We start from the raw sequence: 288,358 nt of genomic DNA, 5'->3' as shown, positions 1-288,358 counted from the left end.
ATAGACATTAATGTATACACAAATTCATCCTGTTCAAGATCAGGGAAGCTACACTTTGTCCTAGGCTCAGTATTCAGATGACTGTACGAAGACCACCCATTACTTAATAGTTCAACCTAGAAGCTATTTGTGATGTCCAGAAACTGACACATGACTTATGGATAATCAGCAATATGATACTAACAATGAAGGAAAAAAAAAAAAAAAAAAAAAACTACCCAGAACAAGAAGTTAGACCTAGGTGATATAGCTCAACAAAAGCAGTGTTTACAACTATACAAGGTAATTGAATATGCTGGAATTTCTGAATGATATGGGTGGGTGATATGGTTTGAACATTTGTCCCCTTTCATCTCATGTTGAAATGTGACCCCCAGTGTTGGAAGTGATATCTAGTGGGAGGTGTCTGGTTCATGAGGGCAGATCCCTTGCTAATGAGTGAGTTTTTGCTCTATTAGTTCACACAAGGTCTGTTTGTTTAAAAGAGCCTGGCATCTCCCCCTTCTATTGCCATGTTACCTGACTGCTCCCCTTTCACCTTCTACCATGATGGTAGGTTTCCTGAGACCTCACCAGAAGCAGAGGCTGGGACTCACCCTATGCATTGTCTGCAGAATCTTGAGCCAAAATAAACCTCTTTTCTTTATAAATTATGCAGCCTCAGATATTCCATTATAGCAATGCAAAATGGACTAACACAGTGCGTTAAAAACACTTTCCTTTGAGGGAAATGGGGGAGACTCAAAAATTTTATTCACTAAGCACTGTTAGCCAATCTTGCATCCTTGTTCAAACCTGGTCTCTTTGAACATATTGCAAATATACTGATGCAAGTTAAGTGAGATTTGTGCAGTGTAGTGTTCATTATGTTCAATATTCACACAGTCATCTGTGAATTTCACAGAGTATCAGAAATGAAATATTGACAAAAATTTGTTTTAAAAATTGATATAAGGGGCCTCATACTAAAACGCCTAAGTATGTGGTTGTGAATCCTAGAGTGGCCTAATGTCAGTCATCTGGTGGTAGCAACCATCCTAAGGCCCTTCTGGGTAATTCAAGCAGCTGGATTGTCTGAAGAAAGAAGGAATTTAAAAAGGCAGAATGATAACTACCCCCAGAGACAGTGTCAGGCTAAGACAATTGAACAAGGAAAAGACAAGGAAATACAACTAATGGGAAAAATGGAAAACTGTGCTTAGAAACTGTGCTTGCAAATATATAATCAAAAAGGAGGGGCCCAAGTGAAGGAATCTTTGATCAATAGGCAAATTCCCTAAATGTGGAAAAGAGAAAACAGGAAATTAACCAAGGCTGCCCTTGCTGAGGTCACAATCTTAGACATCACTACACCCAGGAGTACTACAGAGTAATTGAGGGAGCCAGTGCATCCTTCTCTATCCTGATAAATATGAATGTAATGAGCCAGGAACAAAATGAGTTAACCAAGAGGATACTGAATACACATTCATGTTATTACCTCAAGGGCATATTAACTCATTCTTTGTAGCTGCCATAACATTATGTGTTAAGTCTTGAAAGACACGGGCTCTGATCAGCCAGAGCATATTACCATAATAATGTCCTACTTCCAGGGATCAATAAAAATATAGTAGACTCTGAATATAGAAATGACCCATCTCAATAATTCTGGCTGGAAAATTAACCCCAGAAAATACAAATCTCAAAAAAAAAACTGAAAAATCCTTAGTCTGTACAGTATACAATAAGTACACTGTGTACATTGAGAGTGAATAAGGTACATGTTAAATATTCTAAATCTAGCATACATAGCTGATAGAAATCACACCCTTCCCTCCATAGGACTTAGGAAGCTGTAAGCTTTATTGGGAAATTATCTATCCTATCTATCTATCTATCTATCTGTCTATCCATCTATCCATCCATCCATCCATCCATCCATCATCTATCTATATCATCGGTCTAATCTATCTGTCTCTCTTATAGTTTCTAGAGAGGAAAGCATTCAAATGAGGACCAAAACACATCAGGCTTTAGCAAACATCGATCAAATATTTAAACAAGTACTATATTTCAGACTGTGAAATGCTTATTAGATTGGATGTTGCCACCAGCCTCACACAGGTGAGTGCACTTTATATATAGCAGATGTCTTTCCTTGCCTTTGTTTTACACTTGCCCAGCTTAATAGGTGATCCTCTTTTTCTAAATTCCAATCATTATTTTCTGCACAATTACTTTTGCAAGTAAATCATAAAATGCTGATTTCATTTGTATCTGGTAGTACCAAAAGTAACATTTTACATATAGCTGATTAGGTGATTGAGGTAGTCTTGCACGTGAATTTATCCCGATTTTAAAATTTTGCTGTAGATGGTGTCTTAATACTACCTTGAATAACAGTTGTCATTGGTTTGGAAGCTAAGTACTTCAGCATTCTTTGTCCCTAATAAGGCACTTAAGATTTACCAAATCAAATTTTTTAGAAACAATCACGCGATGAAAGCATATTAACAAAAATGTAATCATTTCAGGAAAGGAACTTACATTACCCATGTGTCCTTGGAGCACCCTGGCTTACTGCTTGTGATTCAACAGTGTTCAGTGAACTTAAAAGCTGCAAAGGTGCAACATCTGGTGCGGCAAGCACACGAGAACACGAGATTTCCCAGGCAGAGCATGTGTGCTCTCCACAGTGGCTCAGCCTCCCTCTTGCTGCGTTCACACAGGCATACACCATTAATTCATTCAGCCTAGGCCATGTCTTGATGAAAGCAAACAAATTCTGAATCATAACTGAGGCAAGCTCAATTTCCTTTCAGGTTGCAAGTCTAGTTCTCAATAAAGCCGGGGGAAAAATAGATATTTCACTGCATTTTCATCCAGAGATCAAAATCATGAATATTTATGCCTTGGCCTAAATTGATAACTTATTAGAAATGCAATAGACTCCAAAATAAAAATGAAAACAACAATAATAACAAAAAGGGAGAAATATGAACATTTAATTTTCACTACAAATGTGGTTCCTAAGGATGTAATCTTTCAGAAATGGACACTTGGTGGAAAGTATACACTTTGCTGTAGACAGTGCCTTAACACTACCTTGAATAACAGTTCTCATTGGTTTGAAAGCTAAGCATTGAAGGTAACTTAGAAAATTTCAAAATACTCTGCATAGATATAGAATTTAGCTGAGAAATCTGTATCATAATAATCTGCATACATCATTTTACATTAATAACATTCTAGGTAGCATATGCATTTTTAAAGTGGAGAGTTGAAAGTTTTAAATGAAATTAAGTTGCTATAAAATCAACTCTGTTTTCTAGATTGAAAGCAATAATCCATACTTTAAAACTTACTATACCAATTGATGAATACAAGGTGCTTCCATAATACGTAAATATATTATGCCATGAAACACTGGGTTATACTTTTTGTTGCTCTTTAATTGAGGCATAACATACACTGAACTGCATTTTTTCTGAGAACATTCTGTTGGGTTGGGAATTATTTCACTGTCCTTTCTCAATAAAACTCTGACATCAGACCACATCTTTATTCAGACATGCTTCCTTTGGCATTCACATTTTCTTTCCTATGAATTGTTATTATTTTCTAGATGCAAAGTCATCCTTAGTTGCTTTGAAAAACTAACATATATATTGAATTTTATATTAAAATTTTCCATCTCAACAGTGAAGTAATACACATAATGAGATATCCATTTTTTTCTATTTTACTAAGGTTGAGGCTTAGAATCAGAACAGTATATTGAATTCATCTCAATCATAGCTCAGCATTCATGGGACTCACCCTATGAATTGCATAAGGACATGGCATAATGACTAGAATATTTACATTTTGTGTAAATATTCAGAAATCTTTAGACTCATTGTTAGTAAGTGAGAAGTCAAATGAATAACTGCAAAACAGAATGCCAAAGTGAATTACTTTGACTTACACATAGAATATTATTATCAGGCCGGGGCGGTGGCTCATGCCTGTAATCCCAGCACTGTGGGAAGCCAAGGCAGGCAGGTCATTTGAGACCATGAGTCTGAGACTAGCCTGGCCAACATGGTAAAACACCATCTCTACTAAAAATCTAAAAATTAGCCAGGTGTGGTGGCAGGCACCTATAGTCCCAGCTACTTGAGAAGCTGAGGCAGGAGAATTGCTTGAACCCTGGAGGTAGAGTTTGCTGTGAGCCATGATCACACCACTGCACTCTAGCCTGGACCACAGAGTGAGGCCCCATCTCAAAAAATAAAATACAATACAATATTATTATCAATTCAGAAACAACTATACCTAAGAAAGTATGAAATTTTGGATTTTGCTTATGGGTAAAAGAGAGAGATGATGATTCCTCTTGTTTTACTAGGAATTAAATTTACTCACTAAGAACATTTTGCTCACTCTTCCTATCACTGTGAATACTAAATCCATTTTGAATACAGCCTAAGTAATTAAATTATAAAATGAGGCCCCTCAAGTAAGGATGAAGAGCTTTACCTCCTGAAAATGACAATTTTCCCTAATCTTCAATTAGAAGAAGAAATCAAAATTATTGCCATATTCATTTTATGCTTTTACAAGGGCTGTATTTCCATAAATATATTATACTAACAATTATTATTGACTTTTATCAGAACAGACACACAAGCCATTTTCTGTGCTTGTATAGAGTAGCAGTATTCAACGTGCCTTACAGTCTTTATTATACAAGATTTAAATTTCTCTTGCTAAAATTTGAGGACTTGGAGCTCATAAATATTTTAGAAAACACATAAATACCTCTTTTCTATTGCACGGTGAAAATTAGATGGCTAATTCCTTTCCATAGCTCTTTTATTTACATACATTTATGTTTTTCTAAGCTTTTGCTGGTATTTATTTTTATTTATTATTTTTTAGGTATAGTTCTTTGAAATATTGTTAGACGAGTGCTCTAGGGATTACATTCTTAACTTTTCACATTTTAGTTACGATTAATATTATACCACTGCACATAAAATATCAAAACCATATAGTCATGTAGATCCATTTATTTCTTTATCCTTTATCCCATTTATATATATCACAATTAAATATGTTATAAATCTCACAATCAAATGTTATAATTTTTCTCTAAGCAGTTATTTGTCTTTTAGATAAATTAGGAGGCAGAAAAATAACCTCTTATATTTAACCACATATTTACCATTTCCAACGTGCTTTTATCCCTTCCTGAAGAATCAATTTTTAATCTGGTATCACTTGCCCTCTTCCAGAATAATGTTCTTTTGCATTTTTTTATGGTGCAAGTCTACTGGTTTTTGTTTATCTTAAAGTGTCTTTAATTTACCTTCACTCTTTAAGAACATTTTCAATGTATATAGAATTCTAGGTTGACAAGTTACCAATCTCAAGCAATTTTGAAATCCAACCAAGTAAACACCATTTGTTCTCAACACCTGAAAATAGTTTTCTATAATTTAACAATCTACTCTCTGGGATCAGGGATCCCTCATGAATAATCCTTCCCTATTGCAAAAGATAATATGTGGTTGAAGCCGAATAGTATCTTACTTACAGAATTTAGGGAGACAAAGAGCATTCCTTTCTTTATTTTGTATTCTTTCTGTACTTTTTAATTCAAACTGGCAGTGTTTCTGCTGATACAAAATTTTCAGAACCAATACATGGATCTCCAGTATATGTCACACAAATTTTCTCCATTATACAAGTGTCTCTTCCGTGGGTCTTTTCTAGAAACCAGCACTTTATGGTCTGCTTTCTCCCGGCTTCTACTGTATTTCATGAAAAGTCTGCAGTCACTGAAATTATGTGTTCTTCTCTATATAATGTATCATTTTTCTCTAATTTCTGTATTTTTGACTTCTGATGAAATGGCTAATCTGACTCACATGCTTACTCTTTTCTTTCTTTTTTATTTATTTATTTTTCTCTTTTTGAGACATAGTTACTCACTCTGTCACCCAGGCTAGAGTGCAATGGTAGGATCTTGGCTCACTACAACCTCTGCCTCCTGGGTTCAACTGATTCTCCTGTTTCAGCCTCCCGAATAGCAAGATTACAGACATGTGCCACCACCCCTGGTTAATTTTTGTACTTTTAGTAGGGAAGGGGTTTCAGAAACATTTTGGCCAGGCTGGTCTCAAACTTTTGACCTCAAGTGATCCACCCGCCTTGGCCTCCCAAAGTGTTGGGATTATAGACATGAGCCACCGTGCCTGGCCACATACTTGCTTTTTTCAAATAGCCTTTTATATGAATGAATTTTATGGCCTAGTGATCTTTCTGAAGGATTGGCAAAAGGTTGTCCAACCATACTCTCACTTACTTTGAATATGGGGTTTTCTGTTGGCTTGTTTCCAGAGCACATTTTCCTGACAGTTAATCTTTTAATTTTAATATCTTTTGCAATGTGGATAGGCTGAGAATTTACAAAGCAATCAAATCCTAGTCTTTTTTATTTTATGATTTTTCAATCATTTTATTTCTTTCTGCTCACAATTTATTGTAAGAAGAAATCAGAGCCCAGCTTTGATATTTGCTTGGATGAGATAGCCTCAGCTAAATACCCAAATTCATTTCTTACAAATTCTACTTTCCATATACTGGCAGAATACAATTTTGCCAGATTTTCTGCCACTATATATCAGGGATTTATTTTTTCTAGTTTCCGATAGCATATTTCTTATTTTCTTCTGAGTTTTTCCTAAGAGAGTTATTAACATCCATATTTTTACTAACAGCCTTTTCAAGGAAATCAATTTTTCTATAATGCTCCTTGAAATTCTTCCAGCTTTTATATATTGCCCAATTCCAAGGTCACTTCTACATTTTTACATATTTGTAACAGTAGCATTCCACTTCCAGTACAAAAATCTGTATTCTTTTCTATGGGGTTTATAACAAGGGATTAAAACAATGCACATTCATCATATAGTTCTGGACATCTGAAATTTGAAATGGTTATCACTGGGCTAAAACCAATGTATTGACAACACTGCATTCTTTTCTGAAGACCCCCAAGCCAGAATACTTTTTTTTGGTCTTTTCCAATGTCTAGAAGCTGCCCATATTCCTTGTGTCATTCCACCTTCCGGTCTCAAAGATGACAATGGCTAGTCTCGTCTTTCTCATATTGCATCACTCTACAGCTGATACTTCTGCCTCCGTCTTCCACATTTGAAGATGCTTATGATTGCATCGGGCCCACCCATGTAATCCAGAAAAAGCTCCCCTTTTCTGGGTCAAATGATTAATAACCTGAACTCCATCTGCTTCCTTAATTCTATTTTTTCATGTAATTTAACGTATTCACAGTTTTCAGGCATTAGAATGTGGACAGTTTGGGAAGCCATTATTTGGCCTACAATAGCCAGTTTAAAGTTCAAATTACCTTCCTTGCAATGGTGGCAGCCCAAATCTCATTTCACTCCTTTTAGCATGAGATACGTGAGTCTGCACCACATATATGTTGTTCAGGTCAGCCAGAAAACTGTTAGAGTTCAGACATAGAATTCAGGGCCCTCCATTACAGGTTCTCTTATTTCTAGGATCTCAACTGACATTCAGTGACTATGGTTGACCCAAACTCTGTCCTCAGGTTCTTCTAGCTAGACAGTGTAGATTTCCCACTGCCCTTCAAAATGAAGACTGGTGCCTGTCGTCAGTTGAAAAACAATATATTTGCTGGTCATGGTGGATCATTCCTATAATCCCAGCACTCTGGGACGCCAAGGAGAGCAGATCACCTGAGGTCAGGAGTTCTAGACTAGCCTGGCCAACATAGTGAAACCCCCTCTCTACTAAAAATACAAAAATTAATTGGGTGTGGTGGCAGGTGCCTGTAATCCCAGCTACTCAGGAGGCTGAGACAGAAGACTTGCTTGAACCAGGAGCTGGAGGTTGCAGTGAGCTGAGGTCGAGTTATTTCATTCCAGCCTGGGCAACAGAGCAAGACTCTGTTTCAAAAAAAAGGAAAGCAATATATCTGGAAAACTCATTTAGCAGATTCCCCTTCTACAAAGTTTTGATTTTCTTCCAGTATGTGCCTGCTTTTTGACATGGTCTACTGCTTTTAGGAAGTTTTGTTTTTCTTCAGAGATAAAATATAATTGTTATCTGCATGAAGGTTGGTCTAAGGGTTGCTTTGAGTTATTTAGTCATACCAGAAGTGTTAATACTCATTTTTAAACTTGTTGGTGACTTTATTTACTTGCTTCAATATGTCAAATTCCAATAGAACCATGTTTTCTCTCTGCCTTACATCATCACCTGTATCACTCATTTTATTTCGTAATAACTCTATCTCTTACTACCTAATGCAGTCTCTCTTGCTATCAGATGTTTTTAGAAAAATATTTTTATTGAAATTCAAAATATATTATGAAAAATAAACAGATAACAAATGTACCACTGGAATTCTTCTCTAGGTAAACAGACCATAGTAGCCAGCATCCAGAACAGGAAATAGAATATTATCAGTGCCACTGACAATCACCTTATGCCATCTCCCAATTACCATAAACCCTCTTCCCTAAAGCAATTATTGTCTTGACTGATAGCATCATTAATTACTTTTCCTCATTCTAGAATGATATATAAATACACAATAAATATGAATTTTTGTACATCTAGTTTCTTTCAGCCAGCATTATATTTGTGAGAATTAAATAAATTGTTTGTGTGTAGCAATGGCTTATTCATTTCATTTTATTCATTTTAACACTACTCCCACTATTCCCAAGTGTATAATATTCTCTAGTATAAAAAAATTATAATTTATTTATCTGTTCTACTCTTGGTGGATATTTGGACTGTTTCTGGCATGGGACTATTACAGATAGACTACTATGAACATTTTGGTGCATGCCTCTTAGTGTTAATGTATATAAATAAATTCCTGTTGCATACATATCTACCAGTGGAACTGCTGGCACGTGGGGCTTGCATATGTTCAGATTTAGTTGATACTGACAAATGGCTTGCCATAAAGTTGACATCAATCACCAGCAATGAATGAGGGTTTTATTTGCTCCACATCCTTCCCAATACTTAGTTGATTTTATGATTCAATCTCAGAAAATTTTTCCAACTGAGTTTTTCTGTGCTAGCCTCCTTAATCCAGACATTTTGTCTCTAAAAGGAAGACCAATGAGGAACATGAGGAAAATGGAAAATATTTTGTAAAATAATTTCCATAAATCAATAATCCAGTGTCCTAAGAAAGCATCAAACAGTTGTTCAATATTTCCAACTAGAATACTTAAGGGACTCAAATGTAAAAGCAGATATTTTGTACTGAGGTATTACAAACATATGCCCCATCTGAAGAAGGGTCTGAATACTCAGTTAGGTAGGATTTACAGCTGCGAGTCAGAGCATGACTTTGGATTCCGAGTCCTGATGGAGAGAGACCAGTCAAGGCAATTATTTTGACTCTAATGCATCCATACGCAAAATTGTAAATCCTTTGACTGAAAAACAACTCCTTTAGAAGGCCTTTGAAGAATATGAAAATATGTTTTTATCTGTACTACAAGCCATCACCAGATTTTATCCGACACTATGACCTTTACATGGTAAGGGAATTACTAACGTAGAGGGACACTTCAGAAAATAAAGAGTTTGCTGGTTTGATTATGCTTTCCACTATATTGTTTCTTGTAGCCAGTTTTTCTCTCATACTTGCAAAAAAGAAACCCCAAACTGAAAAACTTCAAGTGCGTTTCCTGCAACATTGGATGTTTGTTTTCTTACAGTTATTGACCGCAGATTCTCAACCTAGTGATTTCCAAAGGGCAGGAAAAATGTTAGGGTTAGAATTTAATACCTAATGTAGATGATGGGGCAATGGGTGCAGCAAACCACCGCCATGGCACATGAATACCTATGTAACAAACCTGCACGATCTGCACATGTATCCCAGACCTTAAAGTATAATAAATAAATAAATAAAAGAAAATGTGGCACACATATACCATGGAATACTATGCATCCATAATAAAGGATGAGGAAAAATGGAATTTATTAGAGGTATAGATGAGCACAAGTGTGCATGTGCATGTGTCTGTGTGGGTGTGTGTGGGTGTGCATGTGTTCAGGGAGCAGCATTGTTGAGGTGAAAGAAAGGGTGCATAGTACCACTTTTCTATATTACTTTATGCTTTACCCTGAGCAGTTTTTTTATTAAAAACATCAGTTTGAACCTGAAGTGACAGTCAGCTTGGATAATTGAGTTTATAAACAAAATATTGATGCAATCTGATTGTTGCAGAAAATTGAACGGATTTATGAGAAGTATTACAGAATTTTTTTAAAATTGCAATACTAGCTTGTAATGTGTCAAACACCAAGCCATGGAATCTTCCAGACCTCAGTAGGAAATTCCCTCTTCAAGCTCATTCCTTCCTGGGTCAGTACATTTGCACTTTTTGTGTGGGTCAGTGATGTTGGCTTCAAATTCTTTGGCATTTCACCTTTGTTAAGAATCCGGTAATAATAAACAGCAAGCTCTTACAGAACAAAAAGTGATCAAACTTTTAAATATCTCATTGCACATCGAAATGATCTTACCTTTCTGTATCTCTCTCTCTCATGTTTTCTCCTTTTTTCACACACCCATGCATATTTCTTCAGAAGAATTAAAATGGGGGAAAAAACAACACTCATTTTTATTTGCTCAAGCATGGGACAGAAACTTTTAAGTGGCAAAGTTGAACATTTATTCCAAAATATCAAAGTAAAACATATACTCCAGGAAAATAAATTACATCTTTTATCTCTGAGTAACCACCCCCAGAAAACCAATATGTCTCTAGGATGTATGCAATCCTCACTAAAGGAAATTAGACATCTGCTACCCAGTGAAAATCTGTCCATTCTTCCATGCAACTTGGAGTTTTTTTGTTTAAATAATATCAAATTCATATTACTAAAAGTGTTCCAATTTTCTTCACTGGAGAAATACACTATGGTTGAGGTTTAAAATGGTGCCACATTGTACAAAATCATAGGGGTATTGATCTACAATAATTCCATCAGAAAACTTCATATCTGGATTTGATTTCATAGCTTCCCTTTCTTCTTGTCTAAATCATTAATTAGAAATTTATATTTAAATGGTGATTCTGCTGCACAAATGGAATAAACTGTAGCTCTAAGTAAATATAGATGATTTTACTATGGCTTATGATCCTATTTCCCTTAAAAATTCCACTCATTATTTTAGGTTTTTGTGTTTTCCTCCCTGTTATTTCTACTAACAGATGTCTCTCTCTTCCATGTTAGTTAACCATATTAATTCATCAAATAAAATATGTACAATCCCTGACACTTTCCTGAGAAGATGATTTTCTTGCCATGGTGGCTGTTTCCTTGGGGATTGATGACATTTGTTGGAGCTTATTGTTTCTTCTGGCCCTTTTAATTTTTTATTGGACAATAAAATAAATGAGTTTCACTCAGATTAACAATTAACCAATTCATGAAAAACTATAAAGAATGAATTGGATTCATTATATTATTTTTTCTCTTACTGAAATTTGGGTTAGATGTGATTTCACTTTATATATGGTAGCTACTAGGATTTTCTTAGAGAAAGAAGTGGCTAAGAAGGATATGATTAGATAGAAGAATTAATATAACACAAATATTAGTAGCAGGTTTTCTTAAAGTATTTTTTGTCTTTATTGACATTTGGTATCTTTGATTATATTCTATATTTTAGGTAAAATTTTGCCTATCTAAATTATCACAAAATTTAGAAATTTTCAGAGCTTCAGGAAAAAATTTAAATCTACATTTTAGATAAGAATAAATAAAATGAAACTCCAAAATAGATAGGCTTACCAGAGAATTAGAGAAAAACCTCTGTCCTCTATTAAGCCTGTCTATAATATAAACAATGATATTTATTATTTGCATTTTTTTCTCTATACAGTGCATAGTTCAGTTAAATCCTCTTAAGGATCTATCAAGTCCATGAAGTTAGCTTAATTGCACTGGGTGTAAATGTACATTTACTTACAACAAACATTCTAGTCAATTATCTGAACATTATGTAGTCTTGACTTTTTAAATTATTAGTAATCCATGAAAAATAATAAATGTAAGTTGTTGATTTTGTTATGTTTTGTTTTGAGACGGAGTCTTGCTCTGTCACCCAGGTTGGAGTGTAGTGGCGCAATCTCAGCTCACTGCAACCTCCGCCTCCTGGGTTCGAGCAATTCTCTGCCTCAGCCTCCTGAGTAGCTGGGATCTGTTATCCCACCACCCACCACCACGCCTGGCTAATTTTTGTATTGTCAGCAGAGACGGGGTTTCAACATCTTCTCCAGACCAGTCTTAAACCCTGACCTCATGATCCACCCCTCTCAGTCTCCCAAAGTGCCGGGATTACAGGTGTGAGCCACCTTGCCCAGTCTGAATTTTTAATATAAGGATTAAAAATGTAAAAGAAAAATTGAAATAGTATTGACCTTTGAATTTTTTCAAATGTTGCTATATATTATACATGTCCATTCATATATGAATAAACATAGTAAGATAACAAGGAATAAAGTAACTTCCCTCAATCCTTGAACTTTATTGTTATCACAACCTAAGAAATAGTCTTAAATTTTGCTGCATATGGCTACCAATATATATAATAGAACAGCTTTAAAATGCCAATAAACTACTGAAACACATAGCACTTACCCTAAATATATATTAATATGTCCAGCTAACTCAAATAGGTCTTTGTGAGATATCTCCTAGTTTAATTATCATGAACATTATTTGAAAACTCTCCATACCATTACATGTTAGGTGAGTGCTTTAGTCAGGCTTCTCCAGAAAAAAAGCAGAACCAATAAGCTGGATAGATTAGATAGATGATAGATAGATAGATAGACAGACAGACAGACAGACAGACAGATAGATAGATATTCTAAAGAGCTGATTTATACAACTATGGAGGCTGAAAAGTCCTAAGATATTCAGGGTGAGTCAATAAACTGGAAACCCAAGAGAGCTGATGATGTTCTTCCAGTTTAAGTTCAAAGGCCTAAGAAACAGCAGAGTTCTACCTCAAAGGTTGGCAGAATCAAGACACAAGAAGAACTGATGTTAGAGTTTGAGTCTCAGTTAAAAGACAATCAGGCAGGAGAAATTTTATTACTAGTAGGAGGACAAGACTTTCAGTCCTATTTAGGATTTTTAACTGATCAGATGAGGCGTACCCAAGTTAGGAAGGTCAATCTGCTTTGCTCAGTCTATTGATTTAAATGTTCATCTCACCCAAAACAACCTCTCAGAAATACCTGAAATAATGTTTGTGTAAATATCTGGATACCACGTGGCTCAGTCAAATTTACACATGATTTAACCATCATAGATGTGAATGAAAATTTCCCATTCTAATTCATAGCGCATTTGATAAAATAAAATAAAATATCAGTTTGCTAACCTATTATCAGTAAACTATAGTAAAAATTATTTCTAAATTATGTATTTTCAATAATTGCCATATATAAAATGCAATAAAATTATGTTTATATTGAAACATTTTATTCTTAAAGGAGAAGGAATCAAATATTTGCTGAGCACCATCTATATGACAGGTATTGTACATGACTTCAAAACTAAAAACTGTCATTGAGTTTTCTCTAACTATTTTAATAATAAAAACAAGATCTGTATTCCAAGTGAAGAATATGTAAGATTCACTGTCAAAACTTTCCCCACAAGTTATCATTATATCAGTGACTATTCTCAGGATGCTCCATATTTTGTCTAAAGAAATCAGACTTTCAGAGCAACAGTAGCAAGATGGAACAATTCTCCAACTAAGACAGTAACTTAATAACAATATATTAGCCCAAAAGCTTTATGAGGACTTCAGAAACCAGCTTAGAAGTTTCCATACCCAGGGCATGTACCAAGCCAAGAACAGCTGAAATGAAACAATTAAGAAAAGCTATTGCATTTCATTCATGATAGCCCTTCCCAAACCAGCACAGCTTGGTGCAATAAAGAAAAAAATACCCGATTCACAGCTTCTCTCTTGGGAAAGAGAAGCAAAGTAGGATATGCATCCAATGTTCTGGCTTTTCATGGGGCTCCCTGAGGAATTGATTTCTGTCCTATCTGACTCAGAGCACCAATGGAGATACAGCATACTTTGGATGCCTGGGGTCACTAAGAACAAAGGAGAGCTCTGGAGCTTGTGGCAGCACCAGAGAAACCACAGTACCACAGACAGTCTTGAAGAAGCGAGTTATTATATGCACAATTCCAGAAAAATGCATGCCCTTAAAAAGTTTGAAAGATCCCCAGAATCACTAGCTGGGATGATTGGTGAAAGTTTTCTCTTGTATGAAGCCAGTCTATGAAAACTGGGAGAGATGGCTGCCTTATCAAATACCCAAACCTCAGTAAAACAAACAAACAAAAATCATGTGAAGAAGCAGGGAAGTATGGCTCAATCATAGAAGCAAAATAAATCTTCAGAAACCAACCCTAAAAATGGAGATCAATGCATTACTTGACAAAGAATTTAAAATAAATCTTTAAAACTTAGCGAGCTACAAGAAAACACAAATAGATAGAAACCTTAAAACTCAGAAAAATAATGCACAAACAAAATGAGAATATCAATAAAGAGATATAAACTGTTAAAAAGAACCAGACAGAAATTCTGGAGCTGATGAATGCAACAACTAAAATGAAAAATTTACTGGGGAAGTTCAACAGCAGACATGATCGAGCAGAAGGAAAAGATTAATGATCCCAGCACTTTGAGAGGCTGAGGTGGGTGGATCACGAGGTCAAGAGATCGAGACCATCCTGGTCAACAAGGTGAAACCCTGTCTCTACTAAAAATACAAAAATTAGCTGGGCATGGTGGCGCATGCCTGTAGTCCCAGCTACTCGGGAGACTAAGGCAGGAGAATTGCTTGAACCCAGGAGGCGGAGGTTGCGGTGAGCCGAGATCGCGCCATTGCACTCCAGCCTGGGTGACAAGAGCGAAACTCCGTCTCAAAAAAAAAAAAAAAGGAAAAAGATTAGTGAATTTGAAAAGACCTCATTTGATAATATCAAGTCAGAGAAACAAAAAGAAAAAAAGAATGAAGAAAAGCCTATAGGACTTATGAGGTACTGTCAAGTGGGAGAATATATAAATTACAGAAGTCCCAGGAGGAAAAGAGAAATAGAAAGGTGACAAAGAGTTTATGTCAAGAAACAGTATCTGACAACCTTCCAAATCTGAGGAAGAAAATGAACATTAAATTCAGTTAAGCTTAGTGGGTTCAAACTAGGATGAATACACAGAGGCTCACAGCTAGAAACATTATAATGAGAATGTTAAAAGTCAAAAGCAAAAAATTATATTAAAAGCTACAAGAAAAAAGCAACTCATGACTTACAAGGGAGCTCCCAAAAGATTATCAATGACTTATTCAGCAGAAATTCTACAGGCCAGAAGGGAGCACCCAAATACATGAAACAAATATTGAAGGGAAGGGAGAATAGGCAGCAGCACATTAACTGTAGATGATTTCAATACCACACTTTAAATAATAGGTCAAACGACCAGGCAAAGGATCAACAAAGAAACAGAGAACTTGAACAACACTACAAACTACTGGACCTAACAAACATATGCAGCATATTCCACCCAACAACAGTGAATAAACTACTTCAGGAGTTCACAGAACAAAGGGATATTATATGTTATTCTTTTCATCTTTCATACAGGGGGATATTATTCAGCCTTAAAAAAGAAATATGTCAGAGCACAGTGGCTCATGCCTGTAATCCCAGCACTTTAGGAGGTCAAGGCAGGCAGATCATGAGGTCAGGAGATTGAGACTATCCTGGCTAACACAGTGAAACCCCATCTCTACTAAAAACACAAAAAAATAGCCAGGCGCAGTGGCACGTGTCTGTAGTTCCAGCTACCCAGGAGGCTGAAGCAGGAGAATAGCTTGAACCCAGGAGGTGGAGGTTGCAGTGAGCCAAGATCGCACCACTGCACTCCAGCCTGGGTGACAGAGCAAGATAAGAAAGAAAGAGAGAAGGAAGGGAGGGAGGGAGGGAAGGAGGGAGGGACATCATGTCACATAGTAAAACATAGATGAACATTGAAGACATTTACTAGGTGAAATAAACTGGTCACAAAATGACAAATGCTAAATGAAATAAGCCACAGAATGCTAAGTGAAAAATGCCAGTCAAGAAATGACAAAGACTGCATGGTTCCACTTATATGAGATATGCAAAGTAGTCAAACTCTCGGAAACTAAAAGTAGAGTAGTTGTTGGTAGTGACCAGAGAGAGAGGTAAGACAGGATTTGTTGTTCAATGGTTATAGATTTCAGTTTTTCAAGGAGAAAATGGTCTAGAGATCTATTGAAGAACATGTGTGTCTGTGTGTGTGTCTGTGTGTGTGTGTGTGTACAGTTCATATGTCTATCCTAGATTCTCAGTCTAGTCAAACTTAACTCATTTCTTAAAGCCTTGTTCATTGCCCTCCTTTTCATTAAAGCCATATAAAGTTCATACATATAAAACTATTGTACTGTAAACTTAAAAATCATTTAGGTGGTAAATTTTAGTTAAGATGGTAAATTTTATGATATGTGCTTTTTACCAAAATGAAAGAAAGAAATAAAGATGTCAAAAAGGAATTTTAGGCCTAGGATATTAAGTATACAGTCTAGAAAGTTATTTAGAATGCATCATCTTATTTTCATAGGGTCATTCCATTTATTTCAGCTAAAATAGGAGAGCAAACTGATACGGAAGAATACAAGATTTATAGTGAGTTAAAAATCTCTGGAAAGAAACCATAATGACTCCACATACAGGTTCTAGGACCTTAGCCAAATGATATTACCTCTCCAAGCCAGTTTTTTTATTTGCTTGTTTGTAATAAAAGAAAATGGAATAATGTTACCCACTGCTTAGTATGTGATAAGGACTAAATGGAGTAATGTGGCTGAGTTGTCTAGCCCTGTGTCTCATCACAGGAGACAATGAATTTTATTTCTCCTTAAACTTTTCTTTTCAGTTCACTAAAATTGATTGGGTACCCACTCAATTTTTAGTGAATTAAAAGAAAAACCATTCCGAAACTATAAACGGAGGATTTATTAGTTATATGAGAAGTTAAGAAATTATTAATTTTTATGTAAAAATTAACGATGAGTAAGTTATTACAATGTGCTAAGCACTTATATGCATTATAGCTTTATATCATATTTTGACAACAAACATAAAAAGGGCTATTATTATTCCCATTACCAATAAGGAACCTGAGGCTTCAAGGATCTAAGTGATATCCAAGGCCCCAACTATTAAGGGTAGGAGCAGAGCTTCAAGTGACTCTAAATTAACTCTAAAGCTGAAACTCCCAGCTGCTGCTATGCTATACTGTACATGGAGGATTAGCTCAAATGTGTAAAGCAGGCTGGCACAGGAGAAGAAATCAATAAAAATGTGAACAACGTCTATCTTTGGTAAGGATAAGAGAAAGGGGAAATATGTGGCAAAGCTCCTTCCTTCCTGTCCACTTCTAAATTGCCAACTTTCCAGACCTCTGACACAATGAATTTTATAAAGTATATCCAATTTCTCTCTCAGTTTTAATGTCTTATTATTTAAGGTCTTCTAAAATGCTTTACAAATAGGAAATAGGTGTAGACTTGAATGACTGATAGTGGTTTTAATGAAAAAGGGAGAATGGAAAGGGTCGTGAGAATGGGTTAAGTTTGAATAAATTGAGAATCTAGGCACGGGCTCTGAGGTAGAAATAAGAGGACTTTTGTAACCAGTAACAAAGTTAGTCATTCTAGAGCAGAGGTTTTGCTTTGAAAAAGTTCAGCTGAAACATGTAAGGAGTCCAATATACAACCTGAGACAATTCATGACCCATATCTGAGTATTAAATCATCTTGAAGAAAAGTATATGTTACTTAAGACTGATGGACTGCAACTGTGTCCAGAGCAGTGCTCCCAGAAGAAGCCTGGTAGACCCAAGAAATAAATGCTCAATCATTTGATGTATATGTGAGATGTCTAATTGAAACAGAAATATTGATAAAAATTGTTTCCAGCAGGACAAAGGTAGAATAAAAGAGAATTTCTGCCCTCCTCAAATGAATCAGACTCTTACACTTGCTCATAGTTTTGTTTCACCTAAAATTGCAGGATGAGGCAGAGGCAGTCAGCTTTCAAAAATGCCCATTTATCTCTGAGTAGAAATGAGTAGTAGATCAATACTACTCTGCTGTATTGATCTTGCTCTTTGTAAGTGTACACATGCACACACCACACACACACCACACACACACAAACACAGAGATTTTTTTTTTGAAATGGAGAAAAGTGAAAGAAAAATAAAAGAAAATATGAAAAAAGAAAAAAAGAAAAAAGAAAAAAAAAAGAAAATATGTGTAGGCTGTTTCCCTCCACTAAGTAAAAGTTATGTGCTGCTGGTTGGTTTATAGCTTTCCTTGGATCTTTGCTTGAACTTGAGTTCATCTCATAGGTGTCATGTTGTAGTTGAGAAAAGCAATATTCACTTTGTTACTGTTCTTAAACACTGTAGGAAGTCTGTTATTCTTTTCCTCTTTCAGCAGAAATTATGTAATTAACACCTAAAATAACTTATGTATATGTAAATATAGATAGAATATATGTAAATATAGATAAATATAGATAGAATTATGTAATTAACACCTAAAATAACTTATGTTATGTATATGTAAATATAGATAGAAATATTTTAAATAGAAAATGAATTTTGATTTGTGCTATTTAAGTATTCGTACAGTAATCATATAGAGTTTTTTGAAATCGTATATTTGTGAATCTTTTCTTGGCTACCTGAAGATTTCAACTAAGTAATTTATTTTTATTTAGTTTAAAAGAATGCTAAAAGTCAAAAGTGGTAACATATTCTACAATCTAAGTGGAATCACATTGTATAGCATTAGTAATTGTTAAGCAGAGTTAAAATTTGATTTGTTGGAATAAAAACTTTGCAACCTCTCAATTAAAACATTCACCCTGAGAGTATAATGCATTTAATCGTATTTTAACTTCCTATTTTTGCTTGTACAATATAATTCTTAGTACTGTTGTATATCAAGATATTAAATGTCATTAATGTTTTGTTACTCACTGAATGTTAACCCTTTACCCTCCATAACTTTACAGAATTTCCTTATGTGTGAAATCACTTTATTGCAATGCCAACCTGCATTAGTCAAGAATCTTCCCTACCACACAATCCCATCTCCCCTGCCCACACACACCCTTGAATGATATTTTTAAATAAATTGTACTGTAACGGTGTCATAACAATACTCTAGGATATATAGAATTGTTCATTAAAGAAAAAGATGCCAGTTTCTCAAGATTCTTAAATTTTCAGTTTAAGAAGCAGATTTCTCATGACATTATTCTAATACCTTGTAAAATATCACCAATATTTCCATATTATGGAGTTTAACTGACACATTAATTTGTAAGTCAAACTTAAACAAGATTTGTTTAACTTCTGTACTTACAACATCAGCCTACCTTATTTCTCTCACCATTAATAATATATAAATTGTAATGATAGCATATTTTTCTGTTATCTATTCATAACTCTAAAATGTACACAAAGAACATTAGGAATTTCCTTTCTTGTGACTCTAATATATGTTCTCCTATTTAAAAGAGATATAAACTTTAATATCTAAACAGTATTTTTCATATAAAATGAAAATCTGAGAGTTAAGACCAAATAAAACTAACTTTTCTCACTGAGTGCAAAAAGCCAGGCACAAAAAAAAATTTGATACACTATGATTTACAAAAACTTGAGAAATGCAAATGAATCTATAGTTACATAAAAACAGATAAATGATAGTCTGGGTCCAGGACAAAGAGATTGATGTACTGAAAGGGGATATGAGAAAACTTTGGGAAGTAATAGGCAAGTTTCATATCTTAATTGTGGTGTGGTTTTCAGAGGTATATGTCCTTAAAATTTATCAAATTGTACACTTTAAATAGATGTAGTCTATTGTACATAGATTACATCTCAATAAAATTGATTTTTTAAAAGATAATTTTTACCAAAATTAACTCTTTAAAAGTGATTGTCAACAAAAAGGCATACTGAAAATGTGAAAAATGTAAATTAAATAAAGGAAAACATTTTATGATAAATAGTACATATTACAAACCTAGTATAATTAAAGAATTGCTTTTAGAAGTAAATTAACCAGATTACTCTATTTACAGGAATAAATTCTTTTCGAATAATATTTCCTCAACTTATTCATTGGTTCCTAAAATTAAGGTACCAATGCAACTCACTCTTGAATGATTTAAAGTGTATGTATGTGTGTGTGTGTGTGTGTGTGTGTGTGTACATGCATGGATAAATATGTCCAGGTATGGGGGACGGGGAGAGAGAGAGGCTGACAGAGAAAGACAGAAGTAGAAAGCAAAGTAGCAAAACTAGGTAAGCTTCTATGGGTTCGCACTTGACTCCTCTTTCAGGTTTTCTCTAGTTTTCAACGTAAACAGTTGTAAAGTTTAATCAAAGACTTATCAAATTCATCTTAACGAGCCTGCCCACTGAAATTGTAATAACCCGGGAAAAGATAATACTGTGGTATGAGAACATATTTTATAAGGCATGAAAATAGAAGTATGAAGTTACTAAATATATTGAGTATGAGGAAAAAACATTGTGAGACAAAGAATATAGACTTCATAGATTTTCAAAAAAATTTCATCTGACATCACAAATGCTTATATCGGGAAATCTGGTTATTGAATTCTATTGTAGAAGTATAACACTAGATGATTAGTGGCTATAAGCGTAAGCTCTGCAGTCTCTTTCTTCTTGATTCCTTGCTATCTAACTGCCTTTCAACTGACTGACCTTAAATGTAAAATGGGGAGCATAAAAATACTTACCTCAAGGTTTTTGTAAGGGTTAAGTGAGATAATCCTTAAAATGTTTAGCAGAGTACTCACTTCAAAATAAGCATTCAAGAAATACTGGCGTCCGTAATTACTCTTACTTTAGGAAGAACAGAAGGTGCTGTAGTTTGGATGTTTGTCTCTTCCAATTCTTACGTTGAAATCTGATCCCCATTGTCGGAGGTGGGACCTAATGGGAGATGTTTGGATCATGGGGGACTTCCCTTCGTGAATAGATTAATGCTCTTCCTGGTGGGGAAGAGAGCGAATTCTTACTCTTAATCCTCATGAGAGCTAGTTGTTAAACAGAGCAGGGAACCTCCCCAACTCTCTTTTGCCTCTTCTCTAGCCATGTAATCGCTGCACACCCCAGCTGCCCTTGACCTTCCATCATGAGTGGAAGTAGCCTGCTCACCAGATGCTCAGTCTTGAACTTTCCAGCCAGCAGAATCATAAGCTAAATAAACCTTTCTTTTTTGTAAATTACCCAGCCTTGTGTATTCCTTTATGGCGACACTAAACAAACTAAGGCAGCAGTTATATTCATAAAATTCTGAATGACTAAATTTACCATGCAAAAGGATTTGTATATTTTGTCTTGCCACCTGCCATTCCCCAATTATAATAGAAGATTATTTTATTTTTAGATTTTAGGATGTTCAAACAAGTCTCTTTGCTGTTTCTAAAACACAAAAGATTTAATTTAATCAATTTAAGCGTAGAGAACATCTCTTTTTTCCCTCCAAATTAGGGCAAGTTTTCTGACTAAGAAGATTTGGAGGTAAAAAAAAAACTCACATATCTGGGTTTGAGATGCTACAAGGAAAAAGTTAGGCAGCTAAAAGATCCTTTGAAAATAAGGTTGTTTGTCTGATAATCCAAACTAGAGAAAAAATGATTTCTTTTGTTTCCTTTAAATGAGGCATGTTTGGTAATTTGACATTTACCATTTGATTATTTAATGTCTGGAAACCTATTGCACTCAGTAATTGCCAACTTGCTGAGTCTGACAAGTGAAATTCTGGTACGAAAATGAGATTAATAATTTAACTGTCATTTAGACATGATAACCTTGGAGTTTAGATCACAAGTCTTATACCAGGGACCTTCACTGAAAATATAATTTGGATTTCATGAAAGTAATAATACATTCTAAAATGTCATAAAAATGCTTTATAAATATTTCCTAGTATCAAATTGTCAAAAGACACAAAAGTGATCTTATGATTTCAATGGAAAGTGTAGAAAACTGTGTTGTGAACTTGTGTACCCAAATATATACCTCAAACGTACCCAGGTAATATAAGATAACATAGATAATACCTATGCAGTGTGCTTCTTTTAAAGAATTGTGTCATCCTAATTGATAATCCACAATCTGTACTTCATTGATGAAGGATTTGCTCTTGGTGTCATCTGAATGAAGCAAATATAATTCAAAATGATGTTTAGTGCGTTAACACACTGAAAAAAAATTTACTTTTGTTTTTAAATATATATGTTTGTATTAATCTCAGAAATATACCTGAGTGAATGTAATCACTTGCAACTTTTATGGCTTTTATAAAATTTTTATCTCTATTATGGATCGTCACAGCAATCCTTTGCAGAGTGAAGCACAGGTAATTTTAGAAATTAAGGTTCTAAGAGGTTTAGTAAATAATCGCAAAACAAGAAACAAATCTTTTATTCCAGAAGAACTCCAAACAACCTATGTAAATAACTACCCCCGCCAGAAGGTGAAATTTAGCTCCTGATCCCTTTTTTTGAGTATGGGCTAGACTTAGCAGAGAGTATTAGAAGGGAAAAATATTAACTGTACAGTGGAGAAACTTACAAAACTACCTTAACTTGGTAATCAAGATAAACATCACCAGTAATGTCACGTGGATATCATGTACCCACAGATATGATAGGATGAGAAAGACAAGTCTCATTGTTTCAAATTATTCCAAAATAGACTTTATTATTTTTAAAAGTACACATATATTGATTCTAGGACTAAAGTTCCAGCTGAAAGCATTCCCTAACTTGACAGCAAATCAATTCTTTCTTTCTGTCTTTTTTTTTTTTGAATCGGTGTCTCACTGCGTCACCCAGGCTGAAGTGCAATAGCACGATCTCAACTCACGGCAACCTGTGCCTCCCAGATTCGAGTGATTCTCCCAACTCAGCCCCCCAAGTAGCTGGGATTACAGGCACCTGCCATCATGCCCAGCTGATTTTTGTATTTTTGTATAAGAGCGGATTTCATCATGTTGGCCAGGCTGATCTTGAACTCCTGACCTCAGGTGATCTTCCCAACCTTGGCCTCCCAAAGTGCTGAGATTTCAGGTGTGAGCCACCGCTCCCAGACCAATTATTTCTTAATGTCCAAGAAATTTTATGCATATGTATACAAAATAGTACTTACAGTTAATCATTTTGATTTGAATTTGTTAAAATTATAATTTAAATTAATTCTTTTTAGCTATTCAAAGAGATATCTAATAAATATACATATAAATTTAGTGTTTGTGTTAAAATTTAAAGAATGCTATTCTCCCTTTTGCTTTGATTAGTGCTCAACTGACATAAAGTTGACAGATTAATTTTCCCTAAACATTTAACACCACTTATGAACCTCATTAATTCAATTTCTTTAGACATTTTAAATTTCAATTACACATTTTAACACCTAAATCCCTCAAGCATTTCAAACACCTAACAAGAATGATTTGCAAATCTAATCTAAGTCCTTTTGTATAATAATGGAACTTTCCAAACGTTCTCCTTTTCCAGCAAAAGCCTTCAGTTGCTTTTCATTGCCTGAAAAGAATTGAGATTCAGCATCCCTAACTCACCTCAAAGAATTTGCTTAATATCCAGTTGGCTTCTAAACCCTCTTTATGCTTTACTTTCTTATTTGTCAGACTCATTATTATTTCAGGTCAAGTGATTGATTCTTCGTTGTTTCTCAATATATTTCTGTCCCTGAGCTCTTTTTCATGAAGGAATGAAAATCAGCTCCTTCAGTGTCCAATTAGCCATTATGTCTTGTACGTCACATTCTTTACCACATTCATTCAGACAGTTATTTCTGGGAATTTTTCAACTTCATTAACTTTATAATCACCACTATAATTAGTCTCTGACTACTGTACAATGCCAGGAGTGGGAGAAACACCGACGACTTAAGGCAAGCTCACGTTCCTGTTGAGCTGCCAACTCAAGACGTATTTTCACCTCCCACATAGTAGTATCTTCTCTTCTTCCCTGGATCTTGAGGAACCTAAAGGGGAAAATCAAATTAAACTCACATGAGTGTTTTAACCCCATCTTTGGTATCAGCCTCCTTATTCCTTATTAGAAACTATCAGTAGCTCTGTGACTTCTATTTCTATTATTGGGGATAAACCGTGTTACTGGCATAATTTTATTTAATTTAGATAATAAGCCCAAGATTTGTAATCTGAGAAATATTATGATACAGTAAAGGCACAGATAAAATTTTGAAAGTTATGAAATGGAGTATGCAGCAAAACAGCAAAAATTACTTTAATTCTGTTACTGGTACTTCCCCTAAAAGATGTTAAGGCCTCTGTCTTTTTTATTTAACATTTTTTGTTCCAATGATTATTAAAATTTTTGATTTAATATCCAGATCCACTGTAATGCTTGCTTGCTTTACAATTACCAGAAAGGCAGCAAGACAGAGTGGAAAAAATTTGGGCTACAAAATCAGAAAAACCTGAATTTAAAACGAAGATTTTTTTATAACTTTTTGGACCTTCAGTTTTCTCATCTTAAACAAGGTGATAAAATCTGTCTTGAAAGGAGACAACATCTATAAAACTACCCAGTACACTTATAGGCACATGGCGGGTGTTCCAGAAATGTCAATTTTCATGGCATTACCTTTCAGCTTAGATTCACTTGTGGTTTCAGTTATCTAGAAAATACTGCATATTGAAATCCATAAAACACAATTAATTATATTATTGTGCACGCTTTTTGGGCATAGTTGCAAATATTTGTACAATATAGCTAATATCACAATTGTTAAATAAAAAACAGTTTGTAACCATCATCTGTCGGGACTACCTTTGTCAAAGTTTCCTGTAAACAATTAATTAAATTCCAGAAAGGAGAAGGAAACTAACACACTGAAAAAAAAAGAAAAAAAATTATATGGATATAAGTTAAGTATGATTGATTATAGAAGGATGTTTTACAGTGTAGATTTTTAAAGTTTTTAATACGGCTGATTTTTTTTAATTGTAAGGGACAACTGGCTAAAAATATGAAGGGATTTGGTATTGATGCACTTTAAGTTCTAATCCAGTGACAGCACCTCTGAAGAGTGAGTGACATATACACAAATGTTACTAGTACTTTTTATCTGTAAGTCACTTATTTGGAAACTCAAACCTATGCAGTATAATAATCAAAATAAGTAAATTTCTGAATAGCCAAAATTGTTCATATCAACCCCAAGCATTAATTCTAGTACATGTATGAGTCTGTTCACATTGTTTATCATTCCTAAAAAAGATTCCACCTACAGCTACATGCTTAATTTACAATGCTAAATTTAAGCAATATATTAACTCATTTTTTTAAAAAAAGTCAAAGAATCCTAATTACATCCTTAGATTCCACAATTTTGTAGATTAGTATTTGAGAAACTACAGTCCATTGACTCATCTATTTGACACTTCATTTCAACATACCAAATTAAGGACTGCTAGAGGTAGGCACAATGTCAACAGCAGCAAGTGACTGGCCAGAATGTCTGACGATGAAGCCGAAGCATTTAAGTCAGTGGCCTGGGACTCTTCAATGCTGGTACGAATTACCTTATCCATGACAATGGGCTCTTGACAGCATATTTGCTTTGCAATCCATGACAATAACTTTCTTTCATGAGACTCTTCCTGTGTCATCTCAGAAAGCTAAACTGCATTCTTCTCTAAGAAGACAAGGCAAATATTCATCTAAAAAGATTACAAGTTGTGTCATTAATTTCACTATAATGCTACATAAGCAAAAATGCATATGCTTCCTTGAGATCAGCCACTTGTCCATACACATTGTATGACAGCCCTTACTTGGACAATTTTATCCAAATCATCTTCTTAGGTTTAGATAAATTTTTCCAGCTGTTTGCTCATTTTTTTTCCTTTCTGCTTCCGATAGCTTTTTATTTTTTGTATTTTTTATTTTTTATTTCCATAGGTTTTGGGAGAACAGGTGGTATTTGGTTACGTGAGTAAGTTCTTTACTGGTGATTTGTGAGGTTCGGGTGCACCTGTCACCTGAGCAGTATGCATTGAACCCAGTTGGTAGTCTTTATCCCTCATCCTCTTCCCACCCTTTCCCCAATTCCCCAGAGTCTGTTGTGTCATTCTTATGCTTTTGAATCCTCATAGCTTAGCTCCCACTTATGAGTAAGAATATACAATGACAGAGTCTCACTTTGTCACCCAGGCTGCAGTGGCACAATCACTGCTCACTGAAACCTCTGCCTACAGGATTCAAGCCATTCTCATGCATCAGCCTCCTGAGTAGCTGGGATTATAGGCACGCACCACCATTCCCAGCTAATTTTTGTGTTTTCTTGTAGAAACAGGGTTTCACCATCTTAGCCAGGCTGGTCTCGAGCTCCTAGCCTCTCAAGTGATCTCTCCATGTCAGCCTCCCAGAGAGCTGAGATTACAGATGTGAGCTACAGTGCCTAGCCTCATTTTCAAAATAAAAGTAAAGAGCAAGGACTCAAGAACTCTGGAGCCACAATATCTGGATGTGAATCTCATCTCTGCATTTGCCTGTTGGGCTGTCTTAACCAAGATAACTTAAGTCTCCTTATACCTCAGTTTCCTTCACTGTAAAATGGGGATAAAATGATACCAATCACATGAGGATTAAGAGAGTTAATATGCTGAGAAAACCGCTGCGAAAAGCCACTAGCAAATAAGAATAGCTACACAAATGTTGGTCATTCTAAATAAAGAGTTTTTGAGAAGATATAATAGTGTATACAGCATTATTAGCATGATGCCTGGCTCATGATTAAGGCTTAGTGAATGGTATTATTTCTACTATCACTACAGTAAAGGCAAAATAGTAAATTGGGTATTAGTCCTAAAGGATTCAAGGGGGTTAACTAGTTCGCAAAATTTAAAAACTGAGAGTATCTACTCAGAGACAGTGGATAACACTGACCAAGCTATTTGATTTCTCTATTAACAACATAAAGTGAATCCCCTATCTCATTGATTCTTTAGAAAATCAGATGAAATAATATGTGTGTGAGTATATATATACACTTTATACACATTAAATGCACAATACACGCTAAATATACACCTTAAAAATGGACAAAGGACTCAAATAGACATTGCTCCAAAGATACAAAAATGGCCAACAGATATGAAAAGATGCCCATATGACTGTATTATCTGTACATATATACACATATATTATTTGTGTGTATTACATACACACAAATAACACTGATGGGATACCTACTCTCTGTTGGATAGTATATTATCTGAATATATTATACTATATTATCTTTTCTTCTAAGAATTTAACTGTTAGGAACGATTTCCTCATGATACAAAATACATCTTTGGATTTTACCAGATTAATAACAGGTTCAAATTATAGGAGAAAAGAAACGGAGTTTAAGGGATTTGTGTACCTCATAGTTTTCAACCATCATCTTTACATTTCTCATTTGCCAGATTAAATGAGGGAATATATCATACTTGTAGATCGAAAAACTTTTTCTTAGGTGAGCATTTAACATTTCCAGAAACTTTTTAAAGTGAAGTTAAGACTTTGGTGAATTTTTGACATATTTCTAATGTTCATAGCATTTGATACAGGTAAGATAAGAGTTAACAGCTCTGGAACCAAAAAAAGACAGGCAGGGAGAGAGAAACACTGGTAGGTGGTGTGATGAGTAAGTGATTTATAGTAGTAATGAATTGAAGCCCTTCCAAAAGACGTATTTATAAGAAGAGTGCTTTAAAATATCATCTTTATTGTTAAATTAGAAGTACTTTTTAAAATAAAATCAGAAAGAGAAATGGTTGTGAATCATTGATTTCCCCCACTTTGGGACAGTGACATTGCTAGGAACAACAGATGGCCTTCTTGTCTCTGAATGCTGCTGTCTCCCAGTGCTGCTTAACAGGAAACCCTCTGACTATTTACCAGTCAATCGATCTCACCTCAGGGACGTTAAATAAAAAGAGCTTTACCTGCTCAATGCATACACCAGTAGTCACAGCAGCAGCCTGGGCATCCTTCTGAAGAGTGGGAAGGAACCTAGAAACTAACCAGGCTTCAGAGAAAGGACAAACGGTCCATCTACTATTTTGTCTGAGTGTCTACTGTGTGCCAGGCACTGTGCTAGACAATTATAATCACATCATTATATTATGTTGCCAAGATAGAACATTTTGCATATCTTTATTCAAATTAATTAGCTGAAAGAATACTAAGTGATTGAAACTTGAAGTAGGTCTATCTATCTGACCTTGGCAGTGATTTCCTGACTATCACACCAAAAGCTCAGACTATATGAGCAAAAGTAAATAAATGAGACAACATCAAACTAAAAAGCTTCTGCACAGCAAAGGAAACAATGAGCAAAGTGAGAAGGCAACCTGTAGATTGGGAAAAAGTTTATGCAAATTACATATCTCAAAAGGGATTAGTATCCAAAATTTATAAATAATGCATATAAAAACTCAATAGCAAGAAAATATGTAACCCAATTAAAAATGGACAAAGGACTTGAATAGACATTTCTCCAAAGATCTGAAAATGGCCAACAGATATGTGAAAAGATGCTCAACATCACTACTCATCAGGAAAGTGTAAATCAAAGCCAAAGTCACTAGGAGATAGTACCTTATACCCATTAGGATAGCTGTTGTCAAAAAGATGAGATATATGTTGGCGAGAGTGTGGAGAAAAGGGAACCCTTGTACACTGTTGGCAGGAATGTAGATTAGTGCAGCCCTTACGGAAAATAGTATGAATGTTCCTCAGAAATATTAAAAATAGAATTATCATATGACCCAGAAATCCCTCTTCTGGATATATATTCAAAGGAAATAAAATTATCACCTATTAAAGATATTGCATTCCTGTGTTCATTGCAACATTATACATAATAGCCGAAATATGGGAACAAAATTGGTGCCTGTCAATTAGCAAATGGTTACAGAAACTGTTATAAATATATATATATGTATAGTTTCTGTATATATATATCCATATAGTTTCTGTATATATAAATACATATATGTGTGTGTGTATATATATGTGTATATATGTATGTATACAGGAAAGGGGGAAGTGATAGGAAATTAGGCTGTCCCAAAGTGGGGCGAAATATATACATACATGTAATATATATGTATGTAACATATATGTATTTATATATTTCCTCCCAAAGTGGGGGAAAATATATATATACGTGTTATATATAACACGTATATATACATGTTATATATAACATATATCTAACATACATATACATGCATATGTATTACATGTATATATATTTTTTCCCCCCCTTTGGGACAGCCTAATTTCCTATCACTTTTCCTATTATATCCCCCACCCATGGGATGGATATAATACATATATGTTACACAACATATATTACATGTATGTTACATGGCATATATGTGTGTAACATATATGTATTACATATGTTGTATTACATGTGTAATACACATTATCTGTTATAATACATATGTAATACACATTACATATAATACACATGTAGTACATATTATGTGTTATATAACATATGTATTACATATATGTATTTATTGCATACGTGTATGTTATATACAAATATATTACATGTATATATTTTTCCCCCCACTTTGGGACAGTCTAAATTTGTCACCTTCCTCTTTCCTGCCTCTCCTTGAAAGCACACAAGTGGACTTTGCCAGAAGCAACAATTTTGTTTTATCCACTCTTCATGTTCTCTCACACTCCTGCATGTGTCATTTCTTCACTTTTATTCTGTCTTCCCACAGGGTCCTGAAATTCTTACTGGTACCTTCTATAGGAAATTTTTCTTATCTATCTTCAACCAACTTTGGGATGAATATAATTTTATGAAACCTGTTTATTATACTTATGTCACTATGTTATAATTGGATTATATACATGTCTCTCCAGCATTGTAAGGCTGGCACAGATTAAGTGATCAATAATTAGTTGAATGAATGAGCAGATGAATAGATCAAAAAAATGGATGGTGAGTGGATTGTTACATAAATTAATAGGTAGATGAAAAATAGATGCATGTACAACTAGATGGATAGTTGGATAGGCGTAGGTAAGACAGAGTGGAAATCCCCTTACAGAATTACAAAGGAACAAGATGGGCTAAAAATAAATAAGAGCCCAAATTACAATACAGTGTGATAAGAGCTCTGAGAGAGATTACTACATATCTATATCAGGTGAGTTATTTGTGTGATCTTAGAATTGTGAGATGATAGAGCCTGGAATTCATCTTAGGTCTTCTAGTCCTAGCCTTTTATTTTACAGATACAGAAAGTAAGGCCTAGAATTATGAAATCTCTTTGAGGCCTTGGGTAGGTAACTTAGCCTTTAAAAGCTGTTTTAGCTCATGTTGATGTTTTTCTAAGCACAGAGAGAATGGGTAGGAAGAAATTGACGTATGTCATAAAACTAAATCATAATTCATGCCTCAACATATTAACTATTAATAAGATAAAGGTAGAATGTTACTGTAATATGATTCCATTCTTCTCTAACATTGTAGCTTTATTGGAAAAAAATAATTTTATATGGAAGATGAATTTTTTTTCATTCAGAATTATAAAATCAGTTACTACCATATATACTAGGCTAGCAAATATAACCAGTTAGATATAGTAGATGACCAATGTTTTTTTTCCTTGAGAAATATTTCTTTTTTATAATGCTTTTGATTTACATAAATATAATATTTTATTTGTCTTAGCTATTTCTTGCTAAAATTATTCCTATAAGAAATGTTGCTTATTTATAAGCAACTCAGAGAAATTCAAATTATATTTTAAAAATAAATGTTTGGATATTGAAAGTGTTATACAAGTTATTTCTCAGGCAAAACATTTACTTCTGAGTATGTTTTTCCTACCTAAAATACAATCAGTCTCTTTACAAGGAAAATGTTTCCTTTCTTGTTCTGAAATTTTAACAAGGTTCTTCTGTGAGGAACAAAACACAGAATATATTAACATGCTCTTCCAGGAAGTAAGCACTGACATTAAATTTTCTGTGACTGAACTAATTTTTATCTTCTATGGCTCTCTTTCAGCCTTATGAATTTTTCATTTTCAAAATTAATTTAAATAACTTAAGTAAATATTGTCCTTTGACAATGCTAGCCAAGCCAAATAATATATTAAGGACACCAAAAAAACTGATTTTCTCAGTCTCAGACACAAGGGGGACAATCCTCAGTATTTTTATGTCATCAACCTTGTTTATACACTGTGGTATATTTTAGGTTCACTTTTCTTTAGCCATCATAAATACTAGCAAAATTTTTTCAGTAAAACAGCTTTATTGAAATTCCCACACTTACCTATTCCTGCTGCATACCTTTTAATTTATGTAGGACTTACTCTCATATGTTTATAAACATTGTAGCTCTGTAGGAAAGCTAAATCCTTTTATAATTTCTACAATTTACTTAGTAATTTTAAATAACCTAATAGAATGATTGTATTAAGACAGTACATAATAGCTGGGCACAATGACTTACACCTGTCATCCCAGCACTTTGGGAGGCTGAAGCAAGCAGATCACTAGGGGTGAGGAGTTCGAGACCAGCCTGCCCAACATATGAAACCCCGTCTATACTAAAAATAACAAAAAACTTAGCCAGGTGTGATGGCTTGTGTCTGTAATCCCAGCTACTCGGAAGGCTGAGGCAGAAGAATCATTTGAACCAGAGATGGAGGTTGCAGTGAGCCAACATTGCACCACTGCACTCCAGCATGGGTAACAGAGTGAGATTCTGTCTCAAAACAAACAAAAACAGCAGTATATCATTTTATGTAGAGGAATGCATTAATAAGTCAAAGAAATAAAAACTACTGTCTACATAGGCTCTACACATGTGTGCAGAAAGGTAGATATAAATCAAAATAATTAAGATCATTTTATAGTATTTTCAATAGTGATAAGTAGTATTAATATATAGAAAAGGAAGTAAGAAGGCAAGAGAGTAGTGTAATGTTACAATTGTAATCAACATAGTCAGATAAAGTCTCCCGGATGGGATGCCATTTAAACATTTCTATTGCCTGAAGAAGGCAGTAGAAAGATATATTGGGATATACTGAAAATAATTTTTAAGGCAGAAGAATCAAAAAGTGCACTCCATCTCTGTTCGTTCAGAGAATAGCAAGGAGCTGAGTAGATGAAGAAAAGAGTTGTGGCTGGAACTGAGTAGATGAAGAAAAGAGTTGTTAGAAATTAATTCAGACAAGTTTAGGGGAATCAGGCATTGTAGAAACCTTCAATTTCAATAAGATAGGAAGTCATTGGAGGGTCTGCAGCAATGGAGGGACATGATCTGACTTACATTTCAGTAGGGTGACTCTGACTGCTCCATCACTGAGAGTAACAATGATGGAAGCAGGGGGGAATAATGAGCAGAATATAACATAAACCTGGGTGCAAGAGATAATGGAGAGTGGACTTGAGAGATTCTAGAGGTGGGAGTGATAATTTGTTTATAGATTCAATGCTATTCTCATCAAGATACCATTGATTTCCTTAACAAAATTTGAAAAAAAAACAAAAAACTAAACTTCATATGGAAACAAAAGAGAGCCCACATAGCCAAGAGAATCCTAAGTAAATTAAAAAAAAAAAAAAAAAAAAAAAAAGCTAGAGGCATCACACTACCTAACTTTAAACTATACTACAAAGCTACAGTAATCAAAACAGCATGGAACTGGTACCAAAACAGAGATATAGAACAATGGAACAGAACAGAGGCCTCAGGAGTAACATGACACATCTACAACCATCTGATCTTTGACAAACCTGACAAAAACAAGCAATGGGGAAAGGATTCCCTATTTAATAAATAGTGTTGGGAAAACTGGCTAGCCATATGCAGAAAGCTGAAACTGTATCCCTTCCTTACACCTTATACAAAAATAACTCCAGATGGATTAAAGATTTAAACATAAGACCTAACACCATAAAAACCTTAGAGGAAAACCTAGGAAAAACCATTCAGGACATAGGCATAGGCAAAGACTTCATGACTAAAACACCAAAAGCAATGGCAACAAAAGCCAAAATAGACAAATGGGATCTAATTAAGCATAAGAGCTTCTGCACAGCAAAAGAAACTATCATTAGAGTGAACCGGCAACCAGCAGAATGTAAAAACATTTTTGCAATCTACCCATCTGACAAAGGGATAATAAGCAGAATCTACAAAGAACTTAAACAAATTTACAAGAAAAAAACAACCCCATCAAAAAGTGAGTGAAAGACATAGACACTTCTCAAAAGAAGACTTTTATGCAGCCAAGAAACATGAAAAAATGCTCATCATCACTGGTCATTAGAGAAATGCAAATCAAAACCACATTGAGATACCATCTCATGCCAGTTATAAAGGTAATCATTAAAAAATCAGCAGACAACAGATGCTGGAGAGGATGTGGAGAAATAGGAATGCTTTTACACTTTTGGTGGGAGTGTAAATTTGTTCGACCATTGTGGAAGACAGTGTGGCAATTCCTCAAGGATCTGGAACTACAAATACCATTTGACCCAGCAATCCCATTACTTGGTATATACTCAAAGGATTATAAAACATTCAACTATAAAGACAAGTGTACATGTACGTTTATTGTGGTGGTGTTCACAATAGCAAAGACTTGGAACCAACCCAAATGCCCATCAAAGATAGGCAGGATAAAGAAAATGTGGCACTTATACACCATGGAATACTATGCAACCATAAAAACGGATGAGTTCATGGCCTTTGCAGGGACATGGATGAAGCTGGAAACCATCATTCTCAGCAAACTGACACAAGAACAGAAAACCAAACACCACATGTTCTCACCCATAAGTGGGTGTTGAACAACAAGAACACATGGACACAGGGAGAGGAACATCAGACACTGGGGCCTGCTGGGGGGTGGGGGTTTTAGGTGAGGGATAGCAGGGGGTGGGGGAATTGGGGTGGGCTAACATTAGGAGAAATACCTAATGTAGATGACGGGGGGATGGATGCAGCAAACCACCACAGGTATGTATGGTGTACGTGTGTATACCATGGCACATGTATACCTATGTAACAATCCTGCATGTTCTGCACATGTACCCCAGAACTTAAAATATAGAAAAAAAAAAAGAAAATAAAAAATGAAAAGAGAAAGTCCAGAGCCTCCCTTATAAGGCAAAAGAGAAGAGGAGTTAAAGGGAATACCCAGGAGTTTTATACTGAGCATCTGGAAGAGTTGCTGCTAACCAAGAAGGCAAGAGAAGCAGGTTTGGAGGAAGGAGCAGAAATTTGTTTTTAGACATGTATGTCCAAATGGACAGTATGCATTTCAGATGCATATTAGACATCCATGCAGAAATTTTAAGTAGATAGTTGTGTTTATATGTATAGGATCCCAGAATATGTAAGTTTGGAAGTCATGAGGACATATACATACATAGTAAGAAATGTCATGATAGTCCACATACAGCAGAAAGACATCCAAGGACTGGGTCTGGGATAGACAGTCCAACAGAAGGAAACAGAAAAGGCACAGTATCAAGTGCAACTTTGCAACAATGCAATTATTTTACAATAACACAGTTGCTTGAGAGTACAATTATACTGGCTCAATTAAAAATCTGAAAAACATTCTGTTGCTTTAGTTTCTTTACAAACCCCATCATTTGTTGAATTATGGCAAGAAACCTTTTCTAACAACCAGGGCCTCAGCAAGTGATGTATTTGCAGACCAGGGTTTTAAAGAGGTAACTAAGACAAACCGAAGCCATGAGATTGGGCCCCACGCCAGTGCAACTGGTGCCCTTCTCAGAAGAGGAGATTAGGACACCAGCACCCAGAAGAAAGACCACATGAAGAATGAGAGCAAACAGCCATCTGCAAGCCAAGGAGAGAGATCTTAGCAGAAATCAACCATGCTGACACCTTGGTCTGGGACTTCTGGCCTCCAGAAGTGAGAGAAAATACATTTCTGTGTACAAGCCACCCAAAAATTAGTAGTGGCCTGAGATTTTCTAGACTTCATAAGGGGCTTACTTCTGGCTCCAACTTTCTGTTATTGTTACTATTATTTGTAATATTAAGACAGATTAGAGAATGAAATTAAGCCAGCTAAGTGATTACATATTAGTTATAATTGTTTCTTAAATATTTCCAATTTACATATACACTCACCAAAAACGAAAAATAAATTCTACTTAGCATTCTGTGAGAATAACTATTTATATGGGAAGATATCTAGTGTCCTCTATGATCTGTTTCTAGTCACAAATGACTTTTCTAGTGATATGTTTTATTTAGGCTCCAGTGCCCTAGCTTCAAAAATATCCAAGACTTAGGATTAAATCTAACAAAAGATCAGCATGACCTCTACAAAACAATTGCCACACATGACTGAGATAAAGATGTAAATAAGTGCAGTAATAAACTACAGTTAGAAAGCCTCAATATTATAAATATATTAATTTTTATAAACCAAAGTTAGAAAACCTCAATATTATAAATACATTAATTTTTTCACAAATTGATTAAAAATATTTCAGTTGAATTTAGGTGGAAATTGGATTCTAAGATTTATGTATAACACACTGTTCAATACATAAAACAATAAAAACCAGACATCTTAAACAACTATCGCATATCAAGATATGAAACGGCAGTAATTAAGATTAGTGCCGTTGTAGGACCGAAGAGTAGCACAATAAACAAAACAGAGACCCTGGAAAGATACACAGAAACAGTCACCTGATTTATGATCAACATGTCACCACTATGCAAAAAGGGAAATTATTCTTTTCATGAATTGCTCCAGAAAAATTTAATTTCATTGGGGAGAAATATGAATCATGATTCCCACCCCACAGCATGGGGGAAAAAAGTCAATTCCAGATAGATTGTAATCCTAAATGTAAAAAGATAGCAATAAGGCATCTAGAAATTAACACACTTCATGAACTTGGGGTAGGCCAAGGTTTCTTAAACAGGACAAAAATAGTAATAAAAAATATGAACTTGATTACAGTTAAGAATTTCTAATAACAATGTTAAGTTAAGCCGTAGTTACTAGATAGTTGCAATACATCTAGCTGATAAAACACTTGTATCCAGAATGTATCAAGAAGATCTAAAAAGGAAAAGAAAACCCAGTTAAACTAACAAAATGAGAAAAAGACTTGAACCAATATTTCACAAAAAAAGGATAAGCAGTAGCCAATAAGCATATAAAGAAGGTTTACAACCTCATCAATCCTCAGAAAAAGATGCTAAAACCACAATGAGATATCACTGCACACCTAACAAAAAAGCTAAAATTTAGAAGGCTAACAATTCCAAGTGTTCATGAGAATGGCAAGCAAGTGGAAGTCTTACACTTTGCTGATGAGACTGTAAAAAAGTTTAAATTCTTTGGAAAACCGTTTAGCAGTATCTGCTAATTTGGACACTCAATACTCTTTCATGAAGCAATTTCATTGCTTCCTATTTACTAGACAGAAATATGTACACATATATATTCTCCAAAAGAAAAATAGAAGAAGGCTCCTAAGTAGCATTATTTTTAATGAAACAAAAACTGAAAGCAATTGAAATGTCCATCAGTAATAAAATGAATAAATAAACCATGGTATAGTCATACCATACAATGCTACATAGCAAAAAGTACTACTATTGCATGCAACAATGTGAAACTCATTATCAAAATGATGAGGAAAAGAACCCAAGCACAATAGAATGCATGCACATTATGCCACATTACCCCATTTTTCATACCAGTCAGCTAATCTAGATTGATGAAAGTTAGTATAGTAGTTACGTTTTGCGGAGGTTGGAGTGATAATGTTTTCGAAGAGACATAGGGATACTTATTATTTTGACTGCTCATAGTGTCCTACAGCCTGATCTGAGGGATGATTTGTAATATTTTCCCTTTATAAAAATTCGTAAAAGCAGTGCAGTTATAAATTATGTATTCTTCAATATAGTTTTGTTCTTCAATAAAAGTGTTTGTCCAGGCCTGGTATGGTGGCTCACACCTATTACCCTAACTACTTGGGAGGCCGAGGTGGAAGGATAGCTTGAGGCCAGGAGTTTGAAACCAGCCTGAGCAACATAGCAAGACCCCATGTCTTTAAAACAAAATGTGAAAAGTAGTTGAGCTTGGTGGTACACGTTTGTAGTCCCAGCTATGCAGGAGGCTGAAGCAGGAGGATTTCTTGAGCCCAGGAGTTCAAGGCTGCAGTGAGCTATGATCACAGCAGTTCCACTCCAGCTTAAACAACAGAATGAGAATCCATCTCAAAAAGAAAAAAAAAAAAAGTTTATCTAAAAAAAAATACAAAGAAAAAGAAATTGGTATCATTTACATTAATTGTTGGCTTAGACTCGTCCAAATTCTCTACTCAAAACCTGACTTTTTTCACTGACATTTTTATTGCCCCTTGATTTTTAAAATATATATTTTTTCTTTTTCCTCATGAATATATAGGTTGTTTAGTAGCAACAAAATCTTTGTGCAGCTTGCACAAAGACATAATTGCTCTCAGAATAAATTGTAGAAAGCTTGGATGCCACCTTTGACAATACTGACTGTCACTGAAACATTTTTGGAAATGAATTTCTTCTAAAGAATGTCATTACAATTTGTCTATGTTTTGTGTGAATGTGAGAGCAATGTAAATTCCATTCAAGGAGCACTCAAAGGTGTAACCTTTTCTAAAGACTTTCTTTAGCAAAAAAATGGAAACTATCATTCTAATCTTTCTTTGGAGAAATTGGCACAAAGATAGCATTTTTTAAAGCTTTGAAGTAGAATGTTTTGAAGACTAAATTATGGTGCCTATGAATGCAGATTTGCGTGATAAATTGCAAGGAACACAGAGATAAAATATTGATTCAAGTCAAGGCAATGATTCCTGTTGGAGGAAAAATGAAGGTAACTGGAATCAGGGAAAAGGGGGGGCTTTGGGATGGCAGGCAAGGTTCAATTTCTTGACCTGGATAATGGTTGCAAGAACGTTCACATTAGAAGGATTAACTGCACTATACATTATTGTGTTGTGCTTTATTTTACAGTAAAAAGAGAAAAAATAAGATAAAATGCTAAATTGTTACTTGGGAAAACAAATGTTCCAATATATAATTCAGGGGAAAAATACCAAAGGGTAAGGCTGTTGAGTAAGTTTTGAAAATTGGTCTTCTGAAACTAACATTAATTGAAGTTTTTTTAGGTATAAGGCCTTACGTGAAACTTGCCTGCCCTCCTTTATCTGTATTGATATCAAACTGTATGCATTTTTAAAAGCAAGCACTTTTAGGAAACTAGAAATAATATGATTAAACAAGTCATTCTAGGACTATTATGATAAATATTTCTATAATTGCTATAGAGCAAAGAAAGAATAATTTTATAATGTTTTCTCACATTCAATTTTGAAATAAAAATCCACTCTTGTTGACAGTCTCCTGATAAATAATGCTGCCTACCAAACTGAACTGTAGTTAATGAAATTTTTTTTTTTACTTTTTTCTTTCATTTTCTTTATTTCAACAGGCTTTTGGGGAACAGGTGGTGTTTGGTTACATGACTGAGTTCTTTAGTGGTGATTTCTGCGATTTTAGTGCACCTATCAACCAAGCAGTGTACACTGCACCCAATGTGTGGTCTTTTCTTCCTCACCCACATCCCACCCTTTCCCCCAAGTCCCCAAAGGTCATTGTATCATTCTTATGCCTTTGCATCCTCATAGCTTAGCTCGCACTTATGGAGAACATATGATGTTTGGTTTTTCATTCCTGAGTTACTTCACTTAGAATAATGGTCTCCAATTCCATCCAGATTGCTGCAAATGCCATTATTTTGTTACTTCTTATGGCTGAGAAGTATTACATGGAATATATATATACCAGATTTTCTTTAACCACTTGTTAATTGATGGGCATTTGGGCTGCTTCCAGAGTTTGCAGTTACCAATTGTGCCTCCATAAACGTGTGTGCAAGTATCTTTTTCATATAATGACTTATTTTCCTCTGGGTAGATGCCTAGGAGTGGGATTGCTGGATCAAAAGATAGTTCTACTTTTAGTTCTTTAAGGAATCTCCACACCGTTTTCCGTAGTGGTTGTACTAGTTTACATTCCCACCAACATGTAAAAGTGTTCCCTTTTTACCACATCCATGCCAACATCTATTATTTTTTGATTTTTTTATTATTGGTCATTCTTGCAAAAGTAAGGTGATATTGCATTGTGGTTTTGATTCACATTTCCCTGATAATTAGTGATGTTGAATGTTTTTCCATGTTCGTTGGTCATTTGTATATCTTCTTTCGAGAATTGTCTATTCATTCCTTAGCCCACTTTTTAGTAGGATTGTTTGTTTTTTTCTTGCTAATTTTTTTTTACTTCCTTGTTGATTGTGGATATTAGTCCTTTGTTGGATGTATGTTTAGACACACCAAAAGATATGAAGTTAACATAGCTATGTTTTCATAATTAAAAAATAAAAATTTTGCCTAAAATGAAACTGATTTGAAAAATCACATTAAGACATAAAAAATTCATGAGATGTTCTAAAGGTAAAAACCACCATAGTCTCCATTTATTCTAGAAATATTCACACAGTATCTACCATGAGACAGACTCTTGTTTAAAAGGTGTACAGGAAAGTTGTTGCTCTCAAAAACCTACAGCTGAAAGGAATAAAGTAAATACTACTTAAATAGATTGAAGGCAATAGAGTAAAACAAAATCATAATACTAGAATTAAATACAGGTAAGTAATAACATGGTTTATGAATAGAGAAATATGTTTTCAAGATGAAAGCAATGGAATAGCAAAAGAAAGAATAATTTTTGATAAAGATTTTAACAAAAATAAAGAGCCATCAGTAGACTGATTATATGTTGGAGTACAAATTAGTATAATTTTCCGCCTGAAAACAATTTGAAAGTATGTGTTGCATGTACTATTTTCAATTTATGTTTTTACCTTTGAACTAATATTGCCATTTCAAGTCATCTGTCCTAAGAAAATAATCAGAATTGGGAAAAATACCTTTTCGAATCTTTTCAGAAGTGTTTTACCAGCACATATAGAACATAAACATATAACTGGCAACCTATCTATTGAGAAGTTTCTGATCAGAGATTTTATTCAAATTGTTATTTGAAATGTTGCCTTATATTGCTATTAATCTGTCATAGGAAATTTTGGTACATTGATACTTTATGTAGAATAGGTCAATAAATACCACGTGAGAAAACCCCAAAAAAAAAGTAGATTGATATCTCTTAAATTAAAAACCAGTGAGTTTTCTATGTTGTGGAAAATTACCATATTCCTAACTTATTATTACAAAATGTGTGTCAAGCTAGCTAGAGTCAGCTTATCAGGAAAGCATTCTCAGTACCTTAGTCCCAGAGATTCTGATGTGTATTCTTAAATATATTCTGTTAAAAGTTTCCCAATTGGGATTAATATCACTGTGGTATTTTTAATCATAATAATGTAATTAGTTTCCAAGAACTATCCGGTAACATAAATGTATTTGAAGATTATAATGTAGTTTCCGTGTTTTGTATAAAATTATATTTAGAGGAAGAATTTTACGAATATTTAGAGTCATGTCCATTTCCCCTTTTTAAATCTGGCACCCTAGATTTTAATTTCAATAGGTCTCATCAGAACTGCACTTAGCAGATGCTCAATCAGTGTCTACAGAATGAATGGATGAATAAACTCACGTGGGTGTTTGTGAATCTTTAAGATTTAGTGCTCATCTGTTTCTTAAACAAAGAGACTTGTTATTTCTCAGTTAAAGGGTCTTTCACCTGCCAAAGAGAGATTAATCTTGTAGGAATTCTTATTTAGAAATGGTTTGTTTTGTTCTTTTAGAGAAAAACTTCTCTAAAGAAATTAATTTCACAAAAGATAAAAACATTATTGTGTATTGAAAGTGCCTGCACAAATTATTTTACATTTTAGTAGAGTAGTAGATATTATTAATGTTCTTAAACATCCAGTTCTTTCCTGCTTCTGTGTATGAGGAAGCCTATACTGCTTCCTTTCTTGGAGTTAGTCATGGTCATGTTACCAATTCTAGCAAATGAGATGTAAGAGAATATGAGAGTCACCAGTGGTAAATACTAGTGCCCAACTTTCTAGCCCATTCTTCCCCTGCTGTGCAAAGGAGATAGCATATGGCGTGGAGTGACTATACGGAAAAGAACCCGCAGTCAAATCATGCTGAACGTGTACAGTGAATAAGAAATAAGTCATGTTGCTTAAACTACTGAAATTTTGGTGGTTTGTCACCACAGTATAACCTAGTTAATGTGCTTCAGTATACCTCTGGTCAGTATCTAATTACAAAATCTTTCTTCATGATCACACATACTTCCATTAACGGTGAAAAAAAGTCAACTTGATAAGTGCTCCGGATATGCTTCCTCTGCTTAATATGAAGCAAAATGACTCACTGATATGTGTTTAAAAGACAGTGCATCAAATTAGTTTCCTATTCTCTTTCCCTTTAGAATGTACTAGTGACAAACACTTTGTAGAAATTCAAGGGGCTTGGAGATGCAAAATCAGTTTTATCAGAAAGAATAAGTTCAGCTGCATAAAACAGAAATAAAAAATAAAATTTGCTAAAACATGACAGTAGCTTTTTTTTTTTTAATGTAAAGAAGCTAAGCTTGAAACCGAGTCTTAAAATGACAGCAGCATAGTGTCTTCAGAAATCCAGGCTCCTACCTTTCTGCTGTCTTCCTCCATTCATGATCCTATTTTCAAGGTCTCTGCATTGATCTACAAGCTGCTAGTGCTCCAGCTGTTACACTGGCATGCAGGTCTTCAGTGGGAGAAACAGGAAAATGACAAAAGAGTATGCTGTCCAGCTTGCTTTAAGCAGACTCCATGGTCTTTTCTTATTATTATTTGATTAATACCTATTAACTGATTAACAGATTATACTTAATACAGACTAAAATCTGTACCATACTTCCTACCAAAATTCTATCCTATGTTGTCTATAATAATTTTCTGTATTAAATATTCTTTTAACTGTTTAAATATCTAAACTTACTCCTTCTTATTCTTCATATACATATTGATATTACTCTCCTAAGTATACATTTTCTCTTTTCTTGAGAAATTCAAGGAAGCTTTTTATCCCAAATTCTTTGGCATCAATTACAACTTGAAACTTTTTCTATGTTGTATGAAAGGAGAAAAGGTTAGCAATCTCCTTGACAAGGATGAAAGAGGCCCTCAGGCATGACAAGACAAATGCTTAAGGCATTGACATCTATTTTGTGGCATCTAACCATCATTTTTTCCAGACAAAATGGACTTGAAACCAACAAAGAACAAAAAAGACAAAGAAGGGCTTTACGTAATGGTAAAGGGTTCAATTCAACAAGAAGACCTAACTATCATAAATATATATGTGCCCAACACAGAAGTGCCCAGATTCCTAAAGCAAGTTCTTAGAGACCTGCAAAGAGACAGACTCCTGCACAATAATACTGGGAGACTTCAACACTCCACTGACAGTATTAGATCATTGTGGCAGAAAATTAGCAAAGGTATTTGGGACCTGAACTCAACATTGGACCAAATGGATCTCACAGACTTCTACGGAACTCTCCACTCAAAAACAACAGAATATAAATTCTTCCCATTACTACATGGCCCAAACGCTAAAATTGAACACATAATCAGACATAAAACAATCCTCAGCAAATCCAAAAGAACAGAAATCATGCTAAACATACTCTTGAACCACAGAACAATAAAAATAGAAATCAAGACTTTAAAAATTGCTTAGAACCATCCCAATAAATGGAAATTATTCTGGGTCTGGCTAGACCCAGAAGAGAAATAACAATCACTGCAGCTCGGCTCTCAGGAAGCCACATCCATAGGAAAAGGGAGAGACTACTACATCAAGGGAACATGCTGTGGGATAAAAGAATCTGAACAACAGCCTTCAGGCCTATACCTTCTCTCTGATAGAGCCTACCCAAATGAGAAGGAACCAGAAAAATCAACTCTGGTAATATGACAAAACAAGGCTCTTTAACACCCCCCCAAAAAAATCACACTAGCTCACCGGCAGTGAATCCAAACCAGGAGGAAATAAACGATTTATCTAAAAAAGAATTCAGGAGGTTAGTTATTAAGCTAATAAGGGAAGCACCAGAGAAAGGAAAAGGCCAGTGCAAGGAAATACAAAAAAATGATACAAAAAGCAAAGGGAGAAATATTCAAAGAAATAGATAGCATAAAGAAAAAAAATCAAAACTTCAGGAAACATTGGACACTCTTATAGAAATGCAAAATGCTCTGGAAAGTCTCAGCAATGGAATTGGACAAGCAGAAGAAAGAAATTCAGAGCTCAAAGACAAGGTCTTTGGAATAACCCAATCCAACAAAGACAAACAAAAAAGAATGAGGAAATATGAACAAGCCCTTCAAGAAGTCTGGGAATATGTTAAATGACCAAACCTAAGAATAATTGGTGTTCCTGAGAAAGAAGAGAAGTGGAAAAGTTTGGAAAACATTTGGGAGAATAATCAAGGAAAACTTCCCTAGTCTTCTAGAGACCTAGAAATCCAAATATAAGAAGCACAAAGAACATCTGGAAAACTCCTCGCAAAAAGATTATCGCCTAACCACATTGTTATCAGGTTATCTAAAGTTAAGACAAAGGAAAGAATCTTAAGAGCAGTGAGACAAAAGCACCAGGTAACCTATAAAGGAAAACCTATCAGATTAACAGCAGATTTCTCAGCAGAAATCTTACAACCTAGAACGGATTAGAGCCCTATCTTCAGCCTCCTCAAACAAAACAATTATCAGACAAGAATTTTGTATCCAGTGAAACTAAGCATTATACATGAAGAAAATATACAGTATTTTTCAGACAAACAAATGATCAGAGAATTCACCATTACCAAGCCACTACTACAAGAACTGCTAAAAGGAGCTCTAAATCTTGAAACAAATCTTGGAAACACATTAAAAAAGAACCTCTTTAAAGCATAAATCACATAGGACCTATAAAACAAAAATACAAATTAAAAAGTAAAAACAAACAAACAAAAAAGGTACACAGGCAACAAATAGCATGATGAATGGAATAGTACCTCACATCTCAATACTAACATTGAATGTAAATGGCCTAAATTCTCCACTTAAAAGACACAGAACTCCAGAATGGATAAGAACTCACCAACCATCTGCTACCTTCGGGAGACTCGCCTAACACCTAAGGACTCACATAAACTTAAAGTAAGCAGTGAAAAAAGGCATTTCATGGAAATGGACACCAAAAGCAAGCAGCAGTAGCTATTATTATATCAGACAAAACAAAATGTAAAGCAGCAATGGTTAAAAGAGACAGAGAGGGACAGTATATAATGGTAAAAGGTCTTGTCCAACAGAAAAATATCACAATGCTAAACATACATGCACCTAACACTGGAGCTCCCAATTTTATAAGGTAATTACTAATAGACCTAAGAAATTAGATAGCAACACAATAAAAGTGAGGAATTTCAATACTCCACTGACAGCACTAGACAGGTCATTAAGACAGAAAGTCAACAAAGAAAAAATGGATATAAACTATACCCTGGAATAAATGGACTTAACAGATATATATAGAGCATTCCTTCCAACAACTGCAAATATACATTCTATTCAACAGCACATGGAACTTTATCCAAGACAGACCACATGATGGACCACAAAATGAGCCTCAATAATTTTAAGAAAACTGAAATTCTATCAAGCAGTCTCTCAGACCACAGTGTAATAAAACTGGAAATAAACTCCAAAAGGAACCTCCAAAACCATGCAAATACATGGAAATTAAATAACCTGCTCCTTAATGATCATTGGGTTAAAAATGAAATCAAGATGAAAATTTAAATGCTCTTCAAATTGAATGAAAGTAGTGATAAAACTTATCAAAACTTCTGGGACACAGCCAAGGCAGTGCTAAGAGGAAAGTTCATAGCCCTAAATGCCTGCATCATAAAGTATGAAAGAGCACAAACAGACAGTCTAAGGTCACACCTCAAGGAACTAGAAAACAAGAATAAACCAAACCCAACCCCAGCAGAAGAATGGAAATAACCAAGATCAGAGCAGAACTAAATGAAATTGAAACAAACAAAAAAATACAAAAGATAAATGAAACGAGAAGCTGGTCTTTGAAAAGATAAACAAAATTGATAGATCATTAGCAAGAAAAGAATAGAGAAAATCTAAATAAGGTCAATAAGAAATGAAATAGGAGATGCTACAACTGACACCACAGAAATAAAAAAGGTCATTAAAGGCTACTCTGAACACATTTAGGTGCATAAACTAGAAAACCTAGAAGAGATAGATAAATTCTTGGACAGATACAAACTTTCTAGCTTAAATCAGGAAGAATTAGATACCCTGAACAGACCAATAACAAGCAGAGAGATTGAAATGGTAATTAAAGAATTACCAACTACAACAAAAATGTCCAGGACCAGATGGATTCACAGCTGAACTCTACCAGACATTCAAAGAAGAATTGCTACCAATCCTATTGACACTATTCCAGAAGACAGAGAACCCATCACCTGAGCAGCATATACTGCACTCTATTTGTAGTCTTTTATCCCTCACCTCCTTCCCACCCTTTCCCCTGAGTTCCCAAAGTCCATTGTGCCATTCTTATGCCTTTGTATCCTCATAGCTTAGCTCCCACTTATGAGTGAGAACATAGGATATGTGGTTTTCCATTCCAGAGTTACTTCACATAGAATAATAGTCTCCAGTCTCATCCAGGTCTCTGTGAATGTGATTAATTCATTCCTTTTTATGGTTGAGGGTATTCCATCACATATATATCTCACAGTTTCTTTCTACACTCATTAATTGATGAGCATTTGTGTTGGCTCCACGTTATTGCAATTGTGAATTGTGCTGCTACAAACATGCATGTACAATTATTATTTTTTTTTGGTATAATTTTTTATCTGGAAACTTTGCTGAATTCTTTTATCAGTTCTAGGAACTTTCTGGAAAAGTCTTTAGGGTTTTCTAGGTTCTGGATATTAGTCCTTTGTCAGATGTATAGATTGTGAAGACTTTTTCCCACTCTGTGGGCTGTCTGTTTACTCTGCTGACTGTTCTTCTTGCTTTGCAAAAGATCTTTATTTCAATTAATTTAAATCCCAGCGATTTATCTTTGTTTTTGTTGCATTTACTTTTGGGTTCTCAGTCATAAAATCTTTGCCTAAGCCAATGTCAGAAGGGTTTTTCCAATGTTATCTTCTAGAATTTTTATGGTTTTAAGTCTTAGATTTAAGTCCTTAATCCATCTTGAGTTGATTTTTGTATAAGGTGAGAGATGAGAATCCAGTTTTATTCTCCTACATGTGGCTAGCCAATTATCCCAGCACCATTTGTTGAAAAGGGTGCCCTTTACCCACTTTATTTAAGAAGAATATTCTGCATGACCCCAGGATTTAAAATATGGCACCTATTTAAAAAAAAAAAATGAGAAAAATATATGACATGCAAAACAATAAAGTAACTTTTTTTTCTTTGAGACAGAGTCTCACTCTGTAGCACAAGCTGAAGTGCAGTGGCATGATCTCGGCTCACTGCAACCTCCACCTCCTGGGTCCCGGTTCAAGTGATTCTCTTGCCTCAGCCTCTTGAGTAGCTGGGATTACAGGCATGCAACACCATGCCCAGCTAATATTTGTATTTTTAGTAGAGACAGGGTTGCAGACTGGTCTTGAACTGCTGACATCGTGATCCACCCGCCTCAGCCTCCCAAAGTGCTAGGATTACAGATATGAGCCACTGTGGCCAGCCACAATAAGGTAAATTTTGAGAGGAGTAGTTATTGGAAAGAAACATAAAATATGTTTCTGAAAGATTAAAAACAGCCTATATCAAAAAGAAAACCAAATATCACATGTTCTCACTTATAAGTGGGAGCTAAATGATAACACACGTGGACACAACAAGAGGAAGAACACACAATGGGGCCTACTTGAAGGTGGAGGGTGGGAGGAGGGAGAGGAGCAGAAAGATAATTATTGAGTACTCAGTGACAAAATAATCTGTACAACAAACCCGCATGATGTGAGTACATATATAACAAACCTGCATGGGTTCAGGAGAAGATAAAAGTTTTTTTAAAATATATACTTTTTCTAACTATGCCCTCTTGCTTCTCTTCTTTCTTTCTGATTATCCTTTCTTGAGGTTTTGATTTACTATCTTACCATCCCATATTATATCCCCTAAAGCTCAATACTTGGTCTTTAATGTAATCCTACATATTATATACATGACTCAGTGTTTTATTATAACTGAAAAAGTTAGCTTATATTTCATATTTGTTGATGACCTAAAAGTAGATGTTTGTTGCTAAAGGTTGGGGGTGAATCATTAAAATTCAGATTAAATCATTTAACGTATTGGAACATAATTCTGTTTGTTGTGTTAACAGCCTATATCAAAATTAAAAATGACAGAGCATCTAGTGTTTAAGTATATTGATTAGATTTACCTTACATTCTTTCATGTGAGGAGTAGGTTATAATTTATCATAAGAATTTGGTTTCCGTTTGATATTCGCCACAAAGGCAAAATATAATGGTTTATTGTATAGTTTATATGCAAGACAATTTCCAGAAGGTCAAGAATATTTTAACTTAAAATATAACATGCTTTTTTTGATACACATGCTATAATTGTTCATGTTTATGGAGTATAGTGTGATAGATATATCCATACACATATACAATGTGTAATGATCAAATCAAGGTAATTAGCATATCCATAACCTCAAACCATTATCATTTCTTTGTGTCGGAAAGATTCAAAACTGTTTCTTTAACCATTTGAAACTATATCATAAATGTTAACTATCATCAGTCAAGAACAGAAAGCACACAGCACCTGGCATGTCACTAATTGAGAAAATGCACTGGTTCTCAGCAAAACAGTTCTGAAGTTCTTCCTCAGGACGGAGCCTCCTTCTGTTTCTGGCTCCAAAGTGATATAACTGTATACAAGCCACCATACAACATGTATGGCAACCAGATTACTTATATCTGGTTTTATCTATTTTCAGATAAAAATAATCTTCAAAGTTTACAAGCTGTTTAACCTTGAACGATTCACTTAATTTCTCTGTATTGGTAATAGTAATAATAGTATATGCTTTATAGATCCAATTTTCTGCATATGGGTAGCCAGTTATTCCAGAAATATTTATTGAATAAGGGGTTCTTTCCCCATTGATAGTTTTTGTTGGCTTTGTGGAAGATCAGACAGTTGTAGATGTGTACACTTATTTCTGGGTTGTCTACTCAGTTCCATTGGTCTATTGTGTCTGTTCTTACACCAGTACCATGCTGTTTTGGTTACTGTAGCCTTGTAGGATAGTTTGACAACAGGTAACGTCATGCCTCCAGCTTTGCTCTTTTTGCTTAGGATTGTCATGGCTATTTGGGCTTTTTTGGGCTCCATATGAATTTTAAATAGTTTTTTCTAGTTCTTTGAAGAATGTCATTGGTAGATTGATAGGAGTAGCATTGGATATATAAATTACTTTGAGCAGTATGGCCAGTTTAATAATTGATTCTTTCTATCCATCAGCATGAAATGTTTTTTCATTTGTTTGTATCATCTCTGATTTCTTTGAGCACTGGTTTGTAGTTCTACTTGTAGAGATCTTTCACCTCCCTCGTTGGCTGTAATCCTAGGTATTTTATCCTTTATGGCAATTGTGAATGGGACTGCCTTTCTGATTTGGCTCTCAGCTTGGCTGTTGCTGTTGTATAGGAATGCTAGTGATTTTTACACATTGATTTTGTATCCTGAGACTTTTCTGAAGTTGTTTATCAGCTTAAGAAGTTTTTGGGCTTAGGCTACGGGGTTTTCTAGATAAAGAATCACGTCATCTGCAGACAGGGCTAGTTTGACTTCTCCCTTCCTAATTGACGCCCTCTGTCTCTCTCTTTTGCCTAACTGCTCTAAGACTTCTAATACTATGTTGAGTAGGAGTGGTAAGAGAAGGCATCCTTGTCTTGTGCTGGTTTTCAAGGGGAATGCTTCTAGCTTTTGTGCATTTGGTATGATGTTGGCTGTGGGTTTGTCATAGGCAGCTCTTATTATTTTGAGGTATGTTATTTCAATATCTAGTTTATTGAGAGCTTCTAACATGAAAGGATATTGAATTTTATCAAAAGCCTTTTCTTCATCTACTGAGAGACAATCATGTGAATATTTTTTTAGTTTTGTTTATGTGATGAATCATATTTATTGATTTGTGTATGTTGTACCAACCTTGTATCCCTAGGATGAAGTCTACTTGATCATGGTGAATAAACTTTTATATTTGCTTCTGGATTCAGCTTGCCAGTACTTTATTGAGGATTTTTGCCCTTTATAGACTTGGTGAGGATTCAATGAATGAATCATATATGTAAAATATTCATAATAGTGCCTAGCACATAATTACCACTATGTACATATGAACTCCTACTATTATTTGTTTACATACATACCTATACATATACACTTATTTACATGCACACCTATACATATTGCTGATACAGAATTACAACAGAATTATATTACACACTTTTACACATCTCAGTTTTTCACTCTATAAGTGAATAAGACCTCTGGAAATCCCTCCAAGTCAAATAACTCTGTCTCTCTTTTTAATGACTGCATACTGTGTCATAGTCTTTCTTTAAACCAACACATAAAGAGAGTAATTCCATTCCAGCTGTTTTAAAGTCATGGGCAGTAGCATGCTCTGCCAAGGTACTTCCTAGCCTATAATGAGAAGACAAGACTTCCTGGGATCAGCCTATACATGTATTCCACTGGCATCGTTTTCTATATTGCCACCCTAAATTTCCATTGGTCAGCTTTTCCAGTCCCTGGGATAACTGTTCCTGCTGTATGTCACTTCATAACAGCTGATGAGTCTTTGATCCACATTCCCAGTCTTTCTCTCCATACTTCTTTCTAATCCACAAACTATTCATCAGTGAGCCATCTTGACCTACTTGAACCCCTGAGCAGTAACTATTAATCAAAGCATATCAAGAAAACACTGGTGAAATAACCATAATAGAGAATGAATGAAAGAGAAAGATAATGTGAAAAATAGCAATAAGGGTTAACACATGCTAAGAGTTTAACATTGCCAAACACTGTGCAAAGTTATAGCAGACACTGCTGGTGTTTCACTTTAATCCTGTCATATCACTAATACCCACCCTCTGTCCCCACTCCAACAGTCCACATCTGTGACTCTCTATGGAGGACTGCCCTTGACCACCTGGAACTGTTTTGTCTCTGCAAAAAGAACCAAAAGTACTCGGGAGTTTTTATTTCCTTATCTTAAGGCAAAAGCTAATGACTGGCTGGTGCAGTCATGAAACCCCATCAGGACTATTCTAAGGTGCTATTTAGGGTCATGCAGAAACTATCCTCAGTGGGACTTTACAAGAAATCACACCTTTGCTTGACTTCATCTCTGACTCCTTTGTTGGTTTCTCCCAAGATGACTTCAACAATCACTTCCACGCAAATTTTCATTCTAGGACCTGTCTCTGAGCAATCAAATATAAGAATGAAGCGCTTTGCAATGCTCTATCTCTTTTAATCTTCACATTGCCCCCAAGAGGAAAGTTAAGCAATTTACCTCACAGCCTAAGAAATACAGAGTTGGATTAAAAATTCAGAATGTTTGAATTTAAAGCTCATGCTCTTAACTGCTTTTGGTTTTCATTTCGGGACACTTTGTCACCCAGGCTAGAGTGCAGTGGCACCATCACAGCTCACTGCAGCCTTGACCTTCTAGGCTCAAGTGATCCTCCCACCTCAGCCTCACAAGTATCTGGGACCACAGCCCTGCACTACCAAATCCAACTAATTTTCTTTGTTTGTTTGTTTGTAGAAACAAGGTTTCCCTACATTGCCCAGGCTGATCTTGAATGCCTGGACTCAAGTGATTCTCCTGACTTGGCCTCCCAAAGTGCTGGGATTATAGACATGAGCCACCACCTCTGGTTCTTAACTGTTAACTTCACAAAATCTCGACTCTAAAGGCAGAGACAACAACATGAGAAGTACTAACAAGGACCCAAAAATTAAGAGAAAAAGGAGAGGGAGTGTGGGTAGCATCCTACTTCCTCCATACCCCCAGCATTGTCTCTCATCAACAGCCTCCATTGAGGGTGACTCTGCACTGCATTGAGTGCTCTTTAAGAGTCAACTTCAGGCCGGGCGCGGTGGCTCACGCCTGTAATCCCAGCACTTTAGGAGGCCGAGGCGGGTGGATCACGAGGTCAACAGATCGAGACCATCCCGGTCAACATGGTGAAACCCCGTCTCTACTAAAAATACAAAAAATTAGCTGGGCATGGTGGCGCGTGCCTGTAATCCCAGCTACTCAGGAGGCTGAGGCAGGAGAATTGCCTGAACCCAGGAGGCGGAGGTTGCGGTGAGCCGAGATCGCGCCATTGCACTCCAGTCTGGGTAACAAGAGCGAAACTCCGCCTCAAAAAAAAAAAAAAAAAAAAAAAAAAAAGAGTCAACTTCACTCTTCTTTCCTCTCAAAGGAGAGCAGGCGACGTATCTCCATTTCCCCCCAGTTTTTACCTAAATAATTCCACCAGGCTGAGGCTCCTGCAAGTATCCCATCCTCATTAAAGATCTTCCACTAAATAAGAAACAAAGAAAAAAACAAAGGTCTTCCACTACATGAAATTGCTTCACTCAGCCAAAAGACCTACATCCAAAATTTGAAATCAACTACTTGAAAATCCTAACTGGGTTAAAATTTTCTATCATGTACTTAAAATTTGAAGTGAGAGAATAATCTAAAAACAAACTATGTCAGTGTTTCATTAATTTTCCATTTTATTGAAAAATATTCTGAAATCATAAAATTATGAGCGATTTTGTTCAACAACTCTGTATTAGAGGTTTATTTAATGGGCTGCAAGTGAAATGCCTTGGACAAAGAAATTATTTTCTCTGAAAAAATTTGGCTTAATAACATTTCCTCACATTTTTAGGATTTTTTTTTCTTTTACATGGAGTCTCTCTGTCACCCAGGTTGAAGTGCAGTGGCACGATCTCGGCTCACTGAAGCCTCCACGTTCTGGATCCCAGAGATTATCCCGCCTCAGTCTCCTAAGTAGCTGGGATTACAGGCATCCACCGTCATGCCCGACTAATTTTTCTATTTTTGTGGAGATGGGTTTTCACCATGTTGCTCAAGCTGGTCCTGAACTCCTGACCTCGAGTGATCCGCCCACCTCAGCCTCTCAAAGTGCTGGGATTACAGGTGTAAGCCACTATACCAGGCTTATTTTTAGGATATTTTAATGTTTCCTGAGGTCTTCAGTCTACCACATATTCCAAATAATATATTTATACTTTGATAAGTTTTACACAAGAATAATTTTCTAAAAGAATACAATTGTGCATTCAATGTGCTAAAATTAAGTTTTTGGTCTTTTACTGTAACTTCTTAATATAGGAAATTAAGCAAATAAATATAAAAAATTGTAAATGGCACTATGGAATACAATTTTCATTTCAAAGATTAACAACTTTGCTTTCTTCCTCTGAGTCACCTTAGTCTCCATGACTGCTTTAGGATTTATGTTTTTTAAAAAGTTATCATCGGCCAGGCGCGGTTGGCTCAGGCCTCTAATCCCAGCACTTTGGGAGGCTGAGGCGGGTGAATCACGAGGTCAAGAGATCGAGACCATCTTGGTCAACATGGTGAAATCCCGTCTCTACTAATAAAAATACAAAAATTAGCTGGGCATGGTGGCGCACGCCTGTAGTCCCAGCTACTCGGGAGGCTGAGGCAGGAGAATTGCCTGAACCCGGGAGGCGGAGGTTGCGGTAAGCCGAGATCGCGCCATTGCACTCAGGCCTGGATAACAAGAGCGAAACTCCGTCACAAAAAAAAAAAAAAAAAAGTTATCTAGTTATTGACCACATTACATAATATAATTAAGATTTAATTTTTTAATAAATGAATAAATGAATTAGAAAAATAATTTTTATAACAGTCCAGTAAGATATCACAGACTGGAGTTAAAATCTGTGATGTTTCTGACCACCATTTCAGCAAAAGATCTATACGATGGTAAATTTTTTTTTTTTTTTTTTTTTTTTTTTTTTTTTGAGACAGAGTTTCGCTCTTGTTACCCAGGCCTGAGTGCAATGGCGCGATCTCAGCTCACTGCAACCTCCGCGCTCCTGGTAAATTATAAAATATAAACAAGAGCTAGAGTGAACTTTGGAGCACAACAATCTATGATTTAGTTGATTTCATACATTAAATCATGAAGCATAAACAACTTAAATGTTTTGTTTGGGGATTCAGGACAGCCAGAGTTCTTAATAGCAATCCTGTTTACTATCCATTAGGCGATTTACACGCATAAGTTCATTCATTTGACTGAGATACTCATTTCATCTATGAAAACCTCCATGCACACAAACTAGAAAATTTAGAAGAGATGAATAAATTCCTGGAATCTACACCCTCCAGTTTTTTAAAAAAATTCTGAAACTAGACTTGAATTTGATAAAGTGTGTATGTCAGTTTGTTCTTCAAAGCCAAAGGAGTTTTTATACATACATACACACACACACGCACACACACACACACACACTGATAGAAGTTCATTGTATTGCCAAGTAGCATATAGATCCTTTAGGGTAGTTTCTAACACTGTCTTACAAATAATTTCATTTAACTACTTAGGAAATTATTAATTACTTAAGTACCTCTATTTCTGACAGTTCAGTCAGTTTCTAATAGCAGCAGCTTAAAAGTCTGACTCTGCATATCAAGAAAAGGTGTTTGTAAGGTATAAATCAAAGCCTCTTCTTTCCAGTCCTTAGGAGAAGAGGACTCCTTCAAAAACACAGGCTTTTTTAAAGGAATACAGATTTCCTTCAAGTCTGATGTAGGTGTCAGGGAAATAAGTGACATTGAGAAAGCAAACAGTTTAATGTCGGGTTATAAAGTTCACATAAAACCACAATTATCTCTCTTTTTTTATTTCTGGAATCCAGAAGGGATGGCTGACAGTCTTTTTCTTTCTTATTGCCACTTCCAGACCTTTGCCTTCTCACTATGACTCCAAAACCCGCCCCTTCTTGAAATCCACACCCCCTCCTTTCACATCACCCTTCCTATAATCACTCTAATTACCATCTACTGACCTAAATATCAGAAGTCATGGGTTTCAAGTAAGTCTTCATTTTCTTTCATTTTCTGTGCGAGCCCTTGGGAATTCAAAACATAAGACAATGTCACCTCACAGTTGCCAATTCGAACCATGTCTCTATTTTATGTTACTAGAAAGAAGTATCTGAGGCTTGGCAACTCAAGGAAAAGAGGTTTACTGACCTCATGGTTCTGCAGGCTGGATGAGAAGCATGGGCTGGTATCTGTTCAGCTTCCGACGAAGGCTTTTGTGCTACTTCAAAACACACCAGAGAAAGTCAAAGGGGAAGCAGGCATCTATGAGGGGGAACCAAATTTAAGGCGCATCGTAGCTTTGTAATAGTCTTCTCTCCCAGGAACTAATTGATTCCCTTGAGAACCAATCTACTCTTGCAAAAACAAGAACTCTTTCACTGCTTCAAGAATGACTCCAGGCAATTTATAGAAGATCTGCCACTGTGGGAGGCTGAGGTTGGCAGATCACAAGGTCAAGAGATCAAGACCATCCCGGCCAACATGGTGAAACCCCGTCTCTACTAAAAATACAAAAAACATTAGCCAGGCGTAGTGGCACGTGCTTGTGGTCCCAGCTACTCGGGAGGCTAAGGCAGAAGAATCGCTTGAACCCAGGAGGTGGAGGTTGCAGTGAGCCGAGATGGTGCCACGGCACTCCAGCCTGGCGACACAGCAAGACTCCATCTCAAAAAAAAAAAAAAAAAAAAAAAGATCTGCACACATGACCCAAACACGTCCCACTAGGCCCCACTTCCCAACACTACCAAACTAAAAATAAAATTTCAACAGGAAATTTGGTGTAAACAAATAAACTATATGCAAACCATAGCAAACAACTTTTGTATATATTCTATTTTATCCTCTCACAGGTTGTATCTTAGACTTCTGTATTACACCAATCGAATCCATTGAAAATCTAATTTCAAAATCTGGTACTCTAAAACCATCTTTTCTTTTTTTCTTTCAAGCCTTTATTTATACATAACAAAGTCTTGACTCCTTCTGGTCCTTCAGTTAATCAGGATGCCCTGATGTCATTTTTTTACAGATTTATCTTAGACCTTAATAATGTTAGTGTCAACTTTTAAGAAAAAGAATGGCGTAAAAAATATTCTTTCTAAATATGTTGAGTTTACTTAAGAATAGAAAGAATAATTATAATCTGGAATGCATGGAATGGCAAGCCATCAGTGCATTTGGTATGGGAAGCGGAAAGTGGCGCTTTCATTACCCAAAAAAAAAGATTTATATACCCTGCTTAGAAACAGATTTCATTGGTTTCAGAGGTTCAAAGTCAGAGTTGTTGTCAGTTCATTGGTGGAGATGTCATTACTGGGCAAGTGTTCTTTGAGAACACTGTGTCTGAATTAATACAGTCCTAAGTAATGTCTAGTGATAGGCCTCATCAAAGCAGGAAATGCATTAAGGGTATTTAGACAGTCCATGGAAACAAGTTCTTATCTCAGATATCTACTCTCCTTCTGTCCTTCCTGGCCCTATTTTGTCTAGGTCTGACAAAAGTGATTTCATCCTGTTATCTGCAACTTTTACATTAGTTCTGCTTTCAGAAGCCTCCACTGTCTCAAATTTTCCCATCCAACGGCCAACCTTCAAAACTGGGAAAACACTCACAACTGTTTATACTTCCACTCCAATACTGCTAACTGCAAGTGAATTCAGGTTATATATGATCTCTGTGATTTCAGACTGTAAGTTTTTGCATTCCATTCTATCGAAGATATCAAGCATAACGTCTAAAGACAACCCCACTTGAATTTTGACTGGGACTATGTGGAATCTATGGATACATTTGGGAAAAATTAACAGTTTAATTGTACTGAGTCTTTAAATACATACCTTCCATTTATTTAGGTCTTTACATTTCTCTCAACTCTGTTCTATAATTTTCAGAGCAGATGGTTGGCATATCTTTTGCAAAATTAATTCCCAAGTACTTTATGATTTTAGTATTCTTAGATGTGACTTTTAAAAGTTTCATTTACCTGTTATTTGCTGCTACTATATAAAACTACAATTGATTTTTGTTAACATTGTATCCTCCAACTTGGTAAAATTCACTTACTCTAGTAGTTGATTTTTAGATTTCTGTAAATTTTCAAGGTGAATAGATGCATCATTTCCAAATAGAGGCAGTGTTATCTTTTTTTTTTTCTGATTCTCTTGAATTATTTTCTCTTGAATTTTTTGCCACGTCTACGGCATACAATACTGAACAGAAGTGATAAAAGTAAGCATCTTTGTTCCCAATCTTAGAAGAGTGCCATTAAGACTTTCACAAGGAAACATTATGTTAGGTGCAGATTTTTTATAAATGCCTCTTATCAGATGGAGGAAGTTTCTTTCTATTTCTACTTTTCTAAGAGTTTTTATCATGAATAGATGTTGAATTCGGTCAGATGGATTTTTTTCTGATTCCAGTGAAATAATATCATTGTTTTTCTCTTTCATTCTCTTAATATGTTAAATTATACTGATTAGGTAACTGCATTCCTGAGATGAATCTGACTTGCTCAGGATGTGTTATCCTTTAAATATTGCAGAATTCAGCTGTTAACATTTTGGTAAGAATTTTAACATTTAATATCACAGGGAGAGTGAATCTTTTTCTGTTTTTGTTTTTTTGTCTTTCTCTGGTTTTGGTCTCAGGATAGTCATGAAATCAGAAAATTAGTTGAAAATATTTATTCTCTTCTATTTAATAAAAGCACTTGTATTAAATTTATATTGCTTCTTTTTAACTATTTGATAGAATTTACCAATGAAACCATATGGAATCAGAGTTTTATTGGTGGATAGGTATTTAATGACTAATTAAATAAGGTTTCTCAGCTTATCTACTTTTTTTTTCAGTAAACTTTAGTACTTTGCGTCTTTCAAGGAATTTGTTCATTTTATCTAAATTGCCTAACTTGTTGACATTAGTGTTCATAATACTCTCTTTCCATCCTTTTGGTGTCCATATGATATGTGTAGAAAACCCGTTTTTCATTTCTGGTATTGCTGACTTGGCTCTGTTATTTTAATCAATCTAGTTAGAATTCTATTACTTTTGTTGATCTTTTCAAAGAAACATCTTTGGCCTTTTTTCTTTTATCTGTTTTTTATGTCTTTGATGTCAGCTCTTCTTTTATTATTTTATTTCTTCCACTTGGATTTACTTTTTTCTCCTCTTTCTAGTTTATCAGGATAAAACCTTAGGTCATTGATTTCTAATATAAATAATAAGTTCTAATTTTCTTTAAGAGTAGTTTAGTTGTCTCCCAAGTTTTGACATATAGTATTTTTATTATCATTCAGTTAAAAATATCTTAAATTTTTTTGTAATTTCTTACTTGAGTCATGGATTATTTAGATGTATGTTGTTCAGTTTCCAAATATTTAAGAGTTTCTTAAATATCTCATGTGTATTCTGCAGTTTGCTGGGTGTTTTAAATATAAATTAGACCGAGGTGGAAAATCGTGTTGTTAGGTCCTTCATATCCTTACTCTTTGGGTGTTTTCTTTTTTGTTGTTGTTGTTGCAGTTTAATTGTTCCATCATTCGCTTAGAGAAGAGCTTTTTTAAACTTCTAATATGTTGGAGCAACTATTTTCTCTCTTTAGTTCTGTATGCCCTTGAGTACACCTAATCCCCAAGTAGGGTTGTTAGCTCATTAAAAACATGTAAAACCCTTGAACAGAGCATGGCTTATAGGAAGCACTCCACAAACATTAGCTAGTTATAAACAAACACTCTTCATTTACTCAGGAAGCCAGCCTAGTCTCTATTTTAGCCCTACAAGAATATTAAAATCATTCTTTACAAGATAGCCAATGACTTTCTAATAGCCAAATCCAGTATCCGTTTACTCACACTTTATCCTAGTCCAGTTCTTCTGCATTTGACACTGCTAACAAACACCATTCCTTTCTTAAAATGTCTCTTCCCTTGCTTTCTGTGATGTAGTCTCTTTGTTACTTTGCCATCTGTCTTGCCAATCCAATTGTGCCTTATCTGCTTCACAGTTAGAGGTGTTCCCTGATCCTATGTTAAAACTCTTCTTACTTTATAATTTCTCCCTTAGTTTATCCACTGCCACTTTCTCAACCACCACTTCCATGCATTGGTACTCCATAGTCTCCGTTTCTGAACTTTCTACTGATTGTCAGACCCATATTGTCAACTAACTGATGAGTATTTCCTTAAGGTAAAATCCTTGCACACAAATTAAATATGTCTAATCGTAAACTCATTATCTGAATACCCTGCTCTGAAACTTTTAATTAACTTTAGTTACGTATCTATGTTATTTGATGTAATCAATTCCTTCATCACTCAAGCTGAAAATATTACCATTTTGAGGAAGACAATAACATGTAATGGTTAGTACCACAAGCTCTAGAAATAGACTGAGTTCAAAACCTACCCTCTGAGACTTAATTCTCCCATTTGTATGGTTGGAATAGTAATAGTGCCTAAATTCTAGTATTATTAGGGGTTTAATGAGACTGTGATGTATAAGGCAATTAGGACGCCATAAATTTTTGCCCTCTTTGTAATATCCAAATTCTCAGTTGCTTCCTACATCTATTCATTGCCAAAGCCTGGCAATTGGAACGCTTTGTGTTTCCAACCCGTCATATGGTCACTTTGTGACTTTAGTATTTTAGTACGTTATTTCTAGTACAAATCTAATTGAGCCTCTTTTTCTTCAATTTTGCCAATTAGAAAAAAAATTAGCATCCAAAATTAAAGAACGGTTTGAAAACTACTGCAGTTACATCAAGAAAGTGGTACTTTACTTAAATTCACTTTATTAAACCTTCAACAGTGTCAACATAAGAGAGACAAATACGAGATGGAAAAAGTGCATTGTTGAAAGGATTTAATACATTGATTTAGGGATAGCTCATGCTGTTTTGACAATGTGGATTTCTTAGTGTAGTAATTAAATCTACACTGGCATGCAATGTGAGACCACCATAGTTTTTTTTGAGGATTATGTATTTTACAGATTAAGAATGACTCAGTAACGTAACTGATGGAATAAGTACATATTTCACACAGGCTCCGCAAGTGAACACGAGTATCGTTTATATAGAAAACGACATCAAACTTTAACTTGTTTAAATCCTTGAATTCAGCAGCTATCCAAAAAAAACTGGGCTTGTTAAATAAATACTAACATTATTTCTTTTACTTCTTTATGGAAATACTCACATTCTCACCTTGATCCCTAAAAAACAGTAGTTCTCAGCCTGGCTACACATTAAAATCACCTAGGTAGGGTTTTAAAATCCCAACACCTATGTCATACCCCTATCAATTAAATTACTAGGCTGTATTTTTTGTTGTGAGGATATTGTGAAGTCATAATTTATATAATTTTTATAAAAGCATCTTGCATGGATCAAGTACCATGGTAAGTGCAAAACAAAGATCAGTTCCAAATTTCTCCTACCTCTATGCTTTTCCTATTTTCTGTTACTTGGACTTGGGTTCATTAAATTTAAATTAACCCATCTGTAATCAGAGTGAGCCGTTTGAAATCTGTCATGTTGATGTAGCCTGACTCACACTGTGGTAGACTGGTTCCTAATGACTATAGTGCTGCTTTACTCTTTAAGCCACCTGTGACCTGGAAATCAGATAAATAGTAGCTGGAACCCTCTTTAGAATTTCCTGTGTTTTCTAAAACTCTTAGTGTCTCAAAAAATGTACTTGTTATCACACACACACACACACACACACACACACACACACATACACACAAACTTTCTGATGTCAAATAAATTAGGGAAAAGCAGTATACTGTGGTTCCCCTATTAGAGACGTCCAGCAAAAAGTAAAATATTGAAGCTTCAGAGAAGTTCTGCATTTGAGATACCTCTTTAACCCAGAATTTCCCAATTTTATTTGACCACCCTTCCCCACTACAAGCACCAATCAACAATTACAGTAATCCAAGTCCAAAGTGCATGGATTGAGACTACTGATGAATGATATTATCGATGATTAGTCAAAAGTAAGAAAACTACTTTGATGTGCTCCTCCTTGTCGTTGGAAGAGACCCCATTCCCAGCCAACTCCAATCAAAGGAGGAAGCCAAAAAGGTGTGGGAGAGATTTTAAATTTTGAGATGAAATGTTAAACTGGAGATTTAAAGTTGAAAGTGTCATCAGTATCCTTGCCGCTTGTGTTGTTAAATTTTTTTATAACTTCAGCTGGGCTTGGTGTCTCACATTTATAATTCCAGCACTTTGGGAGGCCTAGATGGGAGGATCACTTGAAGCCTGGAGCTTGAGACCTGGCTGGGCAACATAGTGAGACCCCCATCTCTATTCTAAATGAATGAATGAATAAAACATAACTTTAAATTTTTTTTAAACTTTAATGTATTACAGGTGACCATAGTATCTAATGTCTCGCACAGCAAGACAACTTCACTGTGTGAGAAAAAATTATACAATCAAATCCATAGTTTTCTTATTTTGTAACCTGAAAAATCAAAAATAATGGAGATAGTATAAAAGAGAGGTTATAAGATCTAAAAAAGAATAGAAGGTTTACACAAATTCTACCAAATATGACAAAATGTATAAGGGTTGTCATTTAAAATATAAGACAGCAAGATAAATTTGAATTTCAGATAAACTATACATATTTTTGTCAGTACAAGCATATTCCATGCAATATCATAGACATACCACAAAATTATTCATTGTTTATCTGAAATTCAGATTTAACTGAGCATTCTTATTATTTTACTTGCCAAATCTTGCAACCTCAGTGTGCTATCTACATTGCATCAGAAATGACATACATTGAACATAAGCAATAAAAAACAGATACTTTTTTAGTTTTCAAACATTGGCATGCCAAAAGAAATAAAAGAGAGACAACTTGGATTTTTGCAAAAAATGATAAAAATTAGGACCAGCCTGAGATTTCAGAATAGCTGATTTGACTACTACTTAGCACAGTAATATTTAAGGGAAAAAATGGAAAACTAATAAGCAAATTTTAATTAAATTTTGCACGAACTGCTTAGAGAAATAAAGATTGAAAGTATAAAAAATAGCTACAAAAGCCATTTCAAACTGCAATTTATTTTTGTTATAAGTCCACAAATAGCTTTTATTTGAATAAATGTAAAATTCCTTTAGCATAAAATTAAAAGTAAGCCAAGCAAGAAATTTATGCACAAAAAAGACAACATGAACTTCATTATACTTGAGTCAACATGGGAGAATTGTGCTGTAAGAGAACTTTTCTAAAAATAAAAAGGGAAGTTAAACGTATGCCTGTGTTATGAATTAATTCATTATAAATATAAGAGATGTTTTCCTTTTATACATATATTAGCAGGATATGAAGTAATCAAAAAATTCCTTTGTAATAAAAAATTCCTTTGTAATCAATCAAAAATTAAAAAGTAATCAAATATTCCTTTGAAAGCTAAATTATACAAATGGTATTGATTGGTATTTTATTTTAATATTTATACTTTTTCGTTTTATATATACAGAATTTCTGAAGTATCTAACCAAGGTGAAAAGAATAGAAACACAGAATGTAACTAACAGTTTACTTTGTTCTTGCTTGGAAAGAACATTTTATGTGAAACGAAAATTAAATTAATTCCAAAAAACCCTTAAGCAAATGCAGACAACCTTCCCCTCACCAGACATTTTCTCTTTGGTTGTAGTTTAACCTAGTGATACTAATAGAAAATCAATATCATTTTAACAACACTGAAAATTATGCATTTACTTTCTTAATAAATTTTTAATAGAGCAAATAATCATGTATAATTTAATTCTCTTCAGTAATTTGCTCAAGATTAAAAATACCAATTTTATACTCTGATAATGATACTTTAGAAAATTTGTTAATAAATGAAAAAGTAATGGTCTTCGGCAAGGGCTAGTGACATTTTTAACGTTTCTAGACAAATATATCCACCAAATGTCAATTATTGGGCTTTTTATTAAAGCATCCTTTTTTTCCTAGTTCATTTTTTCACAGTTGATTATTTAATATACAAGCCAAATCTATCCCACAAATATTTTCTGTGCTTTTGGACAATAATAACAAACAGTTATACTATTTCTGAAAAAGTATTGCACTATTAAAAGAGCATTTCCTGCCACATCTATCTCTAGGAAAGCTTCTTATAATATATTAGTAAAGAAAAAGATACTGAGTTATCCTGATGTTCCTAATTGCCTGAACGTGAAGAATTTTGAAACTCATAGTCACTTTCACTAAATCTTTATTTGTCGCAAAAGTGAAGCCCCACAAAGAGTAAAACAATGAGCCATTTGCTGTGTATGGTCCTCCAAGGTAACAAAAACTGTCCCCTCTCCTCCAACATGGCAACCTCCAGATTCTATGCCTTTTGACATTTCTGTGGGCCTCAAACTTTTTCTCCAATATCAGGCCCTTTGTAGGAAATCCATGATTTTATAGTTCAGAACCAAGAAGCTCTGAGTTTATGATCCCTCAGCTTCTCAATGGAGTTGACAGGATTTGAGAGAAAGCATCTGTGCTGGCGCCTCAGGTTTAGAGATCGTAACTTTCTCTAAAGAAATTCATAGTATAGTTTATCCCAACCTGTCTAGCAACGTACGCGCTTTGTCTTTCCAACTGAGTTGTAAACCCTTTGGAAGCAGTGTCTATAGTTTGTTCTTACTCTTAAGAGCCCCAGAGCACCAGAGTCATACTTTGTGGGAGTTCATTAATAATTCAGAAATTAAATACTAAGGATTCAAATGAATCTTTCTTTCATTTAGCTCTAGGAGCTTTCTCCAGTCTGGGCCAGCTTTCCTTGCTTTCTTTGCAGCAGGACTCAGGAACCCAAACTAATGTCTTTTTCCTCTAACACCCACACAAGCCCCTTGAGGCTCTTTTTCCCTAAAATTGGCTGCCTGGTGTTTTAACTCAATTATCACAATTCTCCACTTCCACTTAAGGATTTGGATTGACTATAAAATTGCTACATAATTATCCTTGAATATTAGAATATATAAATGTAATATATTCCTCACCCTTAATCTGAATTCTTTCCTTCTGGGTATACATGAGGCCAAAGTAAGTCACTCCCACAGCTCTGATGTCATTTATTTACCCTTAAGCATACCATTAAAAAAAAAAGGAGCATGGAGTAATCAATAATATAATTCTACAATACTATTTGATATTTAGAGTTAATCGAAGTAGTTTGGAGTAATCGCTCCTTCTTTGAAATTCCTTTTGCTGCCCTCCTCCTCCCTGAGCCACAACTCCTGACTCCATTCTCCAGATGACATCTGATGGCACCTTACTCCGAAACCAATCCAAACCCTCTTCTCAGGGTTTACCAATAGGACAGGGAGCTATTGAGTAAATTAACTTCCAGATGAAGCCAAGCAGAACGGAAAGGTTATACAACACTGGGGCCAACACTGAAAACAGAGAGAGTTAGTAAAGAGAGGGGAGCAAAGAAAAATGTAGATGAGAGGAAACCACTAGGATCTGAAAAGACTGTAAGTCCTCTGAGTGGCCCAGCTGTACTTTGTTTCCTTGCAGTGGGACTGATATGGTATTGCTGTTTCTGTCTCACCCAAATCCATCTTCACTGTAGCTCCCATATTTCCCATGTGTCGTGGGAGGGGCCCATAGGAGGCAATTGAATCACGGCTGTGGATCTTTCCCAGGCTGTTCTCATGATAGCGAATAAGTCTCATGCGATCTGATGGTTTTATAAAGGGGAGTTCTCCTACACAAGCTCTCTTGCCTGCTCCCATGTAAGATATGCCTTTGCTCCTCCTTTGCCTTCTGCCATGATTGTGAGGTCTCAGCCACGTGGAACTGTAAGTCCATTAAACTTCTTTTCTTAAATAAATTACCCAGTCTCAGTATGTCTTTATTAGCAACATGAGAACAGACTAATACATTGCCCCTGTGTGATTTAAAGTCACTTGTTGATGACCTCTTTTTCTTAAGCTGATTTAATTGGATTTCATTTTTAAAAACAGTCATGCCCTTCATAAACCCAGATTAATTCAGTTAATAACATGAACTTGCAGAAAGTCTGAATTGGTGACATACATTTCTTTGCAAATAATATTCTACATTATAGAGTCTTTAAAAAGATTTCAAAATCTGTTACATATCTTCTATCTTTTTTTGCACAGCTCACATACTTTGTATATATATTACAAAACTAAATATCAATCCAAAGGATATAAGTATTGTCAAATTGTGTAATAAGAAGATGAAAATTGTGAGATTGAATTGGACTAAAGCAGGACAGCACATCATTTCCTTTCAGATCTTCCATACAGTTAAAAAGCCTTTTGATAGTATGCTGACTTCTTAAAAACAAAGTCAATAGACATATTCCAGGGACACTACATAATAATGTCTTTAGGATAATAATTGACAACACACCTTATTTGGGACAATTTTTGCAAGAAGATACTAAACAAGCACAGAATTAACATAAATGCCTGAGATTATATCCTCAAAGCACTAATTTTAGATGGCTTATACAGTGCAAAACTTAGCCAGGAGTATTGAGGTAAAGAATATCCACATGCCTGTAAATTGTTCTTCAAGTCAATGCCAAAAGCTTTATAGACTAAGGTTGTTTATACCCAGATTAGAGCCACATCAGCTGAAACTAACACTCCACCCTCTTCCCTTAGCTCCCTGGCATCTCAGATGACCTGTTAAATCCTTTACTAAAATGTCCTTTAGGTACTTCATATTATGTCTTCCTCCTCCCAGACATAAGAGGACATTAAAACAGTCTCTTATTACATTCAGACTACTATAACAAAATTCCATAAACTGAGTGGCTTATAAACAACAGAAATCTATTTCTCACAGTGTAGAGGTCGGGAAGTCCAAGAGCAAGACACCAGCAGATTCGGTGTCTGTGTTCCTCACAGACAGCCGCCTTCTCACTCTAACCTCCTGTAGTGGAAGGAGCCAAGGATCTTTCTCAAGCCTCTTTTATAAGGATATTAGTCTCATTCGTGAGGGCTTTGCCACCATAACCCAATCACCTCCCAATGACCTCACCTCATAATACCATAACCTCAGGAGTAAGGATTTCAATCTATAAATTTGCATAGACATAAATAATTCACACCATAGCAGAAAGATTTCAGAACTGTTACATAACTAACTTCTGAATCAGTCTTTCCCATTTTTGTGAGCTTTTTCTATCTTCTGCCATGATTGAGTGGCCTCTCAAGCCATGTGGAACTGTAAGTCCATTAAACCTCTCTTTCTTTATAAATTACCCATCTAGGTACATCTATCAGCAGCATGAGAACAGGCTGATACAGTAAATTTGTATCAGTAGAGTAGGGCACTGCTGTAAAGATACCTGAAAGTTGTGAAAGCAACTTTGGAACTGGGCAACAGGCAGAGGTTGGAAAAGTTTGGAGGGCTCAGAAGACAGGAAGGTGTGGGAAGGTTTGGAACTTCCTAAAGACTTGTTGAATGGCTTTGACCAAAATGCTGATAGTGATATGGACAGAAGAGTCCAGGCAGAAGTGGTCTCAGATGGAGATGAGGAACTTGTTGGAAACTGAAGAAAAGTTGACTCTTGCTATGTTTTAGCAAAGAGACTGGTGGCATTTTGCTTCTGCCCTAGAGATTTGTGGAACTTTGAATCTGAGAGAGATGATTTAGGGCATCTGGCAGAAGAAATTTCTTTCTTTCTTTCTTTCTTTTTTTTTTTTTTGAGACAGAGTTTCACTCTTATCACCCAGGCTGGAGTGCAATGATGCCATCTTGGCTCACTGCAACCTCCACCTCCCAGGCTCAAGCAATTCTCCTGCCTCAGTTTCCCAAGTAGCTGGGACTACAGGTACCTGCCACCATGCCCAGCTAATTTTTGTGTTTTTAGTAGAAACAGGGTTTCACCATGTTGGCAGAAGCTAGTCTTCAACTTGAACTCCTGACCTCAGGTGATCAATCAGTGCCGCCTCCCAAAGTGCTGGGATTACAAGCATGAACCACCGCACCCAGCCAGGCAGGAGAAATTTCTAAACAGCAAAGCATTGGGTACTGTTAAAGAATTTAGTTTTACGTATTCACAGGATATGGTTTGGAATTGGAACTCAAGTTTAAAAGGGAAGCAGCATATAGAAGTTTGGAAAATTTGCAATCTGACAAAGTGGTAGAAAAGAAAAACCCATTTTCTGAGGAGAAATGAAAGCTGCCTACAGGAATTTAAAATAACTAATGTGTGGCCAAATATTACTCTCCAAGACAACGTGGAAACCGTCTCCAGGGAATATCAGAGACCTTTGTGGCAGCCCCTCCCATTACAGGCCCAGAGGCCTAGAAGGCAAAAATGGCTTCCTGGGCCAGGCTCAGGCCCCCCTGTTGTGTGCAGCCTAGGGACTTGGTGCTCAGTATCCCTGCCACTCTAGTCATGGCTAAAAGGGACCAAGGTACAGCTTGGGCCATGGATCAGAGGGTGCAAGCCCCAACCCTTGGCAGCTCTCACTTGGTCTTAAGCCTGCAAGTACACGGCAGTCAAGAATTGAGGTTTGGAAACCTCTGCCTAGATTTTAGAGGATGTATGCAAACACCTGGATGTCCACACAGAAGCAGGAGCAAAGTCCTCATAAAGATCTCTGCTAGGGCGGTGTGGAAGGGAAATGTGTGATTAAACCTCTCACACAGATTCCCCGCTGGTGCATTGCCTAGTGGAGCTGTGAAAAGAGGGCCACCATCTCCTAACCCTAGAATGGTTGATCCTCTGACAGCTTCCATCTGTGTGCCTAGGAAAACTAGACACTTAATGTCAGCCCCTGAAAGCAGCCAGGAGGGAGGCTCTACCCTGCACAGCCACAGGGGCAGAGAGACCCAAGACCATGAGAACCCGCTTCTTACATCAGCATGACCTGGATGTAAGACATGGAGTCAAAGAAAATCATTTCAGAGCTTTAAGATTTGACTGCCCTGCTGGATTTCAGACTTGCATGGGGCCTGTAGCCCCTTTGTTTTGACCAATTTCTCCCATTTTGAATGGGTGTGTTTACCCAGTGCCTTTACCCTTACTGTATCTAGGAAGTAACTAACTTGCTTTTGATTATATGGACTCACAGGAGGAAGGGACTTGACTTGTCTCAAATGAGACTTTGGGCTGTGGACTTTCGAGTTAATGCTGAAATGAGTTAAGATTCGGGGGAACTGTTTGGAAGGCATGATTGGTTTTGAAATGTGACGACATGAGATTTGGGAGGGGCCAGGGGTGGAATGATACGGTCTGTCTCTGTGTCCCCATCCAGTGTCAAATTATAGCTTCCAAACTTCCCACGTGTAGTGCGCAGGACCCAGTGGGAGGTAACTGAATCATGAGGATGCATCTTTCTCGTGCTGTTCTCATGATAATGATTAAGTGTCACAAGATCTGATGGTTTTATAAAGGGGAGTTCCCCTGCACATGCTTTCTGCCTTGCCTACCGTCATGTAAAACATGCCTTTCACCTTCTGCCATGATTGTGAGGCAGCCATGTGGAACTGTGAGTCTTTTAAACCCCTCTTTCTTTATAAATTAGTCAGTCTCGGGAATGTCTTTATCACCAGTGTGAGAACAGACTAATTCATGGAGGATGACAGGTAAACGTAGGTTGCAACATTAAGCAGAGTAATGGGAATTTGAGCAAAGATTTGAAGGCGTTGGAGTTAATTAACCAAGTGGTTATCTCAGGGAAGATACAGGGGAACAGCTAGACAATGGTTCTAAATTAAGCATGTATCAGAATCCTTTGGTGGGGGCAGGGGTTAAAACACATTTATGGATTTCATTTCCAAAGTTTCTGATTCAGTGTCGGGATGGGGACACTCTTCAAGTTCCTAGGTGATGCTGATGCTGTTGATCCAGAAACCATACTTTGAAAATTGCTGAGGTAGAGGAAAAGCCCAAAGTGGGAATGTGCATGATAAATACAAAAGTTTTCCTGAGTGAGGACCACTTAGGGAATAGCTGGAGCTATTCTAAATTTACCCAAGAGAGATCCCTTCAGAGGCTATGGGCTGAGAACCAAAAAATTGTGGATTAAGGGGAGAATTTTTGCAATCAATTGGAAAAGATGAGCGCTCTGCTTTGAAATTCTCACTTTCTCTCAACTAATGAAATTCACCCTTGTTTTCAGGACACTGATTCCTTCCCTTATAATCTAAACTGATTTCCCTATTGGTGTCTTTATTTACATTTGACTTTAGCTACTCTTCTGTTAATATCTTCAGCTCCCTTGTTACCATGTGCTTTCCCACAGCAAGATATATAATCCAACAATGTTTCTTTTCCACTCTTGTATGACTACTGAGCATTTCCAAAGAAAAATTGCACAGTAGTGTAGATTGATGCCTATTCAACTTTAAATGATACACAGAATTTGTTTATCTGCCTTTGTTCACCTTCCTTCCTATAGCAACTGTGCTGAATGTTCCTCTTACCTTCATAATCCCTGCCTCCTCCTCTTCCACAGATGACACTGCCTCCCATCCAAAGCGAAAATAGAGATTATGACACATGAAAACCCTTGAGTTTCTGCCATTTTCTACCACCACCTTAACACATACATGCTCACATATTCACCAGCTGTAAATTTACTTCCTTCACTTACCTTCTTCTTTCTGGCCTAAAGAAGGTAATGCAAGGTACTTGGGAAAGTATTTGACACCAACTGAAGTATTCAATAAATTTGGTTGGTTGGTTTCAATTAAAAAAAAAAAAAGGTAACAGTGGCCAGGCACAGTGGCTCACACCTGTAATCCTAGAACTTTGAGAAGCTGAGGCAGTATGATCACTTGAGCCCAGGAGCTTGCAATCAGCCTGGACAACATGGCTCTACAAAAAATATGAAAATTAGCCAGGCATGCTGGGGAGTGCCTGTTATCTCAGCTACTGGGGAGGCTGAAATGAGAGGATCACCTGAGCCCAGGAGGTTGAGGCTGAGGTGAGCTGTGATCATGCCATTGCACTTCAGCCTGTGTGACAGAATGAGAACCTGTCTCAATCAATCAATCAATATAGGTAACAAATGCATAATGGGTGCAAAATTTTAGTCTCTCCAAACTGTTTTCTAAGACACATATTCCCTGGAGACAAGCACAATTAACCACTTCTTGTGTGTCTTTTTAGAAACATTCTATATAAGCAAGTACATTTATAAATATTTTTATTTTACATAAATAGTAACATACCATATACACTTTTAAGCACTCATTTTCACTTTAAAATATGTTTTGGAAATTCTTTCATATCAAAATATAAAGAGCCGCTTTGTTCATTTTATGTACATACAATAACTTATTTGCCTCCTTCTACTGATGTACATATTCATTTCTACCACATGCAAATTTACTTATAGGGAAAGTTCTTAGAAATAGAATGACTGGATCAAAATGATTGCCACATTGTCTCCATGCGGTTACCAATCTATGTCAGCAGGGTGCAAGCCTGCATGCTTTTCCTCACCCTCAGTTAACACATGGTGTTATTCATTTATCAAATAATTTTTGAGTGACTAGCAGGAACCAAATTTTGTTCTAAGCCCAGGGATTAAAGTCTCCGCCCTTCTAGATCTTATATTCTAATGAGGAAAGACATATAATAAATAAATTATAAATGGTGGTTAAATTTGTAATTCAAATTTTTACTTTGTCAAATTTAGTTCCCTTACCATATAAATACATTAAATTATCTTTGTATTTTTTTTAAAAAATCAATTTTCTCAACTTAAACTTTCCATCTATTGCTTGCCCTTTTAAAAATTTCTAAATTTGAAGTTTTTAATTAGTAACCAAATCTTTCAAATGAAAACTTCACACACATTTTTCCAATTTCTTAATTTTTTATTCATCCTTGAATATATTGTCTTCACCAATCTCTGGTGACTATAGATGCACAGGGTTTTGACTAATCATCATGAATTTTAAATTACATTTCAATTCAGATCTGTCTTCTAAACAACTCCATGTGGCTATCTCATGATACCTTAGTCTCAATGTGTTTGAAACTATTTACTACTTTCCCCTAGCCCTATATCCTTTTCAATCCCTTCTAAACCTTCTTTTCTTGTGTTCTCAATCATGTAAATGACATAATCCACTAGTTGTACATTGGGTAACATAGGAATCAAACCTCCTTCTTCCTTAAGTTTTACTTTCTCCCTTCCAAAAATAAGGTATAGAATTGTGTCATACACTGAAGAAGCTTAAACCTCTTCTTTCTCTGTATCACCTTGTTTCATTTTTTGGCTAGAGTCTCATTGTCTCTCATCTCAACTATTTAATAATAATTCCTGGCCTGGAGCAGTGGCTCACACCTGTAATCCCAGCACCTTGGGAGGCCAAGGAGGGCGGATCACCTGAGGTCAGGAGTTCAAGACCAGCCTGGCCAACAAGGTGAAACCCCATCTCTACTAAAATACAAAAGAAAAAAAAAATTAGACAGGTATGGTGGCATGCACCTGTAATCCCAGCTACTTGGGAGGTTGAGGCAGGAGAATCATTTGAACACAGGAGGTGGAGGTTACAGTGAGCCGAGATTGTACCATTGCACTCCAGCCTGGGAGAAACAAGAGCAAAATTCCATCTCAAAATAAATAAATAGTAATAATCCCTATCATGATCTCTAATCTTTATATATGTGCTTTAAGTTCTTGGGTACATGTGCAGAATGTGTAGGTTTGTTACATAGTTACATACATGTCATGGTGATTTGCTGCATCTGTCACCCGGTCATCTACATTAGGTATTTCTCCTAATGTTATCCCTCCCCCAGACTCCCACCCCGTCACACACCCCTGTGTGTGATGTTCCCCTCCCTATGTCCATATGTTCTCATTGTTCGACTCCCAGTTATGAGTGAGAACATGCAGTGCTTGGTTTTCTGTAACCATATTAATTTGCTGAGAATGATGGTTTACAGCATCATCCATGTCCCTGCAAAAGACATGAACTCATCCTTTTTTATGGCTGCATAGTGTTCTATGTATATATGTGCCACATTTTCTTTATTTAGTTTACCATTGATGGGCATTTGGGTTGGTTCCAAGTCTTTGCTATTGTGAACAGTGCCGCAATAAACATACATGTGCATGTGTCTTTATGATAGAATGATTTATAATCCTTTGGGCATATACCCAGTAATGGGATTGCTGGGTCAAATGGTATTTCTAGTTCTAGATCCTTGAGGAAGCACCACCCTGTCTTCCACAATGGTTGAAGTAATTCACACTCCCACCAACAGTGTAAATGTGTTCCTATTTCTCCACAGCCTCTCCAGCATCTGTTGTCTCCTCACTTTTTAATGAACACCATTCTAACTGGCATGAGATGGTATCTCAATGTGGTTTTGATTTGCATTTCTCTAATGCATGGTCTCTAATCTTTCCTATTCTGCTTCATCTTCAATTGCTCTCCATCACCTCCAGGCTTGTGGTAGGTAGAGTTTCCTTTCCATTCAACTTTTCAACCCTCAACTGCCATAACCTATTCAAATTATTCTCCTACCACATTCTTCCTGATACTGTATAACTTTGCAAATTCTCTCTCTTCTCTCAAGAAGGCCCTCTCTGCAGCCTACTCTCCCCAACCATCTATTGACCCAATAAACTCATTATTCGAGCATAGCTTAAATTTGAAACTCCAGTGTAACATCTTTTCTGCTTTTCCCAGGAAAAACTGCTATAAACTTCTACGCATAATCATGAGTTTTAAAAAATACATTCACTAATACATATAATCCATAGGCTACTTCAGATTATAAATTGTGGTTTGTATCTCATGTGGATCAAGGCATTTCAAGAGATTGAGGTTTAAATACTCACCATTGTCTGTCCAGTGAGAAAATAAAAATGAACATTACTTCCTGGAAACTCCTATAAAATTACAAGGATTCACTTGCCTTTGAACACATGCCCTACTAAACTAATCATTATTACTAGTGAACAATCATTGCCAGGGAGCTGTGATTTTTATTATCCATCAGGTTCATAATGGGAAATATGGATGGCATGCTCAAATTAGGGTAATAAAGAAAGAACATATTTATATAAGGACTATTTATAAAGATGTGGTATGGATAAGGGACCTTAATCAATAGTCTAGGCAGGCTGCCTGTTCACCATGGCCAGGCATGAACTTAGATGTCAGAATCACACACGACCTGGACCCAGAGACAAGTCCCAACAAGCCACCAGTGCCAATTTGGTTTGATAGAATACTCTTGAGAAGCAGATGATAATTGCTTATGCCACTGCTGAAACCTCATCTCCTCAGCAGGCAACCAGAGAAACTAGTTTCCATGCAGAAGCCATGCCGAGATCCTATTACCCGCCTCATTGTTGCCAATTGGCAACATCTTTGCAGAACTTGTGGTCTCAAGGAGAGAAAAATGTCTTAACAGCAAATACATTGTTCATCATGATGAATCCTCCCTCAGCTTCTGCTATGGTATCAGCAGAAACTGGCCTTTAAAATCTGCCAAGACTTTTCCATATTCAATATTTCTATTATCAATGCACATTAAAATAAAAGAATGATTTTTCTGTAGTTGTTTTGACTGGCTTATACTAACAAGTCTATTTCAGAGTACATGTTATTAAATTTACTGCTTATTATAGTCTTAATATTTTATTTACCAACATATAGAAACATTCCTATATATATATATATTTTTTGAGACGGAGTTTCGCTCTTGTTACCCAGGCTGGAGTGCAATGGCACAATCTCGGCTCACTGCAACCTCCGCCTCCTGGGTTCAGGAAATTCTCCTGCCTCAGCCTCCTGAGTAGCTGGGATTACAGGCACGCACCACCGTGCCCAGCTAATTTTTTGTATTTTTAGTAGAGACGGGGTTTCACCATGTTGACCAGGACGGTCTCGATCTCTTGACCTCGTGATCCACCTGCCTCGGCCTCCCAAAGTGCTGGGATTACAGGCGTGAGCCACCGCGCCCGGCCCACATTCCTATATTTTTAACAACAAATATGGCTGCTGGTATCTCTACTAGTATAAGGAAAAAAAAAAGGTTTTGATGCCTGGAAATCTTTTTTAAAAAAAATGACTACCAGAATGCATTTATCTCATTACATTGCAATGATTCCTATATGTAATAGTGAGCGTACTTGAGAAAATGTTTTATGCCATATTTATTTTTATATTCAGAGTACCAACTATAATGGAGAACTAAATAAATGTCTGCAGAATAGGTGTATGTATCTTTTCCTTAACTGCTGATAAGCAATATTCTTCTTGATTGTAGGAGCTGGATCTTTCATGCATGTGTATTACATATAGAAACTAATACACACTGTATTGCTTAATAAACATTCATTGATTGATGCTCAAAACTTAGGAACAAATTCAAAGATTTAATCTTTATGTTCTCCAGCATTTGTTAATTTCATTCAGACAACAATTCAGATTTGTTCTATGCTAGGTCACAACTAGGAAATATCTAAATCCGTCATCCTTTAACCATGTCATTTCTGAAATATCCAACATACTCTATAGTATTTTATAATTATATCTAAAACATGAATTTTATTAGTATGTCTCAAGTGTACATATTTATTAAAATACTTTTAATCTAGAGATTTTAATAGCTACCCTTGTAGTAGCAACCAAAGTCAATGAAGTCTAGAAGTAATCAGAGTAACTGAATAAGAACTTCTTAAGTTTAAAATGCTGGCCCAGAAATCTTGGAGAAAAGGAAAGCTCCAAAAATCTTCAAAAAGGAGAAAAAAAATCTAAATCTCCAAAAATTCAAAATCTTACAAAAATCCAAACTTTGGAATCCAATATTTGGCTTTTTCTCCAAAATTCTTGGAGAATTGATACTATTTGGTATCAGTCTCAGTATTCTCAAATGGAAAAAAAGGATGTTAGGTCACAGTACTTGAAGAAAAGTTCTCCTTTCTTGTCATTCAAATATAGACAAATGTGTCATAATTATCTTGGAGTTGAATCTCAACATGTTAGTATGCTAATTATGTCCCATCCTTCAATGTGTATCTTTGCATTCCAGGATAATTTACCGTATAAAATAGGGACAAACAAGATATTTTATTCTAAAGCATTAAGTAAAGCCAACAAAACAAAATAAAAATAGAAAGATATCCTTCTTATTTAAAATCATTGGCCTTTTTAAACTTTAGGTAAAGGCAGTGTACACTTATACTAAATGAGTCTCAGTCAATCACTGCCTGCCTTATCTAAGTTTCAAAGTTAAGTTTTTCCTCATATGTTAGTTGATAGCCTTGGTTAGTGAGCAGACTGGAAGACCAGATTGCATTTGAGCAGAGCTCGAAATCGTGGCCATATAACACCTGCCTTGTGTTGAGTGCTGAGCATTCTATAATACCATTAATTGAAAATGACAAATCAACTGCCCAATTTCAACTGACAGCAGTTAGCACTCACACTATGTTACTAGACTTCTGCTTTATGTACCAGTTCCACCAAGCCATGGGTGCCCAATAAATGTCAGCTTTCATCATGCGTCTTGTTTATGCTACTCCGTTAATCAGCTGGTACTTATTAAGCCTACCTGATGTAAAATGTACTTTGGGTATAAAGCTTAAAAGAATAAAAAGAGAAAAAGTAGATTAAAGATTAAAGAAGAGAAGGAAGACTTTTAATTTAACATATTTACAAAAGAAAAAATAGAATACAATGAAAGAGCATACAATATCATCAGTTGAAATACCTTTTATTCCCTTAATTACATTTGTATAAAATATAAGTAACAGTCTAATTCCTGGTGCTAGTAAAACATAAAAATAAAAGAGAGAAAAATAAATATTGTTGTATTTGAAATTGCTTAAACCTTGCCAGCTTAGCTTGGTTAACTAATTATTATGGATCAAAAAAAAACCTAGCTGAACACCATGGCACATGCCTATAATCCCAGTTACTCAGGAGGCTGAGGAGTTCAAGTCAAGCCTGGGCAACATAGCAAGACCCCCATCTCTTTAAAAAACTCTGAAGTTTTAAATCAAATGCCATCACTAAAATTAATTTTATTTTAAACATCGTAACAACTTTCATTAACACACCCTAAGCATGTGATATTTTTCTAAATAATTTACTATCATGCTTTCACTCATGTTTAAGAAAAATAGTTATTGTCACCCCCCCATTTTGAGATATACCTTGTCCAACCCAATATTTTCCCCCAGATTAAGATATTTATCAGATTGTTAACAATTAGTTAACTTTACAAAAAAAGTTTTAAAATATTTTTCATATCTTGCACTTAGTTAAATATCAACTCTTTAGTAACTTTCCAGTAAGGGCACAGAATACCCAGATTCTTTGTCTAGTTTCTGGTAGTAACCACTGACCTAATCTATTATTATATCCAATGTCACTATGGAGTGAACTATTTGCCTCACTTATTACTCAAGGAAAGTGAATAGTAGTCTAGGCGGAGGAAAAGAACATGACCATAACCTTTCAAAATTTCTATCTCTAGCTTGCTAATGTATTGTCTGTTTTTCATTTTAATAGGAAATGCTATTCACATAATAGGAGAGTACATCATTCTTCATTCATGGTCATCGTACATCATTGCCTCCCACTATCCCCTTACCAACTGTAGAATTAGAAAACTTGCTATTAGACAGTGATGGTACTATAGATACCATCAAAGAAGACTGGGGTAAAAATTAAAATACTTTTTACCCAGCTAGACTTATTTCATAACTATCACCAACATTAACCACAATCCTAAAGGTAGAGTTGCTAGCCCTGTACTTTAGATGACAAGTGAAAAAAGCTTTTTAGGAGCCAGGTACCTAACAATTTACATATAATCTTCAACAACCTTTCATAATGTTTGACATTTATTTTTGGCCCTCTTCAGATAATAAAGCTGAGTCTTGTAAATCTGAAATGACATTTCTGAGCTCACACCATTATGTGGGGGAGTCACTTTAAATGAATTTCCCTTGAAATCTAGTGTCACAGGATTCTTAGGGTGTAGTTTTTCCAGCCAGAAGCCTCTGTGGCCAGTGGCCCCTTTGCCTGAGTTTTACTTGGCCCACTGGGCTTGTTCTGCCCACTCAGCCTGGCAGGCTGCACTTGGCTTATGCTGCCAGCTAAGACCCCATGCCTGCCAAGGGTAAGCCAGGAGTGGAGTGGAGCAGCAATGGGTGCATGAGTGAGTGAGCATGGGATCCACCTACTGCACATAGCCAGGCACGCTGGCTGCTGAAGCAGGGCAGGCAGCTCCAGGGACCAGCTCTGTGCAACCCTGCAGCTGAATCAGATGCTCCCCAAGCAGCTTCTGCTCTGGACACCCACATCTAGATGAAGAGAATGCAGTAGCACCCGCAAGCTTGGAGATGCCAGGAACTGCAGAGCCCCAAAGAGGGTGTCACAGCCCTGGCTCAGGGAGCCCCTAGGTCTGGGCTTCTGGAAAGGCCACACTCTTCTCTCCTTCTCATTGCCCAAAACATGGCAAGCAGCAGGGTGTGTTTCAGCCCTGTTTGTGTTACAGCTCTTTCAGTTCTGCCATTCAGTGGGTCCCAAATGCTTGTCCTGCTTCAAGGAAGAATGAGGTACATGGACAACTGGAGAGTGAACAAGGCAAAGGAGTGCTTTATTGAGGAGCATTACAGCTCTCAGGATACCCAGAGTGGGACACTCCTATCCACAGGCAGTAGTCCCGACAATATCTCTGCACCCACCAATGGCGAGAAGACCTGGAGTGGGTAGCTCCCACCTGCAGGCAGGTCATCCCAACATCTGTGCAGCTCTCAGCAAAGAGGAGACCCAGAGTAGGTAGCTCCTGTCCACGGGCAGATCATCCTGTCATCTCTCCATGTCTGGCTGAGTCCAAGGTTGTCATGGGCTTCAGAAGGGAGGAAGTGCATGCTGACTGGTCCATGGGCAGCCATGGGTGGGCCTGGAAAAAGCACCATATGTTCTCACCCCTGGCTATGGAACAGGCAGCCCAGTCCCCAGGCTTCAGGCCACCCCTGGCTTGAAGGTAGGGTTTCACTGGAGACTTACTGCTTTCCACCCAGGAGCCTGTCTGCCTCCAGCCACCATCATTTATGTCATTCATGGGCCCAGGCTGTTCATGGTGAGGGGCGTCTGCAGGTCTGCCCCTAGCTGCCCTCAGTCCCCCATCAACCTCCCTCCCATGCTTGTCAGTGCCCAAAGTCCAGAGGGTGCCAAGGCAGCAGGGGGCTGACATGCCAGCACTGCCTCAAGCACACACACAACACTCAGGTTTGCCTTCAACTTTGCTCCGAGTTGGAAGTTGGCACTGGGAGTAGGGAGAGGCCAGGCAGCGAGAGTAGGTACTTCCGAGCCTACAGGAGCAGGGAGGACTTCCATGCCCCTGAGAGCACAGGGATGCCCAGGTCCACAGCTGGAGCTGGGAGGCTGCTGCTGCACCTGGAGGGCTGGGGCTCCCACCCCAGCAACTTGGAAGGGTGCAGGGTTCTTACCTGTTCCCAGCTCCTGCCAGTGCTCTAGAGTGCACAGCCCAGCCTGCACCTCCCTGCCACAGCCAGTGTATTTGCAGCAGCTCTCCAGACTGGCCACCACTGCCGTCACTAGCACTTGTGGGTTTTGTAGGTTTTAAAAATAAAAACCTAGTGTCCTTATCATAGCATGCAGTCCTCCTCTTTGTCTTCCTCTGTTAGTTTTCATCTCTTACTTCCAACCCTAGCTCTAAAGTGCCTTTCAGTAAGTAGGTAGCGCATCAGATTGCTGACTTCACATGTCTGATGCATCCTGCATTTTTATGCCTCTGCTTTTGATGGTACTTTTTCCTCTACCTGCAAAGGCTACCCTGTTTAACCATGGTATGATTAACTCTCCCTCACCAGTATTTCCAGGATATGTTATACATGCCTTCATAATGCCCTTATTGCATTGTGTAGTTGTATTCTAATTATGTGTTAAGAGGTGTCATTACCAAAGCTAGCTTCTTAATGACGAGTACAAAGTGTTGTTTTGCTGTTTTGTTTTGTTGCGTTTTGCTTTGTTCAGGGGTAGGTTTTTCTCGGTGGTGGTGGGGGAAAGAGGCATTTTTATAACTATGAGATTAATTAGCACAAAAATACACTAAAAAGTTATTAAAGGAATAAATAAAAGCAAAGAAATGTAAGAGCAGAAGGGAAGTCTCAGAGTTGAAAAGGCAATAAAGCAATTGGAAATTGCTATGAATACATTCCTACTATTACAATCGACATATGTAGACCTGGTTGCTATGTTAAACATTTATTGGATATTTGCTTTTGAACACTCTCCTTATTTTATAACATAATCTTTATTTTATATAAAAAGTAGTTATTTGATAAACCTCATGACTGGAATACAACTATTCAATAATCTCCTACAGAGAATACAATGGTGGTTAGAAGAATAGATTTGTTCTAACAATTACTTGTTATGTTGTCATTGCAGTTTATTAAACATGTGTGCTTCAGTTATCTTATCTATGAAAAGAAAGACAATAATTGTACCTACCTCAAAGGTTAGCTGTGAGGATTAAGCAGGTTAATGCATGGAAAGCACTTAGTACATTGCCTGCAGAAGTAAACACTTAGAAGAGATGAATATTATTGTTATTCTATTTAAAACAATCAACTTGTAGGTATTCATGAGGTCTCCATAGAATTGAATTTTACTTCACAATGTTATTATAAAAACTATTTGTGTATGACAACCCTCCCAGGCTATTTACAATATAAAATGAATTAAACTATGTGCCTAGGAGCTAATAATTTAATCTTGAGGACAATATAATTGGATATCAAGATCAAACAAACACCTAAATATAAATAAGCATTACATTTTAAAAACTGAGTAAGCAGAGGAGTAAATGCATCATGCAGCTAAATCAACAAACTGGCAAATATTTGTGTTGAATAAAACCTGAGGAAGTTTTCTTTCTCTGTTATTATCAAGAAGGCTGTATATAACAGATGAGACTGTAGGTTCTACTTACAGACTAATCTTGATTCTCTCCCAGTGAAGACATTTGACTACAGAATGCAGTCTATGTTCTAGGAGTATGAGGGACATATGTAACATACTATATGTCCAGTAGCCCAGAGGTGGTCCCTAGCACCATGTGGATGTACAGTAGGGACTTAAGATATAAAGGAACATAAAAAAAAATCTGGTCAGAGGCCATGTCTAAATTAATGAAGGTAGATGGTTTATTACATTTCTCATTATAAATAGCAAGGAAAATGGAAGAAAAATAAAAATAAAACCCAATGTGATTGGTTGCATTTGTTTTCCTATTTTTTTGTTGTCTATGAATACAACTATCAGAAGATTAATTACAGTTCTACATTTAACATTAAAGGAAATTCTAGAAAGCTGCAATATAATTTATGTGACAGATAAATTTTGTCATATAATCCTAGAATATGACCCACAATTTTTACTTTTTTCTTGGCATTAGGTACCATATGATTGATCTTAATTTAAATGCTACAACTTGATGCTTAAGGAAATCTGTTGAATTATCAACTAATTCTCCTTCTAATTTTAAGCTTGTTCATTTTGCTACACAATTAATTTTTATTATATAAACCCACATAACTCTTTCCGACACTTTCTTTTGTGTAAAATTATATTCAAAAGGTAATTTAAGAATAATCTCTTGAAGCGCTCTTAAGCCAAAATTGTTTATTAGGCCAATTAAAATGGAAAGTTATTTTTGCTTATATTATGAAAACTGTCGGCAATTTTTAATCAATTCCCATAACACTAAATAAACACCATTGCAGGCCAGGCATAGTGGCGCACACCTGTAATCTCAGCACTTTGGGAGGCCATGGTGGGCAGATCACCTGAGGCCAGGAGTTCTGCACCAGCCTGATATGGTGAAACCCTGTCTCTACAAAAATACAAAAAATTAGCTGAGCACGGTGGCATGTACCTATAATTCCAGCTACTCAGGAGGCTGAGGCACAAGAATTGCTTGAACCTGGAAGGCAGAGGTTGCAGTGAGCCAAGATCATGCCACTGCACTCCAGCCTGGGGAACAGAGTGAGACTCTGTCTCAAGAAAATATTTTAAAAATAGATAAATAAATAAACATCATCGCAAAGGAATTAACCAATTAAGAAAATATTCAGTTTTTAAAATTTAATATTTAGTGTAAATTTTATGATAAAGGAATAGAGGAAATATTGGAAGTAAGGTAGAAATTAATTAATCTACTGTTAGATGTAAATTTTCAGTGCCACAAAAGAAGTAGCACTCGAAAGTAAATTTCCTCAGCAAGGCAATTTACTTCTATAGAAGGGTGCGGCTCACAGACAGAACAATGGCACACCTGGGCAAGGGAGGGGAAGGAGCTCTTATTCCTGACAGAGGTAGCCCTTACTGCTGTGTCATTCCCCTATTGTCTAGGATTAGATCACACAGTCTAGTCTAATTCCAATTGGCTATTTTAAGGGGAGCAGGGGTATGAGCTGGAGTGGTGGGTTGGGTAGTTTGGCAGGAAGGACTGTTATGGGATAGGTCACAGCAGGTAGCCAGGGGTGACCTAGGTCAAAGCAGGTGACCAGAGCAGGTGACAGGAGCAGGTGACTGGGATGAGTCAGGATGGAACAGGAGGCTGGGGGAACAGATGTGAACTACTGATTAGAACTGGTGGAAAAGGTTATTTACTGAAACTCCAAGGAATTTTAACTTTAAAACGGAGGACAAAGAACTGAACATACTGACATACTGACTCTTGGAAGAGAAACTTGGAGTTCACTACATCTAATACTACCATGTTACTAATACATCTTATTGGCTTTGAACTAAGCATTTTACATGCAATCATTGACCTTCTATAAATGTTTCCAGGGAAAATAGCTAAAGACTGTGAGGTTCACTGATACTAAAAACACGTATCGAGAATTTTAATGACAGTCCTGATGGTGCCTAAGCACACCATTGCATTATAGGCCCTGTGATCCAATACCGATTTTAGGAAATATGGTCATAGCATAACTTTCATATCAGCTGAAAAGAACAGAAGCAATGTGAGGGAAAGGGAGTTAAGAGACCCAGAACACAAAGTCCAAGAGCTGCATGAAGATAGCAATAAAAATAGGGGAATATTTATTTATATAACCCAGTGTAACATAATTTACTTAATAACTCCAAGAAATAAGAATGTAAAAATGAGACACACTGAAAAAATTGTATAGTATGAAATTCAGAGGACAAAAATCAATAGAGAGAGACTCATAGATGTGGCAGCATTGAAAAAAAAATTAGACAAACAGATGAGAAACAACCATGTTGATTATGCCCAGAAACCTAACTCCCTGGACCAGCAGCATCAGTATCACCCAGAACTCACTAGAAATGTAGATTTTAGAGCCTCAGACTCACCAGACTTACGGAGTCACCAACTCCAGAGGGTGGGACCCAGCAATCTGCTTTAACAAGCCCTCCAAGTGATTCTGAGGCACTCCAAATTCAAGAACCACTGGTTTAGATTTTCTAAGATTTTAGCCTCCATTCTTTACTAGGAGTTGTCCTAGTTGTCCTTTACAAATGGCTAAATGTTGACGTAAAAAAAAAAATAAAAAGATAGCTACTTCTCAAATACACAATAGATAATCACCAGGTATTCAAATAACTGGAAGGTATCCAAATTTCTCCTGCCACTCAATTTGCTTAACAGCACTTTCCTTCAGTGAATGTCTGAAAATAAAAATTAAATTTAGTACTGGTAACCCAAACACAAGTAGAATAGAAAATAGAATAGAAATATGCTGCACTTCAAGTTTTTTGGTTTTGGGGGATTTTTTTGTTTTTTGGTTTTTGTTTTTGTTTTTGATGTGGAGTATCTCTCTGTCACCCAGAAAGGAGTGCAGTGACGAGATCTTGGCTCACTGTGACTTCCACCTCCTGGGTTCAAGCTATTTTCCTGCCTCACCCTCCCAGGTAGCTGGGACTACAGGCATGTGCCACCATACCTCGATAATTTTTTTTTTTTTTTTTTGTATTTTTAGTAGAGACGGGATTTCACCAAGTTGGCCACTTGAATTCCTGACCTCAAGCGATGCACCTTCCTCAGCCTGCCAAGTGCTGGTGTTACAGGCGTGAGTTACCACGCCCAGCTCAAGGTGTTTTATAAAATACCTAGCCACATTATATGCATGATTACTCATATTCCTATGAAGTACTTGATATAAAAATATTAAATATTTGAAAGTATTATTTTATCAGTTCCAACAAATAAAAGAGAACTATTTTAAAGTTAATTTAAGGAATATGAAATTATAGTAATAGCCCTAATAAGAATAAAATTATCAGGTCTCCGTATTGCTCTTTCCTTTTTAAAATATAGGTATCTGCTAAAAAGTTATTAATGAGAAGAGCACTGATGGAAATAATATGCTATTTATCGGAGATACTAATCCTATTTTATTATACTCCAAATCTTCTTAATTGACTTGTAATTAACATCATGGACTAAAGCAAAACTTATAAGCCATGAATGGAGAATCCTTTTTCAGAAGCAAGGTAACCTGTTCATTACAATGGTGACTTATAAAGAAAAATAATTTCCATTTCAGGGTGAATGCCATTATGAGCTGTCCTTACTAGTAACTTCCTTGGGAAGTGAGTTGTTTGGTCATAGCTGTCATTGTTATAATGGGTAGTGTTGTATGGTTATTTGATTCCAACTAATCTTATTTTATCTGTTTAACCAAATTAACTACTTATATCCACAAAGATAAGTTAGCACTCTGACATTTTCCTAATTTCATACAATGATCATGGAACGCTAAAGATATACTAATCTTTTTTGCTATTTCTCTTTATACAGCCTCTGTAGCCTGACAAAAGTATAGTAAAAGTTCCATTAGTCTCCACAAGCCTAATGATAATGTTCTCAAAGTAACTTTCACTTAAGTACAAATTTATTCTTTATTTTGAATACTGTTTTTAATATAATATTTTATTATATCACATCATACGATACGCAAATGACATGTGCTTTTGTTCCCAGACCAAATCGAGAGTTAGGCTGCCATTTTTCATAGCCCAATAACAAGATGCAGATGAACTGGGGAGAAAGAGAGTTTTTATTTCTGCAACTAGTTACAGGGAGGAGGCCTGGAAATCATCACCAGACTGACTCAAAATTACAAAGTTTTCCAGAGCTTATATACCTTGTATACCTTCTAAGCTATATGTCTACATGTAAGTGTGCATTCATCTGAAGACAAAAGATTAACTTCTTTTAATTTATAACTGAGGTCTGAGTCCTGAAGACCTTCTGGAGGCTCAGTAAGTTTATATAACCTAAATGGGTCAAGGTGCTGGGGTGATTACCCTTATCTTGTTTCCTACTAAATCATAAAAGTTTGGGGAGTTCCTTTAGACCCCAATAAACTTGTTTGTGGAGTTTTTCAGACCCCTAGTAAAACCAGTTAATGCTAAACGGGTCCTGTTAAGAATTCTTTTGTTATTTCGTCATGCTTCAAGCCCAGGAAAAGCCTAGGCAAAACTCTTGGTGGGCTCTTTGTTACATAAGGGCACTGGCTCTATCAGCTTTGACTATTTCACTTAACTACTCAGTCAGTACTGAAACAGTTGTTATGGAGGCCTGCATTAGTGAGACTGGGCCTGCCACACTTTTAAACTTTTTCTGATGTGGACAAAGAGAAAAACATAGCAAGAGTTAATACAGTTCTAAACACCAAGTCTATAATGATAGACATTTCACTGAGTAACAGGCTAGTTTATTCATTAAAAATTGGTATATTTAAGCTATATTTTAAGAAATGTTTTAGAAGTTACTGTTTGTTTTTTTACTGTTCTCATTGAGTTTCTTAAATAAAAAGGTAAACTAAAACCTTCCATCTGAACTTCATTTTTTAATCTATAAAATATTCTGGGAAAACATAGCATATACTTTTAAAGAATTATTCTAAAAGGAAGAGAAAAGTTCTTGAAGCCTTCTCTGAACTGTTTTTTCTCTTCCTTTGTTACAGGTATCTATTTTTCAGCTATATTAATCTTTTAAAACAAAGAAAATGGATTTCTTAAATTCATCTGATCAAAACTTGACCTCAGAGGAACTGTTAAACAGAATGCCATCCAAAATTCTGGTGTCCCTCACCCTCTCTGGGCTGGCACTGATGACAACGACTATCAACTCCCTTGTGATTGCTGCAATTGTTGTGACCCGGAAGCTGCACCATCCAGCCAATTATTTAATTTGTTCCCTTGCAGTCACAGATTTTCTTGTGGCTGTCCTGGTGATGCCCTTCAGCATTGTGTACATTGTGAGAGAGAGCTGGATTATGGGGCAAGTGGTCTGTGACATTTGGCTGAGTGTTGACATTACCTGCTGCACGTGCTCCATCTTGCATCTCTCAGCTATAGCTTTGGATCGCTATCGAGCAATCACAGATGCTGTTGAGTATGCCAGGAAAAGGACTCCAAAGCACGCTGGCATTACGATTACAGTAGTTTGGATTATATCTGTTTTTATCTCTATGCCTCCTCTATTCTGGAGGCACCAAGGAACTAGCAGAGATGATGAATGTGTCATCAAGCACGACCACATTGTTTCCACCATTTACTCAACATTTGGAGCTTTCTACATCCCACTGGCATTGATTTTGATCCTTTACTACAAAATATATAGAGCGGCAAAGACGTTATACCACAAGAGACAAGCAAGTAGGATTGCTAAGGAGGAGTTGAATGGCCAAGTCCTTTTGGAGAGTGGTGAGAAAAGCACTAAATCAGTTTCCACACCCTATGTACTAGAAAAGTCTTTATCTGATCCATCAACAGACTTTGATAAAATTCATAGCACAGTGAGAAGTCTCAGGTCTGAATTCAAGCATGAGAAATCTTGGAGAAGGCAAAAGATCTCAGGTACAAGAGAACGGAAAGCAGCCACTACCCTGGGATTAATCTTGGGAGCATTCGTGATATGTTGGCTTCCTTTTTTTGTAAAAGAATTAGTTGTTAATATCTGTGAAAAATGTAAAATTTCTGAAGAAATGTCTAATTTTTTGACATGGCTTGGGTATCTCAATTCCCTTATAAATCCACTGATTTACACAATCTTTAATGAAGACTTCAAGAAGGCATTCCAAAAACTTGTGCGATGTCGATGTTAGTTTTAAAAATGTTTATTATTGAAGGATGGGGATTTTTGAGGGGAGCAGTAACTAAATGAATGCTAAATAATAAAGCATTTAAGCTTTCAGAGGGAAATATATAAAAATTGCTAAAATGATAAGGCTATAATTTATATTTTATTATCAATGTGAATATAAAACTTATTTATCACCATTACTCTAGGGTACTCAAAATTAGAAAATAATTTATGTAGGTTATAGACGATATTTTGCCTATGCAATGTTCCTAAAAAGCTAACTGGAAAAAATAATATGCATACATATATACAGTATTAATGACAGTGATTTTCCATGTTTGTGTCTTACAATAATTATAGAGGAGTTTTCAATGAACAACACACCTCCCTTCCTAATCTCTATCTAGTCCTATTGTTTTATAATATAATCCTACTATTTTGTAGAAGAAAATATAATTCACCACAAAGCACACATTTCTCCTGTCTCCATTCTTGTCCCTTCTCCATCTTATCCTGAGCAAAAGGGAGCAGGGAGGAGGCCACGCTTACTTAGTATGACGGAGAAAATGTAAAAAAGTCAGAGACTGAAATTGTCCTTGTGTTAGGTAGTAAAGAGTAATCATAAAGTGAGTTAGGTACAGCAAAATAATTTGATACTGAATTTGTGCATATTTAATATGTTTGTTTAGTATAAACTTCTAGAATAATATTATCTTATCCACATGTTATCAGTATTTAAAATCATAGCCTTACCAAGAACTCAACAAAGGAGCATGGGTGACGTTCTTATAATTGTTCCTTGTTTACTTGGGAATCAAATTGAAGGTACTAAATATCATAGGTTACTTACCACAGTTTTTATACTCCTAACATCTTTTTAAAAATATAAAATGTATTTCATTTCTGTTCATGTTAATAAGCTCAGTTACTAACTAAATTGTCTGTGGTACTTTGCACTTCAGTATTTCCATACCTTTGGTTTGAATATTATTTCCCCTTTATTAGACAGAATACAATGGGAATTTTTAGAACTTTCCCTTGACTTTAAAATATTTCTACTTTTCCAATTGGTAGGAATGAACAGGCAAAAAGACTCATATTACACTTATTAATAAATGTACAAATATATATATATTTGTAATTAGGCATTCTACTAGTTCAGTGAGCCAAAGCAATTCTATAAGTTTTTCTTCCATATTTATATAAGGATTTGGAAACAATAGAACCAGGAGTTTGAGAGGATTTTATTTTGTTTGAACCAGCAAGGTCATAGACTACCTTTCGGAAGATCTATCGTCAATCAAGATCATTTGAAAAACAAAATATTCCTTTTTTTTAAGTTGTACCTTTATGTGCATTGTAAATATTCCTTCCTGGTGGTGTACTTAAGAGTACATTACATCAATTTTGTGTATATATATCTGTGACAAATTACTCTCAATCTAACAAACATTTACAGAGTTCCCATTTTATACAAAGCATGGAGATGTATACTAGAGAGAAGATAGAGGAAATAATAAAATACAGTTTTTTTCTTAATATTTTTACAGTCTAAAAGGAGAAATAAGAAAAAATTAAAACTATAATAGAAAAGAGCAAACAAAAATCTGGCATGAAAGTTGTTTACACAGTTATGTCAATGCAGAGGAAAAACTGATCACATCTTGTTTAGAAAAATCAGAAATATCTCATAAAGAATGTATCTAGAACACATGTCAAGTAAACAGCACTGGGGTAAGAGAAATGGAAGAGCACACTCCAGGTGGTGGCAACATCAGGGTACAAACTGCACCATGCAAGTATCTGGTAAGGCACGTTCATGAAATAGCAAAGAGTTTGGCAGCTATTTACAGCAAGAGGAAAAGGAGATTAAGAAAAAATGGACAATTTTGTGGCTGACTTAAACATCAGAAAAAGAAGTCTACAGTCAATTTTATTGCTAACGATGGGTAATCACTGATACTTTTTAACAAAAATATTACAAGTTTAGAGCGAATCTGAACAAAAAAGAAAGAAAAATGTATCTTTCTCAATTCCGTCAGTTATTATTGAGATAATGACTTCCTGTTAGAAAGCAAATCAATAATCCAGGCAAGAGGTGACGAAGTCCTGAACTTGATTCTAGCAGTGGGAATAAAAAGAAAGAAACAGATGAAAGATGGTACGAAGAAGTACAATCCTCAGGTTACAACAAATTCTTTAATAAGCAAGCAGAGGGAGAGAAACATGAGTCACTGAGATAATGTCCTTAACCAAAATGAAGAACTCAACAGAAAGGGCCTATTGGTGAAATGGTTACTTCTTTTTTGGGTATGTTAAACACGTAAAGACATGTCAGAGCTCATAGGTACTAATGACCACGTCTGGCTCAAGCAACACTGACAGATGAGGTTTCTCTCTGACCTCAAAACTGACAGGTCGACCAGCGTCCCAGCCATCTCTTTTGTCCTCACTTCACCTTACCAGCCAAGGGCCCTTATGCTATGTTCACAGGCCACAGCCTGCCATAGTCCCTGTCATCCTCTGCTTACTTCTCTTTCCCTTCTCACTTACCAAAATTTAATTGTGTGATTTCTTCATCCAATGACTTTGCTGGAGTTAAAATTATCTGTTAAGATAGTTTATTTATACCCATCTCAGAAATTTATTTATTTGTATTAGGAAACTAAAAGACCCAACACATGAACAACCTGAGGAGAGTGAGGTGCACCCAGTACAGATACTGCCCTCTGATCTGAGTTGGACTGAGACCCAAAGCTAGGAAAATAACACCATAAGTGACAGGGAAGTCATAGATCCCTTCAGAGCTCAGAGGAGAATCAAGTTTATCATTTCTGTGCATATGAAGCCATTTTTAATCCAAAGGGCCACAACAAATTGCAATTGTTATCACAGAAAATCACCAAAAATTATCACAAAAAATGTGAATATGAATATTTAGTTATTTTCTTTTATTGAATCAGGATCTCACTCTGTTGCCCAGGCTGGAGTGTAGTGGTGTGAGCTTGGTTCACTGCAACTTCTGCCTCCTGGGCTCAAGTCATTCTCCCACCTCAGTCTCCTGAGTAACTGGGACTACAGGCATGCATCACAGCACCCAGCTGAGTTACCTGTCTTTTGTAGAGACAGGGTTTTACCATGTTGTCCAGGCTGGTCTTGAACTCCTGAACTCAAGTGATTCTCCTTCAGCCTCCAAAAGTGGTTGGATTATAGGTGTGAGCCACCACACCCAGATTATTTTATTTTTCTAGAGACAAAGTCTCACTCTGTTGCCAAGGTTGGCAGGCAGTTGTGTAATCATTGCTCACTGCAATTTTGAACTCCTGGGCTCAAATAATCCTCTCACCTCAGTTTCCCAAGTAGCTGGGACTACAGGCATGCACCACCACACTGGGATCATTTTTTTATTTCTTACTTTTTGTAGAGACGAGGTTTTGGTATGTTGCCCAGGCTGGTCTCAAACTCCTGGCCTCAAGTGATCCTTCCGCTTTGGCCTCCAAAAGCATTTGGATTATAGGTGTGAATCACCACACCCAGCCTCTCTTTAATATATTTAAAGTGGTAGGGTCAGGTAGGTTATATAAGGATTAATCATCTACAATTTGTACTTTCTTTGAAACTTATGAAGGACAGATTACATAATTGTAATGATATATTTCTCTGAATACATAGGATTTCAATGAGAGTTTTCTCTCATTGAAAAATCTTCCAAGTTACTAATATCTAAGCACTTTTACAGATACATATATATATATAGACATATATATATATATATTTGGCATCTATAACAAATGTAGCAATGTAAGGATTTATATATTTAACTCATAAGGTAGAGGGAAAAAATATAAATATCATAGAAAGTGGTTAAATGTTAGATAAGGAAGAGTTGCCTCCTGCTAGAATTTTAAATATACTGGCACCAGAAAATTAAGTGAAGATTTTATTTTTCCTCCACTCCTCTAAAACTTATCAAGTGATGCAAGGCATGGAAAGGAGACCAAAGAAAGTCACACTACTAAAAACTGAATATAGTCCAATACTCTACCATCAGACATACCTATGTAAAAACCATGCTTGAAAATTCGTTTCTGCTTGTGAAACATGGTCTTAATCATAGGACTGGTTTAAGCATATGGATTGTCTAGGTTAATTGATTTTTTTTGTTTGTTTGTCTTGTTTTGGTTTTGTTGGTTTTACAATAAACCCACAGGGTCAGATCTACAGCACAGTTTATTCAAGTCCCAGCAGTCAATGGGTCCATCCTTAAGTAGGGCCAATTTCCATTTGAAATCTCCAAAACCAGTTTCCTTTCTCTTTTGCAGTGATTTTGATTCCACACTCACCTATCCCCAGCTTGCCCTAAGTGGTATGTCCCTTGCTCATATCAGTTATGTCAGTTCCAAATTTTAAAATTCCCTTAGCACAGCATAATCCCCATAATCACAGGCTCAAAGTTAAGCTTGTCCCTTTGTACCCAAAGAGTCCTGTGTCAAAACTAAATGGAGAACTAATTAGAAGCCAATTACTAGGCAATGCATTGATTTATTCCACCAAATAGCCTGAAAGTAGAGATTATCATAAGCTTATTGCTGAAGTGCATTCCTCTACTTCAAGGAAGAAACCATTTTCTCATGACTTTATACCAGACTATTTTTAACGTATAGATCAAAGAATTACGTTTACTGCTTTACAGTACAAAGGAAGCAAGAAAAAATTTTCCTTACCATATCCCAAAGTCCTTCAAAAGTAATCCTGCTTAATTCAAAAAGTGTTCGTATTAATTTGTTTCAGAAAATGTGAACTAAACTCCAGACTCTAGACTGTAATAACTAAATAACTAAAATGGTTATATTCAGACCCTTATTTTGCCAGAAAATATTTCTGAAAGCAAACTAATATTTTTGTCATCAATAAAGTAAATATTTTCTTATGATATTGCGATACTTTTTCTTGGTCATTTGAATCAATATGCTTTCTCTTATTTAAAATGAGGAACTTATTGTTGAGAGAACTATTTTTCAACATTATAATAATTACTGAGTTATTCATACAGAATATCTTCTCTGTACAAAATGTGGCATGCTTGAAGTCCATTGGAGAAGGATAGGATTTTTTCAAAGGATTTATACACTCTGGTTAGGCCAGAAACCATAACAATTTTGAGTAAAAAGATATAGTATTATGTTTATCAACAGTAACAACAATAAATGTTGTCAAAGCAATCTTTCATCAAAACCTGTGTTTAGTTTCAGTTCCAATTCTTATCGCAGAGTTTCTTCTTCTGCAAGGACACTAAAATTACCTTATTGGTTTATGGAGACACAGAAAACCAAAGCAATGTGCATAAGATGCTCGTTACATAAGGTGCTTGTTGCAAAGTCGATTCCAGTTCGAAATCAGAATAAGCTAAAGTTGAATCCTGGTTCTTCTGCTAATCATTAACTTTATGCTAAGCAAGTTTCATCTATCCTGCTTTCTGCAGATTAGAGATGAAAGACTAAGGAGATAAAGTGAAATAAAGCAAATGCTGTTTAAAAAATCCTAAAGGACTACAAAATAGAAATTTGCGTTATTTATCACTATTCTCCATATTAAGGAGAGAGTCAGAAGGCACCTGACATGCAACCTGGTGTTCTGCATTGTGTGTTGCCTGTTTCTGAGTGTGGAGAAGAGCTGGTAAGTTCTCGACGGACTTCTGCTCCTGGCTCCCCACGGTACAGCAGTAACTCCCAATAACCCCATCCACAGCCACAAATGCCACCTTTGTGAGTACTCACCAGTTTTTTTCCTTTGCTCTATACCGTCATCCTTATTACTAAAAGACTGGCATACTTAACGCTTGTTTAGCTTTCTGGAACAATGCAATGCAATCCTTCTACCCTATTAAATTCACAACTGCAATTATTCCAGGAGTAATTTCTTCTATGATGTATTCAGAGATGTTTTTCCATATGTTCTAGATTAGGGTTTTATTTCAATCCTTTAAATAATAAAGGGGAAACTTTCATTTGAAATGAAAATTCTAAGTTGATGAAAACAAGAATAGAGGCTTAATTTTAGGTACTATTAAGTAATAGAAAAAATACTACTAATTTATATGCAAATATTGATACTTAAGAAAGTACTCAATATCAACGTCTCCTTGTTGCTTACTACACTGCATCCAGACTCTCTTGCTTGGCTTTTAGGGTCTTCATAACCACAGTACATTCTCCGGAAAATCTTACTTCCCACTATCCTCCTTAGTCCCAACAAATGCTATCTTCTCCAGTCTGATCCCTCTCTCCACTGTCCTCACCATGTGCCTTCCTCATTCTTGTCTCCATTGCTCTTTAGACTTTTTGTTTTCCTCTGCCACCTGAAATGCCCTCTACCTCCTTGATGTTAAGCAACTTATCCTTCAAAGTACAGATTCAATTTCACTTCCTCCTTGAAACTGAGTCCATACCGTACTTGAAGTCAGAATCCCTCAATACTATTTCCAATAATTTCTTAATTGTTTTAAATACCTCTAATTTCTTCATGAGTGTTTGGTTTTCATACCAACTAAAAAGAGTACTGCAAGTTACTTAAAAGACATCTGTTTATTTCTGTCCCTTCCACATTTATCCCAAATATTTATCTTTACTTCTATATGTAATAAAATAAATACAAATGTGTTATTATCAAAAAGGAAACTGAGAGGGTGTTAAAAATAGAAAAGTCATACTTATTTTTCAATAGTTAGAGAATATCTTACATATAATGAAATACAGAAAATTCATAGAACACTACTTTTCTGGAAATGTATATGTATAATGATACATTTCAAAAAACTATTTGGTAATTATACATTATTAATCATTTATGCAATACATAAATATGCTTTAAATCACTTATTTCTAAAGGCTATATTTAGTTATTATTTTAAAACAGATATAAATAACAAATAATCCACTTGGTCATATTAAAATTAAGCTATTGACTTCCAGCCCATCTAATGTGAAATTATATTTCTTCATAACTTCCTTGTTGGCCCCAGCTCCCTCTGTTACACAATTTTTGTGTGGATGAAAAGAGGATAGCATTTTCAAATAGGGAAATATCTCTGTGATGAAACAGGAAATGCAATATGTTCTTCAGCTCAAAAGGAACAGCTCTTACTTCCTGATGAATTATAGAAATCACTCCATATGTTTTTAAAAGCTAGAGAAATAACTTAGCAGTTTCTTATCAGTTTCGCTTAACTCAAGCACCTTAAATGATCAAATCTGAAAGATATAAAATATTAGATCTTTTACAGTTTGAAAAATTGGGTCTTAAATTCCTTAAGGTCTTAAGGTTCACACCTATTTCACCATCTTATATGATTATGGTACAAGCACTAGCATAGAAATAGCAACCCTTTAAAACTGCCCAAATTTAAAGCAAGCCCCTGAGAACCACACCAATCATGGGAAACACGCTGCATGTCAACTCTGGCAACTGAACTGAACTTTCCTCATTCTCCAAGAATCCTGTTTGTTACTGTTGACCCGCTGTCCACAAACTTGTGTTCTCATTACATATCCCTAAAAAAGGGAATAAAAGGTAAATTGCAAGTTCGTAGATTTTTTGTGTGTGTTTCTATTTATTTCAGTGTTTCAAAATATGGAACTGAACTCAACAATGACTTTTTGTGTTAAGCTTTGCGGTTTTTTCTGTGTTATCATCCGATCAATCTAAAGTTTTAAATACTATCTATTCTACTTGCCATACTTACACAAAAATAACTTCAATTATAAATGCATGCATATATTAGAAATTACGCTCCTTTTCCCTATTCTTATTAGTATGTCATATGCAAAACATTTAGAGGCTCAGGTTGAATAATAGATTTCTTGTATTTGTATTTTCTATTGAGTATTGTCTGAACTAGACTTGTGTATGTATGCTATTACACCTGAGCCAAAATTTAAATGCACTTTCTTTCTCAAAATCTTTCCATTAATGAAAAATAACTTATAGTAGCTTTTATCCTTCATTTTCAAAAAGACAAGAAACAACAGTTGTTTATTTTAACAATTTTAATATTAATTGCCCAAACTATAGAAAATGTTCAAACGTGAATTTTAGTAATCTATGAAGTATAATCTGCTCGGTTTGTTGTTGTTGTTGAGGGTGAAAAAAATAAATGTATGCTGGAATTTAATGTTGCTTAGCCCCAAAACATAATATAATATGAAATAAACCATGTTCTTCAAATAATGAGTGTTTGCTTTAACTTAAATATTTCCAAACATGGTATAGCATCCTATTAACAAAACTACAAAGGAAGAATAATGATGTGCAGTAGACATGAATTTTAAGTATCCAAGTGTTTGTTCAAAGTGTTTGTGGCAGCCTGAACTTTAAAGAGTCTTTTTCATTTGACCATGAAACCTACCATAACTCCACTTCTGGTCCTTCACCTCACTTCACTAAAATTAAAAGAGTTAGCGTTCTCATTTTTAAAACTCAGTGTAGAACAAAGACAATTCCTTTTATTTTTCTGAATTAAAAAAAAACAAAAACAGTAAATGTAGTTACTGCAATCTTGTTACTAAATAATATTCTAGACAATTACTTTTATTATTTCGGATTTTTAAAAAATCAGTAAACATAGTTACTGAAGTATTGTTATTAAATAACATTCTGCGTTCAAATCTTGCAAGAACAGTTTTGAATGTAATCACATAGAATTATGTATTAAATATTGAGAAACAGTTTCCTTCAACTTTTCCCTCTCAAAATAAATCTTGACAAAGGGAAACAAATTGTTGGCATTTAAGAGGATGAGAAGAAAAGGTTATAATGAATGCTCTTTGAATAAGTATGTTTGCACGCATTCAATAGAGAAAGGTATACCTTCATTAATTATTAGGGGAACTATGTTAAAAAATATTTAAAGCAAATCTTTGCACCTATTCCCAATTATTTGTGAACCGGCGATTGTGTCTCCTGGAGAAAAGTGAGTTCTTTTTGCTTTTATTTGTTTGCGTCCCCTGTTCTCCCCTCTGCCCCCCTCCTCCTTTTGATTGCAGTATCACTTTAGTATATGCAGCTGCGATTTAGAGGGCGGCGCTTTGGAGGGTTCCTGTGACTTAATTGCTGAGATGTTAAATGGACTCTGGAGCCAAAAGGCTATTTATTGTACCTCTGCAGGCACAAAACCCACAACCACATCTGTCCCCTTGCGCTAGCGTTGGTGGTAGTCTTCCTTCAAAGGAGGTCGTAGGGCTGGAGCTTAGAGCATGCGCAGTCACAGGAGCCTCACATTCTCTAACGCTGACCTCTGCACTTCACATCAGCGACTGGGTTCATGCAGAAGTAAATTGACTATAGAATAACCGGGCTGTTTATTGCCTATTAGTCAGCCCGCTGGTAACCATTATGCCGCACTGTGGATTTCTTTGTTGAATCTTCAGAGCAAATTGCATCTTTGCATCTTTCACTTTGTCAGCTTAGCTCAGATGAATTTAATATTGTGATACCAGCACAAATGTAACACGTTTACCTGTTCAGAGATAGAGGTGTCCGTATCACGTCTTGACACTGCTCCAGAAAGATCTAACAGGTGTCAACTAAGATAGAAGCTTTCTAGTTAACCCATCCCCCCAAAAAAGCTCTCAATTTCTTTTATTCAGGAATAAGATTTACAGTACAGGTTTTTCTAGCTCTTGTCCAAGTATTTGGGGGAAAGAATAAGACAAATTATTTCTCAAGGACATGGCAGGAAATACGATTTGGATAAATTTCTTACTCAGAAAAAATTCCACCAGGCTTTTAAGAATATTTTCCTCTTTTTTCTATTTTTTTTCTTTTGTCTTGTGTAATGATTTGCAATTTGGTGAATCTCAAATTTTGACTTATTTTACGTTATCCTCATTAACTGGGGTTCCTGTATCTAATGCTTGTTTTCTTCCACAAGTTCTAAAAACTTCTCAGTTAATATCTTCAAATACAGCTTCTACCTCATTCTCTCTCTCTCTTTTCTTCCATCATCCCAACTGGACCACCTTATTCTGTCCTTTATGTCTCTTTTGTATTTTCTATTTCTTCATAACTCTGAGTTTCAATTACAATTTCATGTAAAATCATCTGTTAAGTTTTACATTTTTATTATATTTTTCATGTATAGAAGTGTTGAGTTTTACATATCTATTAACTCTTCACTCACCATTTTATATATTTTTTATTTTTGAAATGTTTTAAACAAGCTTATTTTGATTTTTTCAGTTTTAGAATTCCTACATATGAAGACTTTTGAGACTTAATATTGTTTATGCTTGCTCTTATTCACAGAGTCTTGTTTCTCTATATGTTTGTTGTTTTTTTATCTCTACTTTGAGCTTTCTCATTTTCATTTGAACTTTATCTGTGGAAATTCTTTGAGGCCTGAGATGAAAGTGGATTTCTTCATGGGAGGATTAGGATTTGCTTCTGTCGGGTATTTGTGGACATTATCAGTGCTGTATCAATTTAAACTAAATCACTGGCTTCAGATTTGTTGCTTGAGTGTGTATGTTTCCTAACACCAGATCGTGTGAATTCCGTATACAAACTTGAATGGAAGCCAAATTGTGGTTATGAATCTTCAGGAGAAATTCCACCTCTCATGAGAATCAAGTTTGAATAACCAAGTTTTAACATAGGAAATTTTTTGTTCAGTTTCAGAATAATACCAGGGATTATTTCTAATTCATTCTTTAAAGCTGGAGTATAATGCTTTGGGGTTCCAGTTTTGCTTAGAGGGAATCTCCTGATATAATCTCGAACTTGACTGTAACATAGGCTTTGTCTTCCATCCGTGAAACCTTAACAACTAATGCTTGAGAGTTTCTGTGCTCGGCAAATGCCACTAAGGCAAAAAACCAAGGTCAGCGCTTTACTTCTCTCTCATGGTTTCTGCCTTAAACTTATTTAAGTAAGCAGGTCTTAGTTGTCTAGAAAAAAGCTCTAGAAGTACCAGAGGAACAAAGAATTACCAAAAATAAATTTGACTACTTCTTTTACAGTCAGCCTAGCGTTTGCTTTTATTTTTTTAAAGTAGCCACAAAAGGTATCTTTCTTACTCCAAAAATTCTTTCCGTATTGATTTTAAGTAATATAAACAAGCATTCATGGTCACTGCATAATCAAATGCTACCACCAAACCTGAGGTCTAAGCATTTAAGAACAGGGATTTGTACTACTATTTGCTGCCCTCTGCAGGTGAATCTAAAACTCACAGATAATATTGGAATTCTGGAAAAAAACAAACACTTCCGTATTCCAAGGCAGATGTACATTAGTGAACTTGAAATAAAACTCTTCATGAAATTGCAAAGTATTTCTATTTCTGTTTCATATATGCCGTATGACTGGGATATTTTACATGTTGGATGATTGGAAATAGGTATTTATTTCTCTTTCGAGACGGTCAGCAGTAAAAAGAAAAGAGAAATATGCTTGATAGAAGTTATGAGTTGGTTTGATTTTGATTCTTAAATAAGTGTAGTTGAACATATAGGTCAAATTGTGAAGCATCACTTGACTGGCACTGAATCATCTTTTTTTCCTTTAATATCCTTTTCATTAGTTGACTGCCCCTCACTCAAGGAAACTCTTCTGGAATAAATGCAAATATCAGCCTTCAAGTTCGAAAGCCCTGATGCAAGTTTAACATTTAAAAAATGTAAAAGATTGTATGTCTCATTTAATTCCTCCAGCTGTTAAGTTTCAAAGTATAGATGTGGATACCAGACACCCCCAAAATGTATTAAGGACTGAAAAGTGAATGGTTTCTGAGCCTACTTTACTTATAGGACCCAGAGCAACTGAAACGTTCTATTCCACAGAACATTCCCACAGAATGTTCTTTTCTTTGTAAGTACAGATATAATTTCCTAAATATAGCTGCATAGGATATGGGGGCAGTAAAAGATCTGATGAAGCCCCAGGGAGCATCGTATGGCCTGGTTTGGCCTGGGAGTTCTGAAAGATTCCAGATAGGATGTAAAAGTCAGAGAGACAGACAGACAGACAGACAGACAGACAGACAGAGAGTGTGTGTGTGTATGTGTGCATGCCCATTAGCTGCCCTGCAGGTGTCCTCTGGAGTGCCAGAAGTCACAACAGCAGATCACATCTTGGCTGTAATCACATCTTGATATTGAAGTCAGCGTGGAAAGAGAACCCATAAGCAATGAGTTACGTTTCAAAGATTACAACACAGCATTGAGACAGACCAAACAACAGAAATTGTCTCCCAAACCTAAGGTGAAAGAGTGTGATGGGGAACAGATTATGAATCTGAGTAAAGTCTGAAACACTCAGAAATCCAAGGAGCAATGAAATTTACTTGAAAATAAGTTTTATCCTTCAGACAGAAAGGGGTCTTGGATAGAGATTTTATCAGATGAAAGAAAAACATTACATTTTTCACATCAGCATTTGTGATGGTAAAAAATAGTGAAAGACTCAAAAGGATGGCCTTTGTCCATTGTTCACTAGCATCTGACTCTCTGTTTACGTCTGGTGTTCATAATTTCTTCTGTTCTACCTAGCTCCTCCCTTAGTTTGGATAACTTCCCTCCACTAAAGCAGAGTACCACAAGAACAGGTGTTATATCTATTTTGTTTAATATTTGTCTCAAATACCTAGAATGGCCCTGGCTTGTGGTATATGCTTGATAAATAGTTATTAAAATGTCATAATGAAAGTGTTTTTAAAAAATAAATAGCTAAAGCACAGATGAGAAACCAATCTTTTGACAGAAATATTGAATTAAGGCAAGATATTACTTTTACCTTCTCTTTCTTATTAGTGGACTGAATACGTTTTGTGGATCCCTGGTTTGTGGCAGTTACTAGGACCCAACTTAGAAAAGAAAGTCAACATTTGTCAGCATAAAGGACTGGCAGATTTTATCCTTTTCTTGATATTATAGTTTAAATGTTATAATTTTACTCTTTTACCTTTAGAATGTCCCTCTCATCCTCAGTCTCTATGACTTTATCATCACTAGGAAGAGTAAGAAAGGGGTCAGAGATTTATTCATTAAACAAAAGAAGAAAAGGACAGATTCCAAATTACCTTAAGGTAATAGCTTAGTATTTCAAACAAACATTGTTATTTGCTGCCCCTTACTGGTAAGATAATACAATTGCTAAATCACATCTTAAAAGTGTAATCCTTGGCCACTGAAATCCTATTTTGCAGGAAATAGCTCCTTTACCACAAAAAGAATTGTACAAGTTAGTTGTGTCAAATAACAGAACACTGTGTGGGAAGAGCTGCTTAATAGAGGCAGTTTTCTGGCCATCGCTTGGCTAATTTATAGAAAAGTTAAGCAGAAAAAAATACTAAATTAAGCCCCATATATATAAGGCATTCTCCTTTGCTTGAAAACATGAAATTTATCATTGACAGCAAATACTATCAGTTGCTTTCTTGAAGTAACAAGTTATTTTCATTCATTTTTGAGAAAATATCTTCCAAATGCACACATCTGAATAGCCATGGTCTGGCTGGCAGTCACTCTTTCAAGTAAAAAAAAAAAAAAAATTCCATGGTAAGAAGGAGATAATTCAGTTACAATTCAAACTAGATCCCTAGTGATTTTCTCAAGATAATCATCATAAAACTCATTGTTCAACAAAAGTGCTTTATGCACACTTCCCGTGTCATCACACAGAACGCTAGAAAAGAGCAGGACTGAACTGTTGGAAAAATGCCTTAGTGGGTGCTTTAGAATAAGCCACAGTGTTCTGAGAGTTTCCAGAACTGTGGGACTGGGCCTTTGAATGCAGATACAGCAGTTCTGCCCTGGTCTCTATTACTGGTTAGTGGGCCCTGGGATTCTGTTTATAAAAGTGATGTTTTTCTACCTCTCATGACAGGTTAGCTAGCCATGGGGGACTTTAATTTGAGCATAAAGTGGCCATGGCTTTACCAAGAAGGTATCCAGAACCATAGGATAACAACCTAATGTGTGGTTTTTAGTAGCTTATCTTACGCAAACAGCATATAGATCCTGGGACTGCACTGAAATAATACCAAGACAGTGTAGCCCAAGAAACTGTACCAAAATGACTTAATTTTTGACTAATAATTAGACAAGATTATAGATAAGAAAACAATGCTGAAAATCTAGTCTAAAAGGCAAGACAAGATTGAAATGGAAAGTGAAAAATGAAGTCAAAAGTCAGGAGAGAGAAAACATGCAAAAAGACAAAAAATTGAAGAATCAATGTGTGCAAAGGCTGAGGAAATGAAAGCCTCCAGCATCCTCTCTATGCAGGACCTGGTATTGACAAGAGATTTGCAGGTGGCTCCCTAAAGAGCTCACAAGAATAGCTAGGCAGAAAAAAAATTCTACCTAAAATTAAAATGAAATACGATCAGAAAAAGTAGCCCCAGAAAGAAAGCTACAGTCAGATGACAATTCCAAGCAGAGTCATGGAAAATTCTGTACTGTATCAGATACGCTTAGTGTCCTCCCCACCTGAGAGAAGAGAAACAACTCTGTCTTCTTCCCTTCCCAGTAAACTATTAGAAGGAATAACGATCGCCATTCTAACTGGTGTGAGGCGGTATCTCAATGTGGTTTTGATTTGCATTTCTCTAATGACCAGTGATGATGAACTTTTTTTCATATGCTTGTTGGCTGCATAAATGTCTTCTTTTGAAAAGTGTCTGTTCATATCCTTTGCCCACTTTTTCATGGGGTTGTTTGTTTTTTTCATGTAAATTAAGTTCTCCATAGATTCTGGATAGTAGCCGTTTGTCAGATGGGTAGATTGCAAACATTTTTTGCCATTCTGTTGGTTGCTGGTTCACTCTATTGATAGTTTCTTTTGTTTGCAGAAGCTCTTAAGTTTAATTAGATCCCATTTGTCTATTTTGGCTTTTGTTGCCAATGCTTTTGGTGTTTTAGTAATGAAGTCCTTGCCCATGCTTGTGTCCTAAATGGTATTGCCTAGGTTTTCTTCTAGAGTTTTTATGGTGTTAGGCCTCATGTTTAAATCTTTAATCCATCTAGAGTTAATTTTGTATAAGGTATAAGGAAGGGAACCAGTGTCAGTTTTCTGCATATGGCTAGCCAGTTTTCCCAACAACATTTATTAACTAGGGAATCCTTTCCTCATTGCTTGTTTTTGTCAGGTTTGTCAAAGATCAGATGGTTGTAGTTGTGTGGCATTCTGTTCTGTTCCATTGGTCTATATCTCTGTTTTAGTACCAGTACCATGCTGTTTTGATTACTGTAGCCTTGTAATATAGTTTGAAGTCAGGTAGCATGATGCCTCCAGCTTGGTTATTTTTGCTTAGGATTTTCTTGGCTATGCAGACTCCTTTTTGGTTCCATATGAAGTTTAAGGTGGTTTTTTCCAATTCCATGAAGAAAGTCATTGGGAACTTGATGGGGATAGCACTGAATATATAAATTACTTTGTGAAGTATGGCCATTTTCACAATATTGATTCCTCCTAACCATGAGTATGGAATGTTTTTCCATCTGTTTGTGTCCTCTCTTATTTCATTGAGCGCAGTGGTTTGTAGTTCTCCCGGAAGAGGTCCTTCACATCCCTTGTTAGTTGTATTCCTAGGTGTTTTATTCTCTTTGTAGCAATTGTGAATGGGAGTTCATTCTTGATTTGTCTCTCCGTTTGTCTATTATTGATGTATAGGAATGCTTGTGATTTTTGCACATTGATTTTGTATCCTGAGACTTTGCTGAAGTTGCTTATCAGTTTAAGGAAATTTTGGGGCTGAGACAATGGAGTTTTCTAAATATACAACCATGTCATCTGCAAACAGGAACAATTTGATGTCCTCTCTTCCTATTCGAATACCCTTTATTTCTTTCTCTTGCCTGATGGCACTAGCTACAACTTTCAATACTATGTTGAATAGGAGTGGTGAGAGAGGGGATCCTTGTCTTCTGCCAGTTTTCAAAGGGAATGCTTCCAGTTTTTGCCCATTCAGTATGATATTGGCTGTGGGTTTGTCATAAATAGCTCTTATTATTTTGAGATATGATCCATCCATGCCTAGTTTATTGAGAGTTTTTAGCATAAATGGCTGTGGAATTTTGTCAAAGGCCTTCTCTGCATCTATTGAGATAATCATGTGGTTTTTGTCTTTGGTTCTGTTTATGTGATGGATTACGTTTACGGAATTGTGGATGTTGAACCAGCCTTGTATCCCTGGGATGACGCTAACTTGATCATGGTGGATAAGCTTTTTGATGAGCTGTTGGATTCGGTTTGCCAGTACTTTATTGAAGATTTTTGCTGGAGAGGATATTAAAAAATAGGAACACTTTTACACTGTTGATGGGAGTGTAAATTAATTCAACCATTGTGGAAGACAGTGTGGCGATTCCTCAAGGATCTGGAAATAGAAATACCATTTGACTCAGCAATCCTATTACTGGGTATATACCTAAAGGATTATAAATCACTCTATTATAAAGACACATGCACACGTATGTTTATTGCAGCACTGTTCACAATAGCAAAGACTTGGAACCAACACAAATGCCCATCAAAGATAGACTGAACAAAGAAAATGTGGCACATATACACCATGGAATACTATGCAGCCATGAAAAAGGATGAGTTCCTGTCCTTTGCAGGGACATGGATGAAGCTGGAAACCATCATTCTCAGCAAACTGACAGAAGAACAGAAAACCAAACACCACATGTTCTCACTTATAAGTGGCCATTGAACAATGAGAACACATGGTCACAGGAAGGGGAACATCACACACCAGGGTTTAGGTGTTGGGGGGCTAGGGGATTAATGGCAGGGGGTAAGAGGATTGAGGAGGGCTAGCATTAGGAGAAATACCTAATGTAGATGGCAGGGCAATGGATACAGCAAACCACCACCATGGCACGTGTATACTTGTGTAACAAACCTGAACAATCTGCACATGCACCCCAGAACTTAAGGTAAAAAAAATAAAAAATAAAAATAAAGAATAGTACTGGTCATGCACAGTGGCTTACACCTCTAATCTCAACACTTTGGGGGGCTGAGGCAGGCAGATCACTTGAGATCAGGAGTTCAAGACCAGCCTGGCCAACATGACAAAATCCCATCTCTACTAAAAATACAAAAATTAGCTGGATATGGTGGTGCACGCCTGTAGTCCCAGCTACTCAGGAGGCTGAGGCAGGGAAATGTCTTGAACCCAGAAGGCAGAGGTTGCAGTGAGCTGATATCCCACCATTGCACTCCAGCCTGGATAAGACAGCAAGGCTAAGTCTCAAAAAAATAAAATAAAATAAAAAAAGAAGAAGAATACTGTCTTCCCTTTCTCATTTTCAGCCAGTTCACTCAAACTTCATCCCCCACTCTCCACTGAAAACAGTAAATTGGAATGAAGCCATCAATGGCTTTCTAACTGAAGCACACTATAGACTTATTTTAATACTCATGTTCCTAATTCATTTCAATCAAGCCTTTTCTCAAAACTGATCTCCTAAGAGAGGCTCTCCCTGATCATCCTAGCTAAACAATACTCTTTCTGGCTCTTTTGCTTTCCCTGACATTATCCCTTTTTTACTTCTATTATAGAGAATTTCAAATATAGAGGGCCAACAGTGCCAGTCATTCACACATGGTCAAGAGCAGTGCTTATACCCACCAGCCAGACTAGAAAGCCTTATGATTTATAAAGCATCAGGAATAGCACCTGGAAAGGTCTTATCACAATGAAAGTGATTAATTAGCACTAACCTAAGTACTGAGCTTGTCTCATCTAAGAAATCTTACATTTGAGACCCAAAAGGTCAAACTCTTTTCAAGTAACATAACTGTAACCTAGAGGAAAGCTCAAAAATTCTTATAGGAATGCAGATATATTCAACACCCAACAAGGTAAAATTTGCATGTCATCTGGCAACCCATAAATAATTATTAGGCCTGGAGAAAAGTAGGAAAATAAGTCACTCAATCAAAACCAAGCTAGAATGGTTAGCAGATGTTAGAATTAGCAACCAACACAATTTTAAAAGTTTTAGCTGTATTCTATACATTTAAAAAGTTAAATAGAGATATAAAATATATTTATAAGACCCAAACCAAAGTTTTAGAGGTTAAAACTACAATGTGTAAAATGAAAATGCTGAATGTGCTTAATGGGAGATGAGTACTTCAGAAGAATAGATTGAATAGCATTTCAGAAGAAGAGATTGGAAGATTAGTAAGCTTGAATATACAGCAATAGAAAATATCCAAAATAAAACCACAGAGAACAGGGAATTTTTTTTTGTAATGAATGAATCTCTGACAATTGAACCAGACTAATGTACACATATTTATAGATGCTTAAAGGACATTTCAAAAGGGGAAAAGAAAAATCATGTGAAGAAATACAACCGAAATTTTTCTAAATTTGATGAAAACTATAAAGCCACAGATCCAGAAATTTCAACAAGCTCCAAGCACAAGAACCATGAAGGAAAATACACCAAGGTACGTCACAATCGAGCCACTCAAAACCAGGGTAATCTTTTTTTCCTTTTTTTGAGAGGTAGGTAGGCTTTATTATTCTTTATATTTTACAAATGAAGAAACATCTCTTCCTTCAGTCAGTGAGTCAGTTGAACAACATTTATCAAGCATCTTTTTATTCATGATGCAATGTGAATGTATCATGAATGATCACATCTGGGAATACAAAAGGATAACGGACATACCATTCTTGCCTCCAAGAGCTCACAGTCAGGCCACATTTTTTATTTTTTTTCTGAAAGGCAAATGTCTCCTCTAATAAGTGATGAATTGTGCTTGGGGTTTTCTGTAAGAAACTCAATCTAAATGCAGAACAGATGTCTAAATAGAAGAAAAACAAACAGTTTAAAGCCTTTAAAACCATTAATGTTACAAAATAATTTCATCTTTTATGAACAGATTGTGATGTGTACAGAGAGATATTGGCTTCCCTTTTCATAATCAGTAACCACAGAACCACCTGAAAACTGCCCAAGAATTCCTGACGGCATCACATCCAAAAAAAGAATAGAGGCACAACTTCAGCAGAGAGAAACGGCAGGCCACATCTGCAAGCCTTTGGAGACATAAGTGTAACTGTAAATATTAAGGGTCTATAAGAAGTCAATTAATCAATTAGAGATAAAATTGTTTTATTATGACAAATTCTTAATGATGAATTCAACCAACCACAGTTTGTTCTTTTATTCTGTCAGTTCCTTTTTTAAAAAACTTTTATTTTAGGTTTAGGGGTACATGTGCAGGTTTTTTATACAGGTAAACTCATGTCACAGAGGTTTGTTCACAGATTATCTCATCAACCAGGTACTAAGCCTAGTACCCAATAGTTATTTTCTCTGCCCCTCTGCCTCCTCTCACCTTCCACCATCAAGTAGGCCCCACTGTCTTCGAGGCAATTCTAAGCAAAAAGAACAAAGCTGGAGGCATCATGCTACCTGACTTCAAACTGTACTACAGGGCTACAGTAACCAAAAGAGCATGATATTGGTACAAAAGCAGACATATAGACCAGTGGAACAGAATAGAGAGCCCCAAAATAAGGCCACACACCTACGACTATCTGATCTTCAGCAAAGCTGACAAAACCAAGCAATGGAGAAAGGATTCCCTATTCAATAAACAGTGCTGGGATAACTAGCTAACCATAGGCAGAAGATTAACACTGGACCTCCATCTTACACCATATACAAAAATCAACTCAAGATGAGTTAAAGACTTAAATGTAAAACCAGAACTGTAAAAGACCTGGAAGACAACCTAGCCAATACCAACCTAGACATAGGAACAGACAAAGATTTCAGGACAAAGATGCCAAAAGCAATGACAACAAAAGCAAAGATTGGCAAATGGGATCTAATTAAACTTAAGAGCTTCTGCACAGCAAGAGACTATCAACAGGGTAAACAGACAACCTACAGGATGGGAGAAAATATTTGCAAATTATGCATCTGACAAAGCTCTAATATCTAGCATCTATGAGGAACACAAATTTACAAGAGAAAATCAAACAACCCCACTAAAAAGTAGGCAAAGGACATGAAGAGACACTTTTCCAAAGAAGACATACATGCAGCCAACAAGCATGTGAAAAAAAGCTCAGTATCACTGATCATGGAGAAATGCAAATCAAAAGCCCAATGAGATACCATCTCACACCACTCAGAATAGCTATTATTATTAATCAAAAAATAACAGATACTGCCAAGTGTGCAGAGAAAAGGGAACACTCACACACTGTTGGTATGAGTGTAAATCAGTTCAACCATTGTGGAAGGCAGTGTTTTGGCAGTTCCTCAAAGAGCTAAAAACAGAACTAGCATTTGACCCAGCAATCACTTAAACAGTGTCTAAGTCCATTCACTTAGATAGTGTCCATGGCTTTCATATTACAACAGAATAGTAGGATTTAGAAGGAAATTGGCACTAGGTGCCAATATTTTGTACCAAATGAAAATAAAATCACCACTAAAGCAGTACTTACAGTAAAATCGATAGTACTAAGTGCCATTATAAGGAAAGAGAAAGGGTTGGGTGTAGTGGCTCACACCTGAAATTCTAGCAGTTTGGGAGGCTGAGGTGGGTGGATCACTTGAGATCAGGAGTTTGAGACCAACCTGACCAATGTAGTGAAACCACATCTCTACTAAAAATTCAAAAATCAGCTGGGCATGGTAGCAGGCACCTGCAGTCCCAGCTATTTGGGAGCCTGAGGCAGAAGGATCACTTGAATGCAGAAGGCGAGGTTGCAGCAAGCCAAGATTGTGCCATTGCACTCCAGCCTGGGCAACGGAGCGAGACTCTGTCTCAAAAAAAAAAAAAAAAAAATTAAAAAAAGAAAAGAGAAACCATCTTGAATAAATTATTTCAGCTTCCACTTTAGGAGAAGTATAATGTGACATGGACTTTAGGGCCCACAAAGCCTAAAATATTTACTATCTTCTCTTTAAAGAAAAGTTTACTGATACATGATATAGAATATTAGAATTTGACCTAATAGACATTTATAGAATATGCCATTTATAGCATAATACACATTCTTTCTAAGTGCACATGGAACACTTATCAAGAGAGACTGTATTCTGAGCCATAAAACAAGTCTCAATTCAAACATATTAAAGTCACATGAAATGTGTTCACTGGTCATGACAAAATCTAATATCAAAAAGTTATCTGGAGGCCGGGCGCGGTGGCTCAAGCCTGTAATCCCAGCACTTTGGGAGGCCGAGGCGGGTGGATCACGAGGTCAAGAGATCGAGACCATCCTGGTCAACATGGTGAAACCCCGTCTCTATTAAAAATACAAAAAAAAAAAAAAAAAAAAAGTTATCCGGAATATTCTCAAACATTTGGAAACTAGTTGATAGAATTCTAAATAACTTAGAGGTTAAAGAAGAGAAGTCAGAAACTATTTTGTATCAAATGTGAAAGCAGAACATATCAAATTTGGTGAAATGCCAGTAAAATATTACTTAGGAGGAAATTTATTATAAGAGCTAGTGTTAGAAGAGAAAAAGGTCTCAAATATATTACTTTAGCTTCCACCTTAAGAAACTATTTAAAAAATCAAATTAACTCAAAGTAACAGAAGAAAGGAAATCATAAATACCAGAGCACAAACTAGTGCCATAAGAAAGAGAAAAATCAATGAAAGCAAAAGTTGGTTATTTCAGATCAATAAACTTGATAAACCACTAGCCGAATTGATCATGAAAAAGAGAGAAGATACAGTGAGAGAGGTGACCTCACAAAAGAATCTACAATCACTAAAGAATAATAAGGAAATATGAACAACTTTATGCCTATAAATTTACAACTTAGATGAAGTGAAGAAAAAAATCTTGAAAGACAGAAACTATGAAAGCTCACTCAAGAAGAAATATACAACCTAATAATCCTATATCATATTAACAAATTTGGATCTATAGTTTAAAATCTTCCCATAAAGAAAACCCCAAGCCACTTTGCTTCACTGTCAACCATTAAAGGAAGGAATAATACCAATTCCTCACAAGCTCTTCTAGAGAACTGAAATAAAGAGATGTTCTCATCACTTCCTACTCACCCTGTTGGTTAAGGAGGGGTCCCCACCCTGAGTAGAACAAGATGGCCAAACATACAACACTTAACACTGTACAGATGAGACTAAGAGATTAAGATTAGTCACATATACAGGACTCACAGACCTGGGAACATGATACTGCAAGCCACATGGCCATATGAAGCTTGCACTCAGGAACAGAATAAAGCAGGAACTGTGGGAGGCAGGCTATGTAGGGAAAACAGGGTGGGTTGACCACGGGTTCCTATGGGAGGATGTGATTGGCTTCTTTGAACAATTTTACAGGCTGACAGGGAGATGAAACCTGTTAGGTTAAACACTAGGTAGAGTGCAATTGGTCCAGCTAGTAGAAGAACTAGCTGGGCAGAGAACCTTTCTTACTGGTGGGGGGCAAATCTGGTAAGAGCTTGGGAACACACAGCTAGGCCTTGGAAGCCCAGGAGGCTCAAAGATATCAAGGCAACCCATGGAATCTCAGGCTTCACCGTATAAGGGAATGAATACCAATTCATTCTATGATACCAGCATTACTATGATTATGGCAAAAAAAAAAAAAAAGAAAGAAAAAGACATTACAAGGAAAAAAACTATGAGCTAATATTTCTCACATAGATTTAAAATTCTAAGCAATATTTTAGCAAATAAACCCAAAGATATATAAAAGGAAAATACACCATTTTTGTTTGTTTGTGTGTTTGTTTGTTTTCTTCTGCCCAGGCTGGAGTGTAGTGGCATAATCTCAGCTCCCTGCAACCTCTGCCTGCCTCCCAAATTCAAGCGATCCTCCTGCCTCAGCCTCCCAAGTAGCTGGGATTACAGGCATGCACCACCATGCCCGGCTAATTTTTGTATTTTTAGTAGAGACGGGTTTTTGCCATGTTGGCCAGGATGGTCTCCAACTCCTGGACTCCAGTGATCTGCCCACCTCGCCCTCCCAAAGTGCTGGGATTACAGGTGTGAGCCACTGCTCCTGACTCACCATTGTTTTTCAAGTGTGGTTTATCCCAGAAATGCAAGGCTAGTTTAACATTCAAAAACTGATCAAAGTTTTAAAAATTGTATGTTCATATCAATAGATAAATAAAAAAATTTGACAACACCCATTCTTTAAAAAAGAAAAAAATTAGTCTGGGCATGGTGGCTCATGCCTATAGTCCCATCACTTTGGGAGACCAAGGCAGGCAGATTGCTCGAACCCAGGAGTTTGAGACCAGCCTGGGCAGCATGGCGAAACCCAGTCTCTGCAAAAAATTATCGTGGCATGGTGGTGCACACCTGAAGTCCCAGCTACTCGGGAGGCTGAGGTGGAAGACTTACTTGAACCCAGGAGGCTCAGTGAGCTGATGCTGCATCATTGCACTCCAGCCTGGGCAATAGTGAGACTCTGTCTCAAGAAATAAAATAAAATAAAATAAACAGTAATCAAATTACAAATTTTTTAAATCTTGGCAAAATAGAAATAGAAGAGATATCTACAATAAGATATAGAGCATTTATGAAAAATCTATAACTAACACCATATTTAATGGTGAAAGATTGAATGCCTTCCTCCTAGGATCAGGGAAAAAAAATCACAAAAATTTCTATTTCTATTCAACATTATGCTACGGGTTTTAGTCAGCATGAATAGGCAAGAAAAAATAAATAAGAGGCACCTGGTTTGAAAAGCCGGGAACAGTGGCTCAAGCCTGTAATCCCCGCACTTTAGGAAGCCAAGGTGGATGGATCACGAAGTCAAGAAATCGAGACCATCCTGGCCAACATGGTGAAACCCCATCTCTACTAAAAATACAAAAAAATTAGCTGAGCACGTTGGCGAGTGCCTGTGACCCCAGCTACCCAGGAGGCTGAGGCAGGAGAATTGCTTGAACCCAGGAGGCAGAGGTTGCAGTGAGCCGAGATCGCGCCACTACACTCCAGCCTGGTGCCTCACGACAGAGCTCTCTCTCAAAAAAAAAAAAAAAAGAAGTAAAATTCTCTTTATTTAGCAGTCGAGTCAATAATCTATATATTAATAGAAACCCAATAAAATCTTCAAAAAATGTATCGAACAAATAAATTAATTTAGCAGGTCTACAGGATAGAGGAACAATACACAAAAACTGACATTTCTATAATCTCTAAACCACAGGTGAGCATAACACATATGCCAATTATATATAGAATAAAAAAATTGTATTCAGACGATATAAAGAAACTCAATAGTAGGAAAATCGACAACTCAATAAAAATAGGCAAATGATTTGACCAGATACTTTATGAAAGAAAATAGCAAATGGAAAATAAGCATATGAAAAGATGGTCAGCGTCATTAGTTATTAGGGAAACACAAAGTAGAATCATTGAGGTACAACTCGACATCTATTACAATGGCTATATTTAAAATAAAATAAAAAACTGACAATATCAAGTGTAGGAGAGAATGCGGATGAACTGGAATGCTCTTAATACTGGTGAGAATAGTAAGAGTGGGAATGTGGAATAGTACAAGCGCTTTGCAAAACAGTTTAGGCAGTTCAGTTTCTTTAAAAGTTTATCATACACCTACTCTATGATCCAAACTCTCCACATTCCACCCAAGAGAAATAAAAGTGTATATACATACAAACACTTGTACATGGATGTTGACAGCAGTTTTATTTGTAAAACCCCAAAACTGGAAATAACCAAATTCCATCAATAGGTAAATTTGCACTAAAATGGAGTGAACTATTGACAGGCACTCCCATATGTTTGAATCTCAATATAATTATTCTGAGTAAAAGCCAGATGAAGAGTACATACTATTTTATTTATACATACAAAATTTAGAAAATGAAAACTAATGTGTGGTAACAGAAAGCATGTAAGTGGTCTCCTGGGGTTGGGGACCAGTAGGGACAAGCAGGACCAGTAGGGACAAGCAGGTATCAAGGAGCACCAAAAAACTTTTGTGGATGACAGATACATACGTCAAATCATCATGCTGATTGTCTCATGCATGTACACATACATCAAAACTTAGCAGACTGTACATGTTAAGTATGTATAGTTTATTGTATGTCTGTTATACGTCAATAAAACTTTTTTTAATAGGCATTAAAAGTAAGATGGGTAGTTTAGCTTCTCTGGGCTGAGCTTTATTGGTCAGCTGGTAGCTGGCTAGTCTAGGATGGCCTCAGCTGATATGACTTAATTCTGTTCTGTGTAATTTATTATTGCCTTACCAGCTAGCCTGAACTTTGTCACACTGTGGTGGCAGTGTTGCAAAAATGAGAAAACAAAATTGTATAACAGAGTAAGCAGAAAGCTTCTTGAGGACTATGCTCAGAACTGGTATATTGTTTTTTTCTGCTGCCTTCTATTCATCAAAGCAGGTTATAAGGCTAGTCCGGGTTCAAGGGATGGGGAAAAATACCTCTTTATGGAAGGCGCTACCAACATATTATAACAAACATGAATACAGGAAAGAGAATACTTGAGGCTATTTTTGCAGTCAACCTAACTTAAGGTCGTTATTCCAATTATAAGATCATTATTCTAAGATCATTATTAACTCATTGATTTGATTGTATGATGTATTTGTCAATTACGGTTATCCTCATTGATATTCAAGTTGTCTATATTTGGAGAGAGGAGTTCTGTGTTTTCTTGGGAATTTCTTGACACATCTTTGATGGCTGGAAACTACATTTTCCAGAATTACCTTCCCTATGTGGTTTTGAGTCAGATGTAACTTAGGCAAAATTTGAAAGTTGGAAGTGGAAGCAGATATTCAGTGGCTTCACAAACCTCTCCATGAGCTGACATTTTGCCTGTGGGAGGAAGATTAAAAGCATCTCACACTCTTCTCGAGTTGTTTCCTTTCAAACCACTTCAAGCTTCAAGCTGAAAACATTATTGATGTGATCCTATGGCTTCCTTCCCAGCTTTTCCACACTCATGTAAATTCAAATTCTTATAATAAACCTTTTTATTTCCATAATAGTTGTCATAGCTCTTTTCTTGTCTGAATCCGTGCTGATAAAGAGTTTCTTCAAGTTGGCTCCTGAGTCCTTTTGATATATACGACACTGTAGTCTTTGGTAACTCGCTTGCTTTCTGGAATAAGAAGATATTATAAAGTTATCTTCTTGTATTCCTGTCTAAAATCTATAACCAGCTATTTCTTTAAGGACTCCCTGTTTTTTAAGTTACTTGGAATAGTTCTTCTCTATCCGACTACTTATTTATTAATTATAGATGTATTAATAATAGCCTATGCTACTATCTGCCATTAAATCCTCTCATTGTACATATAGTCTAACGGAGAAGATGGAAAACAAGCAAATAAAATGAGCAAATAAGTAATGAGCAAGTAAAATGAGCAAGTATTTTCTCCACTAGCATGTAAGTCCAATGAGATCAAGGACTTTGATTTGCTCACCACTGTATCCCTAGTGCCTAGAAAAGTGCCTAGAACATCACATGCACTCAAAAATTTGTTAAAGGCTAAATGAAATGTTTGTCCCTAGTCTTATATCCTTTCCTTCCATTTTAGACCAATGACATGGCCACCACATATAACAATACAGGCTGTGCTCTGCACAAACTAGGCAGCAGTGTTCACATTGCAGTTAATAAAAATGGCACCCTGGGATGGTGGACAGCCTCAGTAACAATCCGCAGCAGCCCTGCAACCTGCTCAATGGGCATCTCTAACTGAATGCCCATAGGCATTTGAAACTCAACATGTAAAAATCTTATTTCATCACTAATACTTATTCCCCCATTCTCCTCCTCTAAGCTTCCCTCTCTGTTTTAATAGTTCCATTATACCCCCAAGAAACTGAACTAAACCAGAAAGCTGAGAGGTTTCCTCAATCCCTCCTTTCCCTTATGAGCACATCGTTAGTGTGTACCTTGATAGGTCTCTCATTCATCCCCTTCTCTCCTTTCCTCATTACTGTCTCTCAAGTTTGATTTTATTGTTCCTCCTTTGGTATCTCTACATCTAACTCCACCCAAGTGCAAGGTGTTCTCCATAAACATTTCTGATGTCATCTTTTAAAACTAAAGAGTGGTCCCAGTTTTCTCTTGTTTACATCCTCCAGTAGCTTCCCACCACCTGGATGGGATCAAGTCCACGCTGCTTAGCAAGATGGAAAAGACTGGCCCCCTCCCTCCTCTCCAACTGAATTTCATATTCTGCCCCAAGCTCTTGCACTTAACTTGAGAGTAAATTAAAGTCCCTGGTCAATGTTATTTATTCTTTTAAACTCAGCTCAAGTAATACCTCTTTCCTAAAACCTCTGTTAGTTTTCTCCACTCCAGATTAACGTTCAAGTTCTTCTCTTGCTATATTCTATATGATCTTGAACACAACACCTATTTTCTCTATGGTTCTGTTTTCATTTTGATCTTCTCCAAAGCTCTTAGCTCCTTGAGATCAAAACCATACATATTTTTTTCACCTGGCAACAAGAGCCAAACTCCATCTCCAAAATAAAAAAGAAAGAAAGGAAGGACCTTTTCATTAACACCTGTATTCATTGTTTTAAAGTGCAACTAATACCAAAAGGAAAGAAAGAAAAAGAAAAAGAAAGAAAGAAAGAAAGAAACCAACCAACCAAACAAACAAACAGAACAAAGGAAGAGAAAAGAAGGGAAGGGAAGGGAAAAGGGAAGGCAGGAAGGCCAGAAGGCAGGAAGGCAGGAAGGAAGGCGAGAAGGAAGGAAAGAAAGAAAAGAAAAGAAAGAATATGAAGAACACCAGGCACAGTGTCTCACGTCTGTAATCCCAGCACTTTGGGAGGCCGAAGCAGGTGGGTCACTTGAGGTCAGGAGTTTGAAACCAGCCTGGCCAACATGGTGAAATTTTATTTCTACTAAAAACACAAAAAATTAGCCAGATGAGGTGGTACACACCTCTAGTCCCAGCTACTCAGGAAACTGAGGCACAAGAATCGCTTGAACCCAGGAGGCAGAGGTTGCAGTGAGCCTAGATGGTGCCACTGCACTCCACTTTAGCCTGGGCAACAGGGTGAGACTGTCTCAAAAAAGAATACAAAGAATGAGTTAAATACAGGCTGAAGTTATTACATAGCACCAAGAGATTTAATCATTAATAATAACTAATAATTTTTAAATTGATAAGTATTTTTTTGCTCCTATTTTCAACTTTTAACAGATATGCTTGTAAACCATGTATCATTTTACTTTTAAGTATTATGGAGTATTAAAATGTAAATTGAAAACAAAGGATATCAGACCTTGCACTCAAGGAATTTCAAATGGATTTAAGATGATTCACACACACACACACACACACACACACACCCAAAACAAGAAGATAGGATAATACAGAATACTTTTATTGCCAGAGAAGCCTTGAAAAACTTTGGAATACCTATAGTAAGGAAGCACTTCACTACAGCAAAAGTAAGTGTGGTTTTGAACAAAATTTTGCTGCAATGTAGCTGTTATGTCACACCTACTGGCTCTGTGGTTTTTGTGGATGTGAAAAATACACTGAACTGTGAAAAGCATTCCCACAGTAGTCTATTTTACATAAGTACACTGGTGCCAATCATTTAAGGCTAACCATAGAGTGAAAAAGGCAGTATGCATATAAACATATAAATAAAAATTGAGATGTCGATAATCATAATCACACCACTACAAACCACATGTTTTTCATAAAATATCTTAGTTTTCGTATTGGTAGGCTGAGCACTTGTAACTGGAGAAAGCCTTCAAGCTAAGTAAATATAATCTTTCTATTATAAACTTAAATGATTTTAATTGATTTTATAAGGGAGTAGCTATAAATTATTTGATATTTTATCAAATCCAAATTACCACAGCTAAGGCTGAGCATGATGGCTCACGCCTGTAATCGCAGCACTTTGGGAGGCTGAGGCGGGCAGATCACTTGAGGTCAGGAGTCCAAAATCAGCCTGGCCAACATGATGAAACCCTGTCTCTACTAAAATTACAACAATTAGCTAGGCATGGTGTTGCGCTCCTGTAATCCCAGCTACTCAGGAGGTTGAGCCACGAGAATCGCTTGAACCTGGGAAGCAGAGGTTGCAGTGAGCCAAGATCATGCCACTGCGCTCCAGCCTGGGCAGTAAAGCGAGACTCTATCTCAAAAAAAAAAAAAAAAAAAAAAAAAAAAAAATTACCACAGCTAAATTTAAAAGGTGTAGCCAGGGAGGTCCTTTATGCTTTATTGAATCAGTACACTTCAATATAAAAACAGACATATGGAATCAACCTGGAGGACACTATGCAAAGTGAAAAAAGCTAGGCACAAAAAATTACATGATGAATCTAAGAAAGATGATCTCCTGGAAACAGAGTGTGGAAAGGTGATTATCAGAGACTAGGAGAAAGAAAAGAGATTGAGAAAAGGAAGATGTTAAACAAAAGGTACAAAGTTTTAATTAGACTGAAGAGATAAGTTTTAGTAATCTATTGCACTATATGGTGAGCAAAATTAATAATAATGTATTGTATGCTTCAAAATTGCTAAAAGAATAGATTTCTAACTTTCTCTCCACATAAAAAAATACTAAGTTGGTTGGGTGATGAATATGTTAATCTTTCTATAATGTATACATAGATCAAAACATCATATTGTATTCTATAAATATATATAATTAATCAATTAAAAGTAAATTTTTAAATAAAAAGTTTAAAAATTAAGAATTAAAAACAATCATTGCAATTGTATTTCTAAAAAGTGCTTCCAAATACATAGGGTTTAAAAAAACAATTCTCTATGTGATAAAAACCCTCAACAAATTCGGTATAAAAGGAACATATCTTAACACAATAAAGGCTACATATGCAAGCCCACAGCTAATAACATGCTGAAGGGGGGAAAACTGAAATCCTATCTACTAAGATCTGGAACAAGACTAGGATACTCACTTTCACTACTTTTATTCAGCATAACACTAAATGTTCTAACCAGAGCAATTAGGCAAGAGAAAAAAATTGAGGGCATCCACATGGAAAAGAAAGCAGTCAAATTATCCTTGTCTGCAGATGACAAGATCTTACATTAAGGAAAATCTAAAGACGCCACCAAAATATTCTTAGAGCTGATCAGCCAATTTATTTAAATTGCAGGATGTAAAACTAACATACAGAGATCATCTGAAAAGGAAATCAAGAAATTCCATTTACAATAACTACCAAAAAAATAATAAAATGCTTAGGAATAAATTTAACCAAGACATGGAAGAGCTCTACAAAGAAATCAACAAAACACTGAAGAAAGAGTGAAGAGTCCAAAAAAAAAAAAAAAGAACAGATATCTGAAATAGTTTGACTGTGTGTCTCCTGTAAATCTCATGATGAGTTGTAATCCCCAGTGTTGGAGGTGGGGCCTGGTGGGAGGTGATTGCATAATGGAGGCAGAGTTCTCATGAGTGGTTTAGTCCCTTCCTATTGGTGCTGTCCTCTCAAGAGTGAGTTCTTGCAAGATCTGATTCTCTCAAAGTGTGTGCCACATCCCCCTGCTTTTACCATGTGAGTTGCTTGCTTCCACTTCACCTTCTGCCATGAGTAAAAGCTCCCTGAGGCCTCCCCAGAAGCTGAGCAGATGCCAGTGCCAAGCTTGTACAGTCTACAGAAGCATGAGCCAATTAGATCTCTCTTTTCTTCATAAGTTACCCAGTCTCAGGTATTTCTTTATAGTGTCAATCGAGAAAAATGATGAGACACGTCTTAATAACGTAAGGAGGTTTATTTGCTAAAGTTAAGGACACACACCCATGACACAGCCTCAGGAGGTCCTGACAACATGTGACCAAGATGGTTGGGGCACAACTTGGCTTTATACATTTTAGGGAGACATGAAACATCAATCAATGTATGTAAGAAGTGCATTGGTTCCGTCCAGAAAGGTGGGGACAACTTGAAGCGGGGAGGGAGCTTCCAGGTCACAGGTGGGTGAGAGACAAACGGTTGTGTTCTTTGAGTTTCTGATAGGTCTTTCCAAAGGAGGCAATGAGAATATGCCTCTATCTCAGCGAGCAGAGAGATGACTGAATAGAATGGGAAGCAGGTTTGTCCTGAGCAGTTCCCAGCTTGACTCTTCCCTTAGCTTAGTAATGTTGGGGCCCCAAGATTTTCCTTTCACAATAGCAACACAAGAAAAGATTAACACAGTATCTCATTCTCATGGATTTGAATAATTAATATTGCTAAAATGTCTATACTACCTGTATTAGTCTGTCCTCACACTGCTGTGAAGAAATACCCGAGACTAGGTAATTTATAAAAGAAAGTTTAATTGGCTCACAGTTCCGCATGGCTGTGGAAGCCTCAGGAAACTCACAATCATGGCAGAAGTCACCTCTTCACAGAGCAGCAGGAGAGAGAATGAATGCAAAGCAAAGGAGGAAAAGCCCCTTATAAAACCATCAGATCTCATAAGAATTCACTTACTGTCACAAGAACAGCATGAGGGTAGTGCCCCCATGATTCAATTACCTCCCACCAAGTCCATCCCACAACATGTGGGTATTATGGGAACTACAATTCCAGATGAGATTTGGGTGGGAACACAGCTAAACCATGTCACTACCTAAAACAATCTACAGATTCAATACAATTCCTATCAAAATATGAATGATATTTTCAATGAAATAGAAAAAAAAAATTCTAAAATGTATGTGAAACCAAAAGAAACCTAAATGGCTAAAGCAATCTTAAGCAAAAAGGATAAAACTGGAGAAATCACACTAGGTAATTTCAAATTACACTACATAAGGTGTAGTAAACAAAACAGCATAGTACTGGCCTAAAAACAGACATGAAAGAATGGAACAGAATAGAGAACTCAGAAACAATTTGACACACTTACAGCCAGTTCATTCTTGACAAAGATGCCGAGAAGACATACTGGAAGAAGGATAGTTTCTTTAATAAATGGTATGGGAGGCTGGGCGCAGTGGCTCATGCCTGTAATCCTAGCACTTTGAGAGGTCAAGGCAGGCAGATCACCTGAGGTCAGGAGTTTGAAACCAGTTGGCCAGCATGATAAAACCCTGTCTCTACTAAAAGTTCAAAAATTAATCAGATGTGGTGGTGCGTGCCTGCAATCCCAGCTACTTGGGAGGCTGAAGCAGGAGAATCGCTTGAACTAGGTTGCAGTGAGCTGAGATTGTGCCATTGCACTCCAGCCTAGGCAACAGAGGGAGATTCTGTCTCAAGATAGATAGATAGATTAATAAATAAATAAATAAACAAACAAACAAATTAAGTAAGTAAAATAAATGGCATGGTAAAACTGGGTATCCTAATGTAAAAGAATGAAACTAGATCTCCATCTTTCACTATATACAATAGAATTGCAAAATGGAATAAGACTGAAATGTAAAACCTGAAACTATGAAACTACTAGGAGAAAATGTAGAGTAAATGCTGCAGGACTTTCATCTAGGCAAATATTTTGGAAGACCTCTAAACTATAGGCAATAAAAACAAAACTATACAGATGATATTACAGCAAGCTAAAATGCTTCTTCACAGCAAAAGAAACAATGTTTTAAAGTGAATATCCTACAGAATGAGAGAAAATACTTGCAAACTATTTATCTGACAAGAGACTAATAACCAGAATATATAAGTAACTCAAGCAACTCAATAGCAAAAAACAAAAATCCACTTTAAAAATGGGCAAAGGATCTGAATAAGCATCTCTCAAAGAAGACATACAAATGGCCAACAGGTTTACAAAAAGATGCTCAACATCAATAATTATCAGGGATGTGAAAATCAAACCACAATTAGATATCATCTTACCACAGTTAGATATCAAGGTGGTAAAGAAAAGGGAAAGCTTAATCACTGTTGGTGAGAATGTAAAATAGTATTAGTATGGAAAACAGTATGGAAATCCTCACAAAACTAACAATAGGACTACCATACAATCCAGCAATTCCACTGCTGGATATATACCACCCCCCACCCCAACCACTAAAAGGAAATCAGTATATCAAAGAGAGCTTGTGTTTATTGCAGCACTATTTACAATAGCCAAGATATGGAATCAACCTACATGTCCATTAAAAGATGAAAGAAGAAAGTAAATGTGGTACATATACACAATGCACTAGTATTCAGCCATTAAAAAAATAAAAACCTGTCATTTGCAGCAACTGGATGGAACTGAAGGTCACTGTGTAATGTGAAATAAGCCAGGCACAGAAAAACCAATTATCACATGTTCTCACTCATATGTGAGAACTAGAAAAGTTGATCTCATGGAAGTAGAAGATAATAATGGTAATTACCAAAGGCTGGAAAGGTTAAGTGGGAGTAGGGGAGGAGAAAGAGAAGTTGGTTAATGTTCTCAAAAATACCATTAGATAAAAGGAGTAAGTTCTAGCATTCAATAGTAAAGTAGAAAAATTATAGTTAAGAATAGTGTATTGTATATTTCAAAATAGCTAGAAGAACTTTAATGTTTTCCACATAAAAGAATGGTAATTGTTTGAGATATCCCAATTACCCTGACTTAGTCATTACACATTACATGCTTGTATCAAAATATGACATATACCCCATAAATCTGTGTAACTATTATATATCTACAAACATTTTTAAACGGGGAAAAAATTATTTATTTTTTGAACATTACTTATCCTGTCTTTACGAACTTGTATAATTTACAAAAATATTCTAAATTACTGGTGTCTAAATTCTTAAATGTTAGTGTTTTGTAAATCATAACACACTAAAGGTAGAAAATGTTAACTGAGTCAGAAGCCACTCACAGATTTCTTAAAGCCATGAAAGTAAACAGGAACAATGTAATCAGTACCACCAAATCTATATCCAAGTTGTGATCTACTGTGGTAAAATTGGCCTGTTTGCTAAACTGTGAATGGGTTAAAGAGATAATGGTAAGCATTTGCATTCTTATTGTACTGTTAATATAAATATGTCATGTCAATCCAGCAAAGGCTATAGTGAAAAGAATCTGTAATAAAAACGTATCTATTTTTGATAGCCCCAAATTAATTTCACTGCAAGCCCTGAGGAGGCCGAGAATAGGAAAAGTAGAGGATGCTGGATGACAGTGGTACAATTCCATGGTATCATGCGGGAAATTACCAGGTTGCAAGTTTTTTGGGCTGGGCTTTCTACTTATATAGACAACATACACTCATTTATTGTTAGTCCTGGTTTCCCAGAAGCAGACACCAAGATGTAGTCAGAAATTCAGGGGTATAATGAGAGTAATACTTGTGCAAGGTAAGGAGAAGAGGAAGCAAAAGTAGGCAGAGATGGCCTACAGTCCACCATGCAAGTCCGACACCTGAGGAAGAAAAGGCGAAAGGAAGAAAGATGGACGGGGAAGAGCCTCACACTGTGGTGCAGCTCTTGTGGTGCAGAAAATCTCAGTGAGCCCAAAAGGGAGCTCTACTGCACAGATTGCTAACAGAGGAGCTTCAAATTGAGAGGAGATTGCCATGCCCTAATACCCCTGCTTTGCTTAGTCGTCTAGTACCCCTGATGTTCTTAATGTCTCTAAGAAGCTGACTGGAGAGAGTTGGAGGCTGTCAGCTCACTACATTCTTTGTAGCAGGCTCTCTCTTGAGGAAAGATCTAACACACCTCTGTGGCTGTCACATTTCCTATTCAAATTATAGTGGCCCTTGAAGTTTTCTTTCTCCATAACGATAACATAGCTTTTGAATGCCAAATGTAATAAATACTAACAGCAATATGTCAAATGGACAATTTGATCTTGCACTTACTCTGAAAATAAATTAGGTAGTACAAGAAAAGTTTCCAAGAAGATACAAGACCATATACAATGGAAAAAGAATTAAAATGATATCAGTCTTCTCAACAACAATGGCAGAAGCAAGGGAAAAACAAAGTACTATTTTTTTAGTGCCGAAGAAACTTTGAATTAGAATTTTATGTCTAGATAATCATTTCAATGTGAAGGTAAGTTGAAGATGTTCTCAAGCATACAAAGTCTCAGAAGTTGTATCACACTCAAACAAAATCATTATTGAAAACACTTTTGGAAATAAACAATGAATAACACCGTTTTTATATAACCACTACCAAAAATAGAAAAAATAAACAAAAAGAGAAATAAATGAAAACAATGCATCAATAAGTGAAATGGGAGAATTCTCTGACTCCTCTCACAGAATGTGCATCAGGGATATGGCTCGTTTGGCCACTGCCACTGCTCAAATGCCTTATTGGGGGGAGCACGCACATGGTCACATGCAGGAGCCGGGGGTGTGTGTTTTTAGGCTTTGAACCCACAGTGATGTCTAGGGATGTGTGCCTGTGACTCTCAAAGCCCCAGTGGGTATGCTACAGTGCTCTTTTAGCTCTGCCATCCACAGTTTAGTGCCCTCTTGGTATTCAGGTTCTTGTCTGGCATCTAGGAAGAATCAGGTTATACACGGACTTGAAGGATGGTGAATACAGGGATTTTATTGGGTGATGGAGGTGGCTCTCAGTGGGATGGATAGGGAGCTGGAAAGGGGATGGAGTGGAAAGATGATCTTCCCCTGGAGTTTGGCCGTCTAGCAGCCAATCTCCTCTCCAACCGTCCCCAACTAAACTCTTCTTAATGTTCAGGCACTCCTTTTCTTCTCTCCTTCTCTGCTATGCTGTTTTGCCACTCTTTTGCTCTTCTGTTTGTCTGCTTGTCTGCTTATTGCTCTTGGAGCCTGTGGTTTATGGTGTTTATGTGTACAGGTTAACGGCGTGTGGCAGGCCAAAAGACAGCACAAAAACAGGAATGCCTGTTCCCGTTAAGGGGCAAGAGTTTCCAGGCTTGAAGGTGGGGCCTTTGCCAGGGAACTGTCCTCTTTTACACAGTATTTCCCTGTCCCCTGTTTGTATCATAAGGATTCTGAGATAAAAATAATAATAATGTCAATGTAGTTGAAGCATGATAGAAAGATTGGTGGGAGTTAAAAGAGGGCTAAGGTACTAATCTTCTTGGAAGGGAGCATATCCATATTGTGTTAGGCTGGACTTTCCCAGAATCAGACCCTTAGCCAAGGATTTTAGTGCAAATTTTTGCATCTGTGTGGTGATCTCAAAAAGCACCAATAGGGGACTGCAGAAGTGAAATAGAGAATAACAGAAAACTAATTTGAATTCAGGGTATCTTAACAAGCAGGTTATCACTTGGGGCAATTGGATTAGGTCTCACTGGAGACCTCCAGTAGATGTAGAATTTGCCTCAGAGTTGTTCCATTCAAGGAGCAAGAAAGGTGGGGTGTTGATCCACCAACTTGTACTCCTCGTTGCTTAAAAGCTGTTCTCATAGGCAATAACTCCCTGGAGATTACACATGCCAACTGCCCTCCTGAGACACAGGAAACCCTCTGGCTAAGTGATGCACATGCCTCAAGTAAGAAGTTATTGGCATGTATGAGAAACATAATTGCACAGGGGATATGGTTTTAATTGCTATACTGTACCCACTGTACTGCACACATTCACTCATGCTTTGAATTAAATTCCTTCCGTCTAGTCACTCTTCTTCAATGTAGTGGCTAGTCACAATTTTAAAAATAAAATGAAATTAAATACTAACAATAGGAGGCCAATAGGACAAACTGCAGTCTCTGCTGCCACAGTTGGCCTGAGGCTATGACTGCTATTCATCATCTTACTTTTTTAGCAGACATTTTACATTTCACTCAACCTTGGCCAGCACTTCTAGTCTATGTTGCTTTACTTTAATGAAACTCAGACCCACATCCCTCAGGGTCTGATCCCTTTTTTGTTGTTCTCTACTCAGTCCATGGTTGCTGTAATTCCTTGTTCACTGTGATCATTAGACACAGAAGCACCTAGAGGAATCTAGTGAGTCCCCTAAATTCAAGGCATAATTCTCCTTGCCACCATTAAGTAGTAGTAACTTTACCTCTCATGATATTAATGATCAATTACACCTTCTGCATAGTAATTCCATTATTCTTTGTTTGCTGGCCTATTGGCCTGGGGAGCCAAAAATAGCCAGTGGCAGCCAGGGCTTCAAATTTAGTAGAACCTTACTTATTCCCTATAGTCCAGTATAACACAAGTTTTGCAGATGAAAGCACAAACCTCCAAAGTGGTGCATTGTGAGTGATGATAAGACCTACTCCTACTTCTGTCCTTTGATTTCTGAAATCGTATGTTCTAGCTGTCACAGTGATAGGACGTATAATGGTCATTGGTTCAAAATATATATCATATCCTAAACAAACAGCACTCAAAAGCCACAATGCCATCCATAAGCCTTACTGTTAAGAGACCATTTCAACATTCTGTTGAAACAGACAAGAGGCAGAGAAATACTAGGCAGAAAGGGGTGGAGCCTCTAGCAAAGCCCCACCCTCAAGCCTGGACCCATGGCCCAAAGTGAAAACACCCATGCCTGTTTTCCCACCCAAATGTTGCCGTTTCCAAAACCACCCCTGGCCCATCCTGGCCCCCATCCTGTACCCATAAAACCCCAGGCTCCACTAGCAGAGCAGCAGAATGGCAGATTAAGAAGAGAAGAAGCAGTTTGTCATCAGCAAGAAGCAGCTTGACTTCAGAGGGACAGCTTCACAGCAAGACACTGGAGAAGAGTTTAACTGGTAATGGTCGAACTCCAGAGGAAGACTACCTTCCCACTCCATCCCCTTTCCAGCTCTCCATCTCACTGAGAGCCACTTTCCTCAGCAATAAAATCCCCAACATTTACCGTCTTCAATTTGTTTGTGCTACTTGATTCTTCCTGGATGCCAAACAAGAGCTCAAAATACAGAGGGCCGTCAAACTGAGCTGTTAAACTCTTAAGCCATCCATGGATGTCAGAGCTAAAAGAGCACTGTAACACATGTCCTCTGGGACTCCAGGAGTCATGAGTATCCCCCTAGACACTACTGTAGGGCTGCACAGAGTTCTGCTCCTGCCAGTGCCCAGAAGCACTCGTCCCAGGCCCTGCACCCATTCACCTGTGTCCCCCCCATTTTATAAGGGGTTGAGCACTGTAGGCTGATTAAAAAGCCAACCCCTTTTCAAGTCCTGCAAAGGTGTCAAGGTAACAATTCTGTTTCACTATCAGACTTACAGAGTAGGGTAATACGTCATATGTTAGAACCAGTTGATCCTAGTTACCTGCTATTGTCATGCTTCCTTTGATATAAAGGGGGCCAATGCAACCAACTTGTCACAAAGTTTATCTTTGAGGGCTCAGCATCAGTCTCTGCTGCTGGCAGATTTGATGTAATCAATAGCTGCAGTAATTAGATTAATGTTGGTAGGAGGAATCTGTACTGTTGAGCCTGTATATAGCCTCCATCTCCACCACCATGACCACTCTTTGGGGTTCATTGTGGGCATTGGAATGGACAAGATAACAGTAGCTAGCTAACTTGGATGAGTTATTCTGTAACCTGGCTGTTCGAATCCTCCCCTTTATTTTATGCTCATCTAGATGTATCATCTAGAAGCCTCTTCCCCACTATTTTTTGAATCTGATCTTCCAATCTTATTCTGGGTTCTTGACCCACCAGACACCCTACATGGCACTTTCCAAAATACTGTATATAGTCTTCTTTCAGACCACTTCTTTATCCACAAAGGTGCTGACCTAGTGTGCTGCTTGAACCCCAGCCCTGGAGGATTTTCCTTCATCATTGTTTTTCAGGGCAACACTTGAGTAGGTCTATAGTACAGCAGCAATTCATTTTTAGCTCATTACAACATATTAAGCCAACTCATCTATAGAACTAGGCATAAAAGAATGCCTTTAATAATCCAATATGTTTGGAGATTTTAAATAGCATACCACTAAATGACCCTTTGGTTAACAAAAAAATGGGGAGAACTCATGAAATACTTGGTACTATACATCGAGTCTATGGAACATTACTAAAGTCATGCTTAATGAAAACAGTATAGTTTTGAGTATATTTATCAGAGAACTGAAACAATTAAAAATAAATGAGTTAAGAGTTCAAGAAGCTAGAAAGGACAGAAATAAAAGAGATAGAGACATAATAAAATAGAGGACAGCAACAAAAAAATAAAAATTTACAAAAAAGATCAACAAAACAAAAGCTGGTTCTTTGGGAAGACATAGAAGATGGACATATAAATACTGATGACTTAGAACCTCTCTAGGTAGTCTGCCCAGAGACAATCTTATACAGGCCCATAAAGAAACAGATACAAGTTTCTCACATTACTACTTATGAAAGTGAGGACTTGAAGGCACCTTAGTTGTTCATCACTGAGATAATAGATGGGTTAAATGTGGTGATGCATGTTACAGAATGTTATGAAGTAGTCAAAAATAATGAATTAGGTGTAATCAAAGCCACATGGGTAGATGTTGAAAACATGCTGTTAAGTAAAAAGAAACAAAAAACAAACAAGAAAACCCTACTGTGATATCATTTGTGTAAATTAAAAACAAGTGAATACAAAAGAAACGTTATGATTTTCTTAAAGATACAAATATCTCCTAGAATATACACTGGGGAGAAGGGAATAGATTTGAAAGGGATTCGAATCTGAAGAGGAAATAAAATTAAGTTAAATGAGACAAAAGTCAAACAAGAGAAGGGCTGTACAAATAATCACAGCATAACATGATCCAAAAGTGAGACTAACAACTATTTTTGCCAGAGGTTAAAAAAATCGTGTTATATCACTATTTACTATTAATTACATGAATTAGAAATTATATTTCATATAATATAACGATCATACTCTTTCATAGAGTTAATTTAATGGACATCTCTCTTTGAAGGATTTTGGGATTTGCTTTCTGATTCAGGCTTTCCCTTGGGTTTTATTTTGCCTTATCTCTGAGTAAACCTTAGCCATAATATTCTCAATCCCCTATTTGATAATCAAATATTATAAATTTAAATTGAATAAGTATTTGTCCAATTTAAGCCTTTAGATTATCATTCCAAATGAGTCAATTAAAACAATAACATGCAATGAAAAAAGTCACTAGTATAATTTGTAAATAGAAAATACAGAAAGCATCTTGTACTTAAAGAGAGCTAAACAAAATATATTTCTTTTTATGTATCAGATATACTAGGCCAATATTTCTAGATTTTGTAATTCTCACCATTTATTCACATAATCCAACGAGAAATGTTTTTCTAGTAAACAGAAAAATAAAATTCTAAAAATAGATGTTCAGCAGAATAAAACATTTTATTGGCATCATAATCAATTTTATCATTATAATTTTTTTTTAAGTTTTATATCTAAATAGGAAAGTTGGAAATCATGGAAAAATGTAGTTAACCAAACATTAAACTATTCTAAAAATGATTAATTATATTATCTGATCCTAAAGTCTTAGCTTTATATCATATTTTAATGTTTTAATTATCTTTTTTACTTTAAAATATTTTAATGCTCTTTAAAGTAGCTGTACCTTAAGGCATGTTTAGGTTAGTATCTAAATGCTTATTTACTTATGCTCCAAAAACTATGATTATCCTTAATGGAGATACTATTTACCTCTGTTTTAGATACTTACAGAATGTAACAACCAAATTATCTATTCATGAATTTTCCATTGTCTTGAAACTTATAGTTTGTCTTAAGCCAAACATAGCTTCGTACAGAAACAGACATACTTAAATTTGGTGATCAATTTTGGAATCCAGACAGAACAGAACTTTTCTTTATGCAAAAATAATTGTCCCAAAGAAATGTTGGCTCCAGGATCTCAAGTTATCAAGACTGTCAGAGGTCTAATGACAGATAGTCCATGAAAACCTTGCTAAATGAATAATTTGTGTTGAAAATATAATTTACATAATTTATTATAATGGGAAGACAGCTGGTACTCAAGTAATACTTTTGAAGGAATGAAGAGCCAATATGTATAATTATAGCATATCGTGTTCTTTTGAATAGTCTTCATTGAACCCTTCTGTCTGGAATAGTAACAGGAAAGTTCAGGAGGCAGGAGGTAGAGCCTGGAAGACGGTGCAGATAGGGATAAATGTGAGTTTCGCCTATAAAGGCCTCCAGTTGAGTAGGTGTGAGGTGTTATATGCCCTTGAACATGAGACTAGGTGACTTTTAGAACAGTTGTGGATCAGATGTAAGCATACATACGCATGCATTCATGTTATTTGGTGAGCTCCTGAGACTTTATTGCAATTAGTTTCACTTTCAGTTTCTCACGGTGTCAGGGTCTAGTCTGGCAGTGCTGCCTTACTGGCATCAACTGTTCAATTCTACCTCCCTTTAAACTTCTTTAACAAAGGACTAGCATCCTATACCAAACCTTTTACAACCTTTTACCAAACCTTTTTCTGACCAATGTTGACCAGAAGCTTTTGCTAATTCTGCACGTTTAATTCATAATGGGTTTTTTTTGGTTTGTTTTTTGTTTTTTGTGGTTTTTTTTGCGGGGGGGCCAGGGCTTATTTGACAATAATTTTCTTGTTCTCAAGTATCTCCTCTCACTGTAATTTTTCAGAACATGATTTGCCTCCTGTCACACATGGTGTTTGTGGGGAATCTCCCTGATGAGTTCTACACCTTAATAACTTCCCTAGATTTTGTGTTTTGTTCTTAGGGCTGCTGTGATGTATAAATCAGCCCTTCTAATGCCTCAGGTGTGGAGTTTTATGATTTTACATATATGATTAAATTTCCTAATTCCTCTTTGATTTGTGAGCTCCTCAAGGCCAGAGCTGTGACTTATCCATCTTTGCATGTCCAGTATCTACATCACAGCCTGAACTATGGCAGGAATTCAGTAATAGCTGAAGTGAACAGAAAGAGAAGCAGATTGGGACTTGAACTTGAGAGAAGTTTATTCTAATGATCAAATTCTTTTCATACTATATGTCATAGTTATTGCCAAGTTATTTTATAGCATTTTCTTTTTATGTATACACTTGCTTTCAACCTCACAACAAAGTGGAAATTACTATCCTCATTTTACTTAAAAGAAAGAAAACAGTAAATCTAGTAGTTTGCCTGAGGTGGAACAAGATTAGTTTAAGTAGAAAAATTTAATTCTATTTTAAAATTTTTAGCTCTCCTATTCCAATTCAGCTGATAAAAAATAAATATGGAATTTCTCCCAATTCCAACATGTTATCAACCATGGAAGCAGGGATATTTGCGGGGAAATTTCCTGTTTAGAATAGCAGGCTGGGCAAGATGGCTCACCCTTCTAATACCAGCACTTTGGGAGACTGAGGTGGGAGGCTCACTTAAGGCCAGGAATTCGAGAGCAGCCTGGGCAACATGGTAAGACCTAGTATTAGTTTGTTTTCACACTGCTATAAAGAACTGCCCTGAAACTGAGTAATTTCTGAAGGAAAGAGGTTTAATTGTCTCACAGTTCCACTTGGCTGGGGAGGCCTCAGGAAACTAACAAAAAGTCATGGCAGAAGGGGAAACAGGTATCTTCTTCACAAGGCGGCAGGAGAGAGAGAAATGAAGGAGGAACTTTCAAACACTTATAAAACCAACAGATCTCATGAGAATACACTGACAATCATGAGAACAGCATGAGGAAACCACCCCCATGACCCCATCACTTCCTCCCTCAACATGTGGGGATTACAATTTGAGATGAGATTTAGATGGGGACAGAGCCAACCCATATCAAATCTCATCTCTACAAAAAGAAAAAAGATCAAATGAATAATAAATAAATAAATAAGTTTTAAAAAATAAATAAGAGACCGTTGGATTTTACCTAATAGGGCCTGGATTACCATTCAAACAAACAGACCTAAAGGAATTCTATGCCAACCAGCCACCCAGAAATAGAAGGGAGAAGGAGCAAAAAGGAGTATAGGCAATTCTGTCTATATTTAACATTCAAGAAGTCATCAAAAAAGACCCAAGATTAGAAGATCTGATTTTATAAACTGTCTTTCCGGCATACCACAAACCAAATAAAACTTCAGGGAAAATATGATCTACTTTCTGGTTGTGTATTGCATTTTGTCATTTATTCTGGTTGTCTATCTCTACATAACAAATTACCTTGAGATTTAGCAGTGTCAAATGACAATTTTCATTACATTATATCTCACAATTTTGTGGGTAAAGAAGTTGAGCAGATCCGAACTGAGAGAATCTTCTCCATGTGGGATTGATTGAGATCATCATTGGCACCTTTGTTAAAAAGCCTGAAAGGCTGACTTCAGCTGAAACCATTGAGCAGAGCACCAACATGTGCCTTACCATCATAGCAGTTGCAAGATAATATTTCTTACATGACGACCTAGAGCTCCCAGAAAGAGTTTTGTAAGTAACAGTAAAAGCTGTGAGTTTCTTAAAGCCTGGCATAGTATGATTTCTGTTGTAATCTATTTGTCAAAATAGTCATTGAGCCCACTATGATTTAAAGTGAGGGGACACAGATCTTCATGTTACAATGGGAGGAATGTCAAGGAATTTGGGGTCATACTTAATCCACCACATAGCCCAATTAACTTTTAACAGTTCTTGCTTGCAGATGATATTTTTCAAAATTTTTTTTTATTATTCAAAACCAAAAAGGAAGAAAGAAAGCTTTTGTTCCTCTCGGTTCTCAGAGTACTACTGTTTTTTATTTTTTGAGAGGAAGTCTCGCTCTGTTGTCCAGGCTGGAGTGCAGTGGGGCAATCTCAGCTCACTGCACCCTCTGCCTCCCAGGTTCAAGCAATTCTCCTGCCTCAGCCTCCCAAGTAGTCGGGACTACAGGTGGGTGCCACCACGCCTGGCTGATTTTTTGTATTTTTAGTAGAGACGGGGTTTCATCATGTTAGCCAGGGTGGTCTTGAACTCCTGACCTCGTTATCCCCCCACCTCGGCCTCCCAAAGTGCTGGGATTACAGGCATGAGCCACTGTGCCCAGCCCTCGGACTACTACTCTTATAGCTGTATTCAATTCTACCTTATATTATGGCCACTGTATATATTTTGTCACCACAATTAAAGTTGACACTAAGATACTTACACATTTATGCTTAAATTACCTGTACACCAATATAAATGAGTAGTTCAGGAGAAATTTCATAATATCTACAGCTGTCTGCACTCTTTCCTTCTTGGCCTCTCACCGTTTAAATACTTCCAGACTCTCTCCTCTTTAAAGAGCAGGCTGAGCATTCTACCATATCAGCACCTCAACATGCACCAGAACTTCTCTCATTGTTAAGCCAAAAAGTATTTTGGGGACCGGATAGACATTTCAAACTTGCCATTTCACAGAACTTAAAACAGATTCAGAGAAGTTGATATTAACTCTTCCAAATTATGCAAATAGTGTATGCACAAGCCAGAACTAACATCCAGGACTTGTTGAACATCTTCAGTTGTATTTACAGCATATGTATTTTGTGCTGGTAGTTCTTCAAAAGAAATTTTGCTAGGAAACAAAGAAGGAAAAGTTATCAAAAAATGACAAATTAACCAAATCCAGAACACCAAATCATAGAAACTATTAAATTTCCTGAAAGCAAGTTTTTTTTTTAAAAAAAGAAAAAATTAAAACTATTAATCTTCAGTCAATGCCTGTCTCATGGCTCAGTCTGATTGATATTCATGACTCTCACTTTTTTAAACTAACTTTCTTCCCTCAGCTGATCTCACTGCTTCTTCTTTTTTTATACATCATAAATATAACAAAATTTTACCTGTCAATTTAAAAATTAATAACAGAAAACAGAAAACAAAAAAGACAATAGAGAATATCAACAAAGCGAAAAGTTGGTTTTTTGTAAATATCAGCAAATTGATACATTTTTAGCAAGACCTGCCAAGAACAAAACAGACAAGACCCAATGCACCAAAATCAGAAATAAGGACATCTCTCAGACCCGACAAAAATTAACACTATACAGGGAAATGGTGAACAACTTTATGCCAACAGATTAAAACATAGATTAAACTTAAATATTCCTAGAGAGACACAACGATGGCATCAGAAAAAATCAAATCTGAAAGATAATAGATAGTGAGAATGGGTCACCCATACCATAATAAGGAATTGGTTACACACACATACACAACAGAACAATTCACATACAAATAAAAAACATTAAGAAGAAATTTATTCTCTCCTAAGTATAATAACAAAATTTTGTTTGGGACTAGCTGGTGAGAGATCAATCTAAATCAGTAAAAATTCTTAATTTGGAATTTTTTTTGTGCTTCCTTGTTTTTGTTGTTGTTGTTGCTGTTTTGCTTTGTTTTTTTGATGGTGTCTCACTCTGTCACCCAAGCTGGAGTACAGTGGCACGATCTTGGCTCACTTCAACCTCTGCCTCCTGGGTTCAAGTGATTCTCCTGCCTCGCCAGGCTAATTTTTGTATTTTCAGTAGAGACAGGGTTTCACCAGGCTGCTTTTGAACTCTTGACTTAAAGAGGTCCTTTGCCTCAGCCTCCCAAAGTGCTGGGATCACAGGCATGAGCCACTATGCCTGGCCTATTTATTTGTTTCTGTTATGTATTCTCAATTATTCAGAGAAATTCTGTAGGTGATAACCTTTGGAGACTTTACAGGTCAAAATATTTGTTTATTTTGATCTCACATCTAAATTCTAGTTTGGATAAATATATACTTAACATACTTGTAGTTTCAAAATAATTCATACTCAGCATTTGCAAGCATTGATCTATTGACTTTTACAGTATAATTCCTCCAATGCTACATCACTGCTCAGCTTCAGGGAACATTTTCCGGACCCTGGGACACAAAGCCAGGGAATATTCTACACATGGTTCTGCCTGGAGTTTGCAACAGCCAGTTCCTGTGCAGACAGTGTTCTTTCTTTCTGGAAGCTTTTAGAAATTTATTTGAGTCCTAAAATTTCTGAAATTTTACAACTGATTGTCTAAAGCACAGATTTCTTTTGTTTATTTTTGTTTTAACATTTGGAGCACTCTGAAATCTCAATGCTTGTGGTTTAGGGGGTTATGGCAATTACACATTTGTTTATTTATCCCCCTCATTTTCCCTTTTTCTGTCTTTTCGGTACTATTAACTGATAGTATTAAGTATGGTGAATTGTTCCTTCTTTTTTCTTTTTCTTTTTCTTTTTTTTTAACTTTTTTTTCTCTATGGTAACCATTTCTTTGCTCTATAGTTTTGGGGAGTTCTGTAACTTCACCTTCCAAATCATTTACTGGCGTTGAATGTTTCTTAAATGTTACTTTTTTTAATTTGTAAAAACTCTGTTTTCCTCTGATTGCCACCTTGTCATCGTTGTCTGTTCTTATTTTGTGGATACTTTATCCTGTTATATGACACCTTCACTGAAGATAGTCAATTCATTTTTTAAATGTTCTCTGATGGTTACTTGGATCATCTAATTGGCCGTGTTAGTTAATGCCTTTGGTTTTTTCAAATATGTGGTAAACTATTTGACTGATGCTCTGAGTTGATGAGTGAAGGTCCTATCATGGATTGAATTGTGTCACCCAAAAAGATGTCACCCTCAAAAAATACTTCAAAATCCTAGACCCTGTCCCAGAGAAATTTGGAAATACAGTCTTTGCAGATGTAATCAAGTTAAGATGAGATCATTAGCGTGGCCCTAATTCTATATGCCTGGGGTCCCCTATGAAAAGGGAGATTTATATCCACATAAAGAGGGAGAACGTCATGTGCCAACAGAGGCCGAGATTGAAGTCCTGCAACTGGAAACCAAGGAACATCAAAGATTGCCCACAAACCACCAGAAGCTAGGGAGAGGCAAGGAAGGATTCTCGCCTACAGGCTTCAGAGAAGAAGGACCATGCTAACACCTTGATTTCAAACTTATAATCTTTAGAACAGTGGGAAAATAGATTTGTGTTGCTTTAAGCCACCTAGTTTGTAGTGTCCTGTTACAGCAGCCCTGGGAAACTGATACAAGTGGATTTCCTGAGTTTCATTTACAGCTATGTGAGTCCTTTTCCTACCAGTCTTCTCCCCTGAATGGAAGAACTTTATAAGTGAGGCAGTACTTATAGCCTGTGTAGGTGAAGAGCAAGCAAAACAAAATTAAAAAAACAAGGCCATGCCTCCCCATCCTCCAGAAGGAAGGCTTTATTTGAGTGACGAATTAGTCAGGGTTTTAGTCAGGGCTCACCCACATTAGAGAGGGCAATCTTCTTTCCTCAGTTCACCAGTTCAAGGTTAACTTCATCCTAAAACACCTGCATAAACACACCCAGAATAATGTTTGACCAAATAGCTGGCCACCCCATGGTCTACTCAATTCACACGTAAAACTATCATAAACCTACCTTTTGTCAGCTTGGTACCCATAACATCTCCTTAAACCATACTTAATCTCAAAAAAAGACAAGGTCATATTTCTTCCTAACATAATAAAACTATCCTGTTTACAACCAGAAACACACTAACATTTTAGAAGAGGAGATAAAGTTTTAGAGTAAAATTAACTCCTCTCCTTGATGTCCTGTAATTTACACACAATGATGTAAAGTCAACACATTTTATTTTACATGATGAGAGGGGAAGAGAGGGAAGAAAACAAAAATATTTGCTTTGTCCGTCTATCTACACATAAACACACACACAGACAATAAAGAGAAACTATTCATTACAATTATAGTCCTCATTTCTCATTTCCGTAACTGGTTATTTGGCCATAGGTGGTATTTTTAACTACCTTCTTCCACTACCCAGTCTGTATTCCCTTTGCCTTCAGCAAAAACTTCAGCAGGCCATGGTTCTTTACACAGTGGGTGACCCAAGTTTTCTTTCCTGAAAAGTCTGAACTATTAATAGCCCTGCCTGAATTGGATTGTTGCAGTTTTACACTGGCCTTAATCACAGAGCATGGCAGTAATAGCAGACACCCTAAGGGACCTCTTATAGTCTAGACATACTCATCCTTACCACCACTGCTGTGTAGTAGCTCCATTCCCCTTGCTAGTCAGGATCAGTCACCTTCATCAGAACAGTAACTCCCTTCTTTGCCTGGTGATTCATAAGCATGAGGATCCCAAAGTACCCAAGTGGCAGTCGTAACTTCCAGTTCAGTGGACTCATTGTGTCTCGTGGTGGAAGCGTTCCTCTCTTTGGAACTAAGACTTCTAGACCAGCAGAACCTAAGGTAGAGGAATCAGGAAGCACAAATTTTGCTAGTGGGTCATTAAGGGTACTAGGGAATGATGCTTTTCCCATTTTCATCCCTTAATTCTGGGACCCATGAACCCTGGCCCTGGGAGAAATGACACCACGTATTGGATGCTGATGCAAAGCCTATAAAGCTTTCTGAGGAGGCTTGTCCCAGTCTCGGAAGGCATTGCCACCTAGCTGGTTCTGGAACCATGTGTTTAGAAGGTCATTCTACCACTGTATTAAGACAGCTGCTTGCAGATGATGAAAAATATGGTAAGACCAGAGAATGCATGAGCACGGGCCCATTGCCATACTTCATTTGTTGTAAATTGAGTTTGTTGATGAAAATAAATTCTGTATAGAATGCTATGATGGGCCAGGCGCGGTGGCTCACGCCTGTAATCCCAGCACTTTGGGAGGCCGAGGTGGGTGGATCACGAGGTCAAGAGATCGAGACCATCCTGGCCATGGTGAAACCCCATCTCTACTAAAAATACAAAAATTAGCCAGGTGTGGTGGCACACGCCTGTGGTCCCAGCTACTCGGGAGGCTGAGGCAGAAGAATCACTTGAATCCAGGAGGTGGAGGTTGCAGTGAGCTGAGACTGCACCACTGCACTCCGGCCTGGCAACAGAGCAAGACTCCGTCTCAAAAAAAAAGAATGCTATGATGGTACATAATGAATGCTGTAAGGTCACAGATGATAGTTTGGGCAGAAATAGTATGTGCAGGGAAGGCAAATCCATATCAAGAGTGTCTATTCCAGTAAGAACAAGATGCTGTTGCCCCTTCTATGATGGAAGAGATTCAATGTAACCTGCCACTAGATAGCTGGGTGACCACCCCAGGCAATTGTGTCTATTAGTGTTAGTCTCTGCCACTGGTAGATTGGGAACTCAGTTGTGGCTATGACCAGGTTGGCCTTGGTTGGTGGGAATATATGCTACTGAGCCCATGCATAACTTCCATCCTGCGGAAAGAGGAAAGTTCCCTGACCCCCTCATGGGGCATGTGACAGAGGTGTGGCTTATTTGTTGGCCAGCCACCATGCACTCAAATGCCTTCTGGGAGGGGAGCACGCAGGTGAGCAGGTGAAGGGTCCAGGGCAAATGCTTTTGGGATCTGGCCTCACAGCAGTGCCTAGGGGTGTTACAATGCTCTTTTAGCTCTGCCACTGGGGACAGCTTAAGTGTTAAACGACTTGGTATAGAGTCAGTGTGACAGCTTTTTTGGGTTCCCACACCCAGTGCATCCTGAATTCTTGTCTTGCATCCAGGAAGAATCAGGTCACACAGACTTAAAGGATGGTAAATGTGGGGATTGTATTGAGTGATGGAGGTGGCTTTCAGTGGGATGGGGAGCTGGAGAGGGGATAGAGTGGGAAGATGATCTTTCCATGGAGTTTGGTTGTTTTCAGTGGGTCCCCCTCTCCAACTGCCCCCAGCTGAACTCCTCTTGATGTTCAGATGCTTTCTCTCTTCTAGCCTTCTCTGCTACACGACTCTGCTGCTTTCTGCTCATGGATCATGGGGTTTGGGGTTTATATGGGCACTGGATAGGGTGCTGTGGTGGGTCAAAAGGCAATTTTTGGGGTGAAAACAAGAATACCTGTTTTCATTTAGGGCCGCAGGTCCAGGTTTGAGGGTAGGGCCCTTGCCAGGGACCCTGCTCTTCTCCCTCCTGACCATATCCCTACCACCATAGCCACTTTGTTCATGAGGCCACTGGATAATGACAGGAATGGGTGGGGAAAGAGGCTGACTAGTATCCACAGAACAAGCCATCCTGTCCACTTAACTCCAAAAATCCTCCTCTGCTGAGGATGCATGTTAGTGAAGATTCCCATGGGATAGAATTATCTCCACATTTTTTGCCTATTCAAAGAGTTCTATCCACATACCCTTCCATCAGATTTCATTGTCACTAATTTTCTAATGTTCCTTCCAAGTTCCTCATCATTTAGCCAAACCACAGGCCATAGCCCATGAGAAAACATGTAATTCCATGTCTGGCCATTTCTTCTTCCAATCAAAGTGAACAACCAGGTGCACTGCTCAACATTCTGCACGTTAAGAAGATTCCCCTTCATCATGGTCCTTCACAGCCTCCAGAAAAGGGCTGTAGTGCTGCAGCTGTTCACTTTGGGCTAGTGCCAGCATATTATACAAAACTATCTGTAAACCATACCTGAATCTTCTCTTCATCTGCCAACCGACTGTAGAGAACTTCCCATGAGGCCATAGGTGCAGGCTGGGAGAGAGAAGGAAATGTAGCAGGTGTGGAGACCATGAACATTTGGGCCACTTATTCATGTAACAAACTTGTGACTGATTTAAATATTTACCCCTTCTATTGGATGATGGAGTGCTACTGTACACACCTAACTTTATGGCTTAGTAGATCAGATTTCACTCCATTCATGATGGGCAGGCAGCTAGGTCATATGGTAACTTTGTGGTTGCCCATGGCCAAGCAATCAGCCTCTACTAAGACTTAGTAGCAGGCCAAGAGCTGTTTCTCAAAAGCAGAGTAGTTACCTGCAAGGTTTAGTGGTGCTTTGCTCTAAATCCTAAGGGCCTACACTGTGACTCACCTACAGGGCCCTGCCAAAGTCTCCAAACAGCATCCCTGTCTGTTGCTGACACTGCCAACACCCCTGGATTGCAGGATCATATGGCCCTGGAAAAGAAGTTGCATAGCAGCCTGGATCTGTGGCAGAACCTTCTTCTGTTCCGAGTCTCAGGCAAAACTGGTAGTTTTTCTGCTCATTCACTAGATGGGCTGGGGTAGCATACCTAAATGAGGACTGTATTGCCTTCAAAATCCAAAGAGGCCTAGGAAGTATTGTGGCTCTTTTCTGTTTGTAGGAGGGCCATATGCAACAACTTATCCTTCATCTTGGAATATCTTGACATGTTTCACACCACTGGACCCTGAGAAGTTTCATTGAGGTCAAAGATCACTATTTTTCCCCTATTTTCTTTGTCTTTTGTTTTCTTGCCTTTATGGGTCTTCAATTTGTGTCAGATTTATTTTGCTGACATACAAATGTCTTACCAATACATACAAGGTAGTGGCTACTTCTTGTTCACTAGGTCCAATCAACATACTATCGTGGACCAGTGTGATCCTTATAAAACGGAAAGGCAATAAAATCTCTGTGAACAAAATTATGACATATGGCTGGAGAGCTGATAGACTCCAGAGGTAGGACCAGGAAGGTATATTTCTGGCTTTGCCAGCTAAAAGCAAACTGCTTCAAATGGTCTTTATTGACAGATATGACACATCCCCTGGTACCTGACATTTACTCAATAAATTAAACCACATCTGGTATAGCAGTTGCAATTGGAGTGACCACCTGGTGAAGCTTACAATAATCCACTGTCATTTTGAAAGGTCCATCTGTCCTCTGCACAGGCCAAATAGGTAAGTTGAATGGGGATGCGGTGGGAATCACCACCCCTACATCTTTCAAGCCCTTGAATGGGGCACTGATCTCTGAAATCCCTTCAGGAATGTGCTCTGGCTTTTGTTTTATTATTTCTCTAGGTAGAGGTAATTCGACTTGGCCTTTGCCACCAGAATAGCCCTCAATCCACAGGTCAGGGCACCAACATGGGGATATTGTCAGCTGTTGCTTATATTTATGCCAGTGATGCTTTCTGGAACTGAGGAAATAACCATAGGCTAGGCATAGGAACGCGCTGGACTCACTGTGAGATGGACATCAACTAAAACTCCATTGATCACCTGACCTCCACAAGGCCCCAATTCTGAGCTGCAACATTAAATGCAGAATCTCTGCTTAGTGGGCTCATATCAACAAATTTGGCCTTATCCAACTTCATATTTCTTCCATTATTATCCCACACCCTTAGTATCTATTACCACGTGTTCCCCTGGGATGTCTTCTTGTGTTAATTAAAAACTCAAGTAATTCTTTTGGAGTGTAGCACTCCAACTTATGGACCACATTTTGTGCCTCACCTCTAGGAACATGTTGGGTCTTTTGTCTATTTATGGGTCAAGAAGCAAGGAAGGGTGGCGGGAATGAATCCTGGGAAGATTCATGATTGTCCTGCATGGCAACTGCAACTGCTTTAGTGGGTACCCTTATGTTTCCTCAGGTAATGCAGTTAATCTTCTCAGATGGGAATAGAGAAACAGCTCTCAGTCAAGGTGGCGAGGCTTCCCCTACAGGGGTTCAGGAGGCACCCCATTGACATTTAGGGGTTCAGTGTCACCGGGGTTTATCAGGGCCTTCCCATACATGCCCATGCCAACTTTCAAGATCCCATTGCTACCCAATCAATACCCTCACTTTAACAGTTCATACTTTACAAGGCTGGGAGTTCAACTGCATTGTAATTCATCAGAATGAGAATCTGTGTTTGGTTTTCAGCAATCTCAGCCCTGCAGCTACCAGAGCTAAGGGTCTTCCTCAGGGCATACGATGAAGCTTTTAGGTCTTTTATGAAGCACTTGAGTTGGAAATTTAAATGCCTGAGCTCATCCTTTTTTTTCCTTTTCTTTCTCAACTTTATTCAGTGACATTAGAAGCAAGCAGCCTATCTCATTATACTCATTAGTTTGCCAAAAATATTTCAAAGTATCTTATACATAGTTAAACAGATTCTTGCTTCTTGTAAGTAGTTGAGTATTCAATGATGATATTTTGTGCATCTCCATTGTTAGATCATATCATAAACTATTAGAGCTCTTTTAACTACTGAAAATATAATCATTAGCATTTATAAATTTAATCAGCTTAGAGATCCAATTCCAGAAATCCCAGAATTAATTCCTAAAGCTCATCCTTAAAATTCTGTTCCTCTAGAATCACTCTTAGTGCCAAAATTTGTATTAGTTACCATTCTGTATAAACAAATAGAACATATATATATGTTGTTTGTTTATATAGATCTATGTAAACGTATAGATATGTGTATATATATACATACACACAGAGAAAGATCTATTTATCTGGGTGAGAGAGAGATACATTATAAGGAATTGTCTCACACAATTACACAGGATGACAAGTCCCAAGAGGTCAGCAAGCTGGAGACACCAGAGAGTTGGTGGTGTCATTTCAGTGAGTCTGAAGACCTGAAAACCAGGCAAACCAATCATGTGGCTTCATCCAAATACTGGTAGGCCCAAGACTCAGGAAGAGCCAATGTTTCAGTTTGATTTTGAAGGCAGGAAGAAACCAATGTCCCAGCACAAGGCAGTCAGGCGGTAGGAGACTCTCCCTTACTCTTGGAAGGGTCAGCCTTTTTATTCTATTCAGGCCTTCATCTGATTGGATGGGTCCCCCACCCCCACATTAGGGAGGGTAATCTGCTTTACTCAGTCCTCTGATTCAAGTGTTAAACTCATCCAAACACCCTCATAGACATACCCTTAAATAATATTTGACCAATATCCAGACATCCAAGGTCCAGTCAAGTTGACACATACAATTAATCATCGCAGATGGTAAAGGAGTTTGCTGAACTTAGGAGTTGGGCAGATATTTGCCTCTTTTCTTTCATTGACAGTAGTCTAGACATCACAAATTCCTCTCGGAATAATGTTTTCTAGGCCTTTCTATGTTATAGTAGAAGCTATATTAGTGATAATAAGCAGTTCATTTTATTACAGTGTAGTTTACAGGTTTATATTCTACTCTTAAACCGTTAAACAGTGCTGCCTTCTGTTTAGCATATGTAAGAAGTATGGTAAGACACTGGTTGGCCTTACAATCGTTTACCCTGATAATGAGGCAGAGACAACAACTCCTGATCTTTGTTTTTGTTCACTTTCACTTGCCATTTTTCTGAATATGGTCTGAATTCAGGAGTTTTTTTTTTTTTTTTTTTTTTTTTTTTTTTTTTTTTCAGAAAGTGTTTTACTTTGAAGCACTTTGGGCTTTGGATTTTCTTTGTTCTCTTGCTTTTCAATCTAATACAATCTACTTATCATCATTCGTAAATCAACTTTCCCTTGTCCAGAAATTCCTCAAGATGTCTTATCTGCTCATAGGTTTGTTTCTTTCCTTTTAAGGCAAGTATGAACTTCTTTTCAGTTTTTAATGTATTTGATACACAGGGAAAGTCATAATGAGGATGTGTGTGGAAAATATAATGTTTCTAATAGGAAAGAGACAGACTAAACAGGCGGTCAGAAATAAAGGAAACAGAGATAATGCAGAAGTAGAAGAAAGCTTTAAAAAACTATAATTAATAGTCACCGAGAGATGGCAGAATATATTGTAATCATAGACCTAAAATGGGATCCTATTAAGAACAAATGTTCTGAAAAGAATAAAGATGTCTTAGAAATTCAAAGTAGGATAAAATTAGTGTAAGAGAGTATATTATCAAAGCAATAATACAATATAACATAATATATATCACATTCAGTTTTTTGAAGGTCTCTTTTCTCAGGCCTCTTTTCTCTTTCTGCAATCTGAACTTATATTTCTGCAGGTCTAGTACAGCCGTCATCCTGGGATATCTCTTTGCTTTGCTCCTTTTGAGGTGGTTAATATTTGTATTATAAATATAATATCAAATAATATAAAATCACATTATATATTTAAGAACAATATTGAGAAAAGCAGGACACTTCTTTTTTTTTTTTTTTTTTTTTTTGAGACGGAGTTTCGCTCTTGTTACCCAGGCTGGAGTGCAATGGCGTGATCTCAGCTCACCGCAACCTCCACCTCCTGGGTTCAGGCAATTCTCCTGCCTCAGCCTCCTGAGTAGCTGGGATTACAGGCACGCGCCACCATGCCCAGCTAATTTTTTGTATTTTTAGTGGAGACGGGGTTTCACCATGTTGACCAGGATGGTCTCGATCTCTTGACCTTGTGATCCACCCGCCTCGGCCTCCCAAAGTGCTGGGATTACAGGCGTGAGCCACCGCACCGGGCCCCGACACTTCTTAATATAACTCTAGACACCAAAACACCAAATAGTGCACTATGATTTATATTTATGGAGCAATGCCTTCAAAATTCTTAAAGAAAATTATTTTCAGCCTACTTAGCCAAACTTTTAATTAATCATGAGGGAATAATGAAGTTATTTTCAGTCACACAAGATGTTAAGAAATAGCCCTTTAACACAGTTTTCCTCAGGAAGCTTTTGGAGGATGTGCTTATGCTAAGCAATGGATTAAGCAAGACATAGGATCTGGGATACAGAAAAGGAAGGATCTAGCCAGAAAAGCAATAAGGCATATCCCAGGATAACCACTGTATTGGACATAGAGAAAAATAAGTTCAGATGTAAGCAGAAAAAAAGAAGGCTGAGACAGGAGGCCTCAGGAAAAAAACATAAAGAAATTTATAGTTTATTTGACATATGTTAGCATTTGGAAAGATTCCTTATAGGTATTAGCCATATTTGTAGATGCATTTGGAAAAAAATAGAATGCAAAGCAAAGAAAAAAAGATAAAATATTTAACTTTAGGAAAAATTGTATGAGAAGGGAAATAATCGCAGTGTACCATTTGGTTCGATGGTGAACAATCATTTACATGAAAATCGAAATACTGTCTATTGATTTTAACTACATAAAAATCCTATAGTGAGGAAAATGTGGGATGTAATAGAGAAGAACAAAATCTTCATTTTAAGCATCATGCATGAAACTGATAATATAAAAATGGTAGTATAAGCATATTATTTAAAACTATGAAAGTAAGTCCAGGTGCAGTGGCCCATGCCTGTAATCCCAGCACTTTTGGAGACAGAGGCAGGAGGACAGCTTGAGGCCAGGAGTTTGAGACAAGCCTGGGCAACAAACCAAGACCCCCCTATCCTCTGCCTACATCTACATGAAATTTTAAAAGTTAGCTGAGCATGGTGGCATCTGACTGTAGCCCCGGCTACTCAGGAGGCTGAGAGGGGTGGATCTCTTAAGCCCAGGAGTTCAAGGCTGTAGTGAAGTATGATTGTGCCACTATATTCCAGCTTGGGTGACAGACTAAGAACCCATCTCTAAAAAGAAAGGAAATAAAAACTAAAAGTAAGTATCAGAAGAAATAGCAAAAAGAGTTTAAAATAGGTGAATGGTGAGGCAGGGATTACTGATTATAAGTCATTTGGCATTATCTGATTTTTAAACTATATGCATGTATGGCTTTAGCAAAAATATAATATAAAGAATACAGAAGCAAATAAAATGATACCAAAAATATGCTTAATATCATTTTAAAACATATCTGTAAATGTTAGTTCTTTCCTAAACATAGCATTGATATGGTTTGGCCTGTGTCCCCACCGAAATCTCATGTCAAATTATATTCCCCACATGTCAAGGGAGGGACCTGTAATCCCCATGTGTCAAGGAAGGGAGGTACTTGGATCATGGGCATGGTTTCCCCCATGGTGTTCTCGTGACAGTGAGTGAGTTCTCACGAGACCTGATGGTTTTATAAGTGTTTGACAGTTCCTCCTTCACATGCTCTCTTTTGCCTGCTGCTGCGTAAGACATGCCTGCTTCCTCTTCCGCCATGATTGTACGTTTCTTGAGGCCTCCCCAGCTATGCGGAACTGTGAGTTGATTAAATCTCTGTTCTTTATAAATTATCCTGTTTCGGGCAGGTCTTTATAGCAGTGTGAAAACAGACTAAGACAGGGTAATGCTAATACATTGATACTTTATATAGCCTTAAGGAAACAGATAAATTGATCATATATATATAGCATTAGCTTCATGGTTAATAGCAGTTAAAGACAAAAATCAATGTAACCGACACATTAATATTCAGCTAATGAGTTTAAGGTTAATTGACTAACAACGGTGGCAAAAAAATTTTATGTAAAATCTATTTCTATAGAAATGTAGAATCCAGAAACATCACGATGTATGTCTTGATGAAGATGCTAGATGCAGCATTCTGGCAGTATCTCAAGACTGAATCACAAAATCTGCTTCATTTTGTGGATGCACCTAAAAATTTGGGCCAAAGATGCAGCATTTAGAATCTACAAGGGAGAGGAGGAGACATTAGGAGAGAAAGAACAAAATAACATAGGAAAGAAAGATTAAGAACAAATTAAGAAAGAAAGATTAAGAACTTCATTAGTATGAAGAAACAAGCCACCTTGACTGTGTTGTGTTACTATTACTACAGTGAGTAGTAAGTGAACTAGTTTTGTATCATTAAGCAAGGAGATGCTAGGCGATTCTTCAGCAGGAAAACAACACTCAAAAGACTGTGAATTCTGAATTAGCAACCTTCCTGGAGAGGAAGATGAGAAATGATTACCAGGCATGAAATTCCAATCCTTATCTGATACTGGTTTTCTGAAAAAGGAAATTAAGGTGGCATATAGAAATTGGTGTAAGTTATAAAGAATTACCTGATGATACGTATGCCATTGATCTTATTCCCATTAACTAACAGATTTTGAAACATGTCTACAGGGTTTTAGCAGTGATTAAATTTATGTTCGTTATTGGCAGTACTAAAGCACAGTGGAGTAATTTATACAACTACTGCAAACAATTAGAAGACATAAATTATTTTTAGAGTAAAAACGCAGGGATACTAAACTCAACCCCCCTACCCAGTTACCTGCTTAGTAATGAATGACTTGGAAAAAATAATGACTTTGTAAATGTCAACTAAATTATATAAAAGAATAAAAAAAAGATATTTACAAATATTTTCTGAATTAAAATTCTTAAATGAAAATTAAAGAATTAAAATGATTTAATATTTTCATTAATATGGTAGATGAATTATGTCATATTGCTATTCTTTACAGTTTGGATATAACTATTGTGTGAACAGGTTTCAATAAAAGTCTACCTTATAGTTCATGTGTGACAAAAACAATATATAATTGGTTTAAATAACCATCATACGAGAGTGTATAAAAAAGCAGATAAATATTCTTCCCCTGCCCCATTCAATGTCACCACTTGTCTGTGATTTTAATTCTGTGTGTGTCTGCTCATCTGTTACAAATCTATTGCACTTATATAGCATTGTTCTATTTATTTCAAAAGTGACAAAATACACTGTAATTTTTTAAACTAGCAATTACTATAGACATCTCTTTTGATCTATACTTTTCAGTCACTTAAACAGCTCATAATATAGATGTGTTATAATGTTTTGACCATTGCCCTACTGAGGGACATTCAGAATATTTGCAGTTGTTTACTATTATATTAAAATCAATCTCCTTTTACATGTATCTTTATATATTGCTATTTTATTTCTGTAGGATATATTCATAAAAGTAGAATTTGCTAGATTAAAAATATATAAAATCATCATATTATCATCATTACTATTGAATAGGTACTACCTAAGCATGGTAAAAATAAAAAAATCTAAAAGGAAAGAGGAATATAAAAACAAGTCTATTACACACTGATTCCTGTTATGTTAGAAAAGTTTGAAGAGTATATCTAATATACATACTAACCCAGAAGACTGAATTATGATAAACTTTAATGAGTGAATAGATATACTAGAGACTATCTTGGTATCAAATATTCAACAAAGTTGTCTTACTGTATTTCAGTAAAATGTCTGTGGCAGGTTCTTACTTCATAGGCATTTAAATTGGTCAGCCCCATCACTTAATAGATTCTGAAAACTGTTATTTTATAGATTATATAGACGACCAGATTTTCAAAGGATAGGCAGACTTTTTAAAAAATCTGCAAATTTTGTAATTGTATTGCTCTTCCTATACAAAATAAGACTAAGAATCCAGATGAACCATTGATAACTATTTACTGGCAACAAGTCTCAAGATAAATACTTAAAGGAGTTGCCTAGAAAAGACAAAGACCTCCCTAACCACTCCCAACCCCCGGGGTCACTATATGATAACAATGAATAATAACTAGAATGTATGCTCACTGAGGGCTGGGATTTTTATTTTTCCTACTGTATCCCCCAGTGGCTAGAGTAGTGTCAGAGATAGAGACTCAATAAATACTAATTGATTGCATATTACTCAAATTTAGCGAAGAACTTGAGGACATGGGCTTTTAAATTATCTGATTCCAACATTTAAGCAAGGAAGAGCTAAAAAGCATTAACTCTAAATGGTAAACATAAAAACAACTGAAAGCAAGTAACATAATGCAAGGGTAACTAATTAGAAGTAATGTTATACATTTCATGTAAATCACACAACACATCCAAGTCTTGTTCTACTTCCTCATTTTAGTGTTTTAGCTTTCACAGTGCAAGGGGGTTAGTCTGTTACCAGAAGTATCTTTGCATCATGACATATTACAGGTATATAATTCAATTCAATTCACACTTAAACAAGAAAAAAAAAAGAGAGAGAGAGAGAAACTGTTAGGAGACTCAGAGGCACATTCAATGGTGAGACACCTTAGGAAAAGCGAAGAGAGAACTCTCATGGTTTGGCAATATTAAACTGGAAGTGGAAGTATTGACTAATTTCTTAAGGTCCTTTCTACCATTTTGATTCCAGAAAAAATAAAAATTGCCTGATAAATTGATTAACTTTTTGCCAAACAGAAGTGATTAGTAGCAGGATTATTTTCCTTCAAAATTATGTAAAATTGAAAGATTTTTTATTTGTATGCATTTTTTGTCAGCAGTGGCAATGAAAATGTAGCAGTGAAACTTGTAAATTAGGGCCATTAATAATACTTCCAAAAGTAAAAAAAAAAACTAAATGTTTCCAATTAAAAGCAATGATTGGGTACCTGTAGCTATGATGTGAATCTGATTTGATAGACTATATTTTACATTGAGTATAATAACTAATATTACAAAACGGAGCTGTAACTAGTAGAAAAATAACTCAGTAAGGTTCTGCTGTTTTGGAATCATGAAATTATTTGACTCACAAAAAAAATGTGCTTTCAAAATCTTTTGAAACAATTTTTCTGAAATTTATTTCTAAAAGTCAGAGACAAAACTTTAAGTGACACGTTTATACTAAAGATACATGCGTGAGCAAAAAAAATCAGCAAGGAATACAAAAATCAAATAGTAAAATTTTAGTTAATACAGCGTTCTAAATACAAGTAGAATGCCACTAGATATGAATTGTATTTCCTAAGAAATCTATGAGAGTATGAATTGAGATAAACCAAAGTTTAGGATAGCCACTTCACTATTCACATTTGAATCAGTGCTGCCAGAAGCTAAAGCACTTTCTTTTAGGCTAAGATTTTCAATAAAATCATAGACCTATCTTCCTTGTTACGAATCAAATGAACATGTTTGAAGGTGATTTGTCCTCATTTAATGGCAGTTGGTGTAAGTCAAACCACAGAGAGCCCTTACAGAGACTAAGCACCAAATGATGAACTGTTTGTGGCTTTTGTTTTGGGCCATCTTAAGTTTTATTTTGTGTTTTCCATTAACATTCATGTGCAAATTCTTACAGGCAAAAGTTTTAACATGGAAGTTTCAGCTTGGTGATCTTGCCAACTGTACTTACAATAATTTTAAAGCAACTGATACTTTCAGAACAATCTCAAGTTTAATTGGTTACCATTAGAAGATGCAGAACTTTTTCTTTAATGTTTTCTGGTCCCTGAAAATTCAATAGGGCCAAATGCACTAACTGGAAATAGCATTTTTTTAAGTCTTAATCGAAGATGATAATGGATAAAACAACTATATAGGCTCTCATACACAATCTTTCTAAATTTTCACCCTGTAAGAAAGGATTACAATGTCCTTCAGGCTTGTTATATATCCCCACAGAATCAAAAAGAAAGCCAACAAAGAATTTAACATTTCAACAAGATAGGAACTATTTACTGTAAGCGTATCGTGAAATTCTGGAAGACATACTATCAATACTTTGAGAAAACACTATTAACATGTGTTGAAGAAGGCAGTTTATAAATGAAACATTACAAATCTTATGTTTATGCATACAACTTACAAAATAGAAAAAAGTTGCTATTTTTCCAATAGTATAGCATCACACTAACACTATATAGTTAAGATCGAAAACTTCTGTACACACGTTCACTACACCTCCAAAGCAGCATATGCCTCTTAGACATCCTCATTTCTTATTTAACATATGCCAATCACTGTTTCAGGGATTTGTACCAGTTTGAGCAGGCTAAAGCAATCATTCTGCCTTAACTTTAGACAAAGTTAACTAGTTTCAGGAAACACAAGTTTCATAATCAATAAAGAAACATTAATACCAAATTCCCACAACAGGATGGAAAACATTTCTAAGGAGAGGATATAATCCTAACAAAATGGACTATACTCCTAGGTACAGTGAATGTGGGAATTAGAAGTCTGAAAAAATACATTAAGATATACAAAATTTAAGTGATTATCAAATCAGTAGTAACTACTAGAAACTTAAATATGAATTATTGATGTTTTTCTAATGCAACATCATCCAGTTTACTGCTTAGGACTACTTTCAAAGCTGATCTGTCATTACATTTTGCCATTAGTGCAAATTAATACCCAAAGAATAGGGAGCAGTTTGAATTACATGGAATTTAAAAAAAACAGAATGATTGTATATCTAACTTTTTGTATTCTGAAAATAGTGCTATAAAACTCAATTATTCCTAGCTTCTAAAATCTTCTACCATAATTAAACAAGGTTGCCTGCAAATTCTTTTCCAGAGGAAGTAAATGCAAAACACATTACGATTATGTTTTGCTGCTGGTCTCCTCATACATGTGCTTCATCAATGAGAGCACTACTCTAGGCATGCATTTATCATACTACTTTAATGTAACTGAACATGAGCAAAACAAATAGTTCACATTGGTAAGTGATTTGTTTTGGTGGCAGGCTTATTTTTTAAATGAAAACAAACCTCTAAAATCAAATGGCCAGTTTGACAACCTGAATTAGAACTTAAATCTGTAAAAAAATCTTAACACATGGAAAGCAGTTTCTGAAAAATACACAATCTAACTATTTTTCACTTTGGCTTTTTCTTTTATACACGAAGATTATTGGTGAAAATCAAAAGATAACTCCAAGTCACATAGGGCATCATTTATCACTGCTTTGTAATAGAAATATATATTTTTAACTTGAATTTCAAAGAATTAAAGATTTTTTTAAATTAAAGCTCTAGTCCAAGTTTCCAGCTGTTAATTTTTTAAAAAATATAAGTTGGGTCTCTGATAGAGAGAACTTAGCTGGGCTAAGCTACTTGGATAATCTTACAGGATAGTGAGGTTCAGACAGAGATCATTTCCTGAACACAGTTGACCTTTAAGAGAACGATTTCCTCACTCAAACAGTTATGCAGGATACTGCCAGATCTCCACTACAAAAAACCTGCCAGAATTTCTAGACAATTGTTTACCATCCATGTTAAAAACCTTGCACCACCAGAGGCAAAGCAGATAAAATAAGTCAACTTGTTTCTAGTCTAGACTACCTAAATAAATTCATAAAATCACATGGAAAAATTAAAGAATAGAAAGTAACTTCATCTGATCTGTCAGCCAAAAAAACCATTACTAATTCTTCATAAAAAGAGAAAACTCAACCATAAATGTCTACCTGTTTAAATAAAAATGCCAATCTTGGAAGTCTTTTAACACCAAGACATAGAAAAGTTTGCAAATTCAAGATGATGCTCAAAATGAAAGCTATGGTTCAAAATTTGTATTCATAGTAAGAGACTAAAATCTTGTCACTGCAAAATTCCCCTTGGCTTTTGGCATCGACATTGAAAGATTTTAGTCTTTTGGTCACTTGAAGCTGCTACAAAATACAATAAGCCTTTAAAATGGGGGTAGGGGAAATATAGAATTGAAGGATAGTTAACTACATCATATACAAGTAAAACATAGTTTGAAACAAACACAGTCATTTCTGCTAGGGATCTGAAGATATAAGAAGTTTCCCACTATCCTTTCCTTTTTGAAGAGGATCCTCTAAAGAAATAATTCCTTTAAGTTACTGTTAAGTGGTGGTGCCTGGCAGCAGCTTCAATAGGCTAGTCTTCAATCCAAGTAATTAAGTAATCTCACAAGGAATAATCATACATGGCAACAGGGTAAAAAAGCAGGGCAGTTCTTCCATGCACAAACATTTCAGGAGAAAAACCATCAATTTTAAAGATAACCATCAGGTTTCAGGTATCCTAGCACACTCTAAACCTAGGTTTTGCTTTATACCATTGGTGACTAAACATTAAGTTTTGCAGTGAGGTGTTTTTTTTTTTTTTTTTTTTTTTTTTTTTTTGCCTGCAACTATATACACATTGCAAAACTATTCTGCATCACATGATTTTAAATGAAATAAATATAAAAATGAACCACACAATCAACACATAACTTTAATACTCCACATTTATCTTGATCACAATGGTGGTAACCTTCTAGTCAACAATCTTGTGAGTTGAGGAGTTGATTCTCATTCTCATATCCATCAGGCAGATATGCTCTCCGCAGCTGGTCAGACTTAGGTATGGAGCCTCCATTCTTCACATGGCGAGACAGGAAAGCACGGACTGCCGGGTGATCAGCCTTCTCAAGTGGGATGTTGGCTTCCAGGCACATTTTCACAAAGTCCTGGATAACACTGACTTTCTCTGTTTGCGCAGTACTGTTGCACTGAAGAGATGCAGTTAGGGGCCTCTGCTTCTTTCTCACATTCTGCTCTTCAAATTCTGCCTTCCTCTTGGTATGAGTCTTTGACTTGAGGTGGTCACTAATGGCAGACTTGCGAACATGATTCAGAACCACATTGCAAGAAGTGCAGAAGAGTTTTCCTCCATCTTCATGCAGCTCACCTCCAAACTCAGTGACTCGATCCAGGGGAGTCACATACAAAGCAGTCTTAGAACGGTTTCGAGCAGGTGGTGCTGTTACTACAAATCGCTCCATTCTGACGCTAAATAAATATGGTTCTTTCAAGACAAAAGAAACAAAGATAAGTGTTGTAACAACAGTTCATTCTCAAAGTAATTAACAATAAAAGGCAGTATATAAACACTTTAAGATTAAAGACTTCAACAAACTTAGTTCAAATTAGTAGTGTCTACTAATCTTAACTTACCCAAAATATATAAGGAAAGGCAAAACTAGAACAAGTTACTAACCGGTAACACTCAGGTCCATTACTTGATTTTTATGAAATTCAAATAAATTAGAACTATAAAGAAAGAACTCAAATTAACCCCGATGTCACTGTTATTCAGGGAAATCTAATCACAGGTCAACATTTAGGGTATAAATTATATTACTCTCATCCAATTTAGATATGTATTCTAGTTTAAAAGAGCTTCTTTCCTGTCACAATTCTGGGACGACTGATTTTAGGAATATAACTGTGGAAAAAGTTTTTTCAAACAGGTAGGCCTATTAACTGCCATAATTTTATATGAAGATGAATATAATTTCAAAAATTGTTTTGGGTAAAAGCTACAAAAAAAAAAAAAAAAAAACCCAGACCAAATGCAATTAACAGCAACAATGACATTAAATTGTAAAGCCAAAATAGAGTTCAAAGTAAGTTATTTTGTAATGCATGTATACCTGTTTTCCAAAAGGTGTTAAGATATGCAGTCTTATTTCTTTAATACTTTTGTTTCCTTTTTCAATTAAAAATAATAATTATATTTGTTAATATTTATTTCACTGATTAGTAAGAACAAAATCAAGAACATAGTGTCTAGTATACAGCAAAACCTCAATTAAAAAAGTTGATGGAAAACGTAAATGAGTATCTTTGCTATTTGTCCAAATATTTATACTTATTTAATGTAGAAGCAGCTTAATAATTTCTCAACTTATCCTAATAACATACTTTCATGACCACAGCACTAAGTAACAAAATCACAGCCTTATGGGCATCGAAATCTTTAGATGAGGAACATACTTTGGTAGGTGAAAATCACCATTAAGTCTTAATTGTTCCCTGGGGCCATACCTTTAGGCTCTTACAATAACCAACACTTAAGAAGTTAAAGTGAATTTGATAGAATTCAAGATGGGATTCTGTCTGCATAAATACGTTAGAGAAAGAATTCTAAGTGTGCTCTGAAGAATTACGCTTTATAAGTGTAATTAGAAACTATGGAGTATTCCATGAATACATACTAAAGAACAGCTGGGTAACATGAACTCTTTCAAAAGAACTTTAAATTGCCAGTGTATCAGACACCATGCATCCAAAAAATTAAACATTTCACAGAAATTCCGAAAAGTACAATAAAGTCTAGGTTTTAACAGATTTCATTTCCTTTTTTTAAGTGCACAACTCTCATTTGCCAAATGTGTTAGGCTACAGGTTTGCAACAGCAGAGAAGACAGTTATGATTCCTAACTAGTACTTACCATTATACGTTTATACTTTAAGTAAATGGTATGTGTTTTACACCCCCACGACAAATGAATACCAATTACTACAATTAATGGTTCTAACCTAGTTGTGATCAACATTAAATATTTGTGCCCTGTAATGCCTAAATCTCACTATGTAAAAAGTCTTGTATCTTTAAATATTTGGATTTCAAAAACAGTAACTAAGCATGTAATTCTTTGTAGCATAAAATGCTCAATTATTTCTGCTAATGTGAAAGGCCTATATTTTCCAACGATTTTGTAATTTCAAAAAGTCTGTTTGTGTTACTGCAGAGGCAAATTTCCACCCAGTAGAGGCTGCTTGGGTTTACATACCAGGAGAACAAAAGTGTTTAATAGAAGATAAAGATATTTTCAACAAATGAAGAAATTAAAAAGTGCAGGAATTAGCCAACAAAAGAGAAAGAGCAAATCATTTACTAGATCAAAATAAAACTCATCATAAGTTTTCATTTAAAGTTTTCAAGTTTAAATGTTTACCGGATTAGTTTCCAGTTTTTTTCGTCTTGATACTTAGCAAGGAAGGGTCTCCAGAGCAAAACCAGAGACGCATCAAATCCTGGCACTTTTCGTTCAACCCCGAAGATGCCTTCAAATCAGTTTTTCAACAAGTGGTGGTGGGGAAATAGTTTCTGGGCTTGCACCCGATTTTCCCTGCGGTGCCAGGAAGTCATGCCTTTACTGTAAAACATGAAAAACAAATGGAAGGAAAAAAAATGCGGGACGGAAGGGAAGGCGGGTGACTGAAAAGATGAAGAACGTCAACAACTGCCACCACGCAGGTGTTTCCAAATCGCTTTATAGCTAATTCCACACTACAAACTCGATTCCAACGTTTACGCTAACACTTCCCTTCCCCAGGTCCTCCTCGGTGGTCCGCCCGCTAGGCACCTCCTCAGGCTCCCCAGGCCCCGAGATTCGGGCGGGGGCGGGGGAGAGCCGGGACGCGGGACGTTCCCGGCTTCTAGGCTCCCTCCTCTGGCGCCAAGCCCAGCACGCCGGCGCCCCACCGTCCCGACCACGCTAGCCGGGAAGGGCCGAGTCCCAGGTGCCAGCTGTGGGCCCGGGAACTCGACAGCCGAGTTGGCGGCAGTCTCAAGGGAGGCGGCAGCAGGCGCCTGGCGGAGGCGGCCGCTGTCAGGCTTCCCGTCTCCTCCCTCTTCCTCCCGCCGACAACTGTGCCCCGGCCCCGCCCCCGGTTCCAGCTTCAAGACGGAAGGCCCCGGGCCCAGAGCCCGCACCAACGGCCGGGCCCACCTTCGGCCTCCCTAGCTCCTTGGTACCGTAGGATCGAGGCCGCCGTTAGGGGAAGTGGACAAGGCTCGGCCGGAAAGGAAAAGAAGAGGAAGAAAGAAGAGCAAGGAACAAGGCAGGAGGAAGATCCGTCGCTGCCGCCGTCGCCGCCGTTGCCCGATAGAGCCCCGCGGCGGCCGCCGTGTCCCCCGCCGCGCCCCGTCCGCCTGCACCGCCTATGGCAGAGCGCGTAGGCGGTCCCCAGCAACCGCCGAGCAGCATTGACCAACAGATGGCCTGTCTATCAAACAGACTGCTGATTTGACCAATAGTAGTGGAAGGGCGGGCATGAGCATGATTGGCAGCTATCGTTTTCCAATAAAAACTGGGGGCGTGGGTGGGCGGAGCCGGAAGTAGAGCCCTGCCGAGAGGCCCCTGTCCGGCTAGGGAGGAGGGAAGGGGGAGGGAACTAGAGAGGAGGAGGAGGTTAGCCTAGGCAGCTACAGCGGCGGCGGCGCAGGGCTGGTACGCGCTGGGCGGCGAGAGCCTCATGGCGGAGGAAGAGAGCGACCAAGAGGCCGAACGCCTCGGAGAAGAGCTCGTGGCCATTGTGGAGTCCCCGCTGGGCCCTGTGGGGCTTAGAGCTGCGGGCGACGGCAGAGGTGGCGCTGGCAGCGGCAGCTGCGGCGCCGGCGTTGGGATCAGCAGTCGGGATTACTGCCGACGCTTCTGTCAGGTGAGGCGCCCGTTGGTCGCCCCGACTTGTCACCCGGGTCCTGGGCCTCTCTGCGTTTCCTGGCCTTCTCGTCCATGAATCTGGTGTATGTCCAGTGCCCGATCTTCTACCCCAACAAGGCGGGTGAGGGTGAAGCTCCCTCCTCCACCTAGCCGGCAGGGGGTGGGGGGCGGGGAGCAAGGCGAGGGTGACTCGCGGGCTTAGGGTTGGTCAGAAAGTGAGAGTTTGTCGGGGATGCAGGAGCTGGAAAGAAGGAAGGTCGGCTGTCCGGAAAGCTCTGTTCTGACAAGCCTTCCCTACCCCAAACAGACCTTCCTGCCTGAGAGTCCCGCCTTTCTTATGCTTCCTACCTTGGTCCTTCGTACCTCATTTCACACCTCTGGTAACATTTTCTGTCTTCCCTTCTCTGCCACTTGTCCCCGTGTTCTCCTTTTTTTCCCGGGATGGGAGACATGCCATCTTTCCTGTCATTGCCAACGTTTCCCCTCTTCTAGGGTCTCCTGTCATCCCCTCACAAAAGCCCGCTGGGCCGGTTCTCCCTTTGGCGTAGACGCTGACCCACGGTGATTTAGTTACTTTTTTTCGGACAGAGGGTGCGTTAAGGCAGTGTGATTGTCATCTTTTTTTTTTTTTTTTTTTAAAACCTCCTTCCGTTGACACACGCACTGTTTTCTAATTAACTGCTTATAATGAGTAATTTTCCTTAAACTTGCTCCAGTTAACATCACCACCACCCCCATCCTTCAGTTTATAGCGTATTTTATTCAGCCTGTAAAACACAGTGTCTGAACGGTGACATTAAATTATTTACTCAGTCGACTCTCACAGGGGTTTGATGTTGTTCAAAGTGTTAGTAATCAAATATAGCAATATACCCCTACTTGTTTAGGGGTAAAGTTTGTGTATTCTGCATTCTTACCTAGTTGCATTTATGCTTTAAACGTTTTGTTCCCTTTCACAACAGTCTTGTTTTGCAAGCTATTTAGGAAAAACAACAAAAACAATTAACTGCTCATTTTCCATCCCACCCCCTTTTAAATGTGTCTATTATTTTGGATGTACAGGGTTCAAATTCTGGCCCCAGCATCTCCTAGCTGAATTTATTACCTTGGACAAGTTACTCGCTGTCTCTGTTTCCCCTTCTGTCAAAGAGGAGTAATAGTTAAATTATGTGAAGGGTTTGGATCAGGTAGCTATTAATTTCATTCTGATAACAAGTAAGAAATAAAGTTAATGAGAAGTGGACATCATGTTTGCTGACATTTCTTTCAATGCTTGTAAGGAATTTCTTTCAGTGCTTGTAAGGGAATGCTTGTAAGAATTCCCTTACAAGCATTGAAAGAAAAAGGATGGAGTTGACATTTTTTGAACACAAGTTGAACTTACATTCAGGTAAGTTTTTAATGTTTTAATTTAAATTGCCTTTTGATTTCATGTTTTTCCCCAGTGTCATAAAGAAGGAAGGGTGTGTCAGTTTCTTTGGCATTGCTTAGTTGATGACTTTCTTGAAAGCATATTTTTATTTTGATAATTGGCATTCACTGAATTTAGAGGTTCAGTGTCTTGTTTTCAGAGCACTTGTTTTCTAACTATACCTTTTACATATAGAAACCACGCTATTGGTAGATTTTTGTATCGTTGGAATTTTAAACTTTGGAAAATTAGGATACAATTTATGTTTTTAATATATTCAGGGGCTGAAAAATCTCTTTAATTTTTTGTTTTGCTTTTTATACCATTAACAAGCAACTAAAATTTTAGAACAAATGACAAATTTAGCCTGCAAAACAATGTCTGAATAGTGACAGTACAATATTTTAAGAACAAATGAAGTTGACTATTTTATGACTTCCCTACCTCCTGTATATCCAAGGAAATAAAACTAAACAGGAAGAACTTAATGAACTTATATTTTCTATTGCTAAATTATGTTTAGACTGACATACTTTCATGTTACCAACTTTTACCTGAAACATAGTTTATTACTGGAAACTTTACATGTTTTATAATACTTTAGATTACTGATAGATCTGCTCTTAGGTGCTGTCGTGATTTTACTTTGCAGGTGAGCTTTGTGAAGTCCTTATATTAAAAATTTTAGATGGAATAAAATATTCCTTTATTAAGTTGAATTTTATCTACTGAGAAATAAAATTCTACCACAGCAATTGCTTTATTTGCCAGTAAGGGAAGCAGGGGATTATTTAATTCCTAGTTGAAGATTTCTTTTTAAAATTTTGGTTTTCTGACACTGAGGCTAATATTAAGTATAATAATTTGTATATATTAGTAAATGACTTAATCGTGAGTAATGAAATGGATATGTGCACTTGGGGTATGTGACAGTTAACTACATACATGAATTATACAGACAGCTTAGTGGTGTTTCAAAGAAAGGCTCCAGTTTATCTTCCTCTTTTTAGAGGGAAATATGAATCAAAATTTCTTGGCAGTTAGTTGTGTGGGCAAAGTGAGAGAGGAAGGAACACTTCTTTTCCAGAGAGTTTTTTGTGTCTTATATCATAAGGAAAAGTAAAACAGAAGATACAGTGTAATGTTGGACTGGCCCTGTCACATCCTCCCTTGGCTCTTGTTAGCTGACTCAATAAATGCTTAAATAAAATTGGCCCTTAACTGATACTTAATTTGCTTTGAGGAGGAAAGGTAGGGGAAAGTAACTTTTATGGAAGGCCTACCAGCTCTTAAAGCTTCAGACAGCAAGTTACATAGTTGAAATTGAGGCCTGAACAAGTTTATTTGTCTTAGTTTCCACTATGTAGACATGCTGGGATTTGAATTTAGTCTTCAGTTTCTGCTGAAAAACAGATTGAAATTATAAGTAAATCCTCAATTATAGAGGGATTTTTTTTTTTCCAAGTGATGTGAAAGGAAGAAGAAGTTACTGGAAATAACTTGGTATCATGGATGAAAAGTTTATAAAGTACTCTTTCATTATGACACAGTAGTAAAAAATATTTCAAGAAGCAGACTGTTATTGTCTGATTTGTTAAGTGCTGTAAACACTTCTCTAATTCCTGAAAGTTTTAATGATTCAATTTATTTTGTCACCAAATACATTGAATTTTTTTGTCATAAATTGATTGTAAACTAAGGAAGTTAAGACACTTTCTTCTTAGTTCAGTACCAGAATGAACATAATGACTAATAAAAAAGGATTTCTGTAACCACTTTGATATATTGATCAAAATATAATTTAAAATTATTATATACTGTAATAGGGTTAATATTCATGCTGTGAGGATGTCATGAATGTAAAAAGAGAGAATGAACATAAAGTACTCAGTATTGTACGTAGCACATAGATAGAACTTAAATAGGTAGATGCTATTAATATTTCTCTCTTGTAAAATCCTCTGAGGATTTAAGAGGGACATTAGAGATAATCTGTAAGTAGCTTATAATTTGTGTTTTGCACTAAACTTTAGAGAAACTCTAGAAATTCTTAAATTCTTTTATTTAACTAGAAAAGTTGAATGTTCCTGGTGAAACACAATGATTTATAAAACAACTATGGCAGGGGTTTGTAAGATCTCTATGGCAGGGGTTCTCAGAGATTTTGTTTCCCATAGGGGACATTTGGCAATTTCAGGAGATAGTTTTGATTGTCATGTCTCTTTAATTTTTATTAATGTACATAGTTTGAAGAAGTCATATAAGGCCTAAATACGAGGAATTGCATTTTGCTGCTAATGGAGACCTAAGTGGCTTAAAGAAGGTGGGCATTTATTTCCCCTATAAAAAATTCTTGAACAGCCAGTGTAGAGATGGTATGGTGGTAATACAATCATTTGCTCTTTCTTACCAGTCATCCTTGTCTTACCATCCCGAGTTTGTGTCAGGATCCAAGGTAGTTGCTTGAGTCCCAACCATCACATCTGACTTCCCAGTGGCAGGAGCTGGGTGTCACTGTGGTGTAAACCAATGCAAGTTATTCTAAATTCTACTCAATGACTCACTTTCATCTTGTGAGTTATCCCCATCTGAAAAGAATGTTAGGGGCTGGGCCCGGTGGCTCACACCTGTAATCCCAGCACTTTGGGAAGCTGAGGTGGACCGGATCACTAGGTCAGCAGGAGTTTGAGACCAGTCTGACCAACATGGTGAAACCCCATCTCTATTAAAAAATACAAAAATTAGCCGGGCATGATGGCATGCTTGCCTGTGACCCCAGTTACTTGGAGGCTGAGGCAGGAGAATTACTTGAACCTGGGCGGCGGAGGTTGCAGCAGTGAGCCAAGATTACACCACTACACTCCAGCCTGGACGACAGAGCAAGACTCCATCTCAAAAAAAAAAAAAAAGAAAAGAAGGTTAGGAAATTTTCCAAATTTTTGTTTCTTGATCAACACGTGCCTATGATTTTGTCAGTAAGGAAGAAAACGTAAATGGATATTGAAGAAAACAATTTTTTTTTTTTTTGCAACAGCTTATAACCAAAAACAGCAGTTATGCCTTGTTCCCTTCCTTTCCTGTGTCTTATTCTCCAGAAGCTATCACTGGCAACTCTTTGAGTTTTGATATTTACCTCCATATTTTTAAGTATTTTTTTCCCTAGTTGTTTTAGATGGAATCAGTTGACCTGCTACATGCTACAGGAAGGAGATAGGGACTACCTTACCGTCTCACTATTGATCTCATTATTGAGCATGTTCACTGTGTACTCTTTGATTATACCCCATTTTTTGTTTATCCCCTTTCTTCCCCCACCCTCTTTGTGTCCAAATATTCAGTCTCTTGAGAGAATTAGGAGTTAGTTTTCATTGTTTTGTTAGGGGAGGGATCTGGGAGAGATTTTGAACTGATCTTTTTGTTTCCGACTCTGTTTTCATGTCTTTTGAAGGTATGTGGTGCCTCAAATTCCTGAGATTTTCTGGGGTTCTGGGGTTGATTCAAGCACACATCATCTTGTTCCCAAACTCCCTCTACTGATGGCTTGGCTTCAGTTTCTTAGGTTTGTTAAGTCAGTTACCACCCATCCATCTAATTTCCAACTACCCATATGTAGATATCTCTCCTTTTTCATTCCTTTGTCCTGTGGGTTTAACTCTTTTAAAACACAAATATTTTTACTGTTATTTTAGTGGAGTTTTCAAGTAGGATCAGACGTAAATGTGTGTTCAATTTGTCGCATTTAACTAGAAGTCTCAAATTAGTTTTCTAGCTCAGTAAATAATAGTATGAAAGATGAAAAGGAAAGTATTGAAAATAATTTGTAGTCATTTATTTACTTTTGAAAAAGAGTATCCTATTTTCTGATCTATTCTGTAGTGAATATGCAGAGCTAGAAATAATTTAATTGCATTGAGTTATGTGTTCTTTTTGGCAAAATTATTTTTATTTCTCAATTGAAAATGAAAATTTTAGCTTTTTAAAAAGTTGTTTTCAAATTTTGGCACATTTGGGTTATTTCAAGTCTTCATAAAAGATGAATTCCCTGGAAAGACATTAACTTATTTATTATAATTAGGAAAAAACAAAACAAATGAACCTTAGATTTTGATGGCTGCATTTGGGGAACTAAATCTTTTCTTTTTTTTTGTTATTGTCACTCTTTAATGCCTTTATAGGTTACTTTCAGAGTTGAACTAATTGTTCATAATGACATTATTTGTAATAAATCATTGAAAACCACCTAAATGACTATTGTTAGGGGAGTTGGTACATGTAATGTAATACTATGCCCCTTCTCCCTAAACAATGATGTATTTAAGGAATATTTATTCATACGAGAAACTGTTTATAGTATAACTACTGAAAAGATACAGGACACAGGTGATTTCACTTTTGTAAATTAAAAAGACTGAAATATACCAAATTGTCGTTAACTTTGTAGTGGTATTTTATGACTGAATTTTATTTTATTTTTTACATTTGTTAATTTTTTTAGATTTTTAAAAATTAAAGCTATAATCAAAGAAAAAGTATAATTTTTTTTTTCTCTTCCTACCTCACAGATTGTTTATTTTATTATTATTACTTTTTTGAGTTAAGGTCTGGCTGTGTTGCTCAGGTTGGGAGTGCCCTGTCTGCCATCTAAGCTCACTGCAACCTCCCCTTCCCGGGCTCAGGCCATTCTTAGCCCCCACCAAGCCCCACCCTCAGTAGCTGGAACTAAGGCGTGCACCACCAAGCCTGGCTAAATTTTTGTAGCTTTTTAGTAGAGACAAGGTTTTACGATGTTTAACAGGCTGGTTTTAACTCCTGAGGTCAAGGATTCACCCACCTTGGCCTCCCAAGGTGCTAAGATTACAGCTGTGAGCTAGTGCTCCTAGCCCTAGATTGTTTATTCTGTAGATGTTTATTTTGTATAAATAGATGAAAGGTTATTTTGAGTATGATGAGATTTTAATGCTTTGTTTCCCCAAAACATGTGAGATCCTTTTTTTTAAAAAAAGAATTGGTTAAGTAAACTTATGAATATCATTTTAGTTCATTCATTACATTAATTATGATTATACCAATGAATGACCAGTGAGGATCTAAACTTCAGTGGCTTTTTTATACACAGTCTTTCATTAGATACATGACTATTATTGCTTTCCAAATAATCACTCATTACATTGCTTCAAAAAAATCTATCCTGGCCAGGGCATAGTGGCTCACACCTGTAATCTCAGCACTTTGGGAGTACAAGGCAGGCAAATCACTTGAGCTCAGGAGTTCAAGATCAGTCTGGGCAACATGGGGAAACTCCATTTCTACAAAAAAAAAAAAAAAAAATAGCTGGGCATGGTGGCACACACTTGTAGTCACAGCTATTTGGGAGGCTGAGGTGGCAGGATGGCTTAAGCCCGGGGAGACGGAGTTTGCAGTGAGCAGAGATCTCCAGCCTGGGTGACAGAGTGAGACTCTGTGAAAAAAAAAAAAAAATCTCAATTTTAATTGTGTAGATAAAATGGTAAGAGTAAATATATTTAAATGGAATTCATTGCTTTTAAGTTTTTGAATTATATCATCTTTACATGGTTCTGCCAAACACAAGTAAGGCACCATTTGTACTGTTGTTATTGGCATTGAATTTTCTGGCCTTCCTGCCAAAATGTGCTAAACTATAACTTAAAAATTACAAACAAAAACAAAAACAAGAACTTGACAAAACTTGTAGTAAAATATGTGTCTGGTAAGATATGTGAAGAAAAAAAATAAGATCAATTAAATCTGATCAATTGAATGACACTGTAATTGTATGTTAATATGTAATGTTAAGGATATTAGGAGATTTTGGGACATTATGGCAAACTAAATTTGAGAGGAGGTTGAATTGTATAATTTATGAAATCCTAAAGTCCAGTATATTAACACTCTATACTGTCAACTTTTCAAAGCAGTGGTGAATACAAAAATAACGGAAAGACTCAGCATCTAACAGTAGAAAAGTCATTAATGTGAATGTTGAAGCTTGTCAGTTATAAGGCACTGGGGATATAGTGGTAAGCAAACCGACATTGCCCAGTTTTGTGTACAGTTATAACTTTGATAAGTGCTATGAAGAAAAGGTATGCAGTACTATAAATGGGAACTAATAGGAGGCTTGTCTATATTTGGATACCTGGGCAAGTTCTGCTTTGCTGAGATCCTTTGGTTTAGTTTGAATATGCTGAATTTAAGGTGCTTTTGCCTCATCCAAGGAGAGATCTTAAAGATAGCTGGACTCACAGAAGCCAGAGCTCAAAAGGGAGGTCTGGTTATCACAGCTGTGTGGATGGTATTCAAAGTCGTATGTGTGAATGAGCTCACATAGGGAGAGAAAATAGGAAAAGGAGAAAACCTTAAAACTAAAGCTTGAGGAGCCTCAAAATTAAATGTCTCAGTAGGAAAGGATGAGTCTTCAAATAAAGTTTTAGAAGGATTAAAGAGGTTGCAGAAACCCAGAGAACTGTGATGTCACAGAAGGCAAGGGAAGAGAATGTTTTAGGATGGGGTGAATGGTAACTGGCATTGCAAATGGTTGAGATCCACTAGTGATTAACGTGGAGTCTTGGGTGACTCTAAGCAGAGTTGTTTTGGTGTAGTGATGAGATAAAGATTCAGACTGGAGTAGTTTGAAAAGTGGGAGGTGAAGGAATAGAAAGTAAATGTAAATAATCTATAAAGGAGAAGGAAAGATATGGTGGTAACTGGAGGCATTGTGGATTGAAGGTAAGAATTTTTTTTCTTTTTTTTTAGTAAATTGGTATGAAGTGTGTACACTTAAAATCTGGTGAGAATGATCCATTTGAAAGGAAGACACGAATCTACAAAAGAAGGGATTATTTATTTTGTGAAACCCTAAAGAGGAGGAAGGACAAGATTCAAAGCACAAGTAGAGGAGTGTTGCTTTATATAGTTTTGTGGTAGGAATAAAGTTCATCTGTTAAGATGTACATGGAGGTGGTTGGTAGCTGATTGGAGAGGTATATTGAATTGACCCGCAGAACCATTTGAGGATCATTACGAATGCAGAATGACCACTAGAATGTACCTTTGTTTAGTACTTATTTGTCTAGGTGAAGGCATGGAAAATGAGTTACATTCATTCAGGATTGAGTGTAGACTATGATAAATCAGTTAATTAACTTTGAGAAAGAAAGGAACAGCTTCATTTTTGGGCTTCATTTGTGGCAAAACAGTACAGAGAAGTGAAAGGAGAAGAGAAGGAAGAGAAGTGATTGTATCAGTACATATTAATAGGTGCACAGAATTGTCCTGTGTACTGTGAAAATAAATGTGCATATATAATGTCCTAATAAAACATATACAGTTTGTTAATACATATTTCTACTACTAGAGTTTATTGACATTAAACAGTATGTTTCGGTTACTTTAAAGTTGAAATATTGTAAATATTCTTGCCGGTGATTTGATGTGTGTATATTTTTAATAATTGGAAGATATTACTGGAATGCTTTCCATATGCATATGCTGTAGATATGTATATAACTCATTTTGAATGCTTTCCATGAATCAGGGACTGTCTTAGGTAATTTAATCCACCACCCTACAAGCTATGTGCTATTATTCTCTTTTGCTTTTTTTTTTTTTTGAGACGGAGTTTCACTCTTGTTGCCCAGACTGGAGTGCAATGGTGTGATCTTGGCTCACTGCAACCTCTGCCCCTGGGTTCAAGCAAATCTCCTGCCTCAGCCTCCCGAGTAGCTGGGATTGCAGGCATGTGCCACCATACCCAGCTAATTTTCTATTTTTAGTAGAGATGGGGTTTTTCCATTTGGTCAGACTGGTCTCAAACTCCCGACCTCATGTGATCCTCCAATCTTGGCCTCCCAAAGTGCTAGGATTATGGGCGTGAGCTACCTCATTATTCTCATTTTCATAGGTCAGGAAACTTAGATCAGAAGAGATTAAATGGCCTGACTAAGTAGTGTACCTAGCCAGTTTGAGAGTCAAAAGCCAGCCAGTGCACTTAGCCTCTACGGTATACATATACTTGTATTGTATCTAGGAATATGCATTTGTATCTATTGTACCATCTGTGCATATGTATTTGATATATACTGTAGCTTACTAAAGCAGTTTTGATTGAGTGGAAGCAGTGGAATGGACACTGTTAAAAAGACTCAAGGCAGCAGAAACTAAAAATGTTCATAAATGTGAAACAGAAAAAATATCAAATTCAACTTATCAGAAGTTCCCCATTGGAAGTGATTCTCAGGCCAGGCACTGTGGCTTACACCTGTAATCCCAGCACTTTGGGAGGCCTAGGCGGGTGGATTACCTGAGTCCAGGAGTTCAAGACCAGTCTGACCAACGTGGTGAAACCCTGTCTTTACTAAAAATACAAAAATTAGTTGGGCATGGTGGTGCATGCCTATATTCCCAGCTACTCAGAAGGCTGAGGCAGGAGAATCGCTTGAACTGAGGAGGCAGAATTTGCAGTGAGCCTAGATTGCGCCACTGCACTCTAGCCTGGGTGTCAAAGCGAGACTCTGTCTCAGAAAAAAAAAAAAAGGTGATTCTCAACTCTTGGTCCACCCCCCAACCCACCTGAATGGGATATACTTAGATGAGATAGTAACAATGGCTCAGTTACAACTTTTCTTCATAGCAGTTACAACTGTACACAAAACAGGGCAGTGTTTGGTGACCACTATATCCCCAGTGCCTTATATAATTGACAAGCTTCAACATTCACATCAGTGACTTTTCTGCCACTTAGATGGAGAGTCTTTTAATTATTTTTGTATTCACCACGGCTTTGGAAAATTGACAGAATACAGTCTTAATGTACTGGACTTTAGGATCTCTTATAATATATTACACAAATTATAGCAGTTCTCAGAATATAAATTTATGGTGACTGCAAACCAGTAGAAGTTATTTTATGTTTATTATCTTGTGTTTTAAAGGCAGGAGGGTATGGGATGTGTTCTAAATGTTTTTCCTAAATTATTAAAGTCTGTCAGTCTCTCCATATTTAGATTTAACCTTGACTATCTGGAAATCCTACCAGTCCTAATACAGTGGATGTGCTTTTTTGGCCTTTATGTGTCCTACTATAATTTGACAAATCTCTCTAATTATAGAATTTATTTTTAAAGTCTAAAATTTACATATAGTCCATGCTCATGAGAGTGTGAAGATCTGTTTTTCAGCTGATGGGAGTACAGATTATCACAACTTTTCTGGACTACAATTTATCAAGATATATTAGAAACCTTAAAATAGACTTAGTCATTTTTCTTACAGCATTCATTTCTCGTGAATTATAAATTTGGACACAATACTATTCTTCATAGTATTAATTATAATTAATGTAATAAATGAATTAAAATGGGAAAGCAACCAGAAAATCTAAAATAGGTGAATATCATTTCATCTTCCATAAATTAAAATTTTATGCAGCCATAAAAAATGATCTTTTCAGTATTCGTGTAATTATCTATGTAAAGTTTTATTTGCAGTTTCTTGGTGAGCAGGTCCAAATTTCTTTAAAAAAAAAATCAGATTCTTTTAAGAATATCAAAACTCGCCAAACAAATACAACCCAACAATAATCCAGACACACCCCAAAAAAGTTACGAACCTTTGTTTTATGCCACTATGGCACAGGTAATACTACCTTTTTTTTTTTGCAAATAAACCGTATTGTTGTTTGCCCATTTAATTTTATATTTTCTGTGACTGCTTTCATGATACAATGTCAGGGCGGAATAATTGGGTTAGAGAAAGTATGGCCCATAAGCTTCTTTCTGGCTCTTTAAGAAAAAGTATGTCAGTTCCTGTCCTAGATTCTCATTTATCCTTTGCAGCAACCCTGTGAGATAAGTACTGTTTTTATCGTCATTTTATGAATGATGCAGCTGAGACTCAGAGAGATTAAGCAACTACCCTAAGACACACAGCTAGAAAAGGGATCAAGATGTTAACAGTGATTAGATGTGGACAGTGCGATGATGGATAATTTTTTTTCTCTTATCCAAATTTACTGTAGTGAGTGTACATAACATAATCAAAACATAGTAAGAGGAGGGAAAGATATAAAACATAGGTAGAAGAGAGTTGTGAGAATGTTAAAACTCATTCATCTTTTCTCAATGTATTACTTTGATATCCTGCATATCATCCTCTCATCCTGTGTTTATAAACTTAGAGTAGATATGTAATTTTTGCTTTTCTTCCTGGATCTAAAACTCTATTATGCAGTTTCTCAATTCTTGATTTTATTTAAAAAGTAAGAAATTATTCCGTTATCTCGTTTCTTAAAAAAACTTTTGTATCAGGCTGAGCATGGTATCGGGCTGGGCATGGTGGTTCATGCCTGTAATCCCAGTACTTTGGGAGGCAAAGGCGGGTGGATCACCTGAGGTCAGGAGTTCAAGACCAGCCTGGCCAACATGGTGAAACCCTGTCTCTACTAAAAACACAAAAATTAGCCAGGTGTGGTGGTGGGTACCTGTAATCTCAGCTACTTGGGAGGCTGAGGCAGGAGAATCGCTTGAACCCAGGAGGCAGAGGTTGCAGTGAGCTGAGATCACGCCAGTGCACTCCAGCCTGGGCGCCAAGAGTGAGACTCCATCTCAAAGAAAAAAATAATTTCTGTATCAAGTGAAGCCATTTTGTACTTAACTTTTGAGACTTTTTGTCTTCTCTCATATTTTGAAGTTAACTTCAACAACTATTAAATGCTCATAACTAATAAGTGCTCATAAAGTGCTGTATTTGTCTTGTCAAACAGTATATAAATTTCTTTTTCTCAATATCAATCAATTGAATATCCTTAGATAGCTTAGGCAAAAATCCACATACATAAAATACAATAATTGATTATTGTAAAAGGTACTCCTTTAAGAAAAAAATAGGCACTATGTGAAAAGCTTCATTTTTGTGATTATAGGGGATTTAAAGGGAAAACCATACAATCCTTGCCCTCAGGAAACTGAATTATCTAGTAAGGGGGAAAAGGCATATCTGACTATTATTTCTCGCTATTATGACCCCGATCCAAACCGTAATTATCTTTCTCCTGGATTATCTTATTTCCCTGTTTCCACCTTTCCTCACTTTCAGTTTATTCTTTACATGGCAATCAATGTGATTCTTTTAAAGACGTGAGTAAGGTCTCTTCCAAACCTTCCATGCTTTTCTATCTCGGAGTCAAAGAAGCCAAAATCCTTATAGTGGACCACAGGACTCCATAATCCTGCCCTGTCTAGCTCTGTGACTTTTTCTTTTATTACTTTCCCCCTCTACCACTTATTTTCACCAATACTAGTGTTTTTGCCACTCCTTGTATGCATCTGCTTCTTGGCTTTTGTCTGCCAGAAACACATTTCATTTGGATATCCATATGGTTTGCTGTAGGATCCTGCTCAGATAGCATCTTATTAGAGAGATACAGGCCTTTCCCGAACACCCCATGTAAAGTAGCATCCCATCTCTAGTATTCCTTTTTCCGCTTACCTGTGTTTTGTTAGAATTATAGTTAAAGGTGCTTAACACCATCTAATATATATTCATTTACCTCTTATCCCTCCATAAAAAAATGAAAGTATCAGTGAACTTGGTACATAGTAGGCACTCTAAGTTTTGAATAAATGAATGAATAAATATAAATAAACCCTAAAATAGGGAAAATGTCACTATTTTAATTACTATGCAAGTTCACATGAAGAGACCATTTCTGATAGAGATAATTTGGAAAATTTTAATGGATGAAATAGCATTTGACTTGACTCTTAACAAATTATTGGTATTAAAATGTAGGCATGAAAAAAGGAAATAGTAGGGGGTAAGAGAACATTTTAAGTAGAGGAGATAATTTGTGACAAGATGGATGGCATGGCATATTTATGAATGCAGTAGTTAATTGATTAGAACTGTGATTGCTACTGTGTGGATCTCCAGACCAGCAGTATGAGCATCACCTGAAAACTATTAGCAGTACAAATTATTGGCTCCACCCAGACCGACAGAATCTGGAACTGTGGGACTAGGGTACAGAACTGATTGTCACATTTTCCCAATGATTCTGATGCATCCTAAAGTTTGAGAGCCACTGGACTAGAACATAGACTCAAAAAAGTATGTTAGATAATAAGACTGGAAAAATGGATTGAGGCTTGGCTTAGGTGTTTGAATTCTGTGGGTTAATATAGCATTTAAGGGCAAAGTCATGCCATTATTAGTCTTAAAATACTGTTTTAAGATAGACCACAGGAGGTAAAGAATGAAAGTCTTCATTTAAAAAGTAAGCTATAGGAGTGTCCCAGAAAAGGAATTGAGGGCCTGGCTTAATAATGGCAATGAAAATGGAGTGGCTGGAACAGTTTCAAGGACTATTATGTATAATAAAATACTTAGCATTTTGCTAAAAGTGGAGACAAGGCACCAAATAATTCTATGAAGTTGTATTGGGTTTCTGATCTAAATAACTGAGAGTATAGTGATGGTATTAGCAATAAATGTTGGAAGGAGCAATTAAGGGATCTAAATGAACAGCATAGTTTTGGTTCTATGAGGTTTAAAGAGTTAGTGCATTCTTCTAAAAAAAAAAAAGGAAGAATAAAAATTGTTAATCAGTAGCTACAGTGTACATTTTTATTAATCTTGAGTATATTTATCCCCAGTGCATTCTTTTAGAAAAAGGAAGAATAAAAATTGTTAATCAGTAGCCACAATATACATTTTTATTAATCTTGAATATATTTATCCCATTTAAGAACAGAGCAGTGGATTTTCTGGTAACTTATGGTAAAGTTTACCAAAATGTAAAACTCATAATTTATATTCTCCTTTTAGTAACATCTCAGTACTTGGAGTAATAAGGCTTTTAAGAGAGGCAGCTTCTGTGTTTGAGAAAGCTAATTAACCTGTAATAGATTTTTAGTTGAAAATTTCCTTTCCATTTTTAATTTGGGGAAATAAGTACCTTTGGTACAGAGGACCAAATGTCCACAAAAATAAGAATCTGCTAGATTTGGTCATTTGTTTCCCATTTTTGAGTCCACAAAGAAAAATTAAAGTCCAGAGTCTAAAGACGTTAAGATCCCAAATTTTTCCCTTTCTAGAGTATTACCTAATCAGTACCAGCGGGTTTCTCATGTGCCTCTGTGATTTAGAGATGGGTATTTTTGCTGTCTTCCTCTGATTGGGAGTGGCTTCTTTTACCCTCTGAAGAAGAATTCTTTACCTTCCAGTCTCTTTTGTGTCTTGCTTTTTTTTTTTTTTTTTGAGACTGAGTCTCACCGCCTTATCGCCCAGGCTGGAGTGCAGTGGCTCGATCTCAGCTCACTGTACCCTCTGCCTCCCAGGTTCAAGTGATTCTCCTGCCTCAGCCTCCTGCGTAGCTGGGATTACAGGCACCTGCTGCCATGCCCGGCTAATTTTTATATTTTTAGTAGAGATGGGGTTTCACCATGTTGGCCAGGCTGGCCTTGAACTCCTGACTTCAAATGATACACCTGCCTCGGCCTCCCAAAGTGCTAGGATTACAGGCATGCGCCACCATGCCTGACCTGTGTCTTACTTTCTTAAGAGTCTTGAAGATCAGTAGGGCAAACATTACTACACCCAGCCCAATACACGTTAAATTTAGAATTATTAGTAATTCCCTGAATTTAGTGCAAATTATAGTTGACTCGCATTACTTTTGCCAGTAAAAACTGGTGATATCAGAAGGACAGTGGATGTACTAAAAACAGGATCCCAAGTGAATTTTGGTTTCATCCTCACCAGGCTCACCAGTGTGCCAGTTAGTTGTGCCAGCTGCCAGTGTCCATAACTTGTGCTTATATTTTACTAAGAAAACACATCAAGTGGTTAATTGTGCCACTGTCTGTTTATTTTGGGGAGGAGCACTTACACTGACTATTGAGCCTGTTCTTAAATTGGCCTTACCTATCTTCCTTTTTTCTCGTTTTTTTCTTCCCTCAGTTATCTCTTGTAGTGTCTTCCATAATGTTAGAAAAGAAAGTCAAGGAGTTCTGAGTTCATCAAAAAGCATTCAATATCAAGCACATTTTGCTCACTCTCCTCTGTGACTTAAGAAAAAAATCTTACCAGTACAACATCAAACCCAGCACTGACCTCTTAAGTTTGTTTCTCTTCAGTATAGCTTTTCCCATTCACTCTCCAGAGACCTAACTTTGACTTTCTGGAGCACTTTTCTTTATGGCACAATGCCATACTATATGTTGTCATTTGTAGTAACTATTAACCTGAAATGCACCTGAAATGCTTCAAGTATTTTAAGGTAATCTCCCTGCTCTTTAATTTATCAAATCTGTACAGATTTTATATTACTTGTATAGTAGTCTCAGTCTTCAAAGTGTGGTTTTTCAGTTGCTTTTATTATAGACTTTCTGTCTTTAAAAAAGCAAGCTTTTGCCATAGTTGAATCTCCAGTCTGGTTCACTCTTGACATTTCCATCCTATAGTTACCTTCTGTTCCTGAGTTAGGTACTTTTGTAACCAGTCACCCTTTCTTTGTTATGAGTAACATCTATAATCTTATTTTCCCTAATTTCATCTTTAAGTACAGTTACTTCTGATATATATTTTTTTCTTTTTTTTTAATATGGAACGCTTTATGATATCTATCTAGCCTAGCCGCTAAGAGTGAATTCTTATTCCTTAGGAAGTCCCTCCTTTCTTCCATTTTAATCAGTATGTCCTCCTTTATTTTTCTTAAATTCTTCCACTGTTACTTTGTGAGTGCATCATCTGTTTTGTTTTGTTTTAACAAATTTAGTTATTGAAACTGAGCAAACCTCAACCTAGAGTTGGTGTTTGTTCATCTTTTATTTTAATTTGATCTTCATGTACTTCTTTTACATATATTTGGGGTTCCCTTGTTCATGCACCAATTTTAATATTTATGAAGGAAGCATTTAATATATTGCTCTCACCTCTGATTTTGGAATCAAATGAAAAATTGGCAGGGATCAAAATTTATCAAAAGTCTTTAAAATGACCTACTACTTATAAGAGGAAAGTAGGATCTTTAGGTAGCTATCTAAGCTGCCACATGGAGAACTCTGACCTGCCTCAAATGTGGTGGAAGTAGAAAACTCAAGAGGGATATGAGAACCAGACCAATATATTAACCTTGGCCAGGAGTCGATAAATTCTTATTACTATTACTGATTTTACTTCCATGGAGTGAGAGAATTTTAGGGAAGGAGGAAAATCATCCTCTCACTGGTATTTTTTTTAGAAGGAGTAAGTTTTTATTTTATAAACAGGAATGTAGAGGAAAAGATAAGAAGTTTGCCCCAAACTTACTATGTCCAGAATTCAGGAGAATATAAAAAATAAAAATATAAGAATCAGAATAGAGGAGGAGGATTTTGAATGAATTTTTGTTGTTTAGCTTTCTCTACTCATCTCTCTTACCCTCACTAATATAGGCAGTCTGCTTTCCATTTCTTTGCCCTCGCTTATAAAATGTTGGTGGCTACAAAAAAGAGAAAAAGTTACGGACTTAACTTTGTATGGGGAATCATTGTTCCTCATTTAATTTATGAAATTTACCTATGAAAAACTTCGATTTGTGGAAATGTCAAAAAAATTACACTGTTTCTGGGATAGGGATACCTTTTCAAAATAACACATGGAAAAGATAAATGAAACATGCTGTAATACTTAACTATTTATATGTTAACTAACAGAATGCAATTTAAAAGAATATTTTAAAAACTGAAGAAGTCACAACTGATTTTAAATATTAATGTCAAATATCTTGGTTCACAGAGTTATTTACTGTATGTTTAATGGAAATCATTTCTCAAAACCAAGGTGGTTTTTTAGTGTAGAAGCAATTCTGTATACTCTTATGTTGTAGCTTCACCATATTTCATGAGTCATCAAAACCCACTGTATTGCATATACCTGGAATTTTAGGTGACTATTGTGAATGTAAATAAAACCACTTCATAGGCTGAATTCCTTTGTGAAATTTATTTGTATTTAATATAAAACATGTTTAATATGCTAACTCTGGAATCCCTATATTAGCAAGTATAGTGCTCTTTCCATTTCAAACTCTTGTGAATATCTGACTGCTTTCTTTGTTAAACTAGTTAGTAGGGTTTTCATATGTATTCTTTTCTCTTGGATGGGATTAATTCCTATAACATAACTTTATTTAATTTCATTCCTTTTTTTGCATGTTCATTATCTTCTATTAAATCAACTGGTATGAATGAAGGGGGTAGACCCTCTGCTTTGCATAGAAAAATAAAACTACTTCATTTTATTTTTGAAATTTCTAGCAAGCTGAATTAGTAACTAAATATAGTTAAAAGTATTAAGGCCTAAAACAGGTAAGGAAAGCTGATGGAGGTTTTAAATAAGTTTAAATCTCATCATAGTATACTAGGGCCAGGGGATGGGACAAGGAGCGCTTTATTAAAGGTTTGAAGGTACAAAGAACTGAAGAGATGCTGTTAATCTAGATAGGGGCAAATACTCTGTTTTCCAAAAAGGTGGGTTATGGAAACAGATGGTCACTAAAAGTAGTATAATGTTGAGCAGAATTACTGAATAGTTAGAAAAGAAGATCTTCATCTCTAGCCATCACTATGGTTTCATTAAATCCGGTCATTCCAAATTTTTGTTTCTACTTTTAAAAAAATGGATTATTGGTAAAGGGTATGAATGAACTATGACAGACTCAGCATATATGGATTTCAGCATGGTTATGTATACAAAATTTCTCATAGTATTCGTATAGATAGATAGAGAGATGGAGTATGGATTAGTATTAGTAACTGACTTAACACTGTTGCCTAAAGAATATTGATTAATGGTTCTAAGGATAGCTAAGGAATTGAACTTGGTTCTATTATAAATATCTCTGTGAATTTTTTTTTTTTGTATACAGCTTTGATGATAAAATAAAAAACTTTCTTTTCAGATTTATAGGTGACACAAACTGGGAGGAAAAGCTAATGTATTGGCTCCAAATGCAGTGTAAGGTTTGGGGTAAAACTAAGAATGAGAAAAGTGAAAGGATTAATGTACAGTTATACTGTAAAAAATCAACTATAAAAAGTTATGAGATCTATATGAAAAAGAGCATTCTTGGCTGACTCAAAATCAATAAAACTGAAAGTAACTTCAAGCTACATTAATATTATCAGAGTGTCAAAAACAGGGAGATGGCAGTCCAACTAATTCTGACTAGAGTTGACTGAAGTCTTATGTTCCATTTTGGGAGCTGTGTTTAAGAGGAACATGCACATTTTGGAACATGAACAGATATGCTAATGAGAACTGAACATTTTGTAGACTATAGAGAAATAGTTAAAATGCATGAAAGGATAGCAGCTATTCAATTTAGGAAGAAACTATAATAAAAATGTATGTGATAGTTACCTTATGATATTTGATGGAACATTGGATGTTTTGTTTATATAATTTTAAAATTTCAAACTAGAACTGATAGATGGATGTCACAGTTTTTGTTTCATAATGAAGAATTTTCTAATAAAGCTGTCTGTAAAATTAAGTAAATTGTCATTTGAGATGGTGAATTACCCATCAGTAACAATATTCATGTTCGTTAACTCTCTGGAAGTGATACTGTAATGGATATTTTTGCTCTGGTTGGTAGGTTGGACTAGATAATCTTGAAGATTCCTTTTAACAGTATGATGGTATGGAATATTAATTTTTATAGATGCTTACTCCATTTTCTAGTTTGAAAAGCTTTTGTCTTATTACATTCAGAGAACCTATCAAATACATTAATGTTGTATAAACACCAACTTAAGGAGTAGTAAGTTGAACGGTATGCTTTACTAAGCCCCCACAAGTACCGGGTTTTAGGTTGCTTGCTACTATAGATTATGTTCTTTGCAGATTTCAGACAACTTTTAAGTTATTAGAATGTATTTCTAAACCATTTTGGTGTTTTTTTAAAATATGACTTTTAGATTTCCATTACACGATTATCCTGATAGAAAAGGTCAAATTGACAAGTGACTCTCTTTTTTCCAAACAGTTTATATTTTTAATTCTCCAGGGAGAACTGTAAAAACAGTGCATCTTCAGTTATCTGTTTAGGCATGTAGCATTTTATTTATATTGCTATAAGCAGGATATGCTTCATTTGTCAGATGAGTATCGAACTTAGTAGCTGAAACTCAGCAGTCCTTTTCAATAGATTTTACGTAGTGATCTGTTTGCTTGCTAAAAGTGAGTAAAATTTGCTGTAATTAATCATACTTGGAAATAAATAATGAACCAGTTCATACTGATGTAATGAAATTGTCACTAAAGCAAGCTTAATTTTGTATTTTCTTTTCTTAAAACAAGGTACACTAATAATGATAGCTCTTGTTTGTTACATGCCAGGAATTATCCTAGATTTTAATATATGTCTTACTTAATTTTTCAGTAGATCCATGATTAAAGATATTAAATTCATTTTATAGGTAATTTAGACTGAGAAGTTTAATGACTTTGCTAAGGTTACCAGCTAATAAGTGACAGAGCTGGAATTCAAACCTAGGTCTATCTGATTTTAAAGTCTATACTCTTTCCATTCTGCTGCCAATTTACCTGCTTTATTTTTCCATCTGACTCTTAAAATAATACCTACAGGCAAGGGCAAATCTTGAGGTGCAAACAGGCAATAAAGTACAAAAAGTAAATGTAGAAATGTGATTTTGTTATTAAATAACACCCAGAAAAATATATAACAACATTGGAATCTGATGGGAAAGTTTGGAACAGACAGCTTTGTTTTAAATTTTTAAAAACTGAACTAATTTTAGACTTAACAGAATACAGTACAGCTATCAAGAACAGGAAAGTAACATTGGTACAATAGTAACAAAATTGTAGACCTTTTTAAATTTTTCCGCTAATGTTCTTTTACCATTCCAGGATGTTATCTGTGATCTCACATTGGATTTAGTTGTTTCTCCTTAGTCTCTAACAGTTCCTCAGTCTTTCCTTGTCTTTGCTTGCCATTTTTGAAGATCACTGAACAGTTATTAATATGTTGTAGAATATCCCTCAGTTTGGGTTTGACTGATGTTTTCTCGTGCTTGGAATCAGTCTATGCATTTTTGGCAAAAGTACCACAAAAAATGACTTTCTCAGTGTATTGTTATGGAGAGATTCATGATAACAATTTATTTTGTTATATAGTTCACTGGTGATATTTACCTTGATGGCTTTGTTAAGTTTGTGTTTGTGGGGTTTTCCACCCTAATGTTACTGTCTTTATGTCTGTAGTTGATAAATGTCTTGGGGGAGATACTTTGGGACTGCAAATCCTGCTTCTCCTCAAACTTTAACTCACTATTAACATAGATGAGCATTAATTAGCATTGATCTTATCTGCAACATTTATCATTGTGGTGTCTGCCTAAGGGTGCTTCTCTGTGTCTCTTTTTCCATCTTTCACTGTAAGAAACAGCTGTCTCATTGCTAACATTTATTTGATTATTTGTATCAGTATGGACTTATGTATATTTAATTTATTGTATGGATTAAAGTCCAGTGCTATCATTATTTTGTTGTTCAAGTTGTGCCAGCTTTAGCCTTCAGGAGCTCCTTCAGGTTGGCTCCCATATTCTCATATCCTGTTGTTTTTCACAGGATTTTTCAACTTTCTGGTACCACAAGATGTTCCAGGCTCATCTAGTGTTTTCCCTATCCCAGCCCTGGAATCAACTGCTTTGTAAGGAACTGAAGTTCTTTTTATTGGAGAATGGTGTTTAGAGACCAAGATTTGTGCACTAAGTGCGTTTACTGTTGCTGTAGAGTCCTTGCTTCTAGGCTGTCTCAGTGGACAGCTAGGAAATATTTGTATATATACAATTACATTACAAATGAATAACATAATCATACTGAAGGAGGTAGGGCTAACCTAATGTGTGTTAAAACATTTTAGGGATTTAGAAAATTAGCAGACTTATCAATGCATAGATTGTCTTTGTCTCTGTTCAATACATTCATACAGGCATGTATTACAGCCATTCTTTGATGCTCCTAGAATGAAGGGTAATTGTGACACATCTTCTGCTTTGTTAATCGAATTTTAAAAGTGGCTGGATTCCCTGTAAACAAATGATGAACTTAATATTAGTGAACAGCTTGAATGACACCTATGAACTGTGAGGTGTTTGACGTAATGAAAGTTGATGGCAATGGGAGAAGAGAGACTAACAGGGATATGAATAGCCAACTAATAGAAATAAAGACATGCTTGATGATCTAGTGTTAATGATCTAATCTGTTAATATGGGTTTAGGTATAAAGATCATTGTTTGCTCAGTGACAAACTAATGTTTGGTGGTTTGTTATATTACAAAAAAGGAGAGCTCAGTTAAGAAACAGATATCCATATTTTAGTTGATCATTTTATAAAATATATTTAAATAGTGTATTAGTTAGGCTGCCATAAGAAAATGCCATAGACTGGGTAGCTTAAACAACAGAAATATATTTTCTCAGAGTCTGAAGGCTAGAAGGCCCAGATCAGGATACTTGCATGGTCATATTCTGGTGAGGGCTCTTTTCATGGCTTGCACATGGCCGTGTTCTTGCTGTGTGCTCACATGGTCGCCATTTGGTGCATGTGCATAGAGAAAGAGAGAGGCCTTTACTCCTTCTCCACCTTTTCCTCCCTTTCCTCCTCACTCTTCCTCACTCCTCCTCAGTCTTCCTCACTTTTCCTCTGTCTAGACACATCCTACTGGAATAGAATTTCACCTTTATGACCTCATTTCAACTTAATTACTTTGTCAAAGCCCTGTCTTCAAATACAGTACCATTGGGGATTAGGGCTTCAATAAATGAATTTTAGGAGGACAAAATTCAGTCCTTAACAATTTAGATGATATATTTTAGTGTTCCTAAATGATTTAATGTAATTTTAACTTAATAGGTTTATATTAACTTTACATTTTGACAGTTTTGACTGACGGTGAGTCTTTTCTCATTCTCACATTAATTTACCTTGGTTAATTAAGGTCCAACATTTTATAGTATATACTATATCCCATTTAGAGTAGAGTATATGCTCTTGAAAGTGCTGCCAGATTGTTAGAACAGTCTAACATCTTTCTTTGGCATCAGCTTTGTCCTCTTCAACTTCCTTTATATCATAGCATGCTTCTGGCCTTGGCTATTGCTTCTGTCAGAGTATTCCTATAATTTCTGTAAATGCTCACTACAGTAATGTTTATTTATGCTCTTCAAAATAAGAAAAGGGTTTCCACGAGCCATAAAAGATTGCTGGCCTTAATCTTCTGCTTCTTAGACCATTTTCTGTAAGAGTTTAGAACTGTTCTAAGAGAGGGTTTTTAAGATCCAAGAAAACACTTTTATTTGTTTGCAGCAGCTTCAGCATTATCCTTACCACCATTATGTTAATGGTGACTTGTTAGAACACCAAAAAAGAAAGAAAGTGAAAGATGTAGTACTTACTGCTTTGTGGCCTGGTAGAACCCACAGATTTGCTGAGTGCCTATGATAGCACTCACAGCATAAAAGAGACATTTCATTTTAATAGGGCAATGTAATGTACTTGTTTTATATATTTTAAGGAAAATATTTTGAAGAGAAATAGTGTTATGATGAATTAGCAGTGCCTGACATAACATTAAACAATGTAAGAAGGTATCTAAATTTCAGTTGATTTTGTTTATGTCCCTTTCAGGGTATTGTAGCAAACCTAATGGAGGTGTTGCCCACAAGGACTTTTATTATGTTAGCTTTGGGCTCAGCTAGACCAAGCAATGCATTGGTAGTTGAATCTGTGTGAATGATGGAAGCTATAATGAGAACAGAATCTGAGAAAGTAGAAAGCTTTTATTCTAAGGAGATAAACCCAACCCATAAATAGGAAGCAAATAAGGTTGCAAGTAGACATGGACAGAAAACAAGAAAAATGTGAGGTTGTCAGGTACCTATTTTTTATGTGGCACCAGAGTAGTGGTTTGGTAATCAGAGAAAGGTAATAAAGCTGGTTGGAGACTTCAGGGAAGAGAAAATTTAGAGCCAGGGAACAGTGTTTTTACTAACGTTCCTCCTTTTTTGGTCTGTAGTGATGATTTGGAAAGGTCTGTCTTACTTGGGGCCAGCATAGTTAGTAATAGTTTTTACTTTCCAGTTAGTGAGAACTGCAAGATCTAGAAGAGAAATAAGTTCACAGAGACAGTCTCCTTTAGCTTTTTTATCTGTATGTGTTCCTAGAAACATTGGAAAGATGTGTGAGTGAGTACCTGGTATTGTCATTTGGAATTGTCAAGAACTGTGAAGAGTGAGATTTTATCCGTTTGCCTGCCACAGTTTCTCAGATGCTGGCAGAAGACATGAAACTCTTGAGTCAGAGATAATGGACTTTATAAATTATGGCACAGCAAGCAGCATGAGTTTCATGTGTATGATAGTTCCCTTTGCTCCAAGTCTCATATAGTTGACATTGTAGCCCAGGTGGATGGATGCTACACTTAGTAGGTTTTCATCACAGTTATGGAGCTCCAAGTTTAAGGAACCCTAATCTTTTATAATGGTCTGCAAGCATATCTGCCTCGCCTTTGCCCTAAAGGGAGACAGTATCTTTATTATACTGAATGTAAACAGGTTCTCTGCTCTGGAGGAGGACATCATCTGTTTTTTGAGGCTGCTTCCTATAAATATTTTTGAAAAGATAAAGTCAACTAGGGCTTTTTGAAAAATTGTAGAAATGTGAGAGACCCATGGAAAATTGTCTCCCAGTAGGAAGTGATTAGTGTGAAAAGTCTTTTGGGCTCTGAGTGTTCTTGGCTTTTTTATTCTAGGTTTTTTAGCTTATATATCAGGAGTCAGCAAACTTTTTTCCATAAAGGGACAGACATTAAATATTTAAGGCTTTTTAAGCCATATTTTTTCTGTATGAACTCTATACTGAACTCAGTTGTTGTAGCAGGAAAGCAGCCATAGACAATACATAAATGGATGAACCTGCTGGTGTTCCAATAAAACCTTATTTATAGACATTGAAATATGAATTTCATGTAATTTTCACATATCAGAAAGTAGTTTTTTTTTCCAACCACTTTTACCTCATGGATGTACAAAAATGGGTGGCAGGCCAAATTTGGCTTGCAGGTAGTAGTTTTAGATGATGGATTTTGTTAATATAATATGTTGTTTTAATATAGCATTCTTGCAACATAGCAATTGATGTTTCTAAAATGTTTTCTCATAAATTACCCCAATTTGGCTTCAGAGAGCATTATCATCTCCATTTTATGGTGAGGAAACTAATATATTGAGAAGGAAGATGACCTGTTGACTACCCAGATTCATAAAACTAGTTAAGTGACAAGAGTCAAGACTTACTGTATTCTGGACTCTTTTCCCATAATATGGTACAGGTTAAATATTCATAATCAGATTATCATGTTATATATCTTTTGTTGCCAGAATATTCATTTATTGCCAGAATGCTTAGAGCCTTATAAATAATAATAATAATAATAATAATGCATGATGGTTTCTAATTTTCTTTATTACTATATTCTCTCTAGCTATTTTAATATTTAATAATTAGTATTTTCACAAAAGCTGGATATGGGAGGTAAAGAGCGTTAGTTAACAAAATTTGGTAAAAAATTGGCAGTTGAATAGTACAGACATTCATACACGGTATTTTTCATCTTTTCAAATATAATAATTGATTTTATTTTCAGAGGTATAAAATAAAATAAACAGTATAGAACATCCCTCCCTCTAGTCAGCTGTGTTAATGCTGAACTAATATTTTAATTTATCCAGTAAGTTTTATGCAAATTTTTAAACTTGAGATGTTGAGAACATTTTCTTTAGTAATGTCTGGATTGCTTCCCTGTCAGGTGGTTGAAGATTATGCTGGAAGATGGCAGGTCCCTTTGCCACAGCTTCAGGTTCTTCAGACTGCACTTTGTTGTTTTACAACAGCCAGTGCATCATTCCCAGATGAATGTGAGCACGTACAATATGTTTTGAGTAGCCTTGCTGTGTAAGTACTTTTTACTTCTTATAAATGCATTATTTTTCTTGATGTGTTTGAGAATTTGTTTTTGATAATTTCTCTGAAGAAGAAACCTTTCCTAAAATACTCCTTCAAAAAGAAATGTTTATTTTTTCACTTAGGTTTAATTTTGAACATGTAACCATAATTTTAATTTAAGTTTTAAGAGTTACGTGGAATTTTGATATACAGATTCTTCTGGTTACTATAAGCACTTTACTTTCCTTTTTAATTCTCCAGATTGCCTTGGGAAGCTCTAATGGTAAGTCCCAGAATACAGCAGTTTAGGCTGTGATAGTCAGTAGAGACACCTTAAATCACACCAGAAAGAGGTTAGGAAAATCCTGGTTTTTTTTTTTTTTTTTTTTTTTTTTTTTTTTTTGTTGTTGTTGTTTTGTTTTTTGAGACAGTCTCCCTCTGTCACCCAGGCTGGAGTGCAGCAGTGCGATCTTGGTTTACTGCAACCTCTACCTCCCAGGTTCAAGTGATTCTCATGCCTCAGCCTCCAGAGTATCTGGGACTACAGGTGTGCACCACCATGCCTGGCTAATTTTGTTATTTTTAGCAGAGATGGAGTTTTACCATGTTGGCCAGGCTGGTCTCAAATTCCTGACAAGTGATCTGTCTGCTTGGGCCTTCCAAAGTGCTGGGATTATAGGCGTGAGCCACCACTCCCGTCTGAAAATCCTGGATTAAAAAAAATGCTGATAGAGAACTTCAAATTAAAGATTAAAAACTGAACAATTCTGATTATCCTTTCTGCCCTCCTAGGAACCTACCAAAGTTATAGTTAAGAAGTAAAAGAGAGAAGAGTGTGAAAAGAAATAGTTAAAGATTATCAGTGAATGAAGGATTTCTAGTTTTCTGGGGGACAGAAAGCAAATAGAGGAATGGTCATTGAAACACAGTAGAGCAAGTCACAGCTTAATCTGTTATTTATTTATTTATATCTCAGATTATACTCACACCACAACAGTGAGTTGTAAAATCATTTATCATTACAAATTGCAATAGAAAGTATCAGAGTCTGTCTCATAGGATAAGTATTATGTGAAACGTTTTTATGTATGTATAAATTAGGGAATGAGATATTTTGGGGAGAATGTAGATAAAGAAATTAATTACGATTTTTCCATTTAGCTCAATCACCAGGCCTTAGGGTCAGGTTGGGGTGAGGAAACAGCATTAGAGGTTAAGTGCCCCTAATCTGAGAACCCAAAATGTGACATCTGAAATGCTCCAAAATTTGAAACTCTTTGAGTGCTGACATGATACTCAAAGGAAATTCTCATTGGAACATTATGTATTTCAGATTTCTGGATTAGGGATGCTCAGTCAGTAAGTATAAAATACAAATACTACAAAATCTAATACCTGAAACACTTCTAATTCTGAGCATTTCAGATAAGGCATACTCAACCTATACTACTTTTTTATTTCCTCTATATAAATTAAATAACCTGGAGTAATGACCTTTGTATTCTGGCATTTACAGATTCCACATTGAGACTGCTAGCTAATTACTTAATTACTCTAAAGAAAAATTCATCAGTCAAGAAACTCCAGACTCATGCTCATAGGGCTCCTAGTTATTTACATATGGCCTTATTTTTACATATTAATGAATAAGAATCGTTAGATATTTTAAAATGTCTTCAACATTGAAAACATGCAATGAAAAAGTGAAAAATAATTTTGAAAGAAAGTGTTAATGTTGAAAATAAATTAAAAATGAAATATAAAGGAAGATGTAAAGCTAAAGAATTAATTCAGAATGGAAAACAAAGCCAAAGAGAAATTTAAATGTTTCTGTGTACGTTGTACCTCTTTAAAAATTGATTTGTATATATTAAAAATTGTAGGAGGAAAGAAGAGTTTAGAATATATTATTGAGACTTGTAAGAGTGAGGCAGTTTAAAAAAAAAGCTATATTTTTATTTTTTTCTAAGATGGAGTCTGGCTCTTTTGCCCAGGTTGGAGTGCAGTGGCATGATCTTGGCTCACTGCAACCTCCGTCTCCCGGGTTCAAGCGATTCTCCTGCCTCTGCCTCCCAAGTAACTGGAATTATAGGCACCCACCACCACGCCTGGCTAATTTTTGCATTTTTAGTAGAGATGGGGTTTTACCATGTTGGCCAGACTGGTCTCAAACTCCTGACCTCAGATGATCCGCCCGTCTCAGCCTCCCAAAGTGCTGGGATTAATTACAGGCATGAGCCACCACACCTGGCCTAAAAAAAAACTATACTAAAAACTATATATATATATTTATTTTGTGATGCCTGAAGGAATATATGAATGTATTTGTATTTGAACTTTTTGATTATACCTGACAAATCTTACTCAAGCTTAAGTATTAAAAAAACAAAAACAAAAACAAAACAAAAAAAAGGGCAGAGTGCTTTATTAGATAACTAAGCCATAGAAAAGCAAGAACTGGGACTAGTTACAGGATTTTTTGAATCTAGAGAATAAAATACCTCAACAGTAGCTAGATGAGCTAATATCATCTAGGAACTGTTTCTTTCCATCTTTTCCTCTTTGGGCTTTATTTTTTTCAGGGCTGTTGACAGTTCTAGGATTAAGCTCAGTTTAACCAAGGAGGAAGAAACCCCTTCTCTCTACTTCAGATCCCAAAGATACCTTGAGAAGAACTCTGCCAGGCCTCAGTTATGTGCCTACTGCTTAGATTAGTCACTGTATTAAGAATGTCGTAAGATTTTGGGCTGGTCCATGGCTAGGGGAAAAGAGAATAAGTCACGTGCTGCATAAAAATGTTTCATATGAGATGGTGGTACCGTAAGATTATAATGGAGCTGAAAAATTCTTACTGCCTAATGAAGTCATAGCCACCATAAAGTAGTGTGACACATTATTCATGCTTGTGGTGATGCTGGTGTAAACAAACCTACGGCTCTGCCTATTATATAAAAGTATAGCACATAGATTTATACATATAGTACATAATACTTGACAATGATATTATTCGTTTATGTATATGCTCTACTATACTTTTTATTGTTATTTTAGAGTGTACCCCTTCTACCTATTTTAAAAAGATTAACTAAAAGAGCCACAAGCAGGTTTTACTGAAGGCATTCTAGAAAAAGACATTGTTATGATACAAGACAACAGCTTCATGCATGTTCTTGCCCCTGGAGAACTTCCATTGTGACAAGATGGAGGTGGAAAAAAATGATATTGATGACCCTGATCCTGTGTAGGGCTAGGCTGTTCAGTATGTGTCTTAGTTTTTAATAGCAACAATAAAAATATAGAATACTAAAAAGAAAAAATTTAAAAAATAGAAAAAATTTAGGGAATAAGGATACAAGAAAATCTTTTTATATAGCTGTACAATTGTGTTTGTGTTTTGAGCTAAATGTTACAGTCAAAAAGTTAAAAAAATTAAAAAGTTTATAAAGTAAAAAGGTTACAATAAGGTTAATTTATTATTGAAGAAAAAAAATTTTTTATAATATAGTATACCCTACATACATAGTATTTATATTTCTGTATTAGTGTATAGTCATGTCAGGGCCTTCACATTCATTCACCATTCACTCACTGACTCACCTATAGCAGCAACATCACTCTTGCAAGCTCCATTCATGGTAAGTGCCTTAAACGCATATACAGCTTGTGTCTTTTATACCAGGGGTGTCCAGTCTTTTGGCTTCCCTGGTCATACTGGAAGAAGAAGGATTGTCTTGGCCTGTACATAAAATACACTAACACTGACGATAGCTGATGAGCTAAGAAAAAAAATTGCAAAAAGATTACGTAATGCTTTAAGGAAGTTTATGAATTTGTGTTGGGCCTCATTCAAAGCCATCCTGGGTTGCGTGCAGGCTGTGGGTTGGAGAAACTTGCTTTATACTGTATTTTTACTGTTTTTTTTTCTGTGCTTAGATACACAAATACTATTGTGTAACGGTTGCTTATGGTATTCGGTACAGTATCATACTACACAGGTTTGTAGCTGAGGTGTGTAGTAGACTATACCATTTAGGTTTGTGTAAATACATTTAAAGATGTTCACACAAGGACAAAATCACCTAATGATGCATTTCTCAGAACATATCCCCATCATTAAGCAACATATGACTCTACTATGTTGGCTGCTCCATCAGAACCATAGAAATGTAGGAGAGATAAGCAGTTGCTCAAAGAATTGGTTATGTAGACAAAAATAATAAACAAAAATAATACTATAAGGAATATTTTTATATTATTTTGCAGATTACGAAAACTGTTTCAGTTATTCTCTGCTGATTTTTGAGGAAAATAAGTATTAAAAGAAATTATTTGTAAGCAGTAAGTGTTGTTATTGTTTCAGTGCCTATTGGAATTTTTTTTCCCCTTCATCTATATAATCTTTTTTTTTTTTTTTTTTTTTTGAGACGGAGTTTCGCTCTCGTTACCCAGGCTGGAGTGCAATGGCGCGATCTCGGCTCACCGCAACCTCCACCTCCTGGGTTCAGGCAATTCTCCTGCCTCAGCCTCTTGAGTAGCTGGGATTACAGGCACACGCCACCATGCCCAGCTAATTTTTTGTATTTTTAGTAGAGATGGGGTTTCACCATGTTGACCAGGATGGTCTCGATATCTTGACCTCATGATCCACCCGGCTCGGCCTCCCAAAGTGCTGGGATTACAGGCGTGAGCCACCGCGCCCAGCCCATCTATATAATCTTTGTTAACTTTAGTGTTGTTTTGTGACAATTCTCTTAAAACTTTCAGTTTCTTTGGTTTAAAATGTCATTTATTGACTTCTCTTTCATTGCCTACTAGCTGGTATGGTTTGGCTGTGTCTCACGTAAATTTTATCTTGAATTTTAGCTCCCATAATCCCCATGTGTCATGGAAGGGATCCTGTGGGAGGTAATTGAATCATGGTATTGGGTTTTTCCCATGCTTTTCTCATGGTAGTGAATAAGTCTCATGAGATCTGATGGTTTTATAAAGGGCAGTTCCCACGCTCTCTTGCCTGCTGCCATGTAAGATGTGCCTTTGCTTCTCCTTCGCCTTCTGCTGTGATTGTGAGGCCTCCCCAGCCATGTAGAACTGTGAGTCCATTAAATCTCTTTTTCTTCATAAATGACCCAGTCTCTGGTGTTTCTTCATAGCAGTATGAAAATGGAGTAATAACTAGCTTTTTTACTACTGCCCATGTAAAAAATAATGTGTTAAATAGAAGCAAATCTTATCTAAGATGTTCAGTGTAAGGCAAAAGAAATGTATTATCTTGATGACTTATTAAATAGTAAGATTTCTTTAAAGGAAAACTTTTTGCATTTTTTTAATTTACTTTACAGCGAAGTTAATTGTATTTTCCATACGAGAAGAAAAATGGGGAAATAGCAACATGTTGGTTCTACTAAAAGAGTAGTAAGTTTACAACAGTATATTATTTTATTCAAATAAATATTTAATCAAAATTTTTCTAACAATTACTGTGTAATTATTTATTCTGTAAAACTCTGCTTGCTTCTAGGGATAAAATAGAATATAAGATAGATGAATCCTTGTTCTCAAAGATGTTACCAGAGCTACAGAGCTAGAGAGCTACATAATTGTAGTTAGGAGAGAATTACAGGGTGCAATGAGAGGGCATAACAGGGACTTGACCTGTCTTGGAGGTCAGTGAAAATGTGCTGGGTGAGCTAACTTGCTGTACTTCGAAGGAATGACAGGAATAACTTAGATGAAGGAGTAGAAGTGCCTCTTCGGGATGGCAAACAGAAGGTTTAAGGCACCTGGATATTATAGATTTCAGTATGTTTAGTATCTGTTTTTACAGTTCTTTTGATTTATATGATGGCTTTAAATTTTTTATTTGCTTGACATATGAAGCTTATTAAATAATGTTATAAAATTTAAGAAGGAAATTTTTTCTTTTATATATGTATAACATTTACAAATAAAATATGTTTTATGGAAAAGTTGTAAGTTACTGTATTCTCTGGCTGTACTGTCTGGTATATATATCCACCTTAATAAAAGCATATATCTACTTTGTAATTATACATATGTGTTGATTTTCTGTCTGTCTGCTGGGAGACTCAAAAAATTAGAGTTTTGCTAGCGTTCTTTATAGGGAAGGAAAGGGGATTCTGCTTTTTTTCATACCTGAGTATTATTTCAAATGTTACAGAAATAAAAAGTCATGTAGTGAATTGTCTTAAATCAGCTAATTATAATTCTAACTTTACCTGGGTTGACTCTCCTTCTAAGATGTATTTTCTAAAGAAATGGAGATTTTGCTTTGTGCATATGGACCTCAAATTCATTCTCTGTATATAAGAAAACCAAAGCCTGAGAAGTTGGGAGACTTTTGCACATTGAGTTAATTAAGTTCTTACTGGTTTTTTCCTTTTGCCTTGTTTTAGATTGGTTAAATACTGATTCCTTTGTTCCCAGATAGAACAAAGCCAAACACCCTGAAACTAAGTGGACCTTCAGGTAGAAAACATAGACTTTATAAGTTTTACATAAAAGAAAAGCAAATTTTAATGCTGCCTTCACAGCCTCCTTTTACCCAACAGAAAGTAACTGTTCATAGATTTCAGCTTTCCAGGCCAAGGTGAGTGATGGGATAGCAGGTATTTGCCTGATGACCACTAGATCCACAGGAATCACCGGAGGAGGAACTAGTTCAGCTAGTAGTGTTTTGTGTGTGCACTGGCAAAGACTAAAGTGTATGCCAAGTTGTCTAAGAGAGAAGATGAAAGGGTCTTGTCTTCAGGGAGCTAAGTGGGTATAATCAGTCTCTTATTTGGAGTGGCTAGATCTTCTTGGACTAGACCACACATGTAATGGTAGATCACCAATCCTTTCTGATTATTTTGCTAAATTGTACTGTATTTCAAACACAACTTTTGTGCCGAGTCTAACTTCAACTGTTATTAACTCTACTGTATAATAACCACATTTTATTCAGTTGCATTTATAATTTAACTCTAGGCTTTCAACTAGTTTAGGAAATGTCTTGGAAATCAAAGGAAGAAGGGCTAATTATAAAGGTACCTTTGTTTTTTGGCGGGGCTGGGGCCCACAAAAGGTGTTTGTTTTGTAGGGCCCAATGAGTATTGCCCATCTCCATAGCATATAGCACTCATACTACTTCCTGAGTCTTTAATTATATTGACAAACACTTAATTCAACACCTTAACCAATTTTGTATCTGTTATCTTTACTGATCATTTGTGACATGTCAACTTAGTCACTTTAGAGAAAAATCTAGGCTGTCTAACCTTCTATTTCTTTGTCTTCTCTCTGAGGAAGAGACTTTTTTTTTTTTTTTTTAGAGGCAGTTGGTGGTCTTAATTCTTTTCTCTTACTAAACTTCATGAGATGGTTTTGTTTTTCCTTATTACACTAGAATAGTTTGTCTGTAGGATTTGTTGTAGCTAAAGTCAATATTAAAAAACCCTTAGTGTATTTGTTTATATTGGCCATGGTTAGAAACTTTGTATTGCATTTGGTCTTAGTTGTGACTAGTATCTTTTCCCCTGTAATTTTGGTCTTTATTGCTCCTTTTATTGATTTTGGAGTAAAGTGGTTGAGAACTATAGTTGTTTAATGGGCAAAGAGATTACTAATTGGCATATTTGTGTTGGCAGGGATGGAAAGGGATCAGGGGAAAAGAAATACCCTAATTCCCACCCACATTAGTATATATCAGAATCTAGAGGACTGTACATGTGTAGTTTTGGAAAATGGTATTTATTGTTTTTCTAAGCTAAAGGAAGGAAAGCTTTATAGTTCTCTTGGTCAGTGTGGATAAAAAAAAATTAGAAAAAGGCAGTAGACTACAAGCTACTATTAGGAAGATCTTTATTCTTTAAAAGTTATTCTTTAAAAGATATATATAGTCATTATGATGGTGTAAGTACGTTTGAAATTTTTTATTTTGAATGACTTAATATTGTGCTAAGTCAGATCATTAAAAATGATCAGAACCGTTTAACTTCTTTTCCACTAATATTTTTGGTTTATAGAACTAGACTACAATGTTATACTGTCAGCTTTCACTGTGGAATGAAGAAAAAAAATACATGAAATGCTTCTGTAATTATAAAATGGACAAAATTTTGCTCACTGCTTCTTACAAAGGAAACTTGTGAGAAATATCCCAGGATTAAGGTACTGGAAGAATTTCTTCTAAGTTTGCTGTATAAGAAGCAATGAGCAGAATTATAGAATTCAAAATATTTAAGCAAATCATATATTTTTAATAATTTATTGGTTGAAGCCCATTAGCTATAGTTTTGTTAAGCTGTGGTATCTTGAAAAGGTTTTCCCTTTTAATTTTGGAATTGAGATAAGGAACAATTTGCTCCTTGTTTTGTAGGGAATAATTTTCAATAAATTCACTTTTGTTTCCCTTTTTATTTTTCCCTCTCATGAATCGGACTATCAGTTATGTTAAAGAGAACCAATACCAATGTTTCTCCTGTGGAGCACAGTGATAAGCACATGTTTACATGTATGTGTTAAGGATAGAAAGGGGTGGGGAGAAGGGAAGAGACAGGAATGTGAATGTATTATGTACTAAGAGAAATGACAGAGATCACTCCCTCCTTTAGTCCTTTGTTGTTTTTTCTTTTCTTGTTGTTTTCTACATCCTCAAGGTATGCATGCAACATCAGTCTCTCTTCATAAAACGCTATCATAGTTTGTAGACATTTCACATTAGCTTCTTTTGCAAGAACCAAGTTTGCTTCATCTATGTCTTTCCAATTCATTAAAAACATAAATCACCACAGGAATCTGTCACTCCTAGTGATCTTTTCTGGTTCCAGTCTTATCTCAAAGCCCTGAGCAATAAATACCATTGCTCTCTTATCTTTTTTGGACTTGATACTGTCAGCACTGTTTGAGAAATTGGATTTTCTCGCTACTTTCTAACTTCTCCCTAGGTTTATTTTAACCCTCCTTCGTCATTTTACACTTTTGAGCTAAAGGCAATCCAAGTTTTTCTTAGATTCCCAAGTATTGTGCTCCTCAGAAAAGCCTTTTCACTTTAGTTGATATTCTACTTGCCCCTTAATCACATGCCTGTCTAGCACCTTCTCTGAAGAACTGCCAGCTGTGTGCTTGGTTTTCTTTCCCATGTTGCACTATTCCACCTGAAGGACTAAGGCCACTGTGTCCCAGATTACCTCCAATTCGTTTTTTCCCTCTGGGCTATCAGTAGGGGCCTACCCGCCCAGGTCTAGGGCTTGGCAGACTTACCTTCATTTTCTTTTTGATTAAGATATATTTCAGTAAAGATTCAATTAGGTAAATATAAACATGCTAGGTAATTCAATAGAAGGAACTTATTCATAGAATCACTTTAAAAGGTATTAGATGATCTGGGAGAATAGATGGGAAATGGTGAACCTAGACTTTGGCAATTGTGGCAAGTTGCTGTCAGCTCTAGAAATGGAGGGACAAAGGAAAAAGAAAGTATTGCTAGAGCCCAGAGACAGGAGACGGTTGAAGAGGGGAAGCAGCACTGATTTGTATGAGAGAGTACCTCTGAAGAGCTATAACTACTGCTCTAGAGGATCCTGAAGCAGAGGGTTAAGGGGAAAAAGACCCTCATTTCTCTTTCCTCCTGACTTCAGATTTCTACCATTGACTTCCTTTAGCCAAACCTAACCAGAGGCCAAAGACCTTTGTTTTGAAAGACATTTCCACTGATTATTGAATTTTAGGTTGGCAATTTTTTTTTCTTCTCATACTTTAAAGAAGTCCATCCAGTGTCTTCTGGCCACATTTTCTTCTGATGAAAAGTCTGCTTTTCATCTGGTTCCATGTATATAATGTACCCTTTTAGGAACTTGCTTTTAAGATTTCATCTTTATCACTTTTTCTTTTAATTTTTGGGTAGGTAATACATGTTCATGTTTCAAAATTCAAAAAGTATGGAGTATACAATGAGATACCCTTGCCATTTACATCTACCTGTCCCCTAGTTTCCCAGTTTCCATTTCTTTTTCTTTTTTCTTTTTTTTTTTAAAATAGAAACAGGGTCTCCATGTTGGTCAGTCTGGTCTCGAACTCCCGACCTCAGGTGATCCACCCGCCTCAGCCTCCCAAAGTGCTGGGATTATAGGCGAGAGCCACCACGCCCGGCCCCCAGTTTCCATTTCTGTAGCCATCCAATGTACTTATTTTCTTGAATTTTCCTTTCAGATATTTTATGCATATATAAGAAAAAATTCATATTCTCATTTTAGACAAATGCTAGTATACCATATACACTGTTTTGTACCTCCTTTTTCCACTTAGGTATCTTTCCTCATCCATACCTTTCTGGTCATCATATTAACTATAGAGTATTTCACTTTTATGTGTATATCAAAATGTAATTAACCAGCCCCTTACTACTGGTTATTTAGCTTTTATTTCAATCTTTTGCTGTTATCAACAAACCTTTAATGAATTACCATGTATGAGTGGAATATGTACAGGGTATTTGTATATTCCAGATGTATCCTAGGAGCAGAGTTAATTGCTGGATCAAAGAGTATAATTTATCACTTACCATACATTTATACAAAGAATGTAATTTTTCATTTTGGTAGATACTGCCAAATTTCTTCTGTAAAGGCTGAACCAATTTACATTCTTGCCAGCAATGTAAGAAAATACGTTTTCTTACACCTTTGTCGACAGTGTTTTTTTAAAATAACATTTTATTATGACAATTTTCAAGTATACTTGAAAGTAAAAGTAGTAGAAGCAACTGTCACTCAGCTTCAACAATTACCAGTATATTATCAATCTTATTTTATCTACTTCTTCACTCCTTACCCATTACTAGTTTATCTTTTTAATGTGAAGCTTTATTAAAAAGTATAAATTCATATACTCATTGTCAGTTTTTATAATTCAGTGATATTTAGTAAATGTATACAGTTGTGCAACCATCACCGCAATCCAGTTTTTCATTTTCATTACCCCAGAAAGTTTTCTGCTTATTTGCAGTTAGATCCCAGTGCCTACCCAGCCCGAGGCAACTACTGCTCTGCTTTCTATCTCTATAGAGTTGCTATTTCTAGACATTTTATATAAACAATATCACACAATATGTAGTCTTTTGGATACTTTCACTTAGAGCAAGTGAAAGTATTTAAAAATAGTCTTGTGAAATAGTCATGTAAAATAGTCTTTTAAATGACTGTTTTTCACTTAGAATAACATTCTTGAGGTTCATCTATATTATAGCATTTATCAGTAGCTCATTCCTTTTTGTGCTGCATAGATTCCAGTATATGGGTATATTACATTTTATTTATTTGGTACTTGATGGCTATTTGGATTACATCCAGTTTTGGGCTGTGAACATTTATGTATGTGTCTTGTGTGGCCACATCTTTTCATTTCTCTTAGGTAGATACCTAGGCATAGAATTGTTAGATATATGATTATGTTTAGAGTTTTGCAAAACTGCTACTGTATAACTAAAGCAACTGTACTTTTAAAATTCTAACCAGTTTTTATAGAGGTTCCAGTTTCTTTACATCTCCACTAATACTTCTTACTATGTTTTTCATAATAACCATTCCAATGGTTATACAGTAGTATCTCAATTTGGTTTTAATTTGCATTTCCTCAGTGCTGTCGTTGGTAAGCATCTTTTTGTGTGCTTTGCTATTTTGTATTTTCTTTGGCAAAATCTATCAAAATTTTTGCCAATTTTTAAATTGTATTATTTGTCATCTTATTGAGTTCCAAGAATTCTTTATGTATTCTGGATATACATTCTTTATCAGATATGTGATTTGTAATTTATCTCACTCTATATCTTGTCTTTCCATTTTCTCATTGGTGTCTCTTGAAGTTTATTGCTGGTTTTAAGAAATTTGGTTGTAATATGTTTTGTGTTATCTTCTTCATGTTTCTTGATTTTAAGCTTCTTGGATCTGTGGGCTTATAATTCTTGTCAACTTTTGGAAATTTCTTCAAAAAACTTCTTTTAGAAACCACTATTATGTTTTCTTCAGGGATGCTACCTGAACGGCAACAACAGCTGTCCTATAGCTTATTGACAGCTCTAGTCATTTTTTGTCTTTCTCTTTTATTTTAAATAGTTTTCCTTTGCTATATTTTTGTTTACTCATTATAATATTATCTTCTATAATGTCAAATTTGCTGTTAATCCCATACAATGTATTTTTCATTTCAGACATTATATTTTTATATGCAGAAGCTTGATGAAGGTCTTTTGTGTCTTTCATTTCTGTACTTAACATGGCTAGTCTTTTTTCTGCCACTGGGGTTCATAAACTATGGCCTGCAGGCCAAATCCTAAAACAATATCTGGCAATCCAGTCTCTACCCTAAACCCAATATAATAGTGCAAGAATTTGAAGCCAGTGGTGCACTTAAGATTATGATAGCAACCCAAGCAAAACCCATATTCAGTTTAACTTTTGACTGGTTTTACTCATATGCTCCACAATAAAGCCCTAACGAGAAAAAACATGCCTCTTTCTAGGCATAAATGCTGTTTACCTCAACCTCTACTATCTTTTTTTTTTTTTAAATAATTTCAACTTTTAGTTTAGATTCCGGGAATGTGTGTGCCAGTTTGTGGCATAGATATATTGCTGAGGATTGGGATATGAATGATCCCATAACCCAGGTGGTAAGTATAGTAACCATTTGTTTGTTTGTGTGTGTGTGTGTGTGTTTGTGTGTTTGAGACAGTGTCTCATTTTTGTTGCCCGGGATGGAGTCCAATGGTGTGATCTTGGCTTACTGCAATCTCTGCCTCCCGGGTTCCAGCAATTCTCCTGCCTCAGCCTCCTGAGAAGCTGCGATTACATATGCCTACCACCATGCCCGGCTAATTTTTCTATTCTCTCCATGTTGGCCAGGCTGGTCTCAAACTCCTGACCTCAGGTGATCCACCTGCCTCGGTCTCCCAAAGTGCTGGGATTACAGGCCTGACCCACTGTGCCTGGCCATTAGTTTTTAAATCCTACCCCTGCCCCACTAGCAGTCCCTCATATCTGTTGTACCATCTTTATGTCCATGAGTGCCAAATGTTTATCTTCCACTTATAAATTAGAACATGTGGTATTTATTTTCTGCTGGTGCGTTAATTCACTTAGGATAATAGCCTTATATAATGAAGTCCAGTTTTCAAAAACCAGAAATTATAGACACATTAAAAAAAAGAGAGAGAGAGACCTACTATTAAGAGATAAAACAATCAGTAGAACCAGATCCAGATATAAAGGCTATAGTGGAAAAGACAGATAATAACGTTTGAGCAGATTGGAAATTTCAGCACAGAGATGGAAACTTTAAGAAAGAGTCAAATGGAAATTCTGGAAATACAGTTACATAAAGAATTGCTAAGGCCTTCAGATTCCTTGGTAGACTTGATGCAGCTAAAGAAAGAATGAATGAACCTTGAATGTAGATTCATAGAAATACCCAAACTAAAAGGCAAGGAGAAAACAGAACAGAATGTCTAAGAATTTAGGAAAATGTAAAATGGTATAACATATCTACTAGAATCTCAGAAGAAGAAAAAAATGAGGCGGAATAAATATTGACAAAATAATGGCCATGAATTTTCTTAAAATAATTAAAAGGATCCAACTACAGATCCAGAAATTAGAACCCAAGTAGGTGAAAGTAACCAGAAAATAACCCAAATAAGAATGAAGACAATGTATAGCAGACATCTCTTAGAAATTGCAAGCCAGAACACAATGATGTGATAACTTTAAAGTGATAAAAGAAAAAGATTTATTAATTTCTTCTTTTTTTTGAGACCTAGTCTCCCTGCCAGGCTGGAGTGCAATGGTGCAATCTCGGCTCACTGCAACCTCTGCCTCCCAGGTTCAAGCTATTCTCCTGCCTCAGCCTCCTGAGTAGCTAGGACTACAGGCATGCAACACCAAGCTCAGCTTTTTCTGTTTTTAGTAGAGATGGGGTTTGGTCATGTTGGCCAGGCTGGTCTCAAACTTCTGACCTCAGTGGATCTGCTTGCCTAAGCCTCTGCTGGGATTACAGGCGTGAGCTACCACACCCAGGCAAACTTTCAGTTTGAGAAAATATATTTCTAAAGTAAAAGAAGTATCTAAACAAAACCTGAGATAATTAATTTCTGACAGACGTGAACTACAGAAAATGCTAAAGAGAGCACCAGATTCTAGACAGAAATTAGAGCTGAAAATGGTAAAAACCAAAGGTAAATATCAAGTTAAGTTTTTCTTATTTTTAAACACTGCAAAACATAATTGATGGTCTAAAGCAGGGGTTGACGAAACAGCTTTTTTGCTTTGTTTTGTTTTGTTTTGTTTTGGGACGAATTTTGCTCTTGTTGCCTAGGCTGGAATGCAGTGGCGCAGTCTCGGCTCACTGCAACCTCTTCCTCCCAGGTTCAAGCGATTCTCCTGCCTCAGCCTCCCAGTTTGCCAGGATTATAGGTGCCTGCCACCATGCCCGGCAATTTTTTGTATTTTTTGTTTGGAGATGGGGTTTTGCCATGTTGGCCAGGCTGGTCTCGAGCTCCTGACCTCAGGTGATCCACCTGCCTCAGCTTCTCAGAGTGCAGGGATTACAGGTGACAAAACAGCTTTTAAAAGGGCTAGATATTTTAGACTCATGGACCCTAGTGTCTCTGTTTCTAACTACTCAACTTTGCTCTTGCAGCAAGAAAGCAGCCATAAACACTACATAAATGAATGGATAGGTTTTGTTTTAACACAATTTTTATAGAAACTGGAAGGAAGCCTATGGGCCATATTTTCCAGATGCCAGGAATAAAGCAGAAATTGTAGTGAAATAGTATTATGTTTGTAGCATATTTAAAATTAAATGAATGACAAAAATAGCACATAGGTTATTATACCTAAAGTGCCATAATATTATTTGAGGTTAGGCTGGGATTTTTAAAGACATGTATATTTGTAAACCCTAGAGTAACCACTAAAAACAGGTGGATGTTTTAAGCCAAAGTGGACACAAAATGTAATCTTAAAACTGCTCAATCCCAAAGATGGTGGAAGAAGAGGTGAAACAGAACAATCAATAGACAGAACAAACAAAACTATTAAAGATGATAGGTTTTAATCTAAACATATTAAAAATTACATAAAATTTGGCCAGGTACGGCAGCTCACACCTGTTCCCAGCACTTTGGAAGGCCAAGGTGGGCAGATCACTTCAGGCCAGAAGTTTGAGACCAGCCTGGCCAACGTGGTGAAACCCCATCTCTACTAAAAATACAAAAATTACCCAAGTGTGATGGTACATGCCTATAATCCCAGCTACTCGGGAGACTGAGGCACAAGAATCGCTTGTGAGAGGCACAAGAATCGCTTGAACCCAGGAGACGGAGGTAGCAGTGTGCCGAGTCACACCACAGCACTCCAGCCTGAGCAAGAAAGCAAGACTCTGTCTCAGAAAACAAACAAAAATTACATAAAATTTAAATGGTCTATGCTTATTAAAGACAGGATTTTCGTTGATAGAAAATCAAGGTCCAACTAACAAATAACATATCCATGCCCCCCTTCCCTTTTTTAGGTAAACAGATACATTTTTCTACCCTGCTTTTTTAACTTAGTATTATATCTTGGAGATCACTCCATAGTGACACAGACTATTCCAGATTTATTTTTTACAATTTCTAGTATTCTGTGAATTCTATTGTGTGGATGTAGCATAGTTTAGTCAATTTGTCTTCTACTGGTATGTGTTTGAGTTATTTCCATTCTTTCCCTGTTGTAAATAGTGCTATGATTAATATCCTTTTGGATACCTCTTTTTGAATTTTTGCCAGATTTTGGGGGTAAGTTCCTAGAATCTGGGTCAAAGGATGAACATATTGTAATGTTGCTAAATATGCCCAGTGTTCCATCCATAGGGCTTGTACCATTTTGTATTCCTGCCCACAAAATCTAGCCTTGTTTATCTCTGACTTCATCATCACAATTTATTCTGTCAATCTTTTTTTTTTTTTTTTTTTTGACTAAACTAATAAATGAGAAATGGCATCTTGGTGTATTTTTAATTTGTATTTTTCTTATTGTGACTGAAGTTGATATCATTGTGTGCAAACATAATGTTGATTTAATTATAGAGGCTTTACAAAATATGATATTGTCTAGTCCCTTTTCATTGCTCATGTTGTTTCATTTTCCTTAGATATTCAACTTTGTAATGAAATTGCCTACCTCCAGAAAAACTTGGACATACTTTTACTGTATGCAAATTTGGAAATTAGTTAAGGAGAATTTAGCTCTTAACTTATTGAAGTATATAGTTTATATACTTTATCTTCCTCCAGTAAAATGAAATTGGAACACTACTGCTGAATGAATGCTAACTCATATGTTACTGATGTGTTTTTGCTCTATTTTTAAAAAAGCTCAGATGAGATTTTTTAAAATTTTTTTATTTAGATTCTGGGGTACATGTGCAGATCATGCAGGATTGTTGCATAGGTACAGACATGGCAATGTGGTTTGCTGCCTCCATCCCCCCATCACCTACATCTGGCATTTCTCCCCATGTTATCCCTCTCTGACCTCCCCACCCTACACTGTCCCTCCCTTGGCCCCCACAACAGACCCCAGTGTGTGATGCTCCCCTCCCTGTGTCCATGTGTTCTCATTGTTCAGCACCTGCCTATGAGTGAGAACATGCAGTGTTTGATTTTCTGGTCTTGTTTCAGTGTGCTGAGAATGATGGTTTCCAGATTCATCCATGTCCCTATGAAGGAAACAAACTCATCATTTTTTATGGCTGCATAGTAATCCATGGTGTATATGTGCCACATTTTCCTTGTCCAGTCTATCATTGATGGGCATTTGGGTTGGTTCCAGGAATTTGCTATTGTAAACAGTGCCACTATGAACATACATGTGCATGTGTCTTTATAACAGAATGATTTATAATCCTTTGGGTATATGCCCTGTAATGGGATTGCTGACTCAAATGGAATTTCTATTTCTAGGTCCTTGAGGAATCGCCACACTGTCTTCCACAATGGTTGAACTAGTTTACACTCCCACCAACAGTGTAAAAGTGTTCCTATTTCTCCACATCCTCTCAAGCATCTGTTGTCTCCAGATTTCTTAATGATCGCCATTCTAACTAGCATGAGGTGGTATCTCAATGTGGTTTTGATTTGCATTTCTCTAATAATCAGTGATGATGAGCATTTATTCGTATGTCTGTTGGCCTCATATATGTCTTCTTATGAAAGTGTCTGTTCATATCCTTTGCCCACTTTTGAATGGGTTTGTTTTTTTCGTGTAAATCTGTTTAAGTTCTTTTTAGGTTCTGGATATTAGCCCTTTGTCAGATGGCTAGATTGCAAAAATTTTTTCCCATTCCGTTGGTTGCTGGTTCACTCTAATGATTGTCTCTTTTGCTGTGCAGAAGCTCTGTAGTTTAATTAGGTCCCATTTGTCTATTTTTGCTTTTGTTGCCAACACTTTTGGCATGTTAGTCATAAAGTCCTTGCGTATGCCTATGTCCTGAATGATTTTGCCTAGGTTTTCTTCTAGGGTTTTTATGGTGTTAGGTCTTACGTTAAAGTCTTTAATCCATCTGGAGTTAATTTTAGTGTAAGGTGTCAGGAAGGGGTCCAGTTTCTGCTTTCTGCACTCCGCTAGCCAGTTTTCCCAACACCATTTATTAAACAGGGAATCCTTTCCCCATTGCTTGTTTTTGCCAGGTTTGTCAAAGATCAGATGATTGTAGATGTGTGGCATTGCCTCCAGGGCCTCTGTTCTGTTCCATTGGTCTATATCTCTGTTTTGGTACCAGTACCATGCTGTTTTGATTACTGTAGCCTTGTAGTATAGTTTGAAATCAGTTAGTGTGATGCCTCCAGCTTCTTTTTGCTTAGGATTGTCTTGGCTATGCGGGCTCTGTTTTGGTTCCATACGAAGTTTAAGGTGGTTTTTTTCCAGTTCTGTGAAGAAGGTCATAGGTAGCCTGATGGGGATAGCATTCAATCTATAAATTACTTTGGGCAGTATGGCCATTTTCATGATATTGATTCTTCCTAACCATGAACATGGAATGTTTCTCCATCTGTTTGTGTCCTCTCTTACTTCCTTGAGCAGTGGTTTGTAGTTCTCCTCGAAGAGGTCCTTTACATCCTTTGTTAGTTGTATTCCTAGGTATTTTATTCTCTTTGTAGCAATTGTGAATGGGAGTTTGCTCATGATTTGGCTCTCTGTTAGTCTGTTATTGGTGTATAGAAATTCTTGTGATTTCTGTACATTGATTTTGTATCCCGAGACTTGGTCGAAGTTGCTTATCAATTTAAGCAGATTTTGGGCTGAGATAATAGGGTCTCTAAATATACAATCATGTCATCTGCAAATAGAGACAATTGGACTTCCTCTTTTCCTAACTGAATACCCTTTTTTTTCTTACCTAATTGCTCTGGCTAGAACTTCCAATACTATATTGAATAGGAGTGGTGAGAGAGGGCATCCTTGTCTAGTGCTGGATTTCAAAGGGAATGCTTCCAGTTTTTGATATGATATTGGCTGTAGGTTTGTCATAAATAGCTTTTATTGTTTTGAGATATGTTCCTTTGATACCTAGTTTATTGAGAGTTTTTAGCATAAAGGGCTGTTGAATCTTGTCAAAGGCCTTCTCTGCATCTGTTGAGTTAATCATGTGGTTTTTGTCTTTGGTTTTGTTTACGTGGTGGGTTACGTTTATAGACTTGCGTATGTTGAACCAGCCTTGCATATCTTGAATGAAGCCTACTTGATCATGATGGATAAGCTTTCTGATGTGCTATTGCAATCGGTTTGCCAGTATTTTATTGAAGATTTTTGCATTGATGTTCATCATGGATATTTTTCTTTTTCTGTTGAGTCTCTGCTGGGTTTTGGTATCAGGATGATGCTGGTCTCATAAAATGACTTGGGAAGGATTCCTTTTTTGTGTGTTGTTTGGAATAGTTTCAGACAAGTTCACAGCAAATTCTACCAGACTTACAAAGAGGAACTGGCACCTCTTTGTAAATCTGGTAGAATTCGCTGTGAATCTGTCTGGAGCTGGTTGGTAGGCTATTAATTGCTGTCTCAACTTCAGCTCTTGTTATTTGTCTGTTCAAGGTTTCAACTTCTTCCTGGTTTAGGCTTGGGAGGGTGGAAGTGTCCAGGAATTTATCCATTTCTTCCAGGTTTACTGGTTTATGTGCATAAAGTTTGTAGTAATCTCTGATTGTAGTTTGTATTTCTGTGGAATCAGTGATGATATCCCCTTTATCGATTTTTATTGCATCTATTTGATTCTTCTCTCTTTTCTTTTTTATTAATCTGGCTATCGGTCTATTTTGTTGATCTTTTCAAAAAACCAGCTCCTGGATTTATTGATTTTTTTGAAGGGCTTTTTGCATCTCTATCTCCTTCAGTTCTGCTCTGATCTTAGTTATTTCTTGCTTCTGCTAACTTTTGAGCTTTTTTTTGATCTTGGTCCTCTAGCTCTTTCAATTTTGACAATAGGGTGTCGATTTTAGATCTTTCCTCGCTTCTCATGTGGGCATTTATTGCTATAATTTTCCCTCTAGACACTGCTTTAAATGTGTCCTAGAGATTCTGGTACGTTGTGTCTTCCTTCTTGTTGGTTTCAAAGAACATCTTTATTTCTGCCTTCATTTCATTGTTTATCCAGTCTACTAGATTCAGGAGTCAGTTGTTCAGTTTCCATGAAGCTGTGCAGTTCTGAGTTAGTTTCTTAATTCTGAGTTCTAATTTGATTGCCCTGTGGTCTGAGAGACTGTTTTGATTTCCGTTCTTTTGCATTTGCTGAGGAGTGATTTACTTCCAATTATTTGGTCAATTTTAGAGTAGGTGCAATGCAGTGCTGAGAAGAATGTATATTCTGTGGTTTTGGAGTGGAGATTTCTGTAGATGTCTATTAGGTCTGCCCGGTCCAAATCTGAGTTCAAGTCCTGGATATCCTTGTTAATTTTCTGTCTCGCTGATCTGTCTAATATTGACAGTGGAGTGTTAAAGTCTCCCACTATTATTGTGTGGGAGTCTAAGTCTCTTTATAGGTCATTAATAACTTGCTTTATATACCTGGGTGCTCCTGTATTGGGTACTTATATATTTAGGATCGTTAGCTCTTCTTGATGCATTGATCCTTTTACCATTATGTAATGCCCTTCTTTGTCTCTTTTGACTTTGTTCTTCAAAGTCCATTTTATCAGAGACTAGAATTGCAGCTCCTACTTTTTTTTGCTCTCCATTTGCTTGATAAATCTTCTTCCATCCTTTTATTTTGAGCCTGTGTGTGTCTTTGCAAATGAGATGGGTTTCCTGAATACAGCACACCGATGGGTCTTGACTTTTTAATCCAATTTGCCAGTCTGTCTTTTGACTGGGGCATTTAGCCCATTTACACTTAATGCTAATATTGTTATGTGTGAATTTGATCCTGCCATTTTGATGCTAGCTGGATGTTTTGCCTGTTAGTTGATGCATTTTTTTCATTGTGTCAATAGTCTTTACCATTTGGTACGTTTTGGAGTGGCTGGTACTGGTTGTTTCTTTCCTTGTTTAGTGCTTCTTTCAGGAGCTCTTGTAAGGCAGGCCTGGTGGTGATGAAATCTCTCAGCAATTGCTTTTCCATAAAGGATTTTCTTTCTCCTTTGCTTATGAAGCTTAGTTTGGCTGGATATGAAATTCTAGATTGAAAGTTCTTTCCTTTAAGGATGTTGAATATTGGCCCCCAATCTCTTCTGGCTTGTTGGGTTTCTGCGGAGAGATCCGCTGTGAGTCTGATGGGCTTCCCTTTGTGGGTAACCCGACCTTTCTCTCTGGCTGCCCTTAACATTTTTTCCTTCATTTCAACCCTGGTGAATCTGATGATTATATGTCTTGGGATTGCTCTTCTTGAGGAATATCTTTGTGGTGTTCTCTGTATTTCCTGGACTTGAATATTGGCCTGCCTTGTTAGATTGGGGAAGTTCTCCTGGATAATATCCTGAAGAGTGTTTTCTAGCTTGGATTCATTCTCTCCGTCACATTCAGGTACACCTATCAAATGTAGATTAGGTCTTTTCACATAATCCCATATTTCTTGGAGGCTTTGTTCATTTCTTTTCACTTTTTTCTCTATTCTTGTCTTCTCGTTTTATTTCATTGAGTTGATCTTCAATCTCTGATATCCTTTCTTCTGCTTGGTTGATTCAGCCATTAAAACTTGTGTATGCTTTGCAAAGTTCTCATGCTGTTTTCTCAGCTTCATCAAGTCGTTTATATTCTTCTCTAAGCTGTTTATTCTAGTTAGCATCTCATCTAACCTTTTTTCCAGTTTCTTAGTTTCTTTGCATTGGGTTAGGACATGTTCTTTTAGCTCTGAGTTTATTACCCACCTTCTGAAGCCTGTTTCTGTGAATTCATCAGATTCATTCTCCATCCATATTTGATCCCTAGCTGGTGAGGAGTTGTGTTCCTTTGGAGGAGGAGAGGCATTCTGATTTGTGGTGTTTTCATCCTTTTTGCGCTGGTTTCTTCCAATTAGTGGCTTTATCTACCTGTAGTCTTTGTAATTGGTGACTTTCGGATGGGGTCTCTGAGTGGACGTCCTTTTTATTGATGATGAAGTTATTTCTTTCTGTTTCTTAGTTTTCTTTCTAACAGTCAGGCCCCTCTGCTGCAGGACTGCTGGAGGTCCACTCCAGACACTGCTTGCCTGGGAATCACCCACAGGGGCTGCAGAACAGTAAGAGTTGCTGCTGGTTTCTTCTTCTGTTACCTTCGTCCCAAAAGGGTACCTGCCAGATGTTGGCCTGAGCTCTCCTTTATGAGGTGTCTCTTTGGGTATATGGGGGTCGGGGGGAGCTGCTTGAGGAGACAGTCTGTCCCTTATAAGAGCTCAAGTGTTGTGCTGAGAGCTCCGTTGTTCTGTGCAGAGCTGCTGGGCAGGTACTTTTAAGTCTGCTGCAGTGGAACTCATAACCACCTCTTTTCCCAGGTGCTCTGTCCCAGGAAGGTCGGCTTATATTTATAAGTTCCTTTTGTGCTGCTGCCTTTTTTCATAGATGCCCTGCCCCGCAAGGAGTAGTCTAGTTACAATCTGCCAGCAGAGGCGTTGCTGAGCTGCTGCAGGCTCTGCCCACCTGCTGTGTGAACTGCCTTGATAGTGGCGGACTGCCTTGGTAGTGGTTGTCGCCCTTCCCCGCACTGAGCTGAACTGTCCTGGGTCCAGCTGTGCTTGCTGCAGAGAGTTTCAGATTGCTTGTTTTGTGGGGGTGGTACCCACTGAGCCAGATCGCCTGGCTCCCTGTCTCTGACCCCGCATTTCAGTTGAATGGGAAGCTCTGTCTCGCAGGCATTCCAGGCACCAGTTGAAAGGCCACCCAGATTTGTGTGAGTTTCTGTGTGCCAAGCCGGCACCAGCTGAAACTGCTGTGCTGAAAACTCATGGCACCTTTTTCCCGGGAATCTCCTGGTCTGTGGGCAGTGAAAATTTGTTTGGAAATGCGGTGGGCACTCACCCTCTGCATTGTTCTTGCTGGGAACTGCACTCCAGAGCTGTTCTTACTCGGCTGTCTTGGATCTTCCCTGGAGATTATTTTTATTAGTACTTCAAATTGTCAAAATTCTTTAGCCTATATATTTACTGATTTGCATCTTAGACCTTTCTTTCCAATTCAATTTTCCATGTTTTGGTAAATAATTATATTTTTCTGATTGTTTATACATTGCTCTTTATTAGTATTTTATAGTTTATTATGATTAGCTAGATACAGAATTCTTTTATTTATCTCTATTGGCATTTTCTGAGCTCTCCCAAATCGAATTCATGGATTTGAATTTTTTATCAGTTGTGAAAAATTCTTGTCCAGTTAATGTCTTTGCCCCTTTTTTATTTCCCTTTTAGAACTTTGATTAAACTTGTATACTCCACCTGTGTTCCTTAACTCTTGCTTCTTGTGTTTTCCATTTCTTTGTCTTTCTGTAGGTACTCTGGATAATTTTTTTCAGTGTACCAATTTTTTTCAGGTGTATCTAATCTTCCCAAAAATCTGCCTATTGACTTTTAATTTCAATAATTTTGTCATTTAAAGAAGCATTTTGACTATTGATAATTTTATCTTGTTCTTTATATTTTCAATGTTATGATTTCTTAAACTATATAATACCCATATTTTATATTCTGTAAGATTTGACTAAGATTCTTCTGTTGGCCTTGTTCATAGTGCTGTGTTTCCTTGTATGTCGTGGTTTTTATTGTTATTATCTTTATTATTTTTGTTTATATTGTGAGTTTGTATTTTCCTAGAATAAATTCATTTGTGGTAACTGAAGCCTGGATTGAAAGAATTTGCATTTGTTTCTGTCAGGTGCCTGGGGGGGGAATTACTAGCTTGGGACCAATATTAGCTAAATTATTGGCTTGATAGTTTTTTGACCATGTAGGTGTATGAATTCAGGTTACAACCTACATGAGATTTTCAAAGTATTTTTTTTTTTTTAAATTTTTTCTACTTTGCTCCAGGTTCACACTGGCAGTTTTCCTTCCAGTCTAGAAATGTATGAAGAATATACTGGTGTAGCTATTTGAATTTTTAGTCAAGGAAAGCTGTTTTATCCAGCATTTTAATTGTTTTCAGAGGGAGAATCATTCAGGGTACCTAGTGATTCATACTATATAGAAAATACAATGTACAGTTTATTTAGTTTTGTCTGTACAGTAGTCTCCTCTCATCTGTGGATTCATTTTCTGCAGTTTGTTACCCATTGTCAACCATGGTCCAAAAATATTAAATACAATATTCCAGAAATAATACATTTTAAAATTGCAGGCCATTCTGAGTAGCATGATGAAATCTTACACCATCCCAACTAGGATGTGAATTATCCAGTTGTTCAGTGTATCCACACTGTATATGCTGCCTGCCCATTAGTCATTTAGTAGCCCTCTAGTTTATCAGATCAACTATCATGAGTATCACAGTGCTTATGTTCAAGTAACCCTTTTTTACTTAATAGTGGCCCCAAAGCCAAGAGTAGTGATACTGGTAATTCATATATGCCACAGAGAAGCTATAAAGTGCTTCAATTGAAAAGGTGAAAGTTCTCAACTTAAGAAAAAAAAATTGTATGCTGAGGTTGCTAAAATCTCACAGTGATAACAAATTTCCTATCTCTGAAATTATGAGGGACAAAGAAATTCATCCTAGTTTTATTGTCACCCCTCAAACTCCAAAATTTAAAGCCACACAGTGCATGTTAAGGTGCTTAGTTAAGGTGGAAAAGGTATTAAACTTGTGAGTGGGAGACATGAACAGAAACATGTTCAAATTGATGGAAATTGGGTTAGGTACTATCCATGGTTTCAGGAATTGAGTGGTAGGGAAGGAGTCTGGTAATGTATTCCCTGAGGATAAGTGAGCACTAGTATATATAGGAACAAAACTGTTAACTTTTTCCTCCCTCATTAAAAATGTTACTGAAGAAAATATTTTGAAGTGTATTAGAATGGTTGAGTATGCCAACATTACCCACAATCACATGCTCTTTGTTACTGTTAAGTAGGACTGAATAGAAACTTTTGTTAAGATACCAAAGCTTCAGTTAGTATATACAGAAAAAGTTCTTAAAAGTTGAGTGTTTTAAATAAAATGTGGGTAATAAAAGTTTATTATATTATTGTTTGATTCATGTAGAGTAGACCTAATTTTCCTTTACTTAAGTTGGTAAGTAGATTTCTTTTATTTGGATAGTTAAGTATCATATTTAGTGGAATTTTCCTATGGTAAATAAATGCACAAATCTACTTTCCTGTATTTTAGTGTAAAAAATTACTAATATGCTACAGAAATCCAAAAAAGAATAATAATTCTGTTTATCATTATCAAACACTCTATGTCTGTCTGTCTGTGTATCTTAGGGAAGTCTGGTACCTTATCACCGTTTGTAATACAGTCATGTGCCACAGAACAACGTTTTGGTCAATGACCACATATAAGACAGTGGTCCCATAAGATTATAATACTGTACTTTTACTGTACCTTTTCTTTGTTTAGGTACATTTAGATAACACAAATACTTAACATTGTGTTACAGTTGCATATAACAGTCAGTATAATAACATGATAAAGAGCAATAGGCTATATACCATATAGCTTAGATGTATGGTAGGCTACGCCAGCTGGTTTGTATAAGCACTCTATGATGTTTGCACAGTGACACAATTGCCTAAGGATGCCTTTCTCAAATGTATCCCTTTCAGTAAGTGATGCATAACTGCATGGGGGAAAATAATGGTCTGAATTCCTAGCATCCAAATGATAGAATATAGTTTGCTTCCTAAATAGGGACTTTATTAGTACTCTAGTTAGTTAGCTTGCATAGCAAATAGGAACATACTGATTTGATAAAAGGCAAATAAGTATGATTGTGTAACATAGATTTTTTTTTTAAATTCAAAAGGCATATCATTTAGCATGTATTTGTCTTACCACAAATTATGTTTGTCTGTATATATAGTTGATCCTTGAACAATGCAGGAGTTGGGGTGCTGACCACCCTCCCCTAGAGTTTAAATACTAATAGCCTGCTATTGGTAGGGAGCCTTCCAATAACATAAATAGTTGCTGCACACACATTTTGTATGTTACATGTATAATACACTAAATTCTTACAATAAAAGAAGCTAGAGAAAAAGTGTTATAAGAAAACCATAAAGAAAATAATTCACTATTCATTAACTGAATGAATAGTGAATATATTGTTGTTTTTGTGTTGAATATGCTGAGGAAGAGGAAGAAGAGGGTTTGATCTTGCTGTCTCAGGGTTAGTAGAAGTCAAAGAGTTTGTTTATAAGTGGACCCACACAGTCTAAACCTGTGTTGTTCAAGGGTGGACTGTAAATCATTCTGTTCGGGATTATTCTGGATAATTATTTCAGTTTAGGTAAATGAACTGTACATAATATAATATGGACCAAAATTTTAAATAAATAAATACATAAACTATTAACATTTAAACATGGTAAAAAAAAAATTAAACATACATTTACTGTAGAAACATATTAAACATGTTCAACATGAAAAACTAATAAATATTATGATACAATAATAAATTTTTGGAAAGAAATCTTTTGATGACTTTAATCAGATGTTTTAAAAATCTTCACAATTTAAGAACAGTTAGCCTGTTATAGTTCAACAAAATTGACATACGCATAGCGGAGCAGAACAAACCTCTGAAGATCTTGTGTTATAGATTGTTGAAGAAAATTTGGATGGTGATGTTAATAATAATGGTAGTACTATATTTTTAAGTAGCTAATATCTGTAGCACTAAGTGCCAGGAATTGTGCCAAGTGCTTTTCAAGAGGTGGTTACTGTTATTACTTGTGTTTTATAAATAAAGAAACTGAAGCACTGAGATATTAAGTAACTTGCCCACGGTTACTTATCAGTTAAGTAGTGGAGTTGAGATTCAAACCCAAACAGCTAGACCATGTGTCTGTAAATGACCAGATAGTAAATATTATAGGTCTGTGTTGTCACTACTCAACTCTACCACTGTGGTATAAATGCAGCCATAGTCAATATGTAAATAAATGGATATGACCCTGTTCCAATAATACCTTATATATTGGCACTGATCATTGAATTTCATGTAATTTTCACCTGCCATGAAATATGATTCTTTTGACTTAAAAAAATATAAATATGGCTAACCATTCTTAGCTCACATAATGTACAAACACTGGCCTTCCTTGGGCCAGATTTGGCCTGTGGGCAGTAGTTTACCAGCCTTATTGTAGGCTGTTACTTATATTTTGGGCTTCTACTTTGTACTGTTTTGGACTCATTCACTCTGCACCTTACAGAGTTTTCTTCCATAGGAGGGCTATACAAGTTGATCTCTAAACATTTAGTTGATCATTTATACAGTCAGTAGGAAATCCAACAGGTTGGAAATGAGAGGTTTCTACTTCTACATGTATTCCAGATTCTTATAGTAATTTCAGCCTTTTCTTACTTCATAAATACTTAACTTCCTTAAAGCTTCTCTAAGGAAAAAGTAGCTAAACCATGTGTTCTGCCTTTATTCAGTCATTTTGCATGTGGTTTTTCTCTTTCTACTATCATTATCATGGAGTGGGACTATGTTATTTAGTAAGTGGTAGTGGGGCATGCACACTACCATCTGTGCTTTAGATGGTACAGTCCAAACAGCAGTCTGTAAAGTCCGTAAGTAGTGGATTCATTTCTGTGTTTTAGGAAGATAATAACTGCTGTGTTGAAGGTTGATTTTGAGTAAGTATGGAATGTCAAGAGTGGAGGTCCTTTAGATGTTTAAAGATGAGACAGATGTAAATTAGTGCTTTGTTAATAGGAATAGAGAAGATTCCAGAGGTACTTTTTGTTGGGCTTGTTTCATACTTATTAATAGTAAAATGAGTAATTATAAAAGGATTAATAACAAAAAATAATTATCCCTTTCATTCCTGACCCCTAGTTCTTATTTATCCTTTGCAGAGTCAGTTGCTTTTACTAGTTTGTTGGATATCCTGCTAGATAGTCTGACAATGTACAAGCTTTATGTATTGGTGTACATGTTGCCTCCATCCCCCGATTCCTTACCTCCATTCCCATTTACACAAAGATAATGTAATGACTATATGTCTCTGTGTCTTTGCTTAACAGTATATCTTGGATTTTTTAATCTATTCATATAGATGGAGCTATATTCTCACTAATGTGCCATAAATATTTGTATTATATTTCATTGTATGGATATATTTATCTAGTACCCTGTGGTATACATTTAGAGTATTTCCAGTTTTTTGCTACTATAAACCATTTGTAATATATATTGTTTATGTTTTTGAACTTATATATGTATATTTAGAGGATGAAATTTCTGTAAGTAGAACTGCTGATTTAAATGGTATGTGTACATTTTAAATTGTGATGAGTATAGGACCATTTACATTCCCTCCAACAAGATTATCAGGTCCTGTTTCTGTAAACCAAAGCCATCACAGAATACATCATCTCTTTTATTTTCATAAATATGATAGGAGAAAGGGCATTTCATCTTTATAATTTTGGCTTAATGAATAAGAGCATGTTTTCCTATTTGAAAAAAAAAATGCACTCGCATTTCTTTTCTGCGAAATATTCTTTTGCAGTTTTCTCCTGGGTTATTGACTTTTTTTTTACCTAACTTGTAGAAGCATTTAAATTAAGGAAATCATCAAAGAATCCTCAGTGTATCAGTTTGCTTTTGACTGGTTTTAAGTTTTTGGTCTGTTGATATTTTAAGATTTTGTAGTAGTCAGATTTAAAAAAACATCAGGTTATGGGGTATGGTAATTGTGCTATTTTTATAAGTGTGAGTAATATTAGGTCTTATAGTTTTAAAGCATATATAATAGCTATATTACATATTATAATTTTAGTCTTTATTAGTGATTTGATTAAAAGCAAAAACCATTTACTAAAAAAACTTCAGGTATTCACACTTGAGGATCTGCTACATGAATTAAAATATAAGATTTAGAGGGATTTGTTACCTGTACTACTTTGGATTGCTAAATAAATAATTTTATAATTTTTCATGCTCATGATTAGGAAATCATTCATATTCCTTTCTTTATGAACTCATAAATTATTAAAAGCACATAAAGTATTTAGTAACAGTATTTTCCAAATAATTTATTTAAAAAGGAGGAACTACAGATTTTGAGCAATCCTGTTATGAGTGGGATAATCAAGGTAAGCCTAGTGTGAGGAACCACATGTCATTTATTAGATATAATTGTTAGTATATGCTATAATATAAATGTTGGCCTAGAGTTTTATGGTGATTCTGTAACTTTTCTTATGTTTTTGTGTTCATTTTATTCAACTCTTATATCACCCTGAAAAAAAATGAGATTTTGGATTTTCTCTGGAGTCCCATTATATTAGGGTGAAGCCGGACTTAATGTTTTCATTTTAGATCATCCTTCCATGTATAGCTATCATTGTTGTGACTTTGTATGCCATTAAATTTTATTGCATTGTAGTCATTTGTAGGCATGAGTAGTATAATTGTTTCATTCTATAATTCTAAAACTTAAGTATATTTGTTTGTATTCTCCTTGAAGGCACTTCTTTTAAAGGCTTACAGAAAATATAATGTGAATTCTAGTGATGAGTACAATTTTTTTAAATCAAAAAATTTTAAGTCAAATATTTTATATTAGATAGCTGTTACTATTTGATAATCTTGTAATTGGAGCAAAACTCAAGCAATGAAAGTTATTCGCTTATTCTTTCTAGGAGTTTCTTTGAGTTGCTGCTGTTCTTTGGAAGAGATGAATTTTATGAAGAGCCCTTAAAGGATATTCTTGGATCATTCCAGGTAAAAAAACAGTTTACTACTTCACATTTTGTCTACATTTAAAATAGGCCATTATGCTCCCCCTAAATATAGCTCATTGGTTATTTATTGCTTATAAGTTTTTAATGTTTGCTAAGATATCAATGTTTAAGGTCCTATTATTACTGGCAGATAAGAAAACTCTTAAAATTAATTTTTAACTGTATTCCCAAGCAGTTCGTAGCTGGAATTCCTATTCTGCATTTGCTAGAAAAGAGCCTCCTACAACCCTTGTAGATTTCTAGAACTTAGCCCTGGTGAAAAACGATTCTTCTTTGCCAGACTTGAAGCAGGCTGTCTATCCCATGCTAGTTGTCCTTTGGCTGTACTTTATTTTCTCTCTCATAATAGGGTTGCCAAGCTAGAAGGCAGAAATTTATTTATTTTATTTTGGGAGGGGGGCACTTGGTATAGGAGAGAAGAGAGTAAATTCAGATGGGAATGACAAAAGATTCAAGACCTCTCCTATAGATGAAATAACATTTGATCTCTTTATCACTTATTGGGAAGGAACCTTGACCCACTCAGTGAAGTAAAGGAAGATATACTTTTAGCTCCCCTTAGGGGTTAAGTGTCTCTGACCACCCATTTAGAAGTGAAATATACAGATAACGTATCTTATATTTGTTACCATGGTGTTAAAAGAAAGGCTTATAGACAACCAGTACTGCTGTATAAGGTACAATATATTGAACATTCTACTTTAACCATTCTTACATCCAGCAAAAAAGGTAAAAAAAAAAACCTATCATGGAACTTACGTTCCAATTAGAGTATATATTCAAGTATTTAAAACTTAAATTTTCCATTCCATTTTTCTTTTGACACTTGTATTTTTGGTGATTCATTCTTAAACTTTTACTCTGCAGATGTTTATTGAGTCCTTACAGTGCTGTGCACTAAGGTCTGAGAAAAACAGTAGTAAGCACAACAGAAAAACCTTCCTATTGTGGAGTTATTAATAATTCTGGTATAGGGACAGAAAGACAATAAATCAAACCTTTATAAATGAAAAATATTTTAGAAAGTGACAGATTCCTTAGAGAAAAATAAAAGGAGGACAGGGATAGTGCTAGCATGGTGGTATTGGGGAAAGGATATTTCAGTATGAAATGGGGAGGTGAGGAAATAACTCATAGAGATGTTGGTTGACCAGTGATAATGGGAACCACTGAAATGTCTGGAGTACATGAGAGACAATATTTAACTTCTATTTTAAATGTATGAAAAACATAACATTTGTGAAGGGATATATCCTTTATTTTTTCCCTTGAAAGCAGGGTGCCCATTCAGTTATGAAAATAGTAAGTTTCTCAAGGAAAAGTTAACAGTTTTGCATACTTTTCTATCTCCTGCTCTGATCCTTTGACAGTCTCTAATCCTGGCTGATTCTAAGCCTATCCACTAACCGCCCCCACCCCGCCACCTTTTAAAAAAAAACTGCCATTTCTGCCACTTTTGTGGCAGAATTTCCTTGAGCCTCTAACTCCTAACTTCTAGGAGAGGTTTCACCTTTTTCTCCCATGTTACCTTTACCTAGAGAAACAGCCTTCATTTGCTGAACTGAGCTTCTGCTGTAGGTGCTTCCCAGGCCTGTGCCCTTAGGAATGAAAGGGCCACAGGTAGTCCATTACGTATATCTCCCTAAAACCTTGTATTTTCCAAGCTTATGAATTCTCCAGCTTTTGACTGACATTGATAATACAGTGACCAATTCAGTAACAACCACAAATGTCACCTTTTGAAATATTTAAAATATATTATTGTACTGGTGCAAGTGCACCCTACCTCCCCAAGTGGTTCATCTCTATACATCTTTCATACAGATTCATACCAGCATAAGATGGTGTTCTTTCTCTTCTCCCATAAGTAGGACAAACACAGTGCTACTCATATTTTAATGTACATAAAGATCACCTGGGGATCTTGTTGAAATTTAGATTATGATTCAGTAGTTGTGGGAGGGGGGCTGCTAGTCTGCATTTCTGATAAGCTCCAAGGTGATAGTGATGCTGCTAGCCCCTGAACCACACTTGGAATACCAAGGTATTCTTTGTTGGATTTGAGTTAACTTCTGTTTCCCACCCTATATTTCAACTATGAGTTTTGCTACCAGCTTTGCTACTTACACTGTGCCATCTTGGGCCAATTTCATAATTTCTGTATCAGTTTCTTTATTTGTAAAATGAGGGCAATAACTGTACTTGCTGCATAGTCACTTTATGGGTTAAATGAGTAAAGTGCCATAATTCTTGGCAAAATGATCGTGTCACTGTTTTTAAGGCAGGCAGTAGAGCTTGTCTGGTGAAGGGCATGGGTTCTCAAGTTTTACTACCTGTATTTTTATTTTTACAATAATAACAAAACCAAGCTCTTAGATTTATTATTTTCTTCCATAAATTTCTGATCTCCTAAAATCTGAGTTGTTCAAGTAAAAATTTGTAACTCCTTACCGACTATAATTTTTTCTCTCTGTTATTTCTAGAAGAAACTTCATTCTTAGAGCCAAATGTTCCATTTACTGGCTTCTAAAAGTTATCTTTCTTAGCCTTTTGCTTCCGATAATTTTTGTTTACATTTCTCATATGATGCACCTGCCTCATCATCATCATCATCATTAGATCTAGCAGTTTTCAAGATTCCCAATAAAATGACAAAAATAGTGTAAAATGAGGGAAAATAATAATGATAAATGCTGGAAATTAGGATGGGGCTTTATGTCAGTTGCTTAGGGATGAAACCAGATTGAAGGATGGGCCACACAATACTTGACTGACTGAATGTTATGAAATAGAGAAATGTGTGAGAAAGGAAAAGATAATATAGTGAGAAAGAGAGACCTTTCAATAGTATACAGTCATGTCCCCCTATATCCCCTGCTTGTAACAACAGAGGCTGGAGGAAATAGCAGATGGTAGGAATTTGGGGTGTGGTCAATTTCATCCTTGTTGCCGATTCTAAGAAGTGCATCAGGCATGCAGCAAAGCCCAAAGAAAAGGAATCCTGAGTGACTTTTATAACCACATTAAAAATAAGATATATGGGATGGGCGTGGTGGCTCACGCTTGTAATCCCAGCACTTTAGGAGGCTGAAGCAGGTGGATCATCTGAGGTCAGGAGTTTGAGACCAGCCTGAACAACATGGAAAAACCCTGCCTCTACTGAAAATACAAAATTAGCAGGGCGTGGTGGCGCATGCCTGTAATCCTAGCTACTAGGGAAGCTGAGGCAGGAGAATCGCTTGAACCTGGGGGGCGGAGGTTGCAGTGAGCTGAGATCGCACCATTGCACTCCAGCCTGGGCAACGAGAGCGAAACTCTGTCTCAACAAAAAAGGAAATATATATATATATATATATATATATATATATATATATATGCCTTTTCATGTGAGCATTTTCCATTGAGAGAATGAGGGTATGACCCAAACTAAATGCAGCCAGTCCCAATACCCAAAGGTAAGAAAGTCTTACAAGAGAGGCTTGGTTATCTTTTACTGAAGCTTCCTCTTGACTCTCTGATAGGCCATGATCTAACAAATTAAACTGTACTGCATATAAATATAAACTTCCTCCTTCTCTCTTTGTTTGGGCATGAAGGATTTGACAACTTATTCACCTGCTAGTAAAACAGTTCTCTGTTCTAGATGTTGTACATAAATATGACTAAAGAGGATAAATACCTCAGTTATCATCAGTTAAAAATAGAAAGATAAGAGGTTAAAAAAAAAACACTTTTCTTAAAGGATCTCTTATGTTTTTGCCGATGTTGAGTTCCTAATATTTTCCATGAAATTAAGTGAAATTGCAAAGAAGGGATAACCCCAAAGAACATGTAGAGGTAAAATATTATAGAGAGATGGAACTATTAAAAGTACAGTGAAGGCAGTTAGCAGATTAACTCCAGCAAAAACCAGATTAATGAAGGAAATAATCTCTAAACCATAATTTAATTTACAACTCATAATTACTTGCAGATATATCTTGATTATAATTTTTAATTTTGGGGATAAAGGAAAGTTCCTGCAAATGTAGGAATCATGTAGGTAGAATAAACAGGATTCCCACACAGGAAAAAATCAAATCAGGCCAGCAATAAAATTCTCCATAGTAATAAATGCCAGCATAAATAATGTCTCGAGATTTTTAAGGGGAAAAATATGATTTAATAATACAGCTGTCAAGCCCTATAGTTTATAAGATAGGGCAACAGAAATAGATAGTTCTAATACTTGAAAACAAACCAATGACAGACAGGTCTTTTATCAGGACAATGAAGTAGTATGCCAGGTGATCAAAATAAAGATTTACAAATGGGGTCATTATAGAATAAAAGAAATAGGACTGACCTGAGGAAAAAGTAAGGCATTTTTATTATGGCTATCATGAAGAATCCATTAATGTCAAATGATTCTGGAAAAGTAAAATAGAAATTGTAAAAAACACACACAATAATCTGGAACTAAAATCTCAGATTATGGTATTGACTGGATGGAGATAAGAAAGACAGAGAAGGATCAAATGTATTCTTGGGCATCTATGTGGAAATAACCACAGAGTTGTGACATTGTGTTAAGTAAGCAGTGATTATATAAGGGGAAGAGCAGCATATAGAAAGATGTCAAGTTTCATTCTAGACACACTGAGCTTTAAATGTCATTGGAACGTCCAAGTACTACTGCCCAATAGATGGTTAGGTTTTTTTTTTTAAAGAACATTTGCTACTTTTATAAATTAAGATAAACATAGATGTTTTATAATATTTATTTTTTAATAATAAGGGGAAAAAGCAACTGTGGGGTAGTAACTGAAATGCCAACTAAACTAGTAATCTAAAAATCTTACTACCAAAGCTCTGCAAACGTTTTAATGAGCCTGCCCTGACCTTGGAGAAAATTCTATCCTTATCCCTTGGAGCCAGTATATAAGTCACAAAGATCTTTCTTGTTCAGGCTAGAAGTAGGCCTTAGTTAAGCCTTCTTTCCCTGAGACACAACCTGATTTTTATTTGCTTTTCCTTTGGGTCAGTCAGGAAAGAGAGTTAGGACCTGGTAAGGGATATCATTACCCAAGCAGGAGGCTCAAGGCTGTCTCACTGCAGTAGCACCACAGCCGAAGTGGAAAAAATCAAAGGAGCCAGCCACAAGAAAGGAGTTGAAAAGCCAACCCTGCTTACTGGGGCAAGTGTTGATCTCCCCTACTAAGAGTGTATAGTCATCACAAACCAGCAAACCTGCCAGATTTTATTATTTTTAGCTAAGATGAAGGTGTTTAGAACTATGACTTTCCACTAAAATTTCACAACCTGGACCATGACCCTTCTCTGGAGTACTTGGAATAAGTTTCACAAAGATTTAATTTGGGAAAGTCCTAATCTTGGTATTCAAAACAGCCTTTGTAGTGCTAGCTAAAAGGCTTTTAAAGAAAACAACCATATCAGCTTAACAGCAAGGCATTTTGTGAGGAGAATTTTCAAAACTGTGCTACCATATTTTCGGCTCAGATAGCTCTCTTCTGGGTCTACTCAACTACACTCTGACTGTGTGTGACTTTTCCCCGCTAAGTTTTTCCACCATTACTTACAAAGCACTAATCCCCATGTATTTTATTTGTGGTTAGATCCAGTGGGTGAAAACTGATTTTCATTCTTGTGTCTCCAGTACTTAGTAGTGTTAATCCCTTAGTATGATATAAATGTTTGCCAAACAAATGAAAGATAAGTAGGTCCACAGTCATTTCTGAAGTTTAGGCATGCCTCTCTCTTTTAAAAAATTTCTTTTAGTGATGTATCATCTTTTTCAGTTCTGGGACACAAGTGCAAAACATGTAGTTTTGTTACATAGGTATACATGTGCCATGGAGGTTTGCTGCACCTGTCAACCCATCATCTAGGTTTTAAGCCCCGCATGCATTATAGGTATTTGTCCTAATGCTCTCTTCCCTCACCACCCCCAAACCCCGATTGTCCCAGGTGTGTGATGCTCCCCTTCCTGCGTCTGTGTGTTCTCACTGTTCAACTCCCACTTAAGAGTGAGAACATGCCGTGTTTGGTTTTCTGTTCCTGTGTTAGTTTACTGAGGATGATGGCTTCCAGCTTCATCCATGTCCCTGCAAAGGACATGATCTCATTCCTTTTTATGGCTGCATAGTATTCCTTGGTGTATATGTACCACAGTTTCTTTATGCAGTCTGTCATTGATGGGCCTTTGGGTTGGTTCCATGTCTTTGCTATTGTAAAATAGTGCTGCAGTAAACATACGTGTGCATGTGTCTTTATAGTAGAATGATTTATATTCCTTTGGGTATATACCTAGTAATGGGATTGCTGGGTCAATTGGTATTTCTGGTTCTAGATCCTTGAGGAATCGCCACACTGTCTTCCACAGTGGTTGAATTTACATTCCCACCAACAGTGTAAAAGTGTTCCTGTTTCTTCACAGCCTTGCCAGCATCTGTTGTTTCTTGACTTTTCAATAATTGCTGTTCTAACTGGCATGAGATAGTATATGATTGTGGTTTTGATTTGCATTTCTCTGATGATCAGTGATGTTGAAATTTTTTTCATATGTTTGTTGGCTGCAAAAATGTCCCAGAACTTAAAAAAAAAAAAAAGACCTATAAATGGCTACAGGTATATGAAAAATGCTCAACATTACTAATCATCAGAAAAATTCAAATAAAAACTACAATGAGATATCATCTCACACCTGTTGGAATGGCTATTACAAAAAACAGAAGATATAACAAGTGTTGGTGAGGATGTAGAGAAAAGGGAACTTTTCTACCCTGTTGATGGAAATGTAAGTTAGTAAAGCTATTATGGAAAATAGTATGGAGTTTCTTCAAAAAAACTAAAAATAGAGCTACCATATAATCCAGCAATCCCACTACTGGGTATATAGTCAAAAAAGAGGAAATCATTATGTCAAAGAGATACCTGCATTCTTTTGTTAATTGCAGCATTGGAATCAATCTTTGTCCATCAATAAATGAATGGATATTTAAAAATATGGTATGAGATATGGTATGTGTGTGTGTACACACATACACACACACACAGTGAAATACTGTTTCATCTTAAAGAAGGCAATCTTGTCATTTACAACAACATGAATGAAGCTGGAGAATATTATGCTAAGTGAAATAATCCAAGTGCAGAAAGAGAAATACTGTATGATCTCACTTATATGTAGAGTGTAAAAATGTTGAACTCACAGAAGCAAGAGTAGAATGGTGGTTACCAGGGGCTGAAGGTGGCAGTGGATGGAGAGATATTGGTCAAAGAGTACAAAGTTTCAGTTAGACTGGATGAATAAATTCTGGGGGTCTATTATACCTATGGTTATTATGGTTAATAATAATAATGTATTGGACATTCAAAAACTACTCTAGAAATAAATGTTAAATGTTTTCATTACAAAAAAGTAAGTATGTGAGGTGATGAATATGTTAATTAGCTTGGTTGTGGTAATTATTTTACAGTGTATACATATATCAAAACATCACATTGTACACTGTGAATATATATAATTCTTTTTTTTTTTTTTTTTTTTTTGAGACAGAGTTTTTGCCCTTGTTGCCCAGGCTGGAGCGCAATGGTGCGATCTCTGCTCACCACAACCTCCACCTCCTGGGTTCAAGCAATTCTCCTGCCTCAGCCTTCCGAGTAGCTGGGATTACAGACATGTGCCACTATGCCCAACTAATTTTGTATTTTTAGTAGAGACGGGGTCTCTCCATGTTGATTGGGCTGGTCTCAAGCTCCCGACCTCAGGTGATCCACCTGCCTCTGCCTCCCAAAGTGCTGGGATTACAGGTGTGAGCCACCACACCTGGGCAATATATACAATCTTACTTGTCAATTAGAAATAAAAAAGATTCATTGAAGCAATAGGGGCCATTGTGTACATCAATGGAATTGTTGATTGGCAAGTTTCAATTTAGAGTAGGTGAACGGGAGAATTCCTAACAGCCAGAATTAGGAATGCGTGTATATATCCACAGTGGTGGATTTTTTTTTTTTTTTTAAGAAAATTAGGTTAATCTTTTTAAAGAAAAACTAACATCCTTCCTTAACCACGTTGTATAAAATAATACCGCCTGTAACACACACACGAAATAGGTGTATTGTCTAAAACTGTTTATTTCATAGTCCATTTATTACCACCTTGCAAAGTCTAATGGAGGATGAATCAGTAAACGTATTGGTGGGATGAAAACATCAAACATTTACTTGTAGAGTCTACTTTGACTATGCAGAAAAGATGAAAGTTGAAATATGCTCAACTGTGAGAAAAAGTATAAGGGAAAATATTTCACTATCTATGAAAGAAACATATTTGATAAATGTGCCATACATTTAGCATTGGGAGAGGGAAGGACTGTTAAAGTTTCAGATTCTGAAATCACTTCGTGATGATTGTGTTTCTTACATAATTTTTGGGTAGCAATGGGTAAAGCTTTGATGTTTTGCCATTGGCTTTTATCTATTTGAAATGGTTAATCCTGTTTAATAATTCTTACATATCACTACCTCAAAAAGATTTTCACTTTCTGTGTTTTTTCAAAATAATCTTCTGTTTGAGAAAAAAAACCTTCCTTCAATTCAGTACTCGGGAGGCTGAGGCAGGAGAATCACTTGAACTCAGGAGGTAGAGGTTGCAGTGAGCCGAGATTGTGCCACTGCACTCCAGCCTGGGAGACAGAGCAAGACTCCATCTCAGGAAAAAAAAAAAAAAAAATGGCAAATTAAACATGATTGCTTTTTTGTAAAAGAAAATATATAACATCCTTAAATTTTATAACATTATGAATTGCTTTTCTATGAGATAACCAATGAAAGTATAATAAGAATTATGAGTATTCTCATTTCAAAGTATTATAAAGACTACTGTATTTTGAAGATTATATTTTTATTATATTAACCATATTGAAGACCCTTTACATTTTGTCTTAATTTGCTCTGCAGTAACTTGCTTATGAGTGAATTGTTCTTGAAGAGGAACAAGAGACAGAGTTATTTCAAACATAAAATTTGTAATAAATAAACTTGAGACAGTTAAGCCAAAGGGATCAAGAGCAAGCTTCCAAAAGATAGGACTGTCAGTGTCAACAAATTGTATACATTTCAGGAAAGACCAGTATACCCTGACATGGGAATAATGACATAGAACAGTCATTTCAGGAGAGGGTACATCCAACCATAAACAAAGATTGTGAGCATCTTGCAGTCTAGTATTGTCAAGAGTAGGCATGTAACTGCTTTTAAAAATCAGTGTTAGGGTTAACACTTCAGAACTAGCTCTGAGAGCACATCATTGAAGCATTCATTGTTCACTGAAAGATCATGTAGAGTGTCCTAATACATAACAACTAGACCTTTCAGCATATTAGTGCTTGAAACAATTTATATTTTTCCAGATAAAATATAGAAAATGTAAGCTATAAGGAACTGCACAGGGCATTAAAGTTCAATCTCATTTTTAAATAAATGATGAAACTAAGTACCAGAGAGATTCATTCATTAATCCACTAAACAACAATTATGGGAGACTAAGTAACTAGCCTAGGCAGTTACTTGTAGCTTAGGCAGTACTGTGACCTGTTCTCTGGACTGACTCCAGTATTCTTTCTGCCAAATCAAGTTTTATATTTATTTCTTTGTATGCGAACTTGTGCTCAAAAAATCTTGCATGCACCTTAATTCTGCTTCAGGGCCTATGTAGTACAGGTTAGGATGATGACAGTAGTTGGAACAGTGACAATTAAGATGGTAGCCATATTAATTCATTACTTATTTTAAAATGCTAATGATAGGGTTGTACTTCCATTAGATTGTAACTACCAACTAATTTTGAAAAATAACTGCTTTTAGTTGATGGTTTTACTGTAGTTATGATTGGCTTCCTCTTCAGATAAAACTGCTAATTAAAGTAGCATGTACATTTGTTACTTTTTATCATTTATTAAACAAGGAATCATTATTCATATTTTAAATATTCAGTTTTAAAAGTCCCAAAAAGGATATCCTTAAATAGTTCAATGAGTACATAATTCTACTTATTTTTTAAAATCAAATAATGTAACTTATAAGCATTCACACATTTTTATAATTGTGAGACAGAGTCATCTTAAAAATTTTTTATCCAATTCCCTTATTTTACATAACTGAAATTAAGCCCCAACAGAGTTGAGGTTGATAGAAACAGAATGAGGGCCTAAGTCTTACTCTCAACCCAGCATTCTTTCTAATTCTTTCTAGGCCATATTCCCTAATCTATTATAAATAATGATATGCTCATATGTTTACAGTAATGTATATGGCAAAAGAACAGGTTTAAATAAATGTTTTATTTATACTGCTCTCTTGAGAGCTTCATGGTCTAAGATTTTAAAACCTGAAGACTGCCTTATTAGCGACAGGGAGGGATGAAGGAAACTGTAGTTTGGTGATCTGAGTGGTAGCTGATAAAGGCCTAGACTAGACTGGTATTGTAGAAATGGCAAGGAAGAAGCAAATCAGGAGATGGTGAAGAAAACTGACATGATAATCAATGGAAGACAAAGATGAGTTTTATATTCAGCCCCAAACACAAATATAAAAACAAATAATACCTAAGACCAGGAATTTCCAGACTTCTGATATAGTATACAGTTTTTAAAATACAGTTTGAGTGCATATCCCCTTTATGTATATGTTACTTATGCACATGTACTCATACTGTAAGTACACTTAAAAAGGATAAAACTAAAATAATGTTTTAAATTCAAGAGTATAAAGTGACAGTAGTGTGATTATGCCATATTTTTGAAAAATAATCAAAATTATTGTATCATAGTGATACAGTAATTCAGTTTTAGGTTCAGTTTACTTTGATGTTTGGTCGTAAGTTAAAAGGATACTTTTGATAGAAAATTTTCTTTTCTGGGCATTAGGACAAATAAGTAATGCATGTGGGGCCTAAAGCCTAGATGACGGGTTGACAGGTGCAGCAAACCACTATGGCACACATATACCTATGTAACAAACCTGCATGTTCAGCACATGTTTCCCAGAACTTAAAGTAAAATAGAAAATAAATAAAAAGAAACCAAAGATGAGCAAAATAAAAAAAAAAAGAAAATTGTCTTTTCTGAATCATGGTGCTTAGTTTAAAATGCCTTCTGTTAATTATGCGAAAGTGAAATTTGACTACCAAATTTGTATTCCTAAAGTCAGTTTGTTTTCTTTAATACTAACCACTTTTAACAATGAATTCAAAAGTCATTAAAATGCTTCAGTTGAAAATTTTTTCAACAGAAAATTATTTTTTTAATGGCATAATAGAAGTATTATAGGTGACACACTGATTTTTGGCAACAGCAATCATAATGCAAACACTTCCAAATTACAAACATTCATTTTAAATTATTTTCTTTGTAAGAACTTTCTATTGAAAAACAGTAACTTTTTTTCATTGTTATAACTGTCCCCTTTATTTTATATGGGCAAACTCAGAATGATAAATTTTTGAAATTATCAGGTAAATATTCCTCAGGAACTTACCATAAAAAAGAATGGCAAATTGGCCGGGCATGGTGGCTCACACCTGTAATCCCAGCACTTTGGGAGACCGAGGTGAGCAGATCGCAAGATTGGAGGTTGAGACTATCCTGGCTAACAGGGTGAAACCCCATCTCTACTAAACACACACACACACACACACACACACACACACACACAAAAGACAGGCATGGTGCCACATACCTGTAGTCTCAGCTACTTGGGAGGCTGAGGCAGGAGAATCACTTGAACTCAGGAGGTGGAGGTTGCAGTGAGCTGAGATTGTGCCACTGCACTCCAGCCTGGGAGACAGAGCAAGACTCCATCTCAGAAAAAAAAAAAAAAAAAGAATGGCAAATTAAACATGATTGCTTTTTTGTAAAAGAAAATGTATAACATCCTTAAATTTTATAACATTATGAATTGCTTTTCTATGAGATAACCAATGAAAGTATAATAAGAATTATGAGTATTCTCATTTCAAAGTATTATAAAGACTACTGTATTTTGAAGATTATATTTTTATTATATTAACCATATTGAAGACCCTTTACATTTTTGTCTTAATTTGCTCTGCAGTAACTTGCTTATGAGTGAATTGGATAGGTGGTGTTCTGTAGCTTTACTCTGGAATTTTCATTTCATTCAGATTCATAGTGCTTCCGTTTACACAGATTTCCATACAACCCTATTTTGATTAAAAGGTTATTTATTATTGAGGATGTATCTTCTCTGGCACACTTTTCCTTTCCTGTCTTGGTTTAAAAAGTAAGATATCAACACTTAAGATAGTAATGCAAGGCCTTCCTCTTACACAATAATGTACAGAAGACTGGCCTAGTACAAATTTTCAGTATGGCAGGAGAAGAAATTAAGTTTATTACGGATTAAGGTAGCTAGTGGAAGTTTCTTGGGGAAAGTGGGTTTGTGGAAAGATAGGATTTAGACAGACTTATGGAAGTTGTAAGAGAATGACATGAGAAATGGCATAGGTAAGAAAAGACAAGGTGAATTTTGGGAGATATGGAAGAGACCAGGCTGGAGAAAAGAATTCATGATGTGCAATAGGTGAATGCGTAGGTAGGTAAGTCCAGAAGTCCTTATATTTGAGATTAAAGTAGGACCTTCATCTGATGATAAACTGCTGATGGGTCCAGACCAGTTATGTAGAATGATATCTTTTGCTTTGATTGGACCAAAAGCTAGCTTACATTAGTTGAATTTTGGGGGCAGTAATCTGTATGTCTAGAGTAATTTGGGAGCTTGCTACCTTGCTTACCTTGGGAAGTTTCAGTTGATCATTATTTTTACCCATAAAGCTGTTGCCAAAAATCATTACAATGTTCCATGTATGTTAAATTCATGGCTGATCAATACCTTTATATTTACCTTATATTTAATGAATGCTCTGAACATGCTGACATGTGGACATGCAGAAATTAATTTCATGCCAAAGAAATTAGACGTCCTAAAATAAAATATTTATTCAAACTATTTAAAAAATACTAGAAGAAATAATAGTGCCTAGCTAACATCTTTTGAATGCTTACTACTAGGCACTGTCTCAAGCACTTTCCCATACTGTATATTACTTCATCCTCACAACAATCCTATGAAGTAGGTGTTTTAGTATCCATTTTGTAAAGGAAATGACTGATAGAGCACAGAGAGGTTAAGTAACTTGCCCATTGTTTGTAGGATTTTTGTTTGCTTGATTGCTTAATTTGGGACCAACCTTAAATAACTTTTAGAAGATATTTGTTTTCATAATGTTTGACTATAAATGATGTTTTGACTTATTTGACTGAATGGTTCTTTATCTTAAAACTTGATTTCTTCTACTATTTTGTTCTCTTATAAAACAAGTAAAACATTTTGTATATTTTAACCATATAGAATGTGGCATATAGAAATCACTTTATAATCTCAGCAAATAATGAAAGAATAGGACAGTTTAATAAAAGCCAAGTGTTTGTAGCCACTTTGAATATGTAGCCTTGATTCATCTAATAAGTAACATTTCTGAAGATATGTTTTTTAAATTCTGAAGCTTTGCTTTATAAATTATAAGTTTTTAATATCTGAGAGATTTTATGAGCACAGAATTAAATTCTGGCAATTGGTTGTGTTTTGATTGATGTACAATTAATAGTCAGCTTTTTTTGCTTTTTTTTTTTTTAACATTGCCAGTTTCTACATCTAGTTTTTTTCTTAAGGCTTTAAGCTCTATTTGTACATTATTTAAAAAAATGTCAAATTAAATGTCAAATTGTCAAATTAAATTCTCTGAACCATTTTAAAAAACAATACCTCGGCCGGGCGTGATGGCTCACATCTGTAATCCCAGCACTTTGGGAGGCTGAGGTGGTGGATCACAGGGTTAGGAGATCTAGACCATCCTGGCTAACACGATGAAACCCCATCACTACAAAAAATACAAAAAATTAGCCAGGTGTGGTGGCAGGTCCCTTTAGTCCCAGCTACTCAGGAGGCTGAGACAGGAGAATCGCTTGAACCCAGGAGGCAGAGGTTGCAGTGAGCTGAGATTGCTCTACTGCACTCCAGCCTGGGGGACAGAGCGAGACTCCATCTCAAAAAAAAAAAAAAACCTAACAAAGTATGTAATGAATCAAAAAGCATAATCAAACTTAACAAATCTTGTAAGTCTAAATCTACTAAATGAAATTTATAAATTCATTAAATTAATGACAAGTCCAAGCATATTCTCTGAAAAACATTTCAAGTATCTTTAAAAAAACCCAGAAAACGTATGGACAAATTCACAGCTATTGCCCAATTTACCAGTACATCTTTATCTTAAATCTAAAGCAAAGTAGAGGTTGGATTTACTTATTTATAGGTTAGATTTATTTATTTAACCTGTCATTTCTTTATCCCCAAAATGCGAATCTGATCATCCCATAAAGGGAAATAGAATCTCCATCTTCCAGCCTGCTGCCACAACTCAGATTATATGTTTGGGATCAGGACAGGAGACTTTTGTCTACCTGCCAACCAGAGACTACATTTAGAAGGCACCCCACATCCCCTGCCCCAGCCTCTCTCCTTCTTGTCAGGCTCTTTCCTGCCATTATTAAGAGGAACTTTATGTGCCTTTATATAAATTTAACTGAACATTTAAGTTTCAGTTTTTTGCAACCTGGTTCTTTTCCTAGAAATGATCTATCCCTTAGGTTTTTCCCTTAGGTTACACATCATCCCTGTTTTAATGGGATTTTCTAAATCCAGTTATATGCATACTGTATAACCTTTGGCATTAAAGCCTATTTATATTCATGGGGTTTTGACACCCTACTTAAGTTACAATAGTAACCCTTTCTCTTTTATAATTTAATAGCTGGCCATCAGTCATTTTATTGACAATAATGATCAAGTTTAGTTTTTAACCCCTTTAAATTCACAGAGTCAAAATGGTTTTTCTCTCCTAGGAATGCCAGAATCACCTCCGCAGATATGGAAATGTGAATCTGGAACTGGTGACTCGAATCATTAGAGATGGTGGCCCATGGGAAGATCCAGTGTTGCAAGCTGTTCTTAAAGCTCAGCCAGCATCTCAGGAGATAGGTACTTAAAGAGATTCAAAATCAAACCAACATTTGTGAGAAGCAAATACACTTTCATTTACTAACTAGAGCAGTAATAGTGATTTTTCTTCATTTTATAATACTGAATAATGGAGTGATGTATTTTCACATGAAAAGTGTTTGTTTTTTCTAACCTGGTCCCAAGTGATTTCTGACACCAGGTTTGGTACATTTATTTCTCATAATGGAAATTCTGAGTGGTAACACATCTACTAGATGTTACTTATTTAAAAAGAGTATATTTTGTCACTTTAGTTATATTTTTAAAATCTGTTTAAGTAGGAACATCTTTTTCTTTAAGAAACAAAAACTCTGCTTTTAATGAAAGCACATGGAATCTCCCTTCCCTTACACAGGAAACTCGATGAGGGCTGGAACTCTGAATTTTTGTCACTACTATTGCATATCCTATAGCTAGCCCAGTGCCTGGTACAGAGTAGATGCTTAATTTGGTGATTGAATGAATGATCACATGATGAATGCATGAGTGAATAAGTGACTGAGTGAATACATTTGAATGCCAAATACTCTAGAGCAGTATTTCCCAAACTTTATGCATTAGAAGTTTTGTCTCATACCCTTACTACATGCCTATTTCTTTGGTATCAACTCCTGTCCAATCTGATTTAACAGTCCTTTGTAAGCCAAAATTTCCTTTCAAGGCAGGAGGCTTTGTCAACTACTTTTAGTTAATTCTTTATAAAAATGTTCCCCATATTATTCCTGAACCCCCAGAACATTTTGGATCACCAAAACTGTAGAATGTAAGCTCAGCAATAGTGAATAAGCATAGAAGTGTGGCAAACATTTAAAAGTGTGGAGAGAGCCTATGGAGTTCAGTCATGAGACAGCCAAGAGGAAAAAAACAAGACCTCCCAACCCTGGAACCAGTTAGACCTTGGTTTGGTGAGAAAGACACTTCATACTACATATTCTGTTGAGCAGGTTATTTCCATTAGTCACAAGTTAAGGGGTTAGGGTGAGTTGTGAATGCAGTTGGGTAGAGGAGGACTTGTGATGGAATGGGAGATGGAACAAGACTAGGAGGGTGAGGTTAAGGTACATGTGACAGTGTTATGAAGAACCCAAGGGATTAAAAAGGACACTGGTGTTTGATGTGTGGATCTTGGAAAGGGATTAAAAAAAAAACCTGAAAAGGGAGAGAGCTGGAGCTGAGGAAGAGGAGTTAGGTTACTGAAGAAATATGAAGAGTCAAATATATAGGAAAGGCACGGGTGACAGACTAGAGGAAATTATGAAGAGATTGCATGTGCCCAGAGTGGGAAGGAGCTAGACAAAGACAGAGCTTCAAGAGAAGTGAGGACAGGGGAGAAGAAAGTTTGAGATTTTAAGGGAGATTTAGGCTTCACTAACATAAGATCTAGAATAAACCTGTTGTTGGTTGGTCTGAGGGCTGATGGCCTTTTAGGCTGGGAATTAAGATAAAAAAACACTCCTTTGATACCTGTACTAGCACACCTCACACTTTGGGAAAAGCTGTTCTAGAGCCTCATTTATATGGATGACTTTTCTCTAGTTGGTGATCATTAGGGTAAAGACCAGACTGAAATTATCTCTGCATTAACTATACACATCAACGTTTGCATAACATATATTGTAAACAGAATTGCAAGACATATGTTTAAGCCAAAATAAAACATTCATAAGCACTTTAGAAGCTACCAATTAAATATAAGTAATTAAAATACTTCTGGATTCAAAATCATGCAAATATGGGTTCCAGTTCCTGCTCTGCCACTTAATTCTTTGTCCTTGGGCAAGTCATTTGACCTCTCTGAGACTCAGTTTTGCAATCTATAAAGCTAGTATCATAATACCCATCATAAGGTTGTTGTTAGGTCTAAATAAATTTATATAGCTAATGGTGTTTATATATTTTAAAATTATGTAAAAATATTAGTAATTATCCTTAGTGATACATAAATGTATATTAATAAGCAGTCCTATTTGGCACTACTTTTGGATTAATTTTATCTTTAAATAAAATATATTTTTCTTGTGATTCAACTTTTTCATTAATTCAGATTACATCTATAATGTGAACTAACATGGTTTTAATGTGACAGATTAGGATTCAGCCTTTTAATCTTAAAGAAAATATTGAGCAGTAAGAAGATAAAGTATGTAATCTTAGACTAAAAAAACATCATAGACCCATGTTACTTGGAAACTATTTTAACTTATTAATGAACTGAAAGAAGAAAATATTTTTCTTTTTAAAATTTTGTTTTTATTATTTACTTTTTAGACTGAGAAGAAATCAACAAATATTTCTTGAGCACTGTTTTGGTGTCACTCTTATTTTCCTTTTTCCAACCATATAACTGAATATTCTTTTCACAAATAAACTCCTACTAAGGAAAATGCTATTTCATTAACTAGTTAAATCTAATTAGAAACCATATTTTAGTGGTAAAGTTTCAAAGAACAAAGTTTGAGAGAATCTTTTCTTGAGAGTAATAGAGTCTGTTTTCTTTTTAATATAGTGAACAAATATTTAAGTTCTGAAAATCCACTGTTCTTTGAACTACGTGCCAGATACCTAATTGCTTGTGAACGCATACCCGAAGCAATGGCTCTTATTAAATCTTGTATAAATCACCCAGAAATCAGTAAAGACTTATACTTCCATCAAGCACTCTTCACATGTCTGTTTATGTCACCTGTAGAAGATCAGCTATTCCGGGAGGTATTGTTTGAGACTATTTTTGCCTATTACCATTTTAACCCTACCAAAAAAAAAAAAAAAAAAAATAGTAGCCCACTGTTGTTGTTAAATTCCTTTTACAGTAATGCCAAAGACTTAAGGATTACATTATCTAGATGTGTTTTCTTTTGGCACCATAACTTAAGGTCATGTTGAAAAATCTGATATTAACAAGTGATGAAATCAATAAAATATACTCATTAATAAGTATTATTATTCACATTGCACTTTTGATATGATGGAGAAGAGGTCAAATAAAAGCCAACAAGCTCATAGCTTGCCAGGAGTTAAAAAAAAAAAAAAACCCAAGAAGCATTATGATCTTGCAAAATAAAGTACTAGAGGAAAAATGCTCGTGTTTATTTTGTTTCTTAAGGTGAAGTGATTAATCTTTTCCTAATGGATCGTATGTACCTATAGGTTGTGGACATTAATGAGATTAAAAGTAGTCACTGTAAAATGTAGGTGCTGTACAATGAAACTATGAAACCATGAAAATACTTCTGTGCAAGTCATCATTGTCTTTGTAGAAGAAAACTAGAAATCTAAGTAATTTCTTTTGAATGTTTAAACATTTATTGCAACTAGCTTCTTAGATATTTTTAATGATATGAACTGATTTCTCTTTTCCTCTTACAGCATTTATTGAAAACTGATTGTAAGAGTGGAATTGATATCATCTGTAATGCTGAAAAAGAAGGCAAAACTATGTTAGCCTTGAAACTCTGTGAATCCTTTCTTATTCCACAGCTCCAGAATGGGGATATGTACTGTATCTGGTAAGTGTTTATAATAAAGAAACTGGAATGGTAAGATGGGCAACAGAAAGAAAATTGTCTAGCAGAGTGTGGACTTTATTTTTTAAATTGTGTGAAAATGTCAAGCTACTTTTTAAAAAAATGTATTGTGTAAGGAACAATAGTAGATTCTAAGAACTAGAGACTTTAAAAAGAAAAGATAATGTACCACTAAACTGATAGTGTAAATGTTTAAAGGATGTGCTAAAATGAAACAATGGTTTGAAATTAAATTTTAATTTGGAGTCTGAGTTTTTAAAACATTTAAAAGTTGCTAGTAGGATATATGAAGCAGCAGGTTTACCCTAGCAATCATGTAATTTAAAATGTAGTATGAGTGATTTTAGGTACCTAAAATAAAAACACTCTTCAAGGGCTATTAAGAATTTCTGTTTCCTCAACTCCAGTACACCCATATACCCATATATACACATACACACAAAAACTCTTAGCACTTTGCTATTTCATTAATTCTTAACAAAAAACTAGGTTTCATTTGCTAAACATAATAATCTGAAATGATCATGGGCTATAAACACTTTTTTAAAATCTCAGATACTTAAAACAATAACTTGAAAACATATAGCTGCATATCATAATACTTCAATATTTTTGGCTGGTTTTTTTGAGGGGCAGGGGAGAGACAGGGTTTCACTCTGTCACCCAGGCTAGAGTACAGTGGTGCAATCACGGCTCACTGCAGCCTCAACTTCCTGGGTACAAGTGATTTTCCGCTTCCACCTCCTCAGTAACTGGGACTATAGATTTGTGCCACCATGCCCAGCTAATTTTTGTATTTTTTTGTAGAGACAGGGTTTCACCATTTTGCTCAGGCTGGTTTCGAACTTCCTGGGCTCAAGTAATCTGCCCTTCTCAGCCTCCCCAAATCCTGGGATTACAGGCATGAGCCACTGTGTCTGGATCTCTTCTTGTTTTAAAGATTAAAATCTTCAAACTCAGAGATGAGAGTTAAGTAGCTAGTTAGTAGCAGACTTAGATCTAGAAACAAGTAAATTTGTTTTCTATGGATTACAATATACTTTTAGTTAGATTGATTATGCTAATTTTTATTCTAATTTATACCATGTAAATTGGAATTTCAAATAGAGAAAGAGATTAGGAGGTAGTGGTAAGACATACACACCCTTATATACAGTTATGCATCACTTAATGATAGGGATATATTCTAAGCACTGTCAATAGGCAATTTCCTTGGGTGAATATTGTAGAGGTACGGACCTAGATGGTATATCCTCCTGCATATCTAGGTTGTATGACATAGCCTATTGCTCTTAGGCTACAAACCTGTATGGCAGTGTTACTGTACTGAATGCTGTACTGTTACTGTACTGAATACCATTATAACACAATGGTAAGTATGTCTATGCAAACATATCTAAATATAGAAAAAGTACAATAAAAACATATTATAATCTTATGTGACCATTGTTGTATATGCAGTCTGCTGCTCACTGAAATGTTGTTACACTGCATATAACTGTAGTTTTTGAAGTATTATCATTTTTTGTTATGTAGTTATTTGGAAACTGAAAAGTCATGACAGTTATAATAGATATTTTCCTATAGAATAGGAATGTTTTCTGTCCTTAGCTATATCACACTATTTAAACAGGGTATCTTTACTTCTTTCATTGTAATATACTCTCATAAATAACTAGAATCAAGTATATACATATAAAAAAAAAAACAGAAAAATACATTTTATTTCCTTCTTCTCTTGGTAACCAGTTTCTACTCTTTAGGGAAGGACCTTAAAAATACTATAATGCCTTTATAATGCCTGTCTTCCAGTTCCTGACCACAGATACCTTCTAAGAATAGAAGCTCAGTGTCTCCAGCTGCCTAACCAGAAAGGAGTCTTTAGCCTTCTTTTTGGCCATTCCTTCTAAGTAGTGTGGGTTCTGATGGCCTACCCTCTTATTTCTTCTGCCTCTTTTCTACATTTCTGAATGTTAAGGTCCCTTTTCTTCCTTCTAAAAGTTAATTTTACTTTAATTTAACAAGCAGGATTCTTTTTAGCTTCCAAAGTCTGTGCTGTCTGTTTCATCCTGGTCTTACCTATAGTCAGCTTGTCATTTATCTCCCCTCTGTGTGAACAGAACCAGATCCAGTTTTGCTGTATCCCAAGCCAGTGGGGCAAGTTGCTAAGCCCATTTCTCTTACACAGTCATTAATAATAATAACAGCTGCAAATATTTGCTGAATGCTTCCTATAGTCTTTGCTTTATATATGCATATGTCATTTAATCCAATAAGCTTATGGAGAAAATATTGTGTTCAAGCTGTTCAGCTAGTAACTAGTGAAGCCAGTATTCAGACAGGCAGTCTTCCAGCCTCTGCAATATTAAAATTATTTAAAATAAATGGGTCAAGTTGGAAAAAAAAAATCTGCATTGTAAGGGTAACTGACCTCATTATATAGTCTTTTCTCAGAAAGCATATAACTTAATCATAATATTAGTAGTTAATAGGGTCTTTTATTAGCAGTTACCTGGGAAATGTGTTTGAACACTGAATGACTGCTGTGTTTTCTGATGTACACTCTGAATAAAGGAAAATGTATAAAAGCTTCATTAAACCTGCTCTTTTGGTCTTCTAAAAGAAGACTATTGATGGTTTTCAGAATTTTTTTTTTCCCTTCAGAATCCACTGTTCAACTAAAACCTCAGATCCCATGTTGTAAATCCAATCAAAGTGGAACTTCATAACACAGAAGATTTCTGCTTTGCCTGCTCAAAAGCAAAGATCCATCCTGGTAGCCTTCTCTTGGCAAACTTATTAGGATATTGCAATGTACATTTTAAATGCTTTCAGCATTTAGGGGAAGTATATGCCAGACATTTCACCTAAGTTTTTCAATTCTCTCTCTTAATTCTTTTAATAAAGATGTTGAATGGGAATAATCCCAACCTTTATGTATAAGAAAACTATATAAAAGAGATAACAGTCATACAGCTAGTAAGAAATGGAGTTGGAATTTGTACTAGTTTGTAAGTGATAGCATCTGTGCCTAACCAGTATAGGAAAAAAGTATTTAGGGTGCAGCAGTATGAGCTACATGAAAGGCAGAATGAGCTACATGAAAGCTACATGGAAGGCCACAGGTGGTTCTCAAAGATAACTGCTACCAGGGACACTGAGATTGCTAATGTTTTCAAAATCTGCTTCTTTTTTGTCATTTGGCTTAAGTCTCTCTTGCTGCAGACCAGCAGGAACATCAGCAACTCCTAAGCTTAATAGTTTAGAGTTGAGAACATCCCAGAGATTCTGACTAGCCTGACGGGGATCACTTTCTCACTCCTGAATTAATATCTGAAGGGGATTGCAGAGGAGGGTCACATAGGAGATGTGGCCACTGGTATTCTACCTTTGTGTATTGGGCTTTTCCTGGAAAAGGGTGGCTTATTGAACTGGGATTGCCACTCCAATTAGTGTATAATGCTGTATTGAGATTTAGGTATCTCTTATTTACAATTTCATGTTCTTGCCACTGCATCGACTAAACAATGTGTCATGGTATGTATTTACAATATATTAATGGTTGGGGAAATAGGTAGGACCTATAAAATATAAACAAGGAGGCATATGATAGGGATGAAATCAGTAAGAGGGATAAGATATTTCCTGAAGTAGGTATCACTTTAGTTTGGTGTATTCATGAAGGCTTTCCTGAAGAGATATTTGATATAGAGCCTTTGAAAGATAAGCTGAACGTAGTGGCTCATGCCTGTAATCCCAGCATGTTGGGAGCCTGAGGTGGGTGGATCACGAGGTCAGGAGTTCAAGACCAGCCTGGCCGAGATGGTGAAAGCTTGTCTCTACTAAAAATATAAAAATTAGCCAGGCATGATGGCAGGAGCCTGTAATCCCAGCTACTTAGGAGGCTGAGGCAGGAGAATCACTTGAACACAGGTAGCAAAGGTTGCAGTTAGCCGAGATCGAGCCACTGCACTACCGCCTGGGCAACAGAGTGAGACTTTGTCTCAAAAAAAAAAAAAAAAAGAGCTTATCTTAGGAATGAAGTACTTTCCAAGTACGGCAGTCAGCATAAACAAAAGTGAGAATAAATGAAGCAGTTTAGCTGAGAGTAGGGAGTTCCTAAGATTCAAATCCTGAACCTTCTAACTCTAAAACCCACATTTCTATTGCTATTAACTTTGCATGAAATGTGATCAGAGAGGCTGAAAACAGATCAGGTTAGAAACCACTGTAGAAATATGTTTGTAAAATTGAAGGGCCTAAAGTGGTAACATTGAGAAAGAATGATACAGATGAGAGCAAAAGTATACTTGAAATGTAAGACCCTGCAAGATAAACAGGTTAGAACCAGACCAGGATAGAGGAATGTTTACTGTCACTGACTGATCTAGGAAATCATCAATTTTGCAGGAATATGACTAGTTATGAGTGAGTTAAGGGGATGGAAAGCAATATAGATGGAAATACCCAAGCATGACAACTGGAAAGCAGTAAAAGCTAGAGATGTGGTAGGAAGGCATGAAACCTTGTGAGAGTTCTAAAAGAGTTTGAGTGCAAAAAAGAAGGAGTTAGTGGACTGAAACTTAATAAATAGCTAGTGTGAAAGGGAAGTGGAATTTTGGTTTTACTTCTCATTTGTTGCTTGTTGTCATTTTCTGTTTTGTGTTTTCTGTATTGTCTAAGTAGACAAAGTGCACCCTCATGATGGTAATCAAGCTGTCCTTAGATTTAATACCTATATGTGCTGAACTCAAAGTATATGCTCAGTAAATCACTTTTAAAAAATATTTTCATTATTTTAATACTTTTAGATTATGATGCTTTGTAAACTTTTATGATGTTTTAAAGAATTCTGATTTGCTAAAATGTGACATCCAAATATATCAGCTCTATCATATGATTTGCCTTTGCCTCAAAACCCAGTGCTCCTAGCCTTGTGTATCATATATATATCAATAACAGTGGCCATATTTTAGAACAGAATCTACCTATGAAACAGTTCAAATGGTCCATAGCCTGCCTGTTTAAAAGTAGAAAATCTGAAACATGCTATTTCATGGTCAATACTATAACATACTTGCAGTTTTAGTCTTTAGTACATTTGATATCTTAGTAAACTGAAAATGAAAAATATGAACCGTTTCTTTATAGAAAGTCTTCAACATTGGTTTCTAAACTTAGAAGTAAAATATTAATTAAAGGCCAAAGTTTATTATTTTTAAGTAGTATCAGTATTGGTACATTTGGATTAGAATTTCTGTTTTGATCCAATACGGAGGCATCTTAGGTATGCCAGCATATTGTTGGAATTCATTCCTTACCACTGTACATTGTAATTTCTGATCTTTCTTCCTCTCCCAACTTCTTTTACTCTCATATAGGTAGCAGAAGTAGCTTGGGGGTGAATGTAATACATATTTACACTCATATACATTCCAGCCAGGGCACTATAGAATCAGGGAAAGATAGCTAATGTCTGTATTTAAATCAACTGTCATTTTTGATAATTCTCTTTTTTTCTCATTTACAGGGAGTTGATTTTCATATGGAGTAAACTACAGCTTAAATCTAATCCTTCAAAACAAGTTTTTGTAGATCAGTGCTACCAACTTTTAAGAACAGCAACTAATGTGAGAGTCATATTTCCTTTCATGAAAATCATTAAAGATGAGGTAAATAGGATATATTTATCCCTTGAATTTAAAATTAAGTAACAGTTCACTGAAACTTGAATCTCTTTTGATAAAATTTATTTGATTTTAAAATTGAAGGAAAGGATGATTTTAAGGCCATGTAGTACATGAAAGTAGATCCTGCAGATCTTTTAGTTTTTCCCCCAAAATATCAATAGGACTTTGAGTATAAAGATAAAACCACTTTGCATTTTAGGTAGCACCATTAAACTGAATCTTTATGTTGGTTACTTTTAAATATATAAGGAGGTGTTTATTAAATAATACATTTTAATTTTTTACATATTTATGCGTTTATTACATTCATTATCACACTACTCATTAGATGTACAATCATGTAGTGACATATTCCCATGATACAAAGTTGGCAGCATTCTATCAGAGGCTTTGTTTTTTTCTTTTTTGTTTCTAATTTATTTTGCTAATTGCATTCATGGTATGCTTATTAAATAGTGAATTATCATTCAAATGCATTCTCAAAGTTAACCTCTCCTTCCAGCAAAAAAGGAAAACTATGTTACAGAACACGTCTTAACATCTGATGTGCATTAGAATCACCTGTAAAACTTAATTTTAAAAAATAAAGATGTGGCCGGGCGCGGTGGCTCAAGCCTGTAATCCCAGCACTTTGGGAGGCCGAGGCGGGTGGATCACGAGGTCGAGAGATCGAGACCATCCTGGTCAACATTGTGAAACCCCGTCTCTATTAATACAAAAAAATTAGCTGGGCACGGTGGCGCGTGCCTGTAATCCCAGCTACTCAGGAGGCTGAGGCAGGAGAATTGCCTGAACCCAGGAGGCGGAGGTTGCGGTGAGCCGAGATCGCGCCATTGCACTCCAGCCTGGGTAACAAGAGCGAGACTCCGTCTCAAAAAAAAAAAAATAAAAAAAAATAAAGATGTATCCATATTTTTGTACCATGATTCTTATTTATACCAAAAATTGAGATATATTATTATAGAAAGTTTACAATATAAGTGAGGTTTTGCCAGCCATCACAGAGCTTTCTTATTTTCACATGTGTGGTAAACCTAATAATATATTATAAAAGGAAAATTCAAAGATGAAATAAGTATTAAAATATGATGCTTAACTGTTTATACTCTACTAAAAAGACTTTCATGTGTCGTAATAAATCATTCAATTGCCTCAGTACTGTGAAGAGTCATAAATACTATGTGAGCTCAGGCGACATTATAGATGGCATATCTAAAAAGGGTTCACAGAAGAAATACTTCAAGCTGACGTTTAATAGTACTAACATTTGTATAGACTTTTATAGTTTACAGAGCACTTTTTCTTCATTTTATTATTTGTTTTTCACAACCATCTGGTGACAAAGGGTAGCAGAGAAATGTGGGGAAGTGGGTGGGAGATGAGACTAATGGAGAGACTGCGTGTGGTAGGAGTGGTTGTTGGAGATACTTAAAGGGATGTGAATGCTACAATTCATGCATTTCATTGAACAAATTGAAACTTCAATTCATAAATATCCTGGAACCATCAAAAGATTTCAGGTAAGGAAGTAGCCTGTTCTCTTTTTTGATAATCTTAACATTTTTAAACTTGAGCATCTGTATACATTAAAATTTTATGAGCCAAGATAGAGGACGTAATCTGGGCGCAATGGCTCATGCCTGTAATCCCAGTACTTTGGGAGGCCAAGGTGGGTGGATCACTTGAGGCCAGAAGTTTGAGACCAGTCTGGCCAACATGGTGAAACCCTGTCTCTACTAAAAATACAAAAATTAGCCAGGCATGGTGGCTCACGGCTGTAGTCCTAGCTACTTGGGAGGCTAAGGCAGGAGAACTGCTTGAACCCAGGAGGCAGAGGCTGCAGTGAGCCGATATCACGCCACTGCACTCCAGCCTGAGTGATAGTGTAAGACTCAGTCTCAAAAAAATAAAATAATAAAAAAGATAGAGGATGTAGACAGAAGTTTGGAGAAAGAAAAGGAATTCTGTTTTGAATGAATGGATTTTGAATTTGCTGTAGCTGAAAAATCTAGGTAGTAAAGTCTAATTATAATTGACATTTAGAAATAAGAAGTTGGAATTCAGAAAGGATTCCAAGTTGTAGATAATGGATTTATAGGAGCAAACTAAGTAAATGGAATAGGTCTGATTTTCACTCACTCTGCAAACATTTATTCAGAGGTTATTGTACCAACTTTTATGCTAACCATAGATATAAAAAATGAGATACTGTCCCCTGTAATTTAGGAATTCAAAGTTGGGTGAGGATACACACAAGAGATGTTTATAAAACAAAATGGAGGCCGGGCGCGGTGGCTTATGCCTGTAATCCCAGCACTTTGGGAGGCCAAGACGGGCGAATCATGAGGTCAAGAGATTGAGACCATCCTGGCCAACATAGTGAAACCCCGTCTCTACTAAAAATACAAAAAAAGTAGCTGGGCGTGGTGGCAGGTGCCTGTAGTCCCAGCTACTCGGGAGGCTGAAGCAGGAGAATTGCTTGAACGTGGGAGGCAGAGGTTACAGTGAGCCGAGACTGCGCCACTGCACTCCAGCCTGGCGCCTGGCGACAGAGCAAGACTCTGTCTAAAAACAAAAAAAAAACAAAAAAAAAAACAAAAATGGAAATGTTTTTTAAAAATAAGTTATTCTCGGTGGAAAAAATGAGGAATTTTAACTGTACCTCAGGGCAGAGACCTTCAGAGTAGAACTGATTCTCAAAGAATGAATAGGAGGATCAGTAGGAATTTACTAGCTGGATAAAGTGAGAATAAGATATGTAAAGTTAAGGTCTGCCTGTGGGAATGGTAAGTAGTTCTGCAGGGTTACACAGCATGTAAGAGACTAAGAAAACGTGAGGCTAGCAAGGTAGTAGTCCTCCCTGTAATCTATAATATACCATATGTAGGCAGTATGACATATGTACATATATATGATGTTAAGGACATTATTATGGTGTCTCTTCCAAACAAAATAAGCATTTCGATTATTCCAAACCACTAGAGACACTATTATAACTAAGAGGGGTCGACAACTTGGATAAATAACATTACTTAATAAGCAAAATAAGTAGTATTTTTTCATATAGCATAATAAAAGTTCCCATAGGCAGTTTTTTTAAGCCTAGTTTATTTCTTGATGTGGAAAATTGACAAATCTGTTAAAATACATGTAATTTTGACCCTTCTCTCAAAGAATATGAGATTTGTACCTAAAATAATAAGTGGGGGTCTAGAACTGTAAGAAATCTTAATCACCATAAGTTTATGAATCACCATAAGTCTATTTTGTATTATGGGTAGTAAGGCTTGTCAAACATGAAAATTAAACAAATTAGAAGCTAAAAGGCTATCCCAGATTATTCTCAAGGTAAAAAAAAAAAAAAAAAAAAAGAGAGAAAGGTCTATAAAGAGTAAAGGCTACTAAATAAGGAAAATTGCACATTGGAATACCATGTTTATTTAGCTTTCATTTTAAGAGTTGTATTTTTTAAAGATGGACTAGTATAACCATCTTTTTGGAAGAAAAGAAGTATTTAGCACTAATATTTTTGTTTTTACAGGTGGAAGAAGAAGGCTTGCAAATTTGTGTCGAAATATGTGGTTGTGCTCTACAACTCGACCTTCATGATGACCCCAAAACTAAATGTCTGATTTATAAAACAATTGCACATTTTTTGCCAAATGATTTGGAGATCCTCAGGATTTGTGCACTCTCAATATTTTTTCTGGAGCGCTCCTTAGAAGCATATCGTACTGTTGAAGAGCTTTACAAACATCCAGATGAAGAATATAATGAAGGCACAAGTAGTGTTCAAAATCGTGTTCGTTTTGAATTACTTCCAATTTTGAAAAAGGGATTGTTTTTTGACCCTGAATTTTGGAACTTTGTAATGATTAAGAAAAACTGTGTAGCATTATTGAGTGATAAATCAGCAGTTAGATTTCTAAATGAAAGCACACTGGAAAATAATGCAGGTAATCTAAAAAGGACAGTGGAACAGCAAGGTTTGGATGAAGGGTTTGACTCTCTTACAGATCAGAGCACTGGAGAGACTGATCCTGATGATGCATCTGGAGTGCAGCCTAAAGGTCAAATTAATATGAAGAAAAACCTTACAGCTCTTAATACTTCCAGAGTAGATCACAATGTCCCAAGGCATCGTTGTATGTTATGTAACAAGGAATTTCTAGGTGGTCACATTGTAAGGCATGCCCAGGCTCATCAGAAAAAAGGCAGTTTTGCATGTGTAATATGTGGTAGGAAATTTAGAAACAGAGGACTTATGCAGAAGCATTTAAAGAATCATGTTAAGAAGATACAGAGACAGCAAATTGCTGCAGCTCAACAGGATGATCAGGAAGTCACTGCTTTGGAAGAAATAAATTGTTCTTCCATTTCATTTGAAAATGGGAATTCTGATAGTAAGGATTTGGCAGTAGAGACTCTTACTTCTTCTAGTGAAGGAAACAAAGAAGTCATCCCTGAGCATGTGGCTGAATTCATTGAAATTCCCATAAGTGTACCAGAAGATGTTATTGAAAATGTTATTGAAAATGGCAGTCCTGATACTTCTTTAAATAACGTCTTGAAGCCTTTACCTGAATGTAGGGATGATTATGAGGAAGAAGAGGATGAAGAAGGTGACTATGAAGAAGATGATTATGACCTGAATCAAGAAACTTCAGTAATTCATAAAATCAATGGAATTGTATGCCATCCAAAGGACATATATGCCACAGATCAAGAAGGAAACTTTAAGTGCCCTGCTCTTGGCTGTGTCCGAATATTTAAAAGAATTGGATTTCTAAATAAACATGCAATGACCGTACATCCAACTGATTTAAATGTGCGACAAACAGTAATGAAGTGGAGCAAAGGAAAATGCAAATACTGTCACAGGCAATTTGAAGATTCTCAGCATTTCATAGACCACCTTAACAGACATAGCTATCCAAATGTGTATTTTTGTTTGCATTTTAATTGCAATGAGTCATTTAAGCTGCCATTCCAGCTTGCCCAGCATACAAAAAGTCACAGGATATTTCAAGCTCAGTGTAGTTTCCCAGAATGCCATGAGCTTTTTGAAGATCTTCCTCTGCTATATGAACATGAAGCTCAGCACTACTTAAGTAAAACACCAGAATCATCTGCACAACCAAGTGAAACAATTCTTTGGGATGTTCATACAGACTCGGATCCTATTCATCAGGAAAAAGACTCATCTAGTAATGAGAAACAAACTATTAGTCTGCCAGTTTCTACTAGCAAATCAAGGAAAGATTCTACAGAACCAAAGACATGTATAGAAAGTATGGAAAAGAAAACAGACAGTTTAGTTCAGAATGGAAATGAACGTTCTGATGACACTGTTTCAAATATAAGCTTGATAGACCAAAAGATGCCTGACATAGAGCCAAATTCTGAAAATAACTGTAGTAGTAGTGATTTAGTCAATGGACACAGTGAAGTAGAGCAAACACCTTTAGTTTCATCAAATCCTGCTTTGAAAATGGATACAAACAGAATCAGGACAGAAAATGGTTCCATTTTACCCAGTGTTGTACCACAAGAACACAATACCTTGCCAGTATCTCAGGCACCTTCCAAACCAAATTTGACAAGTGAACATACTTCATATGGCTTAATTTTAACAAAACCATACGTCAGACCATTGCCTCCCAGTTACCTTGATGAACGGTATCTTAGTATGCCAAAACGCAGAAAATTTCTGACTGATAGAGTAGATGCCTGTTCTGATCAAGATAACGTGTATAAAAAATCAGTGAAAAGATTAAGATGTGGCAAATGCCTGACCACCTACTGTAATGCAGAAGCACTTGAGGCTCATCTTGCACAAAAGAAATGTCAGACACTCTTTGGATTTGATTCAGATGATGAAAGTAAGTCTTCTATCTTCTTAGTAGATATATCTGTAGAAAGAGAAAATGGCATAAATATAACTATTATAGATCCTTGAGATTTAAAAAATTTACATTTGTGTAGTAGTGAAGCACTACTCCATATGTTATTTCCTTTAATATATACAGCCAGTGTGAGGTGATGCTAATATTACTGTTTTATAGATCAAGTAACTGAAATTCACAAGTAATTTGGATAGGCATTTGCCTATGAACTTGCAAGGCAGAACCTGAACACAGGTTTTTCATATTCTTTGATTATACTTCTTCCATTTTATCAAAGGTTCTTCCTCATTCCAAGTTTCATGTAATGAAAGTTGTAATTTTGATGGGAATTATTTTTCTTATGCATTCCAGAATATAAATCAAGTGAATCTGTGTCTGTTAGAAAAATAGAAGTAAAACAAGAACAGAAAATAATTGAGAAACAAAATCAGAAAAAGAGCTTACTTTTCTACTAATATCAGTATCCTTTAAAATGACAGGGTATAAATTAAACAGGAATCTGAGTTGGAATTGCAGTCAAACGTCGTAAAACGTGAATTAACAGATGTGTTCCATTTTACAGGTGCCTGATAAAAATGTTTCAGAAAGATCTGTCAATCAAGCAGTAGTGTGAAAAAAGCACTATAAGAAAATGCATCATCAGTTTGCTATTTCCCTGATGGCCTTAATTTTAGAGTGGTCTCGGATTACTAAAGATAAAGACAAAGCACATTTTCTAGAATGAACTCACAGAGGAGATGTGCTGGCTTAGACTCCAAAAGGGTTATTATAAAACTCCCAAAGTACCAGTTTTCCAGAAAACCACATTTTTAAAAAGTTTATGATTAATAGCAGCAGCATGTTCAGTTTCGCTTATATGAGAGACATGTTTAGGCAACTAATCAGAAAACCAGCTATGGCCTTACAGAAAGGGAGAAGTTAACCCATTATTAAAAAGTGTGTGTGGGGAAGGGGGGTGATTTACAATAATAAACAATTTAAAGTATTTTATTCTACAAATGGGGTTTGTTTTCTTGTCATGCATAATCAGATTATGTCCCCTCCCTTCTGGTCAAACATGGTTTAAGGAACCGCTGCTGTCTGGTTTGTGATATGATTTAGAAACTTATACATTAACTTACCACAGTGCTATCAGTTAAAGATTCTAACTGGTTCCCAGATGATTAATTAGGTCAAAGTTCAATGAATGGCATGCCAGCATTGAAAATTCAAAAACAAAACAAAAAAACACAGTGCTTTGCTAGTAAGCTCTTGATAGACCCTCACACTAACCACTTTTGTGGTATATATTAGTTACATTTAAAGGGCAGCAATGTCAATAAAATAATAGAAAAACACCATCAGTAACTCTGGGGAGAGATGAAAGGAATCTAAGACCTTTACAGGCTTTGTAGTTGAAGGAAAACACTGAATTGCAAATTCTTCAATGTGAATAATAGTAAAAGCACACTGGGATATTTCTATTTGTATATATGTTAGGACATTGCTTGATGATTCATAGTAAGGTCCTTTAGACATTAATGTGAGTTATCAAAGTACAGTCCTATTAAAACAATTGGCTCAAAAAATCAGCTAAGAATCAGGTTGAGAATTCATTCATTTTATTCTATTAGGAGAGGTAATTCCAAAATAAGCCATACTATTCCTGTTTTTTAATTCATTAGTGATGAGTCTGGTCTGAATAGTAATTTTTATATGTAAAAGGAAGTATTTGCACAAGAAGAACACATTCATGTATTGTTTTCCTTGGTGATAAGTTATTTTCCTAAGGAAGATTTTAACTTAATAAATTGTTAAAACAATAAATATTTTTAAAAATGCCCTCAGATGTTTTCCACTTGTCCATTATTGAAAGAAAGATGCTTAAAGACTTCCTTTTGCCTAATAGTATGAAATCTAAAACAGTGATAAAAAGCCAAACTGTTTCAAAGCAGATCTCCTAATGTCCCAATGTCAAATATTCCAGTTTTTCTAAATAATAAAATCTTTGTTCAAGGCAGGTAATCTCATCAGACCCGACTATATTAGAGCTTCTGAAAGTGGGGAATTTCTTCCAGGTAGCATCTGTAATTTATTAGGATTTCCAGATCATGATAGATCAGATGATTTTTTTTTTTAATTTCCCGATTTTTATTAGTTTATCATCAACATTCACTACTATGCAATGATGGTCATTAAGTCCATTCCAAATTTAAATTTGTTTTTGTTATGTGGCCTACATTAGGCTGTGGAATTTACATTTAGGTAACTAAACACAATTCATAATCAAGTTTTAAAATCTTTTCTTTAAGGTCAGCTAAAAAAAAAAAAGTTTTTTGTAGTTCTTGATACTAAAAATGTAATGATTTTTATTTCAGTTCATTCTAAAAGTATGTCGTATAATAAAAAGTCTGTTTGGAAACTGGCTTATTTGAACAGTGAAGTTTTTTGAAATATAATTTCTGCTTTGTACATTTTCCAGAAGTTTAACTTAATATTTTATCACATTTTTTACAAGTTGTAACAATTGACATAAATCCATGCCCACAAAGTATTCCATTTTCATTACTTTTACTCTTCATGCCAAGATGTTTTAAATATATTCCATTTGTTATTTGTCTTTGAGGTTTATTTCTACTTTTGTGTTGCTAAGAGAAAATTATTTCTGAAAGACTGAGATCAAACTGGTTTATATATAACTAAATCAAGGAATGTTTTATAAAATTCTATTTGACCACACTGTTCTAACCTCAGTTTATATACTTCTCAAATAGCTATTGAAAGAATGTGTTCATTTTATTTTGTGTCTTTTAAAACATAAACGTACATCATTTTGCTTTTATAGAGTGCATAAACTTCCAAGGGTTCTAATTTCAGCTTCAGAAAAAAAGGAAGCTTGCTTCTTATTCCTCAGATTCTTCTCATTTTCTTCTCCTGTTTTGAGGATGTATTCATCCTACATGGACCAAGTTTCAAATCTTTGATTTTAAATAAAAATTTCCTTCAAAAAATTAAATGTTAAATTTCTGCTGTGTTGTCAGTAAGGTCAAGAAGACAGCAAATCTGAATTTTTGCTGCTCAGATATTATGGAGGAGGTAAAAAGGGGAATCTCCGTGGACAAGGACACTGGTACTTTGGGCTTTAGCCATATTCATTTTTTCAAAACCACCAATTAAATAATACGTAAATAATTTATATCATTGAACTTGTGATTCTTTTCAAATCACACCGAAGGTTCAGCTGTACTCCTTTCATGTTTGGTTTAATACTGTTGTATGGATGAAAAACCTAAAAGGGATGATAGTGTTTATTTTTTAATTTATTTGGTACTGTAAAACACCTTTTCAGAATGAGTAAATGCTGCATATGCATTTTGGAATTGTTAATATGTGAAAGATACTACAGATTCAGCAAGAAAGGAAATTTGTGCTTCCTTGTTGAACATTAAATTATTTTACTTTGCATTTTATAAGAGTACAAATTAAAACTGAGCCATTGAACTGCAATAAATCAACAATAGTGTCTCATTTCAAGAAATTTTTTGTACTGTACATAGATTTGTTCAATAAAACATTGTCCTTGTTGGTAATCAAGTGTTCAATTTTATGTAGTACATACATTGCTTTCAGAAGGCATTAGACTTATATAAGGTATACATTAAATGAAAATATCTATTATGTCTCACAAAGGAATGGCATATTTCAGTTAGTATCATTACCATACTTGGATTGAGTGATTTTTTAAAACATGATATACAAAATAGAAATATCTAAAGTTTTACACAAAATAGGCATTTTTGGACATTTTAATGAATGTCTATATGCAGGAATAGAAGTTGACAGAATTCTGTTTTACTAAAGTCACTTCAGGTAAGTAGGTTTGGTGTGATATAGTACTTTGCAGACTTAGTAGGTGTAGGAACACTCCAAAGGCAAGAGAGTAGATAAATTTGTCAGAAAATGAAGAGCTTCTGGTGGAACTTAAAAAAACAAAGACAAATCATTTTGAAATATTACAATATAAATGATGATGAAAATTACTTCCTAGGAAATAATTTCAATAGGGAAATGTTTAAGTCAATAAGCTGTAACCAAAAGTGATGTCCTTGAGCAAGAGGGCTCCTACTTTTTTGGCTCAGTAACAAAGGAAAACCTCCATACTATTTGCTGTAACTTGCAATTGGAAAAATGGGGCTTTAAGTAGGAAAAAAAATACTTTCAATAATAATGAGATCACACTGCAGTAGATAAATGGGATAAAATGATTTGTGCATATTACAAGCACTGTGCCTTGAAACACTATGAAAACGTTATGAAGCATTCTAGAGCTGAGATCTAAAATTATCAGTCTGATTTATGGTCATATAATCTTAGACTCAATATATTCCATATTCAAAACAATGAGCGTATTGAGGTATTTGGACAAAGTTATTGGGGTTTAGATAACTTCCTTTTCTGAAATCTGAGGAATTCTGGGAAGCAAATACTACTAAATAAGCTTCCAAGATAACTAATTTAAGCTGCTTTTCATGGCATAATATCTATACTGATTTCAAGAATCAATTGATAAAACATGTTTTAATTGTAAATCAAGATTCAAACAGAGCCAATCGACTAATACTTGGAATAAAAATTGTAAATGGTAGAAAGTTTCATGCCTTATTGATGGGTACTGCGCACTGGAGGAAGAAATGGCTTGTTTATATAAGCTACATCTAATTGTCACAACTCAAGGGTAAATATGAACTCTGCTCTTTAGACACCAAAGCTCAGAAAGGTTAACTTGATTAAAGTCACACAGTTAATAAATGGAGAGGGTGACTGAAAACTCAGATGTGTCCTAAAACCATGTTTCCATCGTGCCACACAGTTTTCTCTACAAACGCAGAGCATGAGTGGATCTAATAATCCAAATAGGGTCAGATTTGCCTGAGGATCTGTGATTTCAGAGTCAAAGGATGAAGCCTGGTAGAGAGAATTCTGGTTGATGTAGTATTATCTTCTAGCAGTGATTCTTAAAAGTGTGGTTTCTAGAGCAGCAGAATCAGCATCACCTGGGAATTTGTTAGAAATGCTAAATTGTGGTCAGTTTGAGGGCCATCTGGCTTAACAAATTCTCCAGGTGATTCTGATACAAGCTAAGGTTTGACAATCATAGATCTAAAGCAATAAGCTTCTTTGTATTTCCCTAGAAGATAAACTGTTTACCCTTAAATTTATAGAACCTTCTAAAAATTAGTTTCCAAGACATTTAAGAAGTCCCCTATGAATAGGTACTTAAATTGTTGGGTGAAAGGATACTTCAGTAGTACAATCTCATATCCCAAACTGTTCTAGAGGGTTTTTTGTTGTTTTTTGCTCAAGTTGTACTCCTACTAGAAGAGAATTTAATGGAGACAGTGCAAAGAGATATGGGGATCAGTCATATTCAAATTCTGGCATTCTAGTTTTATGGTTGTGGAGAGCTGTATATTCCACTGATACATAATTTTGCTAAATTTCTCTTCATGTTATGGCTCCTATACGCTGTCTTTGGCTCCAGCCATATTTTAAACCCCACCTACTCTCATCATGCTATTTTAGTCCATGCATTTTTCACTACTGTCCCCTTTACTGGTTGTTCACCTTTCTCCCCATCTCATCTCTGATTTTTTGATTTAATCCTTCCTAAGCATCACCACTTTGTCAGAAAGCCAGATCTCTTGATTTTCCCAGCATTCCTCCTCTCAATAAATGGCAACTAGTTGCCCAAACCAAACGCTTGTAATCGTCCCTGACTCTATCATGTCATTCACTCTAATTCAAGCCACCATTTTCTCTAACTTGGACTATTATAGTTGTCTCCTAACTGGGTTCCCTGCTTCTACCCTTACCCTCCCTTCAATCTTCACACCAGCAGCCAAAGTAATCCTGTTCTGAGACAAGTCAGATATGTTATTCCTGTTTAAAACCTGCCAGTACCTTGAAAGCTCATTCATTTATTCAACAGATATTCATTGGATACCTGCCATGTGCTGGCCTCTGTAACAGGCAATGAAAAACAAAAATCCTTGCTTCACAGAGCTCATACTCTATTGGGGGACAACAAACATACAGTATATGACCGCTATAAAGAAAAATCAGTGCGTAGGAAATGCATACGTAAGCATGATGTCGGTGGTGATTTTAAGCAAGATGATGAGGTAAGGCCTCTCTGATAAGGTGACTTTTGAGCAGGAACTTGAATAAAATATGGGTAAGAGCCACTCAGATATCCAAGGGAAGAATATGCCAGGAGCAAGAGTAAATGCTTTGGGGCAAGAACATGTATGGCAAGTTGAAGGAACAAATGATAAGGGGACCACTGATTAGTCTGGAGAGATTGACAGAATAATAAGGAAGTCAGAGATAAAAAATAAAGCCCCAAGTCCATATGATGCTTTAGAATGTTCTAGACCTACACTATCCAAGACAGTAGTTACTAGCCATGTGTGGCTATTAAAATTTAAATTCAAATAAAACGTGAAATTCAAATCCTACATTGCACTAAACACATTTTAAGAACCTTAAGTGCCACATGTGGCTGATGGACAGCAAAAAGAACATTTTCATCATCTTGAAAAGCAACTTGACAGGTTTTAAATCAGTGGCTCTTAATTGTGGGCGATTTTGCCCTGCAGGGTACATGTAACAATGTCTGGAGGCGATTTTGGTTGCCACAGCGAGGGAAGGAGGTGCTACTGGCACCTAGTGGGTAGAGGACGGGGATGTGCTAAAAACATCCTACAATGCACAGGGCAATCCCCTCAACAAAAGATTATCCCGCCCAAAAATGTCAATAGTTCTATGATGAAGAAACTCTGCTTTAGATCAGTTTTAACTGCAACTCTAACCACATTGCTCATTGCCTCCTCCTTGCTCAAACAGCTCCAGTCTCCTGGACTCCTTCCTCAAAATCTCTGCTGTTGCTTCTTCCTAACATGCTTCTCCTGCGGTTCGTTCACTTTCTTTGATCTTCGACGTCACATAAAGAAGCTTTCCCTTCAACCTGTATGAAATACTAACATCCTCTCCCATGCCCGTTTTCTGGATTTATTTTTCTCCATAGCATCTCCTGGCCGAGTATATCGTTTCTTATATGTTTATTGTGTATTTCCTTCTACCAAAATGCAAGCATTGTTTTTTGTCCCCGGAACAAAGAACAGTAACTGGCAAGTAGGTGCTCAATAATAATAAATTTTTTAATGAACGAATGAAAGAAGTTAGACATGCCCTCCACATGGTCCCACACCAACATATTTGAGCACTTGTAATCTCCTTACTAGTAACACTCCCAAAAGCTCTTTGAAGAAAGGTCAGGGTCATGTCTCTGAACCTTCAATACCTAACAATGTAGGCATTCATTAGCAATTTAAACAATGAAGAATTGCTACTGTTGAGTAAATGGTACCCCAAATAACATCCACTGACAATTTAACCACATTTTGAATGCCTTGTTTTAAAGACTACATGTACACTATATGACTGATAATTAGCTATTATTTATTTATTTTTGGGACAGGGTCTCACTCTGTCACGCAGGTTGGGGTGCAGTGAGTGGCACGATCTCGGTTCATTGCAATCTTTGCCTCCCGAGTTCAAGCGATTCTCCTGCCTCTCAGCCTCCGAGTAGCTGGGATTACAGGCGTCCACCACTATGCCAGGCTAATTTTTTGTATTTTTAGTGGAGTCGGGTTTCTTCATATTGGCCAGGCTGGTCTTGAACTCCTGGCCTCTTGTGATCCGCCCGCCTCAGCCTCCCGAAGTGCTTGGATTACAGGTGTGAGCCACCGCGCCCGGCCAAGCCATGATATTTTAAACAAAGTTAAATTTGCTCACCAGGATCTGCAGATGTGTACACTTCAGCTACTAAATGGCAATACCCTAATTAAATGTCAACTGAGCAAAAATAGGACTTAAAAATAGAAAGAGAAAAAGGCAAGTGACAATGTACTTAGTCTAATTCCAGTTTAGCAGGGCATGACTATTTCTCTCGTAAATGTGTGTTGCTACCATGCCAATAGTAATAACAGCTCTTACTAGCCCCATGCACTGTTCACCCTGCCCCCACAACACCAAGAGGTAGGCATCTCTACTAGATCCACTTCGACAGAAAACTCAAGGGGAAAAGGCTAAGGAGCTTGCTTACAGTCATAGTCAATGGCGGAGTAAAACCCTGGTAATCTGGCGTCCAGAACCCCCAACCTTAAGTTGCGCGCGACATCGCCTCTCCTAAGGCCGAGCGGGCAGAAGGGGAATGGAGGCAAGAGACGGTCCCGGCGTGTTTGAGAGGAAAGTCCGTTGTCGGAAGGCGGGCAGGCACGGTGGATTATCTATTTTTAATTTTTCATACTATAATGTTAAACAAAACTAAATTATTTTAATTTACGTAATTTAAGGAATCAAACTACCGGCTCACCCAACTCAGAAGTGGCCGCAGAAGACATTCAAGCGCTCCCGGGGACCCGGCCCGCGGGCGGGGAGGAGCCGCCTCCATTGGCCGGCCCCGCGGCATCACGGGAGCTCGCCGTGCGCCCAGGTGGCTGGCCGCTTTCCACGCACCTGCACCTGCGCAGCACTCCAGGACGCTGTTTTGGAGGAGAGATTTCTCTTTCGGTAATCGGCTCCCTTGCGGAAGGTCTATGTTCTCCATATAAACCCGGCACGTCCCTTAATTGAGATACATGGGACTTCGCTCCGTCCCCAGCCCGGAACCACTAGTGGGAGCACTTCGTATCTTGATTGACCTCTTTGGCGATTACTTCCGCCCAGGGGCCTGGAATACTCGAGGCCCTTGGACGGCGAGCTACAGGAAAGGCACTTCCGGTGTCTGCTGCCTAGGCGCGGGCCCGGTGGGCCGTAGGGGCCGTCGTCCGGCTCCCCCGTACCGTGGGTTGAGATGTCGCGACTCAGCTTTCCAGAGATGGAGGGCTGCCGTAAACTACTTGGCCTACTGGACAACGACGAGATCATGGCCCTGTGCGACACCGTCACCAACCGCCTGGTGCAGCCTGAGAACCGCCAAGGTAAGAGCAGGCGCTTCACATAGAAGGCGGCCGCCCCTGCCCAGGCCTCACGCTGACCCCAGGTCGCTGGAGCGTGGGAGTGGAGGGGGTTCGAGGCCCAGCACCCACTTAGTCCCCGACCCCGCTAAGGCAGAATCCTTGGGAATCCTGGCCGCCGTCGCCGCAGATCCACAGCTCTGAAACGACGACGCAGACTTGGGCAGCCAGGTCAAGGGAGGGAGGTGGCAGCGGCGACCGTGGCGCGGCTTCCAGGTTTTATGCATTTCAATAATATGGGGAGCGCTTGTTGATTCGAGGATTCTAAGTAAGTCAGTAGTAATTTTTAAAAACTTTCTGGGGAGCCAGAATGTTTGGCATTTTCAGTTTCGATTTACTGAAGGGAGTCAGCTGCTTCCCCCTTCAAGTTTCAGGGGAAAGAGGATGGCAGACATTTCGTATCAGTCTCTGGTAAAAAGCAACTACTGTAATAAAAAAGGCAGATACCTAGGTACCTTGGATCTCCATGTATTCTTTTGGAACCTAAATTTTTCTGAGATGATTTTCGTACTAGGAATACATACAAGCGAGCTGAATGCATATTCCTATGGATTTTTAAGGGTTATTAGTATTAAGCCTAATTGTGACTAGTCCATATAAAAATGTAAAGCGTTTGTTCATTTTCTGTATCGGGTAGCTAGTTTTATTTTAAATGCGCTGAATTTTACTTCAAAACGTGAAAAATTCCAGATTCCCATTTTAGTATATGATTATTTTTAAAAGATTCTCCCCTTTTAAAACTGGATTTTTCTGCTTAAGTCGGATTTCATTTTTGGCATTGAAGAAAGTCGTTTGTCACTTTGAACCATGGGCACTAAAAGAGGAAATTCCAAAGAATTAAGACCGAAAATAGTTTTAGACTTATATGGTTCTTCAGCATTTATTTTACATGGCTTTCATCTTTTTACAATCATGGTGAGTGTGAATTTAAAATTATAATGCATAACATGCTGCGTTTAGTCGATAGTGGATCTAAAAGCAAATAAGAAAAAAAAAATAAATGACTTGAAACATTTCTTAGGGGGAAAAAAAACCATGCATATGAAAATATATTCAGCGTCCTTCGAAACTAATGAAATGAAAACCAGAAACAGACGTTGTCTTTTCTATGTACCAAATTGGCAAAATACACACAGGTTTTGATTCATTAATTTTAGGGTAGGCCCAGAAATTCTGTTTCTAACAAGCTCCATGTTTCTAACATGCTCTGCTGCTTGCCCCTTTGTACACTGCGGGATACATATGAGAATGTTCAAAGTAACAGCATTTCTAACTGGACACACACAATAGAAGTCTGTAAACAGAATAGTTAGCTGTCTTGTATACAGTCATATAACTGATTATGATATAGCAGTGAAAATGAGTTAGCTATGTATTCGATTAATCCAGAAAATATTAATTGAAAAGCTGATTATAGAAAACTGTATACTGTATATGGATGGATTGAATTTATAGCATAATTTTAAACATATCAAACTAAATATAGTTCAGGGATACATACTTAGGCTGTACAACTGTAAAAAAAGGGAATCCTAAAGCACAATTTAGGATAGTAGCTACTCCTAAGTGGATGAGAAGAAAGCAATAGCATTAGGGAGGGACAAATTGGGGACCTCAGAGATAGTAGTAATTTCTTATGTCCTAAGCTAGGAGGTATGTATATGGGAGTTCGCTTTATTGCCATTCTGTGTAACTCACACATGTCTGAATTGTTCTTTGGTCTGTGTTTAATATAAATTTTTTAAAATACAAGTCAGCCGGGCGTGGTGGCTCATGCCTGTAATCCCAGCACTTTGGGAGGCCAAGGCGGGCAGATCATTTGAGATCAAGAGTTCAAGACCAGCCTGGCCAACATGGTGAAACCTCGTCTCTACTAAAAATACAAAAATTAGCTGGGTGTGGTGGTGCATACCTGTAACCCCAGCTACTTGGGAGACTGAGGCAGGAGAATCACTTGAACCCGGGAGATGTAGGCTGCAGTCAGCCCAGATCACGCCACTGTACTTAGCTTGGGTGACAAGTGAGACTCCATCTCAGAAGAATAAAAATAAAAAAATAAAATATAAGTCCTGGTTCTGCCACTTTCTAGAAATACGATAATTGATACCTAATATGGCCTCAACTTTCATTATCAGTACAGTGAGGAGTTAGGACTAAAATTCCTTGACATCTAAAATGTTGTAATTTTCCCTGTTTTTAGAGATTGTATATGAATTTAGGACTGTTGGCCTTATTAGAAAAAAATATTTTTTCTGGCTTGAATGTGTTCTTAAAATGCAGTCCTCTAAGAGAAAATGCTAAAATTTCACTGTCATTTATGGGAAGTGAAAAGAAAAGATTTTAAGTAAGGAAAGTTTAAGGCATAAAGACATTAAAATTTAAAAACTGACAATGGACTTCCTGTTTTTTAAAAATGATGGCTATCATGCAACAGCAATAATGCTGTGACAAGAGTTTGTAAATATTATTTGATAGAGTTTCTACTGACCTGGCACAAATTTGTAAGTGCCTCATGATTTTTTATTAATCTTGAAATTTCTTTCTAGATGCTGTTCATGCAATATTAGTATACAGTCAAAGTGCAGAAGAACTTCTGAGGCGTAGAAAAGTCCACCGAGACATCATATTTAAGTATTTGGCAACACAGGGGATTATTATACCTCCAGCTACTGAAAAACACAATCTTATTCAGCATGCAAAAGATTACTGGCAAAAGCAATCACAACTGAAATTGAAGGAAATACCAGAGCCAGTTACAAAGACAGAGGACATGCGATTCTTTCGACAGGTAAAATAGATCTTATGGTTATATTCTGAACCTCTGTTCTGTCTGAAACTTTGTAGATAAGCATAGATCTCGGAGAACGTGGTTGATAATGTTTGTTGGGTTTTTTTAATTTTTATTTTTTAAAAAATTCTCACTCTATTGCCCAGGCTGGAGTGCAATAGTGTAATCATAGCTCACTGCAGCCTTGAACTTCTGGGCTCAAGTGATTCTTCCACCTCTGCCTCCTGAGTAGCTAGGGCTACAGGCATATACCGCCATGCCTGGCTAACTTTTAAAATTTTTTTGTGGGGATAGGGTCTCATATGTTACCTAGGCTGGTCTCAAACTCCTGCCCTCAAGTGATCCTCCCGCCTCAGCCTCCCAAAGTGCTGGAATTACAGGCATGAGCCACCATGCCCAGCCTATTTTATTTATATTTTGTAATTTTAATTTTATTTCATATTCTATCCTGAAGGAAGAGACCAGTAGAGCAACTAAAGGAAAAAGTATTTCTGACATACAGTGTTGCATATATAATCATCTATTGATATGTGAGGGGAAAAGTATTTTTCAGTATCAATCAGTATCATCAAATGAGGACTAATGGATTTCTAGTTCTTCTCTAGTTCTGTGTAATCTTTTTACTTTAGAAGAATTCTAATGCAAATTCTTTCTTTTAAGACTTTTTGGTATTGCAAAAATGTCATGAAAGGAACCTAATTTTTTTTTTTTTCAACTTTTTTAAAATTTAAAATTTTACTTTTACTTTAAAAAAAAAATTAAGTTCCGGGGGTACGTGTGCAAGTTTGTTAGATAGGTAAACATGTGCCATGGTGATTTACTGCGCCTGTCAACCCATCACCTAGGTATTAAGCTCATCATGTGTTAGCTATTTTTCTTGATGTTCTCCCTGTCCCTAAAAATATTTTTTATGCTTGATTTTTTTTTAACTAGAAAAAGTCCTATTGTAGAAATTTTCTCCAGTGGTCATTGGCTGTTTCCGTTCATTGTATCTCCACTGTACATTTTAGATATTGCACAAATATTTAAGTGTTGCTTGAATTGATCTCTAGGTAATTTGCAGATTTTTAAACTACATTCCACATTATTTGAATTAATGAGGTTTCACAGTGAGAAAGCTTGCCTTCACATTAGGAAAGGATCTTTTAAGAGCTTTATGTACTGATAAGAGCATTGATTTTGAAATCATACGGTTATGACTTCAAATTAGGGCCTGCAATATACTAGGCAAATAACGACCTTTCTGAACCTTTTTTTTTTTTTAATCTGTAAAATGATCATAACAATAATATCTGTGTCCTAGGGCTTATTGTGAAGATAGGAAGAAATTGCTCTTAAATGCCATGCACGGTGCCTAGTATATTAAATAGCAGATGCTTAGTAAACCTAAGATCTCTTGCCATTTAATAAAGTACTATCCTCTGGAACACATGGATGAATGAATGAGATCTAGTGTATCAGATTTATTTTTACAGTAACTTTTTTGTTTTGTTTGTTGTTTTTGTTTTTTGAGACAGAGTTTGCCCTGTCACCCAGGCTGGAGTACAGTGGCATAATGTCGGCCCGCTGCAGCCTCTGCCCTCTGGGTTCAAGTGATTCTCTTACCTCAGCCTCCCAAGTAGCTGGGATTACAGGCATGCACCACTATACTCAGCTAATTTTTGTATTTTTAGTAGAGACAGAGTTTCACCATGTTGGCCAGGGTGGTCTTGAACTCACGACCTCAGGTGATCTGCCTGCCTCAGCCTCCCAAAGTGCTGGGATTACAGGCATGAACCACCACGCCCGGCTTACAGTAACATTTTTTTTTTTGAAAAAAGAGAATAAAATTAATCCCAATTATAGAAAATAACCCATTTCAGTTGCCATTAGAGTATCTGTTTAAAGACAATGAAAATGCTTACTTATTTCTACTTTATTAATTTATATGCAAAAGACATCCATTTAAAGTAAACATTTTGAAGGTTTTGACAGAGATAGACACCTGTGAAAACACTGCCACAATCTGAGGAAACGCTTATATAAATCATTATTATTGACTGTTCATACTGATTTTTTAAGATGCCTTGCTAAACCCTACTCTCATGGCTGAATTTTCAGTAGTTTAAGCTGGAAGTTTCTAAAATGATTTTTCTCTTTTTGAAAAAAGATTTGTATTATGCATGATGGGTTCAGCAAGGTCACATATAGTTCACTTCTCTCTGCTGTAATCAGTACGTTCAAACTTAACTCTGAAATAGACTAAATAGTAAAATAGATATGGAAGTTAAAACTTGGTGTTATTTTGTATTTATTTTATTTGTTTCAATCAGCAGGTGAAAGAAGATAAAAAAGCTGAAAATGTTGATTTTCGTCGCCTAGGAGAAGAATTCTGTCATTGGTTCTTTGGACTTCTTAATTCTCAGAATCCTTTTCTGGGACCACCTCAAGATGAATGGGGACCACAGCACTTCTGGCATGATGTAAAGCTTAGGTTTTATTACAACACATCAGAACAAAATGTGATGGACTACCATGGAGCAGAAATTGTGAGCCTTCGTTTGCTGTCACTAGTAAAAGAAGAATTTCTTTTTCTCAGCCCCAACCTAGATTCACGTGGACTGAAATGTGCATCTTCTCCCCATGGGCTGGTTATGGTTGGAGTTGCTGGGACTGTCCATCGAGGGAACACTTGTTTGGGCATTTTTGAACAAATTTTTGGACTCATCCGCTGCCCTTTTGTGGAGAATACTTGGAAAATCAAATTTATCAACCTGAGAATTGTGGGAGAGAGTTCCCTTGTTCCTGGAACATTACCAAAACCAGCTGTTACATTTGAACCAAGTGATCTAGAGGCCTTTTATAATGTAATCACTTTATGTGGTACCAATGAAGTACGACATAATGTAAAGCAGGCATTGGATAGTGGAACTGGGGACCAAGCTTGATGTACTGGAAATGAGGCATTGCTGAACAAAAGAGAACTGGGTTTATCTGACCCTCTGTAGCATGAAGTACTGTCAGCCTAAAAGAAATCTTCTATACAGAAACTCTTCCAAATACTACATCAGTAATGTCGAAATGATTTCAGATGTGAGAATTGACATTTTAGTTGAAATACCTTTCTGGAATACAGACTTACATGTTATGTGAATGCATACCTATTTCTGCCCAAGTTGCAACAAATGTTCTGAAAGCTTAATGCAAATAAATCCCACTTTAGATGTTGTAGCTAACTGTGTGCCTTAGAAACCAGGTAATATTTTCCTTTTACTTAGTGAATATTCTGTTAATATCTGCACTTTTCATGTGGGAAAGGATTAATAATGTTGTAGGCTTCTCCTTTTTAAGTTTCTTACTGACTTTTGTCTAACTCTGGGTAACTATTTTACAAATGCATCTCACCATAGTATGTTTTAAAAACTTAAACATTTTAGAGATGTTTAACGTAAACTCAAAGTTCTTATTTTAGAAAATTTAGATGACTTTTTTTTGGCAAAAAGTCCAATAATTTAACAGGTAAAGAAAACTTACTACCTCTTTAAATATTTCAGAAACATTTTTCAAAGTTATCAGCTGTAGTCCAAGCTAAATATCTTTTGTAATCTGCAGTGTTTTCCAAACTGTTTTGGGTAATGATAAATGCTGTTCTCAAAACAGACTTTATTCTTACCTAGGCTTAAACCAACAATTTTATAGAGCATTTACTGTACTGCAATATAAAGGAAATGCACTGTTGAAATTTTAAAGGCATGCCCAGTTCCTAACTTTTAAACGAATTATTATTCTTTCTTGATTGATCTTGGCGGAGGTGACCAAAAAAAAAAAAAAAAAACAACTCCATGCATTTATAATATGGGTATACACATATACATAAGTATACATATACTCCCACATTATAACTTAGAATCTTTAGTTTTTTACCTTTCTGTTACTAGGTTTGAGTTGCATGGTTGAGTTGCCAAATTGTAAAGCTTGGAAGTTTAAATTGTTCATCACCTAGCAATTGTTTGCTGATCTTGGATTTACTTAGTTCATTTAATTTATAGAAGTACCATCTGGGAAAAAAACTGAATTGGAAAATGTGGTGATGTATTGTACATGTTACTTATTTATTTATTTTTTTTTTTTGGCTCATAATCTTGTAGGGAGACTCATAAGAATTTTGGGAAATAGGAGGCTAAAAACTCATCTTTTTTTGTTTTTTTAATGCTATGCCTCTTATGAGGAATATGGATTGATATGTCCTAAAATAGGAACTTTATAAAGGAGGGAAATCCCTTTTGTCTGCTATAAGAATAGTGTATTGTTCAGATTTAATTTACAGTTATCTTGCTCTTAAAGTGTTAGGCATTTAACCAGAACAGAGAAAATTTTATAACTGCTAGTTACACTATCATTGTAATGTAATTAAGTATAAAGAAAATAGCAGTGTGCAAAATAATTTCCTCTCATATTTTTATAAAGGTACACAATCAGGTCACAAGTTCATCTTTATTCATCCTATACCTCAGCTTGAGTTTTGAAAGCTGAGTTACCTTTTTTCCTTAGTTTGAAATTTATAAAGTGTAATAGATAAACATCCTAAGAATAAAATTAAAAACCATTTCTATTACTACAGATACTTAAAAAGGGCAATGATTTCCTCTAGGTATCTTTAGTATTGTACTTTTGAGTTTGTGTAAAGCCCAAATAAGGCTGCAATTTCTGCACATAATTTTGAATCAACCTTAAACATTTCAAATCTTTTTGATAGTCTAAGATTTTTGAGGATTGATGCTGTTTTATTTCATGTGAATCTCTAGATCTGGGCACACTGTACAGCCTAATGTTGGAGTGAGTGCATTAATGAATGAGCAAAAAGCAGCTTACATACTGTATAGAAGATATTTTTCTGCTTCTAGGATTTATCTTTGGTTCTTCTCATCAGTGTTAGTTTTTCAGTTGCATAGTTCGTTTGAATTTCATACTTGAATACTCAGAAACTTTTAGGCCCCCAAAATGACTCCGATTTAGGAGGAGAATTATACTGACTTTAAAAACCTAGGGGTCAGTAAGAGACCCTGAGATTCCTGAGGCTACCTGGAAAACATTCTAGGGGAGTGTATGAGAAAACAGTGTTTGGAGAAGAAACACCTAGAGGAATTGAAATCTATTAGTGAAGCTCGAAGCTTGATCAGGCTTTGTGAGAATAGTCAAAAGCACAGTGCCAGGATTGAACTCTACTTTTGCTATAATCCCATTAGTCTGTTTATGCTAGGGAATGGCAGATAAATAACCCAGCTTTAGTTCTCTGTTTTGATATACCCAACTGGTATTTGTAAAGTCTGGAGTCAGTCATAAAGAAGAATACAGTACTCTACACATAATTCATCATAACTGGGTAGTCAAACTGGAGAGACCATCTGGACCTTTACTTGCTGTAGGCTAATTTGCCATAGCCTAAAAGCAGGGCATACATAGTAAATATCCCTTTTTGTTAAAATTAAAAAAAAAAAAAATCTTGATAGTTACGTTAGGATACTTTGTTAGAATCTAGAATGTGAAATAACATACTGCATGTGTCTTCTTACCAAAAATACCAATTCTAAGGGGAAAAGTCATCTTTAATTTATTAAATCAACTTGCAAATGGCAAACGATAGCAGATCAGGAAATATTCCTAGGTTTTCAGAAAGGTAGCATTTTTATACTAAAAGAAGTTTAGTTATCTAGTAACAATAAGAAATTGTAATAGTGTCTGAAAAAAATTTCAAGAACAGTGGCTTAAAAAAAGTCAAAAACATTGTGTTTTAACAAAATAGGTCATATGGCTAAGTAGATCCTAAAAATGAATGCAAATCACACTGTAATATTTTCCTTAGGATATCTCTGTTTTCACAGACTTAGACAACCTTTTCTTTACTGCTTCATGTGGGTTGTGGAAGGTGGTCATATAAGTTGAGTGCTGCGTTCTTAGAAAAAAGTTTGCATATGTTTTTAGAGATTTTATGTATTTCATTGAGTTGATGGGTGTCCCTAAAACATCTGTGTGTCTTGTAGCTATCCTTATTCTCCATGCTGGAAAAATCCTGCCATAAAAATTACATTTCTCCCAGACTACTCTACTGTATTAAAAGTAAAAATATTTGTAAAAGATTTAGTGACATTGCTAAGTCCCTAAGTTACAGACTAAACCTTTTTTTATGAATGAAAGGATGATCTCTAGGAAATGTTAGTTTATGATAGTTGTAACTTGTGAATTTTGGTTTTCAAATGTTAGATATGGAGACAAAATCAACCAAAATACTGTCAAGTGGAGCATAAAAATATTAATTCAGAATTCATTTTATTTTGACAAGGTAAATTTAATGAAGAATAATTAACATGCTTTGGAGAAAGTGATAAAAATGTGAAAAGAAAAAATAACTTAAAAATAATGATTCTCCAGACCTTTACAAAAACATTTTCTAAGACATTATTTAGAAATAATTGTATATTGCTAATTCTGATGAAGGATTTTGAAAATATGAACATTTCTTCTTCCAGGCCTATCTTTATATGTGCTCTCACCTTATACCTGTCCTTCCTGCCTCTCCCATCATCCCCCAAAATCTTCTTCATAACCTTTGTTATTTACACAGTTTCGATGCGGTTAGCACAGTGGCCTAGGAAACAACACCTTCTGGATTATGGTTCTCTTCAAATTTATTTGGCATATATTTATTGAGCATCTATTTGTAAGTCACTGACTCAACCGCCAGACAAAATAATACATCAGTAGATTATTTACATAAACTTACAATGGATTCAGATCTCAGTCTCTGGATTTAGGTTTTCTTAAGGTGGAAACTTCTTTAGACCCTTTGTGGAAAGATTTAGATCCTTTTATATGATCTGGAAAAATTTTTTAATTGAAATTTTAAGTAGCCATATGGTTCTAGCTAAGCCCTCTAGATTTTATCAATACAAAATACAGGATATTTTGACAGGCCATTTTATTTATAATTGGAAAGAAAGGTTTCCAAATTGTTTGTGCTTAATGCTTTTAGCTTTATTTTTCTAGTCTGAACCTTCCCAGTAGTCTTTCAGTAAGATGTAAATATTGAAATTAAATGTAATATTGACTATGATATATAAAACCAGAAACTCCAGAACTACTTGTGTTGCCTTGAAATCACTAGCCTAGAATTTGGTAGCTTCTAACTTCTATTCCCAGTACTGCTAAATCATCCTTTTTTTTTTAAGTGAATGATTTGGTGAGGCTCTTGATTAGTAATTTTCATCTTCGGTTTGTAGATTTCCTAAGTCTCAAGTATGCAGTTAGTTATACTTGAATTAATTTAAGGATTGAAGGGAAAATCACCCACTGCCAACTGTTACTTGTCTGATTCAGTGTTTTCTGAACAAAAAAATAACAGGAAAGCCTTTTCCTTAAAACATTTAGTTTATAAGTTTGCATCTTTTCCATGCCTTATCTTTTACTATACTAGTCATTAGTATTACACTTAATTCTCAAATTGTCACATGTAAGTTACTTTTGCCTCCCTAAATTGTAAATTCTTAGAACTGGTGACTCTTACTTATTTTGCAGTCTTCTTTTTCCCAGTGCCTTGCACAGGGTAAATAAAATTTGGGGTGCTTATTACGTGCCAGTTACTATTCCATGTACATTGCGTGTATTTACTCACTCAATCCTGTGAACAGTGACATGAGATAGATGCCATTATCCCTCCTTTACCTGAAAACAGGGTTGAGTAACTTCCTTAACTGTCAAAGTATGTGATAAATACTGACTACACTATATTTCCTCATATATAATAGGGTTTTGAGGAATACTTTTTGACCGATTATCTTCAATATGTTTTCATTTACTGGCATTTATTTCCAAAACAAAGATTCTTTTAATCTGTATTGCTTATCTAAATACAGAGTAGGAGTATTAATTCATACTGTATTCTACTTGTAATTATATCTCAAGTTGCTGATTTACTGATTTAAAACATCTTGGAGGAAAAATACAGAATATTCATGGAAAACTATTTCATTAAGATAATTGGGTAACATGTAACAGTTTATATCAAATATTTTGAACTCACCACAATCTCTAGTCTTTTTCCCTTCCTGTTTATGACACCATTGTAATTTTAGTGTTGGAGACAGTCTTTGTTTCATATGTTCAATTTCTTGCCACATCCAGATGTAGCATATCTGTAGTGTTTTCTGTTTCAGCTGCTGCTGCTGTTAGGTGCTCTTTCATTAATGTTAATCTTATTTCTCTGCTTTCATATTTTTACCTATTTGTGACGTTAAACTTTTCTTAAAGTACAACTTTCAACATAACTTTCATGTGCAGAACTTTCAGTGGTTTTGCATTACCTCCAAAATAAAATCCATGATAGACATAAAAATCCATAATCTACTTTTCGTCACCACCTAGTGTGACTCCACTCACTTTCACGCATTTTTTTGGTACAGTCAACATCTACTAAGTAGGTTTTCTCTTCTTTATCCTCTACTTACTTAGCCCTCTGCTTTTATGCCCACATATCTAAAATTATAGAACTTTTTGTTTTTTTAGAGGCAGTTTGATAATATATTGTAGAAAGAAAAGAACTATGATTCAAACAGTTTAATAATGAAATTTCTTCAAAAATCAAGCATTTTTCCTCTTCAGGAGTTTTGCATACATGTCTAGAATCATCTATACCAAGCTTTTTTCATGGCTGCTTCATTTTCACCTTTGAGGCTGCTTCCTTTTTATCTTGGATTAAATGTTTTCTTTTCTCTAAATTGTCAGTATTTATCAGAGCACCTTGTTTCTTTCAGTCTAGCACTTTTGATATAATTTGTTAATGTACTAATTTATTATGTATTTCCCCCAGTAAATTTTAAGCTGAGAACAGGGACTGTAACTGTTTTAACACATTTTATTTGTATTGCTTTGCACAGAGACTAGATATTAAATATTTATTAAAGACAGAAATAAGGAAGTGATGCTACTTTGTATTCAAAGCTTTATATATTACTAGACCTTAGCTTATCTGTTAAAAATAAAACCTAATGGCCGGGCATGGTGGCTCACACCTGTAATCTCAGCACTTTGGGAGGCCGAGGCAGGCGGATCACCTGAGATCAGGAGTTCAAGACCAGCCTGGTCAACATGGTGAAACCCCATCTCTAGTAAAAATACCAAAAATTAGCCAAGCGTAGTGGCAGGTGCTTGTAATCCCAGCTACTCAGGAGGCTGAGAGGAGAATTACTTGAACCGGGAGGCAGAGGTTATAGTGAGCTGAGATCACGCCATTGCACTTCTGCCTGGGCAACAAGAGCGAAACTCCGTCTCAAAAAAAAACCACAAGACCTAGCGTATTACATATATTAGATGCTCAGTAAATATGTGTAATAAATAAAGCCAAAATTAATCTGGAATGATGACATATGAGCTCTAATACACTCTGGTACATGGAATTATCTAGTTCTTATACAATTTTTAAAATTTTGGGGGGACAGAGTTTCACTCTTGTTGCCCAGGCTGGAGTGCAATGATGTGACTTCGACTCACTGCAACCTCCGCCTCCCGCGTTCAAAAGATTCTTTTGCCTCAGCCTCCTGAATAACTGAGATTACAGGCGCCTGCCATCACGCCCGGCTAATTTTTTGTATTTTGAGTAGAGATGGGGTTTCACCATGTTGGCCAGGCTGGTCTTGAACTCCTGACCTCAGCTGATCCATCTGCCAGAGCCTCCCAAAGTGCTGGGATTACAGGCGTGAGCCACCGTGCCTGGCCTAGTTCTTATACTTCTATAAAAGATGAACAAGTGGAAGTGTTCCCCTGACCCCCACATCACGAAGAAAGCTTAGTAACATGCTGAAGATCACATCGTTTTGTTGTAGGTATCTGTCCTGTTTTTGTTTTTTAACAACAAAGCCCATGTGTTTTTCTTGCACTTTGTTTACAGTTTGACTACTGCTATTACCTTAATTTGAAAGAAACTTGAATCCTTAATTTCTTCACATGTAAAAATGAACCATCTAGATTAGATGGTTTTTAAGGTCTCCTGTGATTTTATAGTTAGGTAGTGTTGTGGTTGTATGTCTTTTCAGCAATTCAAGAATATGGCTTTTAAAGGAATTTGTAGTTCATTGTTGGGAAAATATTCTATTATTTTGCTTCCTCATAAGTGATGCTCATTTTTTCAAAGAAATGCATATACATCTTTAAGTATATGTATGGGTCGTATGTGTATTTCTGTCTACAAAATTATAAAATGATGAAATTATTCTGTCATAACTAGAATATAAAAGGAAAAAAAGGTGTGAATTCTTTAAAACATTTTTCTATGTTCTAATCACTAGAAGTCCTGAAATTGTTTTAAACTGTTCTGTAAAACTTGTCTTGTCGCTTATGTTCAAAATATATTTCCATGTTTTCGTCAAGAAAAGTACAAAGTAGTTTGACAGAAAGTAAAGTTAAAGATTACTAGTAATCCCCCGAAGAGACTGAGTAATAGGAGTTGGCAAATATTTAAGAGTGGCATTGGGGACAAATGGCAGATTCAGGATAGGCTGTTTCTGTAGGAAGCGTAGTTCTGGATGAGTGCTGCTCATAAATCATTGAAAGTTATGCCAGGATATTTAATGGAAACATTTGTTTAGCAAAGACAAGAGGTTTTGTTGTTTTAACTGCAGTGATTGTATTAGTTCAGATTTATGAAAGAAAGAGCCTGTAAAACAGAAATAAGATAACAGTAGAAAATTTAAGCATGTCAGGCCAGTCACGGTCGCTCACGCCTGTAATCCCATCACTTTGGGAGGCTGAGGTGGGTGGATCACCTAAGTTCAGGAGTTCAAGACCAGCCTGGCCAAGATGATGTGACCCCGTCTCTACTAAAAATACAAAACTTAGCTGGGCATGATGGCAGGTGCCTGTTATCCCAGCTACTTGGGAGACTGAGGCAGGAGAATCGCTTGAACCCGGGAGGCAGAGGTTGCAGTGTGCTGAGATTGCACCACTGTACTCCAGGCTAGGGGACAGAGCAAGACTCTGTCTCAAAAAAAGAAAAAAAAAAGAAAAGAAAATTTACACATGTCAAGAACTTTAATGCTGAAATTGTCAGAGCAACCACAATACTACTGGACATTATTAGACTGCTAGGAATTAAGAGAAATTGCAGAATGTAAGCCAGAATTCTCATTTAGAAAGAACATTATGTTAGACCACAAGTTTAGGACTGAGCAAAAGAGTTGATTTTTAAGACTGCATTGGTGTTCTCTCTTAAGTGTGTTTCAGTATGGTGGACGTTTTTTGAACACTTAGTTTGTGTTGGACATTTTAATAGGAGGCACTGGTACATAAAGTAGCTTGTTATATTCAATATGTCATTTGCACTTTGTTTAACTTGTGTGAGTAATTTTTACTGTTTAATAAAGAGTTTATTTTATTAGGACATACTTCTCTGATCTCTCATTGATGCCCTTCTTACTATTTTAACCATTATCATCTTTGACATTTATCTGAATTGCGGGTAAGACCCCAACCTTTGGGCTAGAGAGCAATGCTGCTTAAAAAAAAAAAAAAAAGATCCTTGGTAGTCTGTTAAGCAGATTTGCAGCTTCAAAGAGAAAAAAATGCAACTTTATTCCACATACTTCACATATATTTTGCAAATCTTATTCACATCATTCATATTTTGCCCATGTTAAATGTAAGATGCATCACCATCCCCTGAAGTTTTTAACAGTGTTAGTTTATTGTAGGTGCATATTTACACAGTGAAGACTGTTGGTCGGTTGTAATCTCAGCCGACATGAGATTAAGGACGTTCACCTCACTCATGTTCTTTTGTATTCATTTTAATGCTTGTTAAATTTGCATTTTATAGGTAGTACTCATTTTGCCAGTTCACAAAATTGGCTTATTGAAAAATGATGCAAATTAACAAATATCATTTGTAAAAATTCTATAATGGAAGTAACCTCAGTGTGAATACAGAATTAGAAAATGTATGTGGTTTAGAAGAGATTCTGTGTGTATGATGTTTTCAGACGTTAGTTGATACAGACAAGGAAGGATAATGACTATGCAAAAACATGTGCTTAGTCTACACACTTCTAGAAGACTATGTTATCCACACAAACAATAGGTGATGAAGCCCTAATAAAAACTCTGACCACCGAAGGCTGGGATGAGTGTTATTTCACATTGTGACTGGAAAGAAATAATGGCATCTGTGACTCCATGAGAGAGGGACTGGAAACTCCATATTGGACCCCTACTACGCTCTGCGTATATGCCTGTGATGCTTAATTTTAGGAGTCAACTTGACTGGATTCAGGGATACCCAGATAGCTGGTGAAGCATTATTTCTGGGTATGTTTGTAAGGGTGTTTCTAGAAGAGATTGACGTTTGAATCAGTGGACTGAGCGTGGAAGATCTACACTGATCCAATGTGGGCAAACACCATCAATTTGCTGAGGGCCTGGATAGATCAAAAAGACAGAGGAAAGGCAATTTGCTCACTTTCTCTCATCTGGAGTTGAGACAGCTGGCTTCTCCTGCTCTTGGACATCAGAACTCCAAGTTCTCCAGTCTTTGGGCATCAGGATGTGCACTAGTCCCCCCTTGGTTCTCAGGCCTTTTGGATTTGAACCAAGCTATGCTGTGAACTTCCCTCATTCTCCAGCTTGGGACTTCTCAACCTCCATAATCATGTGAGCTAATTCCTCTAAAAAAATCCTCTCTTGTATTTATCTATCATTTATCTATCCTATTGGTCCTGTTTCTCTGAAAAATCCTAATACCAGGAGTGATTCTAGAGGAACAGAATTGTAAGGATGAGCATCCTAAATTGGTTTCGGGACTTCTGGAATTGGCTCACTAGTGTGATTGTACTTGAAATTGCTAAGGACTCTCTTTCCAGCATGTGTACCTCACATGACAGAAGAGAAAGGGAGTTCCGGGCTCTTTTTAACCGCAGCTATTTCTTGGCAACTAATAGAGTGAGAACTCACCCTTTTCCACCCACAGGAAGGACATTATTCATGAGGAATCCAATGCCAGGACCCAAACACCCCACATTGGGATCCACTTCCAACACTGGGGGTCAAACTGCAACGTGAGGTTCGGGGGAGACAAATATTTACCATAGTGCTAAGGACTGTAATGGTATTTCTTGGTTGTTCCTAATGTTACTGCACAAAGTAATGAAAGAAAAGAATGAGTTATGGGATTCAAATTCCCAGCTCAAGCAATGTATACATGACCTCAGAGCTTCTAGAATGTACCCTGTGGGAAAATTTTCTCTTCTGGAGCCATAGGGCTGAAATTGCTAAAAATCAAACACAAGTCCTCATCATGCAATTGGCTGAATTAAATGAAAGTTGAATCCCCAGCTGCATAGGGTGTTTACTGTTAAAGGGAGGGCATTTATTGGGAAAGAATGAGATCCTATAGGCTGACATGGAGACATGTGGAAAGGAGATCCTGATGAAGCTGGGGACATTGAGCTCTTAAATTTTGATGAGTCATTTTTGCAAGCAGAAATGCCCTTCCCACCCCTAGCAGCAGTGGCATTCTTACCCACAGTGGTGGTGGCCTTTCTACTTTTACCTGCATTGTCTAGGGAAATGATAATGGCCTCCCCTGAGGCATTTGCCAAGAAAGACAATGCTGATTCTCTCATACTCACTTTTATCACCTTTTTTGCTTTTAGGCTTATAACTAGACTCAAATCCCAGTAGACTCCTAAAGGTGAGGTACAAAGTCTGACCCATGAAGAGGTATACTACACTCCAAAAGGACCATTTGAATTTTCTAGTTTGCACAGGCAGAAATCCAGGCAACGTGTGTGGGAATGAATGTTAAGGGTATGGGATAATGGCGGAAGGAACGTAAAATTTGATCAGGCCAAATTTATTAATATGGGCCCACTAAGTAGTAATTCCGAATTTAATGTTGCAGTTTAGAGAGTTAGAAAGCATACAAACTGGTTGGTTGGCTGAAACATTAATCAAAAGGTAGCTCACCATGAGCAAGTTGAATATGCCTGATCTCCCTTGGCTTAATGTGGACATAGGAATTCAGAGTCTTACGGAGATTGGAATGCTAGAGTGGATTGGTCACCTGAGATCTACTTACCCACATGAGGAGAGTCCAGAAAACACACTTTTTATCAATACTTTGAGAAATAGATTTGTGAGGGGAGTGCCAGCATCCTTGAAGAGCTTTGTGATTGTTCTTCTCTGCAGGCCGGTCCTTACAATGGGAGTCATAGCCACTCAATTAGAAACCGTAAATGCAATGGGAGTAATTGGATCCCAGGAGGCAAGGGCCAAAGCCTGACACTCAACTGTCAGAAGCAAGGTGGGTTTGGTACTGTTACAGACGGCAGACTCAAGGCAGCAATCAGGATAACCTGACTCATGCAACCTATGAAATCAGTTGTTTGATCATGGTGTTCCTGGAGGGAAATAGATAAGAAGCCTACTAAATTCTTACTTCAGCTGTATAAGGAGAAAAACTATAGGTCATGTGAACAAACAAGCATTCAACCTGAATCATAAAAACAGCATCATAGCTCCTCAGTCAGTTCCCAGTCTTGAGCAGATTTACAGACCCAGAACCCCTTGAATGATGGGAAGCCAGGTCCCCTGAAGGAAGGACACTAGTATACTACCAAAAATTTATGATTGTAATCTTTCTTTCATCCTTCCCCAAAGAGACTCGTGGTCTTTTGTCAAGGTAACTGTGCATTGGTAAAAGGGAAATAATCAGACCTTTCAGGAACTACTGGAACATAAGACCTTTCAGAAACTACTGGCCAGTGTTCCAGTAGTTCCTGAAAGGTCTGATTATTTCACTATGGCTCTCCAGTCAGAGTAGGGTCTTATGGAGGTCAAGTGATCAGTGGCATTTTATCTCTGGTCTAACTCACAGTGGATCCACTGGGTCCTCAAATCCATCTTATGTAATTTCCCTGTTGTGGAATGCATAATTTGAATAGACATATTTAGTGACCCGCAGAATCTTCACCTTTGTGTCCTAACCTGTGGAGGGAGGGCTACTGTGATGGGAGAGGCCAAATGGAAGCCATTAGAGCTGTCTCTTCCTAGGAAAATAGAAACTCCAAAGCAATACTGCATTCCCAGAGGGATTGCGGAGATTGGTGTCATCATCAAGAACTTGAGGGAGGCAGGGGTGGTGATTTTCACCACATCAACATTCAGTTCTCTCATTTGTTCTTTGCAGAAAACAGATGGAGATGACAGTGGATTATTGGAAGCTTAACCAAGGGTGACTCCAATTGTAGTTGCTATACTAGATGTGGTTTCGTTGCTTGAGCAAATTCACACATCTCCTGGTAACTGGGAGGCAGCTATTGGTCTGGCAAATGCCTTTTTCTTTATATCTGTTCAAAGGACCTTTCAGAAGTTTGCTTTCACCAGCAATACACTTTCACTGTCCTACCTTAGGGATATATCAAATCTCCAGCCCTATGTTATAACTGAGTTTGCAGAGATCTCAATCACTTCCCCCTGCCACAAGATATCACACTGATTCATTACACTGATGACATTATGCTGGTTGGACCTACTGAGCGAGAAGAAGCAACTACCCTAGACTTACTGATAAGACATTTGTGTGTCAGGGGTAGAAAATAAATCTAAAAAAAATTCAGAGGTCTATAAGGAAAAGAAAACACAAAACAAGCAAAAAATTTGGGGGCCTTCTGCCTCAGTGAAATTTCTGGGAGTCCAGTGGCCTGGGGCATGTGGAGATACGATTTCTAAGATAAAGGATAAATTGTTACATCTGGCCTCTTCTACAAACAAAGGAGAGCCTGCTTGCTTTTCATCATGAACACTTTTACGCCTCCAGACAAATATTTAAGAATGTGTCAAAATTATTTCAGTCCTGTGGGATGGTGTGGAGCAAAAACTATCAATGATAAACTTCATCCCAAACCACTGTAGCATGCATCTTACATGAGCGCCTAACACTGAGCCCTGTCAATCAAAATCCAAATCTAAACGTGCATTCCACTATGCCTCTTAGTAAAACTCACTGAAGAACAGAAAAATCAGATGTTGAGACATACGGTTTTTGAAATGTGACTCAATTATTATTTAAAATCTAGTATACTTTGACATACTACTATATAAATGATAATACGTGGAAGATATTGGCTTAAATACTTTTTAGGTACTAACTCGTTTACTCTTTATAGCAATGGTATGAGGTAGGTACTCTTATTTTACTTATTTTATAGATAAAGAAACCTAGGCATAAAGAAGTTAAGTGACATACTCAAAGTCACAAGGTAAGTGGCATAGCTTTGGTTCATACCCCAGTGACCTACCTCTGGGATCTGTACCCCTGTATTAGTTTGCTAGAGCCCCTGTAATAAAGTACCACAAACTGGATGGCTTAAGTAGTAGACATTTATTTCTCAGAGTTCTGAAGGCTAGAAGTTCAAGATCAACGTGTTTGCCAGGCGTGGTGATGACTGTAGTCCCAGATACTCGGGAGGTTGATACAGGACTATTGTTTGAGCCCAGGAGTTTGAGTGTGTAGTGAGGTTCTAGTGAGCTTTGATGTAGCCTGGCCTACAGAGGAAGACCAGCTCTAAAAATGAACAAACTAAAACAAGATCAAAATGTTGACAGGGTTGGTTTCATTCAAAGGCCTGTCTCCTCAGCTTGCAGATGGTGTGTCCTCATTTTGTCCTAACATGGTTTTTCCTCTGTGCACACACATGTGTCCTAAGCTCCTCTTCCTATAAGGACACTAGCCATATTGTATTGGAGCCCACCCCAATGACCTAATGTCACCTTAGATGCTACTTAAAGACGTTACTTTAAATACCACTGCATTCTGAGTGGTATAATACATGAATTTTGGAGAGATACAATTCAGGTCATAAAAGTGCCTAACCTTACCTCAAGTGACCCGCCTGTCTCGGCCTCCCAAAATGCTGGGATTACAGGTGTGAGCCACCATTCTGGCCAACATGGTGAAACCCCGTCTCTACTAAAAATACAAAAACTAGCTGGGCATGGTGGATCGCACCTGTAATTCCAGCTACTCGGGAGGCTGAGACAGGAGAATCACTGGAACCCAGGAGGTGGAAGTTGCAGTGAACTGCAATCGTGCCACTGCACTACAGCCTGGGCAACAGAGCAAGACTCCATCTCAAAAAGTCCCTAACCACTAAAATGTGAATACTTTTCCTATCATGTTTGTAATTATACATGTGTGCACACACACCACACATTTGTGTTTAAGATGGTTGAAAATTGCTTAAAAAGTGGAAACATTTTCTCTCTGGCGTACATTTTTATTAAAAAAAAAAAATAGAATCTCTTCATGGCATTTGGTTGGATCTAGCTATTGTACCATGGGGTGTTAAATTAGATTTTGTTCTCTCTAAATATTTATTCAAGTCAAAATAGTCTGTACCGTAATGATAATCGATAACTCCCAAGGATTTAGTGCAAAACATCTGTCTGTGAACAAAAACGAAGACTTGGTTTTGACATTTTGGAAAACTTTCCCCTTTGTTTAGATAGACTTCTGTGGTAATATCCTTGAGTCAAGTTGAATGAAACTGCGACAAATTCGGATCCAGATGCAAATATGGGCTTTGTAGCAGCTGGCTGACACGATGTACAACCTTGAAAACAAAACCAAGACCATCATGCAAGAAGGTTTAAAGCAAGTGGAAGGGTAAAGACAAAGGAATTGGCTTGGGAGCATAAAGTAGAAATCTGAGTCAAGGATTTTGGTCTTCACTTAAAACTGCGTGCAAGCCTTCATTTCATTTAAATGAGGGTAAAAGGCAAATAGATAGGCCTATAAAATGTGAAACCTGAGTCAATGTTGCAGTGTTCAACCTAAAATATTCTAGCTGTGCACCCTAAGCATATTGTTTATATGTTATAAAAATAAATTTGGTACAAATTCTTAAATATCTAAATATAAAATTTTAGGGATTATTTAGACGGTTCTCTGGCTAATTTGAAGTGCTTTTTTTGTTGTTGGTAAGCAAACCAGAAAGCTTCCTTTTCTCTATGTCCCAAGTTAAGACTCTTTGAAACTCATAAGCCCCCAAAAGCAATTTGTTTTCATTTTGCATAAGACTTACATAATATTAAAATAATCACCTATCTTCAGTAGCTGTTATCCAAAAAGTATGTAGATAAAGAACAAAGTTGGGGGCAAGAGTTACTATCAAGCTGGAGTAATCCAGACAGTGGTACCAATAAGGATCCACAGATGAATGGAATAGAATAAAGAACCCAGCAGTAAACTTGCACATACATAGACATTTGCTTTTTAACAAAGCAAGCCAATGAAGAAAGACAAGTCCCTTGGAACACTAAATATCCATATTAAAAAAAACAAAATCCCTTGACTCACACCTCATACTATACACAAAAATCAACTTGGGATCATAGACCTAAACATTAAAACTAAAACCATAAAGCCTTTAAATGGAAATCAAATATTTTTATGACTTGGGGATACGCAAAGGTTCTATCAGGTAGAGAAAGTAAAATCATTTAAGAAAAAATTGGTAAGTTGTATTTCACCTAAATTAAAAGCTTTTGATAATGAAAATGGACATTAAGAATTAAATAGGTAAGCTAAGACTGGAGGAGATATTCACAAAGCATACACCTGACAGAGGACTGGTATGCAGAATACATAGAGTACTCCTACAACTCAGCAATAGGAAGTCAAATAACCTAATGAAAAGTGGGCAAGTATTTGAATAAACAATGTATAAAAATAGAAGTACATATTGCCATCCGTCACTATGGAAACACATATTAAAACCAGGAGACACCACCACACCACCACCAGAATGACTATAATTTAAAAAGATAAACACTACCAAATGCTAGTGAGGCTGTAGAAGAACTGGACCTCTCATACATTTTTTTAAAGGATCGTGTAATGCTGCAACTAAATGCTAAATGCTGGAACTAAAGATATCCCTATACTGTGACCCAGCATTTCACTAATAAGCATGTGCTAAAGGGAAATAAAAGCATATATTCACACAAAAAAGTTTATAGCAGCTTTGTTCAGAATAGCCCCAAATGGAAAATAGCTCACATGTCCATCAGTTAGAGATTGGATGAACAAACTATGGCGTATATAGTGAAATACTCCTCGATAATACAAATAAATGAATTATACATTGCATTCAACATGAAGGCTTAGTGAAAGAAGATTTAAACAAAAGGGTACATACTTTGTGACTCCACTTATAAGAAAGTCTAGAACAAACAAAACCAACCTGCAGTGGGAAAAAAATAACATTGGTTGCCCCTGGAGAGTGTTGGGGTAGGACTTTACTGGGAAGGGTATGAGAACTTTCTTAGAGGAAGGTCAGGTTCTATATCATGATAAAGGTTTGACTGTGTACAGATGTATGTGTTTGTCAAAACTCAGTGAATATACACTTAAGAGTTGTACATTGTAGTGTATGTAAACTTCACATAAACACACAAATACTGAACTCTAAAGTGCTTACATAAATAAGAGGAATTAATGGGTGAAGGGATGGATTGATGGATGAATATAATAAAATGCAAGTATACTAAACTGCTAATAGTAGGATCTTCTGGTAGATATATGGGTACTCAATTAAAATTCTTTCAATTTTGCTTTATGTTTGAAAATTTTTATAATGTTGAAAGAAAAATATCAAAAGCAACAAGAGAAATTAGTTTGCTCATGTTCCAGGTAAAATGATATTTTACTGACAGAGCCTGCTGGAACATTATTTTAGTTTCACATCACTAAGGAGTTTGTCTACTTATGTCAGAGTTAGAATGATTAATCAAAATACACTTAACATATGTAATAATGTGGTTTGAAACATTCATGAGAAGTACTGCTAGTATTCACAACTTGATGTGTAATTTGAATAAGACTATATATGTTCAAAATCTAGAACTTTGAGATATTTGTTTTTTATCCATATTAATCTGTGTGAGTTTAACCCTCAACTATAATAAATTCAGCATACTAATAAATAACTTCTCAACATACGTACAGTACAAGCAATACTATCAATGTGTTACACTCTTGAATAACTTAGCAACAGGTAACTTTGTAAAGACTAAGTAAACTTGAATAATAAAGTGTTTTAGGGGCTGCGTAGAGATATGTATATGAATAAACAGATGCCTTTTATTTTCTAATGCAAATTTGCCTTAATGGATAGGCTTATTTTTATTGACAAGTTATCGATTTTCTCAGGATTTTAATAAAATGTTCATTTTTACAATAGTTTTTTTCCATTTTACTTATTTACTTTTTATTTAAAAAAATAGATTCCTAAGCAAATTAACATAGGATTTTTTTTTTTCCATTTTAGAATACCTGCTTTAAATTTTTAAATTTTAATTCTATTCAAATGTGTTCATTGGATCACATTTTACTTGAAACTAATTTGTTAAGGCCCAGATAACGTGATAATACTGCGAAAGTACTTTATTTTTCTTCATCCTCCCTTCCTCCCCATTGATTTTTTTTCTTCTAAAATTAAGAAGGAATCAAAGTACTTTATCCTCCTCTTGTTCAAAACCCAAATGCTGATGCGGATTATTTGGAAGGAAGCTTGTAACAGCAAATTAAAGTAGAAAGTGGAAATTTAGTGACATCTTGTGGCCAAGACTTTTCTCTGCGTGTTTTATCTCTACGTCATAGAATCGGCTTTGTAGTAATGGAATTCCAACTAGTAAACATAAGCTTCTGAGGTTAAATGGAGACTTTCTGGAAAATTTGGCTGCTCTGGAATATTTGGCTGATCTAAAGAGTTTTAAGGCAATCAGTTTTCTGATCCTCAATGTCCTTTGCATTTTCCCTAACAAACTTGGTTTTGGTGCTATACCACGTTCAGCCTTTTTTTTCCCCCCACAGTTGCCATTCTTCCATTTAATAAAATAAACGCCTACTTCTCATCCTCCTGGGTCTCACTATAGCACATTGCCCTGTGGTATAAAAAGCTCTGGATGCTAATCAAAGAGCATTTTTAATTATTAGTGTTTGTAACGAGAAAGGAAATCACTATAATGATGGTTCAACAAAAGTTTTGTAAGTCGAGTGGTTGCTAAAATATCTTTACAATTATTTGATTCTAACAAAATTAAAGAAAATCATGCTTTGGGAGGCCAAGGTGGGAGGATTGCTTGAGCCCAGGAGTTCAGGACGAGCCTAGGCACAAGACCTCATCTCTACAAAAAAAAAAAAAAAAAAAAAAAGGCCTGTAGTCCCAGGTACCTGGGAAGCTGAGGTGGGAGGATGAGTTAAGCCTAGAGGCCAAGGCTGCAATGAGCTGTGATCATACCACTCCACTCCAGCCTGAGTGATGGAAACTCAGTCTTAAAACAAACAAACAAATTGAATTAAGTTTTTATCTGTTGCTCCATTTACTGAAGTAAATCTTAATAAACTACTATCTGATTATTTTCCTTTTGATGTAAAACTTGCATACATTAAAATGGACAAATAAATTAGGAATGCATTTAAATTTGGATGATATTGTAATTTTATTTCTCTCTACTTATTAACGTAAGCATGATTTATCATGTTTACACCCAAAAACAACAACAAAATTGGAATAGAATTGACAACAAACCCTGCCTTAGTCAAGCAATAATATTAATTCATCTCAGTAAATTATGGATTTCCAGTAAAATATGTGAACTAGTTAAGTTGTTTTGATAAATTATATAATAATAACAATTATAATAATTCAATCCAGAAGACATTTTTTACCACTTAAAATATTGTGGGCAAGTTTCTAAAAATTATGAGCACGTTGTTACATAGAAATATTGTACGATGATCAATACGTCTTGTAAAAGCACAAAATGTTTCACATTGGGATAAAATTCTATGAGCCACTTGGAATAAAAGCACAAATTGAAGGAGTGCAAGTAAGATTTCTAGTTGTGAAAAAGGAACTTATATGTAAATAGAAACTGATGGGTAGAGAATTCAATGACATTAGGTATATTTTATTTATTATTTTTCTTTATTTATTGTATATATATAAGATGTGCAACATAATGCTTTGATATATATAAAACATGACTACTGTCAAGCAAACTAACTGGGAATTGTGCATATTTAGAATTTGGTAAATAAAAAGATGTTTTTTGCCGTAGAGAAATCTAAGCAGCATAATGTTGAATCTTGCTGTGAAGTTTCTTTTCTTCCTGAATCAGACTTCTTATGTTCTCTTTTGACTGACAGATCCACCACAAGAGACAATTATGATTGTGATGAGAGGAATCATCTTTGCCAGGAGAGTCTGGCTCTGGGAGGAATAGAGGGAATGTCTTGGGGCAGATGCCAGCCGTCAGAGTTCACCGCTGGGCTGATGGCTGCAGCAAGCGGAATTTTAATCATGACTCAGGAGGAATCAAGGAGCACCACTGGACCCAGGCACAAGGAGGAACACTGAATTCATAATTTTTTTCCCTCCTCATTGTTATCCACATTATCCTGGTTTCTCTTTTCCAAACCGATGGTCTTTGGATCGGCCTCTCAGTTCCTCTTCCTTAATGTTATACTAATGATAGATGATGGCTATCTGCTGAAACGAAGCTCTGGAATGCCACTCTGTCTTTTGCAAATCTGAATAAAAGTGATTTTACTCACCAAATATAACCATTACTTTGCTGGAAGAAGAATATTCTGGAGGAACTGTGAAAAATTCAGTGTGAATGAGGAAAGCTTTTAATAGCTAGACAGGTGGTGGAAGTGGAGAGGGAAAGGTTTGTGGAATGTAAATGTTTAATGGCCTACAATAAGGTTGGCAAAGGCTTGACTGCAAAACTCCTCCTCACTCTTTCACCTTCAGCCCGTAAATGATACCTGTAATGTCCTCATTCTTTCCCACTGAGCTCAAAGGAGGCCACACATTCCTGAATACATTTTCCAGGGATCATTCAGAATCCACTGGCATTAGATAAAGAGGTAAAATTCAGTCATCATCTGAGGTCTAGATATCTTCTGTGTTTCCTGGAAAATAGTCTTTTTGTTATGTTCTTCAAAAAGACATAGTTTTTGAAGCCACAAAGTTGGCTTTTGTTAATATTGATACAGACACAGGAGGTAGAAAGAAATTAGGCAGAGAGTGAGGGTAAAAGAGTCCTCAGCAGAGCTTCCCTTTTAACAAAAACACACTGATAAATTATTTTTTCCTCTAACGGAGAGCAGCCTGAAAAATTGAGCTGCAAATAGATAAAGTAAGCTGGAAGCTTGCACGGGGAATGCCGGCAGGTGGGGGGGCTGGGCACATCCATCATGGAGGCGCCATCGTCCCTTTTTTGTTGTTGTTACCACGTGCACAGTAAAGGAATGGGCAACATGGCGCAGGCCAGGCAGAGGACCCGCTTGTATAATAAAAGATTAGGGTGAGGGCGGACAGAAAAATACGTGCTATGCACACCTAGTCCTAACCAGTTTTTCGTGCCCTATGCACATGGCACACCTGGTCCGACCAATCTTTCACACCCTATGTAAATCAGACATCGCCACCTCACCAGGCATCTATAAAACCCCCTGCATTCCACCATGGATTCAGCAACCCATTTCTCTTGGACTCCTCTCTCCAGCAGAGAGCTAGTCTCTTTCACCTATTAAACTTCTACTTTTTTTTTTCTTTTTTTCTTTTTTACAAGGAAAATGCAGCTGGGCTCGGGGGACCACACCATCTATAAGTGGAGTCAGGCGAGGCCCCGAATGTCCTGAAGTGTGTGCATTTATTGTGTATAGGTCAGGGGGCAGGACAGTGAGTGAAATCATTTTTAAGGATAGTGATAGGGTCGTGAGCAATAGAACAAGGGGTCCACCCCTATTAGGTCACCTAGGCTAGGAGGTGGACAGGCAAGAAAAAGAAATAAACCTTGATGTCTTTTTCTTGCCTGATTGCTCTGGCTAAAACTTCCAATACTATTTGAATAGGAATGGTGAGAGAGGACATCCTTGTCTAGTGCCAGATTTCAAAGGGAATGCTTCCAGTTTTTGCCCATTCAGTATGATATTGGCTGTGGGTTAATTGTTTTTAATGTTATTTTAATTAATTGTGACATTTGGTTCCAATTTTTTTTATTGTTTTTTACTTTCCTTCCTATTTATCACTCTTTTAGAGATTTTTCTCACCTCCTGGCCATTAACCAAACAATTGTTTCCAGAAATAGTCACAGGATGAATGAAGTGTAGTCAAACAGTCTAGTTTCATTTTTTCCATTGACAGAAGCATCTTCCAAAACTGCAGGGTTTTAGACGTGACTTTGCTACAGCGATTTTAGTGATAATGCCTAATATCTTTACTTATTTTAGCTATGTACATTGAATTAATGAAATTAGTTTCGCTTTTTCTTTTTAAGTAGTCATCAATCTGTCAAACACATGATGTAGCCAGTCCCTCACATACAACATCATGTTGGTATTTCATGTACTGAAGTCCTTTATCCGGAACATTTATGTGGTCTAACTCATGTCTTTACAGGCATGCTTTCTCCTTAAATTATTTCTCTAAAAGAGTCATAATGAATTCTAAATATTTGGCATTTAGTTTAAACATTTGCATTTGCTCAGTTATAGGTTGGATGCAGTACTCACCCCTGTAATTCCAGCACTTTGGGAGGCTGAGGTTGGAGGATCACTTGAGTTTAGGAGTTTGAGACCAACTTTGGCAACATAGCAAGAACTTGTATTTACAAAATATTTGAAAATTATCTGGGTGTGGTGGTGTACACCTGTAGTCACAGCTACTGAGGAGGCTGAGGTGGGAGGATTGCTTGAGCCTGGGAGGCCAAGGCTGTAGTGAGCTATGATGGCATGACTGTGCCCCAGCATGAGTGACAAAGTGAGACCCTGTCCCCAAAAAACAAATAAATAAAAAATGAAAATGTATATTTGTTCTGTTAGGATTTTCACATGCAGAATAATCATAAAATCTTAAATCTAGAAGAGGCTTTGGAGAAAATTAGCATTCATCATTTGACACAGGAGGAATAAGCATCTCAGAAAAATTAGGAGATTAGGTGAAAGTCACATGGCATGTTAACATATGATACATGATTCAGTGTTATATAATTACAAGGACAAACACATAAGGATTAAAAATTGTTCGCTTATTTCAGTCATTCTAAATACTAGATTTTCATCATGGACATCAAACTATATCAGGAACTGATGAGAAATCACTCGCCCTCTAGGACACACATACCAGGAGAAAATCTTTGCTGTGCCATCTTTAGAATTTAACATAGAGACTCGGTGAGGCTGAGGCAGGAGACTTGCTTGAACCTGGGAGGCAGAGGCTGCAGTGAGCCGAGATGGCACCACTGCACTCCAGCCTGGGCGAGAGAGAGAGGCTGTGTCTCAAAAACAACAACAAAAAGAATCTCACACAGAAAATTGTCAGTGCTGGATGAAGGAAGAATGATTAAATGATTTTCATCAACGAAATGCCTTTTCTTTATTACATGATAAAATTAGCAACAGACAAGCCAATCAAGGGATTTTATAGGTTAATATATTTGAAATAAAGCAGTCGAATCCATTATCAAATGTCAGTTGCTGTGAGAGTTCACTTCAAACAAAATAATTTGTTGCCATTTTGTTGTCAAGAAGGTGTGATAGAAGGATCGGGAAATTTAGCGAATTTTTTTCCTTTTTTTCTTCATTTAGGAAATAATTTTACTTCTCATTCAATGCTAGAAAAAGAAGGTTATCTACAAAGGCACCTTGAAGTTCGCATATGTGAAAACAGTAAGTCTTAGATATTCAATCTAATGGCACAAGGTTTTAAAAAATACTGCATTGGATTTAAGCTTAACTCAGGTTAGCATCTTAGCTTATTGAAAATTAGAGAGAGATCCAAGATGGCTGATGATTAGCAGCTCGGGCACGTACCTCCCAGTGAAAGCGCAAAGAACGAGAGGACGCCACACTTTCAGACGAATATTAGTTGCTCATGGACCAGGAGATTCCCAGTGGAGGAGCACCACGGGTTGCCAGGGCGACTCTTGTGGCCGGCGTGGCGGTTTTGCTGGTGCCTTAGCACGCCAGTTCTTGGTGCAGAGTCCGGAGATTCCCGGGCAGAAAAGCACCATCAATCTTAACACCGCTGTTTTGGCCGGCTCAGTGGATTGCTCAGATTTCGGCGCAGGGAATCAACAAGTTGGACGTCAGAGACCCAGTTAGAAAGTCGGTAATTATAAAGACGACAGACGGACAAATATATAATGAAGGGAAGAAACCAGCGTAAAAAGGTAGAGAATACTCAAAATCAGAATGCCTCTCCCTCTACAGGGGATTGCAATTCCTCATCAGTAACGGAACAAGGCTTAATAGATTACACGGGTGTTGCAATAACAGAAGCAGGTTTCAAAACGTGGGTGATAAGAAACTTCTGTGAATTAAAAGAACTTGTTCTAACCCAATGCAAAGAAACTAAGAACCTTGAAAAAAGGTTTGACGAAATGTTAACGAGAATGGACAATTTAGAGAAGAATATAAGTGAATTGATGGAGCTGAGAAACACAACACGAGAACTTCGCGAAGCATGCACAAGTTTAAACAGTCGAATTGATCAAGCAGAAGGAAGGATATCAGAAGTTGAGGGCCAGCTCAGTGAAATGAAATGAGAAGACAAGAATGCAGAAAAAAGGATGAAAAGGAATGAGCAAAGTCTCCAGGAAATATGGGACTATGTGAAAAGACCTAATTTACGTTTGATTGGTGTACCTGAATGTAATGAAGAGAATGAATCCAAGTTGGAAAATACTCTTCAGGATATCATTCAGGAAAATTTTCCCAACCTGGCAAGGCAGGGTAATATTCAACTCCAGGTAATACAGAGAACACCACAAAGATATTCTTCAAGAAGACCAACCCCAAGGCACATAATCGCCAGATTTATTAGGGTTGAAATGAAGGAGAAAATACTAAGGGCAGCCAGAGAGAAAGGTCAGGTTACCCATAAAGGGAAACCTATCAGACTTACAGCAGATCTCTCAGCAGAAACCCTACAAGCCAGAAAAGAGTGGGGACCAATATTTAATATCCTTAAAGAAAAGAACTTTCAACCCAGAATTTCCTATCCAGCCAAACTAAGCTTTATGAGCGAAGGAAAAATTAAATCTTTTGCGAACAAACAAGTACTTAGAGAGTTCACCACCACCAGGCCTGCTTTACAAGAGCTTCTGAAAGAAGCACTATACATATAAAGGAACAACCAATATCAGCCTTTCCAAAAATATATCAAAAAGCAAAGAACTTTAACACAATAAAAAATTTACATCAACTAATGGGCAAAACAGCCAGCTAGCATCAAACGCCGGTATTAAACTTATATATATTTTAATTGGATAAAAAGCCAAAACCCATCGGTATGCTGCATCCGGGCCCATCTTACATGCAACAATACACAAAGACTCAGAGAGAAGGAGGAAGATTTACCAATCAAACAGAGAGTGAAAATAAACTAATAAAAAGCAGGAGATGCAATTCTCACCTCTGATAAAGTAGACTTTAAAGCAACAAAGATCAAAAGAGGCGAGGAATGACATTACATAATGGCAAAAGGATCAATGCAACAAGAAGAGCTAACGATTCTATAGATCAACGAGATAGAAAATTAACAAGGATATTCAGAACTTGAACTCGGACCCGGAACAAGTAAACTTAATAAACATTTATAGAACTCTCCACTTCAAATACACAAAATATACATTACCACCTCACACCTATTCCAAAGGTGACTATATAGTTGGAAGTGAATCACTCCTCAGTAATCGCATAGCATTTCATAGGTTTAAATTAAATATTGGTTGGCTGTTTGTTTGTTATCTTCTTCCCTTACTCCTTCCTGACTACATCATTAAGTATAATTATCAGTATAAAAGAGGTTTTCAATACCCATTACTAAATTGCATTCTAGCCTGGGCAAGAAAGCAATACTTCCATTCTCTCTCCCTCTTTCTTTTCCTTCTCCCTCCTCCCCATTCTCTCTCTCTCATTCTCTTCCTTTTTCCTCCTTCCTATTCTCTCTCTCTCTTTCTCTTTAAAAAAAAAAAAAAAAAAAAAAGAAAATTAGATAAATTCGGGGGGAAGGAAATAATGGTTAATAAAGGAACTTAGTGCTAGAATAGAGGAAGAGAGACGTAGTATCGTTTCCCATTATAGGGTATGGTTTCCATTTTTTTCCTTCTAAAAAATGTATTTTAATTAAAAAAATTGCTTTTGGTTATGTGTGGGATAAAAGGTATGGACCATTAGAAAAGAAACCACAGTAAACTGTGGCGACATTACATTAAGCCACCATGATTAAGGGATACTAATACAGTTTTGGACTAAGACTAATTTTCAGGGGACTATTTAAATTAGTTCTATTTAGTATTGAATAAATGCCTGGGCGTTTACCGCTGCGACCTGAAAAGCATGTGTTCCCGCAGAGAAGTAAACGCTTCTGGATCTGACCACAGTGTGGCGATGTCGCAGCACAGATTCGCCCTGCCCTGCTGAAGGAAGGCTGCGTTCTCACACTGAACCAGGAGTTTCCGCTGCCTGTGCTCTTTCCATTCCATTTTATAATACCTTTTCATAAACTAGTGCTTTTATTTTCTAGTATAATTTCATAAGTGTGTGTGTGGCACAGTTCTGTTGTTGGTAGAGAACGTTAGAATTTTTATGCATCTGGCATCCCTAAATATTCGCATGTAACATGATAATTTAAACTGTTCCATCCTCCATACTCCGTCAAGGAATCCATGTAACTTCGCAGGTTCTCACTCATTTGTGGAATCTAAAAATCAAAATTAATTGCAATTTGGACATAGTGAGTAGAAGGATGGTTACCAGAGGCTGGGAGGGGTAGTGGGGGGCTGAGAGGGAGGTGAGGATGATTAATGTGTACAAAAAAATAGTTAAAAAGAACGAATAAGTCCTACCATTTGATAGCACAACAGGATGACTACAGTCAATAATAATTTAATTGTACATTTTAAAATAACTAAAAGAGCATAATTGGATTGTTTGTAACAGGCAAGATAAATGCTTGAGAGGATGGATGGGTCATTCTCCATGGTGTGCTTATTTCACATTGCATGCCTGTATTAAAACATCTTGTGTACCCCATAAATATATATCTACTATGTAATCACGAAAATTAAAAATGAAAAACCCAAAAAACAAAGAATTCATGTAATGCTAAATAAACCAATTTCAGTATATAATGCTTTTCAAAGATCCACCAGAGCATTTGAAATAATAGCAAATACCACCACAGTTCACAAGTTTCATCCAAGAATGCAGTGACGCTTCTTGTAAACAGTATTCATGAATTCATGTGCACATCTAGCTGTTGAATCACTCCACAAATGTTAAGTACCTGCTCTGTGTCAGGCACTCCTTCTGAATACGCAGAGATAGACAAAATACACCATAATACTTGCATAGTGGAGGAGAGTGACATTAAAAAGGTATAATGACAAATACATAATTACTACCTGCTGTTATCTTAATGAAGATACATTGAAATATCATAAACTGATTCAGACGGGAAGAGAGGAGGGAGAAAGAGGATCAGAAGGCGAACCAGGTAAAGAATGTTTCCAGGCAGAGAGAACAGCATTTGAGGAGGTTCTGTAGGGGAGTTTGGCCAAGTCAAGAAACTGAAACAATGTTACCAAGTTAATAGGGCTTAAACGATTTTGAGAAGGCTAGAGTTAGAGTAGCAGAAGATGATTTGCTGGGTTAGCAGAGGCCAAAACAGCCAGGCCCGTGAGTGAAATGAAAAGGATCATAGATTTTATTCTGAGTTCTGTGGGAAGCTGTTGGAAGGTTTATGAGAAGAAGAGCAAGAAGATTAGAATTTTTTCTTCGAATCATACACTATGTAAATTCCAATCCTAACATTAAAATCTTTCGGGATTTTTTTATGTGCTTTATTTTTTCATTAGTTTTATATTCCTTTCCCAAGAAAAACCTTGGACATGGGATGCTCGAAGTGTAAGGTGTAGAGCTTTTCAGTTCACACACACACAGACACAGACACAGACACACACACTCCTCTGAGAATATGCTTGATTCTGGTGATAATGCTCTCCTTTTTTTTTTGACAGAGTCTTGCTCTGTAGCCCAGGCTGGAGTGCAGTGGTGTGATTTTGGCTCACTGCAACCTCCGCCTCCCGGGTTCAAGCAATTCTCCTGCCTCAGCATCCCCAGTAGCTGGGACTACAGGTGCGTGCCACCACACCCAGCTTTTTGTACTTTTAGTAGAGACGGGTTTCACCGTGTTAGCCAGGATGGTCTTGATCTCCTGACCTCATAATCCACCGGCCTCGGCCTCCCAAAGTGCTTGGATTACAGGCGTGAGCCATAGCGCCTGGCCCTTCTATTTTTATATTGCAGCATCACTTGGCATTCACCATTAAGTTTGTGTATTTTGATTATTGAGAAGAATTTGCCTTTATCTAAAAAAAGAGAATTAGTATAGTATTAAACTGTATTTTTTCAATGTTTATTATATTTAACATTCAGGAGGAAAAAAGAACAACAATAAAAAGAACTCCTCAAGCATTGTGTTCAATATATAATTGGAAGGAATATAGATCCTTTAAGATCAAGGGAATATCTTTCGGCACAGTAAGGAAGCCGAGGTCCTTCCATTATCAAGTGAGTTTGCCATGTCACTCTGTGCAGAGTATTTCCCAGGCTTACGCAGTGCGGGAGAATTCCAGTTCATTTCTTACCACACAGTGTGTCCTGAAGATTGATGGTTATGTGCTGCAGTGACTGAGGGTGCATCAGAATTGGTTGCATGTTTTTAAGCCAGGCATGGTGGCTCAGGCCTGTAATCCCAGCACTTTGGGAGGCGAAGGCAGGTGGATCACAAGGTCAGGAGTTCGAGACTAGCCTGGCCAACACAGTGAAACCCCATCTCTACTAAAAATACAAAAATTAGCCAGGTGTGGTGACACTCAACTGTAGTCCCAGCTACTCGGGAGGCTGAGGCAAGAGAATCACTTGAACCCAAAAGACGGAAGTTGCAGTGAGCCACGACCGTGCCATTGCATTCAGAGTACGACTCCACCTCAAAAAAAAAAAAAAAAGCAAAAGAAAAAAGAATTGGTTACATGATTTTTAATGAGCTAAATACCATCTATGCTAATCAGCTGCAGAGCTAGAACTCAAAGGAAAAATAAAGATAATAATGTAGGTATTAATGATGGGAATAAAGTAACTCCACTTGCAATTTACCATCAGAAGAGAAAGTAGATCATTTACAAAAATAGAAATAGATGCATGAGAAATTTGTTTAAAATAAGCAGGTCTGACTGGGTGGGGTGGGTCATGCTTGTAATCACAGCACTTAGGGAGGCCAAGGCCATGAATCACTTGAGCTCACGAGTTTGAAACCAGCCTGGGCAACATGGCGAAATCCTGTCTCTACAAAAAATACAAAACAATTAGCTGGGCTTCGAGGCTGCAATCCCAGCTACTGGGGAGTCTGAGGGAGAATCATTTGAGCCTGGGAGGCAGAGGTTGCTGTGAGCTGAATTGATGCTGCTGCACTGCAGACTGTGGGACAGCCAGACCTTGTCTCAAAAACAAACAAACAAACAAACAAGCAGGTCTAGGCTGATTAATTTGATTAACATTTTTTAAAACTATATTTTAAACAAATTAAATTTGAGATAAAGGTCTTTTGTATTCACCCACATATTTACTGTCTTAGCCGGTTTAGTGTGTCTATAAAGGAATCCCTAAGGCTGGGTCACTGTTATAAAGAGAAGTTTATTTGACTCATGGTTCTTCAGGCTGTGCAAGAAGCATGGTGCCGGCATTTGCATGTGGTGACATCCTCAGGCTGCTTCCACTCATGGTGGAAAGAGAAGGGAAGCTGGTGTGTGCAGATCATAGGTGAGCGAGGAAGCAGGAGAGAGGGGAGGAAGGTGCCAGGGTCTTCTTAACAACGAGCTCTTTGGGGACCGAATAGAGCGATAATTCACTCATTCCTTTCTCCCCCACAAGGAGGGCACTTAATTTATTCATGAAGAATTCATCCCCAGGACCTAAACGCCTCTCCGTAAGTCCCACCTTCAACACTGGGGATGAAATTTCAACATGAGATTTGGAGGGGACAAACATCCAAACTGTTACACTTAGCATTCTCCACGCTCTTGTTGCCTTAGCGTAGATTCAAGTTTTCATCTTGTATCAGCTATGTTTTTACCTGTAGAATTTCCTTTATCATTTTTTCCTACTTCATGTCTGTTGACTATGAATATTCTCAGCTATTGTTTAAAAGAAGTTCTTCATTTCGCTTTCAGTTTTGAAAGATATTTATTCTAAGTACAGAATTCTACATTTTTTTTCTTTTAGCATTTTAAAGATGTGGCATCATTTTCTTATTTCTAATAATTCTTATCTTCCCTCTACCGTCTTGTCTTTCCCCAATTCTGGCTGCTTTTAGGATTTTTCCTTTATCACTTGTTTTCAGCAATTTAATTATAATGATCTCTGAGTAGTTTTCTTTAAAAAATATTTTTTTTTTGCTTGGGATTTGTTAAGCTTTTTCTTTTTCTTTTGTGTTTTTGAGATGAAGTTTTGCTCTTGTTGCCCAGGCTGGAGTGCACTAGTGCGAACTTGGCTCACTGCACTCTCCACCTCCCGGGTTCAAGAGAGTCTCCTGCCTCAGTCTCCGGAGTAGCTGGGATTACAGGCATGTGCCACCATGCCCAGCTAATTTCGTATTTTGAGTAGAAATTGAGGTCTCATCATGCTGGCCAGGCTGGTTTTGAACTCCTGACCTCAGGTGATCCACCTACCTTGGCATCCCGAAGTGCTAGTATTACAGGCATGAGCCACTGCACTCAGCCTAAGCTTTTTGAACCTCTGAGTTTATAGTTTTTTCTTTTTTTAAACCAATTTTAGAAAAATTCTCCAATTATTTCTTCAAATATTATTTTCATTCCACACCTCTTTCTACACTTCATTTTTTTGAGACTCCAGTAACGTGGCTTAGACTGCTTGATATTGTACCACAAGAAAGTGAAGCTCTAGTAATTGTTTTTTTTCCAGTTTAGCCTAATGACGACCCTATCAATGAAATTTTTATTGCAAATAATGTATTTTTCATTTCCATAACCCTCATTTCATTACATTTTACATCTTTCATTTCTTTCCTTATTATAGTTATGTTCTTTTAAGATTTGAGCATATTTATAATATTTACTATAGCTTCTGTCTAGTAATTTAATCGTCTCTATCATTTCTTGGTCACTTTATATTGATTATTTTTTTCTGGGTTAAGGTTTATATTTTTGGCATGTTTGGTAATTTTTTTATTAGATGCTAGATATTGTAAATTTCTCATTACTGAGTGCTGAATTTTGTTATATTCCTTAAATAAGTTCTGTGCTTTGTTCTGGCAGGCAGTTACATTACTTACAAATAAGTGTGATCCTTTAAGGGCTTGTTTTTAAGTCAAATTTTGGTGGGTAAATGTAGCTACTCTCTGGGACTGTTTTGTCCCCATTATAAAGAACAGTCTTTTCTGGGGATGCTAAAGAATGCCCAGTATATTCACCTATTCAAGCTGCTATAAAAAATACCATAGACTAGATGGCTTAGACAACAGAGATTTATTTTCTTATATTTCTGGAGTCTGGAAGTACAAGGTGCCAGCAAGGTTGATTTCTGGTGAATCCTCTTGCTAAGTCCTCACGTGGCCTTCTCTGTGCATTCTGAGGGAGAGAGCGAAAGACGAAGAGAGAGAGAGAAAATGCTACAGTGTCTCTTCTTTTTCTTATAAGGAAACCAGTCCCATTCAATTATGGACTATCATAGGCAGAAAAGAATGCTTCCTTACCTAAAATCTTTTAAAGGCTCCAGAGTATTTCTGAGGTAAAATTCCATTTCTTTCTTTCTTTCTTTCTTTCTTTCTTTCTTTCTTTCTTTCTTTCTTTCTTTCTTTCTTTCTTTCTTTCTTTCGGCATTCAGGTCATTTAAGGTCACCCTCTCCCTGTCCAGTCTCTCTAATCCGTTTTATCTCCCAATTCTATTCATCTGCTGTCTCTATTAATGCTACAGGACTATTGTGAGAATCAAATAACAAAATAATAAGGTGAATTTTCTATAGCTGTTAGCATTATATCCCTCTATCGTTTGAGACTCAGCTTAAAATCTTCTTCCAGTATGAAGCTTTCTCAGATATGTTATCTTTAATGTCTTCTTCTGTACATCACAGCATGGTTATGTAATATTGGGGTTCAGGGTACCCTTAGCTCCCCTGAGAGGACATTTCTCCAGGTTCCTGATCTCCTGCCCTCTCAAGAATGAGAGAGGGGACCACGGCGCAGTGCGCAGTAAATGTCGGACTCAAAAGTGTTTGTAGAAAGTGATTTATTTAAAGAGAGAGAGAAACAGGTGAAGGAGAGAGAAACAGCTAACTCTCACACTGAGTGAGAGAATCCAGAAAGATGGAATCCAGGAGAGGAACGCAGCTTCCACACTGAGTGGAAGGGAATAGAGAGAGAAGGGGAAGACAGGCTTCCCTGAAAGAGTGTGGAAGGGGATCCCAGAGGGCAAATCCAGGAGAGAGAAAGATGGCTTCCATGAAGGGAGTGTTTGTGGAAGGGGACCCAAGCATGGTGTCAGAAGGGGTGTGGAAGAAGGGGCTTTTAACCTGGGTGGAACCTTCTCTAAGATCCCAGGCCAATGAAAGGAGTTCCTTAGAACTTCCGCTGGAGTGATTGACTCTTAGTTTCTTCCCACGCCGGCAAAATTCAAACATAAACCATTAAATCTCCTGGATGGAGAGAGATGGGAGGAGGGCATAGTGCTGGGAAGTTCTTCCCCTTAAAACTACTCCTCCTTGTGGACCCTGGAAAGAGAACACCCTCCCTCAGTTACTATGTCTCTTACACAGTATTTAAGCACATGAATGATCTATTTCAGAGGATGGCAAACTGTTTCACAGGCCAGATCCCACCAGCTACCAGTTTTTTATTGGAACACATTCGTTTTCTATTGTCTGTGACTTTTCTTGTATTTCAATAGCAGAGTTGAATTGTCGGACAGAGATCACATGGTCTACAAAGCCTGAAATACTGACTGTATTGTTCTTTATGGAAAACATTGACCAACCCTTGAGTCAGGTAAAAATGTTTTAGTGAAAAATATAGATAATTATACATCATGTTTCAAATATTTATTACATCTCTGAATTCCTCATCCTATGATACATGGTTTCTCCACCTCAGTATTATTTCCATTTATGGTTGAAAAATTTTTTGTTGTGGGGGGGATTTTTCTGGACACTGTAGGATGTGCAGCCACATCCCCAGTCTGTTCCCTGCTATATGCCAGTAGTGGTACTCTTCCTCTAGTTGGGAATAACACAGATGTTTTCAGACATTGCCAAATATCCCCTGGGTGGTAAACTCACCCCTCAGTAGAGAAACAATGCTATAATGCATCATTAGATTGACCAAACATAAAGTTTTTTGTTGAACAACTGAACTTCACTGATCTTGTGAGCATTCTCCAGTAATGTCCCTCAACCTTTGGTGCAAATGAGAATTAAATAAATGCAAGTGTGGGAAGTGCATTTGAGCTTAAAAATTTGTGTAGTTGATACTGATGCACATCCAATGTTGAGAATTACTTTTCTAGAGCTCAGGTGTTCATCAGAATCAGCAGGAGGCTGTGTTGAATTACAGATTGCCAAGGCCCACTCCTTGAGACTTTGATTCATTATGTCTGTCTGGACTTTAATAATGTGCATTTCTAAAACTTCCCAGGTGATACTGCCGCAGCTAGTCCTGGAAGAATAACTTGAAAATCACTGGATATAACCGAGTTATTTGCATTGTCTAGTTTGGCAATAGTATTCTTGCAAACGAGATATTGTATAAATAGTGTGACAAATCAGAAATGACTATGTAGTATAATCAAAGAAGTGTGAAAACTGGAATTACAATGAAAGCAAAACAAAATATCCCACCTTGGTTCCAGCCTTGATCAGCCCTTACCAGAAAATCATTTTGGAGCTCCGATCTCAGATTTGTTATCTGAATTATAATATGTAATTAGCTATCTTACACGGATAACATTAAACTAATTGGTATTCAATAATAAACACCACTTTAACTCCACGTTTTTCCTCATATGCACTTCACAAAAATGAAGTCATACTGATTATAGTGCATGGACTCCTTCTGTGTAAAAAGGCTCTAAACAAGTGAAGCGAAAGTCACTGGAGGACCCTTTATAAGAGGAACTGAAACTTAATAATCACATTGATCTTCTTGGTCAATTCTAAAATAGTCTCTAAGAAGTACAGTGAGTTCTGATTGGATAGATTATATCTTAGATTGCTTTTACCCCTTCTTGAAGTACACAAATTCAGGATTTGCTTTTTAATTAATCAAAACTTTTGAGATTCTAGTAGTTTGAGGCAGAATTATGAATATATCCATTGTGATTATTTCAGACTGCACTGAAAACATTTATGTCTACCTTACTGGACTTTCTGGTTCATTTTGTGGTCATTTATGAGAAATGAATGTGACTTCACTTGAGAATTTACTTGAAAGCTTTTGCCAGTAAGACACATCAGTCATTACAAGCTTGCTTCTCAAGACAGATGAGTCCCACAATATTCTCTACCATGTTTTCCTGCTGGAAGGATGTGTAATGTGTGTTACCACTTCTGTCATTAAGGGTATGGATCTTGCTTAGCATGACATTTTGTGGGATCCTAGTTGTGTGGTATTTATAGCCATCTAACCAGATGAATAACATCTGATGAGTTCAAAGCACACCCATTAATGGTAATATGGACATCTTTTTGAATAAACTACAGAAACAAATCCAAATTCTGTGGTAATGCTTCCATCTGTCCTATGATATTCATTATTGCAGAATATCATACAGTGGTGGTGTCACAAATGTTATGTCTCTGGAGCATCATGTAACCTTGGGAGAAGAAATATCTAAAGAACCAAAAGAGAATAAAGGCTATAATTAAAAATAAGTCCCAAGAAATAGTTTCCATGTGGTTGCGAGAAGCCCTTGAGCACAGCTGGAAAATTTCAGGCTGAAGTATGTTGGAACAATAGTTTACAGAGGAAAGTAGCTGGGTCTGTGGTTACACTTGGAAGTAAAATTTCCTTGCTTGGTCATAATAGCAAACTAACTATAAAGTTTAGTAAGAATATTCCCTAAAGAAGGTTTTACTCCCTGAATTACAAAGAGAAAGAGAAACATAATAGATGATTTCTTAAGTGACTGTATGGGCTAATTAATAGATTAGAAAAAGTTGTATTATATATAAATCAAAGTAAGTTTCAAAATGTAAAGAAAAATATAGACTTATTTAATAACAAAGGTTGAAGAATCCAAAAATGCAGGAGATGAGAGGAGAGGTCAATATAAAATTGTAAAATAAGGTTACACTTGAAATCTTGTGATACAAATCTTTCTTTTTTGTATTTGAATAAACATCTCAATATAGGCAAAACCAACTCATCATTTTCTTCCAGATTTGACTTCGCCTTCTTGATTTTTTTTTGTTTTTGTTACAGGTTTCTTTCTTCGAGACACCTAATCTTGAAACTTTAGCATTATTTTAAAAATTTTCCCTCTATTCACCTTCCATATGAAATCAATTGTTAATTTCTTTTAATTCTACTGATAATGAGTCATTCACATCCATATTTATTTAATAAATTATATTAACATGTTGAATTCAATAAAAATAGTTTTCAAAGATATACCAAGCAAGCAGAGAAGTTCTGTGAAATTGTAAAGTCTTCAGGTATAGATAATCACTTGGAAATGGGAGGAGGGGATAGTAGGGTAGTTAATTCGTGGTTGATGAAATTTTAAAAGATCAATGCCTTGAAAGGTAGAGTGGAATTCGGGGGTAAGGAGAGAGAGCTAAAAACCGATGTGTGGCAGGCAGATGTGGGTAATCAGGTAATCATGAATAGCATATTCGATGGAAGGGGTGCATTCTAAAACAAGAATGTATGCTGCCGACAAGCAGTATTACCAAACTATAAAAAGTGATTCCAAATATGGGTATGGGGTGAAAATGAACTCCCCTTTTAGGAAAGCAGTTTCAATCAAAGTAGTTTCAAACAATGAAAGTAGTTTTCAATCAATCTCTTCTTCAACCTTCAGACATATTATTAGTAAATTATTTAGTTGTAAAAATAATGTTGAAATTTTGTTCA

At 36.3% G+C, this 288,358-nt stretch overlaps 5 protein-coding genes, 1 long non-coding RNA gene, 1 other non-coding gene and 1 pseudogene across 14 annotated transcripts in view; 4 read left to right on the top strand and 4 right to left on the bottom strand.

The window, feature by feature from the left end:
• Nucleotides 1-89,426, top strand: part of HTR1F (5-hydroxytryptamine receptor 1F) — a 123,514-nt gene extending 34,088 nt beyond the window's left edge. The window contains exon 2 of the mRNA XM_012454643.3: nucleotides 84,585-89,426. Coding sequence (XP_012310066.2) covers nucleotides 84,627-85,727 — 1,101 coding nt within the window. The 5' untranslated portion in view covers nucleotides 84,585-84,626 and the 3' untranslated portion in view covers nucleotides 85,728-89,426. The remainder of the gene's footprint in view (nucleotides 1-84,584) is intronic.
• On the top strand, nucleotides 42,483-42,606 carry LOC135276431 (U6atac minor spliceosomal RNA). Its single transcript, XR_010343973.1, has one exon. It is a non-coding gene; the product is annotated as a U6atac minor spliceosomal RNA (small nuclear RNA).
• Nucleotides 89,427-146,153: 56,727 nt separating the features above from the next.
• On the bottom strand, nucleotides 146,154-151,736 carry CGGBP1 (CGG triplet repeat binding protein 1). The gene is made up of 2 exons (XM_012454652.2): nucleotides 151,646-151,736; nucleotides 146,154-149,709 (listed from the first exon to the last, which is right to left on the bottom strand). The coding sequence occupies exon 2, from the start codon at nucleotides 149,684-149,686 to the stop codon at nucleotides 149,183-149,185; it is 504 nt and encodes a 167-aa protein (XP_012310075.1). The 5' UTR covers nucleotides 149,687-149,709; nucleotides 151,646-151,736; the 3' UTR covers nucleotides 146,154-149,182.
• A 19-nt stretch (nucleotides 151,737-151,755) lies between these two features.
• Nucleotides 151,756-151,839, bottom strand: LOC135276385 (uncharacterized). Its single transcript, XM_064380012.1, has one exon. It carries the CDS (start codon nucleotides 151,837-151,839, stop codon nucleotides 151,762-151,764), a length of 78 nt encoding a protein of 25 aa, XP_064236082.1. The 3' UTR covers nucleotides 151,756-151,761.
• A 1,047-nt stretch (nucleotides 151,840-152,886) lies between these two features.
• Nucleotides 152,887-241,836, top strand: ZNF654 (zinc finger protein 654). 6 transcript variants are annotated; one of them, XM_012454645.3, is made up of 9 exons: nucleotides 152,887-153,134; nucleotides 178,448-178,593; nucleotides 207,902-207,983; nucleotides 222,991-223,126; nucleotides 225,654-225,856; nucleotides 226,514-226,653; nucleotides 232,202-232,343; nucleotides 235,903-238,243; nucleotides 238,830-241,836. In XM_012454645.3, the coding sequence occupies exons 1-9, from the start codon at nucleotides 152,949-152,951 to the stop codon at nucleotides 238,835-238,837; spliced, it is 3,384 nt and encodes a 1,127-aa protein (XP_012310068.2). In that variant the 5' UTR covers nucleotides 152,887-152,948; the 3' UTR covers nucleotides 238,838-241,836. The 6 variants fall into 6 exon arrangements, with proteins under 6 accessions (XP_012310068.2, XP_012310070.2, XP_012310071.1 ...); XM_012454648.2 differs by lacking the exon at nucleotides 178,448-178,593 and having other exon boundaries at nucleotides 152,888-153,134; XM_064380009.1 differs by lacking the exon at nucleotides 222,991-223,126 and having other exon boundaries at nucleotides 152,888-153,134.
• On the bottom strand, nucleotides 186,791-187,861 carry LOC135276384 (chromobox protein homolog 5-like; annotated as a pseudogene).
• LOC110567543 (uncharacterized) lies at nucleotides 219,472-247,019 on the bottom strand. Of its 2 annotated transcripts, none has more exons than XR_002477935.2 (3): nucleotides 246,827-247,019; nucleotides 238,165-238,273; nucleotides 219,472-219,867 (listed from the first exon to the last, which is right to left on the bottom strand). It is a non-coding gene; the product is annotated as an uncharacterized LOC110567543 (long non-coding RNA). The 2 variants fall into 2 exon arrangements; XR_010343917.1 differs by lacking the exon at nucleotides 219,472-219,867 and adding an exon at nucleotides 221,901-221,966.
• Nucleotides 246,825-259,570, top strand: CUNH3orf38 (chromosome unknown C3orf38 homolog). Of its 2 annotated transcripts, none has more exons than XM_012454651.3 (3): nucleotides 246,825-247,290; nucleotides 249,873-250,114; nucleotides 252,430-259,570. In XM_012454651.3, exons 1-3 carry the CDS (start codon nucleotides 247,164-247,166, stop codon nucleotides 253,039-253,041), a joined length of 981 nt encoding a protein of 326 aa, XP_012310074.1. In that variant the 5' UTR covers nucleotides 246,825-247,163; the 3' UTR covers nucleotides 253,042-259,570. The 2 variants fall into 2 exon arrangements, with proteins under 2 accessions (XP_012310074.1, XP_012310073.1); XM_012454650.3 differs by having other exon boundaries at nucleotides 246,831-247,290; nucleotides 252,427-259,570.
• Nucleotides 259,571-288,358: the final 28,788 nt, after the last annotated feature.

The sequence above is a fragment of the Aotus nancymaae genome, unplaced genomic scaffold (genome assembly GCF_030222135.1).
Source record: "Aotus nancymaae isolate 86718 unplaced genomic scaffold, 86718_ANA_hifiasm-v0.15.2.pri h1tg000022l_1, whole genome shotgun sequence".
Taxonomy (NCBI): Eukaryota; Metazoa; Chordata; class Mammalia; order Primates; family Aotidae; genus Aotus; species Aotus nancymaae.
This window is presented reverse-complemented; position numbering and strand designations above follow the sequence as displayed.

Bases quoted from the DNA above. Each gene is read 5' to 3' on its own strand.
- LOC135276385 (XM_064380012.1), bottom strand. From the start codon at position 151,839: ATGACTTCCTGGCACCGCAGGGAAAATCGGGTGCAAGCCCAGAAACTA.
- CGGBP1 (XM_012454652.2), bottom strand. From the start codon at position 149,686: ATGGAGCGATTTGTAGTAACAGCACCACCTGCTCGAAACCGTTCTAAG.
- CUNH3orf38 (XM_012454650.3), top strand. From the start codon at position 247,164: ATGTCGCGACTCAGCTTTCCAGAGATGGAGGGCTGCCGTAAACTACTT. The intron at 247,291-249,872 runs GTAAGAGCAGGC...ATTTCTTTCTAG, and splicing joins GCAGCCTGAGAACCGCCAAG to ATGCTGTTCATGCAATATTA. The intron at 250,115-252,426 runs GTAAAATAGATC...TGTTTCAATCAG, and splicing joins ACATGCGATTCTTTCGACAG to CAGGTGAAAGAAGATAAAAA.
- ZNF654 (XM_012454645.3), top strand. From the start codon at position 152,949: ATGGCGGAGGAAGAGAGCGACCAAGAGGCCGAACGCCTCGGAGAAGAG. The intron at 178,594-207,901 runs GTAAGTACTTTT...TATTCTTTCTAG, and splicing joins GTTTTGAGTAGCCTTGCTGT to GAGTTTCTTTGAGTTGCTGC. The intron at 223,127-225,653 runs GTACTTAAAGAG...TTTTTAATATAG, and splicing joins GCCAGCATCTCAGGAGATAG to TGAACAAATATTTAAGTTCT.